Source organism: Canis lupus, chromosome 14 (genome assembly GCF_011100685.1).
Source record: "Canis lupus familiaris isolate Mischka breed German Shepherd chromosome 14, alternate assembly UU_Cfam_GSD_1.0, whole genome shotgun sequence".
NCBI lineage: Eukaryota > Metazoa > Chordata > Mammalia > Carnivora > Canidae > Canis > Canis lupus.
The window spans coordinates 18,136,272-18,424,629 of NC_049235.1; the positions used below are offsets into that span (position 1 = coordinate 18,136,272).

Below are 288,358 nucleotides of genomic sequence, written 5' to 3' on the forward strand. Positions count from 1 at the left end.
GGATTATTATGCTCATATGCTGGGAGAGGATTTTTTAAATATTAGAGTTTCTTGTGAATTTACACTTGTGATCACACAGATGTAAAAAAAAAAATATTACCGGGTCTTTTAGAATTTAAGGGCTCTGTTTTTTGGCATGGCAGTTCTTCAGAAAAAAATAGTTTTGTCTCCTTAAACACCAATGTTACTTATGCTACTCATCTGATTTTTAAATGAGGATTTACAATTTTAATCAATGTCTAAAGGCCATCATAGGAGGAAATGTGAAAAGAGCAAACAGAGGCATAGGTATTTTGGCTGAGGCCACTTGGAGGAGTTTTTACACTCCTAACAAAACTATCCCAGTCACAGATGCGTGTTGCCTTTTAATGAGTAAGCCTGTCCATCTTTGAAGCTTCTACACCTGCAACAGTAAGGTAATTAGGGACCTCAAAAAAAAAAAATGCTTCTTGAAAAATACCATGCCTTGGCTTGGCTCCCTGTATGCACTTAAATGATCAAAATGGGTGTATTCTTCATTCTCAAGAAGAACTTACTTGCAGACAATTGTTCAGAACCTAGCTAACAGCTAAAATATTGAGGTTCCAGAATGTTATGAAGATTATTAATCATTCTGACAAACAAGGGCTAAGCAAGACTAGAATATATACAGAAAAATAAAGTTAGAACCAAGTCTTCAGAAGTACCTCTTTAGCCTTGCTCAGATTGTTCCCCTACCCCCTCACCCCCAAAAGTGCCACCTTGTGGAGTATAATGGAATAAAACAAGAATGAAACAGGACAGTGAATTTTAAAACGGACATTTGCAAGAAAAATCGTCTCCCTTTCCTACCCTATAACCTTCAAATTACTGTAAAAACATTTATGTAGATGCTTGAAAAAAGCCTGTATTAATTTTCAAGAGGCTTTTGTTTTCCTCTTAAAGGCCAGAGCACCAGTATCAAGGAAACATAAATATGTCAATGGAAGTTCATTCATTTATCTAAACTCCCCAGGAATGCTAAGAAATACAAAACATTTTGAAAAGCTGATTCGTACTTCATTAAAACCAACAGAAACAAATTGAGAAAAAGGAAAACATTGAAAAATCAGACTCCTCCTTTTCCATTTCTGTTGTATACAAACATCAGATGGTAGAAAAGGCCAAAGGAATATGTTGGTTTATTTTCTGAAAAAGTACAAGTTAGAAATGCTTGAGATATAGGTATGTAACACAATTAGGTTGAAAATTGCATTGATGAGTGAAAATGCTATTTTCTTGTGCTTTTGAGGAAAACACCACTATTCAATATCTGGGGGGCTTAATTGCTCAACAGGTTTTTGGTAGCCTCAAGAAGTGTTTCCATGGTGGAGAAAGAGCATGTAGCTATGTTTCTAATATCTGAATGTATTGAATGCACATGATTTGGGCTTCACAATTTTCCAAAAAATTCTGGTGGAATAGGAAATATGTGCCTTTTAAAAACATATTATTATTTCTCTTTACAGTGAACATTCTTAGGCTTGCATAATGAGTGTAGCTTCATGTAGCTGCTTCCTCTCATGAAATAAGAAAGGAATACAGATGGTTTAGTGTGCTCAGGCCACCCTTTGAAATGGCAACTGCTTGGAACAGCTTTTCCATAAAACATGTTTTTGAATGTACCAACTTCAGTTGCAAGGTGACTTTAATATAGATTCTTACAATATATTTGTTAATAAATATATATCCTTCAAAATATATCTAACTTTGAAACTATCCTTCTTTGAAATACCTTCATTTTTCTCCTGAATTTCCTCTATCCGTTGTCCACTGTTTTAGGACTTTTAAAAGGTTTAGAAATCACACCACATTTTTATTTTTATAAAATACACTGTTTCTATGTGTCACAATGTAAAAATGCATTCTTTTGAATTCTACCAATACCTAAGGATTTCTAATGTCTCAACATTTTCTTTCCAAGGTAAATATTCTATAGTTTCTGTACCAACATAATTAAGTAATTATAGTGGCTTATTAACTTAATGTTATTCTTTCCTAGACCCAACTATGCAACAAAAGCCTGCTTTTGAAAAATGTGAGACACTCTCTCTTGTACTTATCATAAAAACAGTCCAGTTGTCATTTAAAAGAAGTGATTCTTTGAAGAGAAGAATTTTAATATTTAGTTTGTGCTATTAGGAAGCTTACATGATTTTAATTTTCATAATTGAATGAGGATTGCCATTATTGACTTTAATAGACACCACTTTTTAAGAGAAGCAGCTATAGTTAAAAGCTCAACTTTAATACATAATTTAAGGTTCAAAATGTTTGGTACTATTTAGTTTTTTTTCATTGGGATGGATAGTACCGCATTCTGGAGTCAAATGATAAACCTCCAGTAAAGTGGTACAAATTTTCTTTAAGATATCCCATGTGTTCCAAAATTTTCCTTTTAACTTAAAACAAAGAAGATGAAATTCTATGCTTAGGTAAATACTTTGAACTATTTTTAGTAACACATGTTGGGCTAAATGAAAAGTGTGCTCTTCTAGTGTGTGATTCCTGAGAGAAAATCATGAGAACACAGAGGGATGAAATGGCTCGGAGCTCCTGTCCAAAACAGGTTCTTTGCTTCTTGGGTTTCTATCTACTTTAAAGGAGAGACAAAGTGGGAGGCGCCAACACACCAGGTTCTTACAAGCTCTTGGAAATTCTGTTTTTAAGGTTATAAAATTGGGGCCTTTTTACCTTTGCCATGATAGCTTATGATGCTGAAATGGACAGGTTTCTCTTTTATTCTTAATAGGGATGGTTAGAACTCTACTCCGCACAACAGTTTCCAAAATGCCTGGGCCACCAGAACAGCTATCATATAGAAACTATCAGGCACATTCCAGGACCAGTCCTCAGTAAGAAATGCAAACGTGATTTTCAATCTGACATCGTATTTTTACTGCTTATAGCTGCTTCAGTATAATCCTGGGGCAGTATGACTTTTTCAGCTAACCACTGCTTGGCTTTTGGCAAAAATGTTTGAAACCATACGTCACAGAAGAATAAGCTGTATTCAGTAAACTCCTATGCGGCTATATGCTTCCAAGTGCCCTAATGGCAAGGGTGCTTGTGTGGGATCTGAATTTCAGAACTGGTGAGCCCAGATTTAAAATACATAAAGCAAGAGGGGAATCACTCAACTCCAAGAACCACAGGTGGAAGATCTGGGGTCAGACTCCTAAGTTCAGAGAGGCCGAGGTGCCCTCCTCCTGCTGCCTCTCCAAGGATAATTTGCCAAGTATCCAATGCTGAAATGTTTGTGCTTTAAGTTTTCTTCATAAACACTACTGAGAAATGAACCTAAAGCATATGCTAGAAATAAAGTGGAGTGCTCCACTTGTTTAAAATTCTCAAGAATGCTGAAAAATTCCAGTTTAGAACAGCTGCATTTTTCTTGAGAGAACTTATGAAAAACTTAAAAAAAGCAAGAACGCAAGTTATGTCCACTCTAACCATGGATACTAACTAAAAAGCACATGATAAATCAGTGCAGTGAGTTTAAAAATTCAATTTCTAGGCCCCAGCAAAAATGTCTTTGTATTTTGACCCCTGATCAAAGTTAAGGCAGTATATTCACTGTTCCAGGGGAGACATTGCCCCAAATGCTCTGGATTCATTATATCTCAAGCATTTACAGTGATGACAAAACATAATCAACGTTGTCAACAATGAAGAAAAGCATTATGCATTCTTATGGCCCATCTTCTCATTCCTATCTGGCTTTAGACAAATCTTCCTGCTCTTCAAGTTACTGGGTCAGAAAAATGTTAAACAATATATATATTAAAAAAAGAGTAATTCCCAACCCAAAAAGCTTGCAAGGAGAAAAGTCTCCTAATTTTTCTCTCGTTCAAGATGGTAGTATAGAGTATTGAGCTGTGAAGGATTCAGTAAGGCTCGACAATATATAAACATCATCTGGAACATTTTCTACTGAGGGAGGCAATGTTCATTCTTTGAAAACCCTAACTCTAAACATGGTCTAACTCTTGCATGCACTGAAAATATGAGTCAGAGAGCAAAGACAGCTAAATTTCCAAAAAGATACTTAATCTCTGTGTCTTCGAGCACTGACCACATATAAGGCAGAGATGACATGGAATATAAAGAACAGTAGAGAAAATGGCAAGAGACAAAAATAAAGCTGTTCACAATGCCCAGGTCAGGCTGGCTCTGCAGAGAGCAGGAGTATGCACAAGGCACTAGAAACAAGCAGAGCCTTGGGATGGAGAAAAGATCATTTTATAGAGTAAAATATATATTTCTAAAAAATAGTTAAAGATATTCCCCTCTGATTCTACACTGACAACATATTCTAAGAAATCATAAAACACTAAGTAACAGTTTAATCTATGTGCTGGTGATAGAGAAGAACCAGTCCTCTACTCACTGCTTAGGTAACAACAATGAATGCTAGGTAGGAAGATCGCATCAGAGCAAGAACATTCAGGACCCTGTTAGGATCACACAACTGGAGCCATAAGCCACAATCTGACTCTATTTACAAAAGGTTCATTGAAAGAAAGCAAGAAAGAGGTGCATGGGAAAAGCTTAAGCAATCTGTTATTAGTTATTTAATGGTAGTAATGTATATTAGAGGCCCTGGGGGATAGATAAGATGGATACTTTGCAAACAAGGCAGTGCATAGTAGAAAAAGTACAGTGTAATAGAGAAAAGTTAAATGGTATTCCTGTCTCTAGTCAGAACTACTATCCAAATCAGAACAGGAAACAGTTTTTGACAAATTCCTAAAATCAAAACCAAAATAAAGTAACAACAAAACCTAAAAAGGAAATAGATTTTAAATCAGGAAATAAAGGCTTTCTCTAAATTTTTTTTGACAATTTTACCTATTTGAGGTGTACTCCCTAAATCTATAGCAAGTAAGAAAAAGCTTATAGGGTATCTTTTAAAAGAAACAATAAAGCATATAATACAGGTTAAAATGGACTTATAAGGAGTAAATTCAGCTTTTTGAAGAGTAAACAGAATGTTATGCTTTAAAAGACATGTCTCTTAAAAGACACTAGCCTTTTTTTCCTTTTGTTGTGTGTATAAAACTTCATCTAGATAGTGAATCTTTTACTGCTAGCAAATTTACTACTTTTGGCCATAAAAGAGATTCTGAGGACATTGGTTCAACTTTCTAATTCGAGAAGCCCATTCTGGTAAATCACCTTTAGTCAACAGACACCAGTTATTTATAGGTCACTTTGAGTCTTTAAAATTCAATTATTCTTCTTGTTTATAGAAAGTAACACTTTAAGAGCTCAAGAATCACACACACACACACACACACACACACAGACACACACTCTCGCTCAAAAGTACCGAATCAGGCTCGGGCAGCTGCAGCGAGATTACATCATAACTCAGCTGTGCCTGGATTGCTCACTTCACACTGGCAGCATTCAAGGTTAGAAAAATGAAATGGCAGCACAATTGGTCAGCAGCTTCTCTTCTTCTGGAATTTTTCCAGGTTCTTGAAACAAACAAACAGACAGACAAACAAACAATGAACATAAAGCTGCAATCATTCTTGCATTGATTTCAAAACAGTAAACTAGGCGGTTTCCATGGAGAAGCAGAGCCCGTCCAGAAGATGGCCACTAGAAGGTCCCCAGCCAGTGATCCTCAGCAGCTCTGCCAGGGCTTACTCAAGGGTGGGGGTGGGGGGGATGGCATCAGCCCCCAAGGGTGTTCTTCGGGTGATCAGCTCAAGGTGGTAGTTGGGACCTCAGGCTGTGTTCATCTCTGAGCTGTTCTGGCTGGGCGGCAGATGGGAATCCAAGTTTTCCTTGCACCTCTCCAGGTCATGGAAGTATGGGTGAGACAGGGCACTGTAGGCAGATATTCTTTTGGCTGGATTAAATGTTAAGCACTTCTGTGATAAAGAAAAAAATAATCGATTGACTTAAAACATGTCCATTTAAAGAATGTGTTTACAAGTTATGGATTGGGGTTCTACAATGAGAATGAATGTCTACTCAGGAGACACTAGGGGGCGCCTGGGTGGCTCAGTCAGTTGAGTGGCCAACTCTTGGCTTTCAGCTCAGGTCATGATCTGGGTGGTGAGACTGAGCCCCAGCCTGAGGCTTCGTGTTCTGTGGGGAGTCTGCTTGATATTCTTTCTCTCCCTCTGCCCCTCCCCTGATCACCCTGTCTCTCTCTCTCAAATAAATATATAAATCTTCTAAAAAAAGGGGATGCCTGGGTGGCTCAGAGGTTGAGCATCTGCCTTTGGCTCAGGGCTTGATCCTGGGGGCCTGGGCCTCCCCACAGGGAACTTGCTCCCCCCTCTGCCTATGTCTCTGCCTCTCTGTCTGTGTATCTCTCATGCATAAATAAATAATCTCTAAAAAATTTTTTTTTTAAGATTTTATTAATTTATGCATGAGAGACAGACACACACACACACACACACAGAGACAGAGAGAGAGACACAGGCAGAGGGAGAAGCAGGCTCCATGCAGGGAGCCCGACATGGGACTCCATCCCGGGTCTCCAGGATCAGGGCCTGGACTGAAGGTGGCGCTAAACCGCTGAGCTACCCGGGCTGCCCTAAAAAAAATCTTAAAAAAAAAAAAAAAAAAAAAAAAAAAAAGGGAAACTAAACAAAATGCAGACAATAGCCATCTTATGTATGTCTTCGATGTATAAACTGCTCTTCAGGAAGAGGCAACAGCTTTCGAGTGGCCTGTGGACTGTTAGCTCCCCGGGCTTTCTATTCAACTCATACTATGTCCTTTTAAAAAAAAAAAAATATATATATATATATATATATTTAAGATTTTATTTATTCATTCATGAGAGACAGAGAGGCAGAGACTTAGCAGAGGGAGAAGCAGATCCCCCACAAGGAGCCCGACTTGGGACTCGATCCCAGACCCTGGGATCATGACCTGAGCTGAAGGCAGATGCTCAACCACTGAGCCACCCAGGAGTTGCTAAAAGGTATTGTTACTGTAGCATGTATACAACCTTATTTAGGTAGTGATTTTTCTAATGCTAGCAAACTTTGTGCTATAGTCAGAGATGTCACCTGAACTTTTTACTCTTCCCCAATGTTTACTGGTGAGTAGGGAATGGAACGGGGTAAATGGCTCATGACTACATGATAGAAATAGTTTCTGACATCAGGATTTCTAACATCAAAACCCAAAGAAAATAACAACAGAAGAAACAAAAAAAGGAAAAACACTTTATGCCAGGAAATAAAGGTTTTCTCTACCAAGGAGGTGGCAAGTTAAGGGCTAAAACCCAGGTGCTGCGGATCTGGATCTGCCAGCAAGCCATGCACCCTGCCCCCGGGGCTGCACCGTCTGCAGGGAGCGACACCTTCCTCTAGTCAAGTCTCGGTGCTGGTGCCATATGGGCAGCAGCAACGTCCATCAGGTTCAGTTCAGGTACTGAACTCTCCAGTAGGCTGTCAACTCCAGTGCAGGTGGAAGGTGAGAGGGGGTGAAGGTGAACCTCTGGAGCAGCCGTCTCTGCTCCCCAAGTGCCCATTCATCATCAATTACGCAGAATGCTTCCCTAACCCCAGTTCCATTTCCACTCTGCCCCCAGGTAATCCTGTTCCTCACATCCGCCTCCTGTCCTTCCACCAACACCTCCACAGTGCCTAGCAGGTGGCAAGCACGAGTGAAGGATGACTAAGACCCCCCCCATTGCCCAGGAACACACAAGTAGCAGAGAAGCTCCTCCAGCCCCTCCATCCTTGTGATGCAGTGCCCACTGAAGTGAGCCGGGGATTGGAAATGTCTATCAGTTTCAGCCCTCTCTGTAATCAAAAGATGGCACATACCACGGTTATGCTGACCTCTTCTATTTAACCTGGGTCTTTGCCCTCAAGGGGCTCAGAGTCACAGTCAGGTCCTATCTGGATTAGGATGCCCTCTAACATTTCGTAGGATGCTACGGACCTAGAAAAACACTCATGAGTAGAAAATTCTATATTCTCTATACACTTCCAAGCCAATGTTTGGGTCCCCTGAAACTTTTTTTCTCCTGAACTGCCCACCAGGCCTTGGATGTCATTGGATGCCAGTCTCTCATAGTGTCTGTTTCCTGAAAACCAAAGAACCAAAGGGCAAGCAGAGGAAAGAGATGGTTGTAGAATGGTCCTACTGTCTCTAATAGCAATAAACATCTTGAAAAAGCTTTGCATGGGCTGTATTTTCTCAGCACAGAAGAGCAGGGGCAAAATCCTTGAGCCTGGTCTGTCTTCCCTGAGTCCAGGAAGGAGAAAATTAGATAGTGACATTAGAAAAAGAAGTGACCAGTTTAATCTCCAGGGCATGGGAACGAAGAAAAAAAAAAGTTGTGGGAATACGCTCAGGATAGAGACATGTCCCTAGGGGACTGTCTGGGAGGAAGCCTGTCCCCACAGTTATCCTGATGGCTTAGAGATGGGAAGTTGGGTGGAGAGAAGGAGAAATCCTTAGCCTAACGTGGAAGTGTGTGAGAATCTCAGGTTGGAAATCTTAATACCTTATATGTCATATAGAAATATTGTTAGAGATGGTGGATAAGCTCTATCATTGTTCTACTTCAACTGAGCAATTGGATGACTTTAGAAATAATTCAAAATCTTATTTAAGAATATTGTTTCTCTGAGAAAATCTAATTTACTTGCCAAACAACTGACTGATAAAATGAGCTTTTGGAATTGCTATTTAGTCCAGAGTTGTATACTATGATGGATTGGATCATTTTTCAGCACATATCCTCCTCCTTCCCATCCCTGCCTTCACAGGAGGAGTATTCCTTCCTCTATTAGAGTTGGCCTTGGCCACAGAACTTGCTTTGGTCAATGGAATGTGAGGAGAAGCAGCAGGGTGCCTCTTCCAAGCCTCTGCCAGGCCATGGGGCCACTGTGTTTATGCTTGCCCTTCTAGGGGCATCCACCTTCTATTGTGAGAAAAACATGCTCCAGGGAGCCAAAGTCCCTCTTGTTCTGGGTCCCAGAATGAGACACATGGAGAACACTTGTACTTGACCTACAGGCTGCAGGGAAGCTGTCTCTGCCAATCTGCAGAGCCACGAGCAAGAAATAAACGCTTACTGATGTATGCTAGTGAGACTTTTGGGTTTGTAATGTAGCAAAAATAGCCTAATCCAAGGAATACCCTCCCCTCTCCAAATATGTATCCTAGGCTCTGAAAACAGCAGAAAATTCTCAAACTTTTTTCAGCAAGAGCATTACATTTGGAATAAGTACTCAGCTTCTCAAGTTAACCAGAATGAAGGGGATAAAACTTATAAAGATGGGTAGGTTTCAGTTGCTAAAAATAATTTTCCCCCTGAATTGTCTTATTATTGTGTACTACTTGTATGTACGTGTAAGAGCATTTATAAATGTCAGTGTACGTATCTGCACATACATGGCTGAGGCATTATAGTGTCAGCCTTTTCTTTGAGATAAAACAAAGGACAATTCTTGAAGTGCTCAACCATTTAAGTGATGTTTCTTAAATAAAACAACTTTCTAAAATACCTTTCACTTTTCATCCTTCCTAAATAATTTGTAATAGAGGCGACAAGTACTGCTGGGGTTTGAGATGCCTGGCTGGGACCGCACAGCTCTCTTTCTTTTGTTTTATAGTTCTATCTTGTGTACCTCTAGCAGGAAATAGTGAGAACTTGAAGGGGGTTCTGAGCTTTGAGGTGTTGGGGTGTCTTTTCCTTGAATGCCCATGGATTATTATGCTTTAATTTTCTTCCTCCAATCCTGATGTCTCTGGGTCTGCTTCTTATTCCTTTCCTTTGGTTTTTCTAATCTCTTTCTTGTCCACTCTCTTCCTTCTCTTCCTGGTAGTTTCTTTGTTTCCTTTCCTTCTTTGTTTCTTGCTCCTTCTCTAGTTTAGCGCTACTCTGTGGTCTGACTTTGAAGGCCATCACCACTAGTGGAAGACACTGAATGAGCAAGGGGCCTTGTCTGCTATCTTTTCATTTTCAGCTCCTCTTGGTGATTTCTACTGATGTTGGATCTAGGAGATACTTTGAATTGTCTTTGGGTGTCCCAGTGGCTGTAGGAGTGGGATGCTTCACTATGAAAACTGTCATTGTGACTGCCTGTCCAGAATCTTCTTCTAAGAGAAGCATTCCATTCAACTGCATTCCATTTCCTTTGCTGAAAAGGAAAGCTGATGGTGGCCCTATTTTCATTAACATATCATCCCTCCCATCTCCCAGCATAGCTGACTAGACCAGGAATGGTGACCAGGCCTGGGGCAGCAACTCATCACAGCTTGGCAAGAAGGTGAGGTAGATCAGCCACATTCTTCCTTTTAGGAATCTAATGTAGAAGATGCTAATAGAGCAAATGTTAGCAGTGGGGGTTGGAGCTGAGAGGATCCAAGAGTTAGCTGCAGTTCTGATAGTCAAGGGGCCAGCCACAATTAAGGGGAGCAGATAGTACTACTGAAAAGAAGCACTGAAGGGAAGAGGAAAGCAGAGCTGGCTGGGCTCTATGAGAGCACAAGCAGGGGGAGCGGAAGGCAGAGGGAGAGGGAGAAGCAGGTTTCCCGGTGAGCAGGGAGCCAGACACGGGGCTCAATCCCAGGACCCTGGGATCATGACCTGAGCTGAAGGCAGATGTTCAACCAACTGAGCCATCTAGGCACTCCCTAAAGTATAATATTTCTACAAAAAACCCACAGACTCTTAGGTCTCTATCTGAAATTTAGAATACATTGACAAAATGGGAGCACTAGCTCATCTAGGTCCAGGAGCACTTTCTTGGCTAGATAGCAAAAGCTGTTGGTCAGTAGTTAAAGGATATACTCATTACTCATTGGGTTCTGAACACCAGGAGTAGCTCAATACGTACACTCCTCTATCTATTGTTCTGTCCTCTAAGTATAGGGAATGATGTATAAGGCCAAGTATTACTAGTGTCAATCTCAGAATACAAGTCCTTATTTCCAGTGAGGTATTTTATATATGCATGGCACATTCAATCCTTATTGGAAGCATATGTCTAGATGAATTGAGAGGCTTCAAAGGCTGCATTCAAATGAACATTTAAAAGATGGCAGATTGAAAGTGTGTGGATCAGATCCTTTCTCTGTGTAAAAGAAACGAAGACATTCCAGAATCAAAAGCCACCAACTGCTGCAGGTGTGGAAATGAAAGCTACAGAGAGATTATGGCCTTCTGCCCCGTGTGTTGTGGCACATGATGCTGAACCTGATACTGTGCCTGCCACCCAGCAGACCACCCAGTGGACAGATCATGTCTTTCATCAGCACCATATGAACAACTTTGTACCACATGAACTTACCAGAAGGAGGTCTTTGCCTTGTTCATCAATGTCTGTCACAAACTTCTCAATCGGTTGAGGAGATTTTGAGTGGAAAGCCTGCCTGGGTAGGGCGACATCTCTAGGCCAGTCCTCTTCTCCTGGGAGTCCAATTACGCTACAAAAGAACCATGTGTGAACATACGCATTAGCTGCTATGCTGAAGCTATTTTCCCACCAAAATCCGGATGATGGTGAAGTCTAGGAGGCAGGGGACACAGAGCCAAGGGAGCTCCTCGCTTGTATGATCGGCAGGACGCTCATCTCCGTCCTACTGCAATATAGTGAACACAGGCTAGAGGACGATCTCAGAGAGTTGTAAAATTTACTGGGAAGACCTAAGAGATCACTCTGGTGGCAGATACTAAATGTATGAGATGATGCAGAAATAGGAAATATTATATTACCAGTAAGTCCTAACATACTGACAGAATAGGACCTATATATTCCAAGGAGGCCCACATGGGCATATATTTTCCTTTGTGCCCAAGAGTGCTTTTTGTGTTCTGATTTAACACTCTCATATTCACATGTTTTTATGATGCTCATCTAGCATGATTCATTAACACATAAATCTGGTTGCACTTTTGGTTAAATAATTAATTCCCCAAACAGTAATTACATACATTAGAATCAGACCAAAAAGGAGGCTAAAAGGTATGTTAATCTGCAGCAAATGGTTTTATAATTTATCAAATCAAATTTAATTTATATATATTTTATATTACAAAACTTTTTTTTTTTTTACTTTAAAATATTTTATTTATTTTACAGATAGAAGGTGAGCAAGTGGCAGGGGAACAAACAAACAGAAATAGGAAATATTATATTACCAGTAAGTCCTAACATACTGACAGAATAGGACCTATATATTCCAAGGAGGCCCACATGGGCATATATTTTCCTTTGTGCCCAAGAGTGCTTTTTGTGTTCTGATTTAACACTCTCATATTCACATGTTTTTATGATGCTCATCTAGCATGATTCATTAACACATAAATCTGGTTGCACTTTTGGTTAAATAATTAATTCCCCAAACAGTAATTACATACATTAGAATCAGACCAAAAAGGAGGCTAAAAGGTATGTTAATCTGCAGCAAATGGTTTTATAATTTATCAAATCAAATTTAATTTATATATATTTTATATTACAAAACTTTTTTTTTTTTTACTTTAAAATATTTTATTTATTTTACAGATAGAAGGTGAGCAAGTGGCAGGGGAACAAACATAATTACATTAATGTATGTAATTACATACATTAGAATCAGACCAAAAAGGAGGCTAAAAGGTATGTTAATCTGCAGCAAATGGTTTTATAATTTATCAAATCAAATTTAATTTATATATATTTTATATTACAAAACTTTTTTTTTTTTTACTTTAAAATATTTTATTTATTTTACAGATAGAAGGTGAGCAAGTGGCAGGGGAACAAAGGGAGAGGGCAAGCAGACTCTATGCTGAGCACAGAGCCAGACGCACAGACCTGAGCATCCTGAGATCATGTCCTGAGCAGAAATCTAAAGCTGCCAGATGATTAACTGACCCATCCAAGCACGCTACAAAACTGTCTTAGGGTATTCCAAAGTTAGCAAACAATAAATACAGTATCATTTAGGTTTCCCCTAAAAATTATTCTGGGATCAGAAACATGGAGAGAGGATCAAGTGATACAGAAACAGCACAGGCATTGTGTGCCAACTATATTCAAATACAAAACATAAATAAAAAAAAAAAAAACAGTGCAGGCTTTGGAAAAGACAGACCTGGGTTCAAATTCTGCACCTACCACTTACTGGTAGGTAAGGACAAATTACTTAACTTCTGTGAGCCTCAGTGTCTTTATTTAACAATCATGATTTACAGTGATAATTCATTATCATATGAGGAAAATAATGTTATTAATCTAAAATGCACAGGCAATGCATCACTACCACACTAAAAATATGAACTGTGTCCTATTGGTGTGTGACTTGAGGTTCTTCAGAAATATTAATAGGTCAGTGGCTTTCCACAACTTAGACACTCTGGAAATTAAAAAAAAAGATTTTCTTTTCTTTTCTTTTCTTCTTTCTTTCTTTCTTTTTTTTATTTTTTTTATTTTTTTTTAAATTTTTAAAAATTTATTTATGATAGGCACACAGTGAGAGAGAGAGAGGCAGAGACACACACAGGCAGAGGGAGAAGCAGGCTCCATGCACCGGGAGCCCGATGTGGGATTCGATCCCGGGTCTCCAGGATCGCGCCCTGGGCCAAAGGCAGGCGCCAAACCGCTGCGCCACCCGGGATCACCTCTTCTTTTCTTTCTTTTTTTTCTTTGAGGGGGATGGGGGGGGGGGGGAGGGGAGGGGCAGGGGGATTGATTGTGAGGGGAGAGGGAGGGTTTCTTTCTTTCTTTCTTTCTTTCTTTCTCTTTCTCTCTCTCTCTCTCTTCTCTCTCTTCTCTCTTTCTCCCTCTTTCTTTCTCTTTACTCTCTCTTCTTCCTCTCTCTGCTCTCTCTCTCTTCTTCTCTCCTCTCTCTCTTCTCTCTCCTCTCTCTCTCTCTCTTCTTTCTTTCTTCTTCTTTCTCTTCCCTTCCTTCCTTCTTCTTTTCTTTCTTTCTTTCTTTCTTTCTTTCTTTCTTTCTTTCTTTCTTTCTTTCTTTCTTTCTTTCTTCTTCTTCTTTTTTTCTTTCTTTCTTTCTTTCTTTCCTTCCTTCCTTCCTTCCTTCCTTCCTTCCTTCCTTCCTTCCTTCCTTTCCTATCCCTCCTACCCTCCGTCCCTCCTCCTCCTCCTCTGTCTTTCTTTTCTGCTTTTCTCCCCTCTTTCTTTCTTTCTTTCTTTCTTTCTTTCTTTCTTCTTCTTCTTCTTTCTTCTTTCTTCTTCTTTCTTCTTTCTTCTTCTAGGGCTCACTTGCACAGAGGTTGGGGTTGGAGGAGAGATAAGCAGACTCTGTACTCAGGATGGAGCCTGATGGTAGGGGGCAGGGGGCAAGCCCATGACCCTGAGATCATGACCTATTGGAAACCAAGAGTGGACTGCTCAATGGACCAAATCACCCAGGTGTCCCTACACTATGGAAATACTATTTAAAGTTTATAGAGGGATGCCTGGGTGGCTCAGTGGTTGAGCATCTGCCTTCAGCTCAGGTCACAATCCTGGATCCTGGGATTGAGTCCCATACTGGGCTCCTCACAGGGAGCTTTCTTCTCCCTCTGCCTATGTCTCTGCCTCTCTCTGTGTCTCTCATGCATAAATAAATAAAATCTTAAAAAAAAGTTTATGTATAGATAGTAAATAGGTTTGAACAGGGGAAATCAGAGGATGCAAGAACTTGTATCTCACTTATAGACTCTGATTAACTCCAAACTAAAATGTTATAATTTAGTGGACAGAATATAATGGCTATTTAAATTGACTAGACTTTTTTTTCTTTTTAAGATTTTATTTTGAAGTCATCCTACACCCAATGTGGGGCTCGAACTTACAACCCTGAGAACAAGTCATATGTTCTACCAACTGAGCCAGCCAGGTGGCCCCTGACCAAAATTCTTTTTTTAAAGACTTTAATTTTTTATTCATGAGAGACAGAGACAGAGAGAGAGAGAGGCAGAGGCAGAGACACAGGCAGAGGGAGAAGCAGGGTCCACGCCCTGGGCTGAAGGCAGGTGCGAAACTGCTGAGCCACCCAGGGATCCCCCCCAAATATTTCAATTACAGTTAGAAATGGTGCCAGCCTGCATTAGGGTCTTCTCCTTGGCCTGCACTCATTGGGACAAAGGTTGAGAAAATGTGTTCTCATGAATGGATTTCCAGGTGTCAGAAGATGTGGTGAGGAATGTCACAGGTTCTCTGTAAGGCTTTGTTCCCCCTTCGCTTCCCTCAACAGAGCCCAGGTCCCACACTTCCCCTGGGAAGAACAGACACCTGGATCATAATTGCGCCTGTCAATGGGTGTCTGGGGAAAGACACTGAAATCCTACATCTGTTGGACGTGCTAGGAGAGCCATGTTGTTGAGGCAAAGAAAGGCAGATTCATGGGCATATTTACCAGAACAAGTGAGAGGAAATGACAACTTGGGCAATATACAAATTTGCTTAATAAAGTGAGATCTAGAATAAGAATAAAAAGAAAAAAAATACCACTATTAATTATTAAAAGACATAAATGTGTATGCTTGGAAAGAATGGGATAGGCAGAAGAAGAAAAAGAGAATGCTTATGAAAGAACTTTAATAATTTCCTTCATTTTTAGCTTCTTAGCCACTTTTATATCATTTTTTTGCATATCATCGCTAGTCATCTAGAAATCAATTATAAAAACACTTAGTAATAATTTCAAATCTTTAAAAAAATCTTTCTTTGAATATATTTATATTGAAATAAATCTGGTGATATGGGTAGCAAAAAAGCAAAAAAGAGTATCTGTGTGTATATGTATGTGTGGTGTATAATTATACATATATGTGTAAGTAGCTACCTATATAAATAACTTTCAAAAGTATTTTAAAATCTATCACCTCCTCTGATTCCATAATGATCTCATGAGATGTGTAGGTCAGTTGTTATTTCCTTTTTTATAGGCGTAGAAAGAAGGGATGAGGAGTGAAATCAACTGCCAAAGTCACACAATGAGTTCAGCCACAGAGTGAGAGCGAACCCAGCTCTCCTTTATTCCAAATCCAATATTTTGTTTCCATTTAACTATGACTCTGTTTTGAAAAATGCTCTAAAATGTCACGAGCTAAATGCATTCAGTTTCACTTTCAAAGTACTTGCTGTTCTTTGAAAGTATAAATCTTTCTAAATACAGAAACATTTCTCCCCATAAGAGAATGTGAATATGGCTTTCCTAAACCCCCCCCAACCCCCCCCCCCCCAAATTTCACTTTAATATCCAGTATGAACTTTTATGGCCCATATATGAGTCTTGTGAAACTCTGATAGGTCCATTAAAAAGTGCTTACATCAAGTTTCAGTATTTGGACAGCTGAATATAAGCCTTAAAAGTTGACACTTGTAAAGACTGATGGCACAAAATAGACTGATGGTACAAAATAGACTGATGGCACAAAATCTATAAATGGCAGTAGGGACAGAAATCATTTTTCAAGTACTTCAGAAATGACACTAGGGTGCAGCATTGGCCCTTTTCTTTGTGCCAAAGTAACAAATGCAAAGTAAACAGAACATAATTTCAGTGTAACAACGCCAGAAACCAAGAAGTGAATTCTAAAGGCATAAAAATTCTCAAGGCATAAAACATATAGAACTTTAGGGCTTCTTTTGTGCTGGCAACCTGGGGTATCAGGCCTTTGCCAAAAGTGCAACTGGTTTTCCCTTGGAAGCAAGTCAAACATGTTTGCCAGAGGTTCTTTTGGGTCCATCTCACTGGCTTCAGATACTGAGAGGCACTAACAACGTTAACAAGTTTGCAGATCCTGGGTGGACAGAGTGCCCAGGTGACATCAACAGGGAAAAGGTGGTGATGGGTTTCAAGGGCTGGCAAGCTGTCTTCAGCCAAGATCACTATTCCTTCTAACATAGTCACTGGTATGTCTGACTGTCCCAGTTACTGCTTCAACAAGGTTTTCACTGCACACAGATTATATTCAACAGTAACGGGGAAGAACAGATGGGGGTTCATCATTGTATGAGCAAAGAAGCTGACACCTAGGAGCAAGAAAACAGGAGTTTTGTCCTGAATCTGTCCATCTTCTGGAGAAGGGGGAGGAGGGGGAGGAGGAAGAAGAGGAGGAGGAGTGGCAGTCTCAGCAGCTGCCCTGGACCAGGGAAGGCCCCACACAATAAAACCAGCAAATATTTTTCAGGCCTTGAAGCCATGGGGTTCTTATTCCATGGTGGTACTAACAAGTTTAGTAGACAGCTTTCCAGTCACTAAAAGAACAAATTCAGGTTCCGGGTTTATTCCAACCGTCTTCAGTAGTCATGCTTGAGTAGATAGTATCAATATATTAATTATTTTCTTTAGGGGTAGTTTTCACCAGTTTGACGGACTGAAAATAACATAAAAATCACTGGGATTTTTATAAAATGTTACAGACCAATGATGAGGGCTATTTTTTGGTTCTAGAACTCTCACTTTTTTCTTACTTCACTCCAATTCTGATGGGGCTTGGCAAATGCATCATGTATCCCAAGAGGATGCCATTCTTTATGCTCTGTGAGAGGAAAAGCCCCGTCTCAACATTCTAGAAACATGAAAGCATATATATGCCCACAGGCACAAACATGTAGGTATGAATGTAACTCTGCAAATTATCAACAAGATAAGTGACAGACAATTAGAACCAAAGAATTTGAGCGCAAGAAAGGAGATCTTACAATTTACGTCTAAAGCTTCATGACTCAGGAGAAGTTAAGGAACAAAAAGGTTAAGTGATTAATGATGAATTATAATCATAGCTGCCATTCTTTTTTTTTTTTCATAGCTGCCATTCTTAAAGCATTCAGGCACCGTGTAAGTACTTTACGGGCGTTTTAAAGGACTTTCTCAAGATTGCAAAGTTATGTAGCAACAGACATACAATGAGAAGCTAGGATTCTCATTTCTTACTTCTAGTGCTCCAAAGAAAAATGAGTAGTGTAGCATACCATCGAAAACAAAACAATGCGAAACCAATCTAGATGACTCAATGGGGATAGTCAATGGGAACAGGAAGCCCAGTGGGCAAGGATGGGTTACCAGGCAACCAAACGCCCCACCTCTGATGGTGGATGCATATGAAATGGCCCCAAGCAGACAACACATCTGAATTACAGAACTGGAGCTCAGCCAAGTGGAGAAGGAGGATCAGCGGAAAAAGCCACATGAGCAACACACAAGCTTCCAGAGCAGACTGGTTACGCCACACGCCATGATGGGCTCTGCATAAAACAGCAGGTCTGCCATGGCCCCACTCACCATACAGATAATAATAACACTGAGGCAGCAGCTTGGGGGAGGAAAGACAAGAAATAAACATTTTATATGAATGTCAGAGGAAAGGCACTGCAAATGTTTTAATGCTATGAATGCCAACGTGAAATTACAATTACTACTTACTCCAAGATTTTTCCAAGTTGATCGACATCTGAACTTCCACGAAAAAGAGGCCTACAAGAATAAAAAGATACATATTAAACAGGGAATATTCTCAGGTTACATTTCAATCATATTGGTCATTACCATTGTTTACAGGAAGCAAAACATTCTTGAAGGGTGAGACATCTTTCCTCTGGTCAATGAAAATTTTCCTTGCATTTGACTTCACGGGAAGGATCCCTCCTAGGTATCTGCTGGTACCTGGCTCTCGTGTCCTATCATCATTCTGGGTATCCTATTCACGCTCACTGCATATACAGGCCCTAGTTTCAAAGTTCTACCTAACTTTGTGATAGGGTGGAATCCATCACTGCCCTTGTCTGAACTGAGGGGTGCGTGGGCTTCTTTGAAACTGTTCTTGGTCAGATTCTTCTCTGAGCACCTCTCCCTCATCTCTCTGCTATCACAGGACTTCCTGTGGGCTCTCCGTCTTCCCATGGGTCCTGATGCTGCTGTGGTATACCTCTGGATCTATTTTTCTGATTTTATCACTTTCCCTTCTTACAATATTAGCCATCATTATGGGCTTCCGAGTTGATTATGAACACACAGCCTCTCAGTGTCTACACTGAGCATTTAACTGGCAATTAAATGAGCTCACTTGGTGACATTGTTGGCATTTTCCCAAGTGGATCAATACTCCTCAAGGGCAAGAACTTCTCCAGTTTGCTCCTGATTTTTGTCATAGTGATTTACCTGAACAGGTGCTCGGTCAATAAATATTTAATATATTCCTATGGCACACATGTGTATGTTTCCTAACCCCTTAATCAATGACTGGCAACCATATTTTTCAACAATAATGTGCCTTAGAAAATATTTATAGCCTATTACCAGGGATATTTTTATAATGTTATATATCAGTTATAAATATTATGCATCTATTTTAGAAAAGCCAAAAATGGAATCCTAACAGCTATTATTTCTAGAACCCTAATGTTTTTTTTTTTTTTATATATATATTTTAATTTTTATTTATTTATGATAGTCACAGAGAGAGAGAGAGAGAGAGAGGCAGAGACACAGGCAGAGGGAGAAGCAGGCTCCATGCAGGGAGCCCGACGTGGGACTCGATCCCGAGTCCCCAGGATCACGCCCTGAGCTGCAGGCGGCGCTAAACCGCTGAGCCACCGAGGCTGCCCTCAATAAATTTTTTTTTTAATTTTTTTTTTTTATTTATGATAGTCACAGAGAGAGAGAGAGAGAGAGAAAGAGAGAGAGAGAGAGAGGCAGAGACACAGGCAGAGAGAGAAGCAGGCTCCATGCACCGGGAGCCCGACGTGGGATTCGATCCCGGGTCTCCAGGATCGCGCCCTGGGCCAAAGGCAGGCGCCAAACCGCTGCGCCACCCAGGGATCCCCTAGAACCCTAATGTTGAATGTGACATAATGCCATGTGCTCCCCAAACATTATCTCATTTAATTCTCACAAAAATTTCAGGTGCAAGGTAGTATTATTATTACTATTTTCTCATGAGCAAATAGGATTGGAGATGTTTCATGACTTACTTAAGGACAAATAACAAAATGCAGACTTAAAATTCAAACAAGGTCTGTCTTGCTCCAAAGCCTATCTGCTTCATTACTAAATTGTAATACTTTTTTTTTTTTGGTTACTAATGTTCTCTACATTCATAGATGGTCCCTACAGCTGAGCCTCTAGGGTGAAATGGCACAGAGACAGTGTGAAGAGCCCTTTATAGAGAACCCGTGTTTTCACAAGCAGGTGCCTATGGGATTCTGTACTTAAGACTGCTTTGCATATGTCCAAGGTGTCTTTAAATTCTTGCCCTGCTTTAACAAAGAACAAAGCAATTCACCAGACTGACTGAAGTTCTCTATTCTTTTCATAAACTTATTGTCTGATGGCTCTTCTACATTTTTTTAATTGTTTTTGTTTAAAGATTTTATTTTTAAGGAATCTTTATATCCAACATGGGGCTTGAACCAGATCAAGAGTCGTACACTCTACTGACTGAACCAGCTAGGTGTCCCTTAATGAAGTTTTATCATTTTTTATTTTATTTTATTTTTATTTTTAAAAGATTTTTTATTTATTCATGTGAGACACAGAGAAAGAGAGAGAGAGGCAGAGACACAGGCAGAGGAAAAAGCGGGTCCATGCAGGGAGCCTGATGCGGAATTCGATCCCGGGGCTCCAGGATCATGTCCTGGGCCGAAGGCAGGCGCCAAACCACTGAGCCACCCAGGGATCCCCCATGAAGTTTTAAATTTTAATTCCAGTATTGTTGATATACAGTGTTAGGCCCTTCTAGATTTTTACACTCCTCCCCCAGTGCAATTTTTTATAACTGTTTTGGTCACATCTTAATTGATACACCATTTTTTTTTTCCTTTCCAAAGTACAGAACTTGGGTTGCACAGAAAACAGTGCTCTTTCTTTTCAAACTCATTTTTCCTTAATGTTAAAAGCATGAAATTATATAACGAAGTATATTAAGCATTCTGAGGTTTGGACAGACGCAAATCACCCATCTTTGTTTAGCAGGTATCTCAGATGGCTCGAGTGATGGGCATGTCAGGTCAGCAAGCACAGAGGGAACAGAGGGATCATGTTTAATCTGATGAGCTGGTTAAGCAGCTTTGTAAATATGCCAAGCCCCTCACCCTTCATGAAGAAGACTGGTATCCACAGTGAAATTATCTGAGGATCATGGAGCAGTTTAAAATCAACTGGCCATGGCCACTGGGAAACAGATAAAGCGGATTGACTTGAGTGGATGTTGTTCCCAGGCAAAAGCAGGAGACCATCTCTCTCTCCTGAGGTGGACACTGATACCAGGGCCTGAGGAGGCTCAGCTGCAGCAGCAGCTCACACCCCTCACTGGTTTGGTTTTCAGCTACCTTTTTGTTTTTCTCCCTTGGCAATATTGTAACTTTTTTTTTTTTTTGCTAGTTCCACAGTGCATTTAAGCAAGGGCTTGGATATTTTATCTTATGTTTGCTGCATGTTGTAGCAGAGGGCTTTTAAATCATGCAGTCTACCATACTGCCAGAACCTAGTCTTACCTCTATTGGCGGGACTTGGCTCACAGAATGAAATGACCCTTACATCCTTGACTTAGAATTAGCCCAGTAAATTGGCCTGCTTTAATGAGTTTAAGAAGCAGAAAGGTCTGATTCATAACCACTTCTCTGTGACCTGCTATGGGGAATACTAGCAACTTGGAAGCAACAATTCAGTGTATAGAATGTCAGAATGACATTTGCCCATAAGAAGACCTGGCATGTGACTATGAGGTCTATTAATTTGGCTTTATGACAGATATGGATTGGCATAAATTATATAGAACCACTAAGTCCTGACTGCATGCAATGAACTCCTATGAAATAGATCTCTGTGATGTAAAAACATAATCAGTTACAAGATAATGGAAATGAATCACATGAAAGGGGGTAACAGGCCTAATTGCAAATGATACTCCTAGTTGACCAAAAGGCAGGTCATGAATGTGAACAAATTCTTAGGACCATCCATTCAGTTTTGTGCTGACCATTCTCAAGTTTGTAGGAGCTGGTTTTGTGATAGAAGATGCTACGTTCATTAGAAGCATGGAGAGTTACAGTGGATTTAGAGGCAAGATGAAAGTTTTCATCATGATGAATTTTTGGGGTGCTATGATATAATACAGAAATGTAAGAATAAAATTGTTCAGTTATATGATACAATCTGTCTATGAATAAGGCTCCATGGTCAAAAGTCTTGGCTGTCAGGTCTCTGACCTGTGTGCATCATGTACTGAGGATTGTATTTTCACTGAGGCTGTTCTGAATATTTCTTCCTCCCTCAGATGAGCTGAGTTAAATATCCTTTAATTCATATAATTTATGCCATATTTTAGGCGGACAATTATGGACATTTTTGGCTACATTCTTTGGTTTGGTGGTGAGGGAGAGTTTAATTCTACTGGCTTGAATAATTTTATAATTGTAGCAATGATTCAGCTAAAACACACACATACATGAGTCAAACTTGGCTGCTTCTTTATAACCATGACACAAGGCTGAGCTGGAAGGAAGTAAAGGGTGGAAGGACCAACATGGGGGAGAATACCCAGAAAGACTGAGACACTGAGACTGGGCTAGAGATGGCCAGACAGCTACAATGTGAGGAAGTCCAAAATAACTCCGAACTCCGTTTCTTCCTATTACCTAAACATCTACCTCTCCTGGAAATCCTAGGGTGTATTTATATGGGCCTGTCGTAAAGACTGAAGACAAAAAGGGAATATATATTACAAAGGTTTTATATTTTTATATTTTAGAGGTTCATAAAAATTAAAAAGGCATGCATTTTTTTGAGTTATTGCAGGGAGGGGATCCACTAAGCTATCTTCAAAGCCTTCCAGGTGACATACTTACTAATTTTTTAAAACTAATTACTTAAAAGTAAAATTAACAAAAGAGATATTCTACTGAAAGCAGTACATCTGAAGCCTAGTTTTATATTTTTCAAAACATTTCTTCTTTATATACGCATTTTTTGGGGGGTTAACCAGCAAGAACATCCCCACATAAAAACTGCAATTGTTTTACTGGATTGATATACTAAAAAGTTCCTTTATTATATGGGTCATTACTTAAGGTGAGTAACTTTTATGCAGTTTACTCTATCAAAAACTATAATTAATTACTTCAGATGACTTTTCAGTAGTTTAAACCAAGTGTTTGGGTAAATGGTGTACAAACATTATCTACTAAAGGCCTTTGCTGAATCTACATTTCATGGATCCATTCCTAATTTTATACTTTTCTTTTCTCTTTACCTAGCCTATGACCTTCCTTCTTCCTCAGAAGATTTTCTCCATGCTTGCTTCTTGAGACTATTACACCCATTTGCATTAACCTCTCTCTCAGTTTCTCATGGCCCCAACCTCTTTTCTATTTAAATTACCACATTAACTACAGAGGACCCTACTGGAAGACTATGCCATTCTACCCTTTGAATCCAATTTATTTGACAAATAATATCTAGGGGGAAAATATCTGAAACTGAACATTGCTATGTTTTTACGGAAGAGAAATTTAGGTTATTTCCAAGTATTTTCTTCAAATATCGTCCTTCACTATTATACTTGATAATAGTTAATGCTGATAAGATAACTTTCTGCAAACAATAAATTTTAATTTATACATATAAGCATTTTTTAACTAACAGGAGATTATTGTAAATAAAACAACAAATTGCATTCATTTCAAACCGTAGCAAAGTCAATTTTCTTCTAAAATGACTGTGGGCACTCTCATGCCAAATTAAGTATGGTTCTTGGGGTTTTCATTAGCAAGGATTTTTCCCAAAGCTTTTTTGAATTTGTGAGAGTTTCAGCCTTAATGCACACAAACCCTGTCCAACATGTTGATTTTTTCTGGATATTTTTTGACTGGGGAAGGGGCATATGAACTGTTCTGGGTGACTCCCTACCTGGCTTATTTCTTTCTGAATGACCTTAGGAAAGTCACTTAGTCTCTCTAAATCTTATTTGCTTTATCTGTAAAACGTCCAGTTTATAGTAGAGCTACACTAAGTGGCAACTAAACACATACATACTTTCTCATACTCATACATGGTAGATACCTCTGTTGTTCGTGGCCATTATTGTACACAAATGATAAAATATTTCATGCAGTGAACAAGAAAGGAAGGGGATACTTGTCACCACATGGTAGATGCCCAAATCATATTAATGGCTAATAGTTCTTCTTCTCGGGTCACTATTCCCTACACCTGTTAGAACTCTTACACATTTATCATCAGGAAAAGAATGAATGTCAACATTTCCAATAAGCTTTGATTAATTTTGGATCGGCAATATCATTTCTTCCTCTGTACATAGTTTTAGCAACACTCACCACGTCTTTTAAGCATGAAGTGAATTTTCTCGGGTCAAATTACAAAGGGTACCAAGTTTCAGATTACATGCCTTTTTAAACACACTAAAAGAATATATAAATATCATTCATAACCTCAATAAACAGTGGAAAACATTTAGAAGTAGAGTATGTTTTCTAGCAGATGAGACGTGTATGCTGATATGTCTGTTATAGAAAGGAAATGATTCATGCATAAGGGAAGATGAAAGGTTTTGTTTAGTTACAATACTTTCATTGTACTAAAAAGATGAGGAAGTCATGGATCACCCTATAGAACACCTCTGCAACCTGCATTTGACCTGCCGTTACACTTTCACTGCCATCTTTCTTGATGAACAGAGGAATTGTCCATGTTCATACGTGACCTTTTGAAAAATATTGCTTACTATTTTATGCTTGCTCCCATGTTCAGTTCTAGAGAGAGCTGTTATCTGTTAAGTTAAAAATGTTACCTTATCACTATACAATTTCCACCTATTCAAATAACCAGATTAAGCAGAAAATCAATTAAGTGATTTGCTTCATAAACACTGAGTGATCATCCACTAAGCACACATGGCTGCATAGGTGCTGGGAGATAAGCCTTTTCCCCAAATATATATTAAATGTAAATATTATGTAATATATGGTCTTAACATATAATATACATATATTTAAATTATATTACACATTTTAATATAAATATAAAATACATTAAAATGTAAATTTACAGTAGTTATAAGTAAATATACATATTACATACTACCATAATGATCCTTGCCTCTGTGGGAGACAAGAGATACAAATGTAGGATCTTGAAATAAAGAAGTTTATTTCATTTTACTGGTGGGAGATAAAAGCTCAAGATAATAATTTAATCTTCACTCGAATGTTGGGAGGTGGGTCTGATTAACTGCATTTTATAGATGAAAAATAAAGAAACTTAACCAAGGAAACTGCTCACTAAGTGGTTAAGCTGGTCTGACTCCTAATGAGGAGCAAACAGAAGCAGTGTTTTAGAAAGATTAATATAGCAAAGGTTTACTGAGTCATTCAGAGGGGACGGGGACAGTTAGGGAGGCCAACGGGGAGGTCAGTGCATGAATGAGATGACAAGGACCTAAACCAGGGGGACAAGCAAATGGGAAAGGGCATAAAGACATAAAAGGGAAGGTGATCTGAATTTGGTAAAAGACTGAATACAACTTGGGAGAAACAGCATGGTTTTAAGTTTGCATTATTGGTAAAGCCCGGCTGAATGAGAAAGGTATGGAGACGGAAGTATGGGGAGAAAACTGGAAGATAACTGACTGACTTAATTTTAAACATATTCCTTTATAACAAAAAATAATGTATAAAACAACACTCTGAAATCTAAAAATGAAAAACATGCAAAAGATAGTTAGGCCTGCCTAGGTATATACCCAACAATACCTGCAATGTATGTGTACACAAACACTTGTACATGAATGCACACAGCAGTATTATTCATAATAGCCAAGAAGTGGAAACATCCCAAATGTCCATGAACTGACAGTGGGATAAAAGAATGTCATATAGCCATACAATGGAGTGTCATTCAGAAGGAAAAAACCCCAACGCTGTTACTTGCTATATAGTGCCGCATATATGGAATCTGTTTACCTCATCTCTGCATTCCCCCATCTTATGCTAACCTACTTCTATTACTCAGTTACTTGTTGGTCTGCCCAACCAAACTGAAAACTCTCTGAAGCCAGGGCCAAACCTTACTTGCTTTAGTATCCAGGGCACATAATTTACCCCTGCTTTGTTCATGACTGGCACTCATTTAATAAACAGGAATGGTTACTGTTCCTCCCACTGAGAAGGCTTTCTCTCCCTTCTTCCCATCAACCTCGGTCCCTCCCACCTCAAAACTTGTGTCCTTGGTTTCACTCTGGATAATTCAAGTGCAAGCATGTGTGTTTGTGCAGATATGTATATGTGAACAGATGTATGTCCATTTAGAGCCCAGACCGATTTGATTTCTATTATTGTATCTGTTTATGCTGTAACGAATCTGTGGCACTAGAAGACATCATCCTGCAAATAGTGGGTCTTTAAAAACAGGGGCTGGTTGACAATGAAGTCTCCTACATCTAAAATCTCACCCAAACCATCAGAGAAGCAGCAAGAGGCATGCAGGATAATAGGAACTTTGCCCTGACCTGCTTTACTTTACCCAGGTATGCAGGTCATGGATGGGCTTCTTGGAAGACAAAGAAAGAGAAAGGTTGAGAAGAAGTGCAGCAAATACAACTGAGAGTGAGGGATTAGAGGGGGTGTGGGTATGAAGGAGGCTCTTGTAGGAAACCAGCCCAGAAAGGAAGGGGCGCTGGTGGGAAAGAGCATGGGAGAAAAATAAAATTAAAGCCCAAGGAATACAATACAAGGACACAGGTAAAAAGAAGAATCTGAGATGTAGTTCTGTTGAATGAGCCAGAGACCCAGAGGAAAAAGCATCTCCTACCAGGGAAGGGAGGTGCCGCTGACAGGACAGAGCAGATGAATACAGCTTAGAGAGCGTGCTGCCCTCTGTCCACAGCAGGGGACTCTGAGTCTGGTCATTTCCTTACAAATAAATAGCTGAATTAATTTTTCCTTGTTACCAGATGTGAATAATTTATTTCTCCACAGAGGGCTCATATTTTACTGGACTAAGTATGAGTAACTTCCTTGAGAGAGAGAGCAAGCAAGCACGAGAGAGGCAGAGGAAAACCCCACCAATTTTCAATTCAAAATTGAGAATTAAAATTAAATGGGACCTCAACAAACCACTTGAGACTTCTGAAACATTACAAAACTTACAAATTAATATACTTACTGACTTAGTCAATTTTACAGATGACTCAAGAAGCCTAAGTGGTCAGTCAGATAAAAAAAAATATTTCTAACCACTTCAACAAGTATTATCTATCATTTGTCAGAAATAATTATTGCTCTTAAATACTTATTCAATTAAAGAGTCGCCTTTCTGTTGTTGCAGAGCTATCTTTTCTTGTCTCAGTTATGGCTCAGGCTGCCATAACAAAATACCATGGGTTGGGTGGCTTATGCAATGGAAATTTATTTCCCATAGTTCAGCAGGCTGGATGTCCTGGATGAAGGTGCTGACAGGGTCAATGTTTGGTGAGGATTCTCTCCCTGGTTTGCAGACGGCCACTTGTTTGCTGCATATTCACGTGGTGGAGAGAGAACAAGTTCCCTTGGGTCTTTCTTCTAAGGGCACTAATGTCACCATGGGGGCCTCACCCTCCTGACCTAAATAACCCTAAGTAATCCCAAATCTAATCTCTAAATAATCCCAAAGTTCTGATGTCCAAATAACATCAAAACCAGGGGAAGGGACTTCCATATCTGAATTTGGTGGTGGTGGTGGTAAGACACAAACGTTCAGTCTGTAACACTTCCTTCCTCACATTACTAAATATAGTATCTTTCTGACTTTTAAAATCAGAAAGCTGGGCAGGTTCTTGTCCAATGGGAGCAACAAACATGATTTGTCTCATTCTGTGTTTGGGGTGCAAGTACTCATTTTATATACTTTTTGGTAAGTTTTCTTGCCAAAGTACATGTTCATGACTCTCACAGTGCCTTCCTTATCTCTTGCTCTCCAGTCACACTGCTCAGAGAAGTTCCTAAGGCAGGAAAGACATGGTCATACATCAAGTACTTTCTACAAGGCTGAGTTCCTTGTTTTATTATTACATTTTCATCCTTACTGTCACCCTGATGTCAGATCAAATACTACACAACTGCATCTGAAAGAAAGTTTTAGCAGAGGGAAAAGAAATCTGAGTCAAACCTATGAAGCAGTAACTTGCAAGGGTGAAGCATTTATATTAGAATTACTCATTACCAGGTAATTGGAAGCAAGACCAGAACCTGTGACCCTCACTGGAATCACCTCACTTCTCATGGGCAAGCAGCTTCATTAACAGCCAGACATCTCAGGCTCAGCACTCTGGGGAAAGCTGTCTTCTGTTTGTCATATAAACCCATAGCAGGAATCTTTCTCCTGTATGAAAATTCTAGCTATAATATTCACTGTATTTTATGTTGGGCATGAGAAACTTTAATGATAACATGCTGGAAAATCATTTGGGGCAAGAGTGATGGTGGTGTGTGGAAATACAGAGAAATGATCAGAGATTACTAGGCTCCTGACTGAATCAGTGCCATAGATTAATTAGTCAGGCTTTGATTATTAACTGGGCTCAGAGTTTATCAGCTACCTTTACTCTGAGGAAGAACTGTGAACTAGAGATATCCCGCAACCAAACTGGAAGCTCATTAGGCCCCATCATAAAATCATTTGTCTGCCATTCCTAGCTCTTTTTGATATTATGCCTTCCTAGGAGAGAGAGAAAAACTGTAGCAGGGAGTTAGTTGGTCCATGAGTGAGAACCTTGGTACCCAGGCTCCTCAATACGTGGCCATTTGGGTAGAGCACCCAGGAATACGGTGATCAAGCAGCTCAGTTTGCCCACGATGGCTTTAGGTTAGCACTGAAAATCCTGTATCCCAGGAAGCCTCTCTGTCCCAGGCAAAATGGATGGTTGTCACCCTATACAGGAGACCCAGAACAAGAGGCTGTAGGAAAAGGAATTTAGAGAGAGAGAGAGAGAGAGAGAGAGAGAGAGAGATATCTTTTTAAAAAATCATCATTGTTATTTCTGAGGGCTGTTTTGAAAAATCAGATGAGCATCTTTCAAAACAGTAAGAATGAAGGTGGTCCAGACAGGTTTCATTCTTTTTTTCTTAACAACTCACTGCTACTATGTGATAAGGGACTAGATTATTGGTAAGCTCTCTCCCCATACCATAATTTAAGATGTTATTACTCTCAGCAAATGACCTGGTATATACATTTGATCCTTGAGCAACACAGGTTGGGCTCACTTATGCACGGATTTTCTTTTTTACAGTATGGTAAACATATTTTCTACCTTTATTGGAAGGACACAGTATATAATACATCTAAAATATGTGTTAATGTTCATAAGGTTTTCAGTCAATGGTAGGCTATTAGTAGTTAAGTTTGAGGAGCCAAAAGTTATGCATCCATTTTCCACCGAGCTGGGGAAGGGTTTGGCACCCTTAACCCTTGTGTCATTCCAGGGTCAACTGTACGTTTTGCCTAAGGCAAGAGGATTGCCAGTCTATAGGTCAAACGGTCTGAGGGAAATGCATGGTCTAAAAAGGCAGCCACCAAGAGATGGAGGTGGAGCTATTTATCTAAGATGACAAGAAGTATTTTCATCTTGTCCAATCTAATTGATTGGTAGCAACTGGCTTCGAGCTGGCCTGAGAAACAATTCTAAAGTGCTGCCTGGTGTATGCAGGAGAGTATGGAGATTATCAGCAAAACATATAGAAAACAAACTAGCCAAATGGACTGAAAGTAACCCAAGTGAATCAAGTTTTCTCTCTCTGATAAACTGACATCAAAGCAATATATATACAAGGAATAAAAGTTAGCAAATGTAAAAGTTAGCCCATCTAATAATGACACATTCCAAGACCAAGTATTACATATGTCATGGTAACAGAATTGTGGCTTTCAAAGGCACTTCTTCATTTATTCTAGGAATCTACCAGGCTTTGTCTTTGATACAACATTTTCACCAAAGAGAGTCTTACAAGCTCTAATGTGGATATGTCTTTTAGTATATTAATTCTGAGCACCTCTAAGCTCATGTACACATGCTTTCTCCTGCAAACACTCTAATACTGACATCAACCATCTGTCATCAAAATGACATAATCCAGGGCTGAAGGTCTTAATGTTGATTTGGGGGTTAAATAATCACTACAAATTTTCTCAAATAGAAGTGTCTATTGGTTGAAGTGGCTTTTTTTTTTTTTAAAGTAGTTTTACTCAAAAAAGAACCAAAAGTATCCCTCAAAGAATATTACAAATTATCCAAAAATATCCTCAAATTAGATTCAATCTTTGATTAAAAATATTCCAAATAGCAGAAGACTGATTTTCTCATTTTTTCCTTAAAAAAAAAAGAAGCCTGCTTAGCATACAAAAGGGTATTAGCCCTGGAATGTTAGTGATGCTGTCTACGCGTGACACTAATATTGAAATATCAGTGCAGTGATCAATCAGCAGAAGTTAGCACTTGTTTTCTCAGGATAGAATTTTATTGACCCAAGAGCCATCTTAATTTTTTAGAGGCTTATTTATTGCATTTATATATATATATATATATACAGGATTTAAAAAAAATTTACCCAATTTCTCCGAAGAAAACATCTTGTGAGAATTTTAATACAATAACACACACGGGATATAGATATTAACTTTGAAAGAGTCAAGACACAGAGCATTGCCATGGCAAGGATCTTTCATGTTGTTCTTTTAGAGCCACATTCACTTCCCTCCTGCCCCCACCTCTCCTTAACCTCTGGCAACCACTAATCTGTTCTGTATCTATAATTTTGTCATTTTCAAGAATGTTATATAAATGGAATCCTGCAGAATGTAACCTTTTGAGATTGGCTTTTTTCTTTTCTAAGATTTATTTATTCATTTTAGAGAGAGTGTATGAGCAGGTGGAGGAGCAGAGGGAGAGGGAGAATCCTTGAGCAGACTCCCTGCTGAGCAGAGATTTTCCCCACTAGAAGCTGGATCCCAGGACCCTGATGATCACATATTTTTAATATTTTTAATGATGAGTACTTAAAAAAAAATCACAAAGCATCACCTCAATTCTTTTCTCTTTTTATATACAAATGGGTAAGATAGCATCTCTAAAGATCTCCTCCTTTTCAACCAAATAAGATGGCACCATACCCTAGAGCAGGATCTGAATTTGGGCTCTATAGTCCTTGTTTTGAACCTGAAGAGACAAGAAAGTGCCTAGCAGTCATAACAAAGCTGTGACTAAATACCACTCAAGCCTCTATGATGACAAGAATCAAGGACATATTTAAAAAAATTATTTGCACACACATTTCTATCTACCCTTTTAGACGGAGTTTTATTTTATGACAAGGAGTGGTAATTTTTTTTTTCCTTTCTGAATGGTACAGACAACTGGTATCCTGTATGAATATAATATTCCTATCCAGCACATTTTGGGTAGAATCCAATAATGTGTGATAACTCAACAATTTAGCACAGGAAGCAAAGCCCACAACATTCCTTAGAAATTTCACAGACTATCTAGACAGAACAGACCCATTTGAATGGGATTTTTTCAGTGATATTTGAAGAATGCAATTTTTTAGGGTGGACATACTGGGTTTGTGACGGATGCAAACTTAGATATGAAAAAAAAACACAATTAAATGATTCAGACTCCTGCGTTGTGCTTCCACAGACTTTATTTCTGCACAGGTCAAACAAAGGAAAGTTGGTGTTTGACAACTGTGGGTGACTCATCAGAGGAAGTTCTTACCATATGGATGTGCTTGTTGAAATAAAGCTGGTTAACAAAGCCAGCCTGTTTTCTCCCTGTGGGCCAGTGAGGGTTTCATTTTAGGAAATGGAAGTGTCAGTGTGGACAAACTGTCCTCAAGTATTTATAGCATAATGTGTAGTTTCCTTAAACTGTCTTTGAACAAAGAATATGTGAATGAAAAGTAAGATATACATTTCTCTTGGGTTATTGGAACTGTATTCTGTTTATAAAACCTATTTAGCACTGTGACCTGGGCATAATGTGATAGGAAAGTGGTATAGCTACCCTGAAGTATGCTACTGGTTTCCCAACAAATTTTAAGAGCTCTTTATTCATTAAGGAAATTATGCCTTTGTTATATTCATTGCTAACATTTTCTCCAAGATTAGCATATCCTTTTTAACTTTGAAGTATTTGCATTTTTTGATGAAGTTTTCAATTTTTATAAAGTATATCAGTATTTTTTCTTTGTGACTTAAAAAGAAAGATTTATTTTATTTATTTGAGGTGGGAGAGGGGCTCAGGGAGAGGGAGAAAAAGCCTTAAGCAGGCTCCGTGCTCAGGACCCTGAGATCATGACCTGAGCCAAAACCAAGAGTAGGGCGCTTGACTGTGCCACCCATGTGCTTGCTCTTTGTGACTTTTTAATGCTTTGAAAGTCTATTCCATTCTAGGGTCAGAAATATTTCCTATAGTTTCTTCATCCTTTTATGGTTTCATTTTTAATACTTAACTCTTTAAACTACTTGTTAATTTGTTCCTTGATAAGGAACAGACAGACACTAATCAGATTACCATTCTTCCCCACCTTTAACAAGTTGACCAGTTACCCTAACTTATTTGTTAAATAAATCATTCTGTCCTGCAAATCATGTAAGTTGGGGTCTTTTTCCAGATTCTGTATTCTGTTCCATAAATGTCTATCACTTCTGCTGGTACTAGATTTTTTTTTTTTTTTTTTTTTTTTTTTAGATTTTATTTATTTGAGAGTGAGAGATTGAGAGTGAGAGAGTGAGAGTGAGAGAGAGCGAGAGAGAGAGAATGAGTAGGGGGGGGAGGGCAGTGGGCTCCCTGAGCAGGGAGCCTGATGTGGGACTCAATCCCAGGATCCTGGCATCAGGACCTGAGCTGAAGGCAGACTCTTAACCGACTGAGCCACCTAGGCACCCCTAGATTGTTTTTGTTATTGTAGCTGCAGAATGCATTTTAGTGTTTTGGAGTGGAAAGCTTTCCTTCATAACTAAAAAAAAAAATCCTTTGCTATTTTAACCAATGTAACTCTTCAAATGCATTTTAGAAAATCCCACTGGGATTCTGATTGAAGTTGCATAAACCCATGAGTTAATTGGGTGAGATCTTGTATCTTCTCAATATTCAATCTTCTCATTCAGGAAAATATATTCTCTTTCTAACATTTAACTATTCTCCACATCTATGCAGGTATTTTATATCTCTCAATCAAATTTATAGTTTTCTTGATATAGGTCCCACACATTTGTTTACATTAGTCTACATTTTTTATTTTTACTGGGAATGAAATGCTACCAACTAGAGAAGCCAACTCTGGAGAAACTGCCACTCTGTTGTCTGAGGTCATAATCCTGACTGTTCTCTTGAGTCATGGATTATTTTAGATTTGAAGAGTGAAAGAAGAAAGAAAAGAGGGACATGTTGGGGGGGTGGTTTATATTCCTAGTATGAAGACTGTAAACCGCTCAGAAAGGCTTTAAAGGTTAAAAAACATGTAACCAAAAGCACTGGGGGTTAGTAGAAAAGAGAGATAATGTGCTAATAAGCAATCAGAATGATGACTCACTGCATTGGATCATCCCTGGGAAACCACCTACTAAGCAGAATTAGCAGTGAAGGCGTTATTTTTGGTATAGGATTCACTGCTACTTCCTCTTGGGGGAAAAAAAACCCCAACTTATTAAATTCTAGCTCCCTAGAACACTTGAAAATGGTCATCCTGGCAGATTGGCCTGTCCAGTAACAATGCTATTTCTAGAACAGGGTAGGTTCCCCGTAGAGACTTCTTTAGAATAAGATAGAAGCACTTAGCCACGTGTAATGGAAAGGAGAATAAACCAGGAGGCAGAAGCCCCATCTCTTAATGCTGGCTCTGTAACTGATTAACTAATTGCTGAGTGCAGGCAGGCAGGCCACTTCACCTCGGCTCATCTGTTAAAGGACAGGTATCATGGCTTTTTTTCTGCCCCACTCTATACTGCAGACATGCTACAAAAATAATAAACTATGTGGATGAAGCAGTTAGAACAGCTGAGAAGTAAAATCAGCTTCTCAGTAGAAGTAAGGCCATCAATCAAGTAGCAAATATAATGAACTCTCATTCCAGAGTTATTCGTTTTTGTGTAATACTGTGTTACCTACCCCCATCTGCACCCCTCCATGATTTCTTCTCTTTTTCTCACAGTGTCTAAACGTGCAAAGAAGATTCATTGCTGTTGTTTTGGCCGTATGTCTGGACGAAATCTCTGAATTTAATTTACTCATGATATTCTGCAGGGCTATTCACAAAGATCACTGGCTCAGAAAATTTGAAGATGATGCAGTCAGGAAAATGATAAATATGGGGTGGGGGTGGAATATGTTTTCTTATCCAGTATCCATGGTTAGTAAAGCTAATTAGACCATTTCCTCTCCCCATTCGATATAGTAGTAAATGAAACACTCCCTCTTTCCGAAAGCATTAATAGTTAGAATGTGTATTTCCCCAATTAGCAGTGAGTTTGAACATTTTATTTCTTTTTTAAAAGATTTTATTTATGCACGAGAGATAGAGAGGAGGGACACAGGCTCTATGCAGGGAGCCTGACATAGGAATCGATCCCAGGTCTTCAAGATCAGGCCCTGGGCTCAAGGCGGCGCTAAACCGCTGAGCCACCTGGGCTGCCCTTCCTTCTGTTTTTGTTTTTTGTTTTTTTAGATTTTATTTATTTATTCATGATAGTCACAGAGAGAGAGAGAGAGAGAGAGGCAGAGGGAGAAGCAGGCTCCATGCAGGGAGCCCGACGCGGGATTCGATCCCCGGTCTCCAGGATCGTGCCCTGGGCCAAAGGCAGGCGCTAAACCGCTGCGCCACCCAGGGATCCCCTGTTTCTTTATCATGGGTAACACTTCTGCGAATTTCTACTTCACAATTCTAACACAGCCATATACACTTTGCTTAATGAAATGGGTAAGAACTATAGGTAAGACATATTTTGCTAATCCCTACAAGCAACTCTGAAACACAGTCATTACTAGCCTAATTTTATAGATGAGGAAGCTGGGGCTCAGGACAGTTTTGTAATTTAACCAGACAAGTCATGTATGTATGTGATTAAGTGTAGGAGCTGGGATCAATATTGCTAATCACGATTACTTATTGATACTATTTTATCACACGTTAAATGCAATCTACCATAGCACATTAAAAAAATGCATGTTTGAATGTATGTTCCCAAACAAATATTAAAGTCAATCTTTGGCCTCAGCATGATATCTTCGTTTTATTTACAAAACAAATGAATTTATAAGAATGAGGAGGTTGTGGGCACATGACTACCAATGACCTGCTTACTGCATATATCTGCCACGTATTTGACTTCATAAGAGAAGGGTATTATGGACGAAAGGTTTTATGTTACCCACATAAATGAAAACATTTGGTTAAAAAAGGCACTTTCAGGTTGTGTTGCTTTAGCACATAACTAATACACACCTTTGATTCCTTTGATTTTGCATGCTAAGAAGTCTAAAGGGTATTAACATTTTTCTTTATGTGGTAACCAAACTTCTCTCCTCTGTTAATTTACCTAAATATATCTTTAGTATGCCTTTGATGTTCTTATTTTATTAGCATGAGTACTACTTTTTTTACGCATGATTAATTTCAAAAGATAAACCTGGCACCTGAGAGAAGGAAGTCCCCGATACCAGGGAAGAGTCTTTAGGCCGAGCTTGGAGCAGCTGAGTAACACAGCCTGCTGATCCCACAGCCCGTCATAGTGTTCTACTGTGTCAGGTTTCACCAAGCCACTCATTCAGGCTGAACTTTCCTGGTACCTCTCCCCACTTGTTTAGGAGTTCTGCCAATGCCTCGATAGAAAGACACTTCAGAGCAAATGTGGCATTTAGCCTGCAGGGTCTTGCTTTGCTTTTGCAAGGCATGGGCTCTGACAGGCAGCAGGACAACACATGTTGTGTGGACCCTCCAGGCCAGGGATACATTCTAATGCTGCTCTACCATCAGCTAGCTGTGACCTGAGAGGGTAACATGAACTCAGCCTTAGTTTCCTTAGTCTACTCCTTGAATATCCCAGGGAACATCATTTACATCCTAAATTATAATAAAAATGTCTACAAATTAAATTTCCCCACTAATGCTTCAAAACATCTTTTGACCACCAAAGTTAACCAGCTCTTGGATACTGATATGAAGAAAATTACTAACTTCTGCTTTTTAAGAACTACCATATCTCTTCAAATGTAAGATGCTACCAATCGATCGCAAGTTACATCCTGATTCTAGAAACAATCAAATGTGAAAAAAAAAAATGAACATCTCAGAAACACTGAAATACAGTAGAAGGGCTGATAAAATACTTATTTGCTCATTAGGAGGTAGTGAAATGTGCCAGGTGTACTGTGTTCTGACTCTCCTCAATGTAACTCCGGAACTTACGGCTTTGATTTCTTTATAGATCCATTTAATTTTCTGGTTCACTGAATACAGACTTTACTTAGTTTTTTTTTTTTTTTTTCCTTTTTGAAGTATTAACAAAACTTTGGAGCTTTGGTGAAAAAACAAGGAGAGCTGCCAGGCTAAAGTTCTTAAAATAAAATAAAAACAGCAAATGGAGGCCTTGATTGGCTAAGCACTTCTCAGTTACAGCATGCATTTCTTTTTTTGTTAAAGATTCATCTGTTTTAGAGAGAAAAAGAGTGTGGGGGGAGGGGTGGAGGGAGAGAAGAGAGAGAATCCCAAGCAGACTCCTCACTGAGCTCTGAGCATGATACAGGGTTCGATCTCAGGTCCCTGAGATGACTAGAGCCAAAACCAAGAGCTGATGCTTAGCTGACTGAGCCACCTAGGTGCCTCACAACATGCATTTCTTGATCACTGATCAATGGTAGCAACTTTACTGAATGTTTGTCAGGGAAAATTTAGTAAAGAGGATTCTAGGGTAAACTTTTTTGACACAATTTGGTGACCAGACCTCTGGCTTCCTTTGTGTATTAATGGTCTGAGGAGCATGTCAGGAAGCTGATAAAAATAGCTTCACTTAAGCTCCAGTCATGTTCTTCCCTCAAGAGAAGCTTTCTTGCTCAGCAGTATCACCAGAGAGACCTGGAGTCTGGTAAAAAAGCCTTCCTGCTCTTGCTGGAAAACCAGGAGTCAGTGCCCAAGCACAGCTTTTGAGCCTCACGCCTAGAGAGCACATCACACTGTGCAGGCTTATGCTGCTTTATACAATTTCCTTTGTCTCCCCCACCTTTTCTCTAATTTTTTTTTTTTTTGTTGTTGTTGTTGTTTCGTTGTTATGGGTAGTGACAGTTTCTGGTTTCTTTCATTTATCAACGGTTTCCTCTACCACAGCCTCTATTCCTCCTGCTGGAAGCCTGGCACAACTGGAAGCTGGAAGAAAAACCGCAACCGAATAGGCTGGCACTTTAACAGTCATTTCCAACCACAGATTAATACTATTACTGGATTTGACTAACGGCTCTCAATCAGCTCAACTGTCATCACTGGAGAGCCTGATAGCCAGTGAAGCCCAAAGAGAAAATACAGGCAAATCCAGAGCATGGTATAGTTCTGATTTCTCATCTTTCTTTCTTTTTTTTTCAACATTTCTTTTTTAAAAGATTTTATTTATTTATTCATGACAGAAAGAGAGAGAAGGGGAGAGGGAGAGGGAGAGAGGGGGAGAGAGAGAGAGAGAGAGAGAGAGAGAGAGGCAGAGACACAGGCAGAGGGAGAAGCAGGCTCCATGCAGGGAGCTTGACGTGGGACTTGATTCTGGGTCTCCAGGATCACACCCCAAGCCGAAGGCGGTGCTAAACCGCTGAGCCACCGAGGCTGCCCTTTTTTTTTTTTTTTAAGATTTTATTTATTTATTCATGAGAGACACACAGAGAGAGGCAGAGACATATGCAGAGGGAGAAGCAGGCTCCCTGTGAGGAGCCCGATGCAGAACTCGATCCCAGGACCCCAGGATCACAACTTGAGCCAAAGGCAGACGCTCAACCACTGAGCCATCCAGGTGCCCCGGATTTCTCTTTTGAATCCAAAAGTACCCCTCTGAATATCCTCTTCTTGGTTCTCCTTAATGATCTGTATCAGGACATAACTCCCTCCTGCTCCAACCTGCTGGAGACTGAAGTCAGCTGGTGCCATGGGCTCCAGCCTGCGTAACAGGGCACACTGCTCAGCTGCCAACAGAGTACCTGTGTATCTCACTCCTTGTACTGTCCCTCCCCCTACCCCAGAGACTGCACGGGATGCTGGTGTTCTAGTAAGTTATGTGGCCAGTATCAAAGTCCAAATGAAGGAGGCCCTCCTGGAGGTTCTGTGTTGATGACGGTGGAGCTGTGATAGGATAGCTATCACAATCAGGAACCTCATTTTTCTCTTCATTGTTCACCTTGACGTGGCAGCCTCCAGGCCTAGTGCAGGTAACTGGGCTTTCCAACAGATACTGAGAGAGGATGGTATGGTATATTGCAGGGTATATGACAGGCTCCACTACAGTCAGATTCTGTCCTACCCTGGAGCTTTCTGCATGCACAGAAATTCCATCGTTTGAGCAAAGGCTTTGGGAAATGGTCCCCAGCTTTTGGCCCTGATATACTCTATCTGCATGCAGGTAGAAGAGGACTTGATTATTATTTTCTAACTGACAACCATTAGGTCCTACTCTGGATGGTGTTTCGCACACATTAATCCCAATCTTCTTCCTTTAAAATGTAGTGAAAAGGGCAGCCCGGGTGGCTCAGTGGTTTAGCGCCGCCTTCAGTCCAGGGTGTGATCCTGGAGACCAGGGATCAAGTCCCACGGCAGGCTCCCTGCATGGAGCCTGCTTCTCCCTCTGCCTGTGTCTGTGCCTCTCTGTCTCTCACAAATAAATAAAATCTTAAAAAAAAAAAAATGTAGTGAAAGGCATGTCTTAATACAGCCCCAGGGGAGGGGGGAATAAAATAGAAAAATCTTTCTGGAGGGCAGACTGGTTCCTGCATCAAGTAGGGTTTTTTTTTTTGTTTTGTTTTGTTTTAAGATTTTTCATTTGAGAGAAAGTGAGAGACAGCACAAGCATGAATGGTGGGGAGAGGCAGAGGGTGAAGAAGACTCACTGAGCAGGGTGCTCAACACAGGGCTCAGTTCCAGGGCCCTGAGATCATGACCTGAGCCGAACGCAGATGCTGAAACAACTGAGCCACCCAGGTGCCCCATCAACTAGGTTTTGAATATTCTTTACCTCACTATTCCAATTCCAGGAATTAGTCCTGAAGAAAGTCATGGGAACATGCAAAACATGAGCTGCCAGAACAGATACCACAGTCTTGCTCTAAAAATCCCTGCAAATTTCATTCATTCAATAAATACATGCTTACTATGTGCTGGGGAATATCTATCTATCTATCTATCTATCTATCTATCTATCTATCTATCTATTTATTTATTGGGGGGAATATTTAAATACACATAAATAAGACCAGGATATATTTTTACATGAAAAAAAAAAACCAGGTTATAAAGAAGCATGAGCTCACTTTTATATGAAAATTGAAATGTTATAATGCATAGGAAAACAAGATACTTGGTAAACCATTAATAATGGTAATCTTTGAGTCACTTATTGAGTTTCTTTTTCTTTTTCTTTCTCCTTACCTTTCTAAAAAAGAAAGTATTTTGTGGCGAGCAATTTTGACTTTCCAACTCTAACATGCCTTCTATTTATTAGTTAGCGCTCTACTATTAAGAAGGAGCTTTATCTATTTTTATTAGTATGGACTCACAAATTTTGTTTCATTCAGTAGAAGAATTCATTATTTTAATGGGTTATAATCCATTACTATAATTACATATTTTCATGCTCAAATGGGCTCAGATTTGTCCAGGGGTCTCTTCAAGCCAAATTCTGTCTTCTTTGGTATGTTTCCATTATTATTATATTTATTTATTTATTTGAGAGTGAGCAAGAGAGCAGAGGGAGGGGCAAAGGAGGCAGGAGAGGGACAAGCAGACTCCACGCTCAGCATGAAGACCAATGTGGGGCTCAATTTCATGACCCTGAGACTATGACCTGAGCTGAAAGCAAGAGTCAGACACTCAACTAACTGAGCCACCCAGGCACCCTCCATTTTTATTATTATTTAAAACATTTTCTTTCTTTCTAGTACAACAAGATGCTCTAGGCTTATCTTACATTCTTTACTTATATTTTAAAAACTCTTGTACAATAACTAACTATTATTTTTGTTAAATGAAAGACTATGCACTATTTAAAGAATAAAACTTACATATAATATAAGATTATTTAAAAAGCCCAGGTTGTTCATCCCGCATGGGTCAGAAATATTAAACAAATGGGGCTCCTCTTGGGGCTCCTGGGTGGCTCAGTTGGTTGAGTGACCCACTCTTGATTTTTGGCTCAGGTCATGATCTCAAATCCTAGGATCCAGCCTCGAGTGTCGGGCTCCATGCTCAGCAGGGAGTCTGCTTGAGGATTCTCTCCCTTTTCCCTCTGCCCCTACCCCCGCTTATAAATAATAAGCGGGGGTAATAATAAATAAATAAAATAAACCTTAAAACAAAACAAAAACAAATGGGGCTCCTGAGTTCCAGTTGAGATGGGAGAGGGGAGCATCTGCCTTACAAATCAGTAAGAAAGGCAGTCATATCCAGTAAGATCATTAAATGCAGAAGTCATGGTTCTCTTCTTGATTGAAAACAGTGAGGCGGCCACACAACCCCAGATACGAAAGGAGACAGTTAAAAAAGCACATTCTGTTCAATGAATTTCTCATAGCCAAATGTCTCCTTGTCCTCCCCCTCCCCCCTCAGAAGGCTGCAGAGAAGAAACAGTGAGACAAAATCATTTTCATCTGTGAGTTTCTTCCTGGTGACTGTTTGGAGTTTCCCTACGAGCTGGTGCGAGGCACTGCTTCCTGTGGCTCAGAACAAGACTCCCTGAGGGCCGATATACACCGGGGGACCGCGCTCTGGATTCTGATAGGCATCAAGGAAAATAAACCTGGAGCCCCTATTCCTCCCCTTCAAGGAGCAGCAGCCCCTTCCCCGAAGAGCGCCCTGCCTGGGCTCTCTCCTCCTATTGGATGGCTTTACTGAAACCCATTGTAGGGTAGGCATGCTCAGCCTCTCGCCAGACGCCACGACCAGTTTTAGCCTTTGTGGTGACTGTGGTGGGGTGGAGGGGACACTGGGAGCCCTGCAATGATTAGTCATTACTTCAGGATTGAGTCATTTGGCCACACCGCCCAGTCAGCTGTGACCTAAGTTCATGCTTTGTGCCCTAGGCGTGAGGTTCTGCCTAGAATCCCGGGGCACCAAGTCCGAGGCTTTCTGAGTTCTTCCAACGTTCGATGTTACTTCTGACAAGAAGCCCCCCTTATCCTGCTCCAGAAAAATGATACATCCAGGTACCTGAACCCCGAACACTAAGAACAGTGACTAAGTTTGACTACGCACGTGCAGGGCAGAGCCCAAAGCTCAGTGCTTGACAGGCATGCTTTCATTTAGCCTCAGATCAACCCTAGGTGGGAAGGCGATGTCAATATGCTCACTTTACAGCTGAGGAAATGAAGGTTGAGATGATGGTTACTAGTGAGTCACCATCACCCAGCTAAGAAGTGGTGGACGCAGAACCCGGATGCTCCAAAGCCGGTCCTTGTGACGGTTTCTCCGTGTCATGCCCGTCACAGAGGACCATGGAACTGTTAATGGACTGGAGTCTCTGCCTGAACAAAAGTTCCATGTTTTTTTTTTTTTTTTTTTCCCCTAAAAGAAAAATGAATGAATGAAAACCACTCTGGTGAGCTTGATGTTGAAATGAAGGAATTGTCTTCAGTTGAGAAGAGAGGGGGATCCTGAGGACCTGCGAATCTGGGGGCAAACCTGCCACCTAGCACTTCAGTAGGTTCCTTCTGCACGTTTGTGGATCTGTGACGTACTCCTCCATCTGCGGAGCGCAGGGACTATGTGGTCCCTGACCTTGTGGGGCTTACAGTTTAGGAAGGGAGAAAGGAAAAATAATCATTATACAAGCAGTGAGTGCTGTGAAGGAAACAAGATGCTCTGGTGACCAACAACAGAGCAGTGAGGAATAGCCACATAGGGAGGTGCCATTAAACTCGAGGATGACACAGAAGAAGCAGAGCTGCTGAGGTCTATTCACGTCCCTTTCATCTTTGGTGGTAGCTGGAATCCTCAAGTACTTTTCAAGAATTCTTTCCTTGGGTTCTGTTAAGCAGGTCAACCACTACTTTACAATCCATATGCTTTATCACTGGTGCTTTCTCCATACAGTTCAAGACATCCCAGACAAGATATAAATGAGGTTTTACTACTCAGTAGAGGACTCCTTTTTTTTTTTACTATTCAGTCTAGGACTGCCCTTTTTTTTTTTTTTTTTTTTTAAATATAGAAAATCACTTCAGGAGCAGGGATAAGAGAGAAGCTCTTTGTGTTTTGCAGAGTTCATCCAAGTGTACCACTTGTTTCTTCCCTGCGGAACAGTCATATCAGTTCTAGGAAAGATGATGAAAGAAAAGAAATGGGCCCAGAGGGTCCTAAGAAAACAAGGCCAAAAGTGCTATTCACGTGGGCCCTGAGGGGGACAGGAGAAGCAAAAAAGCAGTGAATGGAGTCCAGTTTTTTTCCCCCATCAATGCTATGCAGTGGTCAGATGTGGCACTCGGGATCAAGAGGCTTTCTCAGTCAGAACTGGTGAGGGCTGACCCAGCTTCTCTGTATTTCTGAAAGCAGTCGTCTTATTATCTCTTAAGTAGAGATTCTGGAGAGTCTGATGAAGGCAACAGCCTGAAGGCAACAGAAGGACCTAGGTCCTTCTTTACTAGAATCTGACTGCATTTTCTCTAGGAGAAGGGAAGCTCCCTGAGGATACGGAGGACTAGGACCATGGCCATATATGGCTAGGGCAATATTTCTGATGTTTAGAGAACTCAAATCACAATTATTTTCTTGTATTCAAAGCCTGTAATAAAAATGGTCGTTTGCTCCCTTCACAGAGCAATCTGGTATCTTGAGACCTTCTACTCCCTGGCTTCCAGAAGTCTATTTTTTTCCCTCCATTATAATACTTGCTCTATACTGAAAAATTAACCCTAAGGACTAATCTAGTCTCACAAGAAAAAGGCTTGTGAAATCCACTCCTGATGCATAGAATTAAGTGCAGAATTACCCATCAAGTAATGTGTACCATCTGGGAAGGCCAAATTTCCTTTCCCAAGGTCTCGGTTCCTCCTTCTCCCCACCCCCCCAAAAAAAAGATGGAGGAAAAGCCTGTATTTTAATGATTGATTGGAGCAGCCATTTTACGGTTCCACACACATCCAGGGCCTTAGAAGTCTCTTCCGTCACACAGAGTGACATGGAGCAGCATGCTGTCCTGCTCTCTTTGTCTGCCAGTAGAACTCCACACCAACTGACCAAAGCTGTCAGCACCCGGGGCTGCCAACATGGGCCTCCAGATTGTGAGGCCACAGGGTCAGATACGTGGCCTGGTGCTGTGCCGATGCAGGGCTGCGTCTCCAGAGTGGCCAGCAGCCAGGCAGAGCCCTCTCTGTCACGGCTTGGCCACCTGTCTGCGAGGGAAGACAAATCCTATTTTATGAGGTTTGGCAGAGAAAGCATATTGTGTGCCTCCATATCCAAAACCACTTGAGTGGCAGAAGCAAAGGAGAAGAGCACAGACCCCAAGTGTGGATGTCAAAGTGGAGATGAAACTTATGGTTAATTTGGTTTGGATTCCAGGGTGTTTTCAACTTAGCTCTCTTCACTCTGAAGCTGTATTTCCCAGGCTTTTAAGAGAATTCTCTTAATGAAGTAATGCAATGCCAAAGAAATGGCATCACAGGGCTTTGCCCTTTCCTGCTTTTTAAAGGCCATCAAAACGATCATTCCCTAACATACCCATACAGGAAGAAAGATGAGGCTTATCTTGTTTTTATGCTATTGTGTTACCAGCATTTCAATGGCACAAGAAAGATAAGTAAATGCTTGCAAAATAAGGCCTGACCCAAGCCTCACCTGACACCCAGTTTCTATCTTGCTGAGCGCACATATTAGTAAGATTTCAAACTCATTAGAAACTGCTGGTCAATCCAGAAGTGTACTTCTACGACACAGGGAGGGCTTCTGATTACTTTGCAGTGAAGCCACTGTCACAAACAGGATTTCCTAAAGAGGTCTTAGGGCAAGGAAGCTTCATTCTAACTTCGGCTCTGCCATCTGGGCAGCCCTGCTGCTCCTCCCCTACTGTAAACAGGCAGTTGGAGGGACCTGGGGAACACTCCTTCCTATTGTTCTTCATGCCTCTCACTTCCCTTTCATCTCTGGTAATAGCTGGAATTTATGAGTACATTGGATGACCTTCCAAGTCTTTCCTTTAGAGTTTATTTACTTCATGGATCCTCCTTAGAAGGGCTCTATCTTTTGGCCTCTCTCATCCCAGCTATATTTGCCCAAAGGTGTGGCTTCATTGCTGTGCACTGTTAAACAGACTGGAAAAGAAGTCATAAAGATTGTGTGTGCAGTTCTTATAGTCCAACAGTGATTGTGGATAAAACACACTATTTCCCAAACTTTTACCTTCCATTCCAGCCAGATTGTGCTTTTCCCAGAACACACTGTTATTTCTGTGGCTTGTCTAATGCGGTTCTTGTTAAGGATACAACTGATTATCTCCAAAATCCAGTTCAAGACTAACTTCATGAAGCCTCTATTTTTTTCTAGTCCAGTTCAGAGTTGTACTGAACTTTTCTGAGCTCTTGTAATATTTAATATTTAAATCTGTACCACTTAGCTTAGCACTTACGTATGCACAGAGTCTGGTATTGCTTGCTAAGTATTACACACTCACACATCTTATTTGCTCATGTAGGTTATAACCTCTTTGAGGTCCTGGCCACAGACCTTGGTATGCATAAGTGAGAAGTGGTCTTTGACTTTTTGCTATCTCCCATAGTGCCCAGAATAAACTTAACTACCTTCTAGGTTTTTCAAAGAAAAACCATAAGAATCCCTGGTTTTGGTAAGTTTCATTTCTTTATGATGTAAATGGGTTGAATATATGTAATTCTAAACATCAGACTTACCCAGAGGAAAAAATGCTAGAACCAGCATCTATTTAATATGTTACCTCTCTCTGATTAGTAAAATGATATAACATTTCTTTTTTTAAAAAAATATTTTATTTATTTGAGAAAGAGAGAGAGAGAGAGAAAGAGAGAGAGAGAGAGGGAGGGGAGAGATCGAGAGTGCACAGAGGGAGAGGGAGAGGGAGAAGCAAACTCCCTGCTGAGCAGGAAGCTCGACATGGGGCTCGATCCCAGCACCCTGGGATCATGACTTGAGCTGAAGGCAGATGCTTAATGTACTGAGCCACCCAAGTGCCCTGATGTAACATTTCTAAATTTAAAATTAAGTGCTTTCTGGGAACATAAAATAAAAAACAAACTTTACTGAAGGAAAATAGCCAATTCATCCTTGTATGGATCCCAGTAAAAAAGATCTAGGAAATCCATGGACACATTCAACAGATATTTATGGAATGCTGACTGTGTGTGAGTACAGTTCTATGCCCTTGGGATATCCAAGTAAACAAAGCAAATGTCCCTAACCCTCTGGAATTTCATGTTCTGTGACAAGACATAAAAGCATTAACTTGTATTCATCTAAATACTGCAGGGCTGGCTACAGATCTTGGTATGTGTATGATGACAGCAGAGAAAAGAATCATTACATTAGTAAGGGATGGAGGAGACAGCTGTTATAATTCTACATCTTGTGAGTTAGAGGCGCTGGTAGCTTTTGTCCTGGACTAGATTTTCAAGTGAGCAGCCTTTGGGAGATAAGAGATAGTGTCTCCCTCTGGGGCAACAGCAGGTCTGTTTATTCTTTAATATAGTGTCTCACACTGGGGCAAAGGTCAGATGGACATGCTACCCGTCAGAAACACCGCATTCCCTAAGCCTGGAGTTTGATTTGTGTAACATAACTCATTGTGTGCAGGTGTCACTCAGTCCTCTCAGCCTTCTTACTTCCCCATGGGAGCTGGTGTGCATGCTGGTACTCTAGCTGCTGCTACTGCTGAGTAATAAACTGTCCTGGTCTCTAACCTAGGAGTCTTGTGTGTTTTCTGCCAGCATCCATGAAATAGTGGTGGACTAATCGGTTAGCTTGCAAGGAGGGTAAAATCTCAGATGCTTCATAGTTCTTGCCGTCAATCTCTGACAGCCTGAAGAATGGGGACTTGTTAGTTTAGAAAGGCAAAACACGAGAAGGAGGGGGAGAAGGTTGAAGTCTGTAAAATTGATCAGAGAAAACTAGGTCGTGTTCACCAATCCTGAACATCAAATTAAGGAGTCAATCCCTAATACTGAGGAGAGGTAAGTTTGGGACAAAAGAAAAGAATTTCTTCACTAGAGGATACTGACCTTATAGAATTTACCATCTCAAAAAATGGTGCTGGCTAAAAATACAAACTGTTTTTAAAAGGCCTCTCTCGATTTATGGATGACAGACTGAGAATGCCCAGTTCAGTATGTATTTGAGGACTCAGTCTTGGCCAGGTGGAGGATCATGTCCTTTTAGAACACAATTCTCATTATGTGTAAGAGAAGGACTATTGGGAAAGATTAATAATCTAGCCTAGCCAGGGCCATTTTTAATCTACAAAGTAAGAATTAGAACTTCACTGCTTTATTGAAATCTAATTTGGAAACATGTACATATAGACATACATTTGGGATGTATAACTATAATATCTCCTTTAGAACAAGATACAATTCATAAAAATCTTAATTCACAAATCTGCAATAATCTTGGTGAAATATGCTCATATTTTAGTGCAGTTTTCTACCAAACTGGATGTGCTGAACACTCCCAGGGAATTTTTAACAGGCATATCTTGAGAGAAAAGTTCTGTGGTTAAATACATTTGGGGAGGGACACCTGGGTGGCTCAGGTCTGCCTTTGGCTTAGGGCGTGATCCTGGGGCCCTAGCATAGAGTCCTGCATCGGGCTCTCCATGGGGATCTTGCCTCTCTCTCTCTCTGTGTCTCTTGTGAATAAACAAATAAATAAATCTTTTTTTAAAAAAAGAACTTGTTAAATATGTTGGGGGAGCCTTGCACAATATATCCTGGAAATTCCAAAATCTGCTACCTTAATATTAAGAGCTCTGATGAGTCCTGAGTAAGGAAACTTGTGTTTTAACCAGAATTTGTCAGATTATTTTAGTATTATCCTACCATTTCATAGCACACCTTACATCTTATGAAACATAATTCTTCAAAACAGCAGATAGAGAAATGTCCTTTAACATTGTTAAAAAAAAAGATTTTTGTATTAAAGAAAATACTGTAATGGCAATGTTACCTAGAAAGCCTCACTAATTTGAAGTGGAAAATAACAGTGGGCAGGGACAGAACCAAACCCTGGTTTGGGTAGCTGATGCAGGATGGGTAGGGTCATCTCTACTTGAGGGAGACCTTGGGGATCTTTGTTTTTTAGGTCCAAGAAGTCAAAAAGCTCCAATTTTAGGAATATTTCTATTTTTCATCAAAGCATAAAAAATCATATGATAGATAACATTTATTGCTGCCTATCAATGTGTTAAGCTATTTTGAGCACTTTAAATTCTCACAATTAATTAGGAGAGAGGTACTCTTATCCATTTCCACAGAAAAGGAAAGAAGACACAGAGAGGTTTAGTAAGTGGCCTAAAGCTACACAGCTGGTAAGTGGAAGAACTGGGATTTAAATACAGGTAGTCTGGCTCCAGAGTGTCAATCCTTTATGCTTTACTACATTTGGATTATAGCACATATCAGCAAACTTCCCTTTTGCATATTACGAGTGCAATTCATATCACAAAGCAATTCACTGTACCTTCCAGTTGGGTCAAAGCCTTAACGTAAGTAGCCTGCAGAATTCAGGGACCATAAAATTATACGCAGAGCACATGCTAACACATTTTCAAAAGCTTGTCAAAGTTTTACAGTTGTACCAGAAGAAATAAAATACAAATGGGACTGCATGTACCATCATCAAAAGCCCCTCATGTACCATTGTCAAAACCCCCTTGCATAGTAATTCTTTTCACTGATTTGTTACTATATACACCATTACCCTTAAAGTAAACAAACAAGGAACTACTAATATACTCATGCTCTTTTGATCACAGCAATGCTCAAGGCCACTTTGTGAAATGGTTCATCTCTAAAGTATTTTTCTTACAAAAATATGATATAAAAAAAGATATATAGTACATACATATTCGTGTCTCCCTCTGCCCCTCTCCGGCCCCAGACACAATTCTCTATCAGCCCCCGACATAATCCTCTGTACGCTCTTGGTTGAATGTGGGGTGCTGGTTGGGTGCAGCTACTGCTAGGTCCTTTTGACCTTTGGAACTGATAGTCCTCACTATGTAAGACATTCTCAGCCAGAGAGCAACTAAATAGTCTTTGTGAATTGTGTATTCTGGAACGCTTATGGCTTATTCCACTTGTTTTGTTGTGTTGCCATTACTTTATATGTTGGTGTGTTTGTTAATTTTCTATTGCTGCTGTAATGTATTACCATAAATTTAGTGGCTTAAAACAACACCCATAATTCATCTCATAGTTCTGTAGATCAAAAATCTGGGAATGGCTTGGCTCAACTGGGTCTCTGTTAGTCTCACAAAGCTGAAACTGAGATGTTGGCCTGGCTGTAATCCAGACTGGAGCTTCCCATCTCATTCAGGGAGTTGGCTGAATTCAGTTCCATATAGATGTTGTACTGAGGTCCCCACTTCCTTGCTGGCTGTCTAGTGAAGGCCACTCTTAGCTCCTGGAGACCTTGCTCTGGTTCTTAATGTGGCCTCTTCATCTCAGAGGCAGCAACAGTGAGCTGGATCCTTTTCACACTTGAAATCTCTCAGACTTCCCCTCTTCTTCCCCCATCTCCTGCCTCTAGCCGGAGAGAGGGCTCTCATGATTAGATTAGGCCCACCCAGATAATCCAGAATAATCTCCCTATTTGAAGGTTCATAACCTTCATTACAGCTGCCTTTTTGCCATTAGAAGGAAAGAAATTCATAGGGATTAGGGCATAGACCTATTTATGTGCCACTATAGGTACAATTTTTGGTGAACATTTTTGTGCCAAGATTGCTAACAGTGGTAGATATGCTAACCCTGACTCAAAAACAAAACCAAAAACAAAACCAAAAAACCAAACAAAAAAACCCCCAAACAAAACAAAGGAAGAATTTCACAGCAGGATGTTAAATTCCAAGTTTTACTCTGTTTCCAGCAGTCTTTAGGTCCAGGAAATAGGGTCCTGGACCTGATAGGTCCCTAACAGCAGCCAGTTAGGGAATGGTGAAAGGTCTTTGACATGTTGCCTGAGATCAGCAGCTGTTCAAATGATAGCTGGAAGAAATGACTGCCAGAAGCACAGGATGGCTTCAAGGGACTTAAAGAGAGTATAGGGATTTCTGCAAATGTATAGTCCTAGGAGTACATCTCTATTGACTAAGATACTAGTTTAAAAAAAAAAAATTTAACATGAAAGGGCAGGAGCAGAATTCTGGATCAGCCCGGGCATGCCAGACAGTGACCTTTTAGTTGGATCCTAGGGAGTCCCTGGGGATCTTGGGAGAAGAGGCAGGGGGCATCTAGGCAGCTAGAGTACTCTGGGTAGTGGCTTTTTAACAAATGGGTATGGAAACATTGCCAATATTTTAACAAGCAGTACAGGATGCAATATTAGCAACCCAAAGATATTCAACAATGTGGATACATTAAAAATTAAATTGATACACTATTATTTTATTAAGCAATTCTACCAATGTTGAACATTTTGATTGATTCCACTTTCTGTGTTAATATAATCTTTAAATAGAAAAAGTCAGTGTTTAGGAAAAATGGGAAGATGCCAGAAATTATGGTATCAGCAGGAACAAATCACCCACCTGAAAATTTAACCCAGTGCCTTTTGCATCACTTCTGCAATTTTCTTAAGTGTCAATTTGGCTCTCTGTGCCTTGAGGGGACTGTAACTTGGATGCTCCATTTTATGTCTTTATAATTGTTTCTTATCCCATGCATCTCCCTTCCTATTTTTCATCTTTAGTTTTTCACTCTGACCTACTCTTATTTTTAAAGGTCTTTAGAGACCATTTCTTTCTAGTTACAGATGGGCTAAAATGAAACATAATTTTAGTCATATTTAATTAGACTTTTAAATCTGATGGTACACTCTGCCTGAAGCTTTTTCAGGGGAATTTCTGAAGCCCAATTACAGGGCTAGTCTCATAATAAGGACTATTAATTCATAATGAAATTATTTGCTTTTAAGCTTCATCCAGATCCTGTTGTGAAAAATATACTAACCCAACCACATTCCTATAGGGTCATTAGTATGGCCAGTACAAACAGGTGAGGTCTGCTGAAGTCACAGTTCTCCTCAGAATGATTGTGCAGAGTTGGGTGTTGGGGCTGAAGACAGCCCCTCAGGGAAGGCCACCAGTCCTCTCATACTGTGGCTTCCCATTCTTGATGTGCTAATTTTGATATCTCTTTCAGTTAGCTCAAGTTTGCCCAAGTTGTATTAAACAAACAAACAAACCAACAGTAAGTGCATCCTTGCACATATGAACGTTTCTGTTGCCTTCACTTGTTTAAGACAACTCATCTGAGTACAAAGTTCTTGGGCACAGACTTCTTCCCCACTCCTCACCCAGCTGAAGATTTTTTCTTAATTCTCTTGTGCCTTTTAGTTCAATAAAAGAGAAGTCTGAGGCTGGCCTGATTTTCCTACCTTTTTGCACAGCTTTCAAATAAATTTGTTCCTTGTTAGCTTTTCTCTTTCTCCATGAAGTTCAAACATTTGCCAAATGTGCCCTGTGTCAGCCTTTTTGGCAGATTCCATGGGTTGCCTCTCCACTACCCATTTTTCCCTTTCACCTTATAAGAGAACTTGATGTTCTTCAGACCACCATCTATCTGGTCAACAGAATCCATTTCTCTGGTGTCAGTCCCTGGTTCAAGTGCAGGCATATACCACAAGCAGTTCTCAGGATGAATTTTGGCACTTGTCTTTGGACCCCAGGTACAATGAATGTGTTCTTTGTCTGAGCGTCCTGATGTTGAAGATGTGACACCTGGAACCACTGCAACCATTTTGCCATAAGAGAAGACAGTCTTCCAGGATGCCAGGACATAGTTAAAGGAATCTTAGAGAAATGAAGCTGTAGCCTCTGGATTAAGCCAATCCTGAAGCTCACCTATCTCTGGAATCATTGTTTCTGGAATCATTGTTTCTGTGTGCTAATAAACTCCTTATTCTTTAGTCAACCCACATGAAATTTTCTGTACTCGCAGCCCTGAGCACCCCAACCACTATGGCCTCTTTTTCAATGATTTCCCCCAAATATTGAGACCTTTGAATTCATATATTCAAATCCTGTCTCCATTCAGGAACATGTTCTATAATTATGTTTTTGATTACTGCATTTCAAGGCCATCAATTTCTTAAGCCAAGTTTCCATTCTTTATTCTGCCTATTTGTCATTTTCTTACCATTTCAAACCTTTTGTTCTTTTCCTCAGCATTGTGTGAGAATGTCTCAATACTGTCCTTTAAATCAATGATTCCCTGTCCTATAGTATTAATTCTACTTTTTACTCCTTCCAACCAGATTTTTTTTTTTTTTTGAGAGAGTGCACGAGCATTTGGGAAGGCGCAGAGGGGCAGGGAGTGGGAGACTCCCAAGCAGAGTGGAGCCTGAGGTGGGGTTCGATCTCACTACCCTGAGATCATGACCAGAGCAGAAACCAAGAGTGGGACGCTCAACTGACTGAGCCATCTATTCGTCCCTCCCTCTGACCAGATTTTAATTGTGTCCCTGTACGGGGTTTCCCTACAGCTCCACATAGTATCTACCTCCCTTCTCACATTAGTTTGCTGTTTCTGCGTTTCAGAATGCTCAATGCTTGGAGCCTTTGTTTCTGTTTTAGAGAGCATGTCTTCTAGTATTCTGTATTAGTCTACTAATTTTTAGAAATTTTCTTCTGATTTTGCTATCCTTTTCAGTTTTCTATCTTTTTCTTGGACTTCTAAATAATGTTACTTGCCTTGATCAGTAAGTCTTTTTTCAAAAGCCACAAGAATTTTATTCTTTTAGTTGGTGTTCTCATTCTAAAAGGGGTGACAGCCCAGACAAGTTGTAGTCAACAAAATGTAGACTTTACTTGAACTCATTCTGTAAATACTGAAATACTGAGTAGCTCTTAGATCAATTTTAATATCTACCATGTTTCATCTAATATTGCTCTCATGTGTCTACCTCCTGATTACCCTATTCTTCTCAGCTCCCCTGTTCCTTTTTCTGGTATGTATACTCATACCTAAGAAAGAATGAAACAGAATGCTGACGGCAGAGGATAGGCAACACACTGTAGTGATCTCAATAGAACAATGGTTGGGAATAGCTGACCATTTTTTGAATTGGAGTGAACCTTGTGTTTCTGAAACCAGGGAAGGAGGGAGAGAGAAAAGTCTATCTAATTATTTTTAGGTGCACATAACAACACCAAGGGACCAAATGGATTTTTAAGTCTAGTTCTGGCTAACTGGAAATTTTTCCAATAATTTTGATAATTCTCTCACTGCTAGTTTTAATTCTGGTTTTGTCTTTTTAGTAGGAAATTGAGAGAGGGGCAGTAGGAATCATTTTAAACTAAAAGGTCCTAACATTTTTAACGACTTCTGATTAAGAGCTCACAGACACAAGAAGCTATTAATATGCAATCTTTAAAAAAAGGTACCAGTTTAGGGGGAAAAATGTAAAATATCTACACATTCAGTTCATTCCCATACCACTTAAGAAAGTGCCTTTCTTTTTTTTTTAACTGAGTGCCTTTCAAATTAACTTTATTACATGCTGATACCTGTAGAATTCAATATGACAGTTCATTCCCAATATTCAGTTCATTCCCATACCACTTAAGAAAGTGCCTTTCTTTTTTTTTTAACTGAGTGCCTTTCAAATTAACTTTATTACATGCTGATACCTGTAGAATTCAATATGACTCTGACTAGCTTAAAACACACAGCAATTGACTTCCAGTTTATTTCTGAATATCAAAATATTAGTATGTCATATGATTACTAAATGGTTGGGCAACATAGCGCAAACACATTTGGCAGGCTCCTGATGCCTGATTTCCAAGGTTTTGGACCTTCTCCCAGGTTTCAGAATGAGAATATCCAGCAAACTTGAACTGTGCCAGTGATAAAAGAAGAGCTAGTAGTATCCAATTCAGCTCATAGTAAAATCTCATTTCTAACGGAAACCTGCCATTCTAAACGGAACCTTGCAATACTTCAATTAGCAAGTAAATACTGCCCATGTATCTATAGCTGTCTCTGTCCCACCTTTCTATCATATCTTAAGATTTTGTGAAATGTTTATAAGAAAACAAGATCCAGAAATAATAAACCATATTCTTGCTTTTATAAAAGGACGTGCACGTATATGCACATACATGTGTATACATATGTACCATATACACACAAACCCCTAAGCAGCTGATTGCTCTTAGACCTATCTCTGAATAGATTCTAATCTCTGAAAATTTAATTTAGCTAGCAAAGCTGGAACAATAAACCAGAAACTCAGTACTACCATGTATTATCAGAGAAGGTATATATGGAAGGCCATGTTAAATGCCCTGGATCTCTCACAGTTAAATTGAGGAGAAGGGAACAGCAAGAGAGTGACACAGAGAGAGTGGAAGAAAGAAAGAGAAAAAGAAGGGCAGAAGAGGAGGAGAGAAGCCTGAATTGTAGACAAGAGGAGAAAAGATGGAAGAAGAGAAAGAAGAAAATCTAGGAAACTTTTAAAATTTTTATTAAAAAAAAAGAAGTCCAATACTTCTCAGTTAAGCCAGAGACTGGGTCTTATCAGATGATGAGCTCCTTCAGTCACTGTGAGAAGCCAGATGGAAGGCAGAAGCCCAGTATGAAACAATGGAGCATGGGTATCAGACAGACCAGACCACCCCACAGCAATGGGCCACATGGAGTTACCGACAGATTGTCACTATACCCTATCTTTTTAGGACAAGACCAAATGGAATCATTTGTCACATCTTCCCATTTGTTGTAATTTGGTGCCGTAATGCTGTTCTGTGGAAAACTATTCAGGAATACAATAATATCTCCTGAATTTATATTTATCTAAAATACTTTGTATTATTCATTATAGTGTCTATCATCTTGTCTGGTAAATCTTCATGAACATTCTAAAACAACAAATGTAATGTTATATGACATTTTGATGGTATTAACAAGGCCAGACTCAACTCAGATCAGAGGTCCAACCTCCAGCTAAAGTAATTCTGCACAGGCTCGGTACTTTTTAATTTTCAGGGCTGGGAGGTACCTCCTGCCAGGGGAGCCAGGGGACAACGAAGACAAGCCTGTCACTGATTAAAAGATTGGACTGGTAAGAACGAGCTTTCACTATATAAAATAGTTACTTTCTCTGTTTGTGTTTTATAATTAAAAGTGGATGGCTTCTTGTCTCATATATTTTTATTCAAAGCAATGGTTGAAAGATATGACCAGAAGACCTGAGACTTCACAACCAAGGTAGAAAGGAGACCATCAGTGTTAAAGCAAGTGCTTCCAGAGTAAATGCAATGAGGAGACCCAAAGGCAAAATCCGAAGCAAAGATGCATGAGGTCTGGAGAGTAAGAAGACCAAGAAGGAAGGGCAATGTGAAAAGAAGGCCACATTCCAAGTTTTGCCTGGAACGAAGATCATGCCGCAATATACATTATTCTCCAAGCCTAGGCACTCTGGAGCTCTGCAGAATGACCTTCATGTTGTCTGTGCACTGGAAAAAAACTAGTCTGAAAAACTGCTTGGGACTTTAATCTTAAGATAATTTTTTTTTTAACTGACAAAAGGAGGTTGATTCCTTCCCTATCACTACACAACTGATAGAAAGGAAACCCACAGTGAATTTTACAGTTGAAGGAGGTCTCTTATGTTTCAAACGAAGCTTAACAACAGTTAAGCTTAACAGTTAATTTTTATAAAATTACCATATTCACTTATACTTCCCTCTTGATATTATTTTTAAATATGGATAGAGGACATAGCCAGGGCTTATATGTGTCCTTGTTTTGTTTTGTTTTAAAAAAATTATTAATTTATTTGAGAGAGAGAGAGAGAGTGAGAGCGAGAGAGCATGAGCCTGAGCTCATAAGCAGGGCAGGGGGGAGAGGGAGAAGCAGACTCCCTGCTGAGCAGGGAGTCTGATGTGGGCTCTATCCCAGGACCCTGGGATCATGACCTGAGCCCAAGGCAGACTCTAAATTGACCGAGCCACCTAGATGCCCCTGTCTTGTTTTACTCTTGCCAATACTTCTAATCTTTGAGAACCTCAATCCGATTTCCCACCTTAAACTTAAAACAGAGTTTAATTGAAGCTTTTTGGGGGGCAATTTGGTTTAGCTGGCAGAATTTTAAGTATGCATGTTATCTGACCCTGTAATTTTGCTTCTGGAATTCACCATACAGAAATACTTGGACAAATGTTCCGCAAAATAAGCACAAGGATTTTACTGCAAAATTGTTTTCAATAAGACTAAAAACAAATAACCCCTAAATGTCCATCAATGGGAAATTAAATTATGAGATAAATGAACTGGCAATTATTCAACAGTTTAAAAATGAGTTAGATTTCAATGAATTGATATAACATATGATAAAATAAAGTGACTAAGGCAATGTAAGCCCATCTCTGTGACACAACTTTATCAATGTACATCTATAAGTATGTATATATATATATATGTATTTATAAACACACACACACACACACACCTTTGAATTTGCAATAAAAAAGATCTGGAAGTACAACCAGGAATTCATCTTTGGGAAGCAGATTTTGGATGAGTACAGAAAAGATAATATTCACTTTTACACTTCTGTGCCATTTGGCATTTTGCAACCAGACTACTCTACCTTGTGATTAAAAATTTTTCTTTTCTTTTCAATAAAGCTAATTGGCATCTAAATCTCCTAATTTGTTTCTGTCCTTAGCAATTCTTGTTTCTTAAAGTGGGATGTAGAGAGATCACAGAGACTGTGAGGCTCCAGGTGCACGCAATTTTAAAAGAGAGGGGAAGATCTGCAGGTGCTGACAAACCCACTTGCAGGTTGGCGTTCAAGTGCCACCAGTTCAGGGACAAAGGCCCAGCAGCTGCATCAATATCAACATCAACATCAACTCTTTTAGTTTTACATACAAGGACCTCAACTTTTTAAAGCCTCCAAACTAGAAAATAGATTCAATGAGCCTAGGACAGAAGGGCACTGATTCACTTCTTCCCTTTCCAGTAAATGGCAGTCTGTTTTTTTTTTTTTTTTTTTTTACTTTTCTATTTGATGGTTTAGAGCTGTGTGATATTGTACAGTACAGGTGGCTACTGAGCACCTGAAATGTGACTAGTCTGACTGACATGTGCTCTAAGTGTAAAATACATGCTGGAGTCTAAAGACTTATTATGAAGAAAGAATGTAAAATAGCTCATTCATTCATTCATATTTTTAAGTATTTATTACATACTGAAATAATATTTTAGATATGTTGCATTAAATAAAATATACTATTAAAACTAGGGATACCTGGGTGGCTCAGCAGTTGAGCATCTACCTTCAGCTTAGGGCGTGATCCCAGTCCAGGGATCAAGTCCTGCATTGGGTTTCCTGTGAGGAGCCTACCTCTCCCTCTGTCTGTCTATGTCTCTGCCTCTCTCTCTGTGTCTCTTGTGAATAAATAAAATCTTAAAAAAAAAAACCTAATTTTATCTGTTTTTTTCACCTTTTTAAATGTGGCTACTAGAAAATTTTAATTAATCGGTTAAAAAAATTATTTATTTAACAGAGGGAGAGAGTGCAAAAGAGCACAAGCAGTGGGGAAGGGCAAAGGGGAGAGGGAGAAGCAGTCTCTCTGCTGAGCAGGGAGCCCAACGTGGGGAGCTGAAGGCAGATGCTTAACCAACTGAGCCACCCAAGGGCCCCTAGAAAATTTTAAATTACACTGTGGCTCATGTTATATTTCTATTCAGCAGAGTTGCTTTAGACCTTCATGGATGGAAAGTCTATATACTTAAATGTTTAAAAAAAGGAATAGTAAGGTGGAGAGGGAGGCATGAATGAACACACACATACACCCCAACTGTTACAATGCTATCCTCTATATCTTGATGCCTAATTTTTAGAGTTGCTTGTACAATTCAGTGTACCTGTTATAGACCATATAGCTCTGAGTTCAAGCTCTGCCAATGACCAGATGTGGGATTCTGGGGCAAATCATGTGGTAAGATTAAACTGAATAATATATGTCAAGTGCTCAGGACCATATTCAAGGGTATGTAATAAGCTCTGTCGATAAGTGTTAGCTGTGCCAGACATCAGTAAGAGTTCCAGAACTGACCAGATTATGCTTCTACCCAGAAGCAATATCAGAGTTAGAATGAATCTTAGACATTATCCAGTAAACCTCAGAAGCCCAATATATAAAAAAGATGAAATCAAGCTAACCTGAACAAAACTGAGTGTGGGAGCAAGAAAGGATGTTAACGCCTGAACCATCCAGGAGTGTGAACACCATAGATGTGGTATCTTATACAGGCCTCTTCATTTTACAGATAAAGACACTAAGCTCCAGGCCAATGAGCTGTCTTCAGTCACAGAACTGGTGAGGGAGGAATGACATGGAGTGAACAATCTGGTTCTTGAGAAAGAACACTGCTCTGCACCACATCATTACTGCAGCTGTGGAGGACAACGTGTGTGCCCAGAGAGAATGTGGCTGAGAAAAGCACCATGAGACAAGACAAATGGAATGCTGAGGAGCCATTTGGAGTGGGGGGGAGTGGGTAGTACGGCAGGTCTCTTTCTGAAGAGGCAGCTTCTAGGGTTAGCTCTGGAGATGAAAGGGGACAGGTTGGTACCCAGATCAAGAAAAATGTGTGGATTCTAAGGAGGAAAACCTGGGGCAAATTTTGGGATTAAAGTAGGTCACTTTCAGTAACATAAAGTTACATCTTGGAGAGGAGTATGTACTGAGGCCAGAATAAAGTTGGGGCTTCTTTAGAAGGTCTTGAGAGCCAAGGGTCCTAGAACAGTTTTTTTTTTTTTTAAGATTTATTTATTTATTCATGAGAGACACAGAGAGAGAGAGGCAGAGACACAGGCAGAGAGAGAAGTAGGCTCCTCGCAGGCAGCCTGATGTGGGACTCGAAACCCGGACCTGGGATCACGCCCTGAGCCAAAAGCAGAGCTCAACCACTGAGCCACCCAGGTGTCTTGCTAGACCAGTTTTAATACATTTTTACAAAGGGGTGACAAATAAGAAGATTAGCTTATGCTAAATCCATGAGCGGGCAGGACACAGGAAAGCAGGCTGCCTATGAAGGACCAAACTGAGTTGATGGAAGTCGAGATCTGAGGGATCCCTGTGGAGACAGGATCCACAGGACTTAAATATATGAGAAGGATGAGGAAGATCCTAAGTGACTTTAGGAACCTAGCTGGGTAACTGTGGGAATTTGGATGCCATTAACAGGAAAGGAGATGGCGAGAGAAATGGCTGGTTTCGGGGGTTTGGTGAAGGTAAGGTGTCTGTGAGATGGTTGGTGGAGAGTCAGCCAATCAGAGAACTGAAATGTGGTTCTGGAACTCATCTGTATCTTATCTATACAGAAAGTGTTCAGAAGCATCTAGGCTTGGGAGAGAAGAAGAGCCAGTAAAAGAGATAAAGAAAGGCAGAGGCATCCAGCACTGTGCTTTTTCTTTACCAACAGCAAGGCCAGGAAGAGTTTAATGGAATAAGTGGTCACCAGATTGAGATGCTGAAGATACCAAGAAGAGAACAGAGAGCTGGTTCCTGTTAGCTCAGAAGGCAGCAGATGGACTGCCAGGAGGATTGAGCAGTCAGATAGATATGCCTGGGTTTAGAGCCTCTCGTCATTTATTAGCTGTGGTACTCTGTACTACTTAAGCTTTTTGGGCCTCAGTTTTCTTACCTGTTAAATGGGGGTCAACAGTATCCCACAAAGTCACTCCGAGATTTAAATGAAATTATGTATTTTGAGGCACCAAAAAGCACTTGTAGTAAGTGCTTGCTAAGCATTATCTATAATTTTTATCATTGGAAGGATTTAAGGAATGGCAAATGGTGAAGAAGTGGAGGCTGCATGTAGAGACCCTGTTCTTTTCAGAAATTTGGCCATGAAGACAAGAACAAAGACTGAGGGCACAGAAAAGGGAGGGTGAGGTCTTTTCTAGAAAGGAGTTATGAAAGCTAAGGGACAGGGAGATTCTGAAGTCACAAATCAGAAGGGGATGATGGATAGTGGCAGTGTCCAGGAGCAGGGTAGCATGGAGAACACAGTTGAAGGACTTGTCTTGTAAGGGAAGGAGAATGCATCCTTCCTTAAAAGGAGAGAGAAGGTGGCACCTGGGTAGCTGAGTGTACTAAGCGCCCAACTCTTGATTTTGGCTCAGGTCATGATCTTGGGGTCACGAGATTGAGCCCGGTGCGGGGGGCTCCACGCTCAGTGGAAGTCTGCTTGAGATTCTTTCTCCCTCTCCCTGCTTCCCCTCTCCTGCTTGTGCTCTCTACCCCTCTCTCTCTAACATAAATAAATAAATCTTTACAAAAAGAGGAGAGAAGGAAGAGAGGGGATGAATATGAGAGATTTTTGAGTTGAAAGAAGGGGCACAAAGGAGCTTACTTTGGATAGACTCGCTCATCTCAGTCAAGTGGAGATGTGGTGGAATGTTGGGCTGGAAGTGCAAGGACAGACTGGGCTTAGGGACTGTGGGGGTTGGAGAGTAAAGAACTGTGCATGGGACCAGGTCTGAGACTGAGGGAAGAGATCTAGAGGAGAAGAGATGTGGCCACCAAAAGCCCAGATGGCAAGTGCTGGAAAGCCTACATGTCCTTGTTGCATGGAGCTTCAGGTTTAAAGGTGGAACACATGGATGACGATGATCCCTAAGGTGCAGTGAGGGCCCCTGAGGAGTGAGCAGAGGGCACAAGTTCATCAGAAGGTCCTGGATGCCTAAGTGCAGGCAGGGGGAGACAGGGAGAGGGTACACTGAACAATGCAGCAAAGTTGGTCAGGACTCTTAGTCTGCTGTTTCCTCTTACATGCCAACCACTTCCATCAGTAACAGTGCTTCCAACTCTGGAGTAGCTTTGATAAAGCTATTATGCTTAAAAAGAGCTCTATATTAAAAAAAATCGCTGGTTCTATGTGAAAGGTGATATAATTAGGAAGGGGGAGACTAAAGCGGGAGAGGGTGGCAAAAAGGAGCTAGGAGGCTTTGGTAGAAGAGTACCCCCAGCACCAGATGGCCAGGTGAAGAGAGCATTGACAGAAAAGGCGTGAAGAAGGAGACTTCAAGAAAAAGTTCTGTGAAGGGGACAAACTGGCCCAGAACAGGGATCCTAAGGACCAAGAGGGAAGGATTAACACAGTTTGGAGAGCCAGAGAAGGGGGAAAGCAGGTTGCTCAGAACAGGGATAAGACCATGGAGAGAAGTCCCAGACCAGTCATTGCCAGGTAAAGGGAAGCAATGACTTGTGCAGTTGGAGGGAAGAACATGATGGCAAAATTGGCAGGAAGAGTACTATAAGGATAAAATCTAGTTTGCAGAGAAGACCACAAAATAGGCAGCCCCAAGGTGCCCAACTGGAGTGCTGGGTGCTGGAGTGCTGCAGAGCTGCCCTGATGGGGAAAGGCCAGGCCATGCCCTTTGGTGGCTTTTCAGTATGCATCATGGAAAACAAACGCATTTTTCAAATTCATGTTAAAGTAAGATACATATTAAGCATAAGAGAGGTCAACATTGATTACGTTAAAAAGTACTCATTCGTTCTTAGAACTACTTACTCTAATGCATTATTCAACCAAGATTAGTTCTTTTCCTAGGTACCATTTGGGGTATTTCCTTACTCAAGAAAATGCTTCTTTAAAGTTCTTCCTTTTGGGTTGGTTCTTTTTATAAAGATTTTATTTATTTATTCATGAGAGACATGGAGAAAGAGGCAGAGACATAGGCTCCCTTGGGGAGCCTGATGTGGGACTCCATCCTGGGACCCTGGGATCATGACCTGAGCTGAGGGCAGACTTTCAACCACTAGCCACCCAGGTGCCCCTGGTTGACTCTTTAAAGGAAAAAAAAAAAAAAAAGGCCTATGAAAGCATCCCAGAAGAGATAAGAATTCTCAAGGTCCAGTTGTATGCTCTAGTTTCCATACACATGTTCTGACCTAACCTGAGGTGATGGGTTTCTCCTCAAGGTTAGGGCTTGTCCTGTGTGGTCTTCAGGTCAGCCAGTTAAGAACCTCAATTTACTGATGTCACTAAAGAGAGGACTCAAATAAGGGGAAACACCAACATAGTAACCAACGGGAAAATTGGCAAGGCACTCAGTGACATTTTAAAGTCATTAGTTCACAGACCACTCAGCCACAAAGGACAGTTTCACTGTCAGTTTCTCAGCTACTGTGTGTTTAATTCATAGAAATCAATGACGACTAACCTAGAAAGGCCACCACACATGGGATAATGTAGCCATGAAGCCTTGTTTGTTTCCTTCCAACAGTGACTGTATTTATGTTCTTCCTGGTGGCATTTGGCATTTCTTAGCTAGGGATCAGTAGGGTTGGCAACTCAGAACTTCTAAGAATTACTATCTGCTTACCACAATCTCCATATTCAAAGAACTAGTTTTAGGATTAGTTTTTTTTCCCCTCAAAGAATTAGCATGTTTTACTTTTTTAAATGTGCGTTTTCTTTTTATGAATTTGCTGTAACCTGGAAAACCCCATAACTTTCAAACCACAGACAATAGTTCTGAGCAGGATCACAAGATAACCTGGATAGCTAGCAACTGTGAATTTAATTTGCTATGAAGTTAAAAATCAACCTATCTCATCCATCCATCCATCCATCCATCCATCCATCCATCCATCCATCCATCCTATCCCATCTCATGCCATCCTTCGATCTCACTAGTTGTCTACTGACTACATTCACAGCAATGTTTTTTAGTATTAAAATGTAACTCAATGTAGGGTATAGGTGGACCACCCATAGGCAAAGAGCTATAGGAAGAAGATAAAAAATTTCAATTCTTACGCATTTTGTAGCATGTCACTGTAAGTCATTGGTGGCAATAATTAAACCAAGATAATAGAGACAGATTGTATTAAAATTCTCTGGCAGCCCTTAATAATATTACAGAGAATCAATTGGTCAACCTTTCTTTTTATTTTCTTTTTTCTTTTTTTTCCCAGTCAACCTATCTAATATGGGAGCGCCTGGAAATCAAAGCTATTAAATGTATGGTTTGCTTCTTGACCTTTCTAAAATGTCATTGCTGTTACACTGTAATAATGCACAAAACATTCCAGATAAAGTATGACCTACTAGGGTAAAACAATAGCAAAGGCAGAAACATGACAGAGGGGAAAAAAATCTAAGGTTACAGAGTCAGGCAGCCCTGGGTTCAAATCTGGCTCTGCCATTTAAGAGCTGTTTGTCCACGGACAAGTTATTTACTCTCCTTGGAGAAGACTTTGGTTCGTTATCTGGAAACTCTGGATAGTAGTCCTCAGAATGTGGGTTTACTGAGATAATGCATGTGAAGTGCCTGGCCCTGGCTCTGTCACATGGCAGACAAGTGTTACCTCCCTTTGTTTTTTTTATTTTTCTCCCTAGGTTATGGAGAATGGTGAGCCTTACTAATACAGAAATGATTATTCCTCAACAATTTTATATAAACAGCTGGGATGTGGCCTGTATGGGAAGGTTGATCCTGACTTCTGGCCTTCCAGTGAGAAACTGCTTTCCCTCCCTGGAAAGAGTCTTCTCATTATATCTATTCACAGAACCCTATGCTTCTTCAGAACACTTATCCTGGCTCAGGCTAATCAGCTAATCATGCATGCAATGCATCTCTTCCCCAGTAGGATTTAATTTCTTCTCTAAAAAAAGGTCTTGCATCTAATGGCCATGCTGTAAGTTATTTGTAGACTAATGAAACACCTGTTACAAGGTTTCCCACATGCAACATAGACCACCGGTGATATGTGAGAGAGATGATTTTAGGGGCTGAACATGGACTACATTACTCAATAGTTTTAAGGTTATATATTTGAGTGTGCACTAAACAAATAAAGAACTAGTTCATCAGATCTGTGATTTTATATATTTTTGCTCAGGATGAGGCTAAAAAAAAGTAAATTGTCTATAAAATATAAAAAAGAAACAATTGGAACTGAAGAATACAGTCACTAAAATGAAAAATACATTAAGAGAATCAACAGCAGATTAGGGGATACAGAATGGATCAGTGATCTGGACAACAAGCAAGTAGAAATTACCCAATTGGAACAGCAAAAAGAAAAAAATAAAAAATAAAATCAGGATAGTTTCAGGGACCTCTGAGGCACTATCAAGTATATTAACATTCATATTGTGGGGATCCTAGAAGGCGAAAAGAGACAGAAAGGGACAGAAAACCTATTTGAAAAAATAATGGCTAAAAACTTCCCTGACCTGGTGAAGGAAAAGACATCCAAGTCCAGGAAGCACAGAGAGAGTTCCAAAAAAAGACGAACTCAAATTGATCCACACCAAGACACATTATATTTAAAGTGTCAACAGTTAAAGAGAGAATCTTAAAAGCAACAAGAGAGAAATAAATAGTTACAAACATGGGAACCCCCCAAAAGGCTCTGAGCTGGTTTTTTAGCAGAAATTTTACAGGCCAGAAGAGACTGGTAGGATATATTAAAGTGCTGAAAGGGAAAAATTTACAACCAAGAATACTCTAACCAGCAAGATTATTATTCAGGATAGAAGGAGATATAGAGTTTTGCAGAGAAGCAAAAGCTAAAGTAAAGGAGTTTATCAACACGAAACTGGCCTTACAAGAAATGTTAAAGAGATTTCTTTAAATGGAAGAGAAAATGCCATAACAAGAAAGAAGAAAATCATGAAAAAAAATCTCACTGGTAAAAAGGTAAATTTATAGTAAAGGTAGTGGGATCAACCACTTTGTAGCGAGTATGAAGGTTAAAAGGCAAAAGGAATAAAATTATCTAGAACTACAATAATTTGTCAAGGAATATACAAAATGGTATGTAAAATATAACATCAAAAACATAAAACATGGATGGGAAGGAGTGAAAATGTACTGCTTTTAGAATGTGCTTGAACTCAAGCAGCCATCAACTTAAAATAGACTGCTATAATATGTAGGATCTTATATAGGAACCTCATGGTAATCAAAAACCAAATACCTCTGATAGATATGCAAAATATAAAAAGAAAGAAATATAAACATAACACTAAGGAAAGTCACCAACTCACAAGGGACGAGAACAAAAGAAAGGAATCGGAACTATAAAAACAACCAGAAAGTCATAAACAAAATGGCAATAATTACATATCTATCAATAATTACTTTAAATGGACTACTGCTCCAATCAAAAGGCACAGAGTGGCTGAATAAGTCTTAATAAATTTAAGGATTAAAATCATATAAAAGCATCATTTCAAACCACAATGGTATGAAACTAAAAATTACAAGAAGAAAACTAGAAAAAACATAAACACATGGAGGCTAAACAACAAGCTGCTAAATAACCCCTGGGTAAATGAAAAAAATCAAAGAGGAAATCAAAATATACCTTGAGACAAATGAAAAGGTAAACACAATAGTCCAAAAGCTTACAGACACAGCAACGGCAGTTCTCGGGCTCCCAGCATGGAGCCTGCTTCTCCCTCTGCCTGTGTCTCTGCCTCTCTCTCTCTCTCTATGTCTATCATGAATAAATAAATAAAATCTTTAAAAAAAAAAAAGAATTTTACAGTGATACAGATCTACTTCAAGAATAAGCATTTACCCTTATACCTAAAGGAACAGAAAAAGAACAAAGCCTAAGTTAGTAGAAGGAAGATAATAATAAATAAGAGAGCAGAAATAAATGAAATATAGGCAAATCTCGGAGATAGTGTGGGTTTGGTTCCAGACAACCATAATAAAGTGGGTATCAATAAAGTGAATCAAATCAATTTTTTGGTTTCCTAGTACATATAAAAGTCATGTTTATACTATACTGTTGTCTATTAAATGTGCAATAGCATTATGTCTAAAAAAACAATGTATAAGCCTTAATTTTAAAAAATATTTTATTTAATTACTCATGAGAGACCAGAGAGGCAGAGACATAGGCAGAGTGAGAAGCAGGCTCTCTGTGGGGAGCTGGATGCAGAACTCGATCTCAGGACCCCGGGATCCTGACCTGAACCAAAGGCAGATGCTTAACCATTGAGTCACCCAGGTGCCCATGTATATACTTTAATTAAAAATATTTTGCTAAAGAATTCTAACCATCATCTGAGTTTTGGGTGGGTCCTTATCATTGATCATAGAACACCATAAGAAATATGATAATAATGAAAAAGTCTGAAATATTGCAAGAATTAGCAAAATGTGACAAGAGACATGAACTGATAAGCAAATGCTGTTGGGCAAATGCTGTTGGACAAATGTTGCAGACAGACTTGGTTCAATCAGGGTTGCCACAAACTTTAATTTGTAAAAAAAAAAAAGAAAGAAGGAAAGAAAAAAGGCAGTATCTGCAAAGTACAATAAAATGAAGTATGCCTGTAGTTAATAATAATACATAATAACTTTGAATGGTGACAAATAGTAGCTAGATTTAACGTGGTGATTGATTTGCAATGTACATGAATGCTGAATCACTATGTTGTACACCTGAAACTAATATGTCAATTATATTTCAACTAAAAAAAAAGTAAATTGTTTAGGGTAAAAATTTAAGTAAGTATAGTTGTTTCAAGAATATGGAAAAACCATGAAGGTGTTAAAAAAGATGACAACATTTGGGAAATATTGCCATAATAACAAGCAGGAACCCCGGGGTAGACACATGCTAATGCCACATTCTCTGATTTAGGATTAACCTAAGGTAATGAGGGAGTCTGCTTTCAGAATCTATGGCTTGTAAATTCAGCTGGACACTGCAATAGGTGTGTCAACACCGACTCAGGACTTAAGCTACAATCAGGTCAAGCTGGGGGCTAGACCTCAGAACTCATCTGGCATGAGTAAGAAGCATGCACTTTCAGATATCTTGGTGTTATCACAGGAAATACCAAACATGAACAGAGCAGGAACAGGGTCAGATCCCACAGCCATATTCAAGGTCAAAGCCAAACCAGCAGGAACTACCTAGGAGATAGAACGCCCAGGCTAGGAATGATGTGTGGTAAGCCTGGATTCATTCTTCAGCCAGAAAGGCACAGAGGACTGGATTCTGATATTGCTTCCTCCTTCAGGCAATTAATTATCAATTTATTACCTCTACGCAAGGCTCCAAGAAAGGGTAATTTTCTTCTGTGCATCTCTAAAGAGCCAATGGGTTTCTACCCACCATCTCACTTTCTCAGCAAACTGAGGCTGGCTGTTGCTGCCATCATGGAAGGAGCCCTTCTCTGAGTCTCCAACACTGAGTACCCCCTTCTCATGCTAGGGTGAAAATAAGGGTATATCCCTGTCATAGTGGATTAGAACAAAGAATGAATTTTCCCACAGAAAAAATGTTATAAACAGAAAATGGGTTTTGATGAATTAGCACCAATAACATTTCATATATATTCCAGGTTATACAGTATTCCACAAGCTAGACTTACATAGGATTCTGCAAGCCACTTCAGTGGGAAATGTTTTAATGATCTAAAATGAAAATTTAGGTTGCAACTGTTCCATAAGTAGTGACTAGCTATACTTAGAAATATAGCAAGTTCCTTACTAGTGAATGCTTAACACTACATATCTTAAATTTTATCTTTTAACATCTTTCAGGAAGATATTGATTTTATCATGAATAGTGGCTGGTATCAAGTCTTGTACTATTGAAAAATAACTGACCACTCTCATCCCATTACAAAAGAAGGACTCATTCTTTGTATTTGAGGACAATTCTAGACACAGAAATCTAATTCTACTGTACATTTCTTGAATCAGCTTTCAGCTTAATGAACTTATTTATGAGATGAATTAGAATAACTGTCCTGACTTCCATCCTGCAATGCTGACAGTAAATTATTTCCTGTTCTGACCATATCCTTTATTTTTTTTTAAGATTTCATTTATTTATTTTATTTGAAAGTAAGCCAGGAAAAGGCAGGTGGGCAGAGCAGAATGAGGTATATGCAGATTCCCCAGAGTGGGGGGGCAGACTCAGGACTTGATTTCATGACCCTGAGATCATGACTTGGGTCAAAATCAAAAAGTCGATGCTTAACTGACTGAGCTACCCAGGCACCTGTGACCATAATCCTTTAACACAATGTTTTCTATACCTGTTTGACGAAAAGAATTACATGAGGTACTTTTAAAAACAAGAATGCCTGGCCCCAGCCCAGTAATGAATCAGAATCTCTAAGGGAGAGATCTGGGAGTTGCACATTTAAAGACTGCTCATCCCTGGTGATCCTGTCATCCAACCCAGTGGTTCTTAGCCTGGAGGGTGAATTAGGATCACCTTGAGGGCTTGTTCAAACACAGGCTGTTGAGCCCCAGCCCAAGAACCTCTGATCCAGTGGACCCTGGGGGAGGGGGTGGGATTTGCATTTCTACCAAGGTCCTCAGAGATACTGAGGTTGTTGGTACAAGAACTACACTCCTAAATCACTTATTTAGCCTGTTGGGCAAACACTGAAGCTACCTTCAATATTACTTTTTTCCTCTCTCCTTGATAGAAAAACAACACTGGATTAAAATGCACAGGACTTCATTTGGAGCAATACTCTTGCTACTTTTTAGCTGCGTGATGTCAGTTAAATTTATCACTGTGTATCAGTTATCTTTCATGGGGAGGTGTAAAAAGGTAACAGAAGGGGAGAGGTTTGGTCTTGTACTCGGCACACAGTAGGCCTGCAATGAACATCTAGGTATTCTGATTTCTTTGGTATGATTCCTTCCTGTGAGCCACATATAAAAAAAGCTGAGTTCTAAAAATAGGTCCCCAAATTTATTATAAGCACTAAACTTCATTTGGTTAAAAGAACAGACAAGGAATGGCTGACCACTTCTCTTTCTTCTGAGCTACTGTGTAGCTGACATTTTGAACATAACATGTATAATAGGAATATATACTCAGCTTTCCAACTCACATTTCCCATGGAAAACAGAATTTTTATTTCTGTTTTATTTTTATTTCTAAAAATAGAAAACAACAAGTTAACAGATTATGATTAGGCTCTCTGCTTAATTTTGATTTGCTGAATTTAGTTCCCACGTATGGATTATTTTCCCGGCAGATCTTTATAATATTGTTTGGCTATTTCTTGTGACCTGAAAGTCAAACAAATGAATTACAGACCCTAAGAGTCAGGGGTCCTTGGAGGTCATTCAGCCCACCTGCCTACTCTACTAGTGCCACTGAAAACATCAGTGTGGGGTGACCTAGTTTCTTCTTAGACACCTAATGAGAATGTGCTATTTTCACGAACCCCAATCTTCTCTTCAGACAACTGTCCAATATTAGATTTTTTTCCCACATCTGACCAAAAACCTTTATTTCTATAATTTCTAAATCCCTGGTCCTTACTTTGCTCTCTGTTATGCCTGAATACGTCTAATCTCCTCAGTCTGACAGCATTTGCAGTATTCTGAACTAGTGCTGACATCTTCCTTGCCTGGTCCTTTTTAGCCTGAACATTGTGTTTAAGCAACTATTCTCAGCATCAAAATTTCCATACATGTAACAGCCCTGGTCCTTCTACCGTGGACAAAGTCCACCTTGAGCATATTTCTACGTCCCATCATCACCCACAAAAATAAGTTGTAGGGACAATGGCATGTTTCCTTCCCTGAATCTCCAAGAAGTGGAAGCTAGAGTCCTATAAAACTTCACTGTTAAGGACCAAGAATGTTTTTCCAGGACAAGCTTGAATGTGGCAGCCCAAAGCAGGTGGATATGGAGATACAAACACACACACACACACACACACACACACACACACACACACTCGTGACCTTACTTGAAACAGAAATGCTATGTTGCCACTTAAATTACTGAAGACCCAAAATGTCTCTTTCCAATGAAGACAGAGCAAAACAAAAGGTATTTCTTACTTTCTACGAAACATTTCTGCAAATATGCAGCCAACACTCCAGAGGTCCACGGGGGTGGCATAGCTGGACTGAAGCAGGACTTCTGGAGCTCTGTACCACAGTGTGACGACCTGCAAGGGCAAACGGATCTGAGCGTTACTGTGGAAGAGGGCTGGTTGCTTCAACTTCTTACCTTGGGTGGTATATAGCCGAGATCCAATTCAGAAAGAGCACCTAGCATTGTATGAGGACACTGAGCTAGAAGCAATAAATAACTAGGATTCATCATTGACAGGCCAGGAAATGACATCATCCCCACAACCTGGGTCCCCAGCTCATACTCTGTGTTTCTTACTAGGATGGTAAAATAATTGAGTTTCAGAAAGCAGAGTAAAGACTAAAAAAACCCCAAAAAACAAAAAAACACATGAATTTGAAAACTACTTTTTTTTTAAGGGGCTTAAAAAAAAAACAATACAAGGAAAACAGGTGTTGGCAAAGATTCCAGCTTGGTTCTTATGCCAGCATTATTGGGAAATCAGAAAATGATTCCAGTGGTTGCTAGATGTTGACCTTGAAGTATAAAGAACACTCAGGACAAGTCAAAACTACTCTTATCATGAGACTGTGGGGAATCAAAATAAAGCCTCCTTCAATGCCATGCTTTTCAGAAAACAAATAAAAAACTAAGAACTTAAGAGAGAATGTGTAACTCAATTGTTTATACCATGTGTAAAAAAGTCATCCAGAGGACAGGATTCCCAAAGAGGAAGAATTTCAATACAAGAGTTGGGTGAAACAGACCCCACCATGACTATTTCTGCAAGGCTGAGAGGTCAGGGAACAAATACATTTATAGGCTTCAGATTTATATCAGTATATGTGGGTTCAAGTGCTTCTCTTTTGGAGGGAAACAGAGATTCTATGGATCCCTGAAATAAAGAAATATTCTTTACTGCCAGGTAAGGAATTCAATACATAAATCTATTACATAAGCATTTTATATTATTCAGATTCCTTTTATCCTTACTTATTGTTTTGTCTAATTGCACTTTTGTTGACATCAATCTAAATTTCCGACAATTCTCCTTTATGTATTTTGGTGCTGCAGTACTTGGTGTGTTCAGATTGCAGTCGCAATTCTCCAAAACATGATTGCCATCTATTTCCTTCCTTCCTTATAGACACACACTGTGCCTCCCAGCAAGAGATGGAGTTTGGGGCGCCTGGTGGCTCAGTTAGTTAAGTGTTGGATTCTTGGTTTTAGCTCAGGTCACCATCTTGTGGTCTTGAGATTAAGCCCCATGTTGGGCTCTGTGCTCAGTGTGGAGGCTGCTTCAGATTCTCTCTCCCTCTCCCTCCCAGAGCTCATGCTTTCTCTCTCTCTCAAATAAATAAATTTAAACAATCGTAAAAGAGAGAGAGAGAGAGAGAGAGAGAGAGAGTTTAAGTCACCTTCCATTGAATCTGAGTTGGGTCTTAGTGATTTGGTCAACTAAACTAAGAGAATGCATCTGAGACTATCAAAACTAGGTTAGAAGAAGCTTGGTAGTCGGGCCTTTTTTTTTTTTAAGATATTATTTTTAAGTAACCTCTATACCCAATGTAGGGCTCCAACTCACAACACCAAGATCAAGAGTCGCATGCTCCACTGAGCCAGCCAGGTGCCCTACAGTCTGGGCCTTTTTGAATGATTGTTTTTGAGGTGCTTCCTCTGGATCCCAAATGCTATGCAGTGAGAAGCACAAAGATGTTCTAGTGGATATGCCCCGTTGAGTTCTCGGCTGAAAGCCATGCTAGTGAGCCATCTTGGATATTCAAGTCGGACCAGTCCCCCACATGGCTGTGGGCCACCCGTGCCCATGTCACAGGGAACAGAACTGCCTAGCCAAGTCCAGTCCACTCAGAGGATTACAAGTGATAATAAAATGACTATTGTTTTAAGTTTTGGGGAGATTATACAGCAGTATCGAACTGAAACAAGATTCTTGACTGGTTCCTCCTCTTCATCTGATTTAACAGGTGTTGCTTTGAATTCACACAAGGAGTCAAATTTTGTGTAAGGGATATCTGGTTGACATCTAATGGAGGCATGGTGGTGATGTAACAAATTTAAAAAAGGAAGCAAACAAACCCCCCCAAAACCAAATAGTGTCACCCAGTTATCATTGGCTCCAATATGTCTTTCCAGCAGCATATCCTGCAGTATCTCCATATACCATAGTATAGTATCTCCATAACTCTTACAGTCTTCTCACATAATAGACCACAGCACTGAGTTTCAACTCTGTGCATCAGAATCATCCACGGGCTTTTATTTATTATTTATTTTAAAAAGATTTTATTTATTAGTACATGAGAGAGTGTGAGAGAGAGGGGCAGAGGGAGAGGGAGCAACAGACTCCCCACTGAGCAAGGAGCCTGACATGGGGCTGGATCCCAGGTTCCTGAGATCATGACTTGAGCTGAAGGCAGATGCTTAACTAATTAAGCCACCCAGGTGCCCTATTCATAGGACTTTTAAAAAACATATGTCTAGAGGCGCTTGGGTGGCTCAGTCGGTTAAGTGTCTGACTCTTAATTTTGGCTCAGGTCATGATCTCAGGGTCATGAGACTGAGCCCCAATCTGGGTTCCCTGCTCAGTAGGGAGTCTGCTTGAGGTTTTCTCTCCCCCTCTGCCTCTTCCTGCTCTCTCTCTAAAAGAAATAAAAAAAAAAACTCTCTCTAAAAAAAAAAAAAAAAAGGAAGAAAGAAAAAGAAAAAAAAAATGTGTTGGTCTTCTCTGTCTCACTGAATTGGACCTCCATGATGGGGGCCCTGGAGTTCTTCCTTCACTTTTTTTTTTTTTTCCTTCACTTTTTTATTTCTTCTCTTTATATAACAGTTTTTCAGGTAACACTAACCCTTGACTAGGTCTGAGCACCACTCAATTATATAAACATAACCTCTAGCTCCTGCCTCCATGCTTTAGAGCTGGCACTGTTCTAGTCTGGAAAGCTCTTCCTTCTCCTCTGCACATGTGGAAATTCCCCTTATCCTACAAAGCCTGGCTCTGATGCTATCATCTCCCTGAACCAACTGCCACCTGAAAATCATACCTTGTAACATAGTTCCTAAAATGGTTTGCTGCAGAGGACACGGACTTGATTTTATCCATGATTACATCTGTAAATACCCATCACGATATTGCTCACATAACAACTGGGGTTTAACAAATACCAAATTGACAATTTTAAGCCAATCATTGCTAGGAGATAAGTTGGCAAAATTCGGTTATCAGTCATTCCCCAGGAAGAAGGTACTTACTACATTTGCTAAGAAGAGCACTCAGTTCTGGGCTCTATGAATTATGAATGAATAAATGAATTATTTATTTCTGCTTTATTAATATTTCTAGCTGGGGGAACATTTCTCTGCTCCTCTGATACATTGCAAAAAAAGGTGTAGGCGTAAACAATTCGTAAAGTTCTGCTCAGTGGTTTATAGACATACACAGTGTACAGGCACACACCCACTTTTTCAGCAACATTTGAAATAAAGTCTAGCATCATATGGGATGAAAATTTTAACCTGAATATTGCATTGTTTTAAGCTGTTCTAAAGTGGCTGTGATTTCTGATGGATTACATGTTAGTGGGACTTTTTCATTTTGAGTACTTTAATCAGTGTACCTATTATGATCATCAAACAAAATGTCTAGACAGTTAAAATAATAACTACATTGACATGTTTAGGAAGTTCCTTTCTAGTCCTTTTAAAAATTAGTTACCACTCAAAATGGATAATTAATTTTTATCAAATATCTTTAAAATGTCTATTAATAATGACCATATGATCATTCTCATTCATTCTATGAATAGTATGTCCATTAGCAGATATCCTAATACAATCCTTGCCTTTTTGGAATTAATCATTCCTAATCTTGATGTATTATTCTTTTAATATTGGTGTATTACTCTCTTAATAGACCCTTGGGTTCTATTTGCTAATACTTATTTAGAATATTAACTTGTATTCCTGAGACTGAGCTGCAGTTTTATTTTTTGTGTTAATTTTTCCTGTTTTGATATTAGAAATATGAAAGGTTTCTAGCCTTCTCTATGTTCTGGAATATTATAAACAAGATCAAAATAATCTCTTAAAAGGACTCATTCATGAAACCATCTGGATCTGGATCTTCATTAGCTGTTATGCCTTCAACAATCTTTTGAATTTCTTCTTAGTCTGTTTAGGTTTTAATCTCCTTTTGAGTTAATTTTGGTAGTAATAAAGGATTTTCATGAGAATTTCTAGATTCTAAACTGTGTTGGATTAAATTTGTACATAGTATTTCTTATAATTATTGTCATGCCATGTATTTCCTCGGTTTTCTGAGGAAGAGAAAATTGTATTTTTTTTCTTAATGTTGCATATTTTTGTCTTTTCTTTGTATCAGTCAGGTTTTCCAGGAGTTTAGTTATATTATTTACTGGAAAAAAAAAAAACTGACATAGAGTTTTATTTCCATTTTGGGAGAATGGTTGTTTTATTTTATAATTTATTGTTTTTCTACTTTTATCTTCTGAAAGACAAAAGTAGTTTCTTTGTACCAGTCTATCTACTTGAATTGAAACTTGATTTTTAATTCTAATTGATGATATAACATTATTTAAAGAATATGTAATTTACCTTCAATTTTCCCTTTAATCCAAGAGTAAACTACTTCAATGAATAAATTATTTAGAAAAGTATTTTAAAATTTCCATGTGGTCATGTTATTTATGGTTATCTCTTAATTGTTGGATTTCCAGCTTTAGAAATTCAGAAATTCATGGCCAGAGAAAGTAACCTGCAAATTTCTACTTTGTAGAATTAATTTTTTCATTTTATTTTATCTTTTTAAGATTTTATTTATTTATGTGAGAGAGAGCATGCATGTGCATGCAAGCATGGGGAGAGGCAGAGGGGGAGGAGGAGGGAGAAGAGGGAGAGAGAAAGTCTCAAGCAGACTCTGGCTGAGTGTGGAGCCCCACGGGGGTGCTGATATCAGGACCCTAAGATCATGACCTGAGTCGAAATCAAGAGTCAGACACTTAACTGACTGAGCCACCCAGGTGCCACTACTTGGTATAATCTGTTACTGCTTTCTCTAGGACTATGTGCACATCTGGGTTTTGTGTCATAGGGTTTCAGGGGAGTAACTCACTCTCCCTTTTTTTTAGGATTTATTTATTTTTAGAGAGAAAGAGCGAGAGAGAGCAGGGGGAGGGACAGAGGGAGAGAGAAAAAGAGAGAGAGAGAGAATCATTGAGCAGACTCTTGGCTGGATAGGTAGCCCAACTTGGGGCTTAATTCCAGGACCTGAGCCAAAATCTAGAGTTGGGCACTTAACCTACTAAGCCACCCAGGCACCCCGGGAGTAACTCTCTTTTAAGTGTAAAGTTCAATCCTAATACAAGTTGGTCTCATACAGATCCTTCTATTTTTCTATACTTTGTCAAACTCTGGAAGAGACTCAAATTTTTGTTTTCCTTCTCCCAGAATCTCCTTGTGTTTCTAAGGGTTCTGCCCTATACATATTGGCCTTATATTATGGTAAATAAAATTTATGAAGCAAAAGTATTCTTTTTTTTAAAAAAATTATTTATTCATGAGAGAGAGAGAGAGAGAGAGAGAGGGAGAGAGGCACAGACACAGGCAGAGGGAGAAGCAGGCTCCACGCAGGGAGCCTGACGTGGGACTCGATCCTGGGTCTCCAGGACCACACCCCTTGGCCGAAGGTGGCAGTAAACTGCTGAGCCACCCGGGCTGCCCTGAAGCAAAAGTATTCTTAAGATATAAATAGTTTAGATGGCTGATATAAGATATAAAATAAATAGACAAATCCTAGTAAGTCAGTTATAAGATATAATGTAAAAAGGATACTATTCACAATAGTAACAAAAAATATAAAACATTGAAGAATTTAAAAAAAGCAAAATCTATGTAAATACAATGATATACTATTGTTGAAGAACTTAAAAATCAAATAGATGATGAGACAGACCATGACTAGGATGGGAAAAAACATTATTGTAAATATAATTGTCATTCCTATATTAACAAGAAAGTCTAAAACAATGAAATGATTTGGGGGAGGAATTTAACTTTGACAATATGGAACCTCTGGCAGAATGATGCTTAAGAAGAGCCAAAAATAGTCTGAGAAATTAAGATGAGGAGGATTTATTCTTGGTTACCAAAACAAACTCTAAGGTACAGAGAACAAAATAATAGGTGCTAACAGGTTAAAAAAAAAGGATAAAGTCCAAAAGAGACTGATCTATTATTTATGGAGTTTAACATTCTTATAGGTGAATTTCATCTTAGTGAGAGAGAAAATGTACTTCAACATGTAAAAGCAAGACAACTGGCCAATCATTTGGAAGAAAGTAAGTTTGGTGTATACTTTACACCATGTCTAAGAAGAAACTGTATATTCATGAAAGATCTAAGTGTATAAGTAGAGCTAGGAAAATGTAATAGAAAAAAACAGAGGAGGACTTTGGGCTATGGAGGCCTTTTTCAGCATAAAGGGACATGAAGGGACATCTAGAAGCTTGAGATGAAAAGATGAACAGATCCAGTTATTTCAGACTGTAATTCTCTTGGTAAACAGTATAAAATTAAGGCAAAGACAAATAACCTGGGATAATACATCTAAAACAAATTACATAAATAAAACAACAGAAAAATGGATAAAGAATATAATAAGAATTCACAAGAAGAAATACATTATCAAAGATACTTAATCCTATTAAAAGAAAGGAGGGAAGGAATAAAGGAAGAAAATCATCACAATAAAGGGGTATCATTTTTGCCTGATTAGCAGAAAGGAACAAATGACAGTGTTCTGGGTTGGCCATAGTATGGGGAAACTGTTTCTTTTTTCTTTCTTTCTTTTTTTTTTTTTTTATAAATTTATTCTTTATTGGTGTTCAATTTGCCAACATATAGAATAACACCCAGTGCTCATCCCGTCAAGTGCCCCCCTCAGTGCCCGTCACCCAGTCACCCCCACCCCCCACCCACCTCCCTTTCCACCACCCCTAGTTCGTTTCCCAGAGTTAGGAGTCTCTCATGTTCTGTCTCCCTTTCTGATATTTCCCACTCATTTTTTTCTCCTTTCCCCTTTATTCCCTTTCACTATTTTTTATATTCCCCAAATGAATGAGACCATATAATGTTTGTCCTTCTCCAATTGACTTATTTCACTCAGCATAATACCCTCCAGTTCCATCTACATCGAAGCAAATGGTGGGTATTTGTCATTTCTAATGGCTGAGTAATATTCCATTGTATACATAGACCACATCTTCTTTATCCATTCATCTTTCGATGGACACCGAGGCTCCTTCCACAGTTTGGCTATTGTGGACATTGCTGCTAGAAACATCGGAGGGCAGGTGTCCTGGTGTTTCATTGCATCTGTATCTTTGGTGTAAATCCCCAGCAGTGCAATTGCTGGGTCGTAGGGCAGGTCTATTTTTAACTCTTTGAGGAACCTCCACATAGTTTTCCAGAGTGGCTGCACCAGTTCACATTCCCACCAACAGCACAGGAGGGATCCCCTTTCTCCACATCCTCTCCAACATTTGTGGTTTCCTGCCTTGTTCATTTACCCCATTCTCACTGGTGTGAGGTGGTATCTCGTTGTGGTTTTGATTTGTATTTCCCTGATGGCAAGTGATGCAGAGCATTTTCTCATGTGCATGTTGGCCATGTCTATGTCTTCCTCTGTGAGATTTCTGTTCATGTCTTTGGCCCATTTCATGATTGGATTGTTTGTTTCTTTGGTGTTGAGTTTCATAAGTTCTTTATAGATCTTGGATACTAGTCCTTTATCTGATATGTCATTTGCAAATATCCTCTCCTATTCTGTAGGTTGTCTTTGAGTTTTGTTGACTGTATCTTTTGCTGTGCAGAAGCTTCTTATCTTGATGAAGTCCCAATAGTTCATTTTTGCTTTTGTTTCTCTTGCCTTCATAGATGAATCTTGCAAGAAGTTACTGTGGCCAAGTTCAAAAAGGGTGTTGCCTGTGTTCTCCTCCAGGATTTTGATGGAATCTTGTCTCACATTAAGATCTTTCATCCATTTTGAGTTTATCTTTGTATATGGTGCAAGAGAGTGGTCTAGTTTCATTCTTCTGCATGTGGATGTCCCAATTTTCCCAGCACCATTTATTGAAGAGACTGTCTTTTTTCCAGTGGATAGTCTTTCCTTCTTTGTCAAATATTAGTTGACCATAAAGTTGAGGGTCCACTTCTGATTTTCTATTCTGTTCCACTGATCTATGTGTCTGTTTTTGTGCCAGTACCACACTGTCTTGATGACCACAGCTTTGTAGTACAATCTGAAATCTGGCATTGTGATACCCTCGGCTCTGGTTTTCTTTTTCAATATTCCCCTGGATATTTGGGGTCTTTTCTGATTCCACACAAATCTTAAAATAATTTGTTCCAACTATCTGAAGAAAGTCCATGGTATTTTGATAGGGTTTGCATTAAACGTGTAAATTGCCCTGGGTAACATTGACATTTTCACAATATTAATTCTGCCAATCCATGAGCATGGAATATTTTTCCATCTCTTTGTGTCTTCCTCAATTTCTTTCAGAGTTGTTCTGTAGTTTTTAGGGTATAGATCCTTTACCTCTTTGGTTAGGTTTATTCCTGGGTATCTTATGCTTTTGGGTGCAACTGTAAATGGGATTGACTCCTTAATTTCTCTTTCTTCAGTCTCGTTGTTAGTGTATAGAAATGCCACTGACTTCTGGGCATTGATTTTGTATCCTGCCACACTGCCAAATTGCTGTATGAGTTCTAGCAATCTTGGGCTGGAGTCTTTGGGTTTTCTAGGTATAGTATCATGTCATCTGCAAAGAGGGAGAGTTTGACTTCTTTTTTGCCAATTTGAATGCCTTTTATTTCTTTTTGTTGTCTGATTGCTGAGGCTAGGACTTCTAGTACTATGTTGAATAGCAGTGGTGAGAGTGGACATCCCTGTCTTGTTCCTGATCTTAGGGGAAAGGCTCCCAGTGCTTCTCTATTGAGAATGATATTTGCTGTGGGCTTTTCGTAGATGGCTTTTTAGATGTTTAGGAATGTTCCCTCTATCCCTAAACTCTGGGGGAAACGGTTTCAAACCATAAACTGGCACAACCTTTTTAGAGGACAATCTGACAGTATTTATAAAAGGAATAGTGCCCATGTCAAGAGTTCTACTTGCAGGAGTTTATCTGAAATATTCAGTCTAGTATACAAAGACGTATTCACGAGGATGTTTATCCCACAATGATTTCCAATAGGGGAATTACTGTTCAGCCATCAAGCCATCAAAAAAGATGAGGTAGTTCTCATTCCTGCTCATTTGTGCTCCCACACAAAGATGTCCATGATATACTGTTAAGTGAATAAATACGTTTTGAACAGATTATGTGTGGGTGTAATCCAGAAGTCATATATGCATGCAGAAATGGCTGCCAGGACTCTCTACATGGACATGAGTTGTAAATGAATAGTTGCCACAAAAACGTGACAGTGCAGGAGGCTGAATGTTGAAAGAAAAGGGGATAGAGGATGATTTCAGAGGCACAAGATCAGTCAGTTCCTGTCAGTAAGCACATTTTATAGCTGAGAAAACTGAATTTCAGAGAGGCTGAGTCATCTGGCCAGAAACACTGAGCTGAGATGAGGAGGAGCTGTTATTCTCAACCAGGACTGACTGCTTTCAACTCTGTGCTCCTTCCTCAACATCCAACACAAGACCTTCAATTCAGCATTGCAAACATCCATACATCAACAGGCAAGCACACAGGCTATAATTAGATAACCAAGAGGAAAAGATTTTAAATTTACACTGAGATATTTTAACGTAAACTTTTTTCTTTTCTTTTTTTTTTTTTTAAGATTTAAAAAAATCTATTTCACGAGAGACCGAGAGAGAGGCAGACACACATGCAGAAGAAGAAGCAGGCTCCATGCAGGGAGCCCAATGTGGGACTCGATCCCAGGACCCCGGGATCAGGAAGGACCTGAGCTAAAGGCAGATGCTCAACCACTGAGCCACCCAGGCGCCCTAATGTAAACTTTTAAAATACTTTATAGTTATAGGACTCAAAAACTCAGCTCACTTTTGGGGTTAAATGATTTCTGTAAAAAAAAAAAAAAGGATTATGGAAAAGGTTTCAAAATTCAATTCTGAACAGTGCTCTGAATGGCATGGCAACTATTCGTCAAATTCCCATTTAATAATTTCAATAAAAATAAAGATTTAAAAATCTCTTTGGCAGCCCTAAGATTTTTGTTGGTCTATGTGTAAATCATTGTTAACAGTGAGAGGAATCAGATTCATTAATTAGGTGTATGCTTATATTCTGTTTGAAGTATTAGCATTTGTCTACAGAGACATCTTTTTTTGGTTTAATCTTTGTGGAATTCAACATGCTTGAAGTATGGATTGTAGAAGACTTATATTTCTAAATAATTCTCTAAAAAATCCCAACAATGTCCAAGGCCTTCATTTAAAAATAACAAATTACTATTTTTTGCAATAGATAGAAGTCTAATTGTTGTTCCCTAGTTTATATAATATTATCTCGTATGTCACAGTGTCCCCAGTTTTAATTTGCTATTTATGTGGCTGTTCCACATTCTAATTTATGTGGCTGATCCAGAGCCTTTCAGTCCTCACTTTACATATCACTGTAATTTCTCACTTTACATATCTCAAATGATGACAATTTCTGCGATTTCATGGGATTTAAAATATAGAAGTTCCAAGTTTTTGAGAACAAATTGTAACAATTTTTCCTGACAGTAAAATATAAATTCTATTTGCTTTCGAATTATTACACTTCTGTGACTCTACAATTTTCTTATGGAAGACTGCCTAACTTAAAACCAGTCTGTCACATGGAAGCAGATTCATTAATTTTTACTTTAAAGCTTTTTAAGGAATAGACAAAAGTGAAAAAAAAATGTGTCAAGGGTTTAGTGCATGAAGTAAAGAATGTTCTCAACCATGTAATCAATTCTACCCAAAAGTTCTTTGTATTTAATAATTCTTTTTTTTGTATTTAATAATTCTAAATATTCTTAAAATATCATGGGTGACCTTAAATTTAGAAACATGTACAGAAAATCTATGAATGCAATGTATAAAGACCAACATTTAGAAATCTATGACAGGGATCCCTGGGTGGAGCAGCGGTTTGGCGCCTGCCTTTGGCCCAGGGCGTGATCCTGAAGACCTGAGATCGAATCCCATGTCGGGCTCCCGGTGCATGGAGCTTGCTTCTCCCTCTGCCTATGTCTCTGCCTCTCTCTCTCTGTGTGTGTGTGTGTGTGACTATCATAAATAAATAAAAATTAAAAAAAAAGATATCTATGACAAAGGTAGCCTCTTTGATACATGATAACAATGCAGTTGTCTACTAAGCAAAGGCAACAATAGGAACTATGGACAGAGTTTAGTGGTTGGAGCCAGCTGGAACCAAAGCAAATACTATGTTTATTACAGTCATTACATGTATTAACAGCCTCTAGAGGTGCTGAATGGATTTGGCAACAGGAAGGAGAGTGGAAGCCGGGGGAAGGGGACTTCAAGGATATTTACCCAAGTGGATGTATCTGTTTAAACTGCTTTGATCTTACAATTTTTTGAACCAGTCCAATAACAGTATAAGATAAAGGAGAGCCAAAGCCAACTGTGACTCTCAATACATCAGAGTAAACCATTCTTACTTAATATCCGATTTAACAGTCTTTTATTCATGTTCCTTTCACCAAGATCCTGAAAATACTTTGTAGATGTTATCTGAACCATCCTTATTATATGGCTACATGCATGAAGAGTAGAAAAGCACATCACGAATGCTGTGCTGGTCATCTTCCTTTTGCCTCTTTGGATGGTCTCTGCTCTGTGGGGTGGGAGTGGATCTGTACCTTCCACATGCCTCCATGTTCTTATTGGGTTTGACCAATGCGAAGCCTAGGCAGGAGTTCAGGGAAAGGGAGAAGAGTGAGGCAGAGTCTTTAACCTCCAAATTTCCTCCCATTGAGGTTGTCCAGGGCGGGCTGTGCTGCCATCACAGTTTGTCCATCCTGGGCAATACATGATTCCAGAAACAGCTCCCGTCAAGCTTGGGAATGATGAAAGCTTGGCTGCAACTGAGACCCAAGTTAGCACCTTCACTGTACTTCCCCGAAAACCCCCTTTGTAAATCTGGACTCTATAAACAAAACTTCCTCGTATTATTTTGAATGTGCACTGGGACCTATTTCCCAGTGGGATCTTGACCAATACATTCAGTTTGCAGATGAAGAAACAAGCATGGATGGTAAAATCTCGTTTTTCTGTCAATGTGGGCATTTAGACTAGATGATCTGTGAGGTGACCTCTGCTAGCATTCTAAGATGCTGTCGTCTCTAATGATGTGACGATGGTCACATAATGTGGCAGTGGTCATGAAGCTTTAAAAAAGGTACATACTGTATAGACGCAAGAACTCTTATTTTTGGACATCCTTGTCTGTCCTTTGGTGTAGTAATCACTTATGGAGGGTATCAGTGCCTTGATATTTTCCTTCTGGGGTCTGCTTCAATATCTCGTCTCAAATACAAACTTAGATAAGGATTTCTGAGGAATATGTATGTATACAGTCGTTGGAAGAACTCAATCTTGACACTGCCAAAGTGAAGGCTTTCTGAACTATGCTCTAAGCTTTCTGAACTATGCTCTAATCAATATAAAACTCTCTGGTATGTATGTTGTTTTTCCTTCCAGAAGACTACTGTGGTTTTGCAAAATGAAAATAAAAATTAATGGCAATTTCACTGACTTTTCATAAAGGGTCTCAAAATTCAGCTCTTTAAAGTCACACAATTAACATCATCATCAGAATTATGCCAAGCCAGTTCAATGGAAACTTTTAAGGATTAAATAACAATAAAAGTTAACCCAAGTACTTTGCAGCAAATAATAGTAGAGTCACCTCAAACAGACTCATTTATAATCTAAGGGCCAGAACAAGATGTTTTGATAGAGGAGATGACAAAAAATGGCCAAGGTCTACACAAAAATGAGACTCTGAGCATTGTGCCAATAACGATTGTGGCCTCTGCTCTGACGTATCCATTATTAGCACGAAGGCTATCTGTCCTTCCCAGGACCTACAGTTGTCCTGGCTCATAAAGGGAGACACTGGCTCCCATTTAGATGTGCTGGTTGCCAATCACCTGGTCATTGCTTCTGTGCTTTCTGTGGGATATTCTTTCCCTGAGTCTCTGCGGGTCTGAATCCTTACATATCACTTCCTCCATGAAGACTTTCCTGCTCTTCCACATCCAGAAACGACTGCTGTCTCCTGGGCTTCTACCACATTTTTAAATTTTATTTTTACATTTTTAAAAGAAGATTTTATTTATCTTTAGAGCAGACTTCTTGCTGAGTACGGAGCCCAATGTGGGGCTCGATCTCACAACCCTGAGATCATGATCGGAGCTGAAATCAACAGTCAGACGCTTAACTGACTGAGCCAACCAGGTGCCCCAAACTCCCCTGCATTTCTATAGCATTTGAACCTTCTATTTTCCATTATAGTCATTTAACTTTCTGGTCACAGTGTATGATCAGCGTCATGCCTGAACGGTGCTCAGGAATTATCTGATGACTGGATACATGAATAAAGCACAGGGAGCTCTTGGAGCAGTGCTGATGGTGGACAGAGGCACTTGGCTAGACTGGAGTGGAGGATATGAGGACAATAATATCTAATAATAACTGAGTACCTCAGAGTAATCCTGTATCTTTAAAAAAAATGGGATCTGTGGAGGGAGGTGAGGCTGAAGCAATCTGATTCAGAGGATGTGTGAGAAGATTTGAAGGGCAATGAAACCTAGCCCAGAGAGGTGTTCCCTCCAAGTGAAGATAAAAGGAATCTTCGGGGAAGAGTCACTCAGTAGTCAGGAGCCCACGTGCTGTACCCAAGGGGCGATGATGATCATCCACTGAAGGATGGACAAGGTAGAGTTCAGGGATCGACTTCTGACCTTTCATGAGACCAGTGATCCTTGCCATCTCTTTCTGAACATTATACCTTTCTCTCATTTTGCTAATGTTTCAACAGATCAATCTAAAAAAGGTTCTACTACTCTGGCTATCAAGCCTTAAGGGTCCAAGTGAACTTCAATTTGATTTATCATGCAGGTACCCACTGCATGAGAAGCAACCAGTCAGTCCTGGAGAGAGGGTCACAGATTAGGAAAGCAGCAAGTCAAATGAGTTGGCTGAAAAATAGTGGGAATGGGGAGTGGGCTGTAGTGATTCAAATGAAGAATGCTAGGGTTCTGTCCTAGTGTGCTCCCACTTAAGGGTCTCTTCCCCCATCAGTCCCTTAAAATACTTCTTTTATTTCTTTCCTTTCCCTTTTTTTAAAAAAAGATTTTATTTATTTATTTATTCATGAAAGACACAGAGAGAGAGAGGCAGAGACACAGGCAGAGGGAGAAGCAGGCTCCCTGTGGGGATCACGACCTGAGCCAAAGGCAGACGCTCAACCACTGAGCCATCCAGGTGCCCCGACACTTGTTTTCTTTAAGGCTGAGATTCTCAGCTTTTCCCTGGAGAGCATCATTTGTAGATATCCTCCAGGGCCAACTGTAGCCAGAACTCTGCAGACCCACATATCCAGCTGTCTTCTGGACATCACCATGCAGGACCCCCATAAGTATTTCAATTTCAAAATGCATGCATTTTGTCTTTTCCCTGAAACTTGCTTCTCCTCTTAGATTCTCTCTCTCTGCAAGCAAAATTGCCACCTACCCAGGCGCCCCACTCACTCCACTATCAGTAAGGCTGCCAGATCCTGACAATTCTACTGCACACACATTCGCCTGATGGCCACACAACTTCCTCTGGGCTCCTTTCCCCAGTCAGCCTCCTCCTACTCTGTCCTCTCTACTGCATCTGAAGCCATGCTCACCACACTTCTGCTCAAAATCCATCCACTCTCCAGAGCTTTTAGGGTCAGGTTCAAGTCCAGTTTACCCACAATGCCCTTACGATCTGGCTCTCACCCTCTCTGGTTTTATCGCCTGCTGCTCCTTCACTCAAATACTTTCCTCAACCTGCTCAGAGGCTTTAGGGTTGTTCAACATGCGTGCTGTGTCATGCCTCATGGCCTTGCCATATGCTGAGACCTTTCTCTGGAATGTCTTCTCACAATACCATTCTTAATTCTTGTGAACCTTGCCCCACCTAGTCCTTCTCAGTGACACGTAATCCCAGCACTTATCACACTGTATTCCATTCATTGCGTACTTACTGCCTACTAGAGCCGAAGCCAGCTCTTTGAGGACAGAGACCATTTCTTCCTTCCTTTTTTTTTTTTTTTTAAATTTTTACTTATTTATTCATGAGAGGCAGAGACAGAGACAGAGAGAGGCAGAGATGTAGGCAGAGGGAGAAGCTGGTTCCCTGCAGGGAGCCTGACGTGGGACTCGATCCCAGGCCCCAGGATCACACCCTGAGCCAAAGGCAGACACTCAACTGCTGAGCCACCCAGGCGTCCCAGTAGAGACCAATTCTAAGTGGACTTTCCACCCACAAAATCTCACAAAGCGCTGTGTATAGCAGACATAAAATAAATATTTATTCCAACAAATGTATGGGTAGCCGGAACATAGCAAAATAGAGGACGAGAGGGATCCCTGGGTGGCGCAGCGGTTTGGCACCTGCCTTTGGCCCAGGGCGCGATCCTGGAGACCAGGGATCGAGTCCCATGTCGGGCTCCCGGTGCATGGTGCCTGCTTCTCCCTCTGTCTGTGTCTCTGCCTCTCTCTCTCTGTGTGACTATCATAAATAAATAAAAATTAAAAAAAAATAGAGGACTACAGGTTTAGGAGAGATAACCTAGGGTAGGATGCAGAGCTTCTATTACAGCGTAAATTTACAAGTCATGGTATATCCCCAATACCTACACTAGGTATCCTGAGAGTCCACCAACACCATCTTTAGTCAACACATGACTTTTAAATAAAGCTGAAGACCATATAATTTCTGTAAAATGAAGTTTCAAAATGCCTAAAGGGCCCATGTTTTCCTTCAGGGTGTATTGTTTAAATTTCATCTCGAGCTTATGAAACTTAAAATAGTTACCCCTTGCTAAATGTCTACTACGTTTCAAGTAACAAACTTACTCTCTTTTTAGAAGTACAGTATAGTGTAGTTTTGATTTTGACACTAAACAATCACACACTTGATCTCTCTCTGCCTTCACCATAGAAACCAAGCAAATATTTGTAGACATTCCTTCAACCTTCACAGATAAGTAGAAATGAAATTATTCTGAGCACAGGATATGGCAGGCTGTGGAGCTCATCGTTTCCTTTTAAGCATTTTAACTCTTAAAAAATCTATATGCTCTGGGAGAGAACTTAATCACTCAGATTTGTAAGAGAATTTAAAAACTATCATGAAAACAGTCAAATGTCTCTGAAGTCCATGCCTCCCTTGCAAACTTGCTAAAGGAACACAGTGCAAGTCACCAGGAAAATGGAAAAGCATGGTTTTAAAATCTGAGCTCAGCCTCAAACATTCTCTAACACCTTAAAATTCAGTGGGCACTGCCTTCTTTAAATGAGAAGGAGCTGGAGATCCTCAGATGGAAGGAGCTGAAAAAAAGGTACCGGTTCATTTGATAGTACTCACTGCCCCCACCATCTCAGCTGCACAGCTCCATCTACAAAGGCTCACGAAGATGCATGCAGGAAAAGAAAACCAGGCATGCAATTTCCACCTGATCTGGACCACTAGAAAAGGACTATGGAGGATTCTGAAGCTCCGGCTCTATTTTGCGCTTTCAGCAATTAAAGGCAAGAATGAAAGAAAACGTGCTTCTGAAGAGCACAATGTCTCCTGCTGTGCATTTAGTAAGATTAAACTGTGACCAGAAAAGAAGGAGGATGTGACCGAGAGAAGCACTTGGCTTGCAGCATTAGGAACAGGGTAGTTAGAAGGAAGTTATTTTCTGACAAGAACCGTTAAATGGCAGATGGATTGTTGTGGCATTTTGTGATCTTTCCTCTAAAACCTTTTTGTTTTTATCCTAAAGAGTGGCAAAGAAGGGGTGAGGGAAGGAGGGAGAGAACACATGGATGGTGCACAGGAGATATAAAGTACTGTGCTGAATGGACTTCCTCTGTTGCCTTATACAATCTTCAGTTTAATGGCATAAGGTGAGGATTGATGTACCGGTCTTTAAAGACAAGAAGTTGAGAATCACAGAATTTAAGTCTCTTGTCCAGGACCAATCAACTAATAAATGGTAGAACAAGGATTTGAAGTAGGGCTTATCTGACTCAGGTTTGTTCTCACAGAGCAGACTGACCTCCGGTCTTTTTAGTTTTTGTCTTAAGCCTAATTATAATTTTTAAAAGTCTGTATTTCCAAAACAATCATTTCCATAGCAATGTAGGTTTAACAGAAAAGCTGACTAGAGGAAAATAAATTGTTTGATAGTGTCCCGAAGGATTTTTACCAAGATGCCCACCACTTGAAGCATCGAGATGGTGGGTGTATAAATGGCTGGGGCCTGGGGGCAAGGCAGGGAAAGTCTCCCTACCCACATGCTCTGCATGGGGATCTGGGTCTGGTGTTGTATGCAAAGGCGTGTTTCTGCTGACAAACATTTCATGGCTGTCCTCTCAGAACATTCCTTCCCTGGAGACCACAACAACATCCTTCCTCCCAAACTTGTTCTTCTTTTGTATTCCCTATCTCTGCAAATGACGGCACCAGCTAACCAGTTCCCCAAGTCAGGCTCTTCCTCAAACTCACCCCTCATCCATCTATGTAGACCCCGAATGGAAGAGGGGACTTTCTCATCTCTACAAAAGAGCAAAAATGTACATTTGACTAGAGTTGTGGAAACAGGAGAATGGAGATACATTTTGGAGAACCTCCTCATTATCATCACCCTTTTTAAAATGCTGTCCCCGAATAAAAGAAAAAAATTCACATCACTGGGCACAAGAAATTTTCAGGTTTGAAGACTCTATGCAATTGTATGAACGTGATGACCTCACTCTAGATTTTACGATCTGATTTTACAGTTACTAAAACCAAAGTTGTATGTAAACATGTGTCCTGCTCTTTCTTTATTTTCCCCCTCTGTTTTATAAATTTTATTCTTTTCATCTTTTGTTATTTTTAGTTTTCCCTCCTTTCTTTTCTAAAACACTTTTCTACACCCCTAGGATTTTTAGTATCTTAGAATCTTCTATGAGCAGAGGGGAAGGAAAGGACCACTTTAAAAGAATACAGTTAATTAAATAATTATAGAACATATAAATTCACTTGCTCTTGATGAGCTGCAATGCCTGTCTTAAAATTGTCTCAGTTTCTAGGAAGAACCACACCAATACCAAGGACTTAGAGTGTTTCTAGGTATATCCGCTATTAGGAGAAATACATGTGTGAACATAAAAACCAGCGGAAGGCTTCTCACCTGGGCTTAGAGGCTCATGCTGCACATGTGCTCAGGGCAGTGTGGTTGCTGCATGCAAACATTACTTGAAAGGAAAAGTAACCCTCCAGTTTGAGTAAAACTTGGCTTTTACCTCAGAACTAATTCAAAGAAATACTACTTTTCCACTTACAAACATTTCAAAGAATGTTGCTGCTTTCTAGAAATCTGTGGCAGGTAGCTTCTTTTATCCTTGAAACTGCTAGGACTTTGAAATGGTCCTAGAAGTGATTACAATGATATCTAAGAAGACATGTAGATTACATAAAATAGTTTAATCAGTCTTTGGTAACTGAAAGTAATCTTAACCATCATTGTAGATGGTTAAAATAGGACCCCCCCCAAAAAAAATAAAAAAAATAAAATAAAATAGGACCCCAATTTATGGTAAAGATAAAAGCAGGGCCCAGCGACCCTTCTGTGAAAGGCTTCCAGAACATTCTGAGCCAGGGAAAAGCTCCCTGCTCTACACTTCCACAGCACACATCTCTCATAGCCCCTGATGATATGTGGTGTGACCACAAGAATCTGCTTCCATCTCTATCTTAATGACAGGAACTGGGACTTAATTATCTTTAGATTTCAGAGCTGGCACAGTGTCTAGCAGAAATCAGGCATTCAATGACTATTTGTTAAATGTAAGATCAAGAAGTTCAAATTTGCTCCCCAACTACAAAATCAAAACAAAAGCAGAAAGGGGGAAAAAATCCATGCATCTTTGAATTATTCCGCAGGTACAAAAGGTGTTCCAGATTCATAAATATGGCAAGAAAATCAAATTTGCTCAACCTAACATGTAAATCGTCTATTTTGTTGTACATATCAGTAGTTTGTGTCCTTTAGTTGTTATGTGGTGTTCTACTGTGTCAACATGCCAGAATTTATTCAGCCATTTTTGTCTTTTGTTGATGGATGTTTCTAGTTCTTGGCTATGGTGAATGAACATTCTACTGAACATTTTTGTGTATGTCTCTTGTTGGACATATCCGTTAATTTCTCTTGGGTGTATACAGGTATCTCTATCTATCTATCCAGCCATCTTTGAGAGAAAAAGAGAGGGAGTAGGTATATGTTTGGCAGATACTACAAAATAGTTTTTCCAAGTAGTTGAGCCATTTTATACTCTGATTAGGAATGTGTGACACTTCCAGTATGCCCCACTTGATATTCCCAAACATTCAGGTTAGTGTGTAGCATCACCTCATTTACTTTTGACTAACCAATTTAGAAGAATATAAGGTTCTTAAAAAATGATTAATAATCTGGATTTATTAAAGCTCTAATTAGATTCTCCTTGTAATGGCAGAATAAATAATGATATCTATCATTTCTTATAGATGCATGACTCAACAGTTTAAGATAATTTTTAAGATGTCAGGTTTCTCATTTTGCCTCTGCTAATCTGACTTCTGGCAGATTCCCAACCCTTTAAGAATCTGTTTGTTCTTTTCCTGAGGTGTATAAACTATATATTTACACAGAATTCTTAGACAATCTGCGCCATGAATAGGGAAACTAAACTGGAAGGTATTTTGAAATGTCTGTGCCAAGATTCTAAGTTAAAATATTAATAATGTAAAAATTCTAGAAGCTGCTGGATGGTGGTTCTTACGGATTTCCTTTATGGACAAAAGTTGGACACATCATTATGAACTAAATTACAGAACCATACCTGTCAGTATATAGTCCCATGGCTTAGTTAAGAGGCAAACCCTAAGCTATTAGCCCCTGTTGCCTCATTTCCTCCTGAAGAGGTCATGCAGTCACGTTTCCATCTGTGGTGAGCCCGCGTTCACATTCACCCAGGCATGAAATTTAAACATGGGGAACCACGGCAACAATGTCAGGGGTGGGGTGGGCTGCAGGATGATAATCAGAGTCCATGTGGCACCATTTTCCCTTGTTTAGAAACTGAGTGACTGTAGAAATTACTTTCTTTATTTAGTGGATACGCATTTGCCGAGTGCTGCTTGGTGGCTGGCCCTCACTGCTAGTGAATGATCCATAGTTCCTGCCCTGATGGGGCTTATAGCCTGACTACAGAAGGGTGGGAACAATGGGAAGGGATACTCTGATTCAGCCCCGAAAGTTAAGTTTATTGAGGTAAACAGAGAATCTGTGAGATCCTACATTCAACTTTGAAAAGAAACAGGTATAAAAAATTCCATCAATATTTTCTATTAATAAAGACATTTTCAGTAAGAGACAAATATTGATAGAATCTTGGAGATGTGGGAAGAATACATTTGGTTATACCATGAAGTCCTCATTATCCCACACTTACCTCCCAAAGGCAAATTAGAGGACAATATTGCCTAGAGACGTTTCATGAAAAACAGTTTTTTGTTTGTTTCATTTTTTAGAGATTTTATTTATTCATGAGAGACACACAGAGAGAGAGACGCAGAGACATAGGCAGAGGCAGAAGCAGGCTCCCCGCAGGGAGCCCGATGTGAGACTTGATCCCTGGACCCAGGATCATGCCCTGAGCTGAAGGCAGATGCTCAACCACTGAGCCACCCAGGCATCCCTGTGAAAAAAACAGTTCTAAATCAAACACATTTGGGAATATGCTGAATCGACTCATGAAATTCACATTTTTACCCTGGCATATTAAAGGCTCTAAGAAGTTCTACAGTCAAAACAGAAACCTATTTAACATTTGTCAAGTATTGTTCATGGAATGATCCCCACCCCTCACGATACCTATTACCATCCTACAGAATTAGACTTCCCCGAAAAATGCTTTGAAAAGCAATAGTCTGTGACAATGTACAGGATCAGGAGCACAAATAATCCAAAATACATTTTGGAGTGTATGCATGCATGCAACTCAACATCCTAACCTAACCTCATCCTAAAAAGTAAGAGCTGGTCTATCTTGCTTTCAGCAAGCAACATTTATGAAAATCTGGTTTTGCACTGAAAATTAAAGTATAAAATGTAAATAAAGGTCACAAAGGTACCCCTTTATAACCATTATAACATCTTTTATCACTATATAATATTACAGATGTAGATGTTGAAGAAGCCTTGCTATGTCTGTATTAACTATACTCTTTCTGTTAGTACAGAATGTTAGCTCACATTTAGGAAGTGGTTGTTCTGAATAAATACTTCATTTACTTTCAATCACCTCTTTCTGGTAAAAGTAGAATGCAGAAAAAATTTGGTTACTTAAAACATTCTGTCTATATGCACCCCATTTGGGAAGAAGTTTGTTGTAGTGTAATGTTGAAGTTAACCAACATTTTACTGGGCAACTACCATGAAAGGGATTGAGGCTATAAAGACAAATAATAGACAATGCCTGTTCTGGAGGAGTTCATAGTCTAGTGAGGCAAATATAAAAAGAAATAACTTATACAGTGCAGTTGGAACTATAATAAGGCATGGAGAAAGTGCCATGGAAATACAGATGACTTCATTAAAGAGAATGGGTGATTTATTGCTCCTATAGTAAAGCATACACAATCTGTTTGTATACAATAAAAATATGACTATAATCAAGAAATTAATAAATATTTATTGAGCACCTATCATATACTACAAATCTGCGTGCCAGACTCTCTCGAATGTCAAATTACTACTAGTCTCATAGAATTTCATATTATTCTCAAAAGGAATGTAAAAGATTTCTCAGATTTTCAGGCGATTTTATATCCAGAATTAGAGGGAGCCAAACTAAAGTTTAATTTTACACTTTGGAAAAAGTCTAAGGCAAAAGAACATCCTATGCAAGCAATCCCCCTGGAATGTGTAATCATTTTGCAGTTAGAACCAGCAGAGGGAGTAAACCTTGTTGTAGAAAAGCCTCAAGTATATAAGGAGAAAAGACTTCAGATGTAAAGAAAACTTTTGACAAAAAAGAAAAGGAGAGTGTAGAGATACATATTTCAAATGTAGGTAAATAATTCAACTATATTTTTTAAATTCTTGAAACATAATGCAAAAGAGTCATAAGCAATCACTGAATAAGCTAAAGGATGTCATCTTACTGCTCCATGAGACCCACAGAACTGAACATTATAACTCTCCCATCCAGAAGTGATGGCAATCACAAATTTCTGTAAAACACATCCCACAGCAAAATCTAGCTAGTTAGCATTAATAGGAAGGAACATACACCAACCACAGTATATTTCTGCCTCAGTTTCCAAGACTGAGAAGCTGCTACCATGAAGAGAATGGGAGCTTTCACCTTGGCATTTCCAATTCTTTTGTGACCATTACAACAAATTCATTTTTAAAACAGAGCTACACAGAACTAAGCCTTTCTATGATTTTCTTCATGGGCAGTATTGTGACAAAAAAGTTTTATTAATGAAAACCAGGCCTTTTTTTAAGCTACTTTCACCTCTGACTTATCCATAATATTTTATCATGATTGCCCTTTACAGGGCACCTCTTGCACCTTTCCATCTGGTATTTTTCCCACATCTGGTTTACCCACCAAACTACAAACCTCTTGAATGTATTCTGTGTCTTTTAACACTATATACCCCCAGTATATAGTGACAGCACTAAGACAGCACCTCGTGCCTTACACACAGGTGATGTGCAGTTAAGTGTTTGCCGAGAATGACTGAAATAAAGGAGTTTTGAACGTTCTAACTGGAGGGCCACCTGGGTGGCTCAGTGGTTGAGCATTTGCCTTTGGCTCAGGTCATGATCCTGGGGTCCTGGGATTGAATCTCTCATTGGGCTCCCTGCAGGGAGCCTGCTTCTCCCTCTGCCTATGTCTCTGCCTCTCTCTCTGGGTCTCTCATGAATAAATAAATAAAATCTTACAAAAGAAAAAAAAAAAAAGAAAAATAAAGTTCTACCCGAGTGTCTGCTTTGCTCAGTCTCAAATTCTTTTTTTGGTAGGATATATTTTCTTCATTCTCTTGCTTACATCAGAATGAATAACATATATATAGACTGGGGATATCTGTTTTTCTTACTCAGGGTAATGTAAAAGGACACACAGAGCAAAAAATGATGGCACTAAGTTGGAGCTCTGGTGACAGGCTGGGTTCACGAAGCAGCCTTGATACTCCAGGTTCCTCTGATCAGCACTCCTTTCTAGTCTTCCTGTTCCAGTCTTGTAGGTGCCCAGTTCTTTCAGTAGCTCTATTACCCAGAAGCCAAGTTGACTGATAGGCGCTATAACTATATTCCCTTTTTCCTCGATTGGCTCTGTCAGAGAATTGCTTTTGGTATTAGTCTTCATGATGGACCAATTCCTAGCTTTATTTTTCCATTCTACTTTGTTTTCTAATTCATTCATTTATATTTAAAACTTTATTCACTCCCGTCTTCTGATTTATATAGGTATTTCTCTAATTTATCATTATGTTTCATACTGAGTATATATTAACATTTGTCTTAAAAAAAACAATACTACACAACAGATGCTTGTTAAAAAAGGACTCCTTTTCTTGTATAGTCCTTGGATTGAAGGCTTTCACCTTTATATGCAATCCTTCTCATTCAGTCATAAAAGCATTCAGTGCTCTCAATCAGCCTCCGTGCACAGCTTTGGTTATACTGTCAGCTTTGATGTAGAGTTCACTGTTACAACGTGAAGTCACTTGCACTAGAGGACAAGTTAAATAGGCAAAAGAAAAAGAAGATTCTACAGACACTGTGAGAAACTTATTACAGGAAACTGAGGTGTGACAAGCTGATGAGCTGAACAGTTGAAATACCAGCCACCAAATGCCTTGGGAACAAGTAAAGACCAAGACTTCATGTTACCACCTGCTCAGTACATGTAACATCTGCTCATAACCACTTATGTGAACTTCTTCCTGCTGAGGTATACCCATGATACAAATATCAGATGTTCACTCATCTCACCTCTGGTCATCAGGGAACTCATCATACGGTCTAGAGGGTACACGACTATGGATGGAATAAAGGAAAGAGTCCTGCACTGAGATCTGGAGACCTGGGTTTTTGCCTCAGACATACCACTAAAAAACCTCTGTGAATTAGCTTGCAAAAAAAGGTAGTTTTATACCACTGGACCCAAGGTTCCCCAACTGTAAAATCAAGAGTTCACATTAGATTATTTGTAAAGTCCTTTCAACCCCAGAATCCTAAAATCAAGAATCAAGAATTTCTACATGCTCAGTGACGCCATTTGGACATTGTGCTGTGTACCCACCCATTCATCCAGGTCAATGACGCTGTGCCGAGAAACTTAAAGAAAGAGAAATTTTAAAGAAATGGAACTGCATCAAGATGAAAATTTAAAGGGCGTTAATTGGTACCCAGTGGAGTCTTTGATTCCAAAAAACAAAACTGGAATTCCAGAAGAGACAGTGAAGAATCTTAGTGAGTCATTACATTGAAAGGCAAAAGGCAAAGGCCTATGATCTCTTATCAGTTGCAGTTACAGGCCAGAGAGCAATCTTGTCTGCATGTCTGTGCACTGTGGTGGGGGCTGTTGTCTGTCTTCTATTCTTTTTAGAATCTAGCATCATTATTCAAATAGGAATGTATAGGGATTGGCTGCAGTCTAGGTAGGCAAGCATCCACATACGTTAAACAATATGCTCACCATAGCCATTTGAGAAGAAAGGGGTACGATTTTTATAGGTCTGCCTGTGAAGTGCAGTCCCTTCTAAAAAAAAGGCCACTGTAAGCAGGAATGGGATAGCATGTACTTTGTCTGCCCCTACCTGCTAGACCATATGGATCTATCAGAATGAATTCTCTATTCAGGTCTATAGACATTACCGAAAAGTTATTATACCAAATGGCTGAAATTACATGAAGTTACAAATAGATGGAAGGATATGAACCCACACATAGTCTATTACTAAGTTCAGGAGGGAGAAATTTAAGCTACCCATAATATCTCTGGAAATTCTGTTCTGTTCTCATGCAACTCAATGAAGGTGATTACAATAGAGTGCACGGATAATAGACTTTTGAAGAATCAGGTATACATGGCAGCATGAATTTATGAATCATCTTGGTTTCTTTGAAACATTACGAAGCTATTATGGTCCTAGGACTAGGACAACTGCACTGGAATTTTAAAGAACTCCCACAACTTTCTGTTGGCGATTAAAGAACCCTGGGTTTTAAAGAAGAAAAACAAGAAGCAACGCTCAAGGTAGTAAGTGCTTTCATGTTACCAGTTCTCATATCCAAGGGCACTGGATCAAGCGAAAGGACAAAGAGATAAGGGCAATATTGCTAGTTACTAACAAATGGCAGATAAAAGAGCTCTTCTGGGTTCTGATTAAGTGACAGCATTCTACACATTCTTTTGACTTGAGAAAGTCAGACTAAGAGAGCAACAGCTCAGTTACATGTGAAGCACCGCTAAATAAGCGTATCTGTAAGCTTTCACATTCCAGCAGGACAGGATTCCTCCCCTTGCTGCTGAATAGAAACACGCTCTCTGTGCTCACAGCAATAACGCGCCTTGGCTTCAGCTTCCATAAAAAAGCATAAATGTATATGCTGAAAGCACAGAGAAGTTTTGTGCTGTGGGACGTGGTGGCTGGGAGCCAATGTTTACAATCCCCTGGGTGGGAAAGGCAGAAAGGCTCAGGACGGCAGGCTTTAAAAGTCTTTGCTGTTTGCCGCCAGTGACCTTCGCCTCTGTTTTCAAAGCAGCTCTCAGGTTAACCCCTTGGATCCTGTGTGCGCTGGTGCTGCACAAAGGAAATACCTTTCTTTGAAGGACACCTCTCTCCCGCACATCGGTTTCTGATTTCAGTCGGAGCAGCTCAGAAACACTGGACTGAGAAGCGTGTATTCAATCTGCTATCAGACCCACGGGCACGGCAGGGGTACTGGATCTGGATGTCGATGTATGCTGTGCTCTACAAAGTGAAAGTTTCCAGCTCCAGGCAGTGGACTCAAGCTTACAAACCAGGGGACTGTGAAACATGAGCATATTCGGTCTCCAGGGGAGAAGGAAGCATCCAATTTATGCAGAAATGCTCTTTTCCCAGCTAGCCAATGAGAGGCAAGGCTATGAGAGAGGGGCTTCCTATAGGGATCTCCGGACTGGAAGAATGGTGCTTAAAATTAAGGACAGGCGAAATTGCTAACAGCCCAGCTTAAAAAGCAGCAGAAGGGAAAAAGCCAATTGTAGAAATGAAAAGGGAGTTTTCTAGTTCTTAAGTTAAAGCTGACCACTTTCGCCTTAGTATTATGTTATAGTTGCTGTTACCATTTCAGTGAGGGGGAATTTATCATCTTTTATTCCTAATGCTGAGAAGTAAGGATCCCATAGAAAACTTACTACGCATATGCATGTTTTATTACAGTCTTTACTAAATGACTCAAAAGATGTGATTTAACAGAAATATTATTTAAGGCCTCAAAATGTTTTCAGGATGTTAAGATTTACTTGGAGAAAAAAAAGTGGTCTGATGGCAAAGTTCTCGTGTCCGTTTTAACAAACGCTTGGGCCTATGAGAAGTTTTGTGGATTTCAAAATGTGTGGGACCCATACGTCGATTGTCCTTAATACTGTCCTCCCTTTATTGAAGGGGCAGTGTACTGAATTCCCGGGGTATGGGAATGAATCGTGCAATCCTAATGTTCTGAGTCAATGAACCCCTCACCCAGGTTTAAGGTTAAGGGTTAAGACTTCTGCAGATGCAAATGGCCAACAGCAAACACCAGTGTAATTGATGTGCACAAAAGCCATTAAAATAAGCCTTATGAAAATCATTTAATCAAATATGAGACAGTAATAAGGGAGGATTTTCTCCTAACATTTGGAGATGAAGTCATGGCCTTTGTACTACCAGGCAGCTGCCTCTAACATCATAAAGTATGCGTATCCTGTAGTTAGAAGTCCATTCCCAGAAGAATGATGCTATTTGAGAATACAGCTTTTCGCTTTTCCTCAACTAATAACTGGGTCATATTAAGGTCTTCTGAAAAAGTTATTAAAATTTCAGCTTCACCAAGAATGTTTAAGAATAATCAAAATCACTGTCCCAGTTCTCATTACAGACCAAACAACGTGTTGCTGTCCCTGTAGAAGTCAATGGTGATTAAGTACATATATTCTATTCAAATGCAGACACCAACTAGAAATAATGTTTTGAGAATCTAAAAGAAACCCCAGCTCTATCTCAAAGAAGATGTAATAACAACAGCCAAAGTTTACTGTGAGTTTCCCATGTGCCTGGCATTTCACTGATGGCTTCACAAATTTTATGTCATTTACATCCTGTAATCACTTGTTAGGTACTGCATTTTTTACCTATATTCGAGGTAAGAGACTGATGTTCAGAACACGCCAGTAACTGTAGTAAAGCCCCCTAGCTAGCCACGTGTTGGAGCTAGAACCAAACCCAGTGTAATTCCAGAGGTTGCAGGTGTAGCTATGGGGCCTGAGAGCCATACGCATGGAGAGATCATCACCCCTGCAAGAGAAGCCCTCAGCAGACATACTTCACAGCTCTAACACCGTGAGATACGTTATGGTTATTATTATTATTACTGGGGACTCCAAGGCTTATCAATCTATCAAGAAGAGAGCTGGGTGCAGTTGGAGATTTTTTCTTGCTGAATTAAGACAGTAACATGATTTCTCACTGAGGTCATGAAACCATAATACTTGGTTTCTGCAATAGATTTGCTAACAGTTATACATTATGTTTGAATTTTAAATGAATCTGGAAGTAGCATAGGGGATTATCCCTGTCACAAAATTTCATGTTTTACAAACCAGTTGGGGAACTATTTTACTTGCAGTCTACAAAATCTCATCACTTTCAATCTGGACCCACTACCCCTATGCCAAGATTTTAAGACCTTGTTTCTTATTTGTCTCCGTAAATGAACCATCCTACAAAAAAAATAAAAAAAAATAAAAAAAAAAAGACAAACCCAACTTGTGAAATCAAAGAAAATAATTGTTGCCATCTTTTATACAGTAATGACATGTCACTTAAAAACGGTTTTCGACTTAAGACTCGGTTTTTGAAGCAGCTTCTAAACAACTAAGATCCTAACAGCCAACCATGAACTTTAATTATTGCAATATAATTATGAGGAACAACTAGTTACAACTGAGCTTCTCCACACACAGTATAAAGTTAAAACTGTACAAATGAAGCCAAAATATGCACAGCTAAAAGGAATGTTACAGGGGGGCCTCTCTTCGCGAACAAAGCAAGCTCAGTTTGGCTCTTTTTCCCTCGCGCTACCACATCCGCACATCGTTAGTTGGAAAATTCCTGATATATGCTGTAATTTTTTGTGCTTTTTTTTCCCCCCAGTACGCTTGGGGCTTTAATGTCCAGATGCCATTTCCCCCCTTATCTGTCTCTGTTTGGTGCTCTGCCAACTATGGTCAACAATTAATACAGCCGAAGAAAAAATACAGTACACTCCCTGGCAACTGGTACAGCCTCGCAGGAAATACCAAATAAAAACTTGATTATGTATTGTTTAACCATTTTGTTTGCCTGTAGGCCACCCTGTCGTCAGTGTAATTCAGACGAGCATGCTTCATCTGGACGGTCTGTGCGCCGCACCATTGTTGCCAGAGTCTGTCACGCACAATCACTGGCTGCAGCCTGTGGTCCTCTAAATGAAAGGAGCAGATTTGTGGCAGCTTTCCAACCTGCATTCCTTTTAATTAGTCAACTTGTGGCCCAATGTTATAATAGATAAGTAACCTCTTAATATTCATGTAATTAATTAATTTTTTTCTCATTCAGTTATAAGGCTTTTGCATGGGGAAAAAAAAAGAAGCTCTTTCCTATATGGGCTCTGATTTATGAAATAAGCATGTTACTATTACAAAGAACATCCTGGGCTCTGTTTCAATGATTCTTCACAAACAAGGACAGCTCCAGAAACCACCATATGCCCATACCTATATTTTAAGCAGATTTTTCTTGCATTTAAAATAGTAACTGAAATCCTTCTGATGTATAAATTTGATATATCCAAGATGGAATAACATTGCTAACTTTCACTGGGCTGGGAAGCATCCCTTCCATTTTAACTGATAAACGAGTTTACCACTGGAAGCTGGAAAGCTTACACTTATTTAAGATCCCTTGCAAAGAGGGCTGATATGTAAAGCGGCCTGCAGTTCTCAAAGTACCAGGAAGTCTGCTCTAGATCTTGATTATATCAGTAATTAAACTGCTGATGCTGTTAGATATTAGCACATGATGAACCCTTTAAAAGATAAGTTGTGTCCTATAAATATTATTAATTTTCACTGCTAAGAGGAATTAAAAATGGCTTTTTAAAAAGCTCAATACTTAAGTTCTTTCAACTATTTAAGTTTCTCAATTAAACCAGTCTCCTCAAAGGCAGTAACGACATTTTTACTTCTGTTAGGTCCTTGTGGACAAAAACATGGTAGGTCAAACACACACATGTAACTGTACTACCCCTACATACTCTAGTGTCACCTTCTCATGCAGCTTATGAGACATTTACAATGACACTTCAATGATTCATTCATTCATGCATGCATTCGTTCTATCATACACATACTATGCCTGCTATTGTGATGAGGTTGTGATCCCAGTTGTAAAGAGAATAGGAAGATGACTGAAATCATGGTTATCTGCACTCAAAAGCCAATAGCTGAGCAGGTGAAGCACATGTGAAACTACTAATTGTGTAAGCTCCTCTGCTAGGTAGAGGTATATGATTTATGATACTGGGTTCAAATCCTGGCTCCTCTTTTATGAACTGCATCACCTTGGCCAGGTATCTTAGCCTCTTTGTGTCTCTGCAAAATGGAGAATCATAGTACCTACTTCATAAGACAACTGGAGGATTGTATGATGTAAAGTCCATGAAGTACTTTGCAGGTACCTGGCTTTATAAATTCTGGCTACCAGCAAAGATATATGTCAACTCCACAGGGAAGGGCAGGGTGCAGGACAGGGGAACCCACTGCTAGAGGCCTCAGAGAGGAGGTGCAGAGGCATGACTGACAGAGGGAGAAACTTGAACGCAAGGCTGAGGAGCCTGATTACATGGACCAGATCATAAAGGATCAGATGACAAAGCCCAGACTGTATACTGAAGGGAAGGGAGGCACTGTAGAGTTTATGCAGGGGATGTATGTCATATTTGTATTCTAAAACGAACGTTCTGGTAACTGTGTGGGATGAAGCCGGAGGTGACCCTTGAGGCAGGGAGCTCCATCAAAAGACTGTGATGATCCAGGCACCCTGGGAAGAGGACCTGGAGACCTCTCACAGTGAGGAGAGCAGAAGCAAGGGAAATAATTTTCAATGAGTCAAATGAAGCAGAAGGGGAGAGAAAAGAAATCTAGGGTAAACCCCCGCTTTCTGGCGGGGTGACAGAGTGGGTGGTGGCGCTGAGACCTGCATGGGGATCCAGAAGGAGAATGTCAGGCAGGCTCGCTGCCTGTGATGACATCACAAGATGAATATATGGGTCTGGGGCTCATGGGAGAGGGCTGAGTAGGAGAGAAGATGAGCTCTCCTTCAGGACTGTCTCTTGGAAGCAGAGGAGATCACTGAGGGAGAGGGCATACGTAGGACAGAACCGATGGGGACAAGAGACGAGGGCATTCGGCAGACATGATGTCAAAGAAGCCAAGGCGGATATTTACAAGAAATGAAGAACAGAGGGGATGTGTACCAGCAGATGCTAAGCCAGATGAGGACCTTAGAATATTTACTATAGCAACATGGTGGAAGCAGAAGGCTGTCTGCATGAACTTGAAGGGTTAATGGTATCCAGAGTGAGGGCCACTCCGGTGCCACCTGACTTAAGGGGAAATGTGACGGTGTGGAGGCATGTGTGTGGGGTAAACGGTATTTAAAACAGCTTATTTCTGCAATTAAAATAAAGATCATTTGAACACAGCATTGGGGCCTTTCCTGTGGCCTCGGTGTGTGTGTGGGGGGACTATGAACTGAAAACCCATCAGGTACACTACATCCACTTCTGATCATAAAGAGTTCCAGGTGAACTCTATTTAGTAATTAGCAATGACAGATTTTTTTTAAGTCTCTTTTTATACTGCATAATAATGATACTACTACTCTTTTTACACACACATAATGCACATCTCAGGATGGGCAAAAACACATTTCAAATGTCCTCACTAATCATCACAGTATCATTTCCAGGTAAGTAACTAAAGCACAAAATGAATAACTTTGATTCTCTGGATAAAAATGTCACATTTTGGGATCCCTGGGTGGCGCAGCAGTTTGGCACTTGCCTTTGGCCCAGGGCGTGATCCTGGAGACCCGGGATCAGGTCCCACGTCGGACTCCCGGTGCATTGGGCCTGCTTCTCCCTCTGCCTGTGTCTCTGCCTCTCTCTCTCTCTCTCTCTCTCTCTGTGACTATCATGAATAAATAAATAAAATCTTAAAAAAAAAAGTCACATTTTTATGACACGGATGTATCATGAAAAGGACATGTCGTGTTTGTGTGTGCGGGCATGTGTCTAAGTACACAACGCAAGGAACTGATGTTTTAGCATCTCACTTATGTGGGAAGATGAATGAAGACCTAGGCATGACAAAATTTCCCAGATTACTTAACTTTCTCTTTTCAAGCTCTAAAAATATATTGTTGTAATCATTTGGATTTTTTTCTTGCTTGTTTCCTATTATCAATTGTCTTTACTCCTGCTGTTTCGCTGCCTGTGTTTTTGGGACTAAGATGCTATTCAAAGCCCTCAGGTGGTTTCCTATTCTACTTAAAAGCAAATTCAAACACTTTTAGTAGGACCCCCAGAGCAGGAACCCCCACGACCTCCCTGACCTCAGCCTTGACCACTGTCCCTCCCCCTTACTCCGCCTCAGCCACGCGGAGCTGACGTTCCCTTCCTTGGCTAGGCCAAACTACCTCCTGCCTGGAATGCTCTTTGCTGAGTCTTAGCATGTTTCTGCCCTTAATTCCATCATAAGATGGTCCACCTTCTTTGACCACTCACTGTTTTTAGATTAGATTCCTGGTCTGTCATACTCCATCCCATCACAGTGACTTAGAGAACTTATCACTGCCTGAAAATACACAGTAGTTTATTTATTTGTTTATCCCATCCATCTTCCCCACCAGAGTGTGGAGAGATTTTTATCTGCATCATCAGTCCATAGTCTCAATTTGGTGCCTGGCCAGCTCAAACCACAGAGCAGAACTTTAAGAAATCATGTTGGGGCACCTGGATGGCTGAGTGGTTGAGCATCTGCCTTTGGTTCAGGGCGTGATCCTGGGGTCCTGGGATCGAGTCTTGCATGGGGTTCTGTGCAAAGAGCCTGCTTCTCCCTCTGCCTGTGGTTCTGCCTCTCTCTGTCTCTCATGAATAAATAAATAAAATTTTTAAAAATTATGTTATGTAAGAGTGGGGGCTCTAAATAAAAGCCCAAGGAAGTAACTGTAAGGCTGCCGTGATGCTGCAGTTAGTGGGGTGCTCAGAGCTCTCTTTCCTTTCTGTTCATGTACTCTGCTCTTTTCCCTTGCCTCCCTACCCTCTTTGCCCCGTGCCCCAACATTCACCCCTGTTATTGCCAATAGCTGTAGCTCATTTTCATTTTCACTGCTGTATAATTCTACCATGTGAAGAAACCAGAACTGCTTTATTCATTCTTCTGTCCATGCACATTGGGGTTGTTTCCACTCCTTGCTGTTAAGAACAACGTTGATCTGAATATTCCTGAATGGTACTCTTGGTGTAAGGTCTGCACAAATTTCCCTACTATATGTAACTAGGCATGGAGCTGCAGGGTTTCATGCTATGAGCATGTTAAACTACATAGTTAATATCAAATTACTTTCCAAAACAGCATACTCTTTTATGTTCTTGCCAGTGGAGGAGCAAAGTTTTAGGTGTTTCCTGACAAAGCACAAAGTTGGTATTAGGTAAATATTTTAAAAATCCAATCTAACAGGATCTTAAAAAAAAAAAGATTTATTTATTTATTTATTTGAGAGAGACAGACAGACAGAGACACAGAGAGATTGAGCTGGGTGAGGGAGAGAGGTAAGAGGGAAAAGGAGGAGAGAAACAGATGCCCCACTGAGTGCAGAGCCTGACCAACTGAGTCACCCAGGTGCTTCTAACATCCTCTACCTTTTAACTGGTGAGTTTTGTACATTTTATACTTAATGTGATTAATAATTTATTTGGACATATTTACCAATTTATGTACTATGTACTCACCATTCTTTCTTGTGTCTCAGATACTCCTGTGAGGATTAGTTTCCTTGTTTTTGAAGCATGTCCCTCAGAAGTTCCTTTAGTGAAAAGTCGGTGGTAAACTCTCTGGGTTTTAGTTTATCTGAAAATGTCTATCTCATGAGTGTATTCTGTACCTAGAATTCTACATATATACAGTAAAAGTAATAGAATATCTCGAACAGTGGTGGTATTTCCACTACAATGTCCCACAGGCATCAAGAGAAGAAGAGCAGATGAAGTAGCACCAAGCAATCAACCTTCTCAGTTTCTGGTCCACACTAACGATGCTAGGCATGCATAGCAAACACAAGTCATCGCTCCTGATCTCAAGGAGCTTTGAGCAGCATCAAATAAACTTAAGCAGAGGGTGAAGTTTCATGTAAGGAGTAAACTGTGTGGCTTGCTTAAGAAGTGCTTCAGGAGTTCAGAGCAGGAAGTGTCTAAAGAGAGCTGGATTCCAGTCAGGTCATGTTGCAGAAGCTCCTGAATTACATTTCCACACAGCACTGCTTCTCTGGCCAAACCACACCTTTCCCTTGAATTTAAGAAAAGCCCAGAGTACATTTTCTTCAGAGACAGTATCATGATTTAATCTGAATCTTGAACTGGGCACTAAGTAGATAAGAGCAATACTAAGACAAATGTTGTTAAAAACCAGACAGTAAATGACTGTATAAAATTCTGCACACAAATTCCCTAAATGGCAGGTTGAATATGCCACTGAGTTATTAGCTTAGGTACCAACTCCTTTTGTGAATGGGGGGCATTCTTGCATGGCTTTGTAAAACAGAACAAGACAGTGCAGGTTACCTAAGGGCTGGGCTGAAAGCCTCAAGAATTTCTTTTAACTAATTTTTCTGAAAGGTTAATAGCTGGAAGAGTTCTAATGGCACGTATCTTATGCAAACTATGGAAAAGTGGTGTATGTTATTTGTGACATTAATTCCTAATCCATGGTTGGTACAATGAGTCACTTATTGACCAGAGAAGAATCTAACCTATTTGGGAAATGAAACATTCTGAGTATTAACTACTGAGCGCTGACTCCCAAGAGAAAGTGATAACTGAAATATAAAATGGTTTAGCCTAGAAATAAGGTTCTGACTACAGTAAGGAAAGAAATTTACTTTCATAATTTAAGAATGTTACGTTTTGGGGCACGTGGATGGCTCAGTTGGTTGGGCATCTGACTCCTGATTTCAGCTCATGTCATGACCTCAGAATGTGAGATCAAGCCCTGCATAGGCTCTCTGCTGAGCATGGAGCTTACTTAAGATTCTCTCTCTCTCTCTCTCTCTCTCTCTGTGTGTGTCCCTCTCCCCCTACGTCAGTAAGCACTCTCATTCTCTCTTAAAAAAAAATTACTTTTCAGTCACCTACCTTCCTCTCTAGAGAGATTAAATACAGAACATGTCCTTGAAAATTTTTTTATCTTTCTCGAGTTTGTACTGTGGGTGGTAAAGAAGAAAGCAGAATCATTTTGTGCTATAGGGTCAAAGCTCAGTTTTTCTTTTCCCACTTCCTTCTATTACTGGGTTGAAGCACTGTGTTTCTGGGACTGAGGTCTCACATTGAGAGATGGTGCCTGCAAATTAGTTTAAACTGTCCATGAAATTCACTCACAGCACCAAACTCACAGATTCTCAGTTTTATTAGTGAAAATTTGGCAATTGTTTGGATTTGCATATTTGATTGTCAATATCTGAAGGCCGAGTGTATGTATACTCACATATTTTTCCTAAACTTCAGCACTGTTTAAAGAATACTGATACTGGAAAGAAGGTTTCCTCAACATACTCATTTCAGAAATACTAGAAAGAGTCTCCCTTTTGAGAAACACTTAGGTAATAATGAAAAAGGAGAGAGTGGTCTCCCTGGGATGCTAGTAACCTGAACCCTAATATGAGTAGTCCCAAGTCATTTGCTAGTAGTAGGAAAGTGATTCAATTAGTTATACTCATTTCTGTACCCTTCTTCAAGTTCAGGTGCAAAGATGAGTAGGACTACTATGTCATTCAATGATAACACTGTATTGAATGCTTATTCTTTTCATGTATTAACTTGTTTAATTCCCATAACAATGCTATAGTGTAGGTACAATTATTTTCCCCATTTTAACAAATAAGAAACCCAGAATACAAAGAGGCTAAAGAATCTCCTTAAGCTCACTCAGCTTTTTAAATAGCAAGATAAACTTCCAATAAGAGGTCTGTGCTACCTCTTCAATGAAGCAAGATTGGTGGTGGTGGGGGGGGGACTCTTTGCCTATAGTTGAAAATAGTAGGAGAGAAAAAGGAATATTCCAGGAACGCTTGAATCAATTTAAGACTTCAAAAACAATGTTTCCAAGAAGGAAAAGAGAAACAAGGCAAGAAATTCTAAAACAGAATCAATGGAGTCACTGTTTAAAGAAAAGAAAGAACTTATTCTCTTGAGAGAGTGGGAACTATTTATTCAACAATACCTGATGAGATATCTCTCTCTCTCTCTCTCTCTCTCTCTCACACACACACACACACACACACACACACACACACACACGTAAACCAATGAAATATTATAAAGAACACCAGGCATATATAATATTTTAAATTGTAAGGTCTTTCCAAGCTTCTTCAACCTAACAACATCTGGCCCCAAGAAAGTGACATTGTTCTTTTAAAAGAAATGGCCACTATCAAGTGTATGCTATTTGGGGGAGTGAGGTAGCCATGTGATGCTGATGTGAAATTTTTTAGTTTTTAAAAAATCCTCAAATTCAACAAGATTCTTATTGTAGTTCTATCCAATAACTAATTTCTACACTTGATACTCCTTAGGAGCAGTGAAGGAAGAAAGATGAAGGTAGGTAGCCCCAGGAGGAGAACAAGGTAACTAGAGACTGAAAAAATATTACAAACCTTTTTATATGCACCTCTTTCTTTCACACTCTACTTTGGCTTTCTGACTTTGAAAAATGAAAACCAAACTCATGTCACCATTTTAAAAGAATGGACAAACTGAGCCAAAGGGAAGGGGATAACCAAGACCACACAAATTTGCCTATAATGAGTATATATTACTTTGATAATAGACATAAACAACTGAAAAGTACATCCCCATTACCAATTACTATTTAGTGAGCACAATAGATGTGATGCCTGGTTTCTTCCCTCATGGGGCTTGTTGTCTAATGAAAAGAGTAAATTGTGGCATTTGTGGTTGTTTACATTATACAACCTCACTAGGGCTTAGTCATATAATGACCACATATGAGGTATATAATTTGCCAACTTTAGCAAAAGCTGGATTATGGGGATGAAAACGGAGAAACAGAAAGACAGGTGGCTAATTAGCTAGAACATAACCATATCACAGGGTCTTTAGACCTAATAGTATCTAAATTCTGATGAAAAGATGTATTTTTAGAAAAAGGTGTGCTTGTAAATGGAAAAAAAGTAATTTTATGTTAGATTCATCTTAACTACAATTGGGATTAAACCATTAGAAATTTCACACAACTACTAGTGAGATGTCTTATGCAGACTCAATATAATACAATCTATTTTGAATGGACATGTTCATCATATTAAGAAAAATTACTATACATATTTATACAACTGCCAATAAAAACAGTAGTGATTACATTGATTTGTTGCCACTATGTCCTGAGCATGTTGCCTGCATTATATTATCCACAATAATGTAATACGAAGATAATTATGACCACAGATACTTACTCAATGTAAAGAAATAAATGATTTTTTTATAAGGTAAGTTCATACCAGACTTTGGCATATGATGTGTCTCCCTCCTTTTCTCTGTATCTACATTTAAACATATCCAGTTTCTATCTCCTTTCTCCTGCCTTCATTTGACTCTCATCCTGTATCTCTCTTAAAACAGCCTCCACACTGCTCTTCCTGCCAGTAATTTCTTAATTTACATCAAACTCTCCTTATTGACCTATTCATCACATTGCATCAGAAAAGATGTCCCTTTTTTTTTTAAAGACTGGGCAGACTCCTCATTCTTGAAGACCCAGCTCAATGATTGCCTCCCTTGTGAAGCATTCCCTGACCTCTCAGGTGTAATGATATATACTTGCCTCCCGATTCACTAGGTTTATTTGGCTAGATACGAGATGGACGGGCAACTTCAGACTCACATGTACACACGTGTTTTAAAAAATAAACAGCCTTGGGGCACCTGGGTCGCTCAGTGGTTGAGCGTCTGCCCTCGGCTCAGAATGTGACCCACAGGTCCCAGGATGCAGTCCCACATAGGGCTCCCTGCTGGGAGCCTGCTTCTCCTTCTGCCCTTGTCTCTGTCTTCTTTCTCTGTGTCTCTCATGAATAAATAAAATCTTAAATAAAAAATCAGTCTTACTCTAAAAACATATTAGTTGAGTAACAGAAATGTTAATATATTAATGTATTTAAATAATATATTAGTGAAATTATAATCTTTTAGAAAGTATTTATAGTTTAACAAAGTATTCTTGCTGCTTTGTTGTTCTAAAAACCACCCTTAGCTTCTGATACACCTAACTGAATTTACATGTGAAGATATTAACCTGCAGATTACTTGTAGGTTATTAATGCTCCCTAAATGTATGTTAATTAGTGTTACTAAGAATCCAAGCAATCATAGTCCTGGTGAACATGGTTAAGCATTCATTCTTAGCCTAATTAACATTCCCATAAAATTCTAAAGCTTTCTACTTTTAACATATGGGAAGCACTAAGGAAAAAAAGCACTGTACTTCATAAAATATTTTATTAGGGATCACTGACTGTATCTGTGTACTTCTGGAAGGAAGGAACAGTACAAGTTTCTACCTATACGGTGGCCCTGCTGCCTTGGGGAGTTTTCTGGATCAATGAAAGCCTGTCTCTGCTGGTTGTCTACCAACGGCCCTTTCCCCTCTTCCTGGCTAACATAATCTGATTTTCTTTGAGTAGCAGTATGCTTACCTACAGTGTGATTGGTCTACAGGTAGGTAAATGATGGTCTGGGAGATGAAATGTGAGAGTCTGAAAAGAGCCTTTGGAAAAGATTGTCGTCCCTGATCAAGAGGCCAGTGAAACTCTTTCTGGCCTCTACTTCCTGACTCACTGCTTAGACTACTGTCATATGAGGAGGTGATGCTCGAGGCTGCAGCATCTCTAGGCCACAAGAGAAAACATAATTCACTGAGGAGGGAAGAATGGAATTTTCTTAATTTGGTTACTGGAATCAAAGGGACATCATGGCAAGAGCACACTAATTTATCTCGACTTCTTAGATCAGGTTTTTAAATTCTTTCAAGATACTTTACTTTTAAATTTTTAAATTATTATGAATCAAGACACTTTTGATGGACTATTCTGTACTTGTAACCAAATGAAATGCTGACACAAATGATCCAGAAAAAACCCTGAGGATTCTAGTTTTGGTGATTTACTAGTAATAAAGAAAGGAAAATGAAGCAGAATTGCTCAGGGTAGTGACTGACATGTTTGTCATGTCTTGTTTCTGTTGCTCATGGACACCAAGTAGCGATGTAAAGTGAAGGGAAGTAGAGTTTGTCATCCCAAAACACATCACTTTGGCTAAAGCAATCAGAAGCATGTTACTTGGAGCTAAAAGTAATAAAAACCCAGCAGATTCAGGAAAAGCTCAACTAAATTTATGTTGGAGAAGAGGCCTGTATCAGGAAGAGAACTATTACCAGAAATACCTTTTGACCTGAGAAACTTATCTGCATAATAGGGCCACCTCTGCTTTTTGGAGATATCCTCTGCCTTCCTGTGAATGGCCGTCCTATCCTTTGTATCCCTGGACACCTCCCCCTTTCCTTGATGCAGGATCATTATATCAGCCTCAATTATCTCACTCCTGCCTTTTGGGTGTTCTATTTTTACGGGGCTCCTATATGTACAAAATTTCTTTTTCTCCTGTTAATCTGTCTTATATTGATTTAAATTATTAGACCAGCCAAAGAACCTAGAATGGGGGGTAGGGAAGAGAAAACTTTTCCACTCCTACGGTTGGTGACCATGAACGAACAGATGGACCCTTCCCTGGCTAGACACTGCTTGGCTCAGGGGCCGCTGTAGCCGAGAGATCCTGGGACCTCTGACAAAACCCACAGAACGTAAGGAATCTTTACCATGTAAGTCTCCTGGAACTCTGCCTTGCAAGGTCTGACGGAAGGGAGAGTGGTGGGAGACCTTTGGTTTTTCTCAGATTAACAGGAGAAAATATTTGGGTGAACTAGTTCCTTTTGAATAGTGACTCTGGTAAAATTTTGTCATGAAAATTTGTTTATTATTGATCCTTTTACTCCCAGAGATGGCCACTGTTTTTGTCTTTCATGTGGTTTGTCACTGATGAGGAAAGTGACAGAGTATCACCCACAGTGGGCACAGGTCCTAGGAGCACCTTGTTCGAGCTGGCCTCACACACTGTCAAGTTCATGTTTCTTACCAGACCGGTACTGTTTAGACATACTTTACCATGAGTTAACGGCACACGAGATAAAGGCCATTCCTAACGAGAAGCAAAATGCAACGAAACTGGTGGGCACAGGTTGAGCACCTAACAGCTGTTAGAGCACCTGTCACCCAACTCCAAGACTCCTTTGTTAGGATAAGTTTAGCTATAGCTGGTTAGTCCGAGTCAAAGGTAACAACCTGGTCTTCCATCTGCATCTCTACCCTATTGTGCCAGCTCTCAGGAAAGTCTTTCCTAAGGTGTCCTGATCCACAAGGGATCTTTACTGTCTCAGCCTTCACTGTCTCATTTCTGGATCCTGGGAGGGCTGCATCTCTCCTAGTCTTCTTTGGGTTGCCTCTTGTGCCCATGGTTAAGCCGTAAGAAGTGTTACTGATTTGAGTTGCTATTTAGATTAACCTAAGATCCTACTTGTCAATGGTCAGACAATGGATCCTCTAACTTGACTACATTTTAAAGAATTTTTTTTTTAAGAGAGACCTTATCCTAAATAATTGTTTTATTGGTATCTATAGAAAGACCAAGTTGAAAAGTGAATACAAAGGAGTATAATTGCTATCTGTAGGGACTCCCTTAATAAGACAGAAGAACAAAACTTATAATTCACCATCTAATGTAAATGCCCCTTCTCTACCCTCTTACTGCAAACCTTTATCCCCAACTTCCTCTCCCTGACACTCTAGATCTTTTAGATCTCTTGGCCTTGGTCTAAATCCCCCCCTCTCAAAATCCAGCCTCACTGCTTCAGCCAATTCTCTTGGATCCTCAAACTCCACTAACTTCCACAGGAAATCCCTCAAACACCCAGCTGCCTATTTAACTTCCCTTTCTTTATGAGCTTTACAGAAAGCACTCCAGCCTGATCTTCAGACCCAGGCTATACAGGTTACTCGTGTAAATAATAAATGCCAGGGAATAAATTTAGCAGAAGTACCACAGATGGATGGTAGGGCTAAGGATTCCTCCTACTTTGGAGGGCTCTGTCATCAGGCTTTGCCAGGTTTGGGCCTTCCCATGCAATGTCCTTTGCAAATGCATCCTGGATCCTACCAGCTTTGGACTTTCCCATGCAATGTCCTTTGTAAATGTATCCTGGACCCTCAAAGAATTCATGTCTGCTGGAAAGAAATAGATCTAGATTGTCTAAATTACAAAGCCCTTTTACCTCTACTTTCAGAAGATCCTACCAAATTCATAGAGTAACTGTAAAGATTAGTGGCCATTTATAACCCCACTAACAAAGTCTATGATTGACTGCTAAGGGGTGCTCTTGTCACCCATGATTCTACTGCAGGTATCAGACAAGCCAGATGGGAAAGCCTTCTATGGAAAGCCTCCTCTTCATAGAGGAAAGAGATTACCAAAATTTCTCCAAGGCCCTCCTGCATATGATCAGGGAAATGGATCAGCCAAAGCTAATGTTTTGGGGCTGGCTGATAGAAGCAATAGTAAAAGCCCTTCTCCCTAAAGTGAATTGGTTCAACATTAAACTGGGCACTCATAAAGGAAGCCTTTTTCAAACACTTTAGATAGACTTTTAAAAGACATACTGCATTAAACCCAGAAGCTCTAGAAATTTTTTGATTTCTTAGTTGGAAACCTCTCTGATACAAAGAAGCAAATTTTAATCAGATGGGTTGGTCAATCCCTTAATATTTAGGATGCAACCAACCCAGTTTTTTTGGGGGGAATTAGAACCTTTCATCTTGCAAATTTCTACAAAGCCAGAAATGTGGCTCTAGGTAACAGTTCAAAGCTGACCTATCTTTATGAATCCCCAAACCGTTTCTATTTATGCAAAATATTTGCAGATATTGTAAGTATTAAACAGAACTGTCCTGTGCTTAAGGAAAGGAAAAATTTAAATAGTAATTACCCTAGACTTCTGATAAAAGGCAAATATACTTCTAAAACTCCACTCTACAGAAAATTTGGATATTTTCTCTGTGCCTTTGTGATGTAGATGTTCTACCCTCATCTTCCCTAAGACCTAAGAGCCACTCTTTAAAAGGCAAATTTTAGGGAGATGCTTCTCATCTGAAGAAACAAAAAGGCGGGAGGAGGTATCTGGACACTGGGCAACTGAAAAAATCTTCTGTCCTCTCTACAAATATTTGCGAAAAGCTTTAGCCTTCTGAGGTGAACTAAATTCATTTCAACTGCCAAAACAAAATTTGAATTCAACGGTTCTTCTATAAAATAGTGAGTTTCGTATTGTTGTACCTAACTCATGGCTAAAACTTTTAAACAAAAGCTGTAATTCTCTGTTCGCATTTCCCTGTGTGTTTGCTGTATGTGTTATAAATATGTGATACTTTTCTTTATTTCACTGGCTTGAAACTAAGCACTTAAATATTCCCTCAAGTTTTCAGAAATTTAACAGAAACTAACCCAAATATTTTTCAGGTTCATATGTTCTGAAAATAGTAAGTATCAAAGTTTAAGTTCATTGGTGTAATTAAAATAGACATGTTTTTACATTGAATATAATGCAGGCAAATAACTTTTACTCTGCCTGAGTTTTACCAGTCAAATAAGTTCATGCTATATTGCTTACAAAAATTTGTCAGCAACAGAGATCGCTTGGGATGATGGCAGACTTTGTCTAATGTCTCATTAAGTTTTTGTAAGTAGTTGAAACATAATTGTTGGGAGCAAGTGATTTAGACAGATATGAGTAGGTAAGAGTTTTTAGGTGAATTTTTTAACAATAATCATGTTTTATGGTTTGTATACTTAAAAACAGCTTCTCAAATCTCTTTGTTAACTTGAAACTTTAAAGTTTTGCTAAGTTAAATTAAATGGCGTGAGGCTCAACGAATATTTAGATCATTTATTCCCAAGTAAGATAAAATAGTGCACACTAATTATGGAACATAAGTTTATCTATGGTTTTCTTATTATAGAGGAACTAAAGATAAATTTAAGTCTGTTAGTAAACACGCCTTGTGTCATACCGAAAGACTGCATTTTTTTTTTAAGATTATTTACTTATTTGAGAGAGAGAGTGCACATATGAACATGGGAGTAAAGGTCGGGGAGGGAGAGGGAGAAGGAGACTCCCTGCTCAGTGGAGCCAGAGGTGGGCTTATCCCAGGACCCTGAGATCATGACCTGAGCCTAAGTCGGACACTTAAACCCACTGAGCTACCCAGGCCTCCACGAAAGACTGTATTACTAAAAAGGAGCACATGCTTCTAGAAATCGTAAAATGTACTGATAAATTTGCCAATCAAAAGAATGCTGGTGTGACAGTTTATAACTGCTCACTTACTAGTTTTCACTAGAAAGTAAGGTTTCTAAAGGTCAAAAATTTTAATTAATAGTTTTAAAGCTACTAAAAATAATAAGGGAAACACTTCTATATAAGGAAAGTAGGATGTGTTTTGGCTAAAAAGAAGTTTACAAGGTATGGAGATTAGTTTGTAAGGGAAAAGAATGTAAATATGTCCTAAAATAAAACTGGGTTATTTCAGAATGGGAAAGAGGAGAATAAGGGACAGAATGGTATAAAAAGTTGGCAAGAGAGAGAAAGAAAGAGAGGATTTTACTTTGTGTAATCAAGCTGGCTGAAGTTGAATTGTTATAAGAGTTTTTAAAATAAGCTTTAATATTAATAGCTTGGCACTATCAGATTTAAATGGGCATACTCATTAAAACAACAATAAACCTATTATAAGGGCCAAGATTCAAAACACTGACATCACCAAACGCTAATGAAGATATGGAGCAACAAGAACTCTTGTTCACTGCTGGGGGGTTGGGGTGGGGTGGGGCAGATGTAAAATGTTACAGCTTTTTTTTTTTTTTTTATGTTACAGCTTTTTTAAAAGATTGTTTGGCAGTTTCTTGGGGTGCCTGGGTGGCTCTGTCTGTTAAGTATCTGATTCTTGAGTCCAGCTCAGGTCTTGATCTCAGGGTCAAGAGTTCAAGCCCTGCCTTGGGCTCCATGCTGGGTGTGGAGCCTACTTAAAAGAATTATAATTTAAATGAAAAAAAAGGGGGGGGGGGCAGTTTGGCAGTTTCTTAGAAGCAAAACATTAAAAAATCTTTTGGTAATGCAATTTCTTGAAATTTATCCTACAAAAATATTAGTATTTGGGTGAGAAGACAAAAGCCCAAGGATGCTCACTGCAGCCAAACAATGAGAAACTATTGAAGGTTCATCCTAGAAGACTGGGGTAAAAAATGTTACTATGCATATTCACACAGAGAAGAGAAAAATAAACAGGCTACAATGTTAGATATGGAAAATGTGCACGATAAATTGGAAAAAGTCCACAGAAGACTCCAAACAAATTAAAATAACGTGTATGTATACTACAAACACACTGCTTCCACATATATATAGTTTCATACAAATATAAAAAGGTGTGAAAGTCCATTCACCAAACTTAACAGTAGCTTTTTCTGGGAGGAAACATTGAGGAGCTTCTTTTTTCATTTTTTTAAACCTATCTGGGATGTTTGAATTTTAAAATAATTGTAGCAATTTAAAAAATGTAGATTTAAAAAAATTGATTGAAGAATAAGGGTTTAGAGGTTTCTGACTCCTGCATACAAATGCCACAAAGGCTTTGCAGAGGAAATGGCAGACCTTGCGTCTGGATTTGTTGAACTGTGTCTTACAAATACAGTGGGCCCCCTTATCTGTGGTTTTGTCTTCTGTGGTTTCAGTTACCAGCGGTCAACTGTGGTCTGGAAGCAGATGATCGTTCTAAGGTATCATGAGAAAGTCAACAGAAGCCTAAAGCTACGTCACAGTCATTCCCTTCACGTCATCTCATCACACAGGCATTTTGTCATCTTACATCATCACAAACAGGAGAAAGGCTGAATACAGTACAAGAAGATATTTTGAGAGAGACCACATTCACGTAACTTCTATCACATAAATTATTATTGTTCTATTTTTAGTTGTTAATCTCTTAGTGTGCCTGATTTATAAATTAAACTTTATCACAGGTTTTATGTATAGGAGCAGACAAGAGCATAGATAGGGTTGGGAACTGTCCTGCATTTTCAGGCATCCACTGGGGGTCTTGGAACGTATCCCCCATGGATAAAGCAGGGCTAACTCTAATGCTGTTTCTCTTTCAAAAATGTCTCCTGATACCAAATTTCTAAAAATAAAATTACAGAACAGATGGATGCTCTGAATATCAGATATTTAAAGCAATTGATGAATATCATATTTTTCTCCAATGTTACATGACTAACAATACTTGCGAAGTATAATTAAACACTGGGAAAATTTGATGCCTTTATAAACAGGAGCACATAAACCACCAATGAAAAAGAAACCTGATGGAAAATACAAATTGGATGATGCTCTAGGTAAGGTAGCAACAACATGGCACTTACACACGGCATTTCAGCCCCATGTCCTAAAATCAAGGAGTCCTTTTAGATACAATAGAGAACAACAGATATAGAAAAGTAGTAAAGAAAGTCCCCAATTGAAGAAGCTCTACTCACTTCAAAGGGATTGGTTACCCAACCATGTCAAAATTTTAAATGTTCTGCTACATTTCTAACCTCAACTTGCCAGTAGAAGGCATGATTGTGGCCAATTTGTGTTTGGGTAAAAGAAGAACAAGTCTCTTTTTTCCCAGACTTTAACACTTTTATTTCATTTTATTTATTTATTTTTTTTAGAGAGGGAGGAAGGGTAGAGGGAGAGAGACTCTTACGTAGGACAGAGCCCAACGTGGGGCTTGATCTCACCATCCTGGGATCATGACCTGAGCTGAAATCTAGTTGGATGCTTAACAACTGACAACCCTCACCTTACCCCCCACTTTACTAATGCTTTTAAATCCCCAATGGGCTCTTTTGGCTGTTGTTAACTATCTTTGTACAAACAAGCAGTAAAAAAAAAAAAAAAAAATGAGTGGCCAGATAGAATAAGAAGATTTATTTATTTATTTATTTATTTATTTATTTATTTATTTATTTATTTATTTATATTTTAAAGACTTCTTTATTAACTTGAGAGAGAGAGCAAGCGTGCTCTCTTATCATAAAGATAAGAGGGAGGGGGAGGGGGGAAGAGCTTAGAGAGTATCTAGCAGAGTCCCTGCTGAGTGGGGAGGCCAGGTGCCAGGGCTGGATCTCAGGACCCTGAGCCAAAATCAGGAGTTGGTCACTTAACCAACTGAGCCATCCAGGGGCCCGTATTGAATTATATTTTAAATTTCATAGGCTCCTTTTTGAAAATCTTTGCCACAAGCCCATCTGCAAAGAACTTGATTATTTATCTACTTTACACATTAGTTTTTTTTACCTTAACATAGTTCTCTTAAAGCTATATTATGTTTTAGAACACAAGATTAGGTTATTACTGTAATTCTACTAAAAAAATTTCCCCAATTTATTACTGATAAAAAACCCATTTAACGTTACAAATGGTTACGACCAGAAAAAGCATCATTGAGATCTAGTATACTCTGATAACACCTAACCAACTAACTTCCAGTCATGCATCTGAGTAAAAGCCATCATGTCTTGGTTTTCCAGAATACCAATGAAATATAAACACAAGGTTTTAGCAATGAAACTGATCAATAAAACAAGTTTGATTCCTGGTGCTGTAATTTCAAAATGGATGCAGATACAAGTTGTAACCACACCCTTCAGGGAAGCTGATGCTTAGGGGAAGCATCTCTTCCCAAACACACTTAGTACCCCCAATGCAGCCTCCCTCCACCTCCTCTACTCAGAAACCTCTTATTTCAGAACACACACACACACTCTTAACACTCACAGAGCAGTGCTGTGTGCCTGTGTGTTGTTACTGCAAGCCCTGAAACTGATATGACAGCTACTTGGAGGCAAATTAAAGTACACAGGAAAGGAATGCCTAGCTTTATCCTACAGAGCCAGGCTGACTTCAGGGAGGAGATGGCTTTTGCATAAAGTCTTGAAGAATGAGTAGGAGTTTGTTAGCCTGAGAAGGAGAAAGACAATCTAAGCAGAGAGAATGCCTAAGGCACCTAGGCACAAAATCTAAAGGCATGTTGTTTCAATCAGGAGGAGGGAGGTTTGGAGTGGCAAGATCATAGGGGTGGAGAGAAAAGTTAGGAACAAATTGGAGTATCTAGACTTTTTAACCTGTGAGCAACAGGCAGTCAGTGACAATTTTTACTTTTTCTTCAGCTCTCCAAGCCTACTGGTTTCCCACGGTAGGTCTACGCTATGTAGGCCCTCCCACGGCTCCTTTCTATAAGCCAGTCTCGTCTTTCCAGGAAAAAGAACATCTGCTTTTCTGACCGACTGTGGTCCTGATCTTTCACCCACTCTGGAAGAGTGGGATTTTATAGTCATCTAAGGAAATTTTCATGAATATATGTGAAGACCATCATTGTTTTGAATTTCTTTCGTATTTTTCACAGCAACTGTTCCTTGTCTTTAGAAAAATTTAATTGTAATTTTTCTAATCTGCATTTGCTAAACTAGTAAAAGCTAGTTTTCTGGAACTAGGTTACAGACAGACTTTGGCCCATTTAACAAGGTCAGACTGTTTATTCTTGACAGAATTCTTTCCCACTGTAAAAAGGTACTTTTAAATGCCACATTCCAAGAGCAGTGCCAGTAAGCCACTGAAGCATATTTTCCCACAAGAACTGATACCATGTGCAATCCCCACCTCACTAAAATCACCCAGAGTTACATAAGGTGCAGATAGGACTCAACGTCACTGGGAAATCTATCGTCACTGGGAAATCTATCGACTGTAGTAGTATGCTAGTAAGTATTCAGAGAAAGCTTCCATACATTTTAAAGCATTGTTACTTTTAAAAAGTAATTAATCAAAATAAAAATGAGAAAGAAGAAAAGGACAGGGAGCTTTAGAGATAAAAAAAAAAAAGTAAGATGACAGAATGGAATCCTTGTAGCTTTATATTAGTATCCAAATCTAGAAGTAGTAGAGACTTTTCTCCCTTATTTTGGGGCTTTTACGGCTGAGCTGTTAAATTTACAGCCCCACTTTTAGATTCTGCCAACCTTCAAAATAAATATATGAGCAGCACTAAAGTAAATTCTCCTACGCTTTCCCCTTCTTTCTTTTGGACGCTTCCCTGAGACTTGAAGGTAGATTATTCCTCCACAGCCAACTGTAAAGTTTAACATTCACATTTATGAGAGATTTAAAAATCATCAGTATCCTTACAGACACTGGGGGCAACGATGTCACTCAAATTCTGTGCTTCAATCCCTGGAGAAAAGGAAAATAGAATGTGGGAGCAACGTGACCCAAAGAACATCATTTAGAAACAAATTCGGCATATTAGCAATAAGGTCAATAAAATACCAAAGAAAATCCGCATTACAAAGCCATCATATAAAAACTTTTAGAAAAGCCTGTAGAGATTAACGTAAGTACACCCCTAATCAACCCAAGAACCCAAGTAGACTAAATAAAGTAACTAAAAAAACTACAACGCAGACATTTTCAACCTTTTCCTGTAATGCCATGGTTCTTCCAAAAAGCCCCAAGAGATCTTAATTTTTATTTAAAACATACCATACAGAAAATGTTAAGTGCACAAGATGGGGAGGTGTATGAAGGTTTATGATCTTGAAGAAGCAGGGATGAAGGACAATGATTATCTGAAGGTTAGGAATGGTTGCCCAGAGAGACGTTCTAAGTGCAAATGTTACTTCCTCAGGGTTCAAGCTGCTATCTATATGAGGGGATGACGCAGGTAGCTGGGAAGATTAACTAAAAGTTTCATCTAATGCAAAAAAACTAAAACAAAACAAAACGACAAAACCAAAAAATCCAAAAAGAACCAAATCAAAACAAAACCCAAAAATAACAACAAAAAAAACCTCAAAATAAAGCAAAAAATAAAAACCACACACACAACCAAACACAAGTACTTTAGATGCTTATAACTGATGATGAAGTGATCCTGGCAGCAACATGGAAAATGCAGTTGGAAATTCATTCATTGATTCACTGGTGAAAGCGGGGAGCTGGAAGAGAACTCCAGGGAGCTGGAAGAGAACTCGATGCCATTCAAGGAGTAGTGAGAAATTTAATGTAGGAAGAGGACAGGGAGTAGGCGTTTATGTGTATGAGGGTAGTCTGAGTGGGAGGACAGAAGGATAGGTCAGGGCTACACTACAAAAAAACTTTGCAGGCTACATGCTACATGCTAGAGTTGGAATTCATTCTTTCGACATTGGAGAATCAAGAAGCTCACATATTCAAAGAATATATGAAAGAGGATATAAAAGTGCAAGTTATAAAAACATTGTTTTATATTCTATTCCAAGAATTATGTCTCATGCTCCTTTAGATGAACATTAACACACCTGAGTAAATCAAATTTAGGGGAGATGAAATTATTTCATTAATACAGTTTGTCAGACTAGTCCCTGACCACGCAAAAAAGGCACATTCCCATAAGAATGTTAAATAGAAGATCTAACAAACCTTTTTCCATTGTGTGGATCCCTGAGAAACCCTTTGCCTTGCAAAAACTTCCTAAAGCACTTGGTCTTGTCGACCTTAAGACAATGCTTGGTCTGGATACTCAGACTTGTTCTCAAGTTCTGAGATTTGAATGGTATCATACAGGGTGTCTATATGATAGAATATAAAAAAACCAGGTGACAACCAGACCACATCTGCACTGTACCTTGATAGGACATGATGGCCAAACAGATGTATGGAATCAAAGAACATCTTGTGCTTTCTTTGACTAAACACCCTTCAGGCAGTAGCACTACAGTTAAACTGTTTTCATCTAGAACTAATTGGCAACAGTGACCACTGATGAAGGAGCTAGAATTAGGTGAGTCAAATGAATGACTATCTTTTATAAACAAGAAAAGTATTTGATTTAACTTCACAAATATACGTGATACAGTTAAATATCCTCATGCATATACACATATCCACAGGAGCTTTCTTTACAGTATAGAATACATTATCTTTCTACATGGGAGAAATTTTCACAGTGGTCATCAAAGCTTGCCTTCACTGTGGAGGCAGAGTTAACCTATCATATGGTAACTCAAAATGTGTTTTATTGCCACTGAGAATGAACAACGAAGGATCTGGATGGGTTTTCATGTTTGTTTTGGCTCTGGTATTTTCCACGTACCCAGCCCTGGGAATCCTAAAGAAAACGTGTCCTGTTCCCAGCTCTGTGCACTGCCCCATTGTGTTCTACTTCCCTCACTGGTGAAAGTGAAAACGAAACCGGCACAAACACTCCATTGTTAACTATGAAATATGTACTGGCAACTGGAAATTTTCACAAAACAGACCTGGTTGTGTCATGGCAAGGGGATGTTGAGTGGGGAGGGAGTTACAGGAGCGTTTCCGGCTTCAGAGGTGTGTCCTGCACTTTCGCTGAGGTGCTGAGGCGACAGGGCTTTGGGTTTTTTCCATTATACTCGATTAATGCTCTTGGTTTGATTTACTCAGTATGCACTGGCAGCATTTGCAGGCTTCTGTGGGAGCAACTCGGCTGCCCAGGCTGAGGCACAAACCTTGCCAGGTCTCCATAGTAAATACGACATGCACGAAGAGGAAACAAGCATAAACAATTTATTTTCTCTTGTAAAAGATGACATTGTTCTCCGATCTCTGGTCCTACTTCACTTTGTCAACTTGGTGGTGCCGACCTGGTGCCATAAAATGAACTATTCCAGACACAGAGAAAATTAACAGATTGTGTGATGTGCACAATTCATGCGGCCTCCATCTATGCAGGTTCTGACAGGGTGATGCTGGTGACCTCTCTGAGCATCTCACATCTTGGCATAGGTGAGCAAGGAAAGCTTCCCTGACCCCCAGCCTCTGAGGGTTCCTAAGACACAAAACTTGATGGAGTTGGGTCCCTTCCCTTTATTGCACGCTGGTTTCTAACTACATTTCTTCTTGTGACTATTTTATGAAGAGGTCTCCCCATTTTGATTGAGCTCCATTAGAGCAAAAACCCTGGCCATTTCTAAGTCCCATCATCCCTCAGGTTCATGGACAGTGCCTGGCAGACGGAAAGTGATCGGTAATTATTTGCTGACTGAATTTCATTTCATTACTCTTCTCCCTTTTTTATCAAAAAGTTTTTGAATCCTCAAGTTTCCTTCAGTGTTTACTAAATGCTACCCAACTAGGGTTAGAGTAAGAAAACCATCTATTGCTAGAGGCATAAGAATGGAATGTAAGGAATTTGAGTTTTTGTAATGCTTGTGGTATTAAATAATTGAATGATCTTAAATACAATAATTTTGAGAATCACTTATTTCCCAAGTGAATTTTTCTAATTTGTAGAGTTGTCAAATAAAAGTCTTCCCATGTTTACTATTCATTTATTTTGTTTTGGTGTTTCCACAGAGTGCAAAATGTCTTCAGAACATTGTGTCTCTCTCTTTTTAACAATTTTATTTAATTATTTTAGAGAGAGACGGAGAGAAGGCACAAGCAGAGGGAGGGGCTGACAGAGAATCCTAAGCAGACTGCATGGAGCAGGCAGCCAGTCGTGGAGCTAGATCCCACAACCTCTAGATCATAATCCAAGTCAAAATCAAGAGTTGGACGCTTAACAGACTGAGCCACCTCACCTGGGTGCCTCCACAAGTGTCTCTTAATTGGATACATGATATGGAAAAAAAGACCCTTGGAGAAGGGGAATAGAATTCACTTTGTGAGAATTTCATTAAGTCATTAGAAAGACCGAGAACTGTCTTACTCTTCCATTATGGTACAACGTAGAATTTTTCTCCAAACTACGTGTATCACACACAAGCATCTGAAGGAAAAATGCTAACTGTACCTTTTGTCTAATGGCTGTATGAAGACCCCCCCAATACAACGAAAAGTCACTGTAAGACTGTTCACTGCAGAGCAGAAACGGGTTTATGGCAGGCCATTCTGGGACCTCATCTCAGCATGTGAAGTTACAGAGACCCTAAAAGGAACAACTCATTCTAAGGCATAGACATCTCTCTATCCATGGGCAGCTTTCGGGGTCTGTCCTGGGGGAGTGTCTGGGTGGTATGGCAAATACATCTGGATATAAAAACATCAACACTGGCATTACTCTGAACGGCCCTTGAAAAAGTCTCCTGTGTGGTGACTGTAACATGGTATTGTGTGCTGCTGCATTTATGCATCTGAGTGATTTTAAGGCGACGGACACACACAGGAGTGAACCAAGAGAATGCTTAGTTTTTCCTAAGTAACAATCCATTTACAAGACGTTCAAGTCTGGGGATGCCTGGGTGGCTCAGCAGTTGAACTTCTGCCTTCGGCTCAGGGCCTGATCCTGGAGTCCCGGGATCGAGTCCCACATCGGGCTCCTTGCATGGAGCCTGCTTCTCCCTCTGCCTATGTCTCTGCCTCTCTCTGTGTGTTTCTCATGAGTAAATAAATAAACTCTTAAAAAAAAAAAAAACAACCAAGACGTTTGAGTCTGCAGGAGTGTGGCAGAAGTTTTATTCTGAGGTCTATGTAAAAAATAAATTAGCCAGGGGTTGCCTAGATGGCTCAGTCGGTTGAGCGTCCAACTCCTGATTTCAGCTCAGGTCATAATCTTGGAGTCATGAGATCGAGTCCCACACTGGGATCCGCACTAGGCATGGAGCCTGCTTAAGGTTCTCTCTCTCTCTCCTTCTGCCCCTCCTCCTGCTCTGTCTCTCTTCAACAACAACAACAAAAGTAAATTAGCCAGAAGGTACAAGTTCATGCCTCAGTGTTCTCTACTGTGTCAAAATGTGGCATGAGCTAGTTGTTTTTTAATTATAATTTTAACAAGACTTAAATTTTAGAAAGTCCTCAAGTGTTGGAACACCTGTGGAATCTCTGGATGCCCTTTGCAGGACCCAATAATCCTACAGAATATATAGTCTCATGCCTCTGCAGTACTGGAGCCTATCTATGGTATGGAGAGGAGGAGGGGAGAAGGGATGGTGGGTGAGAGCCAGAATACAGACATTAGATTTCTCCAAGCTATTTGCAATCTATTTGGTGGATTCAGACTTAACCTGGTCACAGACTGCTTGTCTGGGTCTCAGTTTCCCCACTTTCAAAATGAGATGTTTGGTAAGGAGTTCTCCCGACACCGTACCTAATAACCATAGTATTGCATCACCCTGTGTACTATATGGTCCAATTCAGAAAAACAATAATAAATACTTGGCATCATAGACATGTGAAGACCGCTCCCTCCCTGAGATGCCATCCACAGTGCTTCATGGTTAGCAGAGTCATCATCAGACTGCTGGTGACATCCCAGGTTCTGCTTCTCAGACCCTCCGGGTCAAGTATGAGTGGTTGCTCTCTACTTCTCTTCTGACAGACAAAAGTGAGTTGCACCATACATTGCATTTGACATGGGGAGTACTTAGAAATGTTGGCTTTAGAATGACTCTATCATTCTAGCTAGTCTTGAAGTCATTCTATTGAATAGGCATACATTATTGAAAAACTTTTGGCACTGAGATTATATAAGCCCATGAGTCATGATTCTTACACGCATCACATACGTGCAATGGAAAGAACCTCCCTGTAACCTACTCTGTTTTTCCACAAATGTAGTAGTATTTCAATACAGGTTGTAGAAGTTGATTTTCATGGTTTCAGAGAAATTTCTGATAAAAATCATCCACATCAGGTAACCAAGTGTAATGGGGTTCCGCCCCCAAGTTTTGGCCCCTTCCAGTACCGTGCTAGGTCTCATACATGTATTCATGGACCTTCCAACCCCCACGTGCACACTCTGACTGGCTGTCTGTGAGCCGTTGCCCTCAGACGTGGGAGTGCATACATGTGCCACAATCTGCTGTCAGAAGGAAGGACACAAGGAGAGCCCATGCAGTGCCCAATCAGGGAATTCCAGTGCCCTGAGCATGGCAGGAAGAGGGGGGGTCTCAGACTCTAGCTGGAACACCTCCGTGGCACCCTGGATTCTGCGCTCCATGAAGAGGCCCAGCTGGAGCAGGGCCCACGCAGGCTCCTCTGAAGTATGAGATCCTGGCCATGGGCCCCTTCTGCCTGAGTCTACTGCATTCACTGTAGCTATTCACATCTTAATTCTACAATCTTTAAATAAATAGGCATAAACCATCTTTTCTCTGTATGTGTAACATCTGCATGTCTGATTGTGTACTGAGCAGCAAGTACCCAATACTCTCTAAAGACATCTTGACTGTCATGCTGGAGGCATCCTGGCAAAGTCAGGCATTTAAAGGACACCTCACCCTCCCATATCAGATGAAGACAAGCTAAGCCATTTGTCACTCACCCTAAGCGATTCACCACCTACAGCTATGACTATAGTCCACTCTTATAAATTGTTCTAAATTTCTTCCCAGAAGGCCAATTCCTTCAAGGAGCTTACAGCCAGATATATAAGACCCTGAAAATAATTACAAGCAAGATAGAAAAATAGTATTATGATAGATATTAATAAGATGTTAGCCTAGAAACACTGAGGGAGGATTGATTCTTACAGGGAGTAAAAGAAGGGGACACCTGGGTCAGGCTTTGAAAAGTAACTAATATATTAGCATTTCCCATGGCTGTAAGATGCCAGTTTTGAATCAGTTAACTTGTAATTCCTTTAACATTCCAAAGATTAAGTTGATTCCCAGGTCCTGTATGACATAACCCACTAAAAAATGTGTATTTCCAGGAAGTGGAGTGCAGTCTTTTTCTCTTCAAGAAATTCTAAAAATAAGTACCAGTTCGGTCTGAAAAACTGTGATTCTAAGTCTTTATACATCACCACGGATATGTTAACTAATGCATCACTAAATGGTTTCTTCTTTTAACAGAAAAACAAACAAACAAAAAACAATGGGAAAACTTTTAAACGCAGCACCCTTTAGGAATCATAACCTTTAGTACTGACATTAAATGCCAGCTATCATTCTTGGAAATAATGTCAAATTTGTTCCAGTGTCTTTCCCAGTTGATAGTATTTTTTGCTAGTATTTTTTACTTTATGTCACCATAAGAAATACAGAGTATGTGGGACAAATGAGACACTGAAAAATCAGGTATTTATGACTGTTGATCCCTTTTTCTCTATGAAATAATTGGTCTACGTTTTCCTGTCTGAAGATATCAACTTTCAGCAAGAATGGAATGTTAATTGATATTACACATAAGCCGGGCTACCATTCTTTAAATTTAATAAGAAAAAAAAAATCAAAACAAAACCAACTGGGTTTCCTGTTTTTATTTATGGTTTTTTGTGCCCATTTTGGGGAAATCAAAATAAAGAGTCTGCCTCATGAACGGCTCGTCCTTCCCACTATTAAGATACCCAAAGAGATCAGCTCCTTTCATCTGGTCCCCTGGTGACCACTGGGATCACAAAGCCTATTGAAGCTTTTCCTCAGGGACACTAAACAACTATATCCTAGGGAAGCCCGCAGCCCACCTAACCCTTCCCACTGGAGAAATACATAGACTCAGCATTTTGGCTGTGGATATGTAAGAATACAAGGGCTCACTCGACCCAGCCCAAAGTGGAAACATATCCTTTAAATACTATCTTGTACTTCATTTTCTCAAAAGTATGATTTATCTTTCAACAATGGTGACACACTCTAAGAAACCTCTGTAAAAATTCTGATGCCCTGGGTAAAGCATACAATGTTGGGGAAAGTATGTGGTCTTATGTGTCCAGGTTTTAGTATCCCTATTTGGGGGATGGGGAAATGGAACACTTTTGTAAACTGAATGTTTTCCTAAGACAAGCTATCTCAGAGAATTTCCAACTCCCCTTCTGTCTATATCTCAGCAGCGGAGGCATTACTGGAATTTGGGCAAACAATTCTTTGGTGGGCAGTTATCAGCCTCTTTGTGGCCACAGCCATCCCTTAAGTCATCAGGATGACCAAAGATGCTGCCATACATTTCTCAACAATGCCCTCCACTGAGAATCTTCAAGGCTAAAGATGTGAAAAATGACATATTGATTCAAGAACATTCTTTTTCTTAAGGCTTAATCTAATGCTTTGACGACAACTTTCATAGTCTTCATGGACCCAGGGGGATTCTTGGCATCAACCTCCTACTGAGTAAGCAGCAGCGTAAAGGAATATTGCTTGGCTTTTTGTTATCTCTGCATGAATTCACTACATGCAGAATAGGTCTTTAAAAGATAAAAGTTATTAGTGCCTACATGATGGTTTTGTGTCTGGTGGAGACAAAAAAACCCTGGACACTGTAACTCATTCTTTGCCAAAACAGACCCTTGGATTTATTCCTTATACTCTGGCTTGGGTGGGGAGGGTGGGGTGCTGCTTGTTCATGGGGCATCCTAGTTCACTATAAACTTCGTTTCTTCTTCATAGTCAGCACCACAGATTCAGAAGAGTGCTTTCACATACCTGTGTAGGTACCTCGTTATTTCTCAAACTAGGATGCTACAGACAGGACAACATTTCTGGCGCTCTTCTTTCCTAAACCCTTGAGCTATGTTTCCCCAGACTTTGTGTATGCAGCTCTGAAAATAGTGGTTATGGCAAAAAAGCAACTGGAAACTTGTAACTGATTCTTTTTTAGTGGTGACAATGTAACAGACTATTTTCTGCAATAGGTCCTATCTGTGACAAGCCCAGTCTGTATGTATCTATAGTTACAAGCAAAACCTAGCCCTCCTGTTTAAAAAGCGCAAAGACAGGAAGCCTGGGTGGCTTAGCAGTTGAGCCTTTGGTCCAGGGCATGATCCTGGAGTAACCGGATCGAGTCCCACGTCGGGCTCCCTGCATGGAGCCTGCTTCTCCTTCTGCCTATGTCTCTGCCTCTCTCTCTCTCTCTCTTTCTGTGTCTCTCATGAATAAATAAATAAAACCTTTTTTTTTTTTAAAAAGTGTAAAGACATTCTCTCCCCCAACTGACCACAGGCAGTAATAATCTCAGGGGCATGGCATAAGGGCAGTTCATTATTTAAAAGAGGAAACATAACTTTAATGAAAGAATAGCACTTTCTCACTCACCACTGAAGTAAGAGCCATCTGAAAACTGTAGATGCGGGCAAGGCCGAAGTCAGCCAGTTTTATTTGTCCACTGCTGGTCACTAAAATGTTCTGTGGTTTTAAATCGCGATGCACTACTCGGTGAGAATGAAGAAAGTCCAGGCCTCGGAGAAGCTGAAACATCATATCCTAAATAAAACCAAAAAAGAAAATCAATAAACTATCAAAACAGAAATTCAACATGTAGAGGAATCCTTAGCCTTGGAAAGCATTTGACAAGTATTTCCTGAATAAATGAATTTGTTTTCCTTCTTAACCTCTCTAGTCTTCCATTTGCAAGGTCACAAGCAAAAAATTTCACATTGACCTGTATCTTATTCACAAAAGGAAAATTTAAAAATAGTTTCAGATGCCTGGGGTGCCTGCATGGCTGTCGGTTAAGCATCCGCCTTCGGCTCGGGTCACGATCCTAGGGTCCTGGGATTAAGCCCCGTGTTGGGTTCCCTGCTCAGTGAGGAATCTGCTTCTCCCTCTCCCTCTGCCACTCCTCTCTGCTCATGCTTTCTCTCTCTCAAATAAATAAAATATTAAAAAAAAATAGTTTTGGATGGCATAAGAAATATTCTGGGAGGTAAATACCAAACTGGTATCTGTAGTAAAGGCTGGGGAGAAGAAGTAGGTGGTAAGAGGGAGACACTTTTTACTTTATATACTTTCATATGGTTTAATATATTATTTCAACAGTTAAAACCTAGTATATGATAATGCTATTAATGGTAATTCCTATTACTTTTATAGCAACTAAGTAGTCACTACGTGTCAAGTACTTTTCTCAATACCCAACACTAAGGTAAATAATAGCATTATCGCATCTTATGGTCAAGAAACTGATTCACGGGTATATATAATTAGCCCAAAGTAACATCACTAGCCAAGTAGTGTTGATTCAACAGAAAAAGTGGGTTCAAATTCCCAGTGCATTCCTTTATTAGATCAATGATGGAATGAGTATATAAGGCCAGGTAAGCCATTTAACCTTGTGAAACCTCAATTCCTAAGCAACAAAACCGATTTCATGGCATCACTGTTAAGAAAGCACTTAGCACAGTAGTGAGTCCTCAATAAATGGTAGCTCATTGCTATCATTATTAACCAGCATGGAGCGGGGCGGGAGGTGGCATTCAAAAAATAATGTCACATCTTTTTATAACTTTGGAACCAGTAAAATTAGAGAGAAGATTTAAAACTCAGAAACAGTGTCTGAAAGTAGGAATTTAAGATTCTGACCATTGGATCCTTTGAATTCTAAGGTTAATAAAATTGACCTACCCTCCAAAATACTGTGCAAATGCTGTGCACAAGGGAGGATGGGATTATTTTGTTCATATAAGGATTAGAAAAGTGGTAGGGCAGCATCATGGGCTTCAAAGCTGGCAAAGGCTGTGAGGACACACTTGTTCATCAGCTGAGTCATATTTGGTTATTGGTTACAGTGCTGGTTTTTCCTTTAGAGCTGGGAGTTCTGCTGGCTTATTTAAAATCGAAGCCTTAGTTTTACATAAAATGAAGAGAAAATTGTGCTTACTTTTTATAATATTATGAGATTAAATGAAGTAATATATACCAAGGGAGGTAGTGCAGTTTTGGGAAATGGTAAGCATTCAATGAATGACAATCATTCAAGTGTCCTGTTTCCCCAGGGGAGACAATCACAAACAACCATAAGAAAATGTGGCCAGTGCCATAAGGTCAGGGAACCTGCTGACTCCTTAGCATTGGAAACAAAGCACTGAGCAGTGATATGCAATGACCCAGGTGTACTAGAATCCCTTTGAGATGCACCTCAATGGATACTCTGTCCTGGGAAAGTTTACCTTCTAAGTTTTCAAAGGCAAACCTCTTGAAGAAAACTGCACTGATGAGGGTCAGTCCTTTAGGACCCGGGAACCACTGCAGGTCACACACCTCACAATGCACATCCTTCCAGTGTGAAACGGAAGCATATGTATTAACAAGAGTACTCTGCTGGGGCAAACCAGTCATTGTTGGAAACGTTATGCTCATGGCTTGTAAGCCCTGGATTTTAAACAGCATGATTAACCTAAAGTAATGCCATGCTGGCCTGTCATCTTTATTCTTATACTTTCAACACCAACCATTTAAAACTACTGAGAATATATGTTTGGTTCATTTATCATTGTTTATAATAGTCTAAGCAGCCAATTAGCAGAATAAAAATTTTAAAATTTGAACTAATTAATAAAACTCATCTAAAGTTTACCAAAAACCTGAACCAAGAGTAAAAAAAAAAAAAAGTGTTAATTGCTTTTATCTATGTATTTATTTATATAGGACATATGACATCTTTCTTAATTATTAAAATGGTACATGCTTAATGTAGAAACTTATAAAAATGTTTTTAGGATCCAGAGGAAGGGGATATGTGGGTAGCTCAGTTGGTTAACAGTCCAACTCTTGATTTTGGCTCAGGTCATAATCCCAGGGTCATGAGATTGAGCCCCCTGTGGGGCTCTACACTCAGTACAGAGTCTGCTTGTCCCTCTCCCTCTGCTCCTCCCCCTGCTTGCATGCTCACTCTCTAAAATAAATAAATAAATAAATAAATAAATAAATAAATAAATAATCAATCTTAAAAAAGAATCCAGAGGAAGAACAGAAATCACTCAAAATCCTATTGCTCAGAGAATAGAGAAAACTTTATCATTAAATATTTTTTGTCTTTCTGGTCTTTCAAAAATTACAAATGTCTCAAAAAAAATTACAGATGTTGCTATATTTGTAAGTATAAATACATCATATTTATATGTAAATATATATAATGTATAGCATAAACAAAGACTTAATATAAACACGTATTTGTAAATAAAAATGATTATTCTGTACACATTATTTTGTGGTTTATGTGGTTAAATGTTTTAAAAACATTTAACAATTCATTATGAATATTTTTGCCACATCCACAAGATTCTTTTTTTTAATACATGATTTGTTTTTAAGATTTTATTTATTCATGAGAGACCCACAGAGGCAGAGACATAGGCAGAGGGAGAAGCAGGCTCCCCATGGGGAGCCTGATGCAAGACTCAATCTCAGGACCCCAGGATCACGACCTGAGCTGAAGGCAGACACTCAACCAGTGAGCCACCCAGGGATCCCAATACAACATAATTTTTAACGGCTGCATGGCTTTCCTCCCTGAGATATGCCATAATCATTATTTTAGTTGTGTTATTTTGAAACTTGTACTGGAAGTCTAGTTCCCCTTCATTTAAGGCTAGAGTACTTGAAAATGACTTGTTACCATTATAACTATTACACCCAGCACAGTTTAAGTAGTGCCAAACCATATAAGTGCAATAACGATTCCACATAAATGGTGCTTATCGAGGTATAGGAAGCTGATTTTACATAAGGATTGCCATTCTTTAGATTTTATTAGGCTATTTTTATTTATTTTTAAAGATTTTATATTTTTACTTGAGAGAGAGAGAGAGTATGAGAAGGGGTGAGGGGTAGAGGGAGATACAGGACAGGGATTCCAACACGGGATTTGATCTCAGAACCCTGGGATCATGACCTGTGTGGAAGGCAGACGCTTAACCAACTGAGCCACCCAGGTGCCCTATCAGGCTATTTTTAAATTTTTTTGTGTGAGCAAATAGGGTTTTCTCCTAAACCTACAATATCCAGTTACAAAAGAGTTTTGAACTATGTGAGCTTTGAATTAAATAGCTTAAAAATTTTTGCCCAAATCTCATTATCTTCAATGATTCAATTGTGAGGTAGACTGATGTACATTGTAGACTTGTAATAACTGTGATGTGGGAACCCTCCTCAATCTTTACCTGTCATTCACTGGAACACCTAATCTCAAAGGGAAAATATACTCAGCTACATTAGGGACTCCAGTCATAAGGAAAAATAAGACATGGTACCAATTTCTCAGAATGAAATGAACAAAACTGTACCACTAAACAAGGCAGGGAAACACACTTTTGCTTCAGAACCACAAGAAGTGCTTGGATCAAAGACATTTCAAAGGATTCTTTACTTAAGCTTATTACCTGTTCGATCTCAGTTTATAGTATCATGAGACATACTTTTAAAATAGCTTCTCAAGAATTTAATCTAAATTGTAAAATTTGAACTAATTAATAAAACTCTTAGTCTGTCTTATACAAGACACACAAATATTTTACAGTAAGCCTGCTGATACAAGGCAAGGAAACTGTGGATACTACTGTTAAGGCTCTTTAAGTTAAACGCAGATTTAAACCTTTTTACATTACAATGCACAATCCTGGTAGAAAAGGATTCAACATCTAGTCACTTGGGGCCCTCATTATCTTTCTGAAACACATGGAAAAACATGTCTTAACAGGGCACCATCATGGAATGAAGTCTGGCTCCCAGTGACTTTGGGTGGGGATTTGTCCTTGGTGACCCTCCCCTCAGAAGATTCTGGACTTTCGTCAGCATACCAGAAATCTGTAAAGCTTTGTAATCATTTCTTTTAACCGTTCTAGAGGTTCAATCCTGTTATTTCTTTAAAAACAAGACATCAAGCAAACAAACTGAAAACTTACCTCATGCTTTTCTAATGGGAAGAACTTTTATCATTGGGTCTTTTTTTTCAACTACAAAGTGTCATTAGTTCCAAAAACGATACTAAAACACCTAATTTATACCATCTAGTAAATCACAGAAATGACAGCTTTCAATGGACAATTCTGGATTTTTGGCCTTATCTATGTTGGTATCGTCACATCCCCAAGGTTTTAGTGACAAAAATGTATACCAACAGTATATCTAAAAACTAAAAATAAGACACATACAACCCATAGTCAATGACATTTTTTTTCTCCTAAAATGTGTAAATTACAGTGTTTGTTATTCAAGTTTCAAGTATCTTAGTAATGGTTTGTAATTTGCTACAAAGGCCTACTATCCAGTTGGTTTCCTATGAAGGGTATTACAGGAGTCTACAGTCTAAAATGGATCACATACAATAAAGGTATTTTACATTAAACTGGTAAGATGTAGGTATAAGGTAGGGGTTATGATTAGGAATAGAAATAAAAGATTGTGACCGCCTGCATATAAAGGGTGATAGTAAAAGCCATAAAGAAAGTAGAGCACTATAATAACAATGACAGTAATGAGGGTTAGTCCCAGAATCTTTTTTGTTTTTGTGGGTTATGAATATATATATTAAAATTCTTAAGCGTGGTAAAATACACATAACATAAAATTTATCATCTTAACCATTTTTGAGTATATAGTTCAGTACTAAGTATATTCACACTGTTGTGCAACCAATCTCCAGAATTCTCTCATCTTGCAAAACTTACACTATGCCCATTGAACAATTTCCCATTTCTCTCTCCTCCCCAGACCCTGGCAACCACTCTTCTACTCTGTTTCTATGAATTTGACTATTCTAGATACCTCATGTAACTGGAATCATACTGTATTTGTGGTTTTGCGACCTGTTTACTTCACTTAGCACGATGTCCTCAAGGTTCAGCCATGTTGTAGCATATGTCAGAATGTCCTTCCTTTTTAAGGCTGAATGATATTTCATTGTATATTCCATATTTTGCTTATCTATTCATGGGCTGAGGGACACATGGGTCATTTCCACCTTTTGGCTACTGTGAATAATGCTGCTATGAACACAAGTGTACCAACATCTCTTTGCATCTATGCCTTCCATTATTTGGGATATATATACCCAGAAGTGGAATTGCTGGATCTAGTTCCAGGGTCTTTTAAAATCACAGTTCTCCTATAAAATATAGTACAATATTACTCCATAAAGCAATGGAGTAGTGACTTAAAAAAGCCACGTCTGGGTCAGTTAGCAGGTCATTCACTCACTGGCAATTTCATTCCCTCCTATTTCTGTGCTCAGGGATAATCTGCTATATGTCACATCAAGCTTACTGTCAGGTTACACACCTTTATTCTACTTCAAAAATTGACAGAAGCTCGCTCATTCATGTTTTCACTGTTCAATTCACAACAATAACAATGGGCTGCAAAGATTGCTTTAAAAACAGGTTCCTGCTGCTTCTCATTTTGGTCCTCAGGAGTACCCAAAGAATGCTCATCCAAAATCACGGAAGGGCAAAACAAATTCTGACAAAGCAAGGGCGGGGGGGGGGGGGGGCGGTTAAAGGAGATTCTTGCAAACTTCAGATCACCTGGAAAGCTGTAATTCATGAATTCAAAGCTCCAATAAATGGGAGGACCTGGAGTCAAGCTACAAGAGTCACATGTGAGCTCTGCTCCAGGCAAGCTGCCAGTATTCCCTGTCACCTCACCACACCTCAGGCCGGCAGGGGCCAGGGGCCAGTGGTGAGAACAGGATAGATAACTGAGTAAAGGCAATACATCGCCTGGGGGCTCTTCAGCAGAAACAAAGGCAAGGCCCCTAATTGCAAGTGCTGACTTTCTATTTTTACTGCCTCTAGGCAACTGGATAAAAGCATAATAAAAGTGGCTTTGTATGCCAATTTTATTAATAAAATATGTATTCTAAAGAGAGAATGAAAAGAATCCATATATTATTCATTCCTGGAAGTGACCATAATGCTGAAGTAGGTAAAGAATCAGTCTTAACTAACTAGAAATCAGAAAAGAACAACTAATTTTCATCAAGTGTGGAAAGTTGGTATTTGAAGGACAATGTAATGACTAAACGGACAGTCTGAAAGGAGGAATCATTACATCACCATGAGGGCTATTATTAACCCACAGTGGGAAGTCATCGGGAATTCACACTACAAATAGCAAGGTCAATTATAACTTTTTCAGAGCAGGATACAAAAACCAGCATTGCATCAATATGAAAATACTGAGCACCAGTGCCTAGAAGATTGTTCACAAATGACCCAAATGGTTTTTGTTCTTTGCACATTATTTTGTGCCTCTTTTAAAAAACATTTAACAACATACTGTGCATATTTCCCCATTTCAAGACATATTCTTTAATATATTTTTTAACAATATGCTTTTTAATGGCTGCATTTGGAAAAGTATCCTCTCATCTTTCCCCATTCTACTTCTCACTTCCCTGTTCTGAGAATCTTCCCCTCCTCTCCAAATGAGGTAATGGATTTCAAAAGTTGGTTTTCTGCTCCAGAGTGGAGCATATTATTATCTGCCTCCTGTAATAGACATTGTTGGTCGCCAGCCATAAAGATTGGTCCAAGGTAATCACATTCTCATTTGTTAGGAATTGATCCAGGGAGGGACATGAGACCTAGTGCTAGCCAATGAGATGTAATGGTAAATCTGCTCTAGAGTTTCGGGAAGTATTTTTCCCCTTTAAAAGAGGACCACAGTAGAAAATTCTTTTTTTTTTTTTTAATAGTTTTGGATTTTTTAAAGATTTTATTTATTTATTCATGAGAGACACAAAGAGAGAAGCAGAGACATAGGCAGAGGGCGCGAAGCAAGGAGCTTCCCCTGCAGGAAGCCTGATACGGGACTCCCAGGAGCCTGGGATCACATTCAACCACTGAGCCACCCAGGCGTCTCCACAGTAGAAAATTCTTGCAGTACTTCCTCCTCACCTCCCAGCCCCCATTCTCTATCCAAGCATTTTACACTAAGTGCTACTCCTTGAGGCTGTGAACTTGGCAGTTGTAGCAACCATCTTGAAACACAAAGGGAGACATCATCTGTGCTTATAAAATGCCAAAGTGTAATGAGGGAGAGTCTGGGTTTTTGATAACATTGCTGAATAGCTGAATCAATTTTGGGGCTGCCCACCTCTGGCCCTGTAGTTAGAGCAATAATGCCCTTATATAAAGAAAGCTATTTTTTCATTAAGTGTTCTATAATTTGCAGTTGAAAATTATTCTAACAAATCAAACTTAACTAAAATTACATTAAAACCTGTTAAGGTCATTATCTTTCATTTAGAGCCCTCTTTGCTTACCCACCACCCCTCCCCACCCCGCAAGGGGCTGTACTAGCATTCTTTTCTTGTTGCCAATTACCACTTCCAGGTGGTTATCTTTTTCTCTTTGAAATTTATACCTCCTTTCATTTATTGTCACAACATCTTCTTCATTGTTATCATTTGCTATCAATCCTCCATATTCCTCAGGCTCTATGGCACATCCTCTCTACCCCACACTCACCATTTTCCTGCATGACTTCAAGCAGCTAAGATGCCCTACCTAGCTAGTACCTTGACTTGAGACCTTGACTTCTTTAACCCTATTCCATTATATTTGTTATCTCCATGGCTAAAAACCAAGAATGCATTATCGCTCAACTCTGATATATAATATTTTAATTAAACAATGTTTAAATTACTTTAATTACACTTATTTATATGTCAAAATATCACATTTACGTAAGTTCATTAGACAGTATAACTAATTAAAATTTGGAGAGCCAACCTCTTCACACACCATTTGCTAGATCTGCCAATTCCCTCATCTCTCTTGTTGGTCATTTTAATCTTATCTTTATATAAAGCTTAATCCTCAGCTAATCCAACCACTGTTTCTTTCTTGGCTGTTATGCTGCAGAGTTGTTGGGGGTGTGTGTGTGGGCAGGGAATGATCACATAATATGTGTCCATTATCAATAATATGAAGTTAGCCTTCAATCCTGATTACTGCTATGTCATCTTATTGATCCCTAATGAGCCATCCTGCTGTACTTATAGGCTAGTCTGAATTTTTACTGCTGTCTCCCTACCTTATCATCTTTCTTCTCTTAGCACTCTAGCCTATACTCCATCATGGGGAGAAACACAGACATCAAGGGAATGCTATTCCCTTCCTTTGTATCCACCTATAAATTTATAAGCACTGGCATCTAGCCCTCTCCTTTATCTTCTGGTAGGAAGGATTTCCTTTCCTTCTATTCAGTATTCATCTTCCTTCTACACTCTAGGTCTCATTCAATTCAGCTTATTCAAGTAACCTTTGCTCTACTAGCCATTCCCTACTATACCTGGAACTTCTTCCCTCTCTATTGTCTCTTGACCAAGTGACCCCTTTCTTTCTTTTAGGATTTTATTTTCAAGTAATCTTTATACCCAACAGGCACTCAAACTCACAAACTTGAGATCAAGAGTCACATGCTCCACCAACTGAGCCACCCAGGCACCCTTCCCCTTCTTTTCTTTTTATTTATTTTTTTATTTATTTATGATAGTCACAGAGAGAGAGAGAGAGAGGCAGAGAGACACAGGCAGAGGGAGAAGCAGGCTTCATGCACCGGGAGCCCGACGTGGGACTCGATCCCGGGTCTCCAGGATCGCACCCTGGGCCAAAGGCAAGCGCCAAACTGCTGCGCCACCCAAGGATTCCCCCCCCCTTCTTTTCTCAGACAATGATCTTTATACATAGCAATGCACATTTTCCTATTTCTCATCCACATCACATCACTACAGTGAACGAAGATGCTGCAGCTCTTACAAGATCACCAATAACCACTCATTTGCCACAACCAATGGGACATTCTACTCCATGGCATTTCACCCTAGGTCCCTTCCTCCCCGACCTTCTAGGTTTCTGTTCTCCAAAGGAAAAAGAGCTCTAGGTTTCTGATCAGAAATGTAACACATATTCACTGTTAAAATAAAAAAAAGTCAAAACACAAGGAAAAACATAAATATTAACCACAATTCTCCCACCCAAAGATAACCACAATTAACATATTAGTGTATCCTTCTCTAATTTTTCTATGCATATATTCTCATATAGAAAGTTATTTCCTGTTTTATAAATGGAATATGAGTGTATATGATTTTGTAACCGTCTTTTTCACATCATAATGTATACTGAATTCATTTGCATGTCAAGGAATACAGATCTACTACTTAACTTTTAATTGTCATGTGCTATTCTCCTTTTATTTGTATACTATCTTTAACCAAAAGGTTTTTTGTTTTTTAAAGATTAATTTATTTTTAGGGAAAGGGAGAGAGTGAGAGAAAGCGAGTGGTGGTGGGGGCGGGGGGGGGCAAAAGCAGAGGGAGAGAGAGAATCTGGAGCAGACTCCCTGCTGAGCTTGGACCCCCAATGCCAGGCTCCATCTCATGATTCTGAGATCATGACCTAAGCCAAAATCAAGAAGTGGATTTTTAACCAACTGAGCCTCCCAGGTGCCCCTACCCTGAACTTTCTAACATGCAGACCTGATCCTATCAGATCATTCTCATGCTTGAATGCCCTCAAACCAAGCCTACCTGGCTCTGGGTCTTGTATCTTAGAGCTTCTGAGGACTTCCTCCATCTTTACTCACTCACTGCTCTATGGCCCCATTTCTGAAAGAGGGCCCTGCTTTAATCACTCTTCCTGCAGATACACTAGACTCCTAGGACACCATATTAACAGGTGCCAAAAATGTTCAATGACTTTTCACAGAGGAGTGAAAAGTCCACAAACTAAACTGGATGACTATGAAATCTATAAAGCCATAAACTTAAAAAGAACCCACTGACTCTTCCCAAGGAGGAATACTTTGGCAGGTGATAAAATTCAAGGGAAATCAGAAAAAGTAGGTTTGGATTATGCGATAGGGACCAAAGAGGCATAGCACAGAAATCAGTATTCCTACTATTCCTACACTACTAAGACCCTATTAAGACCTGGTAGCTATTAGAGCATCTTCATATGTGTGTTAGGACTTTTGGTTCATTATTTCAAAAATATAATATCCTTAGGTCTATAATGAACACTGAAGCATGGAATAAAAACAATGAAAGATGTTTTCTTTCTATCCTACCACCTTTATCCAAAATTCTTGTAGCAATCCAAGCCCCATCAAGAGACATGGATTTGATTTTAGCACACTGTTCCACAGTTAGAGGTATGACTCTAAGCAAGTCACTTATCAGCTCTCATCCTAAGAGAGGCATTCTACAGATTAAATCCCTCTGCTTGAAATATCACTTAGATGCAGAATTAGACTACTGGCTAAATCTCCAAATAATTTAATTTCATATCACCACATCAATAGTTCTCAAAGTGTGGGCTCTTAACCCAGTGCTACTAAGTTCCATTTCATCTTGGCCACTAGCCAACTGATCAACCAAGGCCCAACTTTTTGGAACTAGTTATTTATTCATAAAAGTCAGGACGGGGCACCTGGGTGGCTCAGTTGGTTAAGCATCTGGTTTTGGCTCAGGTCAACATCTCAGGGTACTGGGATCGAGCCCTGCATTGGCCTCCCCACTCAGTGGGGAATCTGCTTCTCCCTCACCTTCTGCCTCTGCCTTTCCCCCTGTTGTGTTCTTGTGTGCTCTCTCTCCCTCTTTCTCACAAATAAATGAATAGTATCTTATAAAAAAAAAATCAGAATAAATTCTGCCCTGCCTCCATCACAGAACTGCAAGAGATATTATTATTATTATTAAAATTAGGTTTTGATTTGTTTTTTAAACTGTCAAGTGCTACACTGTAAATTCCCTAAGAAACAGGTATGTGGGGCTTATCTATACTCTCCCTGGAATCCAAGAAAGTACCTTATACAGAGAGATCTGTTGATTTTACTTGATTTGATGAATTATTTAACAGTGCCTAGATAGGCATGAAGATGAAGTATAATGACTTTTGCTCTTGGCTCCGTGCAGAGAAGTTATATAAACATCCTCACTTATTAAGCTGATTCCTAAGTTGTTAGTGAAAAGTCTACAATCCTCCATTGTGGTTTATCAGTTATTCACTAAGAATTTACTGAGTGTTTGCCAAGTAAAACACAAAAGAAATTTCTCTTGGAAATGTATACAACCTAAGCAAGCCACCTGCATGTGAGATGCAAATTTCCATTTGAGGGCAGTATGATTTAAAAGAAAGGCCTTTGAATTTAGTGCTAAAGGCATTGCATCTCAATTTCTGCTTATAGTAACTTATATAATTTAAGGCAAATCATTTGCAACACTTGTGGGCCTTGGTTTTCACATCTATAAAAGTGGAAATAACCTTGAAGACACTTAATAAGATATTATATATTTATATATAATTATACATATTGTAATAATATATAATTACCTATAATAAGTAGGACATGAAATACTTAAGTACTTTTATATGGTGTAAAGTGCACCCAACGCATTGCTACCATTTATTCGAAAGAGATATTAAGACCCTACTATGTGTCAGGCATTGTGTAGGTAATGATACACACAAACACCTAAGACTAAGATTCAGGACACTTGTTTTAATGGGCAGAGAAGATATAAATAGATACCTATACACTTCAAATCAGTTTACGGCAAGGACTACACATGGCACAGGTGCTATAGCCGCTGAGTAAGCCCAGAGGAATAGCAGAGGCTTTAGAGAATAAGTGCTTAGGTATTTGAGGACAAGTGACAGCCCCTGAAGAGGGCTTACTCCTAAACGGGACCACATTGCAAAGGGTTTCACTACTGGGCCTGCATAGGGTGTTTATGGAATCTTATCTTAAAGTCTGTAAGAAACTAGTGAAACTTTGTAAAAGAATGGTATTATTATTTATGATTCAGCTTATAGAAAATATGGGAGATGCTATAAGGAGGCTATTATTCTACTCTAGACATAAGACAGTAGGGTCTGAACTAGAACATCAGAAAGGGAAAACAAGAGGACAGTCAAATCAACAGACAAAAGTAATCGGTGAATGTTTTCACAGGTTGACTTTAACAGGCCATCTTTTGAGGACTCTGCTACATCTCCAGGTTACACATGAGGTGGCCTAGAGACTTTATTTAATCTCCCTTCCCTGAGCATCAAATGAGGATGACATTTTCTTGAAAGGTGGTTGTGAAGACTAACGCTAGTGCGGTAACCTCCTGGCCGGGGTAACAGGTTCGGGACTGGTGTCACCAAATCAAGAAGAGGACCCATTGTTAGCAATGGCATCTGGCTAAGTTCAGATCCATCTACTTTTCTCTTGTTAGTAAATGGACAGCCTCCTATCTTCCCAAACAGTCAAAATTAAGATCAACAGACACTACTGTGTGCCTACTAGATTGTACACACTTTAAAAAATTTATTTTAATTAAATCAGGTGTTATACTACCTGTTCTTTATTTTGAAAGTCTAAAGATTGCTGGCATTTTAGATTTAGAAGCATCCTTAGAAATGAACTGTTATTATTCACTGAATGCATTATAGGCCTCTGTAAATAACCCAACTTTCTAAGGTGGTTTTAAGTTGCTTCTTCTTATTTATTTATTTATTTATTTATTTATTTATTTATTTATTTATTCATGAACGACACAGAAAGAGAGAGGCAGAGACACAGGCAGAGGAAGAAGCAGGCTCCTCACAGGGAGCCTGATGTGAGACTTGATCCCGGATTCCGGGATCATGCCCTGAGCCGAAGGCAGACACTCAACCACTGAGCCACCCAGGCATCCCAAGTTAATTCTTACCTTGTACCCGAACTGTTTTTTCTATGAGGCCTCCAACTGGTGAGATTTCCTCAAACTGTCTGATGGGTGTTTTCACGTGATAATCATTTACTTGAACGCATATAATTTTTTACTTAACATATATATTCAGAAGCTTCTACTGAATAGGGAAAAACATTACTAATGAACTTTATTACATAATTAACTTTGGTTGCTTTCCCAAGCTTAACAAATAGGAGCTAGAATTTGTGATATTATTTCCTTATGTTATCCATTAATGCTGAACTATGTGCATTCCAATACAGAGAGGAGGAGAGGAACAAACGAGGACTCTGAAAAGAACACTTAGCTTCATTTGGTCAAAAAATGGTCTTTACAAGAGTTTTTATTATAGGTCATAAAACACTGCTTACCACAATGTACCTCTTTCCTTGAAAAAGAAAAGAAATCCTTGCAGTGGTGAGAAGCTGAAAACAACATGCTGCGTATTCATGCTTCCTTCCCATAAACACATCTGTGCATATTATCTGTTTTGGGTAAAGCTGCATGCACAGCTGTTTATGGAGGCTCAACATTCTTTATTCCATGTTGTTGCAAGGCCTGAATTTTTAAGCGGAACCTTGTTAGGGAGCAAATGCATCTCCAGGGGGAGGAGAACCATATGCTCTTCACTAATAATTCCTTCAGTCTACAGGAAGAAGAGGCTCTGGGTGGTCATCTCTTGTCAGGAAAAGCATGGAGGCCAAGAGAAAAGGGGATCTTTAGGCTACATGGAATTGAAGAGCAATACACCAAGGCAAAAATGAAAAGTAGGTTAACAATCTAAGGAGTATTTTACAAAGAATTCAGCAAGTTAACATTAAAGTAAAGCAGTGCAATAGGAATTGTCCAGGGAACGATGGGTGGTCTATGGCTAGAGGATTTAATTGTTAAGAATATTCAGGTATAAGTACATATATATACCGAGTACTGCTCTGGTTTAAAGAGGTCCCTCCCCAAAACTTCTTGGACTCATCATTGTCTCAAACCTGCCCCTGTTGCCTTCAAATCTTTTCCTGGTCCATCTGAGACTCCCTCTCAGTATTTATGGTCACTCTCTTTCTAGGCACCATAAAATCATCTCACACTTCTTACACTGATCCTCCAAGGCCTCACCCTACTACCTACCATCCCTAGTCTTAGAATTAAAGCTGCTGAGAGAAAAGCACCACATCATGGTCTCCACTTTCATCTGGGCTTTCAGTATTACCTTCTCTGGGTCTCTGGTAAGTTCCCTTTTCTGTTGCTCACAGTGGTTACATTCACCATTTGTCTGTGTGCCCAATTATGTGTCTCTAAAGTATCTTAAATTCTAAATTCTGTCTTAACCTCCTCACTGTTTTCATTCATGGCTCCAACATTTGGCCATATTCTGATGTATCCCAAGTCATAATGGTGGCTGGGACAGCTCTCTTGAGTTTCAGACATGCAAACTTCAGAGTTTCCTATTCATGTTTCCTAGAATATTCCACAGCAATATGTTCCCAAACAATAACAGTTCTTTCATTTCCCAACAAAATCTGTTCTTCTGCCTGTATATTTCTTCCCTTATACATGGTATTACTGTCCACCCAAATGATCAAGTCAAAATCTAACAGACATTTTGGATTCCTTCATTTCTCCTGATCACATAGTTAATCAGTCACCAAATCCTGGTAATTATATAGTTCCTAAATTATGTTTCAAATCAGCCATTCTCTCCTATTTCCATGGTCCCTGTCAAGTTGCCAGTATCTCTTGCCTGGATGACTGCAATAGTGTTCCAAAACAGATAAGCTATCTATCATTAGATTTTAGCATCTTTAATCTTTTCTCCACAGTGTCAACCCAGTGATATTTCTAGAATGTAAATCTGAATCTTACAGAAGTCCTCTACTGTTGTTCACTCTAAGACAAAGATAGAACTTAGCTTGCTACCTAAAGCATTTTTTCAAAAAAAGTATTTTATTTATTTATTCATGAGAGAGACACAGAGAGAGGCAGAGATATGGGCAGAGGGAGAAGCGGGCTCCCTGCGGGGAGCCCCATGTGGAACTTGATCCAAGACCCCAGGATTATGCCGAGCCAAAGACGGCTGCTCCACCACTGAGCCACCCAGGTGCCCCAAAGTATCTTAATGTCTGATTTCTAACCACTTCTGGTTTCATTTCTGGCTGTTTCTATGGTCCAAAGGTGACAGACTCTATTATATCTTGCCCCTTTACAACGCCGTGTCCTCTGCCTGGGAAATTTCTTCCATTGTCCTTCCCCCCAAAACACGCAGCTTGCCTGTCTTTACAATTTATCTTTCAAGACATACTTTAAGTAGATCTTGACCAAGTCCTGGGCAAAACTTCTGACACCCCCAGGCTAAGGTAGGCACCCTTTCCTGTAATCCTACAGCCCCCTAAGTATGATTCTATTACAGGACTTATCCTACTTTACTATACTATGGTGTCTCCCTCAGTGAGTTAGACCCCTTAACGCTAACAGAGGAACTGGAAATGGGGTAGATAAGAAAAATAAGGAAGCATCCCAAGCACTTTGCAGATGATATTTCATTTAATTCTCACAACAATCCCTTGAGTAAATCCACATTCATTCTAAATTAATGTCATCGGTCACTGTGCTACACTTGAAGAACAACAGTGTCTGGTGTCATGGAGTTGACAATGGAGGAGGGGAGGCCAGTTCTGAGAGGTCAAGCAAGGTGGCTATCTTGAAACATCAGTCTTGCCTTGGCTCCTCCAGACCTGGTGCTTCAGGTGTATTTGGCCCTCAGCTGCCCCATGCCTTGGGCCTTGGTGAATAAGTGTAAAGGAACTGAACAAACAATGTTTTTTAAACTATGCTATGACCTAGTAAATTAAGGAACCTCAAATTTTAATTCCACTTCTAGGAAGTATCCTACATCCTACAGAAGCAACAGCACAACTCTTTAAGTCCATACAGAGGATAAGGGCAGCCCGGGTGGCTCAGCGGTTTAGTCCACCTTCAGTCCAGGGCGTGATCCTGGAGACCCGGGATGGAGTCCCACATTGGGCTCCCGGCAAGTAGTCTACTTCTCTCTCTGCCTCTCTCTCTCTCATGAATAAATAAATAAAATCTTTTTTAAAAAAGAGGATCAATGGTATGTTATTTGAAATAATAAAAAAATGGAAATACATAAAATGTCTACCAATAGGAGGAGAGGTAAATAAATTCTCAGTCTACAATGTAATATGAAGCAGCCATTAGAAAGAACCTGAGTAATTCTGTAAACTAGATAAGTTAACAGCAAAAGGCAGAAGCCTTAGAGTAATACATACAGCTGATTTGAGTTTGATAGAAGGAAAGTGTAGACATTAACGTACGTGTGGGTATGTCCATATCAGGGTGGCTAGATAAGACACAGAACACTCAGTTAAATGGTTTTTTAGCTTAAATATGTCCCATGCAAATGCAAACTGGTGCAGCCACTCTGGAAAACAGTGTGGAGGTTCCTCAAGAAGTTAAAAATAGAGCTACCCTACGACCTAGCAATTGCATTATTGAGCATTTACCCCAAAGATACTGATGTAGTGAAACACCAGGACACCTGCACCCAACGTTCATAGCAGCAATGTCCACAATAGCCAAACTGTGGAAGGAGCCTCGGTATCCACTGAAAGATGAATGGATAAAGAAGATGTGGTATATATACAATGGAATGTTACTCAGCCATCAGAAGAGACAAATACCCACCATTTGCTTCGACGTGGATGGAACTGGAGGGTATTATGCTGAGTGAAATAAGTCAATCGGAGAAGGACAATCATCATATTGTTTCACTCATACGGGGAATATAAGAGATAGTGAAAGGGATTATAAGGGAAAGGAGGGGAACTGAGTGGGAAAAATTAGAGAGGGAAGCAAACCACAAGACAAACATGGGAAACAAAGGGTTGCAGAAAGGGATGGGGTAACTCGGTAACGGGCCCTGCGGAGGGCACTTGATGGGATGAGAAATGATTTTATATTATATGTTGGCAAACTGAATTTAAATTAAAAAAATGTAAAATAAAAATGTCCCATATAATATGTGAGATATATTTATATGGAGAAGTATTTGCTATTTATCTGAAATTGAAATTTAACTGAAGGTCTTTATCTGCTAAATCTGATAACCTCATCTGAACACATAAAAATGTCTGGAAGGAGATAGAGCTCCAGTTAAAGGTTGTTACCACTGGAGGTGGGGGTAGGAAGGAGGAACAAAAGGAAGACTTCTGCTTTTTTTTTTTTTTTGTCAAGTGTTTAAACTGGTAGAATTGTCGGTGATTTTTACTTTTTTTTTAGAGAGAGAGGGAATGTATGTGTGAGCCAGGGTGGAGGGGCAGAGGGAGAAGGAGAATCTTACACAGGCTCCATGCCCAGTGTAGAAAGCCCCACATGGGGCTCAATCTCATGACCCTGAGATCATGACCCCAGTCAACATCAAGACTCTACACTTAATCCACTGAGCCACTCAGGTGCACCCCCTCTTTTTAGTAGGCTCCATGCCCAGCGTGGAGCTCAATGCAGGGCTTGAACTCATGACCCCAAGATCAAGACCTGAGCTCAGGTCAAGAGTTGGATTCAATCAACTGAGCTACAAGGCATCCCTGATTTTTACTTTTTGGTGTCCTTCTGAGGTTGCCAGTTAGAATTATATATATATTTATAAAAATATTTTTAAATATAATTTTATATAATGAAATTAGATACAATTTTAATATTTAATACAATTTAATATAATTATATATATATATATAAAATGTCCCTTTTGCCAACCACATGTTTAAGTTAGTAGGCAGCAATCCAAAAATTGGGAGCCAGACAACTTTCAGCACAGATTTTAGGGTCATTTCAATCTCTGTTAGACATGATGTCAGTGCTTACTGGTCTTTCCTTAATAGCTTATATTTGAATGTGATTTACTTTTATTTTATACTATTCGACGTCGAAGAGGGATATGGTAGTTATACCCCTCAACACACATACACACACACACAGTATTGTAAAGCAAAATAGTGGGTAAGCCAAAAGAATTGTTTTTAATACTTAAAATTCATAAAGCTCTTCCCTTTTGGCATTGTATTTTCAGTATTTTGGGGGTACATAAAATGCACACTGGAAATGGAAAGTTTCTAACATTTAAAAGCCTACTTACGAGGTTTCACTATTTGTCACAAATGTTTAATTTGTAGTTAAAAATATTTTACTGGATACTTAAAATTGCCAAAATAGGCTGCAAAGGCATTAGGGAAATGTCCTGCCTCTATGTATTTTAAACTGCTTGGATAAGAAGAGATGTAAGTGATGATAAAATCATGTTTGATGTTCTGAGTGGAGAGGAGGATCCTATTCAAATTCCTATACATTGGGCGAAGATTTTTGCACTGCACAATCTGACAAAGGACTTATACCCTCCATATATAAAGAGCTCCTACAAATCAATCAGAAAAAGACATATAACACAATCTTTTAAAATGGTGGAAGACGTGAATAGGCACTTCACAAAAAAGGAAACCCAAATGTCCAGGAGCTTACAAAAAGGTGCTTACCCCTATGAGTCACCATGGAATTGAACATTAAAAGCATAACTAGATACCATTTTAACGGTTTAAATTGACAACACCAAGTGTTGACAAAGATATGGAGCAACTGACCCCCTTCTGGCACTGATGGAGAAATACAAAATAGTTTAAACCACTTAGGAAATTGTCGGGCACAACTACTGGTACACAGAGAAACAAAAACTTCTCTTACAGATACGATGTTAAGTAATCAAAGCTAATACACAAAAAAAGTATACACTTTTATATACAATAGCCAGTGTAGTCATTACTTTTAGGGAGAGGGTTATGGTCTGGGAAGGGGCATGAAGATGCCTTTGGGTATGTTCTCTTTCTTGATCTGGGTGGTGACTATAAGTAAAAAACCAAGTTACGTGCATGCTTGAGATGAGTGTACTTCTTTATTATGTGTTTGTTTCCTACACCTCAATGAGAAAAAACAACACAAAACCCTGTCTTTCCAATATCCATCCAAATCTGAGAAGTCATATAGTTCAGTCATGCTATTCAGAACCTGTCTGGCAGGCTCAGTATTAAGAGTCTTCACGGATCATGCTCTCGATTTTCCTTTGGGATCTGTTCATTCTTACTTCTCAGCAATATAATCATTTTGCCTCATTTCCACCTGTATCAGTGTCTTCACTGGTAGACAGGAGGGTGACACAGGATGACACAGGTAATATGCATGTGTGTAAGCACTATGGAAAGTATCAAGTGTTATATGCATGTACATATTACCATTGCTTATCTGACATTGGAACACTCAAGGTTTCTCCAAATGATGTTAAAGCCACAATGTTTTATTTTTTTAAAGACACAAGATTTTGTCCATCACTGCCATTTCGTTAACAATTCTTAAATTCTTGAAATACAAAACATCAGAAGTTAATTACGAGTAAGATTAAAGAGTGTCCTGTCCTATTCCCTTCATGGTTCACTGCAGTGCCTCAGAGGACAGGCGTATGAGGTTTTGACTGTACCTTTCCCGCTAGGTGACACTTGGCAGGTTTGCGTATTTCACTGAATCTAAAACACTATCTATTTTAAGATTTACTATTATTTTAACGGACCACTAAAGAAGGAAGACAACTGCCACCTCAACTATGACACAACTCTTTCTTATCACATAGAAATTTTAGTTAAACTTAGTAAAAGGGCTCCTTAGACTTCTCCAGCTTTGGATTTTTATTATGTATCGCTCCTGAACATAGATCTCAATTAAAACTTGAGTGAAATAATTTGATTCAAGTATTCCAAAAACTTCTTCGCCCTCACAGTTCTGCTCTTTCACATCACTTTTCCATTCCAGAGTTTCCGATGTCTGTTTTCCCCACACAATTCTGTCCTCTGTGTGATCAAGAGTGCCACTGTTATTTGCAGGATTTTCATCCAAGTCACTGATTAATTTTGCAAGTTCTCTAGCACGTGTGCGGTCAATAACAACTCAATCATGACTGAAGCCTGTTAGCAGTGACTGTACAATGCATTCCAAATGGGCATCTTAGAACCAATGAAATATTATACTTAATCTCTTTGAACCCCAGTTTCCTCTTTAATAAAACAATATTTACCCTTACAGAATTGTTATATAGATTAAATTAGATAATGTTGAGGTAACATATTCTGGTGTGAAAATAATTTTCCATGAGAAAATTTAGGATGTGACTCCACTGTTTCCAGGAATCCATGCTGTTGATAAATCTGTTGTTTTTCACTTTGGGTCAGAAATATGCTCCATACTACACTTTACCTACCATCCAGACATTCAATAAGCATTCATGAAATACACAGTGAAAGGATATGGTGGGCATTCTGAAAAATGTGGGGGATGCTAAATTAGTCTTTTTCGACAAAAAATCTTGTATAGCTGTAATATTCTTTAACATACCAGTTTAGCAATCTTATCTGGCAGGAAAATAGGACTATTTCTGAGGACAGTTTCTGAATGAAACTAAGCCAACTCCTAGTGATTATCACTTAAGTCTTATTTTTTTAAATTACAATAAAGACTATATGAATAATTTCATGTATTATGAAACATTATGTTTCATATGTGTAATGAAAAGGGACAAAACCTGAAGAGTAGAAGTTCTACTTGGCCACCTACTAAGATTGTCAGATAAAATAAATATATGTGCAGTTGAATTTTAATTTCAGATGAATGATGAATAATCTTTTAGTGTAGGCATGTCCCCACTATAGCATGGAACATACTTATACTAAACATTTTTGTTGTTGTTTATCTGATACTGGCATTTAACCAAATATCTTTTTAAAAAATTTGCTAAATCTGGCAAATTTACCACCTATTCTAACCTTAGTGTCTTCCAAAGAGATTGCCACTATCATTAGTTTGTTGTACACTCTTCCAAACTTGGTTTTAAGAAGAGATAAATATGTATTTCAGAAAAACAGAACCACACTGTCCTCACAGTTCTTAAACTGGCTCTTTTTTCCTTTAGCTCTTTCAACACTGTGCTTTAAAGGTAATTCCTTACAGATTAACAACATTCTTTTTAATTGTCACATAGAATTCCATATGGTATCACAGTCTATTTGGCCATCACCTTACTGATTAGCCCTGAAGTTATTTCTATTTATTTTTTTCCATTATAATTAACGTTATAGTAAACTTTCTTATTCATACCTACTTTTGCACTAGTGTCAGCATATCTCTCAAAGGTGAAACTGCTTGGTCACTGAATATATTCATTTTTAGTTTTAATAGATACTGTCAGATTGCCTCCAAAATTCTGTCAGTTTATATTCCCACCAACAGTGCACCACTGCTACCCTTCTAGAAGAGACTGTCTCCTTTCCAATTGAATTCCCATTCAATTCCTGTTGTCATTGCTTATCACCACCAAATCAATCAGTTTAAAACACTACAATGACAAAGTCAGCCAGCCACCCAAAAGCCTGCCATTATTTCCCAGTGCCTACATGATCAAGTTCATTTCTCTCTTGCATAACTGACTTCTTGTCCATATCTCTCGGATGTGCCCCACCTAATGCTGTCTTTCCTCAAGTGGAAATTGGCTACTCTTGAGTAAGACTACCAAGTCCTGCTTCTGGTTTATGTCATTCGTGCCTTAGAGTAACATGACCAAGGTACTACACAAGTGCCAGGTTCTTTATGAAGCCATTCCTTATTTTTCCACTCTCTGAGTTCCTGCAGCGCTTATCATTTTTAACATGTGGCATTTATCATATACTGCTGCCTTATGTGGTAGCTATTAGATACAAAACTGGAATATACCTCCTTGCTAGACAGGCCTTCTTGTTCCTATTTAAATCATCCAATAAAACGTGTATTTGAGGTACATCAGATATCTGAATATTTTGTTTTTTATTTTTTTAAGATCTTATTTATTTGAGGAGGGGGAAGAGGGCGTGAGTGAGCAGGGGGAAGGAACAGGAATCCGAAGTGGACTCCACACTGAGTCCGATGTGGGGCTTGATCCCACAACCAGGAGATCATAACCTGAACTAAAACCAAGAATCCAAAGCCCAACTGCTTGAGCCACCCAGGCACCCCAAATATTAGAATATTTTAAAACAGCATTTCAATTTGGTCAGCTGCCAACAGGAAAATGTAATTAAAAATTGAGGGAAAATGCACAGACATTAAATATACTAACCTCAGGCCTTTCATCTTTTAGATGTGCAAGTACACAATGGAAAACTCTTTAAAAATCAACTCCCTCAAATCATGATGGCACACTGTGTGTTCTATACTTAGAAATTTCAGAGATAAAAGTTTATAGGATTTAATGTTCCAGAGCATCTGAAGATTATTTTTAAAGTAATTCAGGAGGTAACTAATATATTAGCAGCAAGAAATAGATGAAAGGAAATGCAAAAAGGTGTTTTATATAGTCAAAGGCATTTTACAGCCCAAACCAGAAGGAAAAAAGACCACTAGGGACACCAAATAGATCAAACGATCCTTGTGGGTCATTAAAGACTCCAAGCATCATCTATATGGTATCATTTTAGACAATTTTGATAAGCCACTGTTATCACTGGTCAGATCTTGGTGTAGTGCTATGATCCATTTAGGTCTCTACATTTGAAAAGTACATGCAGGTAACTACAAAGTACATAGGTGAACAATCACCACTCCTTCTATGAGTAAGATGTTGCATCCTTTAAAAATATTTTATATATTTATAACTATTGATTTGCAGATTTAAATCCTTGTTTAGATACAAAAACTGAACCTCAGAAAAGTTAAGTGACTCGCTCAGGTCACGTGGGTAGTAACCAGGCATCTTGTTGCCATGGGACTCACTTTCTCATCAAATAAATAAAATGAAATAAGCAGTGTCTTCTGAGCTTTAAGACCTTTAAGTATTGTATTACTTCCCCAAATCTAGATGATGTGCTGCTTCCTGAGACTCCATAGAAGGCAAAAACATATAACTACTTAATACTCCTCTCCCCCACTTCCCCATCCACACCTGTAGAATTAATGAATATTAATGCAAAGTTTGCAAAGTGATTTTTGCAACTTAAAGCCAACTGATTCTTACAAGCTTCTTGCAGCTGCACACACCACAGTGGTTTCAGTGAATGGAAATGATACAAATTCCATAATATATATATAGTGAAGTTTTTAGAAAGATCTATAATAAACATGTTTTTAACAAAGGTAAAAAAAAAAAACCACAAAACCCTGAGAAATAAAATATATACTAGTGTCCAAACACAAAACCAGAAATTCTTCATGGTAGGCATGCTAAATTTTCATTCCTTTAACCATGTGTGCAGTTTTTAAAAGATTGTATTTATTTATTTGTTTATTTATTCGGGGGGGGGTGGTTAGAGGGAGAGGGACAGACTCTGCACTGTGTGCCAAGCATCATATGGGGCTTGATCCCATGACCCTGAAATCACGACCTGAGTCAAAACCAAGAGTCGGACGCTTTAACTGACTGAACCACTCAGGCACCCCCACATTTGCATTTTTGAACCTTTTAATTTCTAATGTAATTCCTTTCCCTCCTTTATGTATGCCCACAGGGAATGTCTGATGCTTGGCAGCATTTGTCCTGTGTGCCCTGTGAGTTTTTTTAAGGCATTCTGCTTTATTTCAGACATCTCTAGTCCTTTGATGGCAAAGTGCTTCTTATATAGAAGAGGCACAATAAATGTTTACTGAATTGAATAAAAGCCATGAGTTTATTTGACATATATCCTTATTTGACAAATATGCAAGTAGCTACCAAGGAAAGAATAAGAAATAACTTCTGCGCAAGCATTACTGAAATGAAATAGGTAATACAGAAATTATTACAACTCTTCACGGACAAAAAGAAGACATTTGGAATGAGGCTCTAGTTAAAGAGAATAAAATGTTAAGAATGAAAGTTCCAGCAAAGGAAACATTACAAATTCTGAGGTTAGATCAGTAAAAACAAGGGCAAAGTTCAAACTAACATTGTTTTAAGAAGAATGTGCAAGTAAGTATGGTAACTCATTCAAACGCATAACAAAATTTTTCAAGGATAGGTTTTTATTATAGCAAATAATTTTATATAAATGAGAACAAAACCACATTTATATCGCCTGTGGAAAGTGCACTAGACTATAACAATAGGATTTGAGTTACTGTTGTAGCACTGGTTCTAACTACATGACTTTGGGCAGCTTCCCTACTTCTTTGGGACTCATTTCCTTAAATGTACTATGTGGAAACTGGGTTATACACATTCCAAGGCATTTTCCAATTTTGAAAATTTCATCAATTTGTATATAAGTGATGTCTTCCTCAAGCCTCTAAAAACACCCTTCCGAGTAGGTTTATTTATTTATTTTTTTAAAGATTTATTTATTTATTCATGAGAGAGAGACATACACACACATACACACGGGGGAAGGGGGGGGGCAGAGACACAGGCAGAGGGAGAAGCAGGCTCCATGCTGGGAGCCTGACGTGAGACTGGATCCTGGGTCTCCAGGATCACACCCTGGGCTGAAGGCGGCACTAAACCGCTGAGCCACCCGGGCTGCCCCCTCCTAAGTAGGTTTAAAAAGATTCCTCCAGTTTTGTTGACATTTTTAATTTACAGATCCTATTAGATAAACCTTGCCAATGTCTTGAGATTTCAAGTTGAGTTGGTACTATACCATATTTACAGGCAAGAGTAAGAGGAGAATGGTCTGGATGTACACCATTTGTAGAGAACAACACAGTCATGATGACAAAACCATACTGAAACAAGCCATTTCTGAAGAAAAGTAAAACAAAGAAGTGGATTTATGTCACATTGTAGAAGATGGGCCTTTTTCAACATTCTAGTTGCATTCAGGCACCTGAAAGAATAACTAGAATGCTGGCTTTGAAAATCTGTCTGTCCCGTTACGTGTACAATGGGAATTTCAAGTGCATTCTAACAGATCTTTACAAGGTGTGCTTTTAGTTTAGTGCAGCTATCACTACATAAAAATTTACCTGGTATATATTAATTTTTTTAAAAAAGACAATGATATTTAATGATAGATTTTATAATGTCTTATTCCTAAATTATTCCTAAATTTTTGGATTACTAGCCAAACAACAAGATAGATCTTCTATAGGGACACTTGTTTTTGATCCTTACAAAAGTCGATAGTCAAAATTACAGCCTGGGAGGCCTTCCTATTTTTAACAAAGGAAGTAGACACAGATTTGAATATCTACAAGACACTAAATGGACAAAGAAATCCTAGGAGTGGTTTCTGAACTGCTTGGGGGAACAATGTAATACAGTAATTCCTTCAGAATACTAAAATTCTATTTTCAGGGGTCTCTCACAATCTTCACTTGTTCTCAAATAAAGACATAAAAAATACTAAGTCACACAAGAAAAACTGCTAAGAAGTCTTTAGGTGATAATGAACCTATTTGTGATGCTAGATTATGACTGATATTTTATGGAGAAAAGGGAGTGAGAGTGGGACACATTTTTTTTTTAAGATTTTATTTATTTATTCATGAGAGGCACAGAGCGTGCATGAGAGAGGCAGAGACACAGGCAGAGGGAGAAGCAAGCTCCATGCAGGGAGCCTGACGTGGGACTCGATCCCGGGTCTCCAGGATCACAACCTGAGCTGAAGGCAGCACTAAACCGCTGAGCCACCCAGGCTGCCCAAGAGTGGGATACATTTTTGTCTTTAACTAAGCTGAGCTCTAATTCACAACTGTGTTAAAGTTTGCCTGTCATTCTCCCAGAATTTAAAAAAAAAAAAAAAAAAAAAAAAAGGAAAGGGCAAGATCCTTTAATTGGAGAGAAGAGAACTTAACTAGAGATTATCCTAATGTGGACTCCTTTCTCTGTGACAATATGGCAATAGCAACCATGAACAACTGACAATTTATAGATTTGTGAGGAAATATCATAAAAGTAGTGATCACATAGTCAGTTCTGCTCACTTTTTACAGGATTCTTACATTAAAGAAGCAAGCTGTATCTTTGAAAATATGCTATGCATTCCTTAATGGTTTAAAAGTAAATCTGCAGAAATAAGAGCATATTCTCCTTAACTCTGAATCTAAAATGTTAAGCAAAATACAATCTATGAAATGAAACAGCCAATATCTATTGAAAAGGCTTACTTTGGAATCCTATCACTGACACCATGGGGCTTAATCATAATAATAAAATTAAATGTATCTGTTTTCATTTTGTTTCTGAATTTATTTTATATACTTAGAGGCTTATAATAATTAAAATTATAAAAATAAATTGCCTTAATGACCCCGAGGGCATAGAAATACTAAAACATTTATGTAAATAGGATTTACTCATTAAATAGCACTGATAAAGCTATATAAATTATATTTAATTCTACTACAGTGACTTAGATGAAAACAGTTTAATGGCTTGTGCAAGAGTCACAAATCTAGCTCCTGGCTCTTTACTTGTGTGAACCTGGGCAAGTCATTAATTAGCTGGTTATGCCAGCTGTGCCATCTGTAAAATGAGGACAGTGCTACTTCTCAGCTGCATGAGAATGTTGCAGGCTCAGCTCTGAGAAATTTCTCCCAGAATTTAATCTTTTTGAAAAGCCAAATCCAATTAAGATATAAATGTACAGGAAGTATTAATTCTCCTTAAATTTGCAGACTAGCTAATGTCTTTCAGTGGCATTACTAAAGTTGGAACTATTCAACTGTTCATGAAAATAGTCATGCTTATTGGTTCCCTAGGCTTGTGTCTACATGAGAGACAAGGCTGAGGGTAAACAGGGGATAAGTTCTGGGAAAAGAATGCAGTGAATCATTAGGACTAGAAGTGAAATGAAACGCTATACCAAATCCTGTCAAAACTTTAGGACTTAAAATGTGAAACTACTTTTTCCCACGAGAATTTAGTAACAATAATTTTAATGAATGCTAGGAAAGATTTTCAAGTTCTTGGTTGACACATAAATAATAGGTGTTTTCAATGAAATTTGCCACTTTATAAAATATAGCACTATTAATTAATTCTAAAATCCAGAGAATTTTTATGGAATTACATATTATGGACACATGACTACCAAAGTGGTTCATCATGATTGATGTTATGATTCAGAATACCACGGGAGTTAGTAATGATTCGGTGACTTCCCATGAAATTCAATCCAGTGTTTTGTTTGTTTTGTTTTTTGTCAAATTGGCTCATCATTTTCACTAAATTGGTATTTTCTCTGCTATCCTGTTTCCAATCATCTGGAATCTTCTGGAGCCTACACAATCTTCAGGTATGGGGTTTAATTAAAGCCTAACATTATATGATAGATCCTGGAATCAGGCAGGCCTAAGAAATAATTTTGACAAAACAATGCTATTTAAACATGAGTGAGTATAATTTAGTTTCTACATATTTTCTTTAACTAAAATAAAAATCTACTTTATAGTTAATAAATCTACTTCTGAACGTCAACTGTGACATTTATTAGCTTATTAAAAATTACGTGCTTCAATATTCACCTACAGTCAAGCAGAAGTCAATTACCAATTATCCCCCAAAATCAGAGATCAGTAACATAATAGAAAAACTCCCATATAGTCTATCCATCTATGAGACAAGAAGAGACTCCATAATTAGAGACTGAACATATATTCATATGAGCTCATATTTTTATATACTTTACTGATTCTCCTTTGCAATCTACTATGTAAAATATTATGAATACCTAAAGAGGCAAATTTCCCTATATCTATATATTATCTTGATATTAAAATTAAGAAATACTTTTACATATTACTAGATACATTTAAAATTGGACAGGAAGACCGTCTTTGAAAATGGGTATCTCTTGCTCCAATAGGGGCAACTTAAAATGGGTACATGAAATTTACAGCCGGACATCATGGCAGAAGCTGATTGTGGTCCTTACTGAAGAAAGTCACCTCTACCCCGGATTTGTACTTCCCTCCTACTGCCTGCTGTTGACAGGGCTGGTGGACCCCTCTGATGCAGCTGAGATTGCCTAGGACTCCTGTTTTACTGAGTCACCCTATGAAATGATATAAACAATTCACCTGGGAAGGAGAGACTTGAATTCTCTCTGCTTCACTGTGACATCTCAGTCAAGTCCCTAAACCTCTCTGTGCTTGTTTTTCAACCTATAAAATGAGGGTCTCAGACTAGATGATGCAATAGAGTTGCAACAGCTCTAACATTCATCAGTTATGCCACCTCTTCTTCCATAGAGGAAGAGATGAAGTCCTAATATGACAGTGTTACTTCTCCTCAATTATCCTATTGGTTGCTCCTAACCCTCACTTAAAATTATGTTAACTGCTGCCAGAATTTTCTTCACTAACATTAAGTAAGAACTCAGTGCAATCCAAAGTATGTCTCCATACTTTGTCTCCAATATTTTGTCCTTGGTACAATCATATAGTCAACCATCAGCTCATAGTCATATAGTCACTGCCAATCACTTTCAGAACACCTGTCTGATAAACACTCATCCCCTGCCCTGAGAAAAATGCTATCTTTTCATAAGAGAAACCTTCCAAGTGCACAAATATGAACTTAGTACCTGTTCGAAGTTAAAACCCATAATAAACATTCTCTATTTTTCTCTGAACTATTTTCTTTAAAGATTTTATTTATTTATTCATGAGAGACATAGAGAGAGGTAGAGACATAAGCAGAGGGAGAAGTAGGCTCCCAAAGGGAGCCTGATGCAGTACTCGATCCCAGGACCCCAGGATGATGACCTGAGCCAAAGACAGACAGACACTCAACCACTGAGCCACCTAGGTACTCCTCTCTAAACCACTTTTAATGATGAGTTCAGACAAATAAGTTTCAACAAACATAATTTCACATGGAACCATCTCATTATCCATCCTTCCACGCTGGCAATCAGATTCTCACGAGAAAAAAACCTACCCTGACACAAAGCATGTGCTTACAAGGGTCAGTCAGGACTCCATCTGGATAATAGCACCTTTAACATTTCAATCTTTCAAAAACAAAACAACAGTTTTGGGAAGCTTCTAACTTATCTTAAAGTTTCTTTTCTCATCTTGGATGGTCCTCCTCCTCTGAAAGTGGCTCTCTCTCATTCCTCAAAGTTCTGGTCTGTGTTCTAAAAGCCACCATAGGTCTTGGGGAAGACGGCTTGACAAAAGTCAGTCAGCAAGATGGATCTCTTTGGAAATGGAAGCTGTCTGGAGCCCACCAACTTTAACGACTTGGGTTTCAACTGAAGAGGAGTTTACTGCCCTCCAGCCCCCTTCCCTGGGGGCAGTAAATTACCAACGATTAAAGAGCCAGTTCCCCTCACCCTTCTTGCCTCCACCTCTTCTGTGCTCCCAGTGAAAGCGTAAAAAATGCTCCCCAAAGGACAAAACCTGCCACCAAGACAGCAGCACTGTGGTAATTTCTCAAGGCATTATGATTGATAATGATCAGCGGAGCGTGGGATAATAGCTCCCCTTAATTTACCGGTCCCTTTGAAGGGTTAAAATCTGGCAGATGTTGATAGCTGACACTCCTTGCTAACAGGAAAGACACATTGCTGTGGGGCCCACTTCTAGGCTTTCCCGTCCCTGCAGCTGTCTGTGTAGGGCTAATTGTATCCACTTGTTTAACCTCGGGGAACGTCTGGAGGGGACCCAGTGCCACAAGGGTACCTTTTTTTTTTTAACGGTCATTTCCTCTCTGGTGTAACTTGCATGACAGTATGTGACAAGCAGAAATTAATGGGGACACTGCTGTGCCAATTCCTCCTGAATTGCTGACACTGGCTACAGGCTGCCTGTTTGCCACCCAGCCAAGACCTCACATGAAACATGGCGAGGGGCCCACAGCTCTATTCACCAACAAGCCAGCTGGTCAGTGATGAGAGGAGCCGAAACAATGTAGGGCGCACAAACCAGGAAGAAAATGCTTTACAAACCGCTTCAAACCAAAGAGGTAGCATTTGTTGGGAGTTAATATGTTGCTTTGTTTTCCTCGGTGACAAACTGCAAGACTCCCATGTGCAAAGTACTTTAGATATAAGAAGTATTCCTCTCCCAAGGCCTTCTCAGGTTGAGGGCAGGAACATCACTCAGGCAAAGGGAAGCCATGTGAGATTTATCTCCAAGGAGGCTTTTCCAGCAGGCAGCTTCCAGGAAGGCCTAGGAGCCAACAGGGTATCTCTTGCCTCTAGCTAAGTACCATGGTGCTGCCCAGTTTAAAAATTCTATGCATGGGTGTCTCTTTCACTCTTTCTCACACATACAAGCACACACACAAAAGAATCTCGAGTTCAAGCCCATTATTTGTCCGCAACGTTTTACAAGGTTGGGGAATCTGTCCCAACCTTGGCAAGATCCACTTTCTCCTCTTGATATAATCAGAAACCAAACTCTGCCGGTGGTCACTTAAAATAGTGGCCCTGTTATAGATTAGGCCCTGCTGATTTCGGCTCAAACAAATAAAGGCTTAGAGATTAAAAAACAAAAACAGGCTGGTAGAAAAGTCAACTAACCATGATCTCATGTAGAACTCAAAAAGTCAAATTTAGGGAGAAAGATAGAAAATTGTAACAGGAAAATTTATTACACTGGTTTGTGCTTTCTAGCACACTTGGGAAGTCCTAAGGGCATTTCAAAAAGGCACAACAGAGGCTCCTCAATTTTGTGTCTGGACATGGCATGGAGGTGCTCTGAAGTAGTGGATACTCTCAAAAACAAGAATCTATTCAACTCACTTTTTCTTCCCTCCGAAGTTCTAGAGTATACTAGATGATGTAAAGATGTAGCCAGTACCTGAGAAAATAAGGAACATTCACAGCAACCAGGGAATCTAGCAAATGACGAATGTGCAAATTTTGGTCTAAGTTAGGCCTCTCATTTTTGCAGGGCATAGGAATAAGATTGGAGAGAGAATGCAAACACCCACAGCATTACCAGACTGACCCTGCAGAATAAGAGGACATGTGTTTCCACTTCTGAGAGGACCTCTCAAAGCCAACATGAGAGTGGGGGGCTCAGGATGGTCATCCTACGGCCACAAAGAGTTAGTTACAGGGACAGGCATTCTATCTTTCCACCAGTAAATGGAATTAACAAAATTCTCCAACCCAACTCGGCCTGACAAGAAGCATAGGACCAGAGAGAGAGTGAAATAGTATAATCCACCAAATAGTGGATGAGCTGTTGTTTCTGTAAATATTATCTGTGAATTTAGGAAAGGTTTAAAATGTTTCTAACTCAGAACTGGACTTCAGGCCTGGAAATAAACACAAAGGAGTAAACTGTGGAAATGGAAATCCGAATTTCAACAAATACATGTCCAAAATATACTATATAATGTTATGTAATATACTATATAGTACTATACTGAGCCCTTTTTTTTTTTTTTTTGAAAATTTATTTATTGATTTGAGAGAGAGAGTGTGAGAGAGCGCGTGAGCAGGGGGGAAGAGTAGAGGAAGAAGGAGAGGCAGGCTCCACTTTGAGCAGAGTCCAGTTCAGGGCTCGATTCCAAGGCCCTGAGATCATGGATCACGATTTGAGCCGAAATTAAGTCAAATGATTAACTGACTACGGTACCTGGTCACCCCTATTGTACTACACTGAGCCTTTTAAAAATAGTCCCTGATAGCACAATCTTCAAGGATCCCTGCTTTCTGATCACAAAGTAATATTCTAATGAAAATTCAAACATTCTGAATCCAAAGGATGCTGAGAACATACTATCTAATCAACAGGTCATTAGGCCCATGACCAACGTGGACACGTTAATAGGCAGGAATCCCATTCAACTTCAGACATTCCCTCTTATGTGACAACTAGGTGGTGAGCACTGGGATCTCTCAGAATCAATTCTGCAAATATTATCGAAGACCTGTGTAGGTGAAATCCTGAGCTTGAGATGTGATGCCCACAGAGTGAGCAGCAGCTTTGCAGTTTCCCACCAAAGGCTCTGTCAAGAGGAGTGCTGTGGGGGAGTGCTTCTCATTTCATTTCTCATTAATGAAAATATTACTTGCATTTATGAATTTAGCTCCAGCTTACATCTCTGAACTCCCAACTTTTTCCAGACTATATATATCCAATTTAACAATGCCAGAGGAATAAATAACTCTACATGTGTAATTTCATCACAGAAACATGTTTTAAAAATGCGTATTTTTAAGTTAAAGAGGGGATACCTGTATTTAGTAAAATAGCCTCTCTCAGCTCAAATGCCACATTGTAGTGGTCAAGAAGTTGGCCAGCTTGTTAAAGCCTATCTGCCCTGCACATAGATTTGTGAGTTAGGGAACTATGAATCATATTTTAAAAGGCAATCCAGCAAGCAGCTGGATATAACATTTCCAGGCTTCCCAGCCCTTCTGGATGATTCGTTAGGCCTCTTATCAGAACAAGAAGAATAGAGATCTCTGTTATGGCTTTCCTGTGGCAAGTAAAAGACAAGGCGATGATTTTCCAGTCCATTTCCCCTGGCAACATGCTCATCAATCACCAGAGGCTACGACTTTGTTATTTTGGCTGGAGGAAAGAGAGCTCAGTGGTTTCTATCCACAGTGAAACGAGACTCTCTCCTCCGCGATGCTTTACTTTGCCTCTACCTTAAAAGTATCTGTCTTTGATGGCTTAGGGCTCACACTGCTCAGCTGGAACACAGCAATTCTACCTCCTGTATAGATGATTCAGCCTGGGATAAAAGCTATTCTGAATAGCTTGTTTGGTGATGTCAGTTTTTAAGTCCAGCGAGGGGACCTACCAGAGCTGCAGGTGTTCATCTTTCTGTAAACAAAGTCCCCTTAATGATGTTCATATACCATCACCCACACTGGTCTAGTCTCATCTTCCTATGCTCAAAAGGAGTACAATGGAAAAGGATGACAGATTTTAAGGAAGGTCCCTCCTCCCTCCCCAAGTTTAGAAAATAATAAACATACATCTAAATTCCATTTGGCATCACTTTCCCCCCTTCAACTTTGAAGAAGCACAGGTTGTCTTAAGTGTTATTCATGTTATTGTGAGGGCAAGTGCGTGTTCCAAAAATTATGGTTAGCATTTCAAAAGTCTCAAATATCTTACTTCAGGTTAAATTGGAAAGGTATCTGACAACCCTTCATTAAATTAATTTTGCATTCATAATTCTTATCTATTTGTGGGTCATCTCTCTGTACAAGGCAAATCCAGGGTTTGAAAGAAACACTTTTTTTAAAGCAAGTACAGAATAACACAAATGTCTGAAAAAGCCTGTGCTTAACGATATAATGTTAATTGTTACGAGCTCATTTTAGCAAGAGGACAAAAAGTTGATTTTGTTTTTTTAAAGATTTTATTTATTCATGAGAGAGAGAGAGAGAGAGAGAGAGAGAGAGAGAGAGGCAGAGACACAGGCAGAGGGAGAAGCAGGCTCCATGCAGGAAGCCCGATGCGGGACTCCATCCCGGGTCTCCAGGATCATGCCCCGGGCGGAAGGCAGGCGCTAAACTGCTGAGCCATCCAGGGATTCCCAAAAAGTTGATTTTAGGTAAAAAAAGAGTGAAAACATTTCATATGCATTAAAGAAATCTATACCTATGCTTGCCACTATAGTAAAAATAGGCTTGTAACTTCATTCTATAAAGTTATACTTTATAGAATTATACTATTTAATGGTAAAATGACAATATCATTATTTATTCTACTCTTTCAATGTTTGTCATTTTATCAATATCAACAATACCATGTACTAAATGCATTTAATGTATACACAACAATTATTTTACAAAATCTATCTTATTGAATAGTTGCCTGACAGCAAAGGAAATGATACTATGTTGGTAATTCTTGCTGGGCTAGAAAGAAAAAATTCAGATGTAAGAACTTAAACTTCTCTGTAATACAGGGTAATCCCCATAAAAATGACGTTAAAACACCCATGTTGGATCATAAGAATGTTCGGTTGAATCATGTGAAATTTCTATTTTGTAGGGCAATAGCAGTGGACTATTGGCAAATCATATGGCTTAATGTAATAGTGGTATATGTCCACTTTAGACCATAAAATAAGTAACCCGTAATACCTTGACAAAGGCACACTATTAGTATTTTAGTATATTTCCTTCTAGTTTTCTATACGTGTACTTGAGATGTTTTTCAAACTTAGGATCATATTATATAAACAATTTAGAGCATATCTTTCTTTAGGTAATTACTTTTCAAAAATATGAATTTTTTTTGCAAAAACAATTGTTAGATGAATTTTCATAATTTATTTAATCATAGTACAGTCTCATTTTTCACGTGTATTTCTCCGATTGAGCATTTCCTCTATCTTTCAACCATTCTGTGTATATGTATTTCTTCGTGACTATGTGCATATTCCTTTTCCACATCTAAATTGGGTTTCTTATTGGATTATAAAAGCTTTTTATATGTTAAGGATACTAAGCTTGTTATATTTTTATAAATATCTTATTTGCCTTTTAGTTTTATTTATAATACTTCAAGTTTAAAATTTCCAGTCTAATCTATGAATTATCTCCTTTGTGATGATGTCTACAGTGTTTTGCTTAGAAAACTCTTCTCTACTCCTAGATCTGGTATTTGCTTATGTTATTCTACTCATTAAAAAAAATTAATAGCAAACGCCCTTATATACACACGTCTTTTGAAACTATAAAGTGTTTATTAGACTTTATACAAAACTGTAAAAGAAGGCACTTGCTTGATATCCAAAGCTGAAAGTGCTGTCTTCAGCTCCTAACCAGCACTAAATGTTACTAAATCAGGCCTGTTTCTAGCAAAATTTACAAGCAAACTCAGCTGTCTCTTTTCTAAGGAAAATTTCCTGCTGTACAAAGGGTTACCTCTGAACAGTATCTCCATTATTTCACCCATGACTCCATTCCTAATTTTCTGTTTTCTGGCAGCTGCTCTCTGACTTACAAATAATGCGTGTCTTTGTTTAGAGTTCCTTAAAAAAACTGTATATTCTAAATGTGGAAGAAAGCTCAATTTATTTTACTTTGAAACCTGAGAAATCAATAACATGAACCATATGTTAATTATGGAACTTAGTGATAAATAAAGTAAGAAGGTCCTGAGAAACCTTGCTGGTGAAAGTGATGGAAGAATTGAAACAGAAAAGGAAAGAAGTCCTTTCTCTCGGTGGGTGATGCTTTCATAAATCTCTCTGCTTGGGAGGATACCAAAATGCAACCCTTTTCTTAATTCATTCTAATGTAATTTATATTTCACTTTCTTCCCAGTTCCTAAGTGTTTTCAATCAAGGCCTTACACCAATGATGAGATGCATATCAAGGGCCATTAGTACAGTGGCCACATTTAGAACAGATGATGTTAAAGACAAAATTTAACCAGTATTTTTGTCCTTCTGTGTCATTTATTGGCATTCATATAGTTTTTGCACTGAAGACATGAATCAACCAATCCTTAATATCTGGTTGAAAATATTAAAGAACTTAATAGGTTTACAGGATAAATTGTTATGATTGGGGTAATCATTATAGTGAGGGATAAAAGTACATAATGTTTCACATATTTACATTTGACATAATCATGTGATTTCTAAAAAACTATTTTGAGGGATTAACTTGAGGGCTATAAATTTCTATTTCCTGGGACCTATTCAACTAATTCTCCTCTTGTTACCACCAACTTATTTCTTCCCTTTCTTTGTGTCATCCCGCCGACAGAAATGTATTTCCATAGGAGGACACAGAAGGAAGCAGGGCCTTTGCCTACAGCCTTCACACCAAATTAGTGTCAACAAACACTTCAGGTCTCCAGCTACGGGTGAGGTGAATTTCTTATTCCAGATCTGAACATTAAAACATGATATATAAGTGAAATTAAAATGTCAACAAGGAGCACTTCAAGTGTTTGTTCCATACTAAACATATCCAAAGAACATCTTAAACTGACGATAACTGTTTCCAGATCAATCAAAATCTGATTGCTCAATGTTGACTTAATTAACCTGTAATGTTGCAGTTCCCAAACTTAATTCATACTGAAATCTCCTTTGCCCTGTGGTCCCCAATTTCCTGCTACTTTCTATTTTAGCTTTCCAATCTCAAAGTGGTATGACTATACTAGAATAGAATGATAAATATTTCTTTGGTTTTGTCCAAGAAAGGAAAAATGAACAAGTATGGTTAGGGACAGCAGAGAGCAATGTAAGTGCAAAAATCAACAAAACTACTAACTTATATTTGTTAAAAGCCTACAATATATCTCAGGGTCCTGGGATTGAGCCCCACATCCAGCTCCATGCTCTAGGGAGTCTGATGGAGATTCCCTCTCTCCATTTCCCTCTGCCCACCCCCCCCCCTCGCGTGCTCTCCCCGCCCCAAATAAATCTTTAAACAAACAAAAAAAAGCTTATAATGACAACTGTAAGAAATACTGAGCACTCACTGCTTCTAATACATGCACCTCAAAGGGAGTACCTGAATACTGTTTGGCACTGGTGTCAGCGCTAAAAAAGCTATCATCCACCTAACTTTTGCATGGCTTTGGTTCCTGATCTTTATAAAACAGGGTTAAGAATTCTGAGCCAGTTACACTTGCAAGTCTACTTGCAAGTATACTAATTTAAGACCACAGAGAACTGTGAAAAGGTAAGTGAAATGAAACAAAAAGCATCTTTCAAAGGTCAAATCATGATGTCATTAACATTTTTTTTTTTTTTAAAGAATAAGATTTCAGGGTGGCTTAAGAATTTCTAGTTAGAATTCTCATATTCCTAAGCATTTTCTTTTTAATTTTTATTAGTGAGTTAGCATTTACCAATAGAACATCTTAAGGAGTAAAGCCTCAGTGTTGTCTTTTTAAAAGATTTTATTTATTTATTTGACAGAGGGAAAAGGTAAGAGAGCCTGAGCAGGGGAACAGCAGAGGGAGAGGGAGAAGCAGGCTTCCCCACTAAGCAGGGAGCCTGGATGCGGGGCTCGATCCCAGAACTCTGGGATCATGACTCAGAGGTTCGACTGAGCCACCCAGGCACCCCTAAAACCTCAGTGTTATTTAATAGGTGTTTTATATACGTGTGACGCTGGTAAAATGTCACACCTGACTTCACCTGGGCTTAGATTTGAACCTTCTGGTGGCTGGTGTTACCCATGCACAGCAAACAAATATCTCAGAGTCTCAGAGTGTATTCCATTCCTCACTCCAGTCCAGTTATATGTCACACTGAAGGAGAATATTTTTTAAACTGTAGTGTCTATAAGCATCACTGGAGGGTACTTACTAGAAACTCCCTCCAAGATTAGGTTGGGGAATTGGTTAGGGCAGGGCTATGGTCTTATTTTTAAGATTTTATTTATTTATTCATGAGAGACACAGAGACATAGGTAGAGGGAGAAGCAGGCTCCCTCTGGGGAGCCTGATGTGGGACTCAATCCTAGGACCTTGGGAGCATGACCTGAGCCAGAGGCAGACACTAAACCACTGAGCCACCCAGGTGCCCAAGGACTACTGATTTAAACAAGCACTCCAGGCAGTGGTTATGTAGGTGATTCATGACCACACCTGGAGAAACAGAACATCATATCTGCCTAACTTCATTAACCCTTTATTAGATGGAACTCATTTTTTGCAAAATTTGTTGGGTTTAGTCTATTTTCCAGGCATCTATTTGAAGCTTACCATAGTATGGTCGGAGCAAGAGTTTTTAGAGATTAGATTTAGATTTGATTATTGCTAAAATTCAAGGAATTATCTTTCACTTCCTAAGACTTCAAGTGTCACAGTATCCAGATGCTTGGCATCAGGCCTTGATTTAGATATAGAAGTACAAATTAAGGTCAAACTCTCTTCATTTGATATTCCACTGGAGTCAGTCTTTTTGGAGACTTACTCTTTGAGAATGATGATGAGGAAGAGGAAGTGCAGAATGAGTGGAATCACAACAATATTTCATATACTGGAGGTATCTGATTCTTATGACTGCCACTATCGGGTTTCCAAGGGTTCATTACACAAATGTTTGTGAAAGCATTATTCATTCAACAAATATTTACTAGAACCAAGAATGATTTTCTTAACTGCAATGAAAGGATTGATTAGTCCGTTACACCTTGCTTAGGAATGAGGAATAAAATACTATCTTAGATAACTGAGGGATACCATCTTTATATGCCTTTCACTAATTTAAAATGTGATTGTTAATGGTTAGCATTTGCTCTAGCAGCAATTCTGATGCCTTAACTTCTAAACTGCAAAATGTATATAAGTATCTGAAATTTTTGGATAAGAATAATAAAAATGCAAATGAATAAATATAGAGTATTTTCAATTAGATTTTTTAAAGTAACTTCAAAGCTGCTTCTCTTGGCGGGGATAGGGAGGAACTTTGCACACAATGCTGAATATGTGTTTATGAAACACTTATCTTCAAATTTTAAAAAATGTGTAATTGCTCAATTATCTTTTAGACACATCTCTGGGAGATGAGAATAGGGTCTAGGATTCATAGCATCATTCTCTTCACTGGACTTGGTTTCATATCCTTAGCATAAAACATATTTAACACAATCCAACATTGAAAGATGATAATTTCTGGAATTTTGTTAAGTCACTAGTATATGAACAGAGAAAATACCATATAGTTCTAGTAGAGATTAGTTATTGGTTTTAGACTATATCTAAACCAAGCCAATGAAGGGAATCCTTAGTTACAATGTGGATAATCCCAACACCCCTGCCCACCATATAGAGTTGAATGTGAAAGCACAGAGTGGGTATGTTGAGATAGGGCATACCATATCAACTTATTTTTCTACATATGTTGTATATGTATATTTACATATAAAATCTATCCTTGTAAAAGTACAATTTACTCACTTGTACAATGGGTAAGTTGACTCCTACATTTCAGAACTAGAGGATTAATGAGGTAAGTACCCTAGTATAGTGACCAACATATGTTTACTGAATGTCCCTTACATTCTAGACAGCATGCAAGTACTGGGCTAAGTGCAACAGAATCTTGACTTCAAAGGTCTTACCTTCTAGTTGGGAAAGACAAACACAGATTAAAAAATGAATGAGATAATTCCAGCTAAGTGTTATGAAGAAGATAAAATAGGACCATGTGGGAGGGAGAGGTGTAGAATATTCCAAACAGCATGAACGGTTAGTACATACAGTCTAAGCAGGAAGCATGGTAGAAGAACAGAAAGAAAGCAGGTGTGGCCCCAGAACAGTGAAGCCAGGAGAAGGGTGGAGACAGACTGGAATTTGGAGGGTGCAGTAAGAAAGAACCCTAGATCCTGTAGGACTTTTGATTTTATTCTACAGTCACAGGAAACCACTGGAGTTTTTAATAGGGGAGTAAACACTTTGATTTATGTTTTTGTTAAGATCCCTCTGGTTGTTATACTGAGGACGATCTAAAAGGGGTAGGGCTGGAAGACAGCATATTGAGTTAAGGAAGCTGGTGTGACAGGTTGGGCTAGAGAGCAATAAAGATACTGAAAAGTAGTTGGACTGGGGATACTTTTTTGCGGATAAAGCCAAAAGTACTTGCTAATAGACTGGATAAAGATTGTGAAGAAAAGCAAGAAACCAAGAATAATGCCTAGGTTTGGAGCTCAAACAATGGGGCCTATGGGGAAGGCTTCCATTGGGAAGAGGTTCCTGGGCAATGTTTTGGTTTTAGATATCATATGGTACACTTAGAACACAGGGAAGAGGTGCGGCTGGAGGACATAACGATATCTGAAGATTGTGGACTGAATGACATCACCTGGCCAAAAAGTGTGAAGAAAAGAGGGCTGAGGGTGAAGCCTTGAATGTTCCAACATTTCAAGGAAGAGAGCCAGAAAAAAAGACTATAACCAGAGAGCTTAGGCAATGCTAAATTTAGATGAGGAATATCCCTCTTCTCTGTAGAGCATCACTCTGCTATCTGTCACCATGGTGACTACAGACTAGGTGTACACTGCCTGCAACTTTTTAATGGGCTCTATAAACAGATTTCATATCCAAGGTGAAGAAAAATTTTTCTAGAAGATTCTAACTTACCTGTTATTAGCTTGATCAAAGTGTCATTTGCTTATTTTAGTGAGTCAGTCGTAAGAAAGACACTAGCTTTTTTTTTTTTTTAACCCCTATTTCCTGTTAGGGAGAAAAAAATCCAAACCACTAAATAACTGTTATAGTTTGTTATTACATACTTTTAGATAATCATGTATTTGCATCATTCTGTCCTTTTTCTCCTGATATTTTCAGCTACCACAGGGGCTGGGAAATTGCCTAAGGATTTGTTTTTGAGGGAGTCCTCAAAACCTAGATTGTCTAAATATGTTCTCCCTGAAGAAGATCCTTGATTTATTGAAAGTTACTACACACTTATAACTTATACACTCCACATTTCCCCCTACATTTGGGGGAAACTCAGTGTTGACTCACTTCCTTCTGACGAACTCTCCTACTGGAGTCAATGACCAACTATGGGGTGCCTCTCTGCTGGCTACTCTCGGACTGGCTGCTTAACTCTTCCTGAGAGCAATATAGCAGATGTTCCTCTTAAAGATATCCCCCAGCTCTGTGTGTATGTATGTATAGGGGGAGCACATACATAGGTAAGGATGTGTTTGGGTGGAGAAAACATTCCTGTTGAGTCAAAAGACTATATTTGAAGCTGACTTTCCATAGGAAAAAAACTATAATCTAGGCTGCATTCCTGAGGGAAAGTCCAGATGCCTGTTAAAAAAAAAAATAACTGAATGCCTCCAAGCGCAATGGTTAATACACTATAAATGATGGGACTTTTAAGATTTATTTATTTATTTTAGAGAGAGAAAGAGAGAGTGAGCACGTGCAAGCATGGGGTAGGAGGAGAGGGAGAGAGAGAACCTCAAGCAGACTCCCTGCTGAGTGGGAAGCCTCACACAGCATCGAACCCTATGACACTGAGATCAAGACCTAAGCTGAAATAGAGTCAGATGCTTAACCAACTGAGCCACCCAGATGCCCCGAATGATAGGCTTTTTATAAGGCATGATAAGGGCCTAGAATGTGCATACACTGATTTGATAAAACACTGTAATAGCCAGTAAAATACCACTTTATTGTGGAAGGGTAGTGGGACTGAAATGAAAGACTCCTAGAACGCAGGCTGGAAAGAGCCCAAAGCCAGGGACAGAAGAGAGGGCTGGTGCAGAGCTATGCAGAACCCAGGAAAGCTAAGCATGTGAGGGGATGTGGTGACCATGGTGGTGGTGGGGACAAGGGTGGGTGGGAGGAGCAGTGGAGAGAAAGGCTACAGGGAATGGAGGATCTTGAGTACTAAAAAAGAAAATTAACTGTTTGGGAAACAGCAGTGGTGAGCAATGAACCCATAGCGATTCAACTGTACCATGTGAACTGTCTGAAGCTGAATTGCTATATGATGAGGCCCATCCTAGACTAAAAATCAACCCTGGCATGACTGACCTATGGGGTCCTTAGTGTCATTATGACATTCTACTTTGCCTTATTAAAATTAATTTTATTAAAACAGTCCTCTCAGGCATCTTTCACTTATGCATTTTCTTTCAAAATTATTTCATGTTACTACAAAAAGCAGCATTAAACACAAGGACAGATGTGTGTGTGCATGGTGTGTTTTTAAAAACACAGTCTATTCAATTAATCAGCCATGATATTAGATGGAAAAAAAAAACGTCCTTCCAGGATCCTTATCATTATTGTGGAGTATGTGTTCTTTGAATTTCTTGCCTTGTTTTTGGGATCACCTTATTATGCAACATCTGCTCTGAATTTCCAATGTGATAAACAGAGTATGAGTGTCTGTGGCAGATGGCTAATGACCAGCAACGACAGGCCATTCAAGCCTGCCTTGTTTTCTGAGAAGCGATATTTTCATGTTAATTTGCTCTGTGTCCTACAAAGATGAGACAAATCACCTGCTCATAATTCAAGCAAAGTGGAGACCACCAGGAGCCCGAGAATGGGCAATGGTTCGACTCCTTTAGGGGTGAGAGGAGAGAAGGGTCTGGGACACTTTTCCTCATCTGCGTGGAGGGGGAACCCATCAGTCACTTGGCATTATGTCAGATGGAGAAAGATGAATCAGCCCTGGGCATCTCATACTGACACCAGAGCCACTGTTGACTGCAAGCAGATATTACTCATGAAAACAGATTTCCCAGAGGCAGAAAACAGGTGCTATTAAGAGTGTGTGTCAGTCTCTGAAGTCTGGGTTTTGTAAAATAAACCTAATAGTATATTTTATCTTCTAGTGAAAAGATGACAACCAACAGAAATCTGTAAGAAACATTCAATTGAAGATAAAATGAAATCTAATTCACAGGGAAAATGACCCATACAGACACACAAACCTTGAGCTTTTTGGCCTTCTCAAGCCCTATAGAATTCATTTATCATAGAAATACATAAGTAAAATGTCATTTTTATTCCAAGATTGAGTCATACAAAGGGGCCATATGGTCCTGAGCTAAAAGAACTCTGTCCTATTTTGGAGAGGCAGCTGATCTTTCAGTGTCTTGAATTTCTACTTGTGAAATTATACTGCCAGTTTCATCAAACATGTTATATGCAATGTCCAAAGAACGACACTAGGTTAAGAAGGAGTTTATAAGATGTTGAGAAGCCAGGTATGTACTAGAAAATATCTTGTACTATTATAGGCAAGCCTAAGTACCCAATGAATAGTTCAAGTAGAATAGGGCATTCCATTCTAAAACCCTATTAAAAAAAAAAAAAAAAAAACAGAAGATTTTATTCTCCCGATATATATCCTGCCACATAATTCATTTTCTGGGTAGCAGTTACAATAATTAAAGAACAAGGAAATGGATTTTATTTACAGGTTCTTTCTGATTCCCTCTTAGAGGGCAGCAGATAAGGGAAAGAAAGAGAAAAAGAATCTGAAAGCCCATTTTTTCTCATGAAGCCCTCATAATTGGGAAAGTGCTATATAAGCAGAGATTCTAAATTTATCATGAACCCTAAAAAAAGATAATTGTTAAGGTGTCAATTATGGTCTTACAAGTTTAAGCATGGAAGTCCAAAACAATGTCAAATCTCAAATAAAAATAAAGGTGGCACTGAATTCCTCCAAAATCAAGTATTACTAAAGATAACATTCTGAATTAGAAAGAGGAAAACACGGTATGGCAATGGTAAGTCTATGAAGCAAAATGTGAATATATGTTGACTTCAAAGTACGACAGTGAGCAGCCTCCTCTAAAGAAATATCATTATCAACATCAATGTATGGGGTGCCTTAGGATAGCAGGAAGAGATGAAGACCACAAGATGGAGTATGTGTAAGATGTATATATGCATCTATTTATTTACTTTAAAGAATAAGGTGTATTTTTAAATGTTGGAAAGAACCACCAATGATTTTTATTCTCATGAGCTTCTCAATGGCAATTTTCAGTTCAGGCCTATACACTTCACTTACTTTATCAAAGCCTGACATGAATACCATGCAATAACCGCAGGCTTTTCTAGTAAGTTCACCCAACTATCAACCTCCACAAATACTTAGGGCTTCAGGGCTGTGCTGCTTTTCTGCCTTTTCTATTTTTTTAATAACAAATAGTATTTAAAAGCATTTGAAAAATTGTTATGTGATTTATGCAAGAAGCAGGTCAAATAAGCCCATCATGGGTTCTTTTCTAATAAACATGTTGATGAAAATACTGAACAAAAAGATTTTACCTTTCTAATACCTAGTAAGAGACCATGGAGCATTCCAGTTGTATACAAGTACTGCTCTCCTATAATTTATGTCCTGAGCAGGCACTAGAATATCCTGAACTTAAGTGGATAATAGGTAAATAGTGCTACAGAAAACATGGTGGGGGGTAGGGGAACGGAGGAAAAATGATCTTGTATGAGGTCTCTTCTTGACTTTGTTTTATATCTATTTCATGTTAAGAATTTTTTTGCATATTTACAATTATTTTATAATATGGCATGTTCTGACACTTGCAAGACAATCTTAGTACTAATATCTATTGAAGAACATTTTATAAAATATTTTGGTACCATAATACAAAGACTGAGCAGCTACAGATTGTGCTAATTCATAAGTGGTTCTCTTTCTCCCTTTCACCTGAAAACACTCCCTAAAGTATTGCAATAACCACAGAAAATGTGTACCACATGCATCTGGGTGCATTTCACCTCTTCTCTTATACTACAAGGTCCTTGAGAGTAGCTTCTTGACTAACTCATTTTTGTGTTCCCTAAATGCTAACACAAAACTCTGCAAATATTCAATAAATATTTATACCAGTATACTCAGAAAATCTTATTACAACAAAGTATTCTATGTAAGAATCCAATTGTTCCCAATAGGTTGTTCATAATAACAACATTCTCTTGATCTAGGTATCTAGTTATTGAGACTTCCTGTAAATAAGCCTATACGACAATGAAATATTTCTGTTCTCTGGCTGAGTCCATACAAAATTCAATTAACCAGAACCCCAACTAACCAGAACCTCTTACTTAGCAGATGTTTATCCTGCAACCAACTCTTAAAAAGAAGTCAATCACAAAAACAAAAGTATGTCTTTTCTAAAAATAATTTTGTATCATTTCTACATTTGGCCTAAAACTATACATTTGATGGTTTTACGATGGTTATGTAATTGTTTTAAATGATTATTCATATTTTAAATAATGGCCTAAACAGCTCGCAAAAGCTCAAATTATTTTTAAAAATTCTTATATTTGATAAAGAAGAAAAGTAGATTAGCATAGTATTGTTCAGAAAATTTTTAATAGTTAAAGATGAAGACAAAATAGGTCTTTTTAAAGTTTTACTTATTTATTCATGAAAAAACACACAGAGAGGCAGAGACATAAGCAGAAGGAGAAGCAGGCTCCCTGCAGGGAGCCTGATGCAGGACTTGATCCAGGACCTGAGAATAACGCCCTGAGCCCAAGGCAGACTCTCAACCATTGAGCCACCCAGGCGCCCCCAAAATAGGTCTTTTGATCAGCCTTTAAGTTAGCAAAAATGTTCAATTAACCACTGATATTAACAGACTCTGGGAGAATCTCCTGTTCAATACAGAATGAGTGACATTCTTTTTCCCTGGGGACAGATGAAAAACTCAGAAATACTTTAACAATTCACCTTATCAAAACCTTCTGATAACCAGCATTATTTTCCCTTCTTGCCCCTTTCTTCCCCCATCAACCCTGGCTCAACTCTCCAAGCTCCTCTCCTCTATCTCACTTTGGTGACCACCTTTCTGCCTATTCCTCATCTTATCCTACTTTACCCTTACACCCCCACCCTTAAGAATTCCCCCAAACCTGGGGCACCTGGGTGGGTTAGTTGGTTAAGCATCCAACTCCAGATTTTGACTCAGGTCGTGATCTCAGGGTCGAGAGATTGAGCCCCACATCAGGCTCCACACCGGTGTAGAGTCTGTTTAAGATTCTTTCTCCCGGGGCAGCCGGGGTGGCTCAGCGGTTTAGCGCCGCCTTTAGCCCAGGGCCTGACCCTGGAAACCCGGGATCAAGTCCCACGTAGGGCTCCCTGCATGGAGCCTGCTTCTCCTTCTGCCTATGTCTCTGCCTCTCTCTCTCTCTTTGATGAATAAATAACTAAATAAAATCTTTAAAACATAATTTAAAAAAAAGATTCTTTCTCCTGGGATGCCTGGGTGGCTCAGCGGTTGAGCATCTGCCTTTGGCTCAGGGCATGATCCTCGATCAGGGGATCGAGTCCCACGAGCCCTGTGGGGAGCCTGCTTCTCCCTCTACCTGTGTCTGTGTCTTTCTGTGTTTCTCATGAATAAATAAATAAAATCTTAAAAAAAAAAAAGATTCTCTTTCTCCCACTGCACTGCCAACGCCCCCACTCTCTTTCTCTTAAAAAAAAAAAAAAAAGGAAATAAATCCCCCACAACCCACTTTGTTTCTACTCCTGTCTGATCAAACCCTAGTTCAGTGCATTACTCTGGCTTATCAAACATTTTATTTTTTTCTAAAGATTTTTTGTTTGGCAGAGAGAGAGAGAGAGAGAGAGAGACATGCACAAGCAGGGGGAGTGGGAGAGGGAGAGAGAGAAGGAGAAGCAGACTCCCAACTGGGCAAGGAGCCTGACACAGGGCTCAATCCTAGGACCCTTGGGGTCATGACCTGAGCCGAAGGCAACTGAGCCACTCAGGTGCCTCCTATCAACCATTTTAAATACACAGATACTTTTGTGACCAATTCCACTCAGCAGCCTCTAATGCCAGGAGAATTTAATATGAAGCTCAAATGATCTATGCAGGTGGTAATGTATGGCATAAATATATAGTTACCTTGTTTTGCTTAAAAAAGATCCCCCGCCCCTGCAAAATAATTTTGAACTTAGAACTAACTACTCAGAAGAAGCTGATGATTATTCTGATAGTATATATGTAAGCTGTGGGAAGTCATTTAAAAATAATTTTGAAATAATTATATCTGAAGATAGGTTGTCAATGTGTCTTATTTACTGAGTACCTATGTGTAAAAATCATTGTGCAGTGACTGTCAGGATACAAAGGTGAATGAATATGGACATAAATAACCATAATTAAAGGCAGAAAATATAACCAAGATTGGGAGAGGTGTAGAATGAGTGCTATAAGACAAATGATATTATATCCAGCTGTAAAAGTTGATCAAATGATATCCAGGTTGGGCCAGGTACTGCAGCAGATAGTTACTGGGGGGGGGGGTGGGGAGCAAAGAAGTGACATTAAGGAGGACCATATAGGAGCTAAGCCCTACATGCTGAACAGAGGATTTTATTTTTTCTTATTTATTTTTCTTTTAAAGACTTATTTATTCATATGAGAGACACAGAAAGAGAGAGAAGCAGAGACACAGGCAGAGGGAAAAGCAGGCTCCATCCTGGGATCACGCCCTGAGCCAAAGGCAGATGCTCAACCTCTGAGCCACCCAGGCATCCCGTGAACAGAGGATTTTAGACAAGCTCATAAAGGAGGGAACTGAAGCCACATTGGAATTGAAGTTGAGAGGAAAAAGGTGTACAGAGATAAAGGAGAAGAGGGCCAAAAACAGATAAGAAGAAATATCTACATTTACTTTTTTTTAGGATTTTATTTATTTAGAGAGAGAGAGAAGGAGGGAGAGGGAGAGAAAACCTGTGCATGTGAGGAGGGGGAGGGGAAGAGGGAGAGAGAATCTCAAGCAGATGCCGCATTAAGCGAGGAGCCTGACATGGGGCTCGACTTCACAACCCTGAGATCATGACCGAAGTTGAAATAAAAAATTGGATACTTAAATGACTGAGCCACTCAGGCTCCCCAGAAATACCTACATTTTTAATTTTTTTAAAAAGAATTTATTTATCTGAGAGAGAGAGAGCACAAGTGGGGACAGGGGCAGAGGGAGAATCAGACTCTCCACTGAGCAGGGAGCCCGACATGGGGCTCGATCCCAGGACCCTAGGATCACGACCTGAGCTGAAGGCAGACTCTCAACTGACTGAGCCACCCAGGCATCCCGGAATACCCACATTTAGAGAGAGTTCAAGTTCTTGAAACTGCTCAGGAAGAAATGAGAGCACTACTGAGCATATATATATTCTTTTAGGAAGGGCAGATGGGAACATAAACCTGTTATCAATCTAAAACCAAAGGAATAAATTATTCAATATGTCAAGTTATATATGTGTCCGTATATGAAAACACCAGCTAGCTATCACTAAAAGACAAGATAAAGTATTGCCAGCTATTACCTCCAATCTAAAATGATGCTGAATTTTAGGACCCATTTCTTTTTTTTTTAAATATTTTATTTATTTATTCATGATAGACATAGAGAGAGAGGGGAGGGCAGAGACACAGGCAGAGGGAGAAGCAGGCTCCATGCCAGGAGCCCGACGCGTGACTCGATCCCGGGACTCCAGGATCGCCCCATGGGCTGAAGGCAGGCGCTAAACCGTTGAGCTACCCAGGGATCCCCTTAGGACCCATTTCTAAACAAGGAATGATTAGGTAAGGAGTCTGCTTAGTTAAGTCACCTAATACACATAACCGAAACGGTCTTAATGGAGACCTGCACACGTTGATCTAAAAGATTTACTGGGAAGTTCCATTAAGCAGAACAGAAATATGACCAACAAAACTTCCTAAGTAAGTTTTTCCATAAGACTTCAAGGAAGGAAAAACTTCTGGTCAATCCAGTACATCTAGCCTGCTGACCTCTAAGGAGTCTTACATCATTCCTGAATCCCAATGGTTTAGGACAGTACCTGGTACTTAGGCTTCCTATAAATATTTTATGAATGAGAAAAAAAATGGAGAAAGAAGGACCTAAGAACCAGTATTTCAGATCTACATAGTATAATTCATGTCCTGGAGTCAGTATACAATTATACTATTCAATGTGCTCAGGCCCAAAGTTTCAGATTACATCGCTTGGAGCCTGTCAATCATCAGAAAAAGACTGAGCTATATTTATGACACTATACCCTCTAAGGTTAGGGGCAGATAATGTACATATAGATACTTTTAAATACTTTTAATACATATTAAAACTAAAAAGGTTTTTTCACTGAGTCCTAAAACTAATGAACTAGAATATATCTTATTCTTTGAACATCTCACTGGGTTAATATATTTAACTATATATAGTTCCAAAACTGTGTTCCAAAAACTCTAATTCTGGCCTTTTTCTTTTTAAAGTAAGCTCTACACACAATGTGGGCCTTGAACTCACAACCCTGAGATCAAGAGTCTCATGCTCTACTGACTGAGCCAGCCAGATGCCCCCCTCGCAATTTTCATATGGAAGAAATGCAATTGCTTAATAAACTTTAACAGTGTGATAACTTAAATCAAGCAGGAAGATGACTCTTGATACCTTTATGGTTTCAGTGGGCACTCCCGGCTCTGGGACTTTATCCAAATAAGTGGTCAAGTCTTGATCAACATGTTCAAACACTAATGTTAGTTTCGTTTCTCTGTCTGTTCGTGACACTGTGCATACATCAAACAATCTAAAAGAAAAAAGAAAAGAGACATTAAGTATATAGCAATAAGCAAAGAACTTGTATGTCTTAACACATATCCGGCAATTCGATCATACAATGAGAAAAAAAATACCAGTGTTGATCATTCCTTGTGATAATATGGAAGGATGCCTAATGGGATTTGATATTTTAATAGCAATATGAGATTCAGGAGAGAAGCACTTGGGTAAATAATGACAAAATCCACAGTGGCAAAGAGAAAACAACAAGACCAGCATAAGAATGTCTGCCTGGAGAGTTTCCTTAGTTAAGAACTTACATACAACTATTTGCCAACGGAGATAGTTTAAAAAACTGCAGCCTAGGAAAAATATGGTTCTTCTTTGCACACAGTTCAAGAATTATTAGAGACCAATTAAGCATTCTTTGGAGATGCTGGACTCCACAATGAAGATTTTCCTGGATTTTTTTTTTTTGAGGATTTTATTTATTTTATCATGAGAGACACACAGAGAGAGGCAGAGATATAGACAGAAGGAGAAGCAGGCTCCCTGCAAGAGAGCCTAATGGGGGACTCGATCCCTGGATCCCGGGATGATGCTTTGAGCCAAAGGTAGATGCTCAACCACTGAGCCACCCATGCATCCTGATTTTCCTGGAATTTAAGGTGTTACAAACAGGCCTGTGAAAATAAAGATGGTGAAATAAAGAGAAATTTGGTTTATTTCTAAGAGAGACTTCTCATCCTGGAAAGGGCAAAATTTCTTGGTTTAAAAATTCCAAATATCATGCTAATTAAAACGGAAACTTCAACATTTTGGGGGGAGAGAGGTGGCATTTGAAACTGCATTAGTCAGCTACATCACCCTTAAGTGATAAAGACAGATTAGATTAACAAACTATAATTAAATTGGTATGGGCAGAATCTAATAATCTTCCACAAAATTCTACAACTAATTCAAAATTCAAGTTTTAAAAGCAAAGCCTTCAGGAATCAGAAGCATTTTCAAGCCCAAGGACAAATTTTTCCTTACTTTCAATCACACACAGCACACTACCCAGCACGAGATGCTCACCACATGTTTGAATAATTAAACAAACCATCCCTAAACAAGCCGTAAGAAAATCTGACAAGAATGTAATATAAATACTAAGCAATGGCTAATAAAATGCTATTCATAGTCTTTTCTTTCATTTTTAAAAACTGAATAAACACTCATTTCAAAGAAACTATTGATAAATGTGCATAAAACCCATCACTAAAATGCAACGTTCTCAATTATGTACTTTGTATATTGACCTCTGTTGAATTTTTAACTTCAAATTGGTTCACCATGACACCCTACTGCATTTCTGGGCTAAACGGAGCCCCACAATATTGGGTACTTCTCTGTAAATCTAAACTAAACGTTAAAATAAACTAAAGAACATTATAATTAAGTTAAATCTGTTGGGATGAACACCACCACCACTAACCTCACATACTTCACAGCCAGATCCATGCTACTTTTTAATTATAGGCAGTCTGGGATGAGTTCTACAACTCCACTAAAATCAATTAAGACCAGCTGAATTTCTTCTTGTATTTACTTCGAAATATTCTGATTTCTAAGTTTTAAAGATTTTATTTTTATTTATTTGAGAGAGAGAGTACACATGCTCACATGTGCCTCTGAGCAGGGGGAGGCGGCAAAGGGGGACGAAGAAAGAACCTAAAGCAGACTCCATGTTGAGCCCAACTGGGGTTAGATCCCAGCTGAAATCAGAGTTGGAAGCCCAACTGACTGAGCCACCCGGGTGCCCCGATTTCTAAGTTTAATCATTTACTTCAAAACTGGATTTTTTTTTTTTTGAAATTTCAAAGTCTTCTGATGACACTAATGTGACTTATTCTGGAAAATTACTCTGATAAAATTAAAACTCCTAATAAATTCATTAAAGATAATGCCATTAATCATATGAATGTCATGCTATGACAAATATGATTACTATCATGCATGAATTTGATGCCTGGGTGTTTATCAAAACAACTCTTTCAGTTTGGTAAAGTGAGGCAATTACCATTTATTCATAGGCTTCTTTGAACCACCCTCTTTCCATTAAAAAAACCCACACACTCTGCCAGCTTCACTGTTTTCTTCCTCTTGAAGAAAAGAGTTCCACAAACACCAACCTTCTTTCTACAGGTTACTTCTATTTTTGTAATGAAATAAAACAGCAGTGAATCATAAATGACATATACTAAATTCAAATACAAACATGGGAACTGCACCATTACAGTTGTGCTTCTTTAACATTGCTTTTAAATGTTTTCCATTATAATTAATACATTTCCTCCATGAAAAAAAATGTATTTTTTATCACTGCCTCAGGTCAACACTGATTTTAGTAACTCCAGTTCTTACTGCACTTATAGTTTGTGATATATATAAGATACTTTAGTAATTTCCAAAAGAAAACAAAAAGTTTGAGAAGGACATAACTGGAGAATAAAAATGATCATAAAAACTGCTGAACCAAAAGGTCACCTGCTTCTAAACCGTTGTTAATTGCTTAACAGTCCTGGCAGTATGCTTTGTTGCTTCATTTTCCTGAAAGCATGTTTTCAAACACTCTTTGTAGGACACAATTCAAGAATAACATCTAACCCACACAAGTTATTTTCCTCAAACCTGTATCATTCTCTTCAAAATAAGAAAACTCACTGATGGAACGAACCTGAAACAATTAGACTCCACACCTGAGAGAGACAAAGGTGAGCTCATGGAAGCCACTGCCAATTGTTCTACATGATAAGCCATGGAGAAAAGGCACGGATTTTAATTGGCAATTTTTATTAAGATTTATCTATTTGAGAGAGAAAGAGAACATGTATGAGCAGGGGAAGGGCAGAGAGAGAGGAAGGGGCAGGCTCCCCACTGAGCAGGGAGCCCGATATAGGGCTCGATCCCAGGACCCTGGGATCAAGACCTGAGCTGAAGGCAAATGCTTAACTGATTGAGCCACCCAGGCAACCCTTTATAATTGGCAATTTTTTAAATGTGGAATTTTAAAGAGGCATGTGTGACAGTGCATACCATAAAACATTCCCGTATAAATTTTAATGGATATAATTATTTTATTCTTCTAGGTTACAAAAAGAATGGTGTTCGGTTGAAGTGTCTCATGCTGGTTCAAGAAGGTGGTATTATTTGTCGGGGAGGTCTTCCTGAAATTTTTAAAACTTTATTTTACAAGTGGAAATCACATATTTCATTTTGTATTAACATTTCTTGCCTACAGATTAATTTAGACATTCATATCATCAAAGCAAAAAATCATCAGAGTAGAATATCAGCACAGCATAGTAACATCCTACTGATAATGGCTATACATGCATGTTTTTTATTGGTCTCCAAGCCACCGGGAGTTTATTTAACTAAGGCTCTCTAAGCTTACATTATTTGTATGCAACTCTAGAGAAAGCCAGTTTATCAATTTATAATTTAGTGATTGTGACCAATGGCAAATGACACTCTTCTAGTGAATAAATACATGTCAGTCATTGCAGAGGTAATTTAAGTATCTTTTATGCCCCAAATACAGGACAACTATGTAAATGTCTAGAGAATCAAATTTAAATGAAATATTCAGAAGGTAATTCATATGATGGGTATGATCTAGATGACCTTAGCCTAAATATATTCCTTGCTCCACATTGTACAGTGACTCCAGATACATATTCCACAGATGCAATGGTTTCTTTTCCTTGGTCAATGCAGAAATAAAATTTGTACTTCCTGAAAGCACCTTTATCTGTTTATCCATGAAGACAGCTTCTCTTTGTTTGCCTTTGTCTTATTCTGAATATATAATTCACAGGTTTACAAACTTTTCCAATCTCTTCATTTCAGCTTTTATTTCATCAGGTAACATTTGAGAGGACATTTTAATTTTTATAAGTTAACTATTTTAAATTCACTGTTAGCCAAGTTAATAGTAGTGGATAGTTTTCTTGTAGAGAGTGATTCTAAACAGTGAGTAGATGTCTACTAGCTCTCATCAATTGGCTGTACCTCCTGTCCTTTTCCCTATATTTGAGAACTACGCATTTCATTGTCCATGGCCTCAGGCAACAGGGCACAAAGAATAACTGGAAAGAAAAGAAATATAGCATCAAATTGGTTGTTTCTTCCCAGCCCTCCCCCAAAAGGCCAAAACATTTCAGTAGCTAAGTTTTCTTAACTAGACTGAAACATGTGTGGGACACCTGGTGGCTCAGTGGTTGAGCATAAGCCTTAGGCTCAGGCATCATGATCCCTGGGTCCTAGGATCAAGTCCCACTTCAGGCTCCCAAAAGGGAGCCTGCTTCTCCCTCTGCCTATGTCTCTGCTTCTCTGTGTGTCTCTCATGAATAAATAAATAAAATCTTAAAAAAAAAAGAAACATAAGCTTAAGGGGGAATTACTCATTTAGTTGAAGGGAAAAAGCAACAAGTAACATAGTATTTTCAAAAAGTGTAACAATTCTGTGAAGATTATATATCAATTAATGTTGCCCTAAGCTCTGCCAGTTTTTAAATGATTTTTTTTTTAATTGCACAGCAATAGGTTTAAACTCAGGAAATAAGATACAGGTCAGTCCATTATCCACATATCTCAGCCATGATGTCTTCCAAGCTTTCACCAGAATCTTCCACAGTTACCTCAGGGACAGAACCTTCTTTTTGGGAATTGTATATGCTACAGCCATATACACTTACCTTCAGGTAAGTCAGGAACTGAACTTGAAGAATTTTTCAGTTCTTCTTCTGAAACCTAAGATACCAACTCAATACCTCATCCCTGTCTTCATGTATTATCTCTTCTTCTTCTTGAACAACCGACTTCCTGTTCTTATATTCTTCCTGCTACTTCCTGCAATTTCTGTCAACACACTGAGGATTTGACTTCATGGACCCAGTAGGGAAAAAAAATCCTGCACTGCATTATATCCAAGGTAAAAACTAACAGTACCAAAGTTTAACAGAAACTTTAAAACATTTTGTACCAAGATCCCAACCATCATTCCCACAGTGGTAGAAGACTGGCTGCACACACACTTCTCATTTGAGAGTCTTTTCATCAATATTTGCAGCAATTTGGTGGAGCACCCGCAAAATAAACAGATTCCCCAGGAATTATGAGCTGAAACTGCGTTTTCATTGACCCCAGACTTCATCCACATTTGCCCAAGTTCATTACAAGCTGTGTTTATTGTCATCCGAACTTCAAAAACTGTCCACACACCTAAGAAGTAGGTCAATGGCTTTTCCCTCCTCTAATCCACCATTACTTATTCTATCCATGAAATGTTGAAAGTTTTCTACTGAGGTCATATTGTAGTTGTGTGCTTTATAAAGAACATCAGGGTTAATGTTCCTCAAAGCATATTCTGCTACTTGAACTTTACTTAATCCGGCTTGACTGGAAGTTGGGAAAAAGGTTTATTCATATTGGCCAGTTCCTTCTTGTCATAGTCAAAGAGTAGCAACTTAACCAATGCCACATCAGCAGTCACGCTACCAACTCCACCAACACCTATCATTGCTAAAGCAAAGGTATGGAGGTCCTCGCAGTTGCTTCTAATTCCCATTCATTTCAAGTGCCATTAGGCAGCTATAGGGACTAGAGTCCACCACCTCCAGGCTCAGCTTCTTTTCTTTTCTTTGATTTTTTTTTTTAAAGATTTTATTTATTTATTTGACGAGAGAGAAAGAAAGAGCACACTGGGGCGAATAGCAGAGGGAGAGGGAGAAGCAGGCTCCTGCTATTGAGCAGGGAGCCCAATGCAGGGCTCAATCCCAAGGACCCTAGGATCATGACCTGAGCCAAAGACAGAGACTAAACTGACTGAGACACCCAGGTATCCCCAGGTCCAGCTTCTTGATGAGAAGTCCACCCACAGCCAGTCCACCCACAGCCCGACTTCCCTCCCTGGCCAGTTCCCACTCCAGCTCCTCTACCCAATGCTACAGCCACTCCCTAGACTTGGCCATGGCTGGGGCCCTGGGAAAGTGCTCCTATGTCTCTGTCGCTACCTTGGGCCTTGAGTGCCTTGCAGCCATCCCTCCCCTCAGAACCAACCCTCTTAGCTTCCTCTGTCTTCAAGTCTTGGGAGTCAGGCCACAGTAAAGCCTCAGTCATCAGTGTCTGGAGCTGGAGGCCCATGATGGTGCCTTTCCAGGTGGTTAGGGTGCTAATATTAATTTCATCTGGAAAACGCAGCATAATACTTTCTCCTTAGAAATTCACAAGTGGGGGCACCTGGGTGGCTCAGGTCGTGATCCTGGGATTGAGTCCCGCATGGTGCTCCCTGCAGGGAGCCTGCTTCTCCTTCTACCTATGTCTCTGTGTCTCTCATGAATAAATAAATAAAATCTTAAAAAAAAAAAGAAAAAGTAAAAGAAAGAAATTAACAAGTGACATCAAGGGAACTAGAGGTCCTGGGAGGACCTGTAGGATACCTGCCTCTTTTGGCTCCAATGTTCATGGTCAATATCTTACAGAGCCAGGACTCCATAGAAGACATTTTGGGAAATACTGATATACATTAAAATACAAAATTCAGTCTGACTTGTTAATGAACATTATCACTATAAAAAATAAGTTATATTAGTCATAATGTATAGGAAATGCATTTGAATCAACAATATAAATACAGGCATCTCCCCAGTTTTCGAAAGTTTGTGCCACTTCACTTTCACATCACACCACCGCACTTTTACAAAAGTCCTACATTAGTACACCTGTTTTTGTTAAGCAAAGAAACCAGAAAGAGGATTTTTGCTTTTAGGGAAAAAGAAAAAAGTGAAAATAGCATTCAATACTTGTTTTGTAATGAGCCTTTATAGAGGCAGCATGCACCCCAAACAGTGAGGCACCCCCACAAGCTCCTTCCTCACAACTATACTCAGCCTCTAGGCACAACCCGCCTTAGCTTTGAACGGTCTCTGTGAGCATGTGTGCTTTATCTCATTTTATTTTGTGCACCCACTAGCAACATGTGTCCTAGGGTACCAGAAAAGCCTAGGAGAGGTTATTTTTTTGGATCTGGGAACACTCAAAAATTTTTCCATATAAATTAATGGTAATTGCTTCTTTACTTTACACCATTTCAGCCTACAAAAGGTTTCATAGGAACATTCTACTTTCAAATAGCAGGAAAGGCCTGTATTCATCTTAGGAATTTTAGAACATAATATTTATGATGCTTTTTTGTCTACAATGACTCCCTCTGGAATTGCCCCAAATCAAATAAATAATAGTCAATGTGGTGGGCAATAAAGAGAACATAGATGTTTTAATATAACAAATAAGTCTCACATAAAGCAACTGAGCGAAACAAGAACTGAAATCCCTGGTATTTGGCAGGAGGTTAACAATCTGTAATATATTTATATAAATCAATGAGGAATGTGACCAAGCTGCCTATAACCCCTACACTTGCAAAACAAAAGAGCCAGACAGGTCTGAACATTAGAATATAAACACTGGAAAATAACTGTATGATTCTTTGTGTTGACCAACATCTTAAGACTTTTGAAAACTTTTTTTTTTTTTTTGCTATTCAGTAAACTAATAAAAATACCATTTCAATGATTGTGTGATTGCAATTCCATAACAGAAACATAATCACACCATGTTGAATATGAACAAAATAGATGTCTTCTGGAGGAAGTCAAAACTACCATTCAATATGCATCTACTAGAGCTTAGTTTAATGTGATCCAAGTGAATGTTCAGAAAGAAGTGAAAAGTGGTTCTCAGCATTCGCTAACTATGAATCCAGTTTAGCTATGCAAAAAGCAATCCAAAAAAGCCAGATACATCATTACCATTTTACAATTAAGTCAGCCAAGCCCCTCACTATCCCATAAAGTAAGTTATCTCCCTGTCTCAACAGTCCTGACCCCTCAGCTGTAGAGCAGAGAGCAGCACTTGAGGTCCAGCATAGCACTCAAGCTTTCCAGCTGTCCTAGTGATGTAATTATCTCATAACAAAATATCTCCGTGAATTAACTCTGCATCCTATCCATTGTAATTCTTAATGACTGCTTCCTGTTCATGTTTTCCATTTAACTTGCTATTCTGGATCTATTGCATAGGCAAGTTGCCTTCATCTAATGGATGGGATTACATCCAATAGATTTGGGATTTCCAAAGATTACAATTTACAAAGGTCTCCCAAACAACATGCTTTGTAAACACAAGCCCTGCCTTTCTTTTTTGGTTATAATAAAAGGGAAATCTGTATTATTTGTTGTGATTAAACTTTGACCTGTCACAGGAAGTTCTACGAGGATTTTTTTTCCTGTCACTTTTTTTTCATACCCTTGAATGTTTGGACATCAAATAGTTCAAGAGCTGAGAGATGTCTGGCACAGCTGCCTAAGGGCGCTAAACAAAATTTTATTTGAACAACAGCCAGTCCTTGGAATTGAGAAGAATTCTTTTTTCTCTCTCTTTCTCTATAGTCCATGAAGTACATTCCTGTGCCTATAGCTTGCACGCACACAAGGTTATGTTCATGCATCCCTCTTGCCCTGCACTACTGGATACTGGCCAGGGTATTCTCCATTTGTTCATTAAATATGGACTGTGTGTGCACTTGTTCTAAAGCAATACTGAATGGTGTAACTCCAGAGGTATTTGCCACCAACAAAAATGAGAATGCTGCTAGAAGGAACTTGCCACTTCAGCAGCATCCGTAAACATTTATGAGTACCTACCATGTGCAGGTGCGGTACTAAGTTTTAGAAATTCCAGTACATCTAAGATGGATATGATCTTTAAGAGCTTTACTATCTAGCTGAGAGAGAGGAGACTGATATACAAAACTGTAAGTAATGCATCTGGCTAAGTATTAATTTGAAATAAATTCTATAAATATAACATGAAACTTTATCACATCAAAGTGAATTCATTCTACATCCTAATATTCGGTAGACATCTGTGATGTGTCTGCTTTTGCAACACCTATTACCTCTTCCATAAGCCATATTCTCATTTTTTTGTTGAGGAACTACTCCTATTCAGGCAATATAGTTTGGGGGCATGAGTGCAGTATGGCATGTAACCTACCCCACAGAGTGACACACTGATTCAGGGATGGAGAGGACCATATGACTCAGTCCCAGGACTTTTACTAGAACTTCTGGGAGAGTAGAGCTCTTTTTATTCTGAGATTACCAAACTGGCAACATATAAGCTTGCAGGTGCCGATGGCTGTCTTTGCAACCACTTTAGTGAGGATATCATGGAATGCAGCCAAACGGGAAAGAGAGCCAAGGCAGAGAAATGATAGGCAAGAGATTCTAGACGCCACTGGTTAAGCACTGGCCCCACCTGTGCCAACATAACCCTGGATTTATTAGTTATGTTAGCCAGTAACATCACTTTTATGTTTACCCAGTTTGAGCGGGGCTTTTATCACTTACCAAAAAAAAACCAAAAACAAACCCAAAATTGTCCCAAGACATTTATACGTATCTTGAAATGGTTAAATGATTTTGAAACATCAATATCTGACTTCAAATATGTTTTACATTTAAGACAAAATGAATTAAGGTCAAGCATATAAATAGTAGTAGTTTCCTCTAGGTGACTGAACAAACCCTGACTTGCTGGGAGACAATTTCCTTTAAATGATCCCTCGATGAGCTGGTCCATTGGGCAAGAGTAACTGACAGTCCCAGAGCAGACTAATTCATCTCTCCCAAGAAGGCACACAGCTTCCTCCCAGGATTCCTATTGGAGGTTCTTGGTCTGACTGCAGAAACATTTTGTGGAGAAAAAGTGGAGAAAGGCAGAAGACACACAGACAAGTTTAGAGCAAAGAGGAATATATAAGCTAGAACAGGAAAGGACTCGGTGGGGTAAGAGGAAGTGAGGAAGAGGCAAGGAGAAGTATTTAAAAATAACACAAATATAGTTTAATTTAAAGGCTGAATCCGAATGCTCAGAGATATGTTCTCCTAGAACCCTGAATTAAGCAACCTCACTACCTATTGCTGAAAAGGGGACATGCACAGATGACCCTCGGGCAATGCAGAGTTTAGGGGTGCTGACCTCTTCGCAGTCAAAAATCCATGTGTAACTTTTGATTTCCCCCAAATTTAACTTCTAACAGTCTGCTGACCAGAGGCCTTACTGAGAACATAGTCGATTAACACATATTTTGTGTGTTAAATTTATTATATATTGAATTTTTTAAATAAGGCAAGCTGGTGCTCACTTGTGCAGTACATATACCAAAACTGGCCCCGATGCAAATTTGACAAACGTTCCGTATTTTTAAAAAATAAAATAAAATAGAGTAGAGCAAAGAAAATGTTATTAAGAAAATCATAAGGAAGAGAAAATACATTTACAGTACTCTATTGGAAAAAATCTGCACACATATAAGTGGTTATAGGCATTCAAACCTGTGTTATTCAAGGGTCAAGAGATATGTCAAGTCATAACTATAAAGCAGGGACATCTCTGTTCATGCTGTTAAGTTTAAGGCTACCATCATTTGACAAATGAATGAGAAGTCAACATCTTTTATTTACTAAATCACTTGATTCTTTATAAGCCTTAAAGAGAGTGTTCAAAAGAAAGCTTCATGGTTCATCTTCCTCTAGTCTATCTTTAGAGTTTCTACTAATCTGGTTTTAGCTTATATCAACATATATGTGGCAATCTGGATCTATGAGGTAATATCTTTGCATCCACTAACCACAAAATGTCTCATAAGTTAAATGGGAATCCCCCAAATTGGGCAAGTTTACAAGATATGGCTTGCACTAAAGTAAATATTTAAAACAGAGCAAACAGTAAAACTCGTATATATGGAAACACACTTGTACCATATGACAGCACAAAATTGGTATACTATTACCTAGCCTCTAAATTAGCTACGTGGAAGTTCTAATCGGAATATGTGGTGTCTATAAACTATTCTGCTCATATTCAAGATGAATTCCTGAAATGGACATTAAACAATAGAATTCAAACTTCTTTCATAGTCCTACAGCAAGCACTAGAGGCACTCTTACATTATCAAACAGTTCTTTATATTGCATTTTGTCTGAATGAAAGGCAAAGAGAAGAATGAAGTAGTAGCATCATTCTGTTATGCTAACTATATGCTATTATGGGAAGAAGGAAACACTACTTTAAAGCTCAAACAAATGAGGAAATCATAAAAACCTATTTGTTCTCTTATAGGGCAGAGAATGGTAGCAGAGGTGAAATATTCGACAAATGCATTCTAAGTCATCATGCAAATCACTATCTACCCAAAGTCAAGGGACAGAAAACACAGGTAGCTAAGCAATGCTGAGTTGCTGTTTTTGCTGAGTCTAGTTCCAATACAAAATAGTTTTGTAAGTTCAAAAAGAATAGAAAGTCATTTCTACAAAGGGAAGAAACCTGCAAATTGAGAAAATTCAGGAATATTCCATATGGATTGTAATAAACACCATTTGGGGCAACCCCAGCTACAGGGCAGGAATGAGATACTAACTACTCTTTTACTTGTTGAGATCTCCACCAAGACTCAATCACCTTATTTACACAACAGTCAGCTTCCATCAGCCACTTGACAAACATAAATATGTTGGTCAAAATTAGGGCCTGACATGAGTGAAAGGATTAAGAGACCCCAAAATCTGTGGCATTTGGTGTGAAGGTCATGGGCCCCAAGTCTTAAACCCCATTGACAGGTCAGAGGTTACAGATTAGCCATCTAGAGATAGCCAGCCTTAAACTGGAAGTGCCTCTCTACATTTCTGTTTATCCTGTTATTTTGATTCTCCAGGGCCCCTGGCACAACATCTAACTCATAGCAATGGTGTTCAATAAATGTTTGCTGAATGAATTAGACTTTCAGAACTGTAACTCAGAGAAAAGTCACCAGCAAAGTAAAAGAAGATCTTCGGAGATGTCATTAGGAAAAAAAGCATGGCAACTGAGGTAAAGTGAGGAGATGCGCTAGAAAGTTGCATTTATTAACTAACACGGTTAGTTTGTTCCCTATCTACTAGCCACTTCTACATGTGTGGGCTTTTTTAGTTTTCACAACAACAACTCTATGAGATGGTGCTCATTTTATGATAAAGGAACAGATGTATGTCATCAAGAGTTCACTGCAGTATCATTCATAACAGCTAAAAAAAGTAGAAATGATTCAAGTGTCCATCAACTGATACATGCATAAACAGAAGATGGTATATCCATATAATGGAATATCATTTGATAATAAAAAGGAGTGAAGTAGAACATGGTATGACAAGGATAAATCTTGAAAAGGGTATGCTAAAGTGAAAACAGCCAGTCATGAAAGGCCACGAATTGCACAATTTCTTTTATATGAAAGGTCCGGAGTAGATGGATCCATAGGTATGGAAAGGAGATCAGTGGTCGCCAAGGGCTGGAGGTGGTGGGGCAGGAGAGGAAGAGAAGATGACCAGTAATGCAACTGGGGTATCTTTGGGGTGATAAAATGGTCCAAAATTAGATCATGGTGATGGTTGGACAACTCAGTTAATAGACCAAAACCACTGAACTGTTGATACAGATAAACTTGATGGTATATAAAGTGTATCTCAATAAAGCTGTTTAAAAACAAAAGGAGGAGGGGCACCTGGGGGCTCAGACGGTTAAGCATCTGCCTTAGGCTCAGGTCATGATCTCAGGTCCTGGAATCAAGCCCAGCATTTTGGGCTCCCTGCTCAGCAGGAATCTGCTTCCCCCCCCCACTCCATTCCCCCTGCTCACGGTCTCTCTCTTTCTCTCTGTCTCTCAAATAAATAACAATAAAATAAAATAAAATAAAACAAAATAAAAACAAAAGGAGGAAAGAAATAGCCAAAGAGAGGTTTAGTACTTTGCCTAAAGCACAGGACAGTAAGCAGTGGAGATAGGATCTGAAGTCAGACTGTCTGGTTTCCTAACCATTGTGAAATGCTACCTCTGCAGCATTTGGGTCAAAGACCTATCTATGGCAAAGGAGACACACTGGCTTACAGGAGCTGTAGTAATGCCAACTCCCAAATGTCTTTGGTAAACCTGGATACAGCAGTCTATGCTTTCACATGCTGGAGTGAAAAACAGAAATGTTCGGAAAATTCACAGGAAAAATCAAGTTGGAGACTATTGATCCCCTAGGCCTTCTCACATCCTTCCCTTAACTAGTTAGAAAAAGAACACACTTCAGTTCACCCAACAGAGCTAGAAAAAGATATCCTGATCTCAAAAACACAGAGTTAAATGATATTTTTGAAAGGAAAGTCAACAGCTCTGGCTTGAGTCAGAAAGAGTGCTGGATTCTGGAAAACTTCCAACATTCAGTTCTGTCTCCATTTCTGACCTGTAAAAGCCCTGTTCTCCAGCTCTGGGTCTCTCTTGAGGAAAAACGACGAATCCGCCAAAACGAGGCAGCTGTCTGTGCTGAAGACTGTCTGCTGGGTCTTAGGAGAAAACTAACCAAACTGTACCTACACCATCAGCCAAAAATCTTTCATAATCACATCCTTATGAGGTGAGTAAATTCATCCCAGCGCTAATTCACTCAGGTATTTAGGATTAGGTTTGTATCTAATAAAACAACCACTGAAGGTAGCTCCTTTAAAGGAAACATAAATGACTGTGAACGTATGAGAAAAATATAGTAGCAACTTAATGAAATATAAATGAAAACACCAGCAATATACTACTTAAGCCCTTCAAACTGGGTAATGAATTTTAAATGATAAAATGGCATACTGTCTGTGAGGGTTTGTGAAATGGACCCACATCACTGTGGAGTACAAACTGGTAAAAATAAAAAACAAAAACAAAAAACACAACAAAAAACAACAGTAACAAAAACTTTCTGGAGAGTCATCTAGCAAGACCGGTAGATAGGTACATAAATAGATACATAGCTCACACAGCCTTTAAAAAGGTGATTCAGATTCATATTTACTGAACATAGAAAGGCATTCATAATATGTTATTAAAAGAAAATGCAGGTTTCAAAAGAATATGTGCAGTTTGATTCCACATACATAAACAAAATGGCAGAAAGATAAATCAAGATGCTAACAGTGGTTATCTCTGAGTGATGAGATTACTGAGTTGTGTTTCCTGTTATTTGCCTATTTCTAGACTTTCTACACTGAGAACTTAACTTTTTAAAAGATTTTATTTATTTATTCATGAGAGACATAGAGAGAGGCAAAGACAAAGGCAGAGGGAGAAGCAGGTTCCCTGCGGGGAGCCTGATGCAGGACTCTGCAGGCCCTCAGGATCAGCCCTGAGCAGAAGGCAGATGCACAACCACTGAGCCACCCAGGCGTCTCAAGAACTTACCAATTTTTAATAATAAAAAAAATCACCATTTGAAAAACAAGAATTATAAAAGCTTCTTTTCTTATTTAAGTTTTCTTCCTTTCATGACTTGAATACTTTTCTTCAATCTGCTCCTTCCTCTATGTTACTGAGAAAAATCCTGATCCTCAGTCCTGAAGTGGGAAGTTTTAAAAATTAAATATAAGTTCTTAAACTTGTTCTAGGAGAAAAAAATAATATGTATGCATTACTACCTCACTGAAGGTTATGTATGGAACAACTCCATAAAAAAGCATGTAGGAAAAATAAAATTACTTTTCTGATGCCTAGCTAATTGTTAGGTCACAAAAGTAACAGAATTACCATGAAATAAAAGAGAAATGATGACAGCTTACAAATTCTTCAAATTACTCTAATGTTTATCATACAAGCCAAAGAAAAATCCTGCATGGTAGAATTATGGAATTTTCAAAGTATGGGGAAATATAAAGATTATCTGGTTCTGTACACTGTACAAAGAAACACAGGCCAAAAGAATGCAGACAGGCAAAGCAACTGAAAGAATAAGACACCTGGGTCTCCTAAGAATTCAGAGCCCTTTCTAATATAATGAAGTATACCCAAAAGAACCAAAGAACAACAGCATGTTTTTTTTTAAAGTCATTATAAAAATTACACCTAACCTTACATTCTATTTTTTTTTAAGATTTATTTATTTATTAGAGAGAGAGAGACAGCAAGCCCGCACATACGTGTGAGTGAAGCCAGGAGAAGGGGCAAAAGGGCAAAGGGCAGAGAGAGAATCTTCAAACAGACTTCTACCTGAGAGCAAAGCCCGATGTGGAGCTTGATCCCAGGACCCTGAGATCGTGACCTAAGCTGAAATCAAGAGTTGGCCACCCAACCGACTGAGCCACTCAAGCACCCCTAATATCTTACATTTTAAAATTGGATCTGTTGAAACAAATTTCCAGGAACTACTATGTTAAGAACTGAAAAAAATATCTATAAATATATTTTAAGGACACCATCAGGAAACTATATGAAAAGATAAGCAAAGAGAACATAGTTGGAAATGTTAAAAGAACTGATAGCTCTATCAACTACCAAACTTAGGTATCTGAAAATAGGTTGTTCTGTTCAGATGTAAAAATGTATAATATTAAGTTATGATTTAGTATGCCTAAAAAGCAATTTTATTTTAGAGTTTAATCTTTGTTCTAGGAATATTTCATATAATAAGGTAAATATTACATGGTGTTGATAGCAATTAAAAATTAAAGGAGGTAAGAATTTGAAAATGTAGCTCTAACTATATGTCCCCCAAGGAAGAACTTTTCTTTTGCAAAGAACCATAGGAACAACTCATACTGAGATTCTATCGGGCAACTATCCACATGAGAATTTTCTTTTTTTACCTATTGTAAGCCCTCAAACTATTTTTAAAAATCAAAGTTTTTAATGGAATTCTCTGTAGCATGCATTAAACATTTTAACTTTTTACGCACAATATACTGATTGCGTTCTACTGATAGATAATTCACAGTCACTATTGTTATTATGAAATTATAATCATTTAATTCTGCTGCATGACTATGATCTTTTATTTGAGTGCTTTCTAGGCACATAAACATGAGACCAGGAGATCCACACTGAGACACATCATAAATCAAACTGTCAAAAAGCAAAAAAAGAATCTGGAAAGCAGCAAGGATTAAGCTACCTACCACCTACAAAGGAAACTCAGTACAATTAATAGCCAACATCTCATCAGAACCATGGAAGACAGAAGGCAGTGGATGACACATTTAATGTGCTGAAAGAAAAAAATACTGCTAACCAAGAATTCTATATCCAGAGAGACTATCCTTCAAAAATGAAGGTGAAATTAAGACCTGCTCAGATAAACAAAAGCTGAGGGAATTTGTTGCCAGAAGATCTGCCCTCGAAGAAATGCTACAGGGAGTCGTTCAGGTTGAAATGAAAGGACAGGAGACAGTAACTCAAAGCCACATGAAGAAATAAAGAACCATGGCAAAGGTAACTAACTACATAGATAAAAAATTTAGGGATCCCTGGGTGGCACAGCGGTTTGGCGCCTGCCTTTGGCCCAGGGCGCGATCCTGGAGACCCGGGATTGAATCCCATGTCAGGCTCCTGGTGCATGGAGCCTGCTTCTCCCTCTGCCTGGGTCTCTGCCTCTCTCTCTCTCTCTGTGACTATGATAAATTTAAAAAAAAAAAAAGTTTAAAAGCCAGCATTATTGTAGTTTGGTTTGGGAAATCTTTTTTTCCTAATATGATTAAAAAGACAAATGCATAAGACAATAAGTATACATCTATGGTAAAGGTTGTACAATGTATAAAGATGAAATGTGTGACAATAATAGCAGAAAAGGTGATGGACAGAACTATACAGGAAAAAAGGTTTTTATACACTATAGAAGCCAAGTTGGTATTATTTAAAACTAGACCGTTTTAGGTTTAGGGTGTTAATTATAATCTCCAATGTAATTACTAAGAAAAAAAAATTTTTTGAAACTATGTTCATGTCCTGAGAAATATTTTCTTGAATCTTCTAACATTTATGAGCTCTTAGAGTGAGCCCAGGACTGTACCTGAGACTTTACATATGCAAACCCACTGAATTCTTTTAATATCCCTATTAAGTGGGTATTATTATCCTCATTTTACAGATGGAGAAGCTGAGATAGACACAGTGATTTGTCCAGAGTGATATAACTCTAAGACACACAACGAGGATTTCAATTAGAACCTTCACATGCTTCTTTCTCCTTGATCTGGACCTCCAATATCTAGAATCTTGTGGTCCTATTCTCTTCTCACCCAATGCACCACCACCTCTGCTACATAGCCAATAACAAATGACAATTATCGCCCTCGTGGCCAAGGCTTCATATAATACCTAAAGGCTGCAAAATTCCCAACCTGTCTCTCTGAAACAGTTCTCTCCCCAAACGCCACACTCAGTCACCTCTTGGACAACTTTAACCAATATTCTGAATATTTCAATTTCAAAGTGTCTAGAACAGAGCTTATTCGCATTGGTGTACCATACCACCAACCAACCAATTTTCTAAACCCAGAAACCTTCAAGTAATTCTAGGTTCTTCCATGACCCCATACATCTAATCAAGCACCAATTCCACCACCTAAATGTTTCAATATCCACTGCTACTTCCTGAGTTCAGGTACTCATCACTCTAGCCTAAACTTCTATAGAGGGCCCTTCCTGTTCCCTGCCTCATGGAGCCCCTCACTCTGGTCCATAAACCTCCCACAGTGTACACCTGATCATAATACCAAACAAATGCATTCAGCCAACAAATATTTACTCAATATTTGTCATTTTCTAGTATTGTACTGGGTGCTGGGGAGAGAACGATCAATAGATAAAACACATTTTCTTAAGCTGTTGAGAAAGCAGACATAAAAACACGAATATTAACTAATCTGGAAATGCTGAGGGAGAAATATATACAAGGCATTTTTAGAGTAATAAAGGAGGTACCTAACTCAGACTTGTAGTAAAGAATTTGTAGAGGAAATGACAACTGGACTTACACATGGGTTACCCAAGAAGCTGGTGAAGAAAGGGCACTCAAAACCAGGAGAAAGTATAAACACAGGACAGCAAGAAAGTATTCCCCTAGAGAAAGAAAAAAAAAAAAAAAAAAAAAACCTTGTCTGCCACACAGAATTTTTTTTCCTGTGGAAAATGGGTATATACTTATGATTTTTAAATAGCTCATTCTGGTGGGCATGGGTAAGAGGGGAACAGTAGCAAGAAGACCAGTCAGGAGACTGTTGCAGTTGTATAAGGAAAATAAAGAGGGCCTGTCCTAAGGAATTGGCAGCAAGGACGGAGAGGAGAGTACAGATTCCAGAAATATTTAGGAGGTTGAATTGGCAGGACTTGCTAAGTGTCTGAATGTGGCGGGGGTGGAGGGATGAGGAAGGAGAAGAAGCCAAGGATGACTCATAGGCTTTTGACTTTGGGGACTTGGTGCCACCCCATGAGATACAGCAGTGTTCCCAGACCTTTGGTTTTCAGGGAACTGTAAAATTTCCAACTAATTTTGGGCTCTGACAGAATGTTGTCAACTAAAGACATAAATACACCCTACCATCGACTATCAACATCATTTCATTAGAAAAAGCACATTTTAACACCCAAAATGTAAACAGATTTAGCTTTCTGAAAAATTCACCCACAGGGCCCTTATTTTTCTAATTTCATCACAGATGATAGAAAATTGGTACCAGGCCTCAGACGAAAACTGGGAAGCCCTGAGATGGAGATCTAGCAGAAGTCCATTCAGCAGTCAGATGAGGAGTTGAAGGCAGAAGAATAATACAGTCCCTGCTCTCACTAATTCTCTAGCCATAGAGACATCTCATATATAATAAAGGTTGCAAAAGAGTTCAAGAGTTATGGAAGCCCTGCAGAAGAGGCACTCATATGCCTAGAGGGATAGTAGCTGGGGCACAGAATCTCAAAGGATGATCTGGAATTTGCCAGATAAACAAGGGAAGCTTGGTGTGATCCGGGCAGGAGGAATGGCATGTCCAAAGGTATGTAGGTATGCAGGAAAATTCATATTTGGGGAACTGTGGATAGTTTGGCATGGCTTGGTGATTATCTTGGAAAATGGCAAGAGAAGAGCTGGAAAAGTAAACAGAAGTGAAATTACGAAGGGGTTGGTAATCCAGGCTAGGAAGTCTGGAAATCTTAGGAACACTGGGGAAGAACCAAAGGATGTTACAGTAGGCAACGCCATGGCCAGATTTACCACTTGGAAATACCACTCTGCCTGCAGAACAGAAGTTGGACTGTAGGGGAATAAAACTGGAGGTGAGGAAAACACGTTGAAAGTGTCTGCAAAAGCCCATGTAAGACATACAGATAGATTAAAGCAAGAGAAGCAGTAAAAAGAGAGACCAATACAACCAACAAATATTTACTGAGCTCCTACACTATTTCAGGCATATCAATGTCAATGAGACAAGATCCCTGCTCCCTTGGAGCTAATTTTCTGTTGTTGTTAAACAAAAAGAAAATCATACTTTACATAAATGTTTTACAGTCTAAAAATTTCACCATATATCAAATGCTTTCACAAGTCTCTAAGTATTTATGTTCATATATGATAAAACCATTTTTAAATTGCACTAAATTTACATAATTTATCAAACCATTTCCCTATTCTTGTAACATTGGCCCATTACCTTACGATAAATGTCTAAATAAGTGACACTGCAAAGATCAAAAGTTATCTACTTTTCTGAATCAAAACATACATATTTTTTAAAAGTTCTTGATCCAGGGGCACCTGGGCGGCATAGCCAGTTAAGTGTCTGATTCTTGGTTTTGACTCAGGTCAAGATCTCAGTGTCCTGGGATCAAGCCCCACATTGGGTTTTGAGTGCTGAGTCTGCTTGGGATTCTCTCTCTCCTCTCCCGTTCCCCTCACTGCTCTCTCTCTCAAATAAATAAATCTTTTTAAAAAAGTTCTTGACCCAAATAGCTTTATAGAAAATTGCATCAATTTCTACTCCCACAGTAATATCTAGGAGGTAGATTTCATAGGATTTGGTGATCATCTCAGGATGTAAAAGTTCAAAGAAGTGAAGGATTAGAATGATTTTTAGAGTGCTGGTTTAGGCAACAACATAGATAGTGGTGCAATTTCCAAATAGAAGAAGAAAAGAGAAAAAGAAGATATGAAGAGTAATTAATGAGTTCTTTCTAGAAGAGATGAATTTGAGATGTTTGTGACATTCAGGTGGTAATGCCTAGGGAACAACTGTAAACACATACTGGGAGCTTTGGATACAGGTCAAGTAATAGTTTGGAAAGTTATCAGCATAGGATTGAGACAGAATCTTGGGGACTATAACATGAACAAGAAGAACAGCACCCCTGAACGAATCAGAGGCAAACAAGCAAACAGCTGAGAAAATGTCACACACACACACACAGAAAATGATGCTATTGTAAATCCACTTACAATAGCATCAAAAAACAATAAAATACTTAGGAATAAATTTAAGAAAAGAAGTTCACTGTATACTGAAAACTACAAAACACTGTTAAAAGAAATTAAAGAGGGTCTACATAAATAGAAAAACATCTGTACTCATGGATGAGAGGGATCTGATATTGTTGAGAGGCAGTAATTCTAAAATTGATCTGTAGCTTCAAGGCAGTCCGTATGAAAACTCCAGCCTTTTAGCAGAAATTGATAAGCTGATACTAAAATTCATACAGAAATACAAGGGGCCCAGAGGAGCCAAAATAATCTTGAAAAAGAAAAAGTTGGAAGACTTCTCAATTTTAAAACTTACTATATGCTATAGTACTCAAGACAGTGTGGTATTGGCATAAAGATAAATATATAGGTCTATGGAATAGAATTAAGAGTCCAGAAATTAACTCTCATGTTTATGCTCAACTGATTTTCAACAAATGTGCCAAAAGGTTGAGGAAAGGATAGATTCTTCAACAAATGATGCTAGAATAACTAGATATTCACATGCAAAATACTGAAGTTGGACACCACCTCACAACTTACATAAAAATTAACTCAAAATGGATCACAACCCTAACTGAGCTAAAACTATGAAACTCTTAGAAAACAAGATCTTGAGTTAGGCAATGATACCTTAGCTACGGCGCCGAAAGCACAAACAACAGAAAGAATAAACTGGACTCACCAAAATTAAAGCCATTTGTGCTATAAAGGACATCAAGAAAGTGAAAAGACAACCCACAGAATCAAACTATTTGCAAATCATTTATATGAAAAGAGACTTGCAACCAGAATATATACAAAAACTCTTGCAACTCAATAATAAAAGGACAAATAAACCAACTTAAAATTTGACAAAGTTTGTCAAATATACCTCAATAAAGCTGAAAATAAAATAAAATAATAAAATAAAATAAAATAATGAGCAAAAGATTTGAATAGACATCTCTCTAAAGATATAATATGGGACAATCAGCACAAGAGATGTTTACCCATCATTAGTCACTAGAGAAATTCAAAACAAAACCATGAGATACCACTTCATATACACCAAAATAAATAAAATATAAGAGATAATAAAAATACTGGCAAAGATGTAGAGAAAGTGGAACCCTCATATAATGCTACAGTAGCGATGTAACTAGGTGCAGCCACTCTGCAAAACAGTTGGCAGTTCCTCAAACTGTTCAGTATAGAGTTACCACATGGTGTAGAGTTCTACTCCTTGACATACATACCTAAGAGAAATGAAACATACATCCACACAACAACTTGTAAAGGAATGTTCACAGCTCCATTATTCATAATAGCCAACAACTGGAAACAACCTAAAAGTCCATTAGCTGATGAATGAATAAATAAAACATGTAATATACACACAGTGGAGTATCATTCAGTCACAAAAAAAGAATGAAGGGCTGATACATGCTATATGGAGAACCCTAGAAAACATTAAGCTAAGTGAAAGAAGCCAGGCATAAAAGATTACATATTGAATGATTCCATCCATATGAAATGTCTAGGATAGACAAATCTATAAAAACAGAAAGTAAATTAGAGGTTGCCTAGGGTGAGTGCTGGCAGGGGGACAGAAGAAATGGGGACTGACTGCTAATAGAATAGGATCTCTTTTAGGGGGAATGAAAATGGTCTAAAATTAGATTATTGTAATGGGTTGTACAACCCTGGGAATACACTAAAATCACTGAATCACCCACTTCAAATGGGTAAACTGTATGACATGTCAATTATGTGAGAAAAAGCTATTTGAAAAAGAAAAAAACATAAGAGACTGTCTCAAGAAGAGAGGACTGGTCAATGCTACAGGCAAAGAAGTATACTTTGCTCTTTAAAATACTTCCATTGTTGTTTCTTGCCCACAGGATAAAGTAGCAGTACAAAAATCTAATATTTATTGCGTGCTTACTGTATGCCAGATATGGTACTAAGAACTTTATCTGAAAAAAAAAAAAAAAGAACTTTATCTGTGTCTATGTATTTAAACCTCTTTTAACACTATAAAGTAGGCATTATCATTTCTTTTACAGATGGAAAGAACTAAGGCTGCAGGATTCGGAGATTGCCCAGTGTCATAAAGCTTATAAACGAAGGAGCCAAAATATGAACTCAGATAATCAGGCACGAGAACCCTCACTCTTAACCACCGTATCCTCCATTCCATGGCCTACTATGGTCCTTTTGATCTCACTGCAATTACCAATCAATTCTCATCAATTTTTAAAATTTTTATTGATTTATTTGAGAGAGAGCTAAGAAAGAGCACATTAGCAGGGGCGGGGGAAGAGGCAGAGGGCAGAAGCAGGCGTCCCGCTGATCAGGGAGCCAGGCTATGGGCTAGATCCCAGGACCCTCTGAACTGAAGGCAGACGCTTAACTCACTGAGCCACCTAGCTGCCCCCATTCTCATCTTTTAACTAGATTCTATCCATCCTGTAATACTTGCAGTCCTTGAAATGTATATGGTTTTTGCTCTGTGCCTCAATACAAGGCTGATACCTCTGTCTACAAAGCTCTCTTCTCTGTCCATCTGGTTACCTCCTGCTCACCTGCAAAGACTACTCAGAGGTGAGCATCCTCTGTGCTCCTCACTTTTCTCCCTCTTCTCCTCCCACTTCCAGATCCAGACTCCTATGTGTTACCACAACATACCTGACTCACTGGAGGCACTCAGCCTCCAACACTGAATGAATAAATAAATGAATAAAAATATTCGATTGTCCCATAAAAGAGCACACTGTATTTCTGGAAATAGCCTGGGCCAAGTCTGATAAATTAAGTGGGGGATCAGGCTGAGTAATATTCTTTTGGGTCCAAAAAGAGGTGTGATAATAAAGTAAAGATGTTGATTTTGGGGTTTGGCTCATAAAACAGTTCTGAAGACAATTCCAAAATAGTCTGAAAATCTTTTGCTCAATTAGAGCAGAGCTAGAAAAACTGGACTGCCTCCCATGGGACAAGATTTATTTGGTCATATAAGTTCTAGTATGATGTTTTTCATTTTTTTCTTTGTCTCATTATTTTCAAGTCACAAGGTATAAGGCAATTGCACTTTTATTAAATATACTTCATTTCCTAAACAGTAAGCCTCTAATTAAGTTATCCCCATATCCCCCCTCATGCTTTCTTTACTCAGTAACTATCTTGACATGCTAAAGAAATATTTTATCATCAGAGGGGAGATTTTGCTTATTTCCAAAGAGGGAAACAATTTGCTACTCTTTAATATAAATCTCACCCTAACTCAGGAATGTCTCGTTCATGAAAGGAAAAACAAGGTCCAGAATCTATTAACTTGTGATGATTTATCACCTTCAAAACAATTTACATTCAGTATACATTTGAGTACATTTAGCTACTAAAGCCTAAATCCTCTGTGTATTTGCCAGTACAATAGTATACTTAGGCCAAAACTAGGTCACAAAATGTTTTAACATGACAACATGTTTCACTCTTCCAACATTTTGAGAAACTTCCAAGGAACTACAGAAAGAGAGCTTCCTGAAACAAACAACTTCAATACCCGAAATCACATCTGAGAGAAGTCCTGCCCAAATTTGGATTCAGCGCACTATCAAAACAATAAAAGATAACTAACCTGCACCACAGCACACATTTGATCTTTCTGTTTCTTTTAAGTCTCAATCCTCACACACCAATAAGCCCATCTGTGATTTTTTGTCCATCTCTAATTTTTTTTGGCCAGTTCTCTTAGAACTACCTATATATTTTAATGTAACAGTTTTTCTTATATCAGAATTTTACAGGTTTTTACATCATGCACATGGAAGTAGTATATACAAAGGTTAGAGCTTGGAATTAGCCTCTTACACACATATCTGCTAATGTCAGTTACAAGTGTTTCCTGGCTGTTAATAGGAGGATATCACTTAAAATACATCCATTTTGTTAGGTAACGAACAATAGTTCCGAAAAGTGTTAACTTCGGGAATGAACATACTTACACAACTTCTAAAATGTTACAGACATGTAGATATTCAATCACCGGCCTCTTGGCTTTTATTTCTTCATTAAAAGTAAAGCGTAAAACTGGCTACATATCCCTCTTTAACAAGGAAATGAGCAGATAACAAGTTGCCCTATGACGTTACAGTTTTTACTGACCTGATCAGACATGCTAAAAAGAAAATAAATCCAATAGTAACAGTCTCTTTTTAGTCTTTCTAATCATCCTCACAGAATAACCTGAGAGATAATTATCTTTTGCAAGTGGCTAAATGTATAAATATTGTTTATTTACTATTTCATATTGTTTTCTCACCTTCTTTGATATTTCACTTTTTTGTTGTTGTTTTTCAGAGTATATTTCCCATTCAGAATTAGAATAACAGTTTCTTTTTTTTTAAGATTTATTTATTTATTTATGATAGACAGAGAGAGAGAGAGAGAGAGAGGCAGAGACACACACAGGAGGAGGGAGAAGCAGGCTCCATGCCACCGGGAGCCCGACACGGGACTCGATCCCAGGACTCCAGGATCGCGCCCTGGGCCAAAGGCAGGCACTAAACCGCTGAGCCACCGAGGGATCCCCAGAATAACAGTTTCTTAAAGAAAACTGGAGTTGGAAAGAGTAGGACATTCTGCCCTTAGATTCATGTTATTTTTTAGATATTCAAAAGAAAATCACCCACGAAAATTCTAAAACAGCAAAGTATAGAATTTATAGTTTAGTACTTGTCAACCATAGAAGTAAATAAAATACTAGAGAATTCTACAATACTTCCCTTATATACCAGTTAAACATTTTTCAAATACCACTATTAAATGATGTGCCAATAAGTTATCTGTAGGAGGTTAGTTTTCAGTCAGGGATGTTAGTTCAATGAACAGACACAAATGTATGCATAAGTAGGATATGGAACAGAAAACATGTTAGCCCTGATTCAAATGGAGGACCAACTCTAAGAATAAAGAAGAGAGGGATCCCTGGGTGGCGCAGCGGTTTGGCGCCTGCATTTGGCCCAGGGCGTGATCCTGGAGACCCGGGATCGAATCCCACATCGGGCTCCCCGGTGCATGGAGCCTGCTTCTCCCTCTGCCTGTGTCTCTGCCTCTCTCTCTCTCTCTCTCTCTGTGTGACTATCATAAATAAATAAAAATTAAAAAAAAAAAAAGAATAAAGAAGAGAAAATTAAAATGCAAGTGATGAGGATGAGCTGCTAACGGAAAAGGCCCAAGAGATGGGGACTGGGGTGGCTCAATGGATTGTCTGCCCCGGGGGCCTGATCAAAGTCCCTCATGGGACTCCCCGGGAGGGGACCTGCTTCTCCCTCTGCCTGTGTCTCTGCCTCTCTCTGTGTCTCTCATGAATAGATAAATAAAATCTTAAAAAAAATAGAGAAGAAAAGGCCCAGGAGACTATGAGCACTTCAAATCTAAGTGGCAAGGCTGTGATGGCAATTTAACAGAGCACAGTGTAATCAATCAATCTTACTTTTACAAAAAGCTTCTATTTCATCTTTACAAAAGCAAACTCTTCTTAGAAAAGACCCAATTTGGCAATGTGGTTCGGATCCTGTCGCAGGTGAGGAAATTTGTGTGACAAACAGAACTTCCTCCCTACAGTCAAAATGGATGCACGAAACACAAGGTTTGAGGTCATCAGCCAACTCCCTTCCCGGGCTCCACATGCAAGGTGCAACTGTCCCACTATAATCTGGGTTTCCCACAGATAAGCATGCAGGGAAGGCAATGCCTTGGCTGGCAGATCTGAGCACCCTCGAGAACTACAGCTTTTATTGGAAGAGAGTAAATTAACATTTTGGTTCAAACCTGTTTCTTATGAGGTTGGCATGCGTCCGTTATCCCTGGACTCTCAATCCCTCTAGGTATACTAATAAAATTGGGCTTCCAGCCTTTAATGCCAGGCAGATCCTGGAACATGGCAACCACACCACAGACCTGGCTCCCTGGCTCCGGGCAGCCAGCCATCATTCTGACTCCTGAAAAGGCAACAGTGGTTACCTTGACCTTGAGACATACTTTTTCTTCACACTGTAACAAATGTTTCTGCATTTTGACTTCTAATTCATACAACTTGTAAACTGTAACATTAATACAATATCTCAAGCACATATTTACCCACATTTGCTAGAAAAACTTCTAAAACGACCATCTCTGCAGGTAGCACATAGAAGCACCTCTGAGAAGGCTAATTGTTGTTTTTTTTTTTTTAAGATTTTATTATTTATTTATCATGAGAGACACACAAGAGAGAGAAATAGAGACACAGGCAGAGGAAGAAGCAGGGTCTCTGCAGAGAGCCCGATATGGAACTTGATCCCAGCCCCAGGATCATGTCCTAAGCCAAAGGGAGACGCTCAACCCAGGCATCCTGGAGAAGACTAATTCTTAACTTAGTTTATACTGAATTGTTTTAATTATGAATTGCCTCATGGGGTGGGAAATGCTGAGAGTAAGGATCTGGGATCATGACCTGAACCAAAGGCAGATGCTCAACCACTCAGCTACCCAGGTGTCCCCATTCTTTACCCTAATATCATTCCTCTCTCATCTCTCCTCTGCATCTACAAACACAGTCACATTTCCTTTGTATAAGGACATCAAAAATGTTAAAGTAGTTTTACTTCAACCTGGTTGTCATTCTACCAACCACATTCCATCTCCTCAGTTTAATGATAGTCTCTTCTCTGTGCTACATTTTCTCTCTTGGTATCTGTTGCCTGGCTGCCCCTCTCCTTCTTCCAGCAAAATCTGCTCTCTCAAAGAGATACGGGTAACCTCCCACGACTAAATACAGTCTCTTCAATCTCTTGACAGCATGTGCCTTACCTGAATGAAATGTCTCCTCCTCCTTGAAACTCTTCCCTCCCAAGATTCCCTTCTCCTTCTCTGATCTCTGACTCCCTTTTCTCCATCAATCCTAAATACAGGTGATCTCAAGGCTCCATTCTTCTTCTTATTTTTTCCCCTCAATATGTGGGTGCTCTTGTTCAGTCACTGATGTAACACGTGGCATCTGATTTGAACGTGGCCTTAACAATCTACTACAGACAGCAATTGTTTCTGAGGCATGATTTGAAACACCTGTGCTTGTGAAAACTTGTGTGTTAACAAGTCCTTTCAGCTGGTGATATAAGCCTAGTCGTGTGCTCAGTTTCCACATGGGGCATTTATGGGTTGCTCCCTACAGTGTGCAACTGGTATTCCAAATGTGGGACTCAAAAAGATCTAGCTAGGTCTCCTTTAAGAATGTCATAGGTTTTCTGGACTCGTCTCTGGAACATGCGATTTCCTGTACTTCAACTCTAACTCTGCCTTGGCTATTTCCTGAGAACACATATAACTTACATGTTCAAAGAGAACTCATCCGTGTCCCTCAAACCCGCTCATTCTCCAGGGAGTCCGATGTCTAACAGTAGAACCACATTCTCCCACTCAGGCTAATCAACCCCAATTCATCTTGCTGATTCTATGGCCCTGCTCACCCATACACCCAACCAGCTACCCCGACTGGCCAATTCTTGCACTCAGCTCTCTCATTTCAAGGAAATGATCCCAACTTAGGCCACCATTTGCTTCTCTCTCTCTAGTTTGCTTGTCTCTAGATTCTATTTCAACTTGTTTACTCTATTATTCTGTTATTATTCCCACCACTGTGCACATCTCTACTACTTCCCTTCCCCTCTCGCTCTGGTCAACTCAACACCTCAGACTCATTGGTCATGCATCATATGTCATTCATCTCCACTTTTGTGATTCTCTCCCGTGGAGTCTAACTTTCCTGCTCCCCTAAGTTAAGCAGTTTCTTTTTCTGAAGTAGCCTAAAATTCTATCTGTGACTCCACATGGTCCATACTTTATTCTTTATATTATAGTAGTTTGCGTAGGTTCCTCTCTCCTCCAGCTAGGTCATAAGCTCAATGAAAATAGGGGCTGCTAATACACATTTTGATTCCCACTGACCATACTGCTTATAGTAAGTGCCTTGCATTCAGGAGGTGCTCGGTTAACCTCTGCTAGGTAGAAAGTCATCTAAAGGCACTCTTTTATGAATGCATCCTGTGTCACATACAGCTACATTGGCAACATTAACTCTGGGACTGAGATCTAAACTGTAACTGGGTGCTGTAGCATCTTTGGGTTCATCCAAAAACCATCTTCAAATCAGGCAATCCTGATACCCAAGTTCTAGAACAAGCCCCTGGAGAAACTGGAATACGCCAGAACCAACTTCCCAGTCTCTTTAGAATAGAGACTCCACAAAAGCAACCTTCATTTCATGGGATATTATATCATCCTCAATCTTGTGAGTACCTGACCTGCCATTTTAGGAAAAAGGAGGAAATTTCAAGGTTCCATTTAATTTTCCATCCAGCAAACAGGAAAGCTTCATCTTTTCATTCAGAGCCCAATAACTTACTAAATGGTAGACTAAAAATCTTAATAGAGCTTTCAAATGTGTTTTAGCTGTACAAACAGCAAATTTCTGGAAGCCATCTAGATTAACATTAATTGTGTAAAAAATTCAGCATTATTAGTTAAATGAAATATTAAAATATGTTCTTTATACTTAAGTATAAACACAGAAGAAAACGGGCAACATTTTCAAAATTAGCTAACAATGACATTTTAAAATCAGTTGTAAATTTCATTTGATTCTTTTTATTTTGTTTGGAGGTGGGGACAACTTTTACTTATAACAGGAATTCCTTTCTTTCTTTAAACACTGGGAGTGAGCCTTTGTAGAAAAGGATTATTTCTTTAGTTTCTAAGAAACAAACTGGAATAATTTATGCCTTCAAAATTTCCCTCATAAACGACTTAGTGCACAATCTCCCTTTTTAAAAGCTATTTGACACTAAAATTATAGGAATATAGAATTTTAAAGCCAAAGGTCATCAAGTCTTAGTTCTCCTTTTTGAAAATAAGGAAACTGAGGGGTGGGCATGGGTAAGGTGACCTGCCTAGGATCCCTCTCTGACCTGTCCTCCCCACTGTACCATTCTGCTACTGAATGCAGCAAAAGTACCTCCCCCAAAATTAATCTTAGGAGGAAAAGCATATTATTCTTATACCTTAAAGACTATCAAGTATTCTTCAAGGAAGCTTTAAAAATATTTGAAAAAAAAAAACTCAGAAGGATGCATGCTTCAGTGTTTTAACACACTATCAAACCTTTGGGAGGAATTTCAGCTTATTAAAAATGTGACTTTCAAACATGTAATATTCAAATACATCTTTCTGGGTTAGTAAATGCCTCTCATTTTCTAAAATCGTGGAAAAGTGTAGTCAGCCGTAAGAGAATTCTCTCAACTTATTGTCCTGTCCTCCCAAAGGCATGGCCAAAGACATAAAGTGCCCGTTTATTACATAAGCAGCTATCACACATCTTTTTAACTGTCAGGCCATTCTGGTTTATGTACATAGCTGCAGTTCTCACTGTTTAGGAGTTTATACTATATAATCATTTCTTCCATATAAAAATATGCACTGCTTTTTTGCTTGTTCTCATTCCTTTAGGTGGTAAAGGACATTCATAGTGGTATCCACACAAGGCTATGGATTGGGGTATCTCAATTAGGGCACTATTCACACTTAAGGCCAGACAACTCTTTGTTGGGAGGAACTGTCCTGTGCATGTTGGGTGTTTAGCTGCATACCTGGCCTCTACCACTAGATACCAGTAGTATCCCTCCAACTGTCAACCAAAAAATATCTGCAGACCTTGCCAAATGTCCTCTGGGGGCAAAATCTCCCTCAGTTGAGAAACTACTTCTATTGAGGATAGTGTTCACTTCTGCATATATTCTGACACTATTTTTAAAACCCACCATTCCCATGTAACTCCATGTTAAGATGACCTGATAATTAATCTTTTCAAGTGTTTTTGTACCCCATCATCGTTACTGCCTTTATACATATTATTTTGATGTAATTTCTAAAGAAATAGAATATCTCACACAATCCACCAAACAAGCATTTATTAAGCACCTGCATGTGGTCACCAGTATGCTAACCATCAAAGAAAATGTCATGAGTTCTATTCACAAAGATCTTTCATTACAGTTGAGGAAAGAAGACATGCACACACAAAATAACCAAATAAGCATGGGCACTGCAGGATAAGATAGAACACCGGGTCAAACCAGGTGAAACAAACTTCTCAGGGGAGAAATGATCAATGGAAGCACTCACGTTTCCAGAAACACTCTTATGGAGCTGATGAGATCAGAGCCTAACCTTTGAAGACGAGTGCCTATCGAATAGGCAAAGAGAAAGCAGGCCATACCAGGTAGCCACATGGGCAAGGCTTGCTGAGAACAGCACTCAGGCTCTATCTGAGGGCCAAGCAGGGCAGAGTTCATCTAGAAGGTCGGGGGAGCATGAGCATGTGGAACAGACCCAGATTTTGGAAGGCTCTGAAGGACAGGCAGAAAAATCTGGATTTGACGTGGCTGGTAGAAATTAAAGGGCATTTTGAGCACAAAGTGATATGGTCAAGGGCGTGACATAAACTAGAAGACGGTAAACACAAAAGAGGAAAAAGTGAAGCCATAGAGCTCTATGCTGACAGAACCCTAGCACAGGAACAATAACAATGAAAAGAAAAAAATGGGTACCAAGGACATTTTGAAGGAAAAACCTATTGGGCTTGATTAATATCAGACCACATCAAGTAGAAGGGAAACTAATCTTCAAGGGTAAAGTCTAGATGACTAGAAAAACAGGTGAAGCCTCAACTACTATCTACCACATTCATAAACTTCAGACTCACTCACTCTAATTAACCTTAAGAGTTCTTCACTAGTTCTTTTATTTAATCCCCTCATATGGGTTAATGCATTTATAAACGGAGGCATTAGAAGGAAAACCATAAAACCTAATAGACCAGCCACTGTGATATACATTAAGACAATAAAGAGGGCAGCCCCAGTGGCTCAGCGGTTTAGCGCCGCCTTCAGCCCAGGGCGTCATCCTGGAGTCCCGGGACCGAGTCTTGCGTCAGGCTCTCTGCAGGGAGAGCCTGCTTCTCCCTCTGCCTGTGTCTCTGCCTCTCTCTCTCTCTCTCATGAATAAATAAATAAAATCTTAAAAAAAAAGACAATAAAGAACAGAGGAGGCCACTCATCTAGAAACTGAAAGAGGTTCTAATTAGAGGTGTCAGTTGTCTGGGACTACCTTAGGCTTTCTTCACTTGAGGATAAGTGTATCCTCTTGTAAGGAAGGGTCACCAGAGCAATCCTACTTCTTTAGTCTTTTTTCAAAAAAAAGCTCTGATTCCCTAGCAGGGATAAAATGTAACTAATGAAAATTCAATAAACAAACAAATGCAGCAATCTTTTACTTCCTGGCCTTCATCGTGGGTTCCAGTTCCAAGCCACACTCTTAAGGAAATCCCAAATTTTCCAGTTGACCTGAGCTCCATCTACCTTGTCTTGCTTAAGAAGTAAACAGGAAAAAAAGTTATCCCTACTCTGGGTTTTCCTCTTCTCACCCATTGATGGTAAGGGAAAGTACTAACATCAGAGTGCTGATTATATTAACATTAGCCTTATTAATGCTAGATAGTGCTGGGCCTATGTGTTTCCTCCAATTTACACCACAGACTTACGATTTTTTTGCCTTCTACAAACTGATGTTAACCAGTGCCATTCTGTAATGCAGGCCTTCTAAACCTTAGCACTATCAACATTCTGCACCCTCTTTGCATAAGGGAGCTATCCTATGCCTCCTAAGGATATTCAACAAGACCCATAACCTTCACCTATTAGATGCCAGAGCAACACCATTCCCCAGTAATGACAAAGAAAACACATCCAGAAATTGTCAAATATCCCCCAAGAGGTAATCACGCTCCCAGCTGAAGACCACTGCTGTAATGTGATCTTGGGAGACAAATACTGGTCAAGCAGTGCTTGTATAAATAATCCTGGTTCAAAGACTGAACAAATGAGTATGAGTCGGTCTGAACGTCTCTAATTTCTTCAACCCTAAAAAACATACGGCTCTTTCTCTCGATTTAAGTGGGCTTGAAGCCCCAGTGGAAGAAAACTAGTCATATAACTGGTGCCTCCAAAGTAGGCACACGCAGAGTAGCATGGCTAAACCTGGGAAGGGTTGGAAGCTGATCTGTGGAGCTGCCTGCCCTTCCAGAATCACTGCCATGTTGTCCCTCCCTTCTCTGGGCTCAAGTCATTCAGGATCAGAAGAGATGTTGCTTAATTGAGTTTGTTGATAAAAGCATCTGCCAGTGAGTTAATTGTGCTTAAGATGTCCTCTAGCCATCATAAAGCCAAGCAGCATTTGTACTCAACGGTTTAAAATAGAATCCATTTTGGGTAATGATGTTCCAGTTTTTCAATCTGAAGAGCATGACTTTCCTACCAAAATGAGTAAGCTCTACTCTACACATCACTGTGGCCAGGAACTGATTATGCTCATCCATGCAACCTACTCTTCATGAACATCTTCAGTGTTCTCAAGTTGAAACTTCTCCAAGTTTCTATGACTAAAAACTACTGTTAAGTGTTGGCATGCAATTTTAAACCTGTTTAGGAACACATATGGCTTTGAAACGCTTAGGCAAACTTCAAAATGATTTAAGAATTATCCTAAAGCTGTATTTTCATGACAAACATGGTATTTTGCTTCTAAGGACTCAGATGTTAGCCAGAACAGAAAGAATCAAACATCAACCAATTTTCTTCACCATGTGAAATCAGGGCTAAAATTCAGTCTTTCCTAGACTGGGGCTTCCCCCCCAACACACATCTTGCCTCACTCTGATATATGAACTAAGAATCAGTGTTTGATGCTGGTGTGGGGCACCACACCGAAAACCTCACACAAGTCCAGTGCTGTGAAGACCACCATGGCCCTTGGATGTGGACGTTATGAGGAAGCCCTGGGTATGGAGACACACAGGAAGTAGTGAAGACAAACCCTCAGAGGCAACTCCCCAGAGCGAGAAGACCACAGGCACTCTTTATAGGCTCCTGGAGTGCAGAACCCCTGTCCCAAGAAGACAAATGTGCAAAGATTCCCATGAGGGTCCTGTGCATTTACAAGAAAATCCTTCTTTCTTGAGCTAGCTTTAGTGGGTCTCTCTTATTCCCATTCCTAACACTAAGCCTGCTGGCTGTATCATGTACTACTGCCTGGTTCTCATCTAGTGACAAAATGTCATTTAAAAATCTATCTTCTTGTGAGGGAGGGGGAAATAAAATTCTGGGGTTGGATAGTGATGATGGCTCCACAGCAACGTGGACGTATTTAATGCCACTGAACGTGGCACATATTTAATGCCACTGAACATGGCACAGCAACATGGACGTATTGAATGCCCTTGATAATAGCTGAAACAGTAATTTTTATCTTCTGCATATTCTACCAAAAAGTTTTAAAAAATACCTTCTTGAAAAAAAGGTATGATTAAAATATCCTATCCACAGAAGCTTCTTTATTTTTTCTTTTTTAAAGATTTTATTTATTTATTCATGAGAGATACAAAGAGAGAGGCAGAGACATGACAGAGGGAGAAGCCAGCTCCCTTGGGGAGCCTGATGCCGGACTCGATCCAGGACCCCGGGATCATGACTGAGCCAAAGGCAGACGCTCAACCACTGAGCCACCCAGGCATCCTTCCAAAGAAGCTTCTTATCCTCAACATCAAATAAAACTAGATTTTCCCCTTACAAAATACATAATAAAATATATCTTCCAGGGTTGCCTGGCTGGCTCAGTCAGTTGAGCATCGGACTCTTGATTTCGGCTCAGGTCATGATCTCAGGATCATGGGCCTGAGTCCTGCTTTGGGCTCCACACTTAGCGTGGAGTTTCCTGGAGTTTCCGCCCCTCTGCCCTTTGCCCTACTCTTATGCACAAGCTTTCTCATTCTCAAATAAATAAAGAAATCTTTAAAATATATAAGTATATATCTCTCTCTTCCAAACACCCCCAAATTTAGCAATGTATTTTGAGAATGTATCTATGACTGTTTAAAATGTCCCTCTTAAAAAGTAAACAATTGTAGACTCTTTTTTAATGGCTTTTTATTTATTATTTAAGAGAAAGAGAGAGATCAAGAGTGTGCACAAGCAGGGGGAGAAGAGAGGGAGAGGCCCCTACAATTGTAGACTCGTTAATGACTTTTTTTTTTTTATTCCCCACCACCACTATTCCCTTATTTTTATCACTATTTACCACTTGATTAGCACCTTTATAAACATATGCAATTAAGTGCAAAATGGATATGCACATGTTCCCACATGAAGAGTGGTGGGGATGTAAAGGAGAAATGAAGAACCCAATGTTCTAAATTGATTATCGCATATCTGTATGTTTAAAGAAGTCAATTCACCTTTTAACATCATATAACAAGGGCTTCCTCTGTAACTGGATAACAAGCATAAGATACCATTTATCATAATACCAATAACGAAACAGAGGAGCGCCTGCCTGGGTGGCTCAGTCGGTTGGGCATCTGCCTTTGGCTTGGGTCTTAGGATTCAGCCAAGCAAGGAGTCTGCTTTTCCTCTCCTCCTACCCCTCTCTACCCTAGCTCATGTTCTCTCTCTTTCAAATAAACAAATAAATAATCTTAAAAAAAACAACAACAACAAAAGGAATTTTACAACATATGGAACAGACCAAAAGCTCTTATTTGCATGTCAAGTATAACAACTTCTTTATCCATATTTTTCTACTATAAGACTAAAAGCTGATGAGTGTAACATAAATTTATCTTATGTTTCTCACCAAAAACATTAATGAGAAGAACAAACAAACGTAGGTTTTGGGCAACAGGTCAACAATTTAAGACAAACCACACTGAAGTTGGAGCTCTTACCAATTTTGGATCCAAACTCATTTTAATTCTTAATTACTCTCTGCATTTTTAGGTGTTTTTCTTCCCCCTTTAATGTCATGTCTTCTTTCTGTCTAGTCTAGGGATACTCTCTCAGAACCAGGAGTTTTCTCCCCTCCTAATTTTGAGCCTTTCATGATATTTCAAAACTTTAAGAAATTATTTCTTTAATTCGATCTCTTTTAGATTCTTTTGGTCATTCCCTACTCTACCTTTACACATTCAGAATTTTCCTCTTCTTATACGTTTGTCCTCTCAGTTTTTATTAAGTTTATTCTCCACCTAAACTCCCTCTTGTTCTTCACTACTACCATCTCAGTCTCTCAACCTTTCCCTCTATAATCTCTAGATTTAAAGAGTGAAATTTTAGGGGCACCTGGGTGGCTCAGTTGGATAAGCATCTAACGCTTGATTTCGGCTCAGGACGTGATCTCAGGGTTGTGATATCGAACCCCATGTCAGGCTCCAAGCTCAGCGTGGAATCTGCTAAAGATTCTCTCTCCCTCTCCCTCCCTCTCCCTCTGCCCCTCCTCTCTCTAAAAAAATAAGCAAATGAAATTTTATAATAAAATTAACCAAAACATAACACAACAGATTTTGTTTCTTCAACAGACATGACATAAGGCCTTCTCTTTCATGGATAGCCAAATCATATAACCAAGCTAACATTTTAATTAACTGTTAGTTCTCTAAACCGCAGGAATAGTACATGTTCATAACTGTAGTTCAGAAGGATTATAATAAAGTACAAATCTTGAAATATTCTCAATAATCAAAATATTAAATTATAAGTTTTAGTGTTCAACATACTTCTTTTTTTAAATTTTTATTTATTTATGATAGTCACACAGAGAGAGAGAGAGAGAGAGAGGCAGAGACATAGGCAGAGGGAGAAGCAGGCTCCATGCACTGGGAGCCTGACATGGGATTCAATCCCGGGTCTCCAGGATCGCGCCCTGGGCCAAAGGCAGGCGCTAAACCGCTGCGCCACCCAGGGTTCCCCAACATACTTCTCATATTCTAATTCTCTGAAAATGAGTCTTAATGGTCAGAAAAGATGACAACCTCCTATTAACTAGGTTTTCTTATTAACTGGAGCACTCGATTCCTCAATTAGGCAACTCAACAAAAAGATTTCCCTATGTATGTCACACAATTACAAAAACGAGATATCTCCTATGGGGGTTGCCTGGGTGGCTCAGTTGGTTAGGCATCTACCTTTGGCTCAGGTCATGATCCCAGGGTGGTGATATGGGAGCCCTGAGGTGGGCTCCAGCCCCGTGCTGGGGTCCCTGCTCACTGGGGAGTCTGCTTCTCCCTTTGCCTCCTCTCCTGCTTGTGTTCTTTCTCTCAGATAAATAAATAAAAATTTTTTAAAAATCTCATATGGTATTTTCCTTAGTGATAAGTAGAGTTTCTTGCTATATACCTCAATATGCAGAGTGCTCATTAAATCAGATGAGGAAATGCAAAAGGAATCAAAATGTGTTTTTGTACTGTTGTGGGCAGCATCAGAAACTTGAGAGTCTTGAGTATTCCTATAGCAGTATTTCAGAGAACACTCAGGAAAAAAAGAGGTTTCATTTGTTTTTCCCTGTACTGGTCATAATTCTCACACTCTTTGTTATAATTTGTGATGCTTACAGATGCTGTATTCCCTAATGGTGAGTTGGCCAAATGGTCTGGTAGAAATGCTTGCAGACATGTCTGAAACAAATGATCCACACTAAGTACCTTCTAGAAATGCTCTTTAAAATAATTTACTGCTTATTGGACAGGTGCTCTGTCTGGCAAAACCTGGGTTTGTAAATTCTGTTTATTTTCTTCCATTATTTGCTTTTCATTTTATAATCATCTATGGAGTGAAATGCCATGTTCAATTTTCCAATGGTCTGAATCTCTGAAAATGTTATGCTTTGGAATAAAGCTCTTCATGTAATTTCTCAAGTATTTTGAGGTTGGGTGGTTAGATGAACAACCAGAACATAATCCATTTTCAGCTGGTAGGATACTCAAATAAACAAAAATATGTTTCTGAATGAAAGACATTCAAAGGAATACATATTACCGCATATTTTCAGTATGATTATGTAACAAGACACCACTTCAAAGCTAACTTTTAGTTTGGATTACATGTGCAAAAAGGTCAGGGCTATGTTTTCTGCAGGAATTTTTACTTTTGCTTACTTGAAAGCAGTTAGATTCTTGCTATTTAGGGGCCTCTGTAAAGATAAAAATACATAAAGAAATAATAAATATATGTTTTAAACACAGCATTATGTTTGTTGTAAGTTGCTCTTCATTGTAAACTAATGCTCTAAGATTGTCTTTAATAATAAAACTATGTTTCTATAGAAACTTTATGTCTGGATAACCTATAAAATAATTTAAATCTGTTTCATAAATTTTTAAACAAATTGGCTGTCAACATGGATAAACTCTCAACCCTGTCTATAATTAATGTAACAGCCCAGGAAAACAGGGAAAAAATTTCCAAGGTTTTCTAAAATTTTCAAGGCTTTCTGCAATGCTTCATCTCCAGATGTTTCAGTACTAATAGTTTTTTAGTCTAATAATTTTGGCTGGTCCTAAATATAAAACAATTTGGTTTCACTCACAATGAGGGCTGTGCTGGACTATCCAGAAAGTGATGAGGGTCTGTCCCAATGAACAGATCCACAATCTCCCTTCCTGCTCAGTTTCTTGGGTCCCTAAACCTTTCCTGAAATCAAAGTCACAGATACACTGCAACTGTGTCTGAACTTCATTTCCTTCCACTCCTGCTCTAGTCATTAGATTGTATAGAAACAATACAAAGACCAAATGAATTCTCTAACAGGACTGCCTTGAGTTGAGAAGTAGGATGTATTTATTTATTTATTTTATTCCAGAGCCAAAGCTACTTCTAATCTTAAGAACAAAAGTATGTAATTCAGCACAGAATATAATGGCTCATATCTAGTACCATTCATTAATTAATCTGCAACAGAAAGGAAAGAATCATTTCTGATTTCAAATGTCTGATGATGAGGAAACCAAAGGTTCCCTGAAATGCTCAGTTTGGACCAAGGTCATTCGATGTTAGCTGGAGCCTGCTACAAAGAGAAACCAGGAAGTGCTGAGTCATCAAGAGCATAAGTGACACTGTGGTCAGCACTTCTGGTGCCAGGTTCAGAGGTGAGTGTACTTCCTTTGACCTGCCACTCTTCCTTCTCTCACTAGCCTGGGGCAGGCAAGGCAAAGCTGACTGATACCAAGTTGGAGGAGCAACATGAACCCTAACAAATAACTCTATTTGATAGTCCCAATTTCAGGAGCATTTGTCTCTCCATACGACTATTAAAACAAATTGTTAGAAAAATTAAAATATAGATGGCATTGAGTATGTCAAATTTAGCGATTAACCCCCAGTTTCTAGTAACAGAAGACAGTTTCCTCCTTAAATAATCAGTGTGCCCTTGCCAGCATCTAGTTAATTTGCATTTAATTCCCAAGCAGGCATTACCAAAATTGTCCTATCCAAATGATCTCTGCATGACCAAAACACTGGTAGTACTAGACCGAAAACCCTAAGATTTGGGAAATAATACCTGGAGTCAAGGTGACCTTGAACAGGCCATTTAAATTCTCTGTCAGTTTCATTATCCATAAAATGGGAATAACAATCCCTCCCAGCTATATTAATAGCACTTAAGTATACAACCGCCATGCAAAAAAGAATGAGACATTCATTATTGAAACACAAAACAAAACCAAATCTTGGTCCCAGGCTCCATGCAATTCATTAGACACGTTCAATAATTTCACTGGATTTAAATGTTTACTTTGTCACCCAGATTAGAGTCCACACAAGAAGATAAATCTGGTAACACTAATAGTAGTGCATGGACAGTATTCAGTAGTACTGGGCTATATGAAAGTGTATTTTTGAAAAGGTAACTATATATGAGAAATATCACAATAATAGTTATATTGAGGAAAAGGACAGTTTGAAGATACCAAGAATTAGGACTCAGCATTTCCCTGCAGTATCTCTACAGGTATCCAAAAACATATTTAAATTAAATCAACTTTTCCTCAATAACTGGCAATTAACTTTTAAAATCTAGTTTCATGTTGTAATGCTGATAGCTGAACAAAAGCACAGCACAAATATCTTTTTCAATATTTTATTGCATTGAGGTAATTTTTGCAGTTATATTATGGAACAAATAAGCATTGTGAGCTAGCCAGGGATTCAACTACATTTAACATGTTGTATCTACTAAAAATCTTGGGTCGCCAAATCCAGATGCAGCAGTGGCCTTTGGACAATCATCTTTTCAGTCCCTTTGCAGTCTTTGTACACTTAGATGACCCAGACGTGACTGAAAAGATTTACATTCTCCCAACTGTGTGTGAAAACAAAACAGGAAGATTGCCTCTTGGCCTAAACTCTCAAAAGGAAGAAAGGACGAGGGTGACTTCATTAAATCTTGAGATTAAATGTGGAAATGATTTTAGCACCCAGAGATGACACAAGATGGAAAAGAATTCAAGATGACAACATAACTCTATCCAACAGCTAACATTTGCTGAATAATTCCCATATCCACTGTGCTCATATCTTAATTACTACCTGATATAACGTCTACCTACAGCTTATTATCCAGAGGAAAGCTAGGCAGACTTTAGATAGAGTCCTGCAGGACTGAATGATTTATGACCAAGAGAATGAGGGCTGCACATAATACATAACATCAGAATTTCAAAAAGACTTTATTGAGTTTGGCCACACATTCCATGAACAAAACCACTCTCCCTCAAAACATTCCAAATAGTTGAATGGTGATACCAAGGAGGATAGGCAGAGGCAGTGAGGTAACTAAATATTTGCCAAACGTCGAACACAGAACAGGGAATGTTCAGAAACATTATTTAATATGTATCCTAATTTTACAAATAAAAAACTAAAGCTTAGGGAGGTGAGAAGTATGACGTGGTCAAGTCATACGGTCATGCGGGAGAATGAGAATGTGAGCCCACATTTGACCTCGACTCTTATGTTATCAGTAATATCCAAGGGTCTATTAATAATAACGTGGTTATATTTCCAAGACTCTCTCTGTGTACCCTCATACGTTTTCTTTAAAATTTCACAATCAAACTTTTTAGGATACCACTACAGTACCTTTCCCAAGAACACCATATATTACATTGCTAAACTGTGGTTCATGAATTTGTTCGTGGTTTACCCTACAGACTAAGCCCCTGCTCAATCATTTACAATAACAGATGTATAAAGTTGATGCCAACCCACAATCAGCAGAATATATTTTCAACTGTCATACTAACTGGGTGATCAGGCTTCTATCTCAGAAGGAGACATATGTGAGATAATTGGTCTAGCACTAGGGCTGCAGGTTCCAGACAGCAGGCAATTTTTTTCTCTGCAACTTTCAACTCAATTTCCAACCTTGGTCTGTGCACGCATGGTCTAAAAAACTCTTTTAGCCACTCAACAGTGGCCAAGAAAGCATATCCAGTTCATAGTCATTTATGATTTGGGGTTTTCTTTTTATAGAAAAGTGGGATCATGTTTTTGAGGTCCTGAAAGTCCTTCAAATCACGTGAGGCTAGCATTTTACCTCTGCCACAATCAGTTCACTGGAAATGCTAAGTAAAAGTCCATGAAAAGAGGACAGAAGTGAAAATCAAGGTTGTAGAAAATTTGGGGAGAAAAGAGAAAGAGAATCAATCCTATATAACACTGCTTGCTTCAAAAGAAAGAAAAAACTGCACCAAAGCTTTCTCCATTGGAGCAGTTGGTTTTGTTCCCTGACTGCTCCCCCACATATCTAAGTGCAGTGAGTACATTCCCAACTCCTACTGCCAAGTTAAAATGAAAACGTTCTCAGTCTAGAAATGATTGAGGTGGTTTTCTTTAATCAAATTAGAGCAGCCAAATGTTCCTTTCAAAGGTAACTGTCTACTCTGCAGCTGTATGCAAACTACCACATCAAATGTGAGGGAAAAAATAGCGATCGAATTGTGTCCTTACAGTACAGTGCTGGCTGCAGAGATGGAGAAACAAAAGCATCCGTACAGCTAAGAATTACATTCACAGTGAGCTTCCAGAAATATGCTGACTTCACAAACTGTGAACAATGTACTGAAACTTCCAGTATATAATTAGCTATTTTGGGGAAGGGAGGAGCGTGGGGGGGGGGAATTCCCCCTTAAAAACAGCTAAGCAGCAATAGATACCTTGAGTCATTTACCCTAGCGACCAAAGCCTCAATGAGAAACATTAAAAGACTGGCTGAGACTTCATGCACAAAAAAAATCTCATAGACCTTGCTTTTTCACTTCCTGTCTCCATCAGAAACACACCACAGTGAGTAATCTTGAGTATCCAACAAGCTTCAATTAAGCTTGTAATGATTCATTTACATGCAGAATTTATTCTTTTAAATCATCAGACATGGGAAATTCCTGCAAAGAATTAATTCATAGTGGTCTTATTTTTTTTTTTTGTATGTTTCTCTTAAGAAAAATAAATTGGTTAACATTCCCTATATGATGTCAAATTAGTTGCTGCACATTATGGGGTTTACACCAGCTGTTGGGATGCTAAATGAAAACCTAGAAATGACTAGGTTTGAAAATCAAGAATGACAATGATCGCAGATAACCAGGTGCAACAGGCAACTGGAAGATGGTGACCATGTTCCTCCTACATACACAGCTCTTTTCCAGATGATTAGACCATCCCGCAAATTAAAGAATGTCACAAAAATAGGGGGAAAATCTACCTCACATGATTTCTATATGTCTCCAGGGCATGTGTTCTTAAACTTTTTTTGCTCCTGGTGAAATGTGTGGGCTACTTCTTTGAGTCACACTATTTTAAATCTATCCAAATGTAAAGACTGTTGTATATATAAAACCTCCTTCAGGTTATGAGCAATTCTCAGGCCACTACCTTTAGCAACACCCAACACTCTTCTCCCATGCAGGAAAGCAAACTTAAAACTGCAAGAAAATAATAACATTTTAATTTTTTAAAATTTTAAGAAATACATTAAATGGGACGTTTAGTCAAAAATGGCAGATGGGTGGGTGCCTGGGTAGCTCAGTCCACTAAGCGTCCGACTCTTGATTTTGGCTCAGGTCATGATCTCAGGGTTGGGCGACCAAGCCCTGCCTGGGTGGAGTGGAGGGGGCAGTCTGTGCTGGTTGTGGAGCCTGCTTAAGATTCTCTCTCTTTGCCCCTCCCATTCCTTCTCTTAAAAAAAAAAAAAAGATGAAAAAAATGGCAGATCCATTGCAAACATTTGCCTCCAGTCTCTCTCAAGATGTTGGAGTAAAAGAAATAAATCCCATAAGTAAAAAAGATGCCATCAAGAAACTGAGAGTTTAGTAGATTTTCTGGAATGACTAAAAATAAATAGAAGCAAGCTGATGGAGGAAAATAGAGAAAGTCACAAAAAAAAAGTGGTCTCCAAAGTGGTGAACATGTAATTCAGGAACCATATTAAGAAAACACCTTTAAATTATAGGCAATTTTTATTTCTTCATTTCAAAATCATTATTTTTCTGATTTTCAATATGTATACATCTGTGGACAGATGCATTTTTTTATAAGTTACTGATGATCTGGGGCATGCACCTTTTTAATGAAGGGAAGGCCTGTACCCCAGAATAAGCTATGAGGGCACTGTGGAGAAAGCAGGAGCTAGACTGAGCCAGCAGGTAGGATGGAGAAAGAGAAAGAGAAAGGCAGCCCAGGCAGGGGAGTCAAATGAAGGTGTGCACCAGGTTACACTGCACCAGTCAGCATCCCCACTGTCATCCCCATCCCAAGGATGCTGGGATAAAACCTTTCTTATTAATTTGGGCATTTGGGGGTTCTTCCTCATCCAGACAATCAGTTTTCCCATTCACTCAAAGGTAAAGCGAAAGAAAGCAAGAATGTTGAGACTCACCTGTCACAAACAACTACTGGACAAATATATAAAACAACTGTTTTCAGATACTGGGTAGTATAGAATGGTGATTTCTGAGAGAAGAGAAATAAATGAGGGAAGCCCTTAACTGCCCTGGCGGCTTTCTGTGTGGAGGTAATTTCCAGACCACAGGTACAGGGAGGAAGAACCCAGGTGAGGACTACAGTATCATGACTTGAGTAGGAAGGTATCAGAGCTAAGAAAGTGATTGGAATCTGTAAGAGTACTGAACAAAAAGCCACAGGGAAAAAGTGTTTCAGAAATCTACATGGGGGGCTGTCGATTACTTCCTTTCTTGAATATTAACCTGCACATAGGAACTGCTTAAAACCAGGCAAAAACTGCTTCTCAGGAAAGAACAACTACTAAGAAACTGTTAATGGAATGATTCCTAGAGCTCACAAAGGGCAAGAAATCTTCTCAGTTTGTTCCCATCAGTTAGAGAAGAAAAGACTACAAAAAGCTAATGCCTTAGTTACTGGGTCTACACTAGCCCTAAAATAAAGCCAACAGTAGATTCCCCTCTCCATAAAACAAAACAAAAAAATAAACAAACAAAAAACACCACAAAACAAACAAACAAACAAAAAAAACCCACCACCACAACAAAAAACCCTAGAAACTAAAAATAAGCCTTGGAAGGATCAAATTGAACCACAAGTAACTTCACTGTCCATCAGAACAAAGTCCAACACCCTTTAAAGGAATAGAACAAAATCCAGCAGTCAACAATGTATAACATTCATAATGTTTGGCATCTGATAAAAAGTATTAAACATGCAGACATACAGTAAAATGTAGCCCACCACCAGGAAAAAATTCAGTCAACAGAAATAGACCCAGAAAGACCAAGATTATGGAATAGCAAATACATCAAAGTAACTATTACAAATATTAAAATATTATAAATATGCTCAAACACCTAAAGGAAAACATGAAAATAATGAGGAAGAAAATGAAAAATATTTTTAAAAAAACCAAATGTAAAATGTACCAAGATAAACTACATGGACCAAAAAAAGTCTTAATAAATTGAAAAAGGAGGGACACTCATTGTGTGTTTCATTCAAATAACAAGCAGCCAGGTTGGGAGTAAGAAGAGAGGAGGAGTCTACAAATGTCCCTTCCCATTGTTTTGCTTAGATTAACCGTGAGAAAATGGTTTGCTTTGCCTAACTAACTCTCAGTAAATGGCTGCAATCGAGAAAAAAGCCCTTGAAACTCAATCTAAAGACTAAATTTTAGCTATATTTAATATATTAAGTATAGGCAATAAGGCAACTCAAGAAAAAAAATGTATTTGTGTGGCCCACACCAAGGACCACAGCCATAAATGTGAGCAGAAATGCTCCTTTCTCATCCTCGGAACCACCCCACTTTGAGAAGGAAATAATTCAGAGCCATAGGGTTTCAATAGAAATCAGAGCAGCAGGAATCAAATACCTGGGTGGCTCAGTGGTTGCGCATCTGCCTTTGCCTCCAAAGTTCCAGGACGGAGTCCTGCATCGGGCTCCTGCGTGGAAGCCTGCTTCTCCTCCCTCTGCCTATGTCTCTGCCTCTCTCTGTGTCTCTCATGAATAGATAAATAAAATCTTTTAAAAATAAATAAATACATAAGTAAATAAATTGAAAAAGGATTAAAATCATAGAGTTGTTCTCTGATCACAACAGAATTTATTTAGAAAGAATTTGAAAAATCCTGTACGTAATTAAAGAACACAAATCTAAGTAACCCAAGGGTCAAAGAAGAATCACCAAAGTAAAGTTAAGATATTTTGAACTGAATGAAAACAGAACTACAATAAACCAAAATTTGGGATGCCTGGATGGTTCAGCGGTTGAGCGTATGCCTTTGGCTCAAGGGCATGATTCTGTAGTCCTACATCAGGCTCCCTGCATGGAGCCTGCTTCTCTCTCTGCCTGTGTCTCTGCCTCTCTCTCTCTCTCTCTCTCTCTCTCTGTGTCTCTCATGAATAAATAAATAAAATCTTAAAAAAAAATAAAAATAAAAGTAAATAAAAAGAAACCAAAATTTATGGAAAGTGAATAAAACAACATAAATGCTTATATTAGAAAAGAAGAAAATTCTACAATCAATAAGCTAAGCTTCTATTTTAAGAAGCTAAAAGAGCAAATTAAACCCAAAGTAAGTAGGAAAAGGAAATAAAGGTAAATATAAACTAGACAAGAGACAAATGATAAAGGAAATTAATGAAACCCAAAACTGATTTATCAGCAATAAAACTATCAAAACTCGACCTGTGTGGTTTAAGGGGTGGGGGATACAAATTACCAATATCAAGATTGAAAGAGGTGACATCACTATAGATTCTGCAGACATTAAAAATAAGAGACAATAAAGAATAAAGAATTTATACCAATAAACTAAGAAACCTACATGTAACACACAACACTTCTTGAAAAATACAAACAACAAAATATGATTTTACCTACACGACCCGATATTCATTAAGGAACTAGAATTTTTAGTTAAAACCTTCCCATAAAGAAATGCTGGGCCCAAATAACTGAACTGGTAAATTCTATTAAATGTATAAGAAGGAATTAATATTAATGCTACACAAAATCTTTCAGAAAATCTTTCAGACGAGCTCTCAACACTCAACAACTCATTTTATAAGGCCAGAATTACCTCAAAATCAAGATCTGAAACATTATAAAAAAATTACAGAACAATACCCTTCAAAAACATAGATGTAAAAATTCTGAGCAAAATTACAAAAAGCAAAATAGCAAGAAACAATTTTAAAAAAGAACAAGGTGGGAAAAAAAAAAAAAAAAAAAGGAACAAGGTGGGATGCCTGAGTGGCTCAGTAGTTGAGCATCTATCTGCCTTTGGCTCAGATTGTGATCCTGCGTTCTGGGATGGAGTCCCACAGCAGGCTCCCTGCATGGAGCCTGCTTCTCCCTCTGCTTGTGTCTCTGCCCGCCCCCGCATTCCCCCATGTGTGTCTCTCATGAATAAATAAATAAAATCCTAAAAACTAATAATAAATAAAAATAAAAAAGAACAAGGTTGGAAAACTTACACTATCTAATTTCAATACCTACTATAAAACTACAGTAAATAAAACACCATGGCAGGGCAGAACAAAAGAAATATGAATCAATGGAACAGAACAGAGTCCAGAAATAGACCCAAATGTATATATGGTCAACTAATTTTTTACAAAGTTGCCAATGTAATCCAAAACAAAAAAAGCAGAGACTTTTCAACAAATGGTACTAGGAAGCTGGATATTTGTGCCAGTAGAAAAATGGAACTCTTAACTCAAGCCACATACAAAGATTTGACTTAAATGTATCAGACTTAATATAAAAGCAAAATCATAAAATTCTAGAAGAAAAAAATATATATATGCCTTTGGGGTAAGCAAAGATTCCATAGATAGGATATAAAAAAAAGGACAAACCATTAGAGAAAAAATGACTTTGGAAAAATTAAAATCTTCTGTTTGAGAGACAGCATTAAAAAAAAGGAAAAAAAAGGAAGCCATATGCCTAGAGAATATATCTGTAATACATATATCTGACAAAAAACTTTTTCAGAATATATAAGTAATTTTCACAATACAATAAGATAACCCAATTTTAAATAATCGCCAAATATCTGAATAGATATTTCCTGAAAGAAGGTAAGAGAATTGCCAATAAGCAAATGAAAAGACGTCAATATTAGTCATTAGGTAAGTGCTAATTAAAACCACAATGTAGTATCAGTTCACATCTAATATAGAATGGTTAAAATTAAAAAGACTGACAATACCAAGTGTTGAATAGAATGCAAGTCAAATGAAATCTTACACATTTCTGGTGGAAATGTAAAATGGTACAACGAGTCTGGAAAAGTCTGGCAATTTCTTTAAAAATTAAACACACATTTGCCATACAAGCCAGCAAACCACATCTAGGTATTTATGCAAATGAAATGAATGCATATGTCATATCAACACAAAGACCTGTATATGAATGTTTATAGGAGCAGCATTCAAAATAGCTCCAAACTGGAAGCAACACAAGTAACAATCAAGATGTGAATGGATATAAAAATTGTGGCAAATCCATATACTGGGAAAGAATGAACTACTGATACAGTAAAGATGAAAGAATTTCAAAATTAGTGATGAAAGCCAGATGCAAAAGAACACAATGCTGTTTGAATGTATACAGAACTCTAGAAAGGACAAATATAATCTATTAGGACAGAAAGAAATTTAGTGGTTGCCAGGGGTCCAGGTAGGGGGGAGATTGATTGCCTGAGGAACTTGAGGGGTAACAGAATTGTTTTAGATCTTGATTTTGAAAGTGGCTATGTGGTTGTATAAATTTGTCAGGACTCATAAAAAGCACAGTCTTAAAATGGGTGTCTTTAACTGCATATAAACTACATCTCATAAACTTGATTTTTTTTCTAAAAGCAAAGGATATCCAAGCATCACAAGGCACTGAAAGAATCCAGCAATAGGAAAAGAAAGCTAAAACTAACATTTACTAAAATAAAGATAATATGGAGTTTTTAAACATTTGGAGCAATTCAAAGACATTATTACACCCATAAAACCAGAACAAAATGCTTACCCCCCAAAAAAGCAAACTGGGAACAACAACAAAAGATGCTTTGAGGTTAAAATATAATTGCCAAGAGTAAATTCAATATACAGTTGGGAAAATAATAGAGAAAATTTCTCTTGAATATAGAGCAAAACAAAACCAAAGCAAATAGAATAGTGAGAAAACAGAAGAAAAGAAGGCAAGACACACAGAAAGATCCAACCTGTAAAACTGAACTTAAGGGACTTCAAGGTCTCACTTAAAGATCAAATATCTAAAAGAAGAGTCTTGGAAATGAAGAATAGAATAAATAAATAAATAATTTTTAAAGTAAAATGAAACAAATCTACACATAGATCTTACAGAATGCCCAGCAATTTTAATTAATTTATTTATTTTCAAAGATTTAGTTATTCATCTTAGATAGAGAACACAAGCAGAAAAGGCTTAGGGAGAGGGAAAGAGAAAACCAAGCAGACTCCCTGCTGAGCATGGGCCCGATGTGGGGTTCAACCCTATGACCCTGAGACCATGACCTGAGCGAAAACCAAGAGCTGAATGCTCAACCAACTGTGCCACCCAGGCACCCCCAGCAAATTTAATTTTAAAAAGTACCACATAAAATACATATTTCCAAAGAACACATCCTAGCAGTTTCCAGACAAAAACTTACTAAAAACTAATTAGAAAATCATATTGGCAAATAATTTCTCATTGGCAACACTGAACAGAGAGAACAATGGCTTTCAAGTTCAGTGGTAAAAATTTTCATCCTAAACTTCTAAAAACAGTTAAACTACAATCAAATGTGAGGGACAATAAAATGTTTCCAAATTGGTGAGGATTCAGAAAGCTTATCTCTCATACACAATTTCTTAGGAAGTTACTTGCAAACATATACTAGCAAAACAAGGGTGTGAACCACTAAAGAGGAAAGGCCAGGATGTAGGACTAAGTGGCTCCAACCCAAGAAACAGTGAAAAAGTCTCAGGAAGACAACTGTTCATCAGGCTCAGTAAATAACCAGTCCAGAGTAAATCAAAACTTCAGAGAAACTTCAGGAAATGGGCAATTCGGCAGAAATGGCTGGTATGATAAAGTGTTTGAAAAAAAAAGTTTAGGCTGTGACAAAGGCAAACAGTGTATGAAAAAATAGAAAGGCAATTATAAACTCCAGGAAAAACAAAACAGTATAAAAACGTCATGGTCTAAATAAGAAGTACACTAACATAGAGTATAATTTTTTTAAAAGTGATACAGAGTAAGAAATGAGAATCCAGATGTTGGTATTTAAGAAAGACAGACTTCTATGACCTCATAAATAGTTATAACAGTGGACCTGCAGTTGTGGCTGCAGAACAGAATATGAATGTTTAACAACTTTAACAAAGTAGATAATAAAAGTTATAATATTAGGGGCACCTGGGTGGTTTGGTGGTTGAGCATCTGCCTTCAGCACAGGTTGTGATCCCAGGGTCTTGAGATTGACTCTCACACAGGGAGTCTGCTTCTCCCTCTGCCTATGTCTCTGCCTCCCTCTCTGTGTGTCTCATGAATAAACAAATAAAATCTTAAAAAAAAAAAAAGGTGTAATGTTAAAAGGAGTACAAAGGTTAGGGGTTTAAATACCCTTCTCCAATTAAATGGAGAATCAAGAGATATTGCCAAAAATGAAAGAACAAAAACCTGGTCTTTAAGGATATTATCTTAAATTATTATATGAAATAAAAATATCCCTATCTAACAAAAGGTGAAGGAGATGAACAGGGAGTAGTATTAATGAGCTAAACCCTCATCTTTCGGAGCAGGAAGTCAACCAGTATCTAAAGGTTAAGTATTAAGAAAGAGAGCACAGTATTTTATCTAGATTAACAGGTAGAACTATCACAAGCACCAAAAACAGAGTTAAAAGTTGTGTCTGAGTACTGGGAATAGGGATAATTGGGTCAGGAGCCTTGTTTTGTTTTGTTTTGTTTTGAAATCATGAATTCTTCTATACTAATCACCAAGTACTAATGTCATGATTACAAAAAAAAAAAAAAGAAAGAAAGAAAGAAAAGAAAAAGAAGAAAGAAAGAAAAAAGAGAGCAAGAGAGACGGGCGGGGGGGGTGGTGTGTGGGGGGAAGCCACAAATTCTTTAATACTCTTTCCAATAAGAGATAATGTATGTCCCATCCCCTTGTATCTATAAGGCTTTAAATTAACTTGTAACCAACAGAATGTGGCAGAAATGACACTGCCTGTTCCTAGGGACACTGACAGGCTTTTGGAGCCATGAGCCACCCATCTAAATCCAAATACTCTGAAGTCCTGATGCTGAGAGGGATCCCAGACCACATGGAGAGGTAAGGTGGGACTACAGTCCCAGCTCAGGTCTTATCCTACCTCTACTAGCCCACAGGAAACAGGTTGGAGAATAAAGACATCTCCAGATGATAAAACCCCTAGCTGCTACTTTATCTCCACTTGAAGCTTTCAGACACCATGAAGCAGAAATCTACCATTCTCTCTGTGCTTTGTCAGAATTCCCCAACCACTTAATCTTTGAGCATAAGAAAATGGTATTTTTAAGTCCCTAAATTTTGGGCCACTTGACTACACAACAGTAATAACCAGAACAATTAACAGAAAATTAGAACTACTTTAAATTTAAAAAATACAAACGATTCCCCAAGAACTCCAGCAACATACCTGATATTCTATTCTACTCCTCCTTTTCCTTCCTTCTCTCTGTTTTTAATTCCTTTCCTTCCTTCCTTTCCTTCCCCTCATCCTCCTTCCTCTTCTTATCATTATAACTGTTAGTCTTTATAGCTGGTCATGACTAAGTAATGTCAGATTCCTTATATGACCACAATCAACTTTAAGCAGAAAAGGAAGGTACTTGTAATGGAGCATCAAATAGGAGTACTGGAGCAAGGTTCAAATTGGGACTGGACACTTGGGCTTCACTACTTATAAGGACAGTTACAGTCATTTATATACAAAGGCTTGACAACTTATGTCAAACTCTTTAGGAGAGTGTGTCAACCCTTTTTTATAAAATTTCGATAACCCAGAGAATCTGAAACCATGCCTTATAATTTCCACCAAAACATCTAAATCAATTCTGCTATAAAAGATATAACCATTTAAGGTATCACTTAATATTTTTATTTAAAATTATATTCATAACTTATAAAAACATTAGTGGAAGACCTAGCTTAGGAGTATCCAATCTACTTGCTAACCATTAAAATATCAACCAACTCCTACTTTCTAAGTCAGAATCCAATATACTACTCTAATTATTAGAGACTATATAATCCGAAAGAGTTTTAAGTGCAATACTAATGAATGAATAGAAAAAGAACATATCTGCTGAATTTTGATATTTTTTTAAGATTTTATTTATTCATGTGAGACACACAGAGAGAGGCAGAGACATAGGCAGAGAGAGAAGTAGGCTGCCCACAGGGTGCCTGATATGAGGCTTGATCCCAAGACCCCAGGATCACGACCTGAGCCAAAGGCAGATGCTCAACCACTGAGCCATGAGGGACCCCTAAATTTTGATATTAATTTACAGTTTTACTGCTAATAAAGTTACTGTAAAAGAATAATCTTTAGTCACAGTTTAACTATTCATTCAGTCAGTCCCTCAACAGATGCTTACTGAACTATGTGCCAGGCACTATTCTAGATATGGGGAACGAAGAAGTGAACAAAACACACAAAAATTCCTGCTCATATGGAGCTTATGTTTTAAAGGGAAGTGTATATTCTACGTTAATTCATGCATCACTTCCACAAATATCTGAGTGCTAGGGACAAAGGACAATGTGAAGATGGTTAAGATAAAGTTTCTATGAAAAAGCGATCAGAAAATAAAATTCCATTTCATTATATACAATTAAAGAATGACAGTCTGAGTTTACTTTTTCAACACGTACTGGTTGGGGTCTCTCTATACCAGCGTTTTCATCTACTTTCAGATCACTAGGTTTAAGATTTGGAGTTAAGAAACTTCAGATTTATATAAACTATTCCAGGTTCTACCACCGTATTTTATTTTCACGTCACTGTATCGCTCACCTCTACTTCAACTTAATTCATCTTCTGCCACACCTTGAAAGCGTGTGGTCCTTTCAGACCACAAGATAATTTCCAGACCATTCTCTATTGGCCTAATGATGAGTCACCTCTCAATTTTATCAACTAAGGAAGAGATAAAACTACCATTTTTCATAAACAATGATGCTACTCTTGACTAATTTCAAAAGTCTTGTTTTTCTAGGATTCAGAATTGGTACCACTGAGTCAACCATGCTCTTATATGGTTCTCCTTGAAATCAATCCCAACATTCTGAGTCAGCCAACATTTAAGGAATAAAGAGTAATGCCTCTGATACAGAGTTTTTCTCTTTGCAATATTAACTTGTTTAGCGGAGAACCCAAATGGCATCAACAACCCCAACTTCTAGTCTAATGAACTAGTAGTTAGCTAAATTACCACTGATTAAATCCCATCGGCATGAATAGCAGGATGTCACAACTTTTCATCTGTGTCTTAATGTGTAAAAAGTGTGTTATTTCAAAAGGATGCTTTCCTTCCCAGTTCTTTAAGGGGACTTCCATAATTTAAATACACTTCATACACATGATTAACACTGGGAATTCCTTCTAACCCAATCTTTCAATCTGTCTCAGTTTCTCATGGCTCAACAAGAAAACAGCCCATTTTTACCCAAGGCTACTTAATAACTTCCTCAAGGGATTCTCCATGGTTGAAATGTAGACAGTATCCTCTAAAACTCCTAACTTGAAACCATTCAGATAGTTTCTTGGTTTTCACTAAAAAGTCTTAAAAATAGGGGCACCTGGGTGGCTCAGTCAGTTGAGCATCTGCCTCTTAATTTTGGCTTGTGTCATGATCTCAGGGTTGTGAGATCAAGCCCTGCGTTGGGCTCGATGCTCAGCAGGGAGTCTACTTGAGATACTCTCTCCATTTCCCTCTGTTCTTTCCCCCATTCCACTCTAAAATAAATAAATATTTTAAAAAAAAAAGTTTTAGGGGGTGCATGAATGGCTCAGTCAGTGTCTGACTCTTGGTTTCAGCTTGGGTCATGATCTCAGGGTCATGAGATTGAGCCCCATGTCAGTCTCCATGCTCAGTGGACAATCTGCTTGAGATTCTCTCTCTCTCCCTTTGCCCCTCCACCCCACTCTCGCTCTCAAAAAAATAAATCTTTTTAAAAAAATTTTAATGTGTGACATAAAAAGTAATAATTTTGTTTGAGATTTGAAATTTAAAAAGAGAGAGAGAGAGGCAGGCCGGGTGGCTCAGCGGTTTACTGCTGCCTTCAGCCTGGGGCGTGATCCTGGAGACCAGGGATCGAGTCCCATGTCAGGCTCCCTGCATGGAGCCTGCTTCTCTCTCTGTCTGTGTCTCTGCCTCTCTCTTTCTCTGTGTCTCTCATGAATAAATAAATAAAATCTTTTTTAAAAAAATAGAAAGGGGCACCTGGCTGACTCAGTCGGACCCCAATCTTGGGTTGAGTTCAAGCCCCACATTGGGTGTACAGATTACTTAAAAATAAAATCTTTTAAGAGAGAGAGAACAAGCAATGAATTCAAGTTCTCCTTAATTTGAATAGTGAAATACAAAAATCATCAGACTCCCATCAGTTTTGACAGTGTGGTCCCAGGAGAACTTTGTCCTCAGACCCTCCTACAATAATCCATTAGTGAAAGCATACAGCATTGGGTAAATCTGAAACCAATTACCAATACTCAGATTAATGACTGTATTTTACTATAATTACTATAAACCCAAAATATACCTTTTCAGAAATACCTAGCTCCATTTATACTTTCACCCTATGGGGTGAAAAAATGAAAGTACATACTCCCAACAATCTGCAATATAGATATCTGTATACATGTTGGTTTCCTCCACAAAATTACAAAACTTCTTGAGGTCAGGAATTCATTTTGTTATTAGTATCTTACATCTCCATAACATTTGACCTTCATATATACAAAGTCATTTAATCACAGTAACTTTCTAAAGTCAAAAGAGTAGTAATAATCCTATTTTATGGTGGGGAATCCAAAATGCAAAGACATAAGGAATTTACTCTAGGTCACTCAGCTAACAGGTCAAGGAAGTCAGAACAAGTATTCTAGTATTCTACTACTATTAGTAGATGAAAAATTTCAAACATATACAAATGAAGAGAGAATAGGAAAATGAACTTCTACAAGCTTTAACAATGGTCAACTTGTTTTAACTAGAGTCTATTTTGAAACAACTTCCAGATCTAATATCACTTTTTGGGGAAATATTTCAAGATATAGGTCAATCATATTTAACAAAATGTTGAATATAACAAATAACCCATAAATACTTGCTTAATGCTACAGATCTCATATATACTTTCAGACATTATTACCCAATTCTGACTAAAAAAAGCCAAATCTGAATTCCTAGATGGTACATATCCATCCATTCACAAATATTTATACTGAGCTAGAAGATGCCAGTCACTAGCAAAAGAGGAACAAGAAAACAGTCCCATCTTTTAGGGATCTTGCATTCAACTGTTCTGGATATGCACACATACACATGCATATGCCCATGTGGCATGCACGCACGCGCACGCACACACATACACACACCTCAACCACATGTGTCTTGAGGAACTGGAATTAGTCTGGCTGGAAGAATACTTAACTAATCCTACCAGTTTGTCAAGGTGGAATGAAATTCTCTGTACATATATTATAAAGTCGAGTGGAAGACAATGTTTTAACAGAATTCCGAATCTTGATATTCTTTTAGAAACTATTAGGAAGATTTTCCTTAACTTTGCTCCTCCTGAGTTCTTCCAGTAAAGAAAGCCAACAATATTAAAATTAGTGGGGAAAAAATAATTCAAGCAACTGATTAAAACGTATTTAGAATACCTTCCATTCTTATATTTAAAAATGTTCAAATCATTTCCAACTTCTACTGAATGTGTGTGCATTTTGTAATGTTCATGTCTTTTTTTTTCATGTCTTCATTATAGTATATAAATTAAGTCCAAGAATGTACAGATAATAATGGGAATTACTTAAATTTTGAAACTCACTTCAATATAAACTATATAGATTGGAGTACAACAAAAATGAAATGTTCTCTTTTCAGTATTTTTCATTATTCCTAGGAAACCAAGCATATATAATCCTATATACTGATTTGTTTTCCCTTTTGACACTCCTTAGTATTAACATTCATGTAAGAGAAATAGTCCATATGGTCCCCTCCTTAATAACTGAACCTCTTTTCCATTATTTCATTCATTTGTTCATTTATGAATTTTATTTCCACTGGATATAGAATGCAAGTGGACATGACCACAAGATACTTTCTGCCTTAAGGAGCTTATAACTAGGACATAGAAAGGTAGAGGATCATAAGAGGGTGGTTGGGGGGGGGGGGAGATTAATATCATATATTATATAATAAACAATATAAAGGGACAGATATATATGGATTGTCATAAAGGAGGTCCAAAGATGCCAAGGCTCAAAGGGAATAGAAATTTTAACCAAGTGTAGGTATCAAGGGGTGGGTAGACCACACACACAAAAGGTGGCATTAGGGCTTGCCTCTGAAGGATGGGTAGCATTTCAACAGGTAGAAAACAGTAGTACAGGGAAGGGTACTGAGTGCACATTCTGATATCAGCCCAATTAAAGTTGCAGAGGTGGATGGCAAAGAGCATATTCAGGGAAAATTAAGTAGTCTACTTGCCAGCACAGCAGAATACATGTAGCAAATGCACAGAAGGAATACAAGAAAATCCTATCAAAGCCAAAGCTAGTACTGAAGACAAAAAAGTAGGTATTTGTATAATTTAAAAATGGGTATAAGTATTTGAAAGTTCTTACTAAATAGTCTTAGTTGCAGATGCATTGCAATTAATACCCAATAATCTCCCAGGGTTTAGCCAGAGATACTTGCTAATGCTGTATGCAGCTCTAAAAAGATGAAAAGTTCTCACCTTAGGAATTTATAACTTATTCTCCTTCATTTAGAAAATATACACTAGGCAACTAATAGTTACAGACATTGTGTTATTTGTACATATAAAAGATATAATCTTATAGTCAAGTCAGAAAAAACATGAAATCATTAAACTGAAAATAATTTTTACATCCCAAGGGAGTGTTTTTCTGATATGCGATGACCATTAATCATCCTGTCCTGCAAAGACTGGATATAAACCTGCATCTGAACCTTGGCCATCCTCAATTTGTATCAATTTGTATTGTAGAAGATGCATATAACCGTGGAATAAAACAGTTGACTAAAAATAAGCTGTTTTACACATTGACAAAACAATTCCTACACAGACTAAAAGGGAATTAAACTAGGTCGTATCTAAGACCTTTCCCAATTCAGAAATCCATATACTATGATTCTAATTCTACTGCATTAAAATCCTTTAGGAAAGCCAGACAAGGAGAATTTAAAAAAAAAATGGCCACTTCAATGACAAAGCCAACAGTTGCTCAAATTTAAGTAAACTACTAAATGTTTAATAATTATTCTATCCCAAATGGACACCCAGGCTACTACTACACATTCACAGATTTCTGCCACATGCCTTAAGGTACTTTCACTTCACCTATTAGAGAGCTCCATGTGGAGATGGTAAAACGAGATCAAGTATGGAAGCAAACTGGTGATATTCTAAACAACTGCCCAGTGTCTCTTATAAAACTCCTCCGATCGCTGACCTATCTGCCTCAGCAGACTTAGCATTATTAGATCATTACACAAATGATGACCTTTATGTAGGCATGCTTGTTACCAACCACCAGTACCCACTTTCAACGGTGCCTTTTGGCCCTTGGACAAAGCCCAACATACACACACTATCTTGTCCTATTACCAAACCTCCTGCACCCAGATTTCTTTTCTGCCATGTTCTATTACACCAAGAAGTTCACAATTTCCTTCCTAGGAAGACAAGTTCACCTGAATCTCCTGACAAATATAGCAATAGTATGATTAGTTCTTCAAGAAGCAGTAGTACCATATTTGCTTATGTACCTAGAGATTGTTATGTTGCCTGATTTTCAAGTACTTTAATGTTTATTTCATTATATGGGTAGTAGATACCAGAGCCACATTATTTAACAGTTCATTTATCAGATGAGCATTTATATTTTTCCTATTGTTTTGTCTAAAATGAATTCACTATTATTACTTATTTAAGTATATTAACATATTACTTTTTAACCGCAGCTGTTTATGTGATCATAGTTATTATTCCAATTCTTCCAAGGCAGAACTTAATGGATAATCTTTTTTTTTTTTTAACTTAATGGATAATCATCACACTTTTTACAGATAAACTTCAGCAGGGAATACCACAGATTTCAGGAATTTCCTGAAGTGATATGTCACTTATTCCTGGCAAACCATCATCTTTGTCTACACATAGTTCATTTTTCCCAAACTAGAAAGGTATTCGCTTTAACTTCTTCCATCAAACAAACAAAAAGAATTTTTTAAAAAACTGCCACTCAGATTTTAGAACAAGTAAACAACTTAAAAATGGCATGACAGACACGTTGCTTGACCTCTAAACTTTATTTCTTTACGTATAACATAAAAGGGCTAAAAGACTTCCAAAGTCTTTCCAACTCTAATGCCCAGGAGTCTGAAATGACATATGTAACCATCAGATATTTCAATCTGAAAGAACATTCCCTAGGAATCACTGATAGTGAGGTGTTAAAAAAAACAAAAAACAAAAGACAACAGATAATTTCCTCTTAACAAAGAGTCTGTTTTCATTGATATTCACTTGTCCATGTCTTAAACATAGGGAAATAGACCAAGAGATGTTCAAGTTTATACAAGTTTCCCTTCTATAAGCCATTTCTTCCTTAATAGAGACATTCTAATAATTCCAGGGTGATAACAATTATGTAAAAGGATTCAAGTGCAATGCCAACAATTTAGCTTTATCTAGTTCTTCAGCAGGAACAAAGAATGGGCAGAACATAATTGTGAAAATGTATTAAAGAACCCTGATAAACTGGAAACTTCTCAAGGAACTCTTAGAGAATGAAGGGCCAAGCACACTTGTTACATACCAAAACTTAAAAAAAGAAAATTAAACCCCTGTTTTTCCTGCTTTCACTAAAACAAATCCTAATGAACATATCCTTCACCCACAAAATAATACTTTTATTCAGGATTCCCATGAGCAAACCCACCTAAGGATTCAGCTTTATGCTACCTCAAATAATATGCCATGATTCGGTTTTCCTAGAGAAAATAATATTTTTATATTCTTTTTATGTTATATGTTACTGAGATCTTTAAAAATAAAAATCTGGAAAACTCTCCTTGAATAATCATTGAGCTGCGTGGATTTTATTTTATTTTTTTTGGTTGTTTTCTTTTTTAAAGCAGTGATTAAATATGCCAACAATAATTTAACATATTTAGGTATCATAAGTTTAACTTACTTAGAAATGCCATTCGTTTTAATTTCTGAACCAGTACTTGATTTGAATTGCACTAATAAACCTAATCCCTGGGGACAATGCTGGTAGCGCTTACCAGTATCTTTGTAATGATACAACACTGTCGCCTATCAAGGTTCAGTGATCATCTTATTCATTCAAACACAGTGAGGGGGAACTACTTGAGGGAAGTAGGTGTGATTTACCCAGGTATCTTTCCCAGAACCTAACTCCACCGTTTTTAAAAAGTAGGTCCTTCCTAAAGCCTTCTTAAATATGCAAAGCCCAAATGTTCGTATCTATTAGTTACATGTCAGTATCATCATGTAGAAATCTATTTGTATGTCTCTCCCTAATGCTTCAAAAAGCATATGACTCTGATTAGTGTTTTGGTTATCTTACTTAATCAGCAAATTCCTGGTAACCAAATTATCATAAATACTAGTTGCTCCATAAAACTAGTTAGGCTAAACATAGCACATCAAGCCCATGGAAATAAAGAGAAGTGAATTTTTAAAGAGAAGAAAGAACTACTCATCTTATTACAGAGTAAGTTCTACAAGTATGGAGACTTTTTCTGACTTGTTCATTAACGAATCCCCAGTTCCTAGCAGGGTCTGGTACATAATAAGCCATCATTAAATATTTGGTCAATCAACAGGATGCTGATAAAACATTTTATCTACCGATATATATATATATATATATATATACTGAGTTCAGAAGCTAAAACAGGATTCCTTTGTGGAGTGCAGAAGCTCCAATATAGGTTCACACAGAAGTCGGATTCTGGCAAAGGTTCTAGGATTGGGGATTACCAACTGTAAAATAAAAGTAAATTTACATGCTAGACATTGACTGGCTGATCAAGCCCAGGCCTGGGATACATCAAGCACGGGTAAACAAGAATTTCAAGTCATTACCCCTGTGCATACAGGCGATGCCAGTGCCAGCAATAACAAGTCAGCCTCTCTGGCAAATCCATCAAAATTAAATCTTAAACTTTTGAAAAAACTAATATGTTTATTATGCTCCTGCAAGCTTAGAGGCTTAACTACCTGTGGGAAGGGCCTATAATTATGATCAATTACTTATGACTTGAAGGCACTTACAAAGACATCTGTCCTTTTAAGAAGCCTTTAGAGAACCAGCCACAGCGCTGTAAAACTGGTCCTGTGGGGCACACCAATACGTCACAGGTATGGGGGGTGTCCAACTGTGACAACTCTTCCCTTGGAAAGAAAAGAAGCATTGTCACCTATCCTTGATTCTGACCCTCTCTGAACAAATATTAGCAACCTTCAAAATCCTGAATTCTTAGTCTAGTTAAGCAGGTCATGGGGACCAATGAGTGCCCCAAAGCAGAGGCTGAAGAGAATAAACAGGAAGGAAACCAAATGGAATGGAGATACATAGCTCATGAAGATGACATCATCAATACTCTTCTCAAGTGTCACTGAATTTCATGGCATATGACTGATGGTCTTTTCTGACAAACCACAGGCTCACTACACCCAAGTACCTTCTTGGTTCCAGACCCTGTAACGTCTGGGATGATTTGTTCTATAGAAAAGGTCAGGGGAACTGATGCTTTACTAGGAGCTTGTTTGGAGGCGAGAGCCCCACGAGTCAGCATGGAAACATATAATACTTGGACATTTGAAGCATTTTTAAAATTACAAAGTACTCTCATATACTCTGTCTCAGCTTTTCCTCACAACTCCTGAGAGGTAGGCACCATCATTACCACTTAACCCATAAAAATAAGCTCTTTAAAAAACCTTTAGATAACTTTGTCTTGAATTTATAAGTAGTCTCCTGAAATTTCTCAGTACAGAATCCAAGTCATGGGTCAGTTAGAAATCTCTAAAGACAAACCAATTTCAAGAGGATAAATCAAGAGTATAAGGATGGGTTAGCCAAAATCAAACTCAACGGCAAAACCCATCCTGTTATAGGGATAGTCCTTGTAAAAAATAGTATTACACAGGGGTGCCTCTGTGACATCTCTATGTTGGAAGGACAGTATTTTTAAAAAATTTATCTACATGTAATGGTCCTTAATCGGACACACTCCTGAAATTCTAGGAGTAGAATTTATCCTTTGGGAAGCACCTAGGTGATTCCTCCAGGAAGATGACTAAGTTACAGGGGCCCAAATGTACTCTCTCCTTTTCCCTCCAATTATCACAAAGGCTCGCAGGAAGAGCTTTTCTTGGTTTTCAACAAAGAAAACACACACAAAACGTTATCTACTGCTCTTATGTTTAATTCCATCTTCCTTAAAACACTCATTCTCCTGGCCTCATTATCCTTCATCCCCTGTCTTTTACTGGCTAAAGCAGAAGTATAATGGGGGTCCTATTTTCATAGCTATTCACTACCTTATTTATGTATTTGTGATTCTTTGCAGCCTTCTAGCCTAGTCTCACTGTGTTGGGAACAAAGCACCACACAAATCACACAGGATAAGGGGAGACAAGTCAAAACCTCCCAGGAAGATCTGGTAAGACATTTGGGCTCTGTGTCTCTAGAGGTCTTGGTATTTCAAAGGTCAGTGTTGGGTCTCTTGACTTTGATGACTAATGTTAAATTGTTTGACTTTTTACAAAAATATTTAGCTGTGCTTATTAACATACTTTCATCCACAGCGCACACAGTAGGCATGTGCTGGAACAGACTCCTCAGAGAGATGAGAAGACAGAAAGAACACCTCAAGATTTCCTTTTTCAAACACACTATCTTAAGAGTTGAGATAAGTAAAATCACACCAGAACTGGCAGAAGTTTCTGTGCATTCCTCTTCTACTTAAAACTACGTATATTTGTTTAGAAAAGAAAAGCATGACACACCACACAATGTCAACCACACAATGGGGAAATTCCAGGATCACTAAGAAAACACCATTATCCTAGTCACACACACTTTAGTTTAATTACTGGTTACCACACAGGAGAGGCTTTAAGAAATGCGGTCTTTTCATCCACTTTCCACATCCCCTCCAGAAAAAGCAAACGGAGAACACTTAGAATCTGAAGACTCCACATCTTAGAGTCACACATCACCACTTCTGAAAACTATGCACCTCGGAGACGTAAAGTCATACACAAATAGGCAACATTTGTGGCAGAAACTTTGTAGGCGACCCTGTTGGACGCTTATTTATCATTCTAGAACTTCAGTAAGAAAAACGACGTCATCGGCAAGAATAGTCTTACGTCTCTACGTTTTTCAAACTTTATTTATACCAGGCTCCACGAGGAAGGGTCTCATCCTACCAGTTCTCATCACCTCCTGCCACTTCTCTTTATTCTCAGCCTTTCAAAAATTCCCCAGTGGCCAGGGAAAGTATGAGGGGGCTGGCAGGGCACGTCTCGGGTCGGCTCGTTCCCTACGAGGCTCCCAACTTCCCGGACCCCCCTGCGGGGACAGCAGGGAGAAGACAGAACTTGCACCGCGGCGGGGAAGCCTGCGCAGGTCACATTTCCTGACTCGTCTTTCTGCTCGCGGTCTGGCAAGGTCGCCGGCTCCGGCCTGCGGCTCTGTCGACAAAACTTTCTCTCGCTGGGTGAGGGCAGCGGGTCGGGCCGTGCCTCCCCGGCCGCCCCCCCCCCCCCCGCCCCCCGCGCCCCCCGCGCCCCCGCGGCTCCCGGGTCCTCCCCGGGCACGCGCGGCCTCCGACGGCGCGGGCGCCGCTCCCCCGCTCACCTGACCACGTTGGGGTGCTCGAAGGTCTCCAGGTGCCTCAGCACCGCCACCTCGCGGATGGTGGAGAGCGGCATGCCCTCCTCGCCCGTCTGCACCCGCACGCGCTTCAGCGCCACGAAACGGCCTCCGTTCTTCAGGTCCCGGGCCTTGAACACCTTCCCGTAGGCACCCTCCCCGATCTCCGCCACGCACTCGTACTGCTGGTCCGCGCGGCTCAGGCCGTCCTTCTCCATGCCGCCCGGACGCCGCCCGGCGCGGCACCGCTGGGGCGGGCGGGGGGCGCGCTCGGCTCGCCTCCGGGACTCCCTGGCCCGCTCCCTCGCGCCCCGGAGCTCGGTCTCGCTCGCCCTCGCCCTCGCCCCCGCCGACTACCGCGCTCCGGCGCTCGGGTTCTCGCGGCCGCTGGGGCTGGATGGAGCGACCTCCCCGCGGGCGGGCGCAACCCCGGTGCCGCCGCGAAACTCCGCCTGCCGAGTCGCCAAGGAGCGAGCCGATCCCTCCTCTTCCCTCCCCGAAGCGCAGTCCTCTGCACAGACACCGAAGCGATTACATAGTCTCTACCCCTGCGCGTCTCAGTCCACAAGCCTTCCACCTAAAAGAAGAGACGGGAGGACAAGAAAAAGTGCAATCAGACATCCCGGGCGCCTTCCTCCGAGTTCCCGCAGACTCCCCTCCTCCTACTCCATAGAGCCCCCATCGCTACCCTCGGCGCGCTCCTGCCCTCTCCCAGGCTGCTTAATCCTTCCTGGTTCCTCCGAGAAAAGCGAAGTTACTTTTCTTTCCCTGCAGAGCTGGAGCCGTCTTCGCGCAGAGAGGTTGCAGGGGCCCCTCGGGGATGAGCGCGCGGCGCGGGACGCAGTGGAACGGGAGGGGGCGTGCCGAGCAGCCCAGAGTGTGCCGGGAGCGCGGGGGAGGGGAGGTGCCGGGCACGTCAATGTCACGGCTTAATATTTATCCCTACATCATTGTGTTGCACTGCTACCCACCCCGCCCCCCCGGGCCTGGGCGTGCAGGGAGAGGGGCTCCGGGGTGCCGTGGGGCTTTCGGGGGTTGTGCCCAAGCTGCTGTGGAGGGGCTGTGGGTCCACCCGTGTGGGGCTGCCGAATGTGGGTGGGGGCTCCCGGGACCCTGTAACCCGATGCTGGGAGTGTGCGAGGAGGGGTGGTCAGACATCTGCTGGGAAATTGCTTCCTTTCTTTCTACTTTCAGTTTTTCTGCGAGGAGACATTTAAAAACGACTTGCACACACAAATGGTCTTTTTGGGGTAAAGAAGTCTGGACTGGAAACGAAATTCTTCCTCCGACTCGGAGGACCTCCCTGGTGGAAACCCATGAGGTCGGGGAGGGCTGGGGCTCCCGCTACTCGGGAGTGGAGGAGCGGTGGGGCCCCAGAGGGGGGAGTCGCCCAAAGGACCGTAAGGGTGGGAGGACGGGTTATTCGTCGCACTTTGGCTTGTCATCTCCTGAGAGAGTAACTGCGGGAGGAAGGTAGCGTAACCGCGACTCGCCCTGAAATCCTCAACTAATTTCAACCTCATCAAAACCCAACCTCCTCTTAAAAAGGTTGGGGGTGGGAGGAGTAAATGCCAAGCCTCGGGGGTGAGAGAGAAGGGGCTGCGCCCTGGGCGCCGGGACTCCGAACCTTTCCCCACTCCCTGGAACTTCTCCAGATCTTCTGGATCTGAAGTTGCAGAGGTGGCTGCTCCATTCCTCCCTCCGCTCGAGGCCTGGTCTCATCAGGCAGGGGCCAAACGCGCCCCCCGACCCCCCGACCCCGCTCGGGGCCCTCCGCACAACACAGTGCGGGGGTGGGGAGGCAGGGTAGGGACACGCTTTCCCCTCCCCATTCAGTCGTAATCCAGGGCCGCCGCGGCCTCGGCGGTACATTCGCCACGCCGGCCGCGTGTCTGGAATCCCCGGGACACCTCGGAATTACCTGCCCCGCACCGCCGGCCGCTCGCCTCCTGCCAGGAGTTAAACAAATGGCGCGATCCCCACGGCGTGCTGGCAGAGGGGACCGCAGCGAGCGCAGGGCCCCTCACACTCCATTCAAAGCTCTCCTTAAAAGGTAAAGGCGAGTCCCGGGGGAGAAAGGACTGAGCCCCCCAAGAGCCTGCGCGGGGGTCCGAGCCAGGCCTAGGGCCACACAGGTAGCCGCGGAGCCGCCGGCCGCGCCGCCCGCCCGCCCCTCCCGCATCCCCCTCCCCGCCGCAGTCCGACCGGAGGCTCAGCAGCTCCGGCAGCGCCGCGGACGTCCCACCCCCGCAGGGAGCTGCGCCCGCTGCCCCCGCCCGGCCCCGCACCGCCCGCCCAGGCTCCCCCCTCCCCCCCGCTCCCCGGACCGTCGGCTCCGGCGGAGAGAAACGGGAGCAACAGTGCCTTTTCCCCCCCTCTCCTCCACTTTTTTTTGTTGTTGTTGTTGCTTTCCCACGCTGGCTGAATGTGACTTGACCCCATTTCAAAAAAGTTTGACATAGTGCTTCAACATTTCCGCATTCCTCCGCGACTACAAAGGCTGCAGCCGCCTCCTTCTGCTTTCTGTCTCTGCTCTCTGTCTTCACACTCAATGAAATCCTTCATGTGCCTCTCCCGAAGCCTGCCAAGCACCGCAAGGGTCGCCACCAGCGCAGCGACAAGAGGCCGCACGGGGACCACGACTCCCGCGTGTGCGCACACGCAGATGAGCCCCACGTGCACACTGTGGGGCGCGCTGCGGGGCCCGGCGCTGCTCACCGCGGGGTGTGCGTTCTAACTCGGATACTGCAAATTAATAAAAGTAAACTGGGAAGCTAAACGCCAACGTGCGTCCTTGTGGGGCTCCAAGCCCGTGCACTGGCCGCCTGCGTGCACTCCTCTAAGTGTGCATAACACCCCCGCAGGGGAGGGGGTTCCAGCAAGAAGCCTGCGTTAACATTGATCTCGTGGTGGAGAAGGTGGAGGCCACACCCACACCTCCGCGAGCTGGAGAGTGAGCTCCGGTGGGGAAATGAACGTGGGGCACGGAAGCACAGTGTCCCGCATGGAGTCCCCCCCGAGGCAGTGCATTTTAAACTCTAAAGGGTAGATTATTCTTTGAGGGTCCGAGCGGAGTTTATATTCCGCTTTAAGGAGCCTGATGAGTGCGTGGGTGTTTGCGCGCACGGCTGTGTGGGAGCAGCACCGGATCTTAGTGTTGGGGGGTGTCCCTGGTATGGGATGTCCTTCCCTCGCCAGATTAGGAGAGAGTCCTCTAACTCCCCAGGACTGGTCCCCATCCCTAGCCCGCCTCGGGTCGTAAGGGGTTAACTACAGCCGATTCCGAAGACGTACACCCCCCACCACAGTCACCTCCACCCACACCCCCGCTTCCGACCCCGGCCAAGCTCCCGAATCTCCCCCGGGGACCCCCCACCCCGCAGCCCACCCACCCGACCGCACTGCTCCTCACCTGAGGGGCCCGGCCGCGTCGGGCCTCCGGGGAGGGCTGCGAGTGTCTGTGCGACCTCCGCACGTGTCCACCGCGCGCCGAGCAGGTAACCGGCTCGGAGGAAGGAGGTAGCGGCGCTCTCTCCCGCGAAGGGGTGGGCACAGCGGCGGAGGGCGGAGGGACGGCGGAGGCACGGCGGAGGGCGCCGCCCGCGCCGCACGCTGGGGGCGGCCGGGGGCTGCGGGGCGCGGGCCGGGGCTCGGGGCGAGCCGGGGCGGGGGCGCCCCCCCCCCCCCCAGGCCGACTCTGCCCGAGACCCACCCGGAGGCGGCGACGGGGCTAGGGGCTCGCTGCGCCGAGGCAAGCAAGTGTGCAAATTAAAGCCTTCCGGAGAGAGGGGAGGCGGCGAGCCCGGCTGTGCTCCGGGTCTCCACTCCCCAACGCTCGGCTCCGAGTGGGGGGCGGGAGGGCGGCGGGGGGGGGGGGCAGTTAAATGAAAATTTCCGGCTTTCGCTGCAACTGGAGCGAGGGATCTTGCAACTAAAATACGAGGCGTGAGAGGGAGAGTGGGACGTGTCGTCGGGAGTCCGCGGAGTTTCCAAACCCAGGGTCGCCGGGAGTTGGGGTTTTGACAGAGTGAGGCGGGGGGACCAGCAGGCTGTGATGTGGCCGGGTGGGAAAAACACAAAACAACCAACCATAATTATGAGGGGCCGGTGGGGGTGGGAAAGACCAACACTTTCCAAGAAACTGAAAAATCAGACCAAAAAAATAACTCTTCTCTATTTAAAAAAAAAAAAAAAAAAAAAGTCTGGCAGGGCGCCTTGCAGAAAAGAAAATACTAATCTGTCCAAGCACTTTTCACTTTCAGCATGAGCTACATTTGTTTTGTTTTCCTTCGCTTCCTTTCGGCCTCACAAAGCCCTATCTTTTCCTTTTGGACAGAGGATAGGATTTGGAAATTGTCAGGCACTCTGTGGTTAACGACGTACTTGAAGGGGCTCGCGGGTTCACAATTATTAAGTGGTTAGCAATTGCTAAGGGTTCACTAAGGTGTTTCTGGGGAGCTAAAAAGACTAAAATTTAATATAAATATCAGAACTGCAAGATAATGGATACACACACACACACACACCCCAAACAAAGAGAAGAGAACGTGATTCAGTGGGTGCTCAGTTTAAATGCATTATTGGAATTCTGAAATTTGAAACCTTGTAAGAATGTATACTTTACCTGCTGAGAAAACCTGAATACAATTATTGCAGGTGAAAATGAGATTTTTGACAAAAAAAAAAGCCCTCAAGACCCTGCAAAGGAGTAAATCCTCCCCCCAAAAAAGCTGTTTTTGTTTTTTTTTTTTTGTTTTTTTAAGAATCCAGTGTTCTCTAAAGTCTGTATCTGTAGAATACTTGAAACCCTTTTAAACATCTTAAAGCAAAGTTAAAACATTTATTTATTTCAGATCTCTAGAAGAACTGAAATCCAGCGAAATACTGTTTGAATTGGAAATATTAACCTCAATAAATTTTTTGACTTTTTGAATTAAACCATGTTGCCCAATGTCAGAGTAAATCAAAATTTCGCCCTTATAAAATTAATTCCAACTACAGTGTGAAGTAACAGGTTAGGCAAATTAAAATTTTTGCATTTTCATTAGGAAATATTTTATAATACATTATAGTAATTTGTTCTTGAATGATAAAAGTGGATATTTGTGTTTTTTTATGCTTAAGATAATTCATAAAATACATTTTGTGTTTAGAAGCATGTCTTCTAAAATTCAATTTCTGAACAAAATTTGTAAAGGTATCTATAAACTCATAAACCATATAGACTTAAGAAAACAAATTTAGATTTTGTATTTATGAAAAATATTGGTTCAGTACAAATCACTAATTAGACTTTAAACCAGAGATGCAAATGAGACTCTTACATTTTTTATAATTGCTACATTTATCAATGATTTTTAAAACAAGATTTACTTGCTGGTGATTTACACATTTATGTAATTTAGAAATAATTGTCAATAAATAGTCATAGGAACCAGCAAATGACTGCAAGAATTTATTTGGGTAAATAATTTGTTTAAAAAATAGTAAGCCATAAATGTCTTTAAAATTAACAGAAAAGTGTCTTTTCTACACTGGGTTGCATTTTTAACTACTGAATTTGACAACAACCAAAGATAGATTTGAGATTCCATGATTTAGATCACTAGATCACTTGTACAAGGTAAAAAAAAAAAAAAAGAAAAGAAAAGAAAAAAGTTTTTAATGATATATGCTGAGTGTTAACTCTTTTTATGTCATCTGCTTTCTCTGATACTGTTAATTTATCACTGTTCACTATCTCTGGTTATGGTTCATATGAAATCCCAGTTGGCTAAAGCCTTAGACCAGGAAGTTTTACAGTGGATTGTGTAAAATTAGTAAATACCAGATTGTTTTTGTTTATGGATAACTTCCTCTGTAGGTAACAGGTTATCATAACAAAATTTGTGCAAAGTTTATAAACTGTGAACCAAATTCCGACTCCTTTGTTTAGGAGTCTTTTATGAATGAATACAGAGCATTCAAGAATAATGATTTGCATCCCACATATCTGATATCCTAAATTTGCAAATCATCGTACAGGGTTTTAAAAATTACACCTCATGGATTTATCTTCAAATATGATATTGTAGCTTGTACTGAAAGTTTTTCTAGTGCCATATAAGAAGTGCATTCTATATGTGAACACTTTATATCAATATCTATAAACTATGTTTTTCTCTAAAATAAAAATAAAATTTAAAGTTCTAGTCTATGATTTGTAATCTTGTTTAAGGAATGAGTAACTTATTTAAAATTAGTAATTTTATAATGTACATCTAATTCTCAACCATCTCTGATTTATATTGGCTATTTGAATTTATGAAACACATTTTCCAGAAACTCGGAAATAAGGTTTTGCTATATACTACCCAGTAATTTTGATTGGCGGTCCATGTAAATGTATCCTTTTAGTGTGTAAAGATCTCCTGTTTATTGCTCTGATTAAAAAACAAAAACAAAAAAAAAACAACTTCTCTGGTTTAATAACTTTAAAATCAGTTACCCTTATCTTTAACTTGATTTATATGAGTATGTAAATATTATCATTGTTGAGTAATTACTATGAAAAACTTTAACTTTAACAAAAATAGTATAATGTAATGCAGTACATTTTAATGCATTCTTTCTTCCTCAGGCATTTCCAAGATATTTTCTTAGGTTTTCCCTTAAAATATTGAAAATTTACTAAATATATTAGGAAAACTCAATTGTACTACCAACTTTTTGAATTGTAAAATTTTCATTTAAATGATTTTTTAAATTCAATCTTCTAAATAAATTACTTCCTGTCAATTTCGAAATGACCTGGGGTTTTCTCTTTTTTTGTTGCATGTGATTTAGTGTATTACATTGAGGCAGTGAAACTTGCAAAGATGTTGATACTTGCCTGAGGGGAAAAAGTATATCAGGTGGTAGCTTATAAATTTAAGAAGAAAAAACAAGACATTATTATTTTTTTGAAACTTTCCGTTTTCATGGGTTCTAGTGCTCTATAATTATCCCTGTGCTCCCTGTACAACATGTCAGTACTATGTTCATATTTGTATAATTGTCATCATATTTCCTTTTTTCCCCTTTTGATAGACATTCCTATATCTTCTTTTTGCTTAGTGTGTGTGTGAATACTTGTATGTTCTTAGCATACCGTCGTGACATGTTCAAAATGTGTTCTTAAGTTCCTTTCATCATCTATATTAGTATTCTGAATAGTCAGAAAAATAACCGTGGAAATATAAAAGATGATGATAATCACATTGAAACACCTACATTTCCTTTCGATGTATAGCGTCCTATCGTTTTCACTGACTTCTAACATTTCTTTTCTAAGATAATACTTGCATCTTAACTGTACACATGGCCTAACAATTGTGTCGCCATAGCTGCCTTTGGTTGAGCTAAACGGTGCACTCACGTTTTAGATAGACTGTTCAGATGAAGCAGAGAAGGTAGGACACAGTCAGTGGCGGTAAATCATGATAAAGTGCGATCTGGGAGGTAGGAGGAAGGACAAAGGAAGTCACCTAGGAGAAACTTCTGTGAATGGCCTGACAGCAGGGGCAAGTAAAGGAAATACTGCCTGGAACCAAGGTCCTGGAACCAAGAGATGCAGCCTCACGGCTCTAATATAGAGGATCCATGCAACCTAATTCTTCTAGAATGAACACCTATTGTGCATTGAAATCTGTCTTATTAAATGAGATTATATAATGTATGTGTCTATATTCATGTAACTATTTTACCTTGTCTCGTTATGGATTTTTCCTAAAAATAATATAGAAAGGAATTCTTTGCAGGGTTCTTTGGATTTCTAGAAGAAAGTATATAATAGCATAGCTCTGTGGATCAGATATTTTTTTCATAAATTGAAGGGAGAATCTGATTTTTAAACCCTGCTATAAATGTGTTCAGCTACCTAGATCTTACTGTGCTCAATACCTATTACAGTAACTGGCAACTATTTTATGTCCAATAAATGTTAGTCAATGGGAAAGTTGGCTTTATACTCTTCATTCCTCTCCTTTGGGACTACTTCTTCCTATTCCCTTCAGGGAGATATATTCTAATAATTTTTTAAATATAATCCCAGCAAAGTTTAAGGATCAGTGTGCTGATGTCAGGGCTTCAGAACCATATCTCCTCTACCTGCAGTTCTCTTCCTGTAGCTCTCTCCTCTAAATCCTATCATCTTCTTAAGGCCCAGCTCTTAAAACCTAGGAGATTCCCTCAGCTGAATGACATTCCTCTTGGCTCTGACTCCTTGAGGCCATCTGCTTTCTACCTCTTTAAAAGCTTGATGCTCTGCTCTCCACCACCCTGAGCTCCCCAGGTACATCCACCATGCCTTGTTCCCCTTGGCAATGATCCAGCACCTGGCTGTGCCATCTGGACATAGTAGGTGGTCAATGAACGCAGCAATGGTTCTTGTCTCTCTGCATGAGTGTTACAGAATCAGGCAGGCACAGACAGACTGGAACAGCGTGGCATAACTAGAATAACATCTAAAAAGTTGAGGACAGTGTTCCACTTTGCTTAAACAAGAAAGAACCAGGTCATCCTGTTACTTTTTGTGGATTTGTTATGTTTCTCTTGTGTTGCAGATATTAGTCATTGAAAACCTTTTTTTTAGTCTGAAAGAAAATGTGTTCAGATTAATTTCTAAATTTGTCTGAAAAACAAATTCTAAAATCTTACCTGCAAAAAAATGTACTTAGGTAACTTTCTGCATTGTCTTCCCCAGAAAATTCCAATTAAATAATTTTTCTTTAAAAAGAGCAAGTACTGGGATGCCTGGGTGGCTCAGCAGTTGAGCGTCTGCCTTTGGCTCAGGGCATGATCCCAGGGTCTGGGATCAAGTCCTGCATCTGACTCCTTGTGGGAAGCCTGCTTCTCCCTCTGCCTATGTCTCTGTCTCTCTCTCTGTGTCTCTCATAAATAAATAAATAAATAAATAAATAAATAAATAAATAAATAAATAAAATCTTTAAAAAAAAAGAGCAAGTATTAAGCTCTAAGGTATATTAGAAAAACTATATAGTTCAGAACTGAGAAAGATTACTAATTTTGTTGAGAATATCCTTATCATCTATGGGAGTATACTTTAAAGGAGAGAATCCTTGATTTCTAAGTCAAGAGCTTGTGTTTTATTCCTAGTTCTTCCTCCACTGCAATGCCCACTGCACCCTCAGTTATCAGTCATTTAATCTTTCTGACCTTCAGTGTCTATGCCTACTTAATGGATCTGCTAATCATTCAGGAAGATGTTATGAAAATTGTTTGGAGAGATGCAACAGAGAGTTTTACCTTCACAAGAGAAGGTACGGAAAGGTAATTGAGGTTGCTGGTCTGTGGGTCAGAAGACCTGAAATTTAACCGGAAGTTGGCCAGGAACTACCTGTGTGACCTTGGCAACATATTTCAGCCCCTGGACCTTAAGGTCTTTGTCAATAAAAATGTTGACTACATTCAACAATTAATATTTGCTGCTATAGCTTGAAAATGCTGTAGTTGGTGCCATCATTATACAGCTACTCTTATAAATCTCCTAAACAAGAATAGTGCCAGTGGATGGGACTCTTAATGTTAGCAACCCAGAGAGGGTTCTGGACTTAAATGTGAGATATATTGGGGTCTTCTAACATAAGCCTCTGTATTTTCGAGATTGAGTAGAAATGAAGACCTCTAGAAAAACATTTGAAAAATTCACTAGACAAGGGAGAGAGGAGCCAGGTTTTTAATTACTTGGCTAAAACGAAATGTGATGGATTAAATTATTCAACCCTCATTAATAAGATGCGATAAATAAATTACAATGGTACTCAGAGAACCAGGACACTAAAGACTAGAAATGTTGGATGACAGAGAAATTCTTCAAAGATATCATGAAGCATAACTCTGGGAGATGTGATATATCTGTAAACCATTGAAAACGTCTATGGCAGCCTCCTGTGAGAGGCAGTGGGAAGTGGGGCATTGGGGGGGTGTTAAAAGGCAGTATGCTGTGAATCTGAGGGGCTCCAGCAATATAAGAAATCCTGAGAACTGCTGATCCAAAGCCATTATTAAAATTGTGTGCAGAGAAACAGGCTGTTGCCTCTGTGTCCTTGTTTTCTATCACATTGGCCCATGTGCATGGTTGGTTTTAAGGTTTTCCCTAGATGTGCAACAACATTTTCACAGTTGGAACCAGATGGTCGTGGATTAGTAGCTTGGCCACCATGTGAGCTTGAGTAGATTCTTAAACTTTCCGATCCCTAGTTTCCTTCACCCACAGAGTAAGGATACAATTATCCACCACAATAAGCTGGGGCGAGAATTCAGTTAGTGTCAACTATGCATATTTTGCACTTAATAGACCTTTAATAAATATTAATAATATACAACCAACATCTCTTTCATGACATTTCCTATTCAATTTTTTTTAAGACAGCTAACCCTTTGACTGACATGATTTTCTTTTTCAGCAAGGATTGAAACATCTACCCATTGCAGGAAGAACAACCCCAGAAACAGCACACACTCGAAATTATCTTAGGCTTTGACAAAACCACAACTATCTCTGGGTATGTGAGGAATGGAGGAGAGAGTGGGTTGTCTCACTTGAGACCTTACCTCAATACCGCTCAACCTCCTTAGTCTGTACCTCCCTGTCTTCCTCACCTTCTTCCTTCCATTTGGCTCTTTGTTCTTCCTTCCCACTGCTTTGGTGTGGCCCATGAGTGCTGACATTTGTATTAAAAGCCATGAATGCCATTGTTTCCCTGCAAGAGCTCCTCCCCCCACCCCACCCCCCCATCACTCTCCCATAATCCTTGGCTCCCACTTTTCTTGCTTTAAGAGCTGTCATCCTATCAATCTCTTTTCTGCCTTTCAACCTTGTCTTCTTAGCTTGGCCTTTGATGACATTGTATCTCCTGCCCAATATTCTTTCTCTAGAAATATGTGAGGGGAGCTACCCCACCTCCCCTACCCCCTTTTTTCTTTTTTCTTTTTTTTCCTTTTTCATTCCGCAGGGTTATTTTCATATCAGTTCATATCATATCAGTTCATATTGCACCTCTCCAGTGTCAGACCCTCTGGTGTCATTCCATTTCTCTCAGAATAAAATCTCAGTCTTGCCCTACATTACCTTTACTCTCATGCTTGTCATGGCTCTCTCTTGTCTCACCTCGTATAAAGAGTGGGAAGCAGTTCAGAACCCAGGTATGGCCAGATTCATGTCTCAGGCCATCATGGTTTTTTTCCCTACCATATTACTACTCCAGGTTCTGGCATTCCCGGTGGGAGCCAGTGAAGGGTAACATTAGTGCTTCAGAGTTGCATCACTGGAGCCAGGCTTGGTGGTTTCAAATCCAGATCCTACTGCTTAGTTGCCTTGTGTTCCTGGGTAAGTGACTTGACTTCTCTGAAACTCAATATCTTTATCAGGGTTAAGACTCTCTGCCTCTAGGGTCATCCTGAGGATTTAAGGAATTAATCCATGTAATGCACTTACAGGATTGGCACATAGAAAGTACATGTTAGCTATGATTATTACTAATATTCCTCCTGATAAAACAGCTGTCACTTCTTAGAGTTTTGCTGTCCTTTTTCCTGGGCACCTGGCCCAGGATTTACTGCACAGTACTCTGTGTTCAATCGGTACAGCCACCACACCCTTGGATCCTTTGCTACCAGTGTTTTATGCTTCATCTTCTCCCTTCCGACTTTTCTCTCCCCCTCCCCCTCCCTTCCCCCTTCCCTCTCTCCTTCCCCCTCTTCCCCCCTTCTCTCCTCATAAATCCTGCCTTTCCTTACTTTCTTCTACACTTTCTCTCATACATTGTACAGTCTGTTCTGCATTAGCCCTCACCGTCTTCTCCTCCATTCTCGTGCTATTTCTGTTCTCACAGAGGAAGAGTTCTGGTGGGAAAGGAACTGTCATGTCACCAGGAAGAGCCCCCAGAAGCAATCTTTTGGAGCTCTTACTTCCTGGGTAGAATTTTGCTCTTTCAAGGGGCCTCTGCGTCTGAGATCTGAAGCCCTTTATCAAAGACTGCTTGCTGCTCAAGTTGATCAGAAGTGCCATCTCAGCACTTTTAACCCATGTGTGGGTTATACCAGCAGCATCCAATGCTTTAGAAAACACTGACTTGTCTTATCAACAATCAGGGGCCAACCATAAAATCAACCATAACCAATTGTATTGCTTGCTGCTCCTAGGGGGCATGGATGAAATAATGTGGTTGCTTTGATGCCTAATAAAGTTCAATTCCAGTGATGGTGAGAATGTAGGAAGGAATGAAAGACATATTCAGTGCAAGTGTTTTTTTCCTCTTTGTCCTATTAGATTAGGAACTCCTTGAGCAAAGGGATCATGTCTGCTGTCTTCATTTGTAATGTTTAGGACCAGTGCCGAGCTTAGTGCCTTATTCACAATATGCGTTCAGTAATTAAACACTCCCTGAATTTTTGCTTTCCAAGTACTAGATAAACGTGGTCAAAATTTGAGTACACAAAGGCTGAAAGAATGAGTGCAGTGCTTTATGTGATTGTCATTCAGGTAGCTTTGTAAAACATACAATTCTAAACACTAAATTGTCAGACCAGTAAAAAAAAAAAAAAAAAAAAACTTATCACGAATCTATAAACTTCCTTAGCATATCTTTTGTGGCAGTTATTACACTAGATCCCCTTATTCGTAGTTTCACTTTCCACAGTTTTAGTTACCTGCAGCCAACCATTGTCAGGAAGCAGATGATCCTCCTCAGACCTACCGTCAGAAGGTCAATAGTAGCCTAACGCTAGGTCACGATACTGACATCACTTACCTCACTTTATCTCATCACGTAAACGTTTTATCATCTCACATCATCACAAAAAGGAAGATGAGTACCTGTACAATAAGGTATTTTGAGAGAAAGAGAGAGACCACATTCACATAACTTTTATTACAGTTCTATTATTGTTCTATTATATTATGGGTTATTGTTGTTCATCTCCTAATGTGCCTACTTTATAAATTAAGCTTACCATAGGTATGGATGCATAGGAAAAGCCAGTATATATGGGATTCAGTTCTGTCTGTGGTTTCAAGCATCCACTGGGTGTCTTAGAAAGTATCCACAGTGGATAAGGTGGGGGGACCTACTATACTATAAATTATAGTGATATAGAAATATATCTTAATTCTCTCTATTATTTGTTAAACTCCTTGGGGGAACTAGTTTCTACTGTTGTGCTATACACATCATGTGCTTTCAATACCTGTTTGCTGAATAAATGAAAGGATGATGAAATGGATGATGTTATACTGCCACTACTGTCCAAAGAGGTTTTACATAATTCAATTGTCTTATTAGGTAAAAGTTACTATCTATATAATACATATATGGATTTGGCATTAAAATAAAAATTCTATAGGTCAAAATTATATCAAACTATATTATTTTTTATGATTCAAAAGGCACTTCAAGATCTTTAACTTACAAAATTAAGAGAAACCAACTGGTGCCCTAAAAATATATCTTCATCTCTTGTTTTGGTCTGCCAGTAGTTTTCTGTGACTTTTAAATAAATATACTTTGTCAAGTTATCTAGTTGTATGGGTTCTGAATAAAAAGCAATCTTATATTCTGGTTGAAAAGATTTTAGAAGGCTAAAGTACCTTGAGAAAGACAATATAACATTGACCCAAAGTGATGAAAATTATTGTATTTTAATTTTTCTTTAATACATTTGTATCTCGACATTATTACATTTCTAGACCAAAATGGTTTGTACATCTCCATTGCTTGAGCAGGAGGAAATCATTATAATGAAAAGAGTTATTGAAAATGGTCCATGTTGTGTAATTCCCAGGATAAATGGGCTGAGTAGCAAATATTTCTGTTGTGAACTGTTTTATACCGAAATGTGCATTATTAAACCCATTTGTTGAGCACATTGGAAGATCGAATATCTTCCTAACTCGACACTGGAAAATGTTTATTTGCTATTCCTCTCCTTCCTCTGCTCTGATCTTGTTAGATATTGTTTCTGGGTTTTCTGGAATCCATCCATATTAGACGGGGAAAAAATCATAGCTGAAGAAACCAGAAAAACAGATACAATTTATAAACACATATTTTTAACAAGTTCATAAGAAATTTAAAATAGCATACATAATAGAACCAGCATGTAGGAAAACATATAGACCGATGTGGTGGGTAACTATTTTTATACTGTCATAAAGCTCCTATACATCTGAAAAACACAAAAACAGTAGTCATCAGGCAGTAAGAATTCGAATGCAGCAAAATAATGCTAGTGATCAGGATGGTTTAGGGATGATGTGATGTCCTTTTGATTTTATAAGTAAGTTACTTTATGTATAGTGTGTACTGAAGTAACTATTGCCCTTTAAAACACTGTGTGTGAAATCAAGTTGTTTTTATTTCATTTAGAGTAATCATATGTGGGTCTGGTTCCATGTTTCAATTACTCCCCCCCCAAAAACTCACCTCTGTTGAAAAATCAACTGAGCACCAAAGACTAGAGTTGAAGGTACTAGCAAGAGTTGGAGTGGAGGAAGCAGAAAGCAGTTTTCCTCTTGACAAAGTTCTCCTCCCTTATCTAGAGTCGAATTGGAAGTAAAACATCCAGGTGTAGATTTATCTATTTCCTCATTCATTCCATAAATATCTACTGAATACTTACCATGTGTCAGCTCAGTACTCAACTTGGGGACACGTTATAAAAAGTTGTTAATGTGACATTGGACTTCTGGAGAGAGTTTGAAGTTACAAATATAGAATTGGAAGTCAGAGAAATGGCTTAAGAGCTTTGAAGCAGTTGGAAATTAAGGGAAATTAAATGAAGAGACAGGTGTATGCTGAGATGTGGAGGGGATACCAGACCAGTTACATTCAATTGCTTCGGGAAGTCTCTGCTATGAATGTTTACAGGAAAGATATGAGAGATTTTGAGGAGAGAGAACTATGTGTGTATAGCTGTCTGGGAGAATGTTCCTGGCACCGAGTCGGGGACTGTTGTTGGCATTGTGGCACAAGGAAAGCAAGTGTGAGTATGGTATAGTGAGCCAGAGTACTCTCAGCTTTCCTCCAGCCATGCTCCTGGGCATACATGGAAAAACTAAATAGCATGTATGATGTGGGTTTGCCCACTGACAGTGGGTCACAAGAATATGACAGGGGTGTAGGTGGACAGGGGCATAATGGGCTGAGAAGAGGGTTCATGGATGGATTAAACTAAAAAGGACATGGGGATCCCTGGGTGACGCAGCGGTTTGGCTCCTGCCCTTGGCCCAGGGCGCGATCCTGGAGACCCGGGATTGAATCCCACGTCGGGCTTCCGGTGCATGGAGCCTGCTTCTCCCTCTGCCTGTGTCTATGCCTCTCTCTCTCTCTCTCTCTCTCTCTCTCTCTCTCTGTGACTATCATAAATAAATAAAAATTAAAAAATATTTAAAAAATAAATAAACTAAAAAGGATTTAGTGTTTATTGAACTCAGTGAGTAGAAAGCCAGGAGAAGGTTAGGAAGGGGAGGAGTTCAGTGGTACACATGGGGTTGGGTATATAAAACAAACATTCCAAGTACCTGTAATGCTTAAATTCAGGGAATGATCCTGCTGGTCTGTGGCTGGAGTAGAGTGGAGTTAGAGGATTGCAGGGAATAAGATCATGGGACTCCACAGCTGAGGTAACTGATGGGTCCCCAGAATGAATTGTGAAGTTGTCAGAAAGTGGTGATGAGGAATGAGGATGTGGAGGAAGATCATAAGCCAGGTGCTATATTCATTTAGAAAGATGGAAGTGGGTCTCATGTGAATTCAGTAAACGACAGCTGTGGTGCCTTTAAGATGGTGGAACAGAGAACTGGTGTCAATTTTAAATGAAGAGGAAAATGAAGTTGACAGTTGAGTAGTCCAAAAGTTTAAAGTCTGGGCTTGTAAATTCCTGGAAGAGAAATCCCTTAAAATCTAAAATGGAAAAGAGGTGGGGGGGCGGGGGGGCAGCACCTGGGTGGCTTAGTCGGTTAAGTATCTACCTTTGCCTCAGATCATGATCCCGAGGTCCTGGGATAGAGCCCCGCATCAGGCCTCTGCTCAGCTGGGAGACTGCTTCTCCCTCTCCCCAGCTTGTGCTTTCTTGCTCTCTCTCAAATAAATAAAGAGAATCTTAAAAAAAAAAAAAGAAAAGAAAAAGAAAAAAGAAAAAAAGAAAGAAAGAAAAGAAAAGAAAAATCCCAAGAGGGCCAGAACTTATTTTGAAGACATCCAGATACTATATACCATCAGCCATATATATTTTTTCTTGTTCTTTCAAATACATGTTAATTTGTTAGTTGTTGATTTGATTATTCATCATTATGGATACTATCTTGGGTAAGAAAAAGATGTTATTTTATATTCTGCCTTGATTCCTTTCTGAAACTTCTTTTGTATTTTTTCATGGTCTCTCAGCTTTGAAAGTGTCAAATAGTGGGAGGATATGCTTTCCCAAATATCAGATACTCAAGGCATTTTAATACATCAAGAATGAGATCCAGTTGGCAGAACCAACTACAGTAGAGAGTATGTTATTTTTCAAGTAATCCTCTGTATCTGAAAGGAAAACACTATTAGTCATTTTTTCCCCTAAATACCATAACTTATTTTATCTTACTTATACAATCACAGGCTTGGACTGGTTTTCAAAACTACCATTATATTAAGTATGTAAAATACAACTGATATGATTATTGAAGTGTGTACTTTTTGCATTAGAATAGAGAACACAAATTTTGATGAGTTTCCTGATACATGAATAAGTGCTCTGATAACTTTAAAGACATGTTAGTATATTCATAGACATTCTGATTATTGCAAAGCCAGTTTTTTTTTGCTGGGGTACTTACCTAAATTGTTTATAAAGCATAATGAATGCTATTTAAATCACAAAATAATAAACCCCTTCTAAGGAAATTCTTTAGTAGGGGCAGCAGATCATAGCAGTAAAGGTTGACATTGACAAACACCTGTCCTTTATAGTTACCTGCTAAAAGGCAGGTGTTTTTACATTAATTATACTTCCATTGTGCTTTTCATCACTACTATAACATACGTATCTGGAAATGTTGATAATTTGAAAGATTTCATAGCACTAAGAGCAAAAAACCCCTATTCATGCATTGAGATGAATCTATTACTTTTCAGTCCTTACTTAAGTAAAACAAGTCCATGGAATTCCAAAGTAAGATATTATCCTTTCCTACTTTCCTGCCTGCAGTGTTAATTCTCCTTTGGAAGACAGTCATCTTGCCTGCTGGATCCTTCTCTTAGTCTGACTCTGTTTGATATGAGATCAAAGGGCTTTCATTTTCTGTATCAATTAGGCTGGCTGTCTTGTCTCAATGAGATTAAGTAGCCTCTGGAGAGTAGTGACACCAGAACAGCCATAGATGAGCTGATGGTAAGCATACAATATGGCTGTCTTAATTCTTTCTAAATGATAGTTTGTCTAGTCTGATGTCTTTCTTTTATGGTTGTGTCTGAGGCTCATTTGTTCAGGGCAACCATGCAGCACACACCAGACCTGATAATCAGTGGTTTGAGTTTCTAAAAAGGCTGGAGAGACACATCAATTGTCTCGCAGGCTTAAGATATTTCCCATACTGAGGCAAAGTCCAGTTTTTTGCTGTTGTTTCTTTGATTTTTTTTTTTTTTTTTGGTAGCATACCAAGTACTGGAATATTTTACTCCAAATAAATTCTAAATCTTATACCCCAAATTTACCCCAGAGTTGCTTCAAAGAAGCATTATCAAAAGCATTTCTGAAGCCCCAGGCAAAGCTATGAAAGCCCAGTGTTAGTCCGGCTACACAGATTCTTCTGTATCTAGAAGTTTGTGGTCTGCATTTTCCACTGTCATATTTAACCACCTTTCTTGAGATAAGACTTTAATGATCTCACTGGAGAAAGTGAAGCAATGTGTTTAAAGGAGTAAACAAGATACTAGTATTTATTAACAACATCCTCTCTAGGCCTGTTCATTCTGTCTTTACTTTCAGAGATTTCCTCGCCAGCTGCTTCGTCAAGAAAAAAGAGGTTGTCAGGCATCAACTCACCAACTTGGTCTTCCTCACCATCTTCAGACTTCTCTAGGCTTAAATCTATTCTTCTTTCTTCCCTAACATCCCAGAAGAAAAACTTCTAGCACTTTCCAAGTCTTGGCCTTCACCTTGAGCCCTCAAAATCTGGCTTCCTCAGTATTTCCCCTCCTCTCCTGTTTGTGACCCATCCTTTCTCTTCTGGGTACACATGTGCTCAAGACTCCACCAGACGTTAAAGAAATAAAAAACGGTGACAAAAACAACCACTCTTTCTTTAGCTCAACTTCCTTTTTTTCTGGGCTAATGCCTTACATTTCACCTTTTCATCATCAAATTCTCAACAAAAAAGACTACATGACTTAGTCTATTCATTAGGTCTTATTCTCTCTCTCTCTCTTTTCTTTTTTATACAATAAACACCTTTGTTACATGACAAGCATAGGAGGAAAGGAGATTTTTTTGCTTTTATGGACCTTGATTTTCCTCAGATAGGACTCTAGCTCCTTGCTTTCCCGCATGGAGCCATCTACTCAGCCACACTGGCCTGGCCTTGAAGCAACGCATGCAAGAAGCTTGCCCTGCCAGAGTGGCTCCTCCAGAAGACAAAAATATGGAACGCTTCGTGGATTTTCATGTCCTCCTTGCACAGGGATCTTCTCTGTATTGTTCCAATTTTAGTCTACATTCTGCCTAAAGGGAGCACGGTCCCATTCCCTTTTTAATGCACTGCCCTCTGATTTCTACACCCACTGCTGCTCTCACCAGGGTGGGTAAGAACATTGAGTGACCAATCAATGGACACTGTCCTACATGCCTCTCTTGTCCATTTGCCCCTAATGGTTACTATCTCCAGCAAGCAAGTCCTCTTCTCTTCAGAGCTCTGTGTTACTTCCTTCTCCTGGTTCCCCTTGTGTCTCCAAGTGTTTTGCCTCTTCAATTATTTTTTTTATCCCTCCATCCATCCCTTAGAAGTTGGGGTCCCCTCGGGTTTGTTCTTTGTTCTTACCCTTTCCTCCTCCTTCCCTCCTCATCCCCCTCACTCTGAGGCAATCTCATGCTTTGGCCTGATTTCTTCTCCAACCGTAGATCTGTATCTCCAACTACTCACAGCAATTCCTCTCGAGGCCCCTCAAAATTCAGCATACCGTAAAGAATTGACAGGACATTCACCCTACAAACTCTTCACATGGATTTCTTCTCCTCTTCTCCCTGGCTCATTGGGAACGCCATCATTCTCCCAAATGCCAAAGAGTGAATCTGCCTCTCCTCTAGCCTCCTTACTTCCTTTTGCTTTCACCTCCTGAGAAGCCTTCTCCTGACTCTTCATTCTTCATTTCACGGCTCCAGTCTAGGTCAGAGCTCATCACCTCACACCTGAGGTAGGTCACATGTAGGCTTTTCTGTAGTCATATTTCTACAATCAGATCTGATCCCGTCACTACCAGGATTAAGGACTCTCTTCAATTTCCATTTGCCTCCGGGATATACTTGAGCCAAAACTCCTTAGTGTGGCATAAGATCCCCTTCAGAATATAGCCAAGTCTGATATTCTATCTACCCTTTGGTCTCCCTCCCCCATATGCCTTTACACACTCCCAAATGTTCCCCATTTGTGCCTTCAGAGCTAAGATCAAGGCGCTCTTTTTCCCTGGAATGTTCCTGTTTCTTCTCTCCTCTTTCTGCTTGGCAAATCTCGATTCCTCCTTTTATGTGAAGCTGCAGTGTCACCTCTGTTCTATTATACTTTGCTAACCTCCACCCCTTTGCTAGCCTCCACCCCACTCCTACCATGTTCACAAAACTAATTGTTCTGCCGTTGCTGTTCCAGATCATTTTATGCAGGCTTCCACTTAAAGTCCTTGTCTCATTGTCTTATAGCTATTTTTCTGCTGCTTTGTCTCTCCTGCCAGGCTACCAGTTCTTCTAAAGCCATATTCACCTTTTCCACTATGCCAGAGATGCTCACCAAACTCCACCTATGTCTTCAAGATGAAACAGAAACCCTTAGTCAGGGGCCTGGCTGGCTCGGTCAATTAAGCCTCTGACTCTTGATTTCGGCTCAGGTCAGTGTCTCAGGGTCCTGGGATGGAACCAAGTATGGGGGCACCAAGTTCAGCAGGGAGGGAGTCGGCTGGAGATTCTCTCTCTCCCTCTCCCTCGGCCCCTCCTCTTACTCATGTGTGTGCTCTCTCTCTCAAGCAAATAAATAAATCTTAAAAAAAAGAAGAAAGCCTTACTTGATTGCCTCAGGCAGCAGTAGGTTCCTCTGTCCTGCCACAATGTTCTATTCATGTACTCTCTTAGAGCTCTTAGTATACTGAAGTTTCATATTTACTTTTTCCATCTCTTCCACTAGACTGAGAGTATCTCAAAGCAGGGACCTCATCCTATACATCGTTGCCATCCAAGTGGTTAGCACAGTGTCCAGAACACAATAGGTACCAAGTAAATGTTTGTTAAATCAACTGCCACCCCCCCAAGTCTCTATTATTCATATTGGAGTTATTTTTAGAGGTGAATTGGTGCTTTTGTTTTGAACACAGGATACATTTTAAATGCCTGTTAATTTACTATGACTATTTCACCTACAATGACCACCACCTGCATAGATCATTGAAAAATCTTGATTGCTAAAGAAAGAGCACATTAAGTTAGTAGAAAACAATCTTCAGAAAGTGCTGAATTAAAAGAAAAAGAGTGAGCGCATAGAGTAATATACAGTGCTTAGTCGTGGCATTAGAATGTCAAAAATATGTAACATCCCACAGCCTGGAGTTATTTCTTTGTAATAATTATTAACCTCATCAATTAGAAAAGAGAAAATCAAATAGAAGGTAACTGAAATTACTTAACAAACTTATGCTAAAAACCAGCTTAAAAGTTATACTAAAAATTGCCTTAATCCCAGAAACAGAGTGTATCTGTAGAATGTCTTCCTATTAGAGTTTTCCCCACAATTGTCAAGTTATGGGACAGATGAAAACATAATCTTATTTTTGAACAGCTGAGGTTGGTGTGACAGTGAACTGGGGGAACCAGGAAACTATCAGGATAACCAGCTCTTCCCTCTTCCCCTACATTACCCTACCCTGTGGATTCAGACAGATAATGCCTGTTCATCGTATAACAATTGATCAACATGGATACATTCCTGGGCTATAAGTAAGAATATTGATCTGAGTGAGTCTGACTTCAGAGCTCTCTTTTTCTATGTGCTAACAAACTGAGTTATTTTGTGAACTCTCTAGTACCTATTTAGTTAGGTGATTAAAATCATTAGTAATACAAATTAGTACTTATGTGAATAAGATAACTCCACATTTTCTTTCAGTATGGTGAGTCTTCTCAAAATAGGGTTGTTCAGCCAACCCAACACAGCTACCATCACTGTATTTTTCCCCTTTCTAACCCCCCCACTTTAAGTTAGGTTGTGGTGTGTTATGGGTATTTCCCAATAAATTACCAACCCCTGTACATATATTTTTACTTAGCCCATATCCTGCTTCCTACACTCTTCTAAGTTTTATTTATGAATCACTCAAAATTTTACACATTCCAGAAATTACACATTTACTTTTCAGTGTATAACAGCCATTCTTCCTCCCTTATTTGAAATATTTTTTAACATCCGTTCTAAATGAACTCACCATTGCTCATCCTGGTTTGCATAATTATAGTTGGCCCTTATAAGTAATTATCAAGACTCTTTCTTTCTTTCTTTTAACCTTGCTCATTCTTTTTATTTTTTGTACAAGGTGAGGAGTTTGGGGGAGGTTCCCCCATAAAGAGAAGGCACCTGGCTGTGAGGGTACTTCACAGCTCATTAATTATCTATTGGGCATTGGCTCATTTAAAGAGTATTAGGCAGGTTAGGATTTGAGATTGGAGGAACCAGGGTGGAAAGCAATTTGTCCGAATTAGAAAAGAATCAAGATGGAGAGCTCTAGGCTCAGAGATGTCCCAGGTATGCAAGAGGATTTTAGATTTCGGAATTTTTAACAGCTTTTGAAAGATGAAGAAATCACTACTAGTATGCTAGAATTAGGAAGCAATGCTTCACATTTAAGAAAAAATTCAGCTTCACCCAATGAGGTGAACTTTGGGAACTTACATAAAAAGGTAGTTTAAGGAGCTCCTGGGTGGCTGGCTCAGTTGTTAAGTGTCTGCCTTCAGTTTAGGTCATGATCTCAGGGTCCTGGGTTTTGAGACCTGCATCCAGGCTCCCTGCTCAGAGGAGAGTCTACTTCTCTCTCTGCCTCTCTCCCCAGCTTGTGCTCTCACTCTCTCTCTCTCCCTCAAATAAATAAGTTTTTTTTAAACCTTAAAAAAAAGTTAGTTTAAACTAAAATTATAAGAAGTTTCTTGAGAATGAAAATAAAATTGATTATGAAGGGTAGATGGAATGCTTGGAAGTTCATAATTGTCCTTTCCAACCTATAAAAAATATAAATAAATAAACATGTTTAATAAAGATATACTAAAGAGGTAATTTTAGTTTTGGCTTTAAAAGAATTCAAACAGGGACACCTGCATGGCTCAGTGGTTGAATGTCTGCCTTCAGCCCAGGGCATGATCCTGGAGTTCCGGGATCAAGTTCCACATCGAGCTCTCACCTGTGGAGCCTGCTTCTCTCTCTCCCTATGTCTCTGCCTTTCTCTCTCTGTGTCTCTTATGAATAAATAAATGAAATATTTAAAATAAAATTAAAAAAATAAAATTAAAAAAATAAAATAATTCAAACAATACAAAAGGGTTTACAGTGAAAAGTAAGTCTCCCTTTTCCCCTTCCTCTACCTTCTCCTCCTCCCCTAGTTCCTTTGGTAGACAAAAACCACAATGATCTAGTTGTTATTTATCCTTCTGGAGAAGTTCTATGCATTTACAACCACATATGTGTGTGAGTTATTTCTTATTTCACCATGTGAATAATAGGGTACTATATGCACTGTCTGCACCTTGCTTTTTCCTCTGATTGATGTGTCTTAGAGACCTTTTCCTTATGAGTCCAGATAGAGCTGCCTGCTTGATGCTTTACAACCATTGCAAAACTTAACTAACCATTCCCTTCCGATGGACATTTAGGTGGTTTGTATTCTGTTGTCACAAAACTATACTGAATCAGAATTCAGCAGAAAGAACAACATGAAAACCTCCTGACAGGAGGGTTGAAGGCAGGGTAGAACAGAATGAACTGTTGTTCTCACATGAACCCAACATTTTTAGGTCTTGCTTTTCTCTGTGCCTCATTGCCACCCGTAAATGGGGGGCAAACACACAGAAGCTCTATGAAAGGGCCACTTACTGTTGTTTTCCTATGAGGTCAGGCACATTTCCATTATGTGGAGTTATTATGTAAAGTGTGTGTGAAAGAGAGAGAGAGAGGCAGAGACACAGGCAGAGGGAGAAGCAGGCTCCATGCAGGGAGCCCGACATGGGACTCAATCCCTGGTCTCCAGGATCACTCCTTGGGCTGAAGGCGGCGCTAAACCGCTGAGCCACCTGGGCTGCCCAAAGTATCCCAAGTCTTACATGGCAGTGGGGGTACATGTTAGAAATATACCTCAGTTATTTAAGAAGAGAACCTCAAGTGTTGTAGAAAGAGCATTGGTTTGGGTCACAAGAAGTTGGTTCAAGCCTCAGCTCTGCCTTTTATGGGTGTGATAATTGGAAGTCCTTTTAGTTTCTCCGAGCCTTATTTTCCTCTTCCATAAAATGGAGATAATAGTACCAAACTTGATAGATTTAATGAGATAATGCTTATGAAGTGAATCTATAAACCAGTGGTTCTCAAACTTTAAAGAGTTTCTGAATCAGAAGGTCTGGAGTGGACCTGGATATTTTACAGGTGTTTTTTTTTTAAGATATTTATGTATTTATGTATTTATTTATTTATTGCTTAGAGACACACAGAGAGAGGCAGAGACATAGGCAAAGAGAGAAGCAGGCTCCTTGTGGGGAGCCCCATGCGAGACTCAATCCCAGGACCCTGGGATCAAGACCTGAGCCAATGGCAGATGCTCAATCACTGAGTCACCCAGGTGCCCTGAGAATTTACATTTCTGATAAATTTTCATGTAATGCTGATGCTGCTGATCTAGGGACCAGAATTTTGAGAAACACTGGTATACATCATAAAGAACTAATAGGTGGTGTTAAAGTTTTTGTCATTATAGTTATTACCCAAGACAGAACACTACCTTTACATATGTCCTCAGAGAAGTGAGAGAGGTAATGGTGATCACTTTTGAATTAAAGTAAAAATTCTGCTGGTCGATCAATTGCAGAAATCTCTAAAGAATTGAACTTATTGAGTGAGGGGGAGTGGATACTAAACATACAATTATGCACACTTTGAGTTTATTTAAATGTTCATGCACCTCTGAATTCACTGGTTAAGAGCACTTGACAGGAAGTGGAAGTACAAAAATAAACAAGAAAGGCTCATCTCGTGGCATTGCTGCCTTAACTGAACACAGGAAGTCCTGGAAATCTTGCAAGATTGTCTGTTCCTTCATGATGTCTAGCCTGATTTTAAGACCCCCAACGAGTATTTTATGTTTGTATTTGTCAGGGTTCTCCAGAGAAACAGAACCAGTTAGAGAAAAAAATTACACACACATACACACACACACACACACACACACACACACGGAGGTTTTGTAAGTTGTTAGTTATAATACCTATGGTGTAGTTCTAGTCTGAGTCTGAGAACCAGTAGAGCCAATGGTATGAGTTCCATTCCAAGTCTGAATCCAAAGGCAGGGTAAGACCAATGTTTTAGCTCAAAGACAGGTAGAGAGAAAGAATTTTTTCTTAATTTTTTACTCTATTTAGGTCTTCAACAGACTGGACAAGACACCCACAATGGAAGAAGGCAATCAGCTTTACTCGATTTAAATGTTAGTCATTTCCAGAGATACCCTTACAGACACAACCAGAAATCATGTTTAACCAAATATGTGGGCACCCTGAGATCCATTCACGTTAACACATAAAATTAACCATCAAAACACTGATGGATGTCTGAAATGAGCTAGTTACAGTGTGCTTATCATGGTTTTCCAGTCCACATTGCCACTTCAAAACACTTGAAGTTTCAAGGAGCACAAACACCAACTGTGGCTATGTGTATAGTTAGTTTCATATTCTAGTTGTCACACACCTTAGAGCAAAATGTTTCAGTGAACTACTTCTAGCTAAAATTCAAAATATTCTTTTAAAACCAGAAAATATTAGGTAATGATAGTCAGTTGCTATCATCAACACCATCACCTTTATTATATTTATTATAAGAAAGGTGATGCCAACAGGTCTATCTGCCAGTCTACAAAAGCTGCTCAATATTTAAATATGTGTTAGGAATAATTCAGAATCACTGATTTATTGTTGTCAAAATGTGTAGGAATCTAGACATTCAGCTTTTGCACTGACATATTACCTTTTGAAAATCACAGTAGACATTCTACTCTCCATTCCCTTCTCAACTAATAAATACAACCTGTGGAACAAGAGACATACCACGGTACATTCCTGGGACCCCAAGAGACAAATATTAAAATATTTTAGAAGACAAATATTAAAATTAATGAGATAGCCACATATATTTGGAGGTAAATTCATGAGTGATGAAGCAAAATTTTCAAACCACGCACGGCACAGTAGGAAGAAAATGTTGAGATTGTGTGTGAGTAATGCTTTTGCGAAGATGGCATATTATTGTGGTGGGTTTCCTTACTTTCTGTCTCACTGATTCCCTTCTTGACATTGCACAGCTATTTCCTTTGTAATACAGAAACTCCCTTAAAGAATCTTTTTCCACAGCTGGCTTTCATCACTTCTTGATAGGTACCTAAATATTTCAGTTTCTTCCACTTTATTTTCCTTTAACAATAACTGCTGCCCAATCAAATCATTCATCTTTTCCCCTGTGTGAGTATTTGAGATCTTGAATGAGTGTTTATGAAGCACCGTTTGGAATCCCCTTTTTTCTCTTGTTTGGCATTTTCATATATTCTTGGTCTCAATTACACTTGGAGGTTTGAATTAAATTTGTTTAACTATTTAAAAATTTATTGTGGACTTTGTTTTTTGTCTTTCCCTATAGAAATTTCTGTGTGTAAAGAAAAGACTAACCTTAAAACCTAAGACTTATTTTGTAACTAGTATAATAGATCCTGAACATTTATAAACAATATTCAGACATGTGGCACAGAAAAGCAAATATTATGCCTTAAAATGTCTACAAACAGGGGATCCCTGGGTGGCTCAGCAGTTTGGCGCCTGCCTTTGGCCCAGGGCTTGATCCTGGAGTCCCGGGATCGAGTCCCACATTGGGCTCCCTGTATGGAGCCTGCTTCTCCCTCTGTCTGTGTCTCTGCCTCTCTCTCTCTCTCTGTGTCTCTCATGAATAAGTAAATAAAATCTCAAAAAAAATAAAATGTCCACAAATGATAATAACAACTAACATTTATTTATTTTCTATTTACTCTGAAGGAGGTGCATGACCATGTTCTTTATATGCTTTAATTTACTTCATCTTTCCATCACCGCTAGAAGTTAGGAATACTTTCTTGCCCTTGATATGCAGGGGAATCTTAGGATTAGTTTAAGAGTTTGAGTTGAATCTCTGGCATTTGTAACCCAAGGAGTATGCATTTCTGTAAACATTATACATGTTATTATGTACACATATGTCATTATGGGTGTTTAAATCCTGGGCAAGGGGAAATGGGGTTGAAAATGGCCTGTGCTCTTTCTGTCCCATACCCATTTACATTGATTAAATTTTAAAAATTCCTAGAGGAACCTCCTGGGAAAAGAAAAGCAAAACAAAAACATAACAAGGATTGGGGCCAGAAAGCCAGCTTGCAAGGATTTTATTGACATGGGTCCATGGCAAGGACTTGACTTTAAGAAAATCTGAAGACTGAATAGAGAAACCATAAATATGATTTAAAAACCAAAGAATATTAAAAGATACACACTAAAATGTCTCCCTATCATTGTTGTCATTCATCTGTCCAATTCTTATCCAGTATCTACCATTCGTAACCACTGTCCTTAATTTCCTACGTAAATTTCCATAGTTTCTTCAAGCGTATGTAAGCAAAAACAAATGGGTTTTTACTTCTCTTCATTTGCTTACAAAGACAGCATATTTTACATACCATTCTGCACCTTGTTTTTTGTTTGTATGTTTATCTTGGGCTTCTTTTCCTATTGGTATAAAGAAAGCTTCCTCATTCTTTTTTACAGTTGTTTAATGCTCTATGATATAGATATATTATCGTGTATTTAACTAATCAGTTACTTTTGACAAATATTGGGGTTGTTTCTAATCTTTGGCTATTACAGACAATGTTTAAGTAAATAACTGCACAAAAGTCATTTATCCCATCTGTGTGATAAATCCCTCCAAATGTAATTCTGAGTCGTTAGTGGCTTTCTTTAATTTGAAAGTGACCACCTAGCTATTCTCTCTGAGATGTACCCTGGTAAGGGAAAAGATGTGTATGTGTAAAGCTAAAAAGAGCTATAACACCTTAGGACCCAAGCCACCATGTTATAGAAACCCCCTAGGAGAGCCTAACCCACGAAGAAGAGCCATATTTCTGTTGACTTTCAGGGGAGGGATGAGTATAAGTCCTAAAAGTTGCTGAAGAGGTGACACTGGAGTGGAGATACTACTGGCCTGAGTGAACCACAGTGATGTAGTTTAAATGGGAAGCCAGGATGCTACTGTGGGCTGCTGAGGCCTAAACAGAACTTTGCTAAGATTAACCACACCAGCTGTGCAGGTGGTCCCGAGGCCAGGGATGGCTCAAGGACAACTCTTTCCCATGTTCTTAGGTTTTTTTTCACATGGTACTAACAAGCTAATGAAAGTCATAGTACAATGAAGTCTGGTGATAGTTGGGTAATAAATGCTTAGAAAAGGTCTTTTTTCCATTTTTTTAATTTTTAAATTTTTAAAAATTTTTAATTGGAGTTCAATTTGCCAACATATAGCATAACACCCAGTGCTCATCCCATCAAGTGCCCCCCTCAGTGCCCATCCCCCAGTCACCCCCACCTCCTGCCCACCTCCCTTTCCACCACCCCTTGTTCGTTTCCCAGAGTTAGGAGTCTCTCATGTTCTGTCTCCCTCTCTGATATTTCCCACTCATTTTCTCTCCTTTCCCCTTTATTCCTCTTCACTATTTTTTATATTCCCCAAATGAATGAGAACATATAATGTTTGTCCTTCTCTAATTGACTTATTTCACTCAGCATAATACCCTCCAGTTCCATCCATGTCGAAGCAAATGGTGGGTATTTGTTGTTTCTAATGGCTGAGTAATATTCCATTGTATATATATCTTCTTTATCCATTCATCTTAGAAAAGGTCTTGAATAGAAAGACATTAACAGATGTTTTCTCCAGAAGTATAAAGTAAGAAGTTAGCATCTCGCTTTGCCCATGTCTTGATGATAATAAATGTTAATTAACTCTGTTGAGAATTGATGTGTATCATTCCTGATTTTTCAATATAGGTCTATATATTTATTTGCATAAATAATTTTTTATTACATAGGATATTTCTTCATAGACTTATTATTTTGTGGTTCTGTTCTTATTTTAAATACATATTTTAGAGATCGTTCCAAGTTAGTATATAAAGATCACCTTCAACCTTTTTAAATGATTCATGGAAGTCTACTGTCATTTATGTGACCATTCCTGATTTTTGGCTATTACAAACAGTGCTGTAGTAAACGCCTTTGTACTTGTCTCTGGGCACCTACTGTATGTGGGTGCTTCTCAAAGACAGATACTCAGACATAGAACTCCTGGGTATCTAGAATTGAGATGGATACTGCCATACCAACTTCTAAAAAAGGCTTCACTAGTTTACTCTTGTGCCAATAGTATAGAATAAACAGTTTGCTCACAATCTTAATAATATTAGACTTTGGGCACCTGGGTGGCTCAGAGCATCTGCCTTCGGTTCAGGTCATGATCTCAGTGTCCTGGGATCAAGCCCCACATCAATCTCCCTACTTGGCGAGGAGTCTGCTTCTCCCTTTGCCCCTTCCCCTGCTGTGCTCTCTTCTCTCTCTCTCTCTCTCCCTCTCACTCTCGCTCTGCACTCTCTTTCTCTCTCAAATAAATAAATAAAATCTTAAAAAAAAACATTAGACCTTATCAAACTTTTAAAATTATGCCAATTATATTTTTAAAATTACATCACATCTTTGTTTTAACTTACATCTCCTAGGTTAGTGGTGATGTTGAACTTTTTTTCAAATAAGCAGTTTTTATGAAGCCATGTGTACTACTTCTATAAATTGCTTATTTCCTTTGACTATTTTTCTATTAAGTAGTTGTCTTAATTAATTTGAAGAAGTACATTATGTTCTGTTATGCCTGTTGGTTGTAGCAAGTGTTTTCATCTGCTCTTTGTCATTTAACTTTGTACTTGGCTATATCTTTTGAGACTCTATGAGTTGTATCTTAGTTTGTTCAGCTACTGTAGGACTGGGTGTCTTATAAATATCAGAAATTTATTTCTCACAGTTCTGGAAGCTGGAAAGTCCAAGATCAGAGTTCCAGCATGGTCAGGTGAGAGCCCTCTTCCTGGTTCATAGATGGTACCTTTGAGTTGTATCCTCCCTTGCAGGAAGTGGGAAAGGATATCCCTGGAGTCTCTTTTTTATAAGGGTACTAACTGCATTCATGAGGGCTTAACCTTTATGAACTAATCACTTTCCAAAGGATCAGCTTCCTAATACTATAATCCTTGGGGGTTAGGATTTCCAAATATGAATTTGGAGAGGGACACAAACATACAGACCACAGCATTTTACCCCCCAGTTCCCCAAAATTCATGTCCTTCTCTATGCAGAATACATTCATTCCATCCCAATAGCCCCAGAAGTTTTCACTTGTTCCAGCATCAACTCAAAAGTCTAAGTCCAAAATCTCATCTAACTATCAGCTGAATTAGATATGTGAGACATTCACCTTTAGGTAAATTGCTCTCCAAGTATGAACCTTTGAAATCAAATAAGTTACGTGCTTCCAAGGTATAAGGAAGGGACTGCATGGGATAGACATTTCCATTCAAAAGGAAGAAATAGGAAAGAAGAAATGCGTAATGATTTCTTAGCCACTTCCAAAGCCTTAAAACACAAGGGGGCAGAGATCCCACCTTCTGGACACACCAGGTGGAAGTTGGGCCCCTAAGGCTCCAAGTGGTTCTGCCCCCACAGCTTTGCAGCCCACACAGGAGCTCTCATAGGTTGGAGTCCTATGTCTGCCCCTCCTTCTCTGGGGCTGGAGTCATTGCCCTAGGACTCAGATGGTCACTGCCCTAATCAGATTTCTTTGCAGTGGCCCCTCCCCATTCTGACCCCGCTGCTCTGGGAGGCTCCATTCTTTTCAGATCTAGGGGAGATATCCATATTTCTACTGGCTAATGACTCTGTCTTGGTGTGACACTTTGTATGTGATTCTTAGTCATAGACGATGGGGAATAAGCTAAGTTAGAGTAAGACAAGATGGAGTCACAGTGGCCAATGTGAACTCCCCTATTAGTTGTCAACGTGGGATATAGGACTTTGAGTGTGCCTCTATAGATAAGTTGTGTGCTGACAGATAAGTAACACTTGTTAGGAAAGGTCTGTGGAGAGACTTGGGTGAGACCTAGTGGACTGAGCTGATAGGGCAGACCATCAGGCAGAACTGTTACACCCAACTCAGAGGACCCTTAAAAGAAGGAGCTGTCTTGCACTGGCTGGAGGGCTGACAGATCTCCCATGCTATATGTGTCCACACGCTCCACACAGGCACTGCCAGACATATAGGTCTTTAAACAGAAGACCATTTGACTGCAATCTAGGCCAACACTTTGCAGGACCTACGATGGGGCTGGAGCCTCCCCACTCATGTTGTGATGCCTCCTTCCCAGATCTTCTTCAGAGTGGTCTATTAATTCCCATCTAACTTTCTTGTGTGACTAGCTTATGTGATAAACTTGTGCAATAAACTGAATAATTCACGAATTTAATGTTGATGCTACATGGCTACTTGAAACATGTCTCAATCCTGTGATTCTTAGTGGGCCTTGCCATTCACTCTGCTTTAGGCTTGTGCACTCTGATCACTGTAGGGGCTCTTCCAATGTTTACTGCCTGTGCTCTCAGGTGCGACTGCCACCTTGGCCTCCTTCCACGGCATCTGGAGGTTGAGGGGTGCAGCTCAGGGTTTTGGGGGAGCATAGCCTGCACTGTGAGGTAGACAGCAGCCTCTCCTTTGAAATAAATATGGCCCGGAGGCCCTTGAACTCTGGACCTGTGGAGGTAGGGCCAGTCCGGAACTGCCTTCAGGTCATTCTTCTACTGTCTTGAACAATAAGTACTGGCTTCTGTTTGGAAGGCCCACCATCTACCAATTGTCTTAATGAATAGCTCTTATCTTGTGTTGAGATGGCCAATCCATACCAATTTCCTTATCAAATTTGGCTGTACTCTTTGTGTTCTCTCCCAAAACAAGCTTTCTTATTTCTTTCAAAACAGATAGGCTGAGAATTTTCCAAATTTTAAAATTCTGCATTCTTTTAGATTAATAATTCCACCTTTATTTTTTATTTTTTTTTTAATTTTTTATTTATTTATGATAGTCACAGAGAGAGAAAGAGAGAGGCAGAGACACAGGCAGAGGGAGAAGCAGGCTCCATGCACCGGGAGCCCGACGTGGGATTCGATCCCGGGTCTCCAGGATCGCGCCCTGGGCCAAAGGCAGGCGCCAAACTGCTGCGCCACCCAGGGATCCCAATAATTCCACCTTTAAATAATTTCTCTTTTTGAATTTTACTATATCCAAAAGAAACCAGATGCTTCCTTCAACACTTTGCTTCGAAATTTCTTCAGCCAAATATCTACTTTTCATTGCTTACAAGTTCTACCTTCCACAAAACGCTAGGACAAGAACACAATTTGGTGAAGCCCTTATCCACATTATAACAAAGATCGCCTTTCCTGGAGTTAACACAAACATGTTTCTCATTTCTTTCTGAGACCTCAACAGGATGACCTTTATTATCCATGTTTCTACCGACATTCTGCTAACAACCACTTGAGAATTCTCTAAGAAGATGAAGGTTTTCTCTACAGCTTTCTTCTTCTTCTTCTTCTTCTTCTTCTTCTTCTTCTTCTTCTTCTTCTTCTTCTTCTTCTTTTTCTTTTTCTTCTTCTCCTCCTCTTCCTCCTCCTCCTCGTCCTCACTTTATTTTTGCAATCAGACAACAAAAAGAAATAAAAGGCTTTCAAATTCTCAAAGAAGAAACCAAACTTTCCCTCTTCGCAGATGTCATGATACTCTATATAGAAAACCAAAAGACTCCACCTCAAGATTGCTGAAACTCATACAGCAATTCAGCAAAGGGGCGAGATACAAAATCAATGCACAGAAATCCGTGGCATTTCTATACACTAACAATGAGACTGAAGAAAGAAATTAAGGAATCAATCCCATGTACAATTGCACCCAAAACTATAAGATACCTAGGAATAAACCTAACCAAAGAGCTTATATATATCCTAAAAACTACAGAACACTTCTAAACATTTTATTTTTAAGTTATCTGTACACCCAACATCTCAAACTCACAACCCTGAGATCAAGAGTTGTATGCTCTATGGACTGAACCAACCAAGCACCTCTACAGCTTTCCTCTTCTGAGCTCTTGCCAGACTTGCTTTTACAATCCATTCATAGCAATGTAGGCTTTCTCTAGTATTCACTTCAAGTCTCTTTCAGCCTTTGCCCATTACCCAGTTCCAAAGCTGCTTGCACATTGCTAGGTATATGTTACAACAGCAACTCCATCTTGGGACCAATTCTCTGTCTTAGTCTTTTTGGGCTGCTATTACAGAATTCCATAGACCAAGTAGCTTATAAACAATAGAAATCTATGCTGACAGTTCTAGAGGCTGGAAGAGTACCAGCATGATCAGGTGAGGGCTCTCTTCTGGGTCACAAATTTCTCTTTGTATTTTCACAGGGCAGAAGGAGCTAGGGAGCTTTGTGGGATCTCTCTTATTCATTTTATTTATATATTTATTCTTATTAATAATCTTAGATACAGTTGAAGTAAGTAATAAAGAACTGGAAGGTAGGTAGGTAGGGGAAATATCCAAAACAGCATGAGTGAAAAAGAATGGAATATAAAAAAATAATAGAATAAGAAATATATGGGGCAGAGTGAAAAAGTCTAACTTTGGAAGGAGACTAGCAAGAGAATGGGGGAGGAGAAGCAACCTGGTTACAAGAGAAACAACCAGGGAGAAATAATGTCTGAAGATGTTCAAAACCGAAGTACATTATCCAGGAAGTTCTTGAAATGACAGCAGGATAAATGCTCAGAAAAAATGTATCTAGGTCCATCTTAGTAAAACTGAAAATAAAAGGCAGTTAAAAATAAATAAATAAATAAATAAATAAATAAATAAATAAATAAATAGCAGTTAAAAAGATCTTAGCAGTCAGAAGTGGGGGAAAGTACATAATACCTTTAAAAAAACAAATATTATAATGATAGCTGAATTCTCAACAGAAACACTGTGCTACAAAAACTATATGGAATGAGGTCTTCAAAGTGTTGGGGAGAAAATGCCAGTCTAGAATGCTATGCCCAGTGAAAATACCCTTTAAAAATCAAAGTGAAGTCATTTTCAGACAAATAAAAATTGAGAGTACATGCCACCAGCTGCCTTAAATTAAACAGAAAAAAAAAAAACCCTCCAAAATAATAACATATAGAAGCAGAGCATTGGGCAAAAACTCACAAAAAATAAAATAAATAAATGTAACAGATAAGGGTGCCTGGGTGATTCAGTCAGCTGAGTGGCTGATTCTTGATTTTGGCTCAGGTCATGATCTCAGGGTCCTGAGATAGAGCTCCACATCAGGCTTGAGCTCAGTGGGGAGTTGGCTTAAGGATTCCCTCTCTGTCTGCCCCTCATCCTGCTCATGTACATGCACGTGCTCTTTCTTGAAAATAAATAAATATTTTTAAAAATAAAAAAAATACAATTTAACAGATAAAGTTTTTTCTGAAAAGAAACCTGTTTTATTTATTTATTTTTTTTAATTTTTTTTTTATTTATTTATGATAGAGAGAGAGAGAGAGGCAGAGACACAGGCAGAGGGAGAAGCAGGCTCCATGCACCGGGAACCCGATGTGGGATTCGATCCCGGGTCTCCGGGATCATGCCCTGGGCCAAAGGCAGGCGCCAAACTGCTGCGCCACCCAGGGATCCCAAGAAACCTGTTTTAAAGGATAAAATTCAAAAGGAATTTGGGGAAGCATAGGCTAATGGTTTGGTAAATTTGAAAAATAAAGTTTTATTTTGTTGAACAACCTTCCAAATCATGTCTGATTGTTATTATCAAAGTCTAGTTCCACATTCTCCAGGAGAGATCACATGTCAGACCATGAAACAGGTTTCAATAAATTTAAGAAAACGGAAATCATATCAAGCATCTTTTCTGACCACAATAGTATGAGACTAGAAATTAATTATAAGAAAAAAACTAGAAAAAATGCAAATACATGGAAGTTAAACAACATGCTACTAAACAACCAATGTATTAATAAAGAAGTCAAAGAGGAAATCCAGAAATACATGAAGAAAATGAAAATACAACGGTCCAAAATATTTGGAATATAGCAAAAGCTAAGAGAGAAGCTTATAGAAAGAAGAAAAATACAGAAATAAGAAAAATCTCAACTGAACAACCTAAACTTATACCTAAAGGAACTATGAAATGAAACAAACAAAGCCTAAAGCTAGTAGCAGAAAGGAAACAATAAAGAATAGAGTGAATATAAACAAAATATGGACCAAAAAACAAGCAAACAAGCACTATAAAATACCATGAAACCAAGAACTGGTTCTTAAAATTGATAAACATTTAGCCAGGCTCATCAAGAAAAAAGAGAGGGGTCTCAAATAAACAAAATCAGAAATGAAGAAGAAATAACAATTGGTATCATAGAAATACAAAGTTATAAGAAAATAATATGAAAAATTATATGCTGACTAATTGGATAACCTAGAAGAAATGGATAAATTTCCTAGAAACATATAATCTTCCAAAAGTGAATCAGGAAGGAATATAAAATTTGAACAGACTGAATACTAGTAATGAAATTGAATTGGTAATAAAAACAACTCCCAACAAACAAAAATCCAATAACAGATGGCTTCACAAGTGAATTCTACTGAACATTTAAGGAAGAGCTAATGCCTATTTTTCTCCAACTATTCTAAAAAATAGAAGAGGAAGGAAAACTTTTAAATTTATCCTGTGAAGCTGGTCTTACTCTGATACCAAAACTAGATATGACAAAAAAAAGTGTAGCCCAATATCTCTAATGAGCATAAATACAAAAGTCCCCAACAAATATTAGCAAATCTAATTTAAAAATGTATTAAAAGGATCATTCACCATAATCAAGTGGGATTTATTCCAGGGATACAAGGGTGGTTCAATACTTGCAAAGCAATCCATGTGCTATATCACATTAACAAGGGGATGGATAAAAACCATGTAGTAGTCTCAAAAGATGCAGAAAAAAGCATTTGACAAGATACAACATTTGTTCATGATAAAAACTCCCAACAAACTGGGTTTAGAGGGAACATGCCTCAAAAATAAAAGCCATATATGAAAAACCCAAAGCTAACATCATACTTAGTGGCAGAAAACTGAAAACTTTCTTCTAAGATCAGGAACAAGAAAGGAATGTCAACTCTCACTGCTTTTATTCAACATAGTACTGGAAGTCCCAGCTGCAGCAATCAGACAAGAAAAAGAAACAAGAGGCATTGAATTGATAAGGGAGAAATAAAACTGCCACTATTTGCAGATGACATGGTACTAGATATAAAACCCTAAAGACTCCACAAAAAGACCTATTAGAATTAATAAATGAATACAGTAAATTTGCAGGATACAAAATCATTATACAGAAATCTGTTGTGCTTTTATACACTAGGAACAGAGTAGTAGAAGAAGAAATTAAGAAAACAATCCCATTTACAATTGCACCAAAAGAAATAAAATATCTGGGAATAAATGTAATCATTTAGATGAAAGACTTATATTCTGAACATTATAAGACATTGATGAAGGAAATTGAAGACAACACAAATGGAAAGATATACCATGCTCATGGATTGGAAGAATTGATATAGTTAAAATGCCCATACTACTCCAAGCAATCTACAGATCCAATGCAAGCCCTATAAACACCCCCCCTCCCCTTCAGCAACATTCTGTTTGTTTCCCAGAGTTAGGAGTCTCTCATGGTTTGTCTTCTTCTCTAATTTTTTCCCATTAGTTTTCCCTCTTTCCGTTATAGTCCCTTTCACTATTTCTTATATTCAACATATGAGTGAGACCATATGATGGTCTTTCTTCAGTTGACTTATTTCACTCAGCATAATACCTTTCAGTTCCATCCATGTTGATGTAAATAGTAGGTATTCATCCTTTCTAATGGCTAAGTAATATTCCATTGTGTGTGTGTGTGTGTGTGTATACACATATATATACACACACATCTTTTTTATCCATTCATCTGTTGAAGGACATCTCTGCTCCTTCCACAGTTTGTCTATTGTGGACATTGCTGCTATGAACATTGGGGTGCAGGCGTTCTGTCATTTCACTATATCTGTATCTTTGGGGTAGATACCCAGTAGTGCAATTACTGGGTCATAGGGTAGCTCTATTTTTAACTTGTTGAGGAACCTCCATGCTGTTTTCCAGAGTGGCTGCACCAGCTTGCATTCCCGCCAACAGTGTAAGAGTGTTCTCCTTTCTCTACATCCTCACCAACATTTGGCAATGCCTTCAGTTTTGGTTTTCTTTTCCAACATTCCTCTGGGTATTCAGGGTCTTTTCTATACAAGTATACAGGTTCTATACAAGTCTTAGGATCATTTGTTCCAACTCTGTGAAGAAAGACTATGGTATTTTTATAGGGATTGCATTGAATGTGTAAATTACTCTGGGTAGCATAGACATTTACACAATATTTATTCTTTCAATCCATGAGCATGGAATGTTTTTCCATCTCTTTGTGTCTTTTTAAATTTCTTTCATAAGTGTTCTCTGTAGTTTTTAGAATACAGATCCTTTATCTCTTTGGTTAGGTTTATTCTTAGGTATCTTATGGTTTTGGGTGCAATTGTACATGGGATTGATTCCTTAATTTCTCTTTCTTCAGTCTCATTGTTAGTGTATAGAAATGCCACTAATTTCTGGGCATTGATTTTGTATCTTGCTCCTTTGCTGAATTGCTGTATGAGTTCTAGCAATCTTGGGGTGGAGTCTTCTGGGTTCTCCATATACAGTATCATGCCATCTGCGAAGAGTGAGAGTTTGATTTCTTTGTGAATTTGAATGTCTTTTATTTCTTTTTGTTGTCTGATTGCTGAGGCTAGGACTTCTAGTACTATGTTGAACAACAGTGGTGAGAGTGGACATCCCTGCCGTGTTCCTGACCTTAGGGGAAAAGCTCTCAGTTTTTCCCCATTGAGAATGATATTCTCTGCGGGCTTTTCATAGATGACTTTTATGATATTAAGGAATGTTCCCTCTATCCCTATACTTTGAAGAGTTTTAATCAAGAAAGGATGCTATATTTTGTCAAATGCTTTTTCTGGATCAGTTGAGAGGATCGTATGGTTCTTGTCTTTTCTTTTATTAATGTGATCTATTACATTGATTGATTTAAGAGTGTTAAACCACCTTGCAACCCAGGATCCTATTAGCCAGTATCTTGCTGAGTATTTTCACACCAATGTTTATGAGAGATATTGGTCTGTTATTATCTTGTTTGATGGAGTCTTTAGAAACTGGACTACTTTTTTACACCATACTCAAGCATAAACCCAAAATGGATTAAAAACCTAAATGTGAGATCTAAAGTCATAAAACTCTTAAAAGAAAACATAGGCAGTGGTCTTTCAGACATTGCTCTTAGAAACATTTTTATGGATATGTCTCCACAGGCAAAAGAATCAGAAGCAAAAACAAACTATTAGGACTACATCAAAATAAAATCTTTTGCACAGCAAAGGAAACCATCAACAAAACTAAAAGGTAACCTAGTGAATGGGAAAAGAAATTTGCAAATGGTATATCTAACAAGGGGTTATATCCAAAATATATTTTGAAAAATGTACACAACTCAACAAAACCCCCCTCCAAAATCCAATTTAAAAATGGGCAGAGGACCTGAATAGACATTTTTTTTCAAAGAGGACATGCAGATGGCCAAACAGACACACGAAAAGATGCTCAACATTACTAATCATCAGGAAATGTAAATCAAAACCACAGTGAGATATCATCTTACACCTGTCAGAGTGGCTAGTATCAGAAAGATAAGAAATAACACATGTTGGGGAGGATGTGGAGAAAAGGGAACCCTCATGCATTGTTGGTGAATGTAAATCAGTGCAGGTACTTTGGAAAACAGGGTAGAGGTTCCTTAAAAAACTAAAAATAGAAATACCACATGATCTAGTAATTCCACTACTGAATATTTACCCAAAGAAAACTGGAATACTAATTTGAAAAGATATATGCACCTTTATATTTACTATAGCATTGTTTATAATAACCAAGATAAGCAAGCAACCTAAGTGTCCATTGATAGATGAATGGATCAAGAATACACATGTACACACACACATACTAAAATATTACTGAGCCATTAAAAAGCATGAAATCTTGTCATTTGTAGCAACATGGCTGGATCTAGAGAGTATCATGCTAAGTGAAATGTTGAAGAAAATGACAAATACCATATGATTTCACTTGTATGTGGAATCTAAGAAACAAAACAAATGAACAAACAATAAAATAAATAAATTTGCTTTTTTTTAGAGGGAGAGAGTCTGTGTGTGTGAACAGGGTGGTGGGGAGGGGCAGAAGGAGAGGGAGAGAGAGAATCATAAGCTCGATTCCATGACCCTGAGATCATGACCTGATCAGAAATCAAGAGTTGGACGCTTAACCAACTAAGCCATCCAGGCACTCCTAAAATAGATTCTTAAATACAGAGAACAAACTAGTTGTTGCCAGAGGGAAGGTAGGTGGGGAAATGGGTGAAATAGCTAAAGGGGATTAAAAGATACAAACTTCCAGTTATAAAATAAATAAGTCACGAAGATAGAAAGCATAGGAAATATAGTCAATAATAATTGTAATAATGCAGGGAACTTGGGTGGTTCAGTCCATTAAGTGGCCGACTCTTGATTTTGGGTTGGGTCATGATGTCAGGGTCCTTAAATCTAGCCCTGAGTGGGTCTCCATGCTGGGCATGGAGCCTGCTTAAGATTCTCTCTCTCCATCTATCCCTCCCCACTCCCCCTCATCCTCATTCACACTCTCTCTTTCTCAAAAAAATAAAATAGAATAAATAATTGTAATAATGCTGTATGGTGACAGATGGTGACTATACTTACTGTAGTGAACATTAGTAATATATAGAATTATAGAATCAATATGTTGTACACTTGAAACTAACATATGTTAATTATACTTCAATAATAAAATATCTAGTTTCATTGAAAACTAGTGTATCTAATATAGTGAGGTAATATGTAAAATATATTAGAAAACTTTAAGTGATGTCAGAGTTGTAAATGATCTACAGAACTGAAAAATATATGCCTGTAGCAGTACCTGATTTGGATTATATATGCAGATTTGGACATGTTCAATGAGACAAAGCAGGCAAACTTACATAAGCTTCAGTTTTATCTAGTTACTATGATCGTTAAATCCTTTGCTCTCATGGAACTTCAAAACTGGCAAAAGAACAAAGTTAGAACTTAACAGTGCTGCTATTTTTAATCAGTCATGTGTTCCAAATACATTAATTGCATACCAACTCTTTAAAATAAGTATGGTTGGCTAAGAGACAGAACATTGTGTTTTAAAAATAAAGCAGTTTCCTGAATGTCTACTTTTCATACATGTAATCCATGTGTAGATTTTATTGCAGATTGATCATGGACGTGATGCCAAGTACAATAGAAAGTGAAGAAATACAATAGTCAGTATTTGACCTTCTCCACATTTGATCCTGTTTTGCACTGATAGGCTCTTTTCAATGGGGGACTGTTTTATGTGTGTGGAGGGGCTTATCCCTCTTTTCTAAACCAAGTACAAAGAAAATAACAGAGATTAAGAGTCAAATTACCAGGTTTGAATAAAGTCATGAGGGGGAGAATCTAGGAAAGATGGAGAGCAGAAGCAGTTGCTATGTTTAAATCAGGACTTAGAAAACAAAATCAGAGGCATCAAGTCAAGGTCAGGAGCATGTAGTAATAAGTAAAGTAGGAAAAATTAAGATAAACTGCAACAAAGAATAGGCAGATTGCAGGAAAAGAGGGTTTTAGGGAGTTTAATAATTCTTTTATCTCCCACCTGACCTTGCCTATCAGATAAGCCTTTATGTGGTCAACCTATGTGTTTCTCTGAATATACATAATAGTATGGTCCATGAAAACCAGTCATATGTTGCAAGTAAACAGAATGTTTCTGAGCCACCATATGAAGGTATATTTCTTGATTGACTATATCAGTAGTGATGATACATTTGGGAGGAATAAAGTATCACTTGGGATAGCAGTATGGGCACCTGGTACATGGGTTGGTAAAAGAGTTGACCGGAATTAGCTATTGGTCTATATTCAAGGTCATCAGACAGAATAAAACATCAGCTTTGACCAGTTATAGGTCAAAGACTTAACTTGAGTTTCAGTAGCACCCTTCTCTCTAATCGACTGAACTAATTTGCCACAAACAGATTGTGACCAAAGTTGTGCATACAGAACCAAGGGAAAGGGAATCTTTTGGGTCTTCATTTTTAAAATTCAGTTTGAAATCTTATCTCAAGCTTTTCTTTTTTCAGTCAAGGCCAAAATTTTTTTAAAAGGTGTGTGGAGGGAACATGCGTTATACTTATTCCTGAGTATTGTGTAATGAGTGATAAGATTTCTTTGGGAAAAATCAAGCTTTATGTATTGTAATAGTGTATCTATTCTTGTGGGTATAAAGCAGTTCCATTTAATCTCTTTTAAGTAATCACTTTCATTTTCTAAATCTGGGGTTTCTAGGAAGGGCCAGAGAATAAATATTTTATTTTTTGTAGGTCATACTATCTCTGTGGCAACTATGTGATTCTGCAGAGTAAATGGAGCCATGGACAATATGTAAATGATTGAGCATGACTATGTTCCAATAAAGCTTTATTTACAAAAACAGGTAACAGGGGATCCCTGGGTGGCGCAGCAGTTTGGCGCCTGCCTTTGGCCCAGGGCGCGATTCTGGAGACCCGGGATCGAATCCCACGTCGGGCTCCCGGTGCATGGAGCCTGCTTCTCCCTCTGCCTGTGTCTCTGCCTCTCTCTCTCTCTCACTGTGTGCCTATCATAAATAAATAAAAATAAAAAATAAAAAAATATTTTAAAAAATATTAAAAAAAAAAACAAAAAAAAAAAAACAGGTAACAGACTGGATTTGGCTTTGCTGACTGCTGCATTAGAGTTCTGGAGGTTGTTGTATTTAGGAAATTGAAAACATCAATTTGCTTTTGCTTTTGATGGATACTACGTACCAGGTACTGTTCTGAAATATTCATGAATTCATTGAATCTCCATAATAATTTTCTCTCTGTAGGTTAACTAACCTGTCTAAAAAGTCATACTCAGCAGGTAGTGAAGCAGGGGTTTGCACCTTACCAGCTTAATTTTGGAGTCTGAACTTTTAACTATGAAAAGTAAGTATTACCCAGGAGATAGTCAACCCTTTACTTGTATCACCTTATTATTTTGCACTGGGCAAAGGCTGGCAGGTGGACTTATGTCAGAGCTCCTGAATTGTCCATCCAGCTGCTTTCCATCCACTTCAGGCCTGGCTGACTCCCAGTGGAGATACCACAGGCTGCAGCATCCTGATGGAGATAGCACAGGAAAAATTATGCAGATCGGGCCACATCACTTTGTGCTGCCCTGGCTCTGTTCCTTACAACATGCCACATGAGCTCGTAGAGGTGCATTCAAATTATCAGGAAGTCTTGATGTGAGTAAAGGGATTTCTGATTTAAGGGGGCAGTAGTAGGTGGAATCATTAACCACATGGATCTGTCCCTACAGCCCAAAGGAAAAGCATTTTCCTTTACTCAGTCTGAATCCTCATTTATTTATTTATTTATTTATTTTGGAAAAATCTCACACTCAACCCAAGCAGCATGTTCTGGAGCTTGGTTCCATCTCTCTGTCTCACAGTGCAGGTGATATGAGGAATCTAGTAACCTGTGAGGGTTCAGTCCATCAATAGGTTCTGCCTTCTGACTGAGAACAAGTAGGGCTCAGCCAATGGAGAGAGTGATGACAGGATGTGCATTCCCTTGATCCCTTCCTTCAGGTTAGTGGAGACGGTCAGTTTTATGTGCCAATTTAGCTGTATTTCCCAGTTACTTAATCAAACACTAATCCAGGTGTTGCTGTGAGAGTATTTTTTAGATGTGATTAAAGTCTATAATCAATTGATTCTATGAAAGGAAGATTCTCCTAGGTAATCTGAGCAGGACTGACTCCATCACTTCAGCACTTAACAGTAGAAGTAAGGCTTCCCAGGAGAAGACCAAATTCTGTCTGTGGACAGGAGCTTCATCCTGTGTCTGAGGGTTCCAGCCTGCCCTTCCCAAAGGCCTATTATACACATTTTGGCCTTGCTTTGCTAGTCTCCACAATTACATAAGCCAATCCCTTGCAATCAATGTCTTACTGTTTATCTCCTACTAGCCCTGTTTCTCTGGTTGAATCCTGACTTCAGCTGGCTATGTCTCTTAACCATGGCCAATGTTCTTGTCAAGTGACTAGTTTTATATGAGTATCTTTCCTTCTTGTTCTGCAACTGCTTCTTTCCTAAAGGTGGTAACAGCCTAAGTTACTGAATCATTACTACAAGTTTGCATATCCAAGTTTGCATACTTGTACATCATCCCTTTATAAGTCACTTGTCCCTGAATCAACTTATTTTGAGTGGGCTGCTTCCTCTTGAGACCTAAGTGATACATCCACTAATAAGAACACTTAAATTAGAAAACAATCATTAAATGCACAAATTCATCTTTTTAAAATATTATCAAGTGCCTATTATGAGCTGGCCAAGTGCAAAGCTCAAGAAATAAGATGGTTAATAAAAACAACATGGTCTTTGTCTTCGTGAGCTTATAGTTTGGAGGAGAAGGTGGACAAACAAATAATGATTGTTCTTGTAGGAAATTCTACAATTAGCACACTATGAAAACCCAGAGGAGAGGCTCTTAACCTAATACTGAGTTGAGATATCTGAGAAAACTTCCTGGTGGAAGAGATATCCAAACTGAGGCCTGAAGTTAGAAAAAAAAATGAACCAGGCAAAGGGATATGTGGGTTAAATGGTCTTATGTGTATGGTGGGGAGTAACATGTGCAAAGGCCTAGAGTCTTAAGAGGGTGTGGCTTCTGTAAGTCGCCAAATGTCATTGGGTATGGAGGGGCAATAGCACAGGTTGTAGAAGCAAGCAGCAGCCAGATCAGGAAGGACCTTTGCTGTCACGTTAAAGAGTTGGGTAGGGAAGCCATTGAAGGGTTTCAGGTCTGAGGTTGCTGTAATCAGAAAGGTCACTGCAGAAGGGAGAAAATACTGAAGGGGCAAGGCTGGAGTCCTAGTGATGCGAGCAAGAGAGAATAGCCTTGCATGATGGCAGGGGCTAGTCCAGAAAAAGAGAAAATGGTAAATTTTGAGAGATGCTTAGAAAGTAGATTTTATTGATCTCAAGGAAAAATGAGATTTGGGCTCTGGGGCATGGGAAGGTGAAGAAAAAAGAAGAGTTAAAGTGTCCCTTAGTTTTCAGCATTGGCTGGATGACTGATGGTACAGTGTCTGGGATAGGAAACAGGTTTGGGGTAAAGGAAGCAAGGTTAGTTATGAACTTAGCTAAGAAATGAAGTTAGTTGGTTAGAATTTGAGGAACCTGTGAAATCTGTAGGGGGAGGATGAGTAGCAGGATACATAGGTCTGAAGCCCAGAAGAAAGCTTTGGATAAGAAATAAAAATCTGAGATTCATTAGTAAATTAGATGATAAGTGATCCTATATTGAGAAATTTCAGGGAAAGAATATAAAGTGAAAAAGAAGAGGGTAACTGACCAAAGCAAGGAATGCCATATTTGGACAGATGGTAAAGAAACGATCTTATGAAGGAGTCTGAAAAGCAGGAGAGAGAGAAAAACCATGAGAAGGGGAATACTCCTAAAATCTGAAAAGGGAGTGTTTCAGGCAACTTTTATATAAAAGTGGAGCAAGATGGGGCTGGAAATTGTACTAGGGAATGAGGAAGACATCATCCCCTCCTTCTAACGTGGAAAGAATGGGGGAAATGCATAACTTCTACTTGAAAGACGGCAGAGGTTCTAGCCTCCTCACAGGAGAACTAGATCTTAATTAAGGCAAACGTGGTACATGTTCTTTATTATAGAAGGGATTTCCAGAAGATATAGTTGTAAGTTTGGACAAGATGCCCAAAAAAGCATGGAGATGTGTTCATAGGTCAGTGGTATGCCTGGAGTGGCCCTGTCCATTCCTCCTACCCACCACCACAGTGGTCCTAACCTACCAGCAAGATAGAAGCACCATCTCTTTAAATAATGATATCCAGACATATGCATGATAGTCAGTCAGACATGCAGGACTCCATGACAGTGACGAATGGGGCCAATAAGTAAGAAGCCATATTTTGCAAAATAAAACAAATCTGAACTACATAGGTTTAATTTGACAAGCTCCATAAACTGCTCTAAATGTCAGTCATTCCCAAATAACAGATCAAGAAGAAATTTTCCCTGATTTGAGGCAAAATGACAAAAATGCAAATAATGTAGTGAATTTTGCAATAATGATCATAATTATCATTATTTCAATTCTTAATTATGGCTGCATGTATTTAACTTTAATAATGGTACTTTACCCTTAAGTTATATTGTTCCTTCATTTTTTGGGGGTTGTTAAAATTGGTTCTTATATGAAACAATGGTAATAATAAATGACAATTTATCTTAATGATCTTTTCTGGTAAGATAAAATAGTGACAACCTATTGATTTTACTTGTCTTTGAAAACTCCACATCTGGAAACTGCTCATTGGTTTCCACACCTGTGAATATTTTTTTTCAGTGTGATATAATTTGTTCATACCAATTAGGAATTAGGAGAAAAGGACTTAAATGTAACTTGATGTAATAGTCTTTTTGTCAGTTGCCAAGTGGAACTGGAACACAGTTTGGGGATGCTTAGTAGATGGAAGAGAACTCTAAGAACAGAGGATTCTGCATTCAATTACACTTGGTAAGTCTTGCACACCAAATCTTTCTCCTGTGTTTCATAACGTACGTATCACATGAAAGACTAAAAAGTCCTGGAGTCAAGAAATCAGTTAAATTTTGTTTAATGGCTGAACAAACAAATTTGTTTGCTGCAGGAACATTTTTTTTCTGGCACACCTAATTAACATCTCCTGGAATAATCTTCTGTTAAGACCAGTTTAAGAAGTGTTGGAATAGTTGCTCTGTAATAGTAATCAAAAACGTATCTCCATGCTAGGAAATCCAATCAAAGCTGAAGCCTAGTGAAGTACAATTTCATTTGTTTTTAATTATATCATACCGATTTTTAAATACCTCAGTCTGTTGACCATGCTCATAACTCACAACAGCAAATATTTATGCGGCATTTACCGTGTTTCAGGCACTATTCTAAGCACTTTTGGATGTATTAACTCGTTCATTCTTCAAAATTGCCTGTAGGGGAAATACTATTATCCCTATTTTATGGATGAGGCTACTGAGCCACAGAGGGATTATGTCACTTGTCCAAGATCATACAGTTTGGTTCAGAGCTCAAGCCTTTGGTCACTCTGCTCTGCTGCTTTCTTGTGGGCTCCTTATTGCTGGCACGGTCTGCCAAAATTCAATTTACGGCTGCATGGTTGGATGGGTCACCTATAAACTCGCTTAAAGAATGAATGATGGATTGAGGTGCTCTGAAACTAGTCAGCAAGGGTTCACCTGACCAAGATTGACTGTTTCTCAGACTTGGTCCCACCACAAGATATAATGAACTTTCCAAAGACTTTGAAAATAGTGAGAGCCCAAGCTGAATCCTCTTTGAAAGGAGTCACCAAGGTATGGACTGACCACACTTCTAAGGAACCATGGACTCAGGGGAAGTCTACCTCTGGTCTCTCTGGAAGGAGTTGGCCAGGATGAACTAACACCTTGGTCAGAATTTACTCTGAGAGACGCTCTGATTTCAAGTCTCCTGTCACACAGGCTTCTGGGAAGGGTTAGATTAGCTCTGTCTGGCTAGTGTCTGAGGCTGGGATGGTGGGCAGAGCTGGTGGGAGTAGGGGCTGAGAATGGCTGATCCCTAATTGGGCCTCTTCCCCAATTCTTGGTTGAATTCTAAGGCTGTCATATGCAATTAAACTTTCATTTGAGAAGAAATAACATTCTGCTTTTGTGTGTAGGAAATTGCTTGCATAAAACCAGTGACACAGTTGTCCTCCACTGAAACAATTATTTGCCACTAGTAGAAGGTCTGTAAACCTTCAGTACTAATTTAAGTCCAAGATTGTTCTGCTCCTGTATTTTGTGGCCAAATTATATTGGGAAAAACACTTCCAAGTACCTCTGGATACCTTCAAAGTTCATCCTGTGTTTCAATCATAATCAGGGTTTGTTTTTGTTTTTTTAAGCATACCAAAGCCAATCCTCTTGGGGGTGGAAGGGGCGATTGAAACACTAAATTTAAAGAAATTAAAGCAAGAACTAAATCTTAAGAAAGTAAGTAGAAAGGAGTTGAAATTAAAGTCATACCTTTGACCAGCAAACATAGTTTTAACAAAACCATATAACACTATTAGTTACACAAAATCAAAGGGAGCTCACAAATATAAGTCGTAAATCTGTTTGGCTCATTTGGGGTGTAACCAGGCATAGGAGGTGAGAGAGTATTTTTGCCTGTTCCTAGGACATTAGCAGCCAAGTCCAAGGATGGAAGGCAAGAAAACTCTCTTCTATGAGGGGGTAGTTTCTTACTGCTTCCTGAAAGAAAAATCTTTCTGTTATCACATATTTCCCCTTTCCCACTAAACTGACAGAAGAAATTTCAATTTTATCACAGCAGGAGATGGTCATCCTGGAAATCACATGGTAGGGGTGTCTTTCTTGGTAGGGAAATTTCTTGACAAATCATATTAAGATAAAAGCACTTTGCTTATTCAGAGATGCAGCAAAATATTGTTCACAGGCCATTTGCTGATAAGCTTCAATGTCTGAGGAATTCAGCCTTTTGAAAAGTCCAATGCTAGTATTCTTTTGGGTTACCAGCTTGTTTTTATAGTAATTGCACAGTAAGACTCCACTTTGTTTCACTTGACGGATGACATGTGAGACTGTCCATAGGTGACAAAAAACAGATTATCAAGGGAAGTTGTGGAAAATCATACTAAACTATTTTAAGAAAAGAAAAATTTTAAACCAGGAGTAATTAAACCCAGCCAGGCCTAAAGTCAGGAAGCACAGACTATGTAGTGAAGTCACTGCTAATCTTATAATTATTTTATTTTATTTTATTTTATTTTATTTATTCATGAAAGACACAGACAGAGAGAAAGGCAGAGACACAGGCAGAGGGAGAAGCAGGCTCCCTGCAGGGAGCCCGATGCGGGACTCGATCCCAGGACTCCAGAGTTATGCCCTAAACACAAGGCAGGCACTAAACCACTGAGCCACCCAGGCATCCCACTTGCATTATAATTAAATGATCTTGTGGTTCAGCTTAGTCTTTCATTCAGAAATGAGCCTATTGTTTGATAAGCAAAATAGAACTGGTCGACAATAGATTATTTTCTTAATTAACTGTGTTCTTATAAAAATGCAGGATAAAGAAAGTCCATAAATGTCTCAAACCACATACTCAAAAAAAAAAAAAAAAGAAAAAGAAAAAACAAAAAACAAAAAAAAAAAACAACACACCACATACTCATGTTTTATTCTTTGAATAGCTTTATAGCTATATTTAGTGCCTTTTTGGTATTTAATTCAGCTTCGTTTTTAGATAATTATAAACACTGGCTTAATAGCATAACAAGAATTTTATATGCAGAGGAAAAAATGCCAAGAGGGCATTCAGGCTTTTATTGGTGTTGTTCATTCTCTAGCTGGAAGGTCACCATCACAGGAAGCTTTCTCAGCTTCACTAATGCAAAGCCAATTGTTCCCTCTTCTCTGCTCCCACAGTGGCTTAGTCCAGACTTCCACTACAGCCTGTATCTATTACTTATGTAATCATTTGCTTCCCTTTACGCTGGGAACTTCTCAGAGGCAGAGAACTTGCTTTACTCAGTATCTGTCTCCAGCACCTGGCACAGTGTGTGGCATACAGTAGGCACACAATCATTGCCATTGACCAATGGTCTTTTCAATGGCAAGTGAATGTAGAAACTATGTGTGGCTTCCAAATACAGCTATAAACAGACTGACACTGTTTCAGACTTCTTTTTGGCCTTTGAAAAGTTTGTCTGGTACCTCTATCCAAAAGTCTGCCCAAGCTTGATTTTTTAATTACTATTATTTTAATTTATTTATCTATTTATTTGAGAGAGAAAGAGTGTGTGCACATGAGCTGGGGTAGGGGTACGGGAGTTAGAGGGACAAGCAGAGTCAGCACTGAGCAAAAGCCCATTACGGCAGAGGCAGGGCATGGTTTGGATCTCACACAAGACCCTGAGATCATGACCTGAACAGAAACCAAGTGTCAGATGCTTGACCAACTGAGCACCCAGGCACCCCGAACCTTGATTTTTATGTATGATCTTATTTAATCTTCTAGTGTGCCAAAACTCCCAGAGAATGGTCCAACACTTTGATTATGATAAACCGTGTTATACAGAACTCAATTTGAGATTAGGGGGCTGTAGGAGAAAATGGAGAACTCCCTGGAGTTTATATAAAGACGTGGATGTAAGAGGTAACCAGCTTCTACCTGCCCACTAATAGTGCAATGCACCTTTATAGTTACCTCATCCCACTCTCCGAAGAGCTATGACTGGGCACTTTTTCTGCCATCCAGTCTTTAACTTAATTTTATTGTGTTTTAAAAAACAAAAGCTTTACTGAGATAAAACTGCCATCTCAATCATATCTATACACTTCACTAAAGTGTACAGTTCAGGGGCACCTGGATGGCTCAGTGTTTTTATTTATTTTTTGGCTCATTGTTTTTATTTTTTTATCTATTTTGAGTTAATTTTTATATACAATGTGAGACAAAAATCCAACTTTATTATTTTGCACGTGGATATACAGTTGTCTCAGAACCTTTTGTCTTTTCCCCACTGAATCGTCATGGCAATTAATTGTGAATGCAAGCCTTTACTTCTGGACTCTAAATTCTATTCCATTGATCTATATGTCTGTCTAATTTAAATATATATATATTTATTCATGAGAGACACACAGAGAGAGGCAGAGACACAGGCAGAGAGAGAAGCAGGCTCTCTGTGAGGAGCCCGATGTGGGATTTGATCCCAGGATCCCAGATCATGTCCTGAGCCAAAGACAGACCTGAGCCACTCAACAATGCAACCACTGAGCCACTCAGGCATCCCTATATGTCTGTCTTTATGCCAATATCATCTTCATTATTGTAGCTTTGTAGTAAGTTTTAAAATTGGCAAATGTCAGTTTTCCAACTTTGTTCTTCTATTTCAAGATTTTTGGGGCCTATTCTGGGTAGCTAGGATTTCCGTATGAATTTCAGGGTCAGTTTGTTAACATCTGTAAAGAAGCCACTTAGAGTTTTGATAAAGATTGAATTGAATCTGTATATTACCAATGGACATGAGTGTATCCATCTTATCTAATCCATGAAAATGACACATCTTTTCATTTATTTACATTGTCTTTTGTTTCTTTCATGATGTTTCATAGTTTTCTCAATACAAGTTTTGCACTTCCTTTGTTTATTTCTAAATGTTTTATCCTTTTGATGCTATAGTAGATGGAACTATTTTTTTTGTGATGCCTACAGCTTTGCTTTTCTTTTTCAAGGTTTCTTTGGCTATTCAGGTCTTTTCTTGCTCCATACAAATTTTACAATTGTATGTTCTAGTTCTGTGAAAAGTGCTGTTGGTATTTTGATAGAGATTGCATTAAATGTGTAGATTGCTTTCGGTAGTATAGACATTTTAACAATATTTGTTCTTCCATCTATGAGCATGATATGCCTTTCCATTTCTTTGTGTTGTCTTCAATTTCTTTCATTAGTGTTTTATGGTTTTCAGAGTACAGGTCCCTCACCTCTTTG

At 39.1% G+C, this 288,358-nt stretch overlaps 2 protein-coding genes and 2 pseudogenes across 7 annotated transcripts; 1 reads left to right on the plus strand and 3 right to left on the minus strand.

The window, feature by feature from the left end:
• Positions 1-1,135: 1,135 nt before the first annotated feature.
• On the minus strand, positions 1,136-241,388 carry CDK6 (cyclin dependent kinase 6). 5 transcript variants are annotated; one of them, XM_038556823.1, is made up of 8 exons: positions 241,237-241,388; positions 237,810-238,401; positions 175,663-175,798; positions 126,390-126,557; positions 69,249-69,358; positions 18,376-18,426; positions 11,307-11,442; positions 1,136-5,903 (listed from the first exon to the last, which is right to left on the minus strand). In XM_038556823.1, the coding sequence occupies exons 2-8, from the start codon at positions 238,040-238,042 to the stop codon at positions 5,757-5,759; spliced, it is 981 nt and encodes a 326-aa protein (XP_038412751.1). In that variant the 5' UTR covers positions 238,043-238,401; positions 241,237-241,388; the 3' UTR covers positions 1,136-5,756. The 5 variants fall into 5 exon arrangements, with proteins under 5 accessions (XP_038412751.1, XP_038412752.1, XP_038412754.1 ...); XM_038556824.1 differs by lacking the exon at positions 241,237-241,388 and adding an exon at positions 239,746-239,996; XM_038556826.1 differs by lacking the exon at positions 241,237-241,388 and adding an exon at positions 238,513-239,727 and having other exon boundaries at positions 1,136-5,501.
• Positions 180,239-181,787, minus strand: LOC102153512 (annotated as a pseudogene).
• On the plus strand, positions 238,182-240,603 carry LOC102152579. Of its 2 annotated transcripts, none has more exons than XM_038556827.1 (3): positions 238,182-239,297; positions 239,661-239,877; positions 240,277-240,603. In XM_038556827.1, the coding sequence occupies exons 1-2, from the start codon at positions 238,645-238,647 to the stop codon at positions 239,785-239,787; spliced, it is 780 nt and encodes a 259-aa protein (XP_038412755.1). In that variant the 5' UTR covers positions 238,182-238,644; the 3' UTR covers positions 239,788-239,877; positions 240,277-240,603. The 2 variants fall into 2 exon arrangements, 1 of the variants encoding a protein (XP_038412755.1); XR_005369372.1 differs by having other exon boundaries at positions 238,186-239,145.
• A 15,091-nt stretch (positions 241,389-256,479) lies between the features above and the next one.
• Positions 256,480-256,578, minus strand: LOC119867719 (annotated as a pseudogene).
• Positions 256,579-288,358: the final 31,780 nt, after the last annotated feature.

What these genes read in the sequence shown, in the direction of transcription:
- LOC102152579 (XM_038556827.1), top strand. Translation starts at nt 238,645, where the DNA reads ATGAGCGCGCGGCGCGGGACGCAGTGGAACGGGAGGGGGCGTGCCGAG. An exon ending in AGAGTAACTGCGGGAGGAAG is followed by an intron (nt 239,298 to 239,660) that starts GTAGCGTAACCG and finishes CTCCCCATTCAG; the next exon opens with TCGTAATCCAGGGCCGCCGC.
- CDK6 (XM_038556823.1), bottom strand. Translation starts at nt 238,042, where the DNA reads ATGGAGAAGGACGGCCTGAGCCGCGCGGACCAGCAGTACGAGTGCGTG. An exon ending in AGATGGCTCTTACTTCAGTG is followed by an intron (nt 69,359 to 126,389) that starts GTGAGTGAGAAA and finishes TTGCCCTTGCAG; the next exon opens with GTCGTCACACTGTGGTACAG. An exon ending in GCAGAAATGTTTCGTAGAAA is followed by an intron (nt 18,427 to 69,248) that starts GTAAGAAATACC and finishes TTATTCTTGTAG; the next exon opens with GCCTCTTTTTCGTGGAAGTT.